This window comes from Dermochelys coriacea, chromosome 1 (assembly GCF_009764565.3).
Source record: "Dermochelys coriacea isolate rDerCor1 chromosome 1, rDerCor1.pri.v4, whole genome shotgun sequence".
Classification (NCBI taxonomy): domain Eukaryota; kingdom Metazoa; phylum Chordata; order Testudines; family Dermochelyidae; genus Dermochelys; species Dermochelys coriacea.
In genome coordinates, this window is record NC_050068.2 from 141,363,576 (window position 1) to 141,651,933 (window position 288,358).

The window sequence follows — 288,358 nt, forward strand, 5'->3', positions numbered from 1 at the left end:
ACACTCCACAAACGCTCTCCTCTCAACACCCTCCCCCGTATTCGCCGGGGTCAGCTCAGGGTGCTGAGCGCGCATGCGCAAACAAAGACCGCTCCCCGCTGAAGGCAGCAGCAAGCGCATGCGGACCAGCGACCGTTCGCCGCTGTGGCGTGTCATGGGGAGGGGGAGAGAAGGGAGATTAGATACATCATGACGTAATCCAACCTCCCCGCGACCGCTTGTGCCGTTTCTCCCCCGTGTCCCATGCCCGGAAGTGTCCGACCAGAAAGTGGGGCTGCCGCACGACGGTTCCGATACACTTTTAGTTCCGGGGTCATCGCTGTGTGCGGCAACCCCCGCGGCCGCCGCCTCATCCTCCTCCTCGGTGCCGCAATGATCCCGATCCCGGTGGTGGTGTGCGTGCTGGGGGGCTGGTGCGTCATTTACCTGGCGGACACGCTGCTGAGGGTGAGGTCGCCGGGGCAGCGAAGGGCTGCGGGCCGACGGGACGGGGAGCGCCGGACCCCCTGCTGCATCCCGAGGGGGAGGGGGGCGGGTCACTGCGGGCCGGCGGCCCCAGCTGCAGCGAGGGGCGGGCCTGGCTGGGCGCCTCCCCTCCCCCCCCCGAGTCTGTCGGGGGCGCCTCGCACCCCGGGCCCGGGCCCAGGCCCAGGCCCAGGTTTGCGGCGTCCGGAGGCCGCCCTGTGTATGTGTCTTAGTGTCCTGTCTGTGAATGTCCTTCCTCTTTCCGACGTCATCCCAGAAATAAGCAGTAAAACAAAACTGCGTAACCCACTTGTGAATGAAATAGTCCGAACGTACTCTTCCGGCAGCGTTGCAAGGCTCCTTTTCCCCCCTCCAGGCATTTGAAAATGGCGGTGGAGGTGGTGGGAGAGGTTGAAAGGGGCAGGGGCTGGGGCAGGGGTGGGTTAAATTGCTGCATTAAGGATGTGTTTTGCAGCTGTATCAAGGGACCCTAGAGCAGTGGGTCTCCACCAGGGGTCTGGGCCCCTTTGGGTGGCTGCAAGCAGCTTTCAGGGGGTCTGCCAGTCAGGGCCAGCATTAGACTCACTGGGGCCCACGGCAGAAAGTCAAAGCCCTGCCGCATGGGGTTGAAGCCCAGATCACTGAGCCCCACCACCTGGCCCTGAAGCCTGAGCAATGTAGCTTTGCAGGGGTTCATGTGGCATGGGGCCCTGGGCAGTTGCCCTGCTTGCTACCCCCAATGCCGGCCCTGGCTTTTATATGCAAAAAAAACAGTTATTGTGACACAGGTGGGCTGTGGAGTTTTTATAGCATGTTGGGGGGACCTCAGAAAGAAAAAGGTTGAGAAGCCTGCCCTAGAGCATGTGGATTAGTGCCTCTTTTTGCATTTTTATAAATCTGAATAAACAAATACAGCAGTCTGTATAGAGATCATGGAAAGTACTATCCTCCGCAGAGGGAGTATCATATCTTCATAACTAGCAAAACTTGGCTCAGTAAATTTTAATGTTGATGCTAGTTGTTTGTTTTGTTGCTTGTCCTTTGAAAGTAGATCCAAGTTGTTAAATACTTGTGCAAAAAAAAATAAGTGTAACAAACTTGAGAACAATGATTGTGAATATTAAATGTAGTGCTCTCTCCACGCTGTTCTTATTTTTCAGAGCAAAGGTCCTAATCCTCCAATCTTAATCACGCACGTCAGCCATGGTGAAACCTGGTTTATTTCAATAAGGCAAACAGATTTAGTTGTAGGGTAGGTGTAAAAATATTTTTAGAAATGATATAGGAACAAACTCTTAAAGATATTTTCTCTTAATATTTAGAAGATGAGCAAACAGGAGTAATAAGCAGCTCCCTCTGCTGCTTGCCTTGATAAAAAAACAAATAAAGCTCAGCGAATAATGAAAGCAATATTTGCAAAGCATTTTATAGAAAAATATTGTGATATTATGATTTAATAATTAAGCTGACAAAAAATCCAATACTCTATTTGTAAAAGAAAATCAGTAATTTTAAAAAAAATTGTCAATATTTGTTCTAGATCTGCTCAAATAAAATTTGAACCACAGACTTGAGCTAGGCATTCCATTAATTAGGAGTGGTTGAATACAAGGGGGAGAAAATCTGAACTACGATCTTTCTTTCTTAGGTAATCGAAAAAAGACCAGCCATCAGGCTGTCTTCTGATTTTAGCTGTTCAGATGCTGTTTTGACAAACAATTTTGGGCTCCTATCCTGTAGTTGAATGTGGGCAAAACTTTTACACTTGTGTGGAGATCCACTGAAGTAATTGGGACTCCAAATGATCTGCTTGTCTACATCTCATTGCAGGATATGGGCCTTGAAAAGTGTTTCTCAGTCCGTCTGCGCAACCATTCTTTTTCTTTTTAGATCCCCTTTTGATACTGCTCATCCATGAGCAAAGAAGAAAAGAAACCATATGGTTTAGAGGCAATTGAGTAGTTGGTAGCAGTCCTAAGAGGACTCTTGAGGAGAGCAGGAAAAATCCTAAATTTCAATATATTTAGTCATCAGGGAATGTGTTGGAACTGTTGAATGTCAACAGGGTGTCTCTGACTTGTTGGTAGGTATATAAATCACAACCATATATGCTTCAGTCATACCGAAGGCATGATCCAGAGTTTAGGCAAATAATCAGATTAGTATGAATAGTGGGTACTTAAAAGCAAAGGTGGTGTTATTATTTGTATTATGCTGGTATCCAAAGAGCCTCATTATGATCAGGACTCTATGTCGCTAGCCAGGGTACAAACGTATTAAGAAATAGTCCCTGCCTAAAAGAGCTTACAATTTAAATATACAAAAAAAGACAAAGTGGCTTTCCATATATGAACCTGATTATACTTTTCGTGATGGAAAGATCTGTATGCTGTGATTGTTGCACTGTAGTGGTTTTCCTCCTTTAATAGCTTGTTTTCATGGCTCAACTTCTGTTGCTCTATTTTCCATGTTATATTTATATATATTTCCTAGACGTTAACAGGCATTCACAATCTTTGAGGTTATGCAATAATATAGAGGTCATAACTCACGCTATTAATGCATTTTTGCTCCAGTAGTGATTTGTGAAATTGATATTGGTTTGTCATATGGCATTTGTAATAATACACTGGTTTAAAATACTGTTAGTATTACCAGGTATATTTCTATTGGCAGATAAAACAAGTATGCATGGGGCCTGGAAAGTCTTTTTGTTGTTACCAAGATGCTCTTCATCCAATAGTGACGATACAAAGGTTGCTCAGTTAGGCTACGTCTACACTATGCATTATGTCGGTATAGCTTATGTCACTCAGAGTGTGAATAAACCACCACCCCGAGTGACATAAGTTACACTGACATAAGCACTTGTGTGCACAGCACTATGGCAGTGGGAGAGTTTCTCCCGCTGGCATACCTTCTGTCCTATGTGGAGGTGGTTTTATTAAGCCAACAGGACAGCTCTCTCCCGCCAACATAGAACATCTTCATCAGATGTGCTGCAGTGGCCACTGCAGCACTGTACATGTAGACATGCCAACAGTTTCCGATCCTGCAAACCATATAGGCCGGGGTGGGCAAACTATGGCCCGCAGGACTGCTACCCCCATGGTACAGCGGGGATAAGGCAGGCTAAGGGGATAAGCCCTGGCCCCGCACTGCTCCCGGAAGTGGCTGCCATCACGTCCCTGCGGCTCCTGGGGGAGGAAGGGCAGAGGGCTTCGTGCGCTGCCCTCACCTGCAGGCACCGCCCCCCACAGCTCCCATTGGCCGGAAACGGGGAACTGCGGACAATGGGAGCTTTGCGGGAGGTACCCACAGACAAGGGCAGCGCGCTGAGCCCTCTGCCCACTCCCCACCCACCCCCAAGGGCTGCAGGGACGTGGTGTTGGCCACTTCTGGAAGCGGCGTGGGGCTAGGGCAGGCAGGAAGCCTGCCTTAGCCTTGCTGCGCGCTGCTGCCACCCCGGAGCAACTCAAGCGGTGCCGGGCCAGAGTCTGCACCCCAACCCCCTGCCGCACCCTGTACCCCTCCTGCACCCCAATCCCCTGCCCTGAGCCCCCTGCTGCACCCCTCTTGTACCCCACCCCTCTGCCTGTTCCTGGCCAATGGGAGCTGCGGGGGGCAGTGCCTGCAGGGGAGGGCAGTGCACGGAGGCCTCTGCCCCCCCGCTGCCAGGGGCCGCAGGGATGTGGTGCTGGCCACTTCCGGGAGCGGCGTGGGGCCATGGCAGGCACGGAGCCTGCCATAGCCACTCTGCGTGCCACTGCCACCCCGGAGCCTGTTAAGGTAAGCAGCACCAGACCAGAGCAGGCACCCCAAACCCTTGCCTTGAGCCCCCTCCTGCACCCTGCATCCCTCCTGCACCCCAACCCCCTGCCCTGAGCCCCCCCTGCCGCATCCCTCCTGCACCCCAACCCCCTGCCCTGAGCCCCCCTGCTCACCCCGAGCCCCCCCCCGCACTCCGCACCCCTCCCTGCACCCCAACCCCCTGCTGGTTCCCAGCCAATGGAAGCTGTGGGGGGCGGTGCCTGCAGACATTATTTTTGCGTAGTTTATGTAAGTGTTGCTATATGCACACATACATACTCCCATATACTACTCTTCTCTTTGTTCTACTGGATGTCATTACATGAAATCTTCCTGAAAGCTGTGTGTCAAACTAACTTTCCATTGTTTCTTATAGTCATCTAGCTCTCTGAAAGCATCTTATGAAGATTGGCTGATGTCATATGGGCTGAGCATCTCTCCTTTTCATATGCGATGGCAAACTGCTCTCTTCAACCGTGTATTCTACAGTTGGGGACGATGGAAACCCAGATTTCTTTATCTATGGTATAGTTTCAGAATTCTAGTTTGGCCTTGTATTGGACAAACACTAGAAAACTTTCCTCTTGTTTATCAGAGTAGCAATAATTATTACCACACTGTTAGATTTAAAATGATCAGGTTATAATACAACCTTGATAACTTAGTATTAAAACCACACAAATGTAGTTACGGTACCAATCTTCTTTTCTTTCTCTTTTTATAAATCTGTATTTGGCAAAATATTGGCTGAAAAAATTCAGTCTGTAAGCATTGTAAATTCCTAGGTTATATATTTATTAGGAGACCCAGAAGTAGCTTTTTATGTGTTACAAGGTATATCCAGCCCTGTACACTAAGCTCTACCCTGGACACTAGAATATAAAAGTTAATGGAAGTTAGATATTTTCCTAATCTAATTTCCCTGAAAATTGTCAGTGCACCATTGATACTTATAGTTTCAGAGATTATGAAATACCTAATAAAGAAATAAAAATAATTTTTCCTGGTCTGCCTTGCTAAAGACTTTGCATACTTTTTATTGTTGTATAGAAGATCCTTTTCTACTTTGTACTCTTTCAAAAACATTTATTAGAAATCAAGTTTTTGTTTATAAAGTAACTGTTTTCATTACGGAGGTAAACAAGAAGCTGAGCTGTAATAATTCTGTAGTATTGCCTAAAATGCCTGTTGGTATTTTGCAGGAGACAAAAATCACAATATTGGTATACTGCTTGCAGCTTTTTCCTGCAAGCATTTGAATAGTCCCTTTGAAGTCAGTTAGACTGTATGCAAATAGTCCCATTTCAGGATTACACCTTTTGGTGGGGAAGACAGTCTGAGAAATCAGTGGCACCAAATTCATTACTCTGGCTGGCCAGAGGCAAATGCTTAAAAAGTTGCTTGGTTTGATCCCTGACAGAAATCGGGCTACACGTTTGGCTCTGTTGGCAAAGCCATTTACCGGGCATTCTAAAGCTGTGTGGGGAGTTAGGGTGCATTGCTTACATTTTAGCCTATATCCATTCTACACTTTCCTCTGCTGGAATTTTTTATGCTCCTGGTGTGAATGATATGCACAGTGGTGCTGTGGGTACTTTTCGGGGGGCCAGAAAATGCATGCAAAACTGTTTCCAGCATGATTTTGCACTAACTCTGGGAATAACAGCTGAGAAGTCTTGAATTTGTCCCATTGTGTGTATTAATCTTTCTGTTCAGTACTGAACTTATTTTGCTGGTACTCTCAGTGGGATAGGAGTGAATAAAAGAGGAAAGATCTGCTGAGTTGATACTCTTTGTTTAAGTTTCCTCTTATGTAAGATAACTTTGGGTTAAAATGGGCTTACATCAGTCATAAATAGCCTTTTTATAATATGTATAATATCTTACAGCAAAAGAGAACATACTGGCTTCCACTTGTCCCTTTTATTTTAATTACAAATGCAAACAGCTTAAAATAAATATGTTAACTAACTCCTGATGAGGTTCAACTAAAGGTGGTAGTGGAACAATGAAACTGTTAGAGGAGGGGAAAAAAGCTTACAGCGACTTGCAATATTTTAGCCAGAAAATAAGCTTTATCTAATGCATTAAATACCATTAGGTACCAGTTTTCCCTCTCATTGGTTAAGAAACATTAATAAAATTTTGCAAGTTATGATAATCTGAAAATAAGTATTTCCTGTTCTAGTGGCATGGAAACAATGTGAAACACTGTCTAATCCTGACCCTCAACTGGTTGCAGTTTTGTATAATATTATGACATTAACTTCTTCATTGGAGAAAAATGCAGTTCTGCTCCTGTAGGCTTAAGCCTTCTATTGGATTGGTGATACTTTTGTGGTGATATACCAGATAGATAGAATAGCACTGGGGAAGTTTTGACCCATTGTTTGATATGTTATGTTGCACTGATGCATTTAAGTGTCTTCATGATATGCAGTTGCTCATTTTACGTGCGCAGGACCATTTGTTTCTCTTTGTTTCAGGTTCAGTATAGGAATGGTGTTTGGCATAGTTGCCATGTTTGGTTCTGTTGTTCTCCTTGGAAAGACACTGATGCAGACACTGACGCTGATGATAACTGAGGCTCCTGCTGTCCAGAATGATCGTATTTTGCAAGTCGTGGTAAGTGTTCCCTCTCTGTTTTTCAGCTTAAGAATTATAACCTGTTTCAAACAGATGTCTTCATAGGAGATGTTTGCCTTTCTGACCTTGAAATCTTCCCACACAAGATTAGAAGTCTCACCAATTATACCAAAAATGGCCATGTTCCTATTCAGTCTTTAAAAAAAAAGAGGTAGCAACACATGAAAATTTATATAAAAAAAAATACAGAGGAATTTGGAATAGTATGCATATTGAATACTCAGAAAGTGTCACAGTTACTAAGAATACCAATCAGCTATAAGGATTTGCCTCTACTCAGCTATTTAGAATCCCTACTTTTTGCAAGTAGAGGGTGATGGGTTTGAAATTTGCAAAAGAAGCCATGTGTGTAATCCACAAAAAGATGAGTGTTTCAGTTTGTTTCAGTTCACGATGTCAGTAAAAGAGGGAAGGAAGGATGAACAACTGTTCAGGATAGTGGGAGGCAAAGATTATATTGTGAAGCTGATTAAACACTTGAATCACGCAAGGATCATATGTTATCTCTGTTGGCAATGTCTGGTTACAGAGCTAATAACATTGTATTTGTTTGTTGCACGGGTTTCTGATACCAGACACTAAATCATACAGTGCCAGAAGAAGAGAACTATTTTGCAAAATGGAAGAGTTTGCATTTAAAATTTCTTTATCTCTTATTTTGGAATATCTGAGGCAGTGAAGAAGGAATGACATCACCTTTATAAATAGTTTTAGTTTACAAGAAGGGTTATGTAGATAATTTTATTTCCTCTCGTATAATAATCTGACCAGAGTGCATCTGTCTTCTCCCACACTCATATAAAGTCATGTAAGGTTGTTCTGCATTGTTTACATCAATTTTATTGAATGTTTCCAGCTGAATATTCTTATGTCTTCTCTCTGTCAGATGTAACAATTCTGAAAGAAGTTAAAGTTCGCTCTCTCTGCACATTATTATTATATTCTTGTACAGGAACACCATCCTCACTCCCTCATTTTGTGATCTTACCATGGAATTGATCATGTCATGACCTTCACAAAATGGAAGGTCTTTGTGAAATACCTCTGTTAAGAGAGAGGGGGGAGTGAAGGGAAAATTAAAACTGAACCCTTGGAATATAACCTATCCATGTGAATTGGATCCATGAAAGTAGCGACTTAGATTTAATATCCAAAATTGGAATGGACTCCCCAGGGCTGCTAATATCAATACATTTAAAGCAAGGAAAGAGAAGTATTTAGAGACACCTAATTCAGAGATATGGGTGAAAAGCAAGCTTTTGCTAGGCAGGTTTGTGATTCTTTTTATATTCCCTTTTCAATTTTTTTTACCTTGAATTGTCACAACGTACTTTTTAACTCTACCTTTCAAAGAGTTGCTGTATATTGTGGTATTGCCAGATATTTAGAGGGAAAACGGATATAGTTTGATTTTTTTTTTAAACTAGTTGTCACGTCACTTCAACATTCCAAAGGGGAGTGCGTGCTATATATCTGCCATTTTTGTTTTTGCCTCTTCATTGCCTACTTTTTCTCTCGGAGACCATCATGATCTTAGAGCTTTATGTGAAGCAAGCATCTTCAGAGTGGAGTGCCATTGACTTACTCAGATACATCCAATTAGCGGTAATAAAGTGATTCAGTACCTGGTGGCAGACGAGTAGTCCCAGTGACAGGAACAGTTGTGTAGAGACCCTCTCCAGCTGTATCTGTAGGTCAGCCATCTGTCTGTTGCATACAAATTTGATTATCTTTTTATAATTATTGTAAGGTAAGTAAAGGAGAGGTACATAGACAGTGTACAAGAGAATAGCTGCTGAGCTCAAAACCACAAAACTAGTTAGTCCCCGTACTGTAGTTGTTGGCTTAATAAACTTTAAAGAGGTAGAGATGCCTTATAAGAATAATTGAAAAAGTCAATTTTACTTTTATAGCTTATATATCTATATAACAATTTCTGTTCTCTGCCTCGACTCTTATGAGAATTTGCTTGAAAATAGAATGTTTGTTTGTTTAGTGGTCTTCCTCTTCTACTGATTATTCTCTACCAGTTGCTTACTATGGAAATTATTGCAACTGTCAGATATGTGAAAGAAGCATCATAACAAAGGGTCCTCTTTTCATACAAATGTTTTTAGTAGAATTTAGAAAATCAAGATATCTATAGAGATGATGTTGTTTCCTAACAGAATGCTATTTTCAATTTCAGTATATTTCATGAAGGATTAGATTCCTTTTAAATGTATCTTAAAATAGGTTTGCGGACATTGAGTCTGAAAACCAACGCCGGGAAGCATCCTATATTCATGATAGACTCATGATGCCAGCTTTCAGTGCTAATAGCACTTTGTCCTTGTACGTGTCTGAGACACTCTGCTCTTCTCAGCAGCTCTAGCTTTAAATTAACACCAGCAGTTGATGCAGAAAATACAGATGATGCATAGTGTGCGCGAGCATGCCTGGCTTCAAATTGGTAGGGTGCTACGTTTGAATTTCTAACTCTGCTTCCCTCAGGAGCTCTCTCTCAGTTGTGGACACTGTAGGACTGTGGTGCCTACTGCTGAGAGGTGGCATCATGGTCCAACTCTGCTGACAGTGACAGGCCTAGTCATAAATATTATCTCTCTATATTCTACTCTGCTTTCCTTACCCCTTCTTTTAAAAAGAATTTTTAGTTTTATTTTGGGGGGGGGGGTTTGTTTGTTTTTGTTTTTTGTTTTTTTTAACTGTAGTGTAAGTCAGCGGTTCTGTGGGTCAGAACCCCAAAGTGGGTTGCAACTCCATTTAATGGGGTCGCCAGGGCTGGTGTTAGACTTGCTGGGGCCAAAGCCCAAGCCTCACCACCCGGGGCCAAAGATCGGGGATTTCAGCCCTGGGTGGCGGGGCTCAGGTTACAGGCCCCCACTCTGGGCTGAAGCTCTTGTGCTTGGGCCCACCTGCATAGAGTGGTGGGACTTGGGCTTTGGCTTTGTTGTGTGTCTCCCTCCCTCCCTCCCCCCCCCCGGCCTGGGATGGCGGGGCTCAGGCATGGGTCCCCCCTCCTGGGGTCATGTAGTAATTTTTGTTGTCAGAAGGGGGTCGTGGTGTAATGAAGCTTGAGGAACCCTGGGTTAAGTGATTAATGCCTCTCCTATTGAGTCTCACCTCCAGAACCAGTTTTTTCAGAGGCAAGCCTTTCTTTTTTTGTCATTTCCTTTTTCTGTACTACTCCTCTTTTTCTTTTTCAGTTTTTTCTCCTTTCTGTTCTTTTCCACTCTCTTTACTGCATTGTCCTGCAGTCTGTCTATACTAATATGGTTGATTTCTGCCTCTCCCCATCCTTACGTCTATCTTCATTTTCTGCTTCCTTTGTTTCCTGTCATCTTTGTCTGGCTTTTCCCTGTAACTTGTTCTTGTGTTGTTGATTTCCTCCTTAGATTCTTCAAGGTAGGAGCTTCTCTAAAATGAGAGAATGAAATAAATTTATATGCTTGGAATTCTCTGATTGCATCAAAATGTTGCTGGTGGTGTTGTGTAGTTTAAAAGCTAAGGAAAATTACAAAATGGCTGTCTTACTAATTGCTAACATCAGCTCATTGCATTATTGTAGTGTTGCCAACACTCATGATATTATTTGTGTGTCACAATTTCAGGCCAATTTTGGAAGGCTCTGGTGATAAAAACACAGGCAGTTCAGTCATCTTGCCTGCACTCTTTGCAGTTCCCCCTTTTTAATACTGGAGGTCAATATTTCAGTTTGTGCTGCTGGTAGCAGCCACAGCAGCTGTCTCAGATGTCCTCGTTACTGGGGTGCAACCTCTGTGCTCTGAGGGGTCAAAGCCCTGGTGGAGATGCTGCAGAACTGAGCATTCTCCAAGCTCAGCAGCAGCAGTGACCTCATGCTTCCACTACAGTGTGGGAAGCAGGGGTTAATAAAGCTAGGAACACAGGGCAGCCTTTTCCACTGCTGGCTTGGCTGGGAGCAGGTCTTGGAGCCAGCCAAGGGACTGGGGAAGTTAGTCTCTGCGTGTGTAGGACAGCAGCCTGTCAGTGGTAATGGTGAGCAGAGGGAGTCTGGGGCAGTGGGATCTGTCGGAAGAGGAACGGCCTGTATTATTTGTGTACACACTTTGTATGCATTTAAGGTTGAATTTTCAACCTATATTTGTCACAGCCACAGTGGGAGTGATCAGAAGGAGTCCACAAACAAGAAGAGAGACCAAAAAATGTGATTGGCCTAAAAATGAGGGTTTTTTTTTTTAAATCTCATGATGAATGAGCTGCGATTCCTACAAGAGTCACTGCAGAAAGTTGTAAACTGATGTTTGCAATTTCCATGACTGATTTATTTGTATACCATTTCTGTGTAAAGCTGCATACACTTTTGAAGATTAATGAGAGTTAGGGCAGTTTCTCACATGATTTGTCATGTTTATTTGGTTTGTTTTTGTTGCGTTTTTTGGAATGTGAGTGTTTTAAATCTTCAATAAAAGGTAATGAAAGGCATTTTTTTAAAAAAATATATAAGGTAGAAAGGGCAGAGGGGTCATTTGATAGTTCTGTACACAAAGGGCCCTTGTGCTTCTGGTCTTTAAACAACTATGTTGCAGTAGCATGTTTAAAGGCAAAATGATCTGTCTTTGTATCTCCTGGTATCCTAGTTTGTTTTGCTTTGTTGTCATGCCTACATGAACAGGTGCCTGGTGTAAATCTGCCTATCAGCCAACTGACTTATTTCTTCACTGCAATCCTCATCAGTGGTGTCATACATGAAGTCGGCCACGGGGTGGCAGCTATTCGGTAATGCAAACTATTTTTCTCTTACTATGTTCCAACAAAGCTTTATATTCCTGAGTATTTAACTACAGGTGAATATGATTAGAGTTTGTGGTTTATACAGACAATTCATTTGTTCTCTTTTTATAATTGTATTTTATGGTTTGTGTTGATTGTAAGTTTTCGAAGTGCTTAGAATCATGGTCGGGTGCATAGAGTTTTAAATAAATGTCTACTGCGCAGATCATCAGTATGGACTTTCACTTCTTTAATGTACTGCATTGCTTCAGCTTTAAAGTTAGCCTTCCTTTAATTTACTTTACTGTTAAGCAAGGTCCCACATTTTTTGTGATTCTGTAGCTATGGAATTTGCAAAGACACTGTACACTGTTACAGAATGGTGTTCCAGAATCTAATATTTTATTCTCAGAAAAGTTTCCAGCTCTTTATGGGTATTATGGAAATCTTCATGATGTGACTTAAATGCAAACTGATGAAGGGCTGTACCAAGAGGCTGAACTGTAGTTCTGAGAGATGTGACTTGCTGCAATTAATCTGAGTGGTATGTTAATTCTTATGCATAATGATATTTTAAATGTCGGTGTTAACTCTTTTACTGGTAATCATTTCAACAGAAAGAGTTATCTGATGTGCTTAGCCATTACTGTTAAATGCTGTGAAAGATATAAGGGCAGGGTTACTAGGTGGTTTGGTGGGGCACTTGGTGTTGAGGTCACCTCTGCCTTTGCCCACAATGGGCAGGGAAGGAGAAGAATCGTTATCTCCCGAACACCAAAAGCATCAGCTGCGTGTCAGAAACCCTGGCTTTGTCTTGTCCAGCTGCCAAAACCAGCTGTGCATTTCAATACAAAGATTGGTGGCATGTTAATACTTTGACAGAAATATAAAGTGAACCAAATGCATATTGAAAGAAATAACACAAGAAATATTGTACTGGTTATATTGTTTGTTTTCATAGTCATGTACAAAATCCTCAAAGCTGAGATTTACCTGCCAAATTTCTGGTTTGCCATACAGGAATACTACAGAAACCAGGGACCCATAGAGCAGTGGCATGCAAACTTTTCCAGTTGCATCCCTCTTACCATTCACAGAATTTGTTGCACCCTGCCTCCATTACTTGTAATCTGAAACTGGTTTTCTTGCTTGAAGGTGATGGGGAAACACAGAGATGAGACTGTTCATTCATTCGCTTCAGTATTAGCGTGTCTGGGTCACTCGAGGTCCCAGGCTCTCAACTATTATTATATATGTTGTCAGTTTGTCTTTTAGTATCAATTGTTAATCATAAATGAGCTTCAAAATGAATGAGAATCAAATTTAATTTTAAAGGCATAATAGGCCTACTCTAGTTATAAAACTTACCAAATTGTTGAAAATAAGCCAGCCTGTGCTTTTAATTGTATGTTTGTTTTTTAAAAAGGCAAAAGGCCAAAGTTTCTTTGCACACCTCCCCCCCGAACCTCTTGTGCCCCTGTTTGTGCACCACTGCCTTAGAACAGTGTTTAGATCCAGTTACACAATGTACAAGGTGCCTTGTCTTTAGCCCAATATTATGTAGAGAACTGTTTCTTTTAGACAATAATTGTGACTGGCAAAATTTCAAAATTAAAAGCTAACTGGTTCTGTAGCATGTTACTCGAAAGGTACTATTTTGATCAATGAAATCTTGGGTTTAAAATACCTTCATTAGGTCTTTACATTCCTTGAGCCTTCATTTTTTTGAGCTTCACAGGGAAGAACAGGGAGATGCCAGTCTTGAGTTAGGTACAGGAACCATCCTGTTGGCTCAGGACAGAATAAATCAGGATGGCCATGAGGGAATATGCTGTGGGTTTCACTTTGATATGCGAGTTCCAAAAGGGGCCATTGTGTGGCTGTGCCTACCTTATGTGCTGGGGTCTAACCTCACACCTGTGAGCCATCAGCAGGTATAGTAGAAGGGCCTCCTGCCTCATGTTCTCTAGATAAGAATTCTCTCCTGTTGGTGTGCTGAATGATGGAGAGAAGTGATGTTCTGTGCTTTCTTCCAGTATGTGTGGTCTTTAATTTCTACATATACACTAGGCATTAATCAAGTTCTTTATTAGAATCTGTTTCTTTGGCTATCTGTTGTTGTTGTCTGTAGGTCTGATGTCTGTAGCTATATTTCCTTGAGCGCTCCTGAGATCACAATTCACAAACTAAGAAGGGCAATGGTTTGGTCAATATTTGAAAGGGAGGTCTCAGAAGAAAACCACCCTTTTCAGTTGATACCTTTTAGGCTTTCCCCTTCAGCATAAAATTGTTGTGTTACAACATTGTGATACTTTGGTCACAACATATCACTATGTTAAATGAACCCCAAAGACATTTTAGGCCACTTAATGCAAGATGTGGGATAGAGTTTCATAATCAGGACTGTTCCTTGTAAATGGGAACATGTGGCATTCCTTCCTTTTTGTACTGAATTAGAAAGCCCCAGCATTCTTTTTAAGAACATAAGAACGGCCATACTGGGTCAGACCAATGGTCCATCTAACCCAGTATCCTATCTTCTGAGATTGGCCAATGCCAGGTGTTTCAGAGGAAATGAACAGAACAGGTAATCATCAAGTGATTCCCCATTGCCCATTCCCAGCTTCTGGCAAATGGAGGCTAGGGACACTTCAGACCTTATTTTTGCATCCCTGCACATCCTCGCTAATAGCCTCCATTAACTTATCCAGTTCTTTTTTGAAACCTGTTATAGTCTTGGCCTTCACTACATCCTCTGACAAAGAGTCCACAAGTTGACTGTGCTTTGTGTGAAGAAATACTTCCTCTTCTTTGTTTTAAACGTGCTGTCTATTCATTTCATTTGGTGCCCCCTAGTTCTTGTAATAACATTTCCTTATTTACTTTCTCCACACCCATCATAATTTTATAGACCCGTATCATGTCCCCCCTTAGTCATCTCTTTTCAAGCTGAAAAGTCCCAGCTTTATAAAGGAGCTTATTGTGTTGTAAGAGATGTCAGAAGAAGTAGGTGCTCCTTGCTATATGTCTTCTAATCATCCTTAATCAGGGACAACGATCCTGACACCAACATGTCTTCAGAAGCAAGTCTAGGGATGGGGTACTTACAACCGGGGTCTGACGCCTTATCGATGGCTGTTCTAGAACCCCTGGGGCATGCTTCAGAGGCTTCTCTGGTACCTTGCCCATCTAAGTCACCCTCAAGGCAGTGACACATGTCCATTACCATTCTCAGTACTGATCAAGTACCAGAGGTTTTAAAACCAGACCCAGTTGGTATAGCCTCCTTGCAAACATCCTGTACATCCTCTGAATACATCTTCATCCCCTCCCCTTGAGGCAACCATGTCATAATCATTGACCCTGATTCAGGATGATCATAAGACATATCAAGAATTTTTAAAAAGAATTGCTAGTTCCCTAAAAATTTTGTGGAAACCCCCAGCATCTCTTCCACCCACTGCTAAGAGAACAGAAAGGAGATACCAAATGCCATCCCAGGATCAAGAATTTTTCTAGTCACACTGTTAGGGTTCCCTCCCCATTCTGAGATACAGATGTGGGGACCCTTATGAAAGATCCCCTAAGCTTATTTCTACCAGCTTAAGTTAAAAACTTCCCCAAGGCACAAATCCTTCTTCGTCCTTGGACGGTATTGCTACCACCACCACCACGTGATTTAGACAAAGATTCAGGAAAAGGACCACTTGGAATTCCTGTTTCCCCAAAAATATCCCCCCAAGCCCCTTCACCCTCTTTCCTGGGGAGGCTTGAAAATAATATACCAACCAAATAGGTAAACAAAGTGAGCACAGACCAGACCCTTGGGTTTTTAGGACACTAAAAACCAATCAGGTTCTTAAAAGCAGAACTTTATAATAAAGAAAAAAGTAAAAAAAAGTACTTCTAAAATCAGGATGGAAGGCAATTTTACAGAATAGGAAGATTTAAAACAGAGGATTCCCCTCTAGGTAAAACTTAAGTTACAAAAAACAGGAATAACCTCCATTTTAGCATAGGGAAAATTCACAAGCTAAGACGAAAGATAATCTAATGCATTTCCTTGCTTTACTTACAATTTTTGTAATCTTAGATGCTTATTTCAGTTAGGGTTTTAGGAGAGGTTTCTTTCCTGCCTGGTCCCTCTCTCTGTCCTGAGAGAGCACAAACAAAACCTCCCCCCACAGATTTGAAAGGATCTTCTTCCCTTATTGGTCCTTTTGGTCCAGGTTATTTGAACTTCTTAATCCCTTACAGTTAAAGGAGGGATTTTATGCTACCCGTAGCTGTATGTTTCACACATACACACACTCTCTCTCTCTCTCTCTCTCTCTCTGAACTGAAGGTTTTTTGGTGGTGACTGCAGTCAATGAGAAATTATGACAAGGATGCTTCAAATCCACACCTAAGCATAAAGATTAAAAAAAAAAACACCCTCTTTTTCTTCGAAGAATTTATATGACCTCAAAGTTACAGTTTAGAATTGCAAACTACCCAGCTCTCTTAGCCAGATACTTTTTTTCAGTTTGGGACAATATGGCTAAATTAATTGACAAATTGCCAGATGACTTAAGCAAGACTATCAAGCCATGATTAACGAAGGTCATTTAGTAGTGAAAACCTTGTTTCCAGCCGCCTAGTATGGTGCAAACTCTGACTAGTGTCACGGCATGAGGTAGGCACTCCACTAGGTTGCAGTCATCTGGGATTCCAGCAGAGATCCACTGGACAATCGAAGACAGAAAAAGCACTGTATTCCCTAAAAGATTCTAGGGCAACTTTTAGATATCTGGGGTCTTCCTCTTAAGGACTGGAGTGTAAGTAGTTTCATCCTCAGACTCTCCAAAGGTATCAATTGTACCCTCGTCTAAGACAACCTGAACAATTTAAAATATGCTGTAAGTCCCAGAGATGGAGATCATCAACTCCATCTTGTGCTTTAACTTAATTGAGGCAACCTACAACATCTGAACAGTCTGTTTAACTTCTTAGTTGAGGTCCGCGTACCACTGTGTGAAGATCTGATCTGGTTTTTTTCCCCAACCTTGTAGTGAAGCAATGACTCATTGGTGTAGTGCCTCCTGCTGGTCATCTTAGGTTTTAGCCCGCCAGCATATTGAGCGCCTCCTCCTGGCTGGTGTCTTGCCTGCCACTGGCCCCCATGTCCCTCCCAGACCCCAGTGCCCCTTTACCTTGGGGTCCTGTCCCCTGGCAGTGCCCCCACACTCTGGGGCCCCCCTCCCAGGGGAACCCCAATCCTCTATCCCCACCTTGCCTCAGTGGCTACTGCCAGTCATCATCTAGCCCTGCTCACTGGGCAGACTGCAGTCTGTAAACCACTCATCATTGGCAAGGGGGGGTTTGGACCTGCTGCATTTCCCTGCAGCCCAGTACCTCTCTTTCGGCCTTGCACAAGGCCTGCAGCCTGGGGAAGTTACCACACTGGAGCTCCCCAGCACTTTTCTACCTCTGGTACCTTGCTCCTAGGCAGCTAGGTCCTTCTTTCTCCACCACTAGAGAGAGACTGACTTAGCTCCTGGTTCACAGCCCTTTTATAGGGCCAGCTGTGGCCTGACTGGGGCGTGGCCGCAGCTGTGGCTGCTTCCCCAATCAGCCTAGCCTTTTCTCTCAAGAGCGGGGTAACTGCCCCACTATAAACCCAATGACTGCGATTTTTGAAAGGACTGGACAAACGCTTTCCATCTATGGTGGATCCCATGTATCCATGGGATCCAAATCTAGTTTTCGCAAAAAAGAAAAGGAGTACTTGTGGCACCTTAGAGACTAACAAATTATTTGAGCATAAGCTTTTGTGAGCTACAGCTCACTTCATCGGATGCACCGAATGCATCCGATGAAGTGAGCTGTAGCTCGCGAAAGCTAATGCTCAAATAAATTTGTTAGTCTCTAAGGTGCCACAAGTACTCCTTTTCTTTTTTGCGAATACAGACTAACACGGCTGCTAGTCTGAAATCTAGTTTTGTAGACTCTAATGGGTTCACCTTTGGAGCCTGTGTCTGTGTGTTCCTTTTTACATCTTTCCATGAAAGTAGCATTCTTGGAGATTATTACCTTAAGTAGGAGTATAGGAGAACTACATGCTTTAGTTGCCCCACCCCTCCCATATAAACTTTCTATAAAAGACAAGGTCTATTTGGAACCTCATCTTACATTTCTGAGTAAGGTAGTGTTGGACTTCCGCCTTAATCAGAGGGTCTCATCACAAGAAGAGCCAAGACGTATTCTTCCTTTCTCTCACCTTTATTGTGACTCTGCATGCGGCTAGCCAGTAGGTATGTGCAGCTGCAGAGACTCTGGCACTAGAGGTACACTTTTTTTTTTTTTTAAAGCCAGATTATATCACATAATTACTTAACTATTTGTTACACTGTTGCACTTTATCTTCACTCATGTTCTGTGGCAAAGGTTCTGAGCATTTGAGTTTGGATTGTGGTTTATATAGAAAACTTCATTTTAAATTATTTAAGCACAGAAAAATGGAGTGGCCCAACATAAAATAGACCATTTGAAGATGCATCTTTGGAAGAAGTGAGGCTTTCTCTTTCCTCCCACTTCCTTTACTTTCTTCTCCTTGTCTCAACTTTTCTCTTCTAGTTCAAGTCTTGTACTGTAATGTCACATACAGAGCCTTCCCTGCATTTAGATTTTATTGAATAGATGTGCTGGGAGCATTTTGTCAGAGTAGTGCCGCATGGGAGTCCATCGCGCCTGTGCTCTGAGATCTCCAATTAATTTCCAGGACCATTTCAAGATGATGATGGTTTTGACTGATGAAGTCCTGAATGGTTTGAGTCCTAGCGTCTTTGAGAGTAAGGCATCTGTCCTCGTGGTACTGCAGCAGTTGAAATTAGTGCTTTAAACTTGCTGTAAACTGGAAGCAGCTGGTGGCAAGATGATTTCAGTGTGGGACCTTTGGTTCTGGAACTCATTATTGCCCGGTGTTTGATATGAATCTGTTGACCATCAGGACATGTTGCAAAGCCTATTTCCTCCCACTTTTTCCCCCTTCCCCGAGCATATGAGTAGAAGTGAGCATTGAGGTCATTGTTGATCATCCTGTTTTATAGGTAGTTCTGATGGGTTAACTGCTTAGGAAGGAATTTATTGGGTTTTTTTGGTTCATTCAGTAAGCTTTGTACCAGCTTTTATTGTACATGTACCTCAGTCATATGATAAGAAACATTTGAAATATGAGTAAATATATAAAATGTTAAGCCATGTATAGCATGACAGCTCGGATACAGGACTGGCCCATAATATTCACATCCGAACAGACTGGAGCTACAAAGCCTGTATCAAACCCTGTGAAATTCCTAAGGTTCACATAAGCTTTATCTAATAATTACAAAAATATAACTCCCATTTTAAAAAATACTAATTCAGAACTGATGTGGATATAAACCTCATGCACCCTGTCAGTTACTAATGCCCTTTGACTTCATTCATCCTCTTTTTTTTGTTTGTTTGTTTCTTCTCTGTGTTACATGGATATTTGAAACTTACGTTTCTCTTTTCAAGTGGCACTGCCCTCCTTTTAGCTTGCAAATTGCTTTTAAGTGCATTGAGGAGAAAGAGTGATAAATTCAGGAAAATCTAGGTGTTGTGAGAAAAGCATTTCTGTTGCTATTTCTAGGTAGTTCTTGAGCAAGATCAGTTCTGGTCCATTTCATAACCGACTCCTAACTGCAATTATTTTTTACTTAAAAAAAACACACCCCAAAATATTAAAACATAAAAAGCTTTTTTAAAGATGGTTTAAAAATAATCATTTATTTTCTATCTTTTGTTTACAAATTGGGAAATCAGGGTCATCCTTTCCTTCTGTTTAGAATTGGGTACTTACACGAGAAACGAAGTTTAGCTTAATTATCTTTTAAGCTAGTATTTTGTGCTAAACTGAATTTCATACAGATGCTCTAAGATTCTACTGTGCTCTAAAATGTAAGAATCGTTATTTTATATTATAGAGTCATTGGTTTTTGGTTTGCAGTAACATTTTTCTTTTTTCTTTAGAGAACAAGTACGATTTAATGGATTTGGGATTTTTATCTTTATTGTATATCCTGGAGCATTTGTCGATCTCTTTACCACCCACTTGCAACTTGTATCTCCAGTCCAGCAGTTGAGAATATTTTGTGCAGGTAACAGAATCTGTGTTATGTTAAATCTTAATCTGTCCAACAAGTTGTTCTTTTGCATGTGTTATTATTGGTTAACATTGAAGTCACCGTCATGTTTTTCAATTCTTTATGGTTTTAGTCTAGTTACTGGTGAGCAAATGTCCCTATAAAGAATAGCATCTCCAAAATTGGTATCATGTGGCACCCTATTTGGCAATCTTGGTGGAGAGTCCAGGAAATGAATGGACAAGCAGACTAAAATCTTCTCTTCCCCCTAAAGGTGGTCCCTCTGTTTTTTGAGACTGAGATACATTGTTGGGTGATGGGGAGAAAATGTATAGTATCACTGCCCATACTGACCTTGTTTGGGGTTTTTTTCAAACAAGACTTTAGTCTCCAGGAGGTGGAACAAGCTAAAAAAAAAAAAAAGTTGTTGTATCCTAGATTCAATTTGGGAATAAAAGGTATGGCAGTATATCTGTAGGAAACATTTTGGAAGTACAGCTTGAGTTTGCTGGGAGGTCATTTTAAAAATGAGTAATTATAAATAATAAAAGTTAGGGTATCCGTTCCTACTGTCTTTACAAAATATAAACAAGTTCAGCATAACTTACAATAAAGGCAACAAGACCTGATAACTTCCAGCAATGGGGCTGTGATTCTCCCCAACCTGAGAAATCTTACTGACTTTTTTAGGGGGAAAGGAGGAGTATGGGAGGGGGAAATGGAATAAAATCAGGGGGGAAAATGGGTGTTTACATGAAATGAACTACAAAATACATAGTGTGACCCATCATTTCTGATACCCTTATTCACATTGAATAGTTTAATTCCTGGAGTACTCCTGTTGAATTAAATGGAAGCACTCTTGCAATACGGTGTTACTCAGTGTAAGCAAAAGTATAAGAATCTGGTCCTTCATAAACACTTTTATTCCTCAAACATTAAAAGCCACATATTAACCAATATGAAAAGTTTTAGTTGTTATGAGTTTAAAAAGTAAATATGAAGAAAATGATATAGTTTCCTTTTTACCATTTCATGAGAGTGACATAATATGTAATTTTTAGTTTTACTCCTGATGTTGGGTTGCCCCTTGCTGTTTTAACTGTAGAGATTTTTGTCTTTTTACTTTTGTACCTTTTTCTTCTCGATTTTGATGACTGTGGATTAATGTCAGGAATGGTTGGTAAGAGGAGCTTCTCTAGGTGTCTGTGTATTTAATTCTCTTAAATTCCCTATTCCATTTAAAAAAATGATACTGTATAATTTGGAATGGTCAGCAGCACCAAACTTTCTAACTTCAACTTCAGTGCGTTGATCTAGAGCAATAGAAAACATCTTTTAAGTGAACATGGCCTATATTCTTTATTTTGCATATTTCTAAATACTGATAGTAAAGCCTTGAAGCATACTAGCTGCATAATGAGCAGCCAGTACAGTTGTTGAAATTTGGGCAGGATTACCTGTCACAGATGAACACCCCATGGCAGTTTTACTGTCGTATTCTACAATCGATGCAATCTGAGTGGATTTCAACACAGCATGTTAGTCATCTGTTCCAGGGATTCTCAACCTTTTTCTTGCTGAGGCCACCCTCAACATGCTATAAAAACGCCAGGGCCCAGCGCGGGGACTCGAGTCTCCGGGCTGGGAGGGGACCCTTAGGCATAGGCATAGTTCTACTTCTGTTTGGGGAGCAAGAGCTGGGAGGGCTTGAGCCAGCTCTGCACAGCGGGGGCCAAGGAGGGAGCACCACCTCCACCCCCTGACTCACTCAGGAGGCAACCCAGCCTGTCTCGGGGGGGAGCGGGGATGCAACCAAAAAATATAACTCAAAGTGGGGACTCAGTTCAAAAAGTTTGAAAAGTGCTCAGAGTGCAGGGAGGGAGTTACTAGGGCTGTGCGAAGTGAGGGGAGTAGCTCAGGCTGCCAGCGGGGGTAGCTAGGAACTGAGTACGGGGAGTGGGGAGCGCCTCCTAGTGCAGTTCCCAGCTTGGGGGGTGGGGAGATGCTGGGGCTCTCGGCTTCAGCCCCCCATCGCTGCTCCTGGCTTGTGGAAGGAGGCTTGCTGGCTTCAGCCCCACACCACTCCCGGATTCAGGGCTTGAGTGGGTGCTGGCATAAGCTCTGCGCCGCTCCCAGCCCCATGCCGCTCCTGGCTGGGGTGGGGGGACTGCTGGGTTTAGGCACGCGCTGCTCCCAGCTTGGGCGGGGGGGTCATACTGGCTTCAGTGCTGAGGCTAGGGGCACTGGGTTTCAGCCATGGGGCTCTGCGGACCCCCAGTTGAGAACCACTGATCTATTTTATGGGTTTAAGGTTGCCCTCAGGAAGGAAAGGGGGCTGAAACATACACAAAAGGAAACACACAATTCTTTATTCAGCTTGTAGTTCAAAATGATCCTGGAGTTGTAAACTCTATCACCTGTCTGGGGCTTATTGTATCAGAGAGACCTGCAGCTACCACACAGTGGAGCTCCTCCACCAATGCTGTAGGAATTTGGAGACGCAGGGATTCTGTTACTGCTGGGGAAAGTGGTATGTTGGTCTGCCTAGTGTATTGCTGCTTTACAAAGACTTTGGAAATCTGTTGTTTCACTGAGTACTGCAGCTGTAATTTGTTGCAAAAGAGCTTTTACACAGAGCACACCAAAGCTAAGCAGTGTTAAGCAAAGCAAAGTAATTCTATATCCCAAACATATCAATAAACCAAACACTTTCAATGTAGATATGCAAAAAGAAAAGGAGTACTTGTGGCACCTTAGAGACTAACAAATTTATTAGAGCATAAGCTTTCGTGAGCTACAGCTCACTTCAGCTGTAGCTCACTTCAGCTTATGCTCTAATAAATTTGTTAGTCTCTAAGGTGCCACAAGTACTCCTTTTCTTTTTGCGAATACAGACTAACACGGCTGCTACTCTGAAACCTGTCATTATGCAAGTGTAGATATGGTGACCGATTTTTTTTGTTTTTTTTCCCTTTTAAGCTGACGATTTCTTTAAAAATCAAACATAGTCCAGGTAGCCCAGACAGAACTGAAAAAGAGGAGAGGTCAAGGTCCATAAATGCCTCATTGCAACTGCTCCCCACTATTGCATTTTGTGCAGGAGCAAATAACATTTGTAAGTTATGATTAAAAATGAATTCTGTATTTTGTTGACTAATAAATGCCAAGAACAGCTCTTGCCAAGCTTGAAACAGTAAAATGAAATGTATGTAGTGATGACAGGTAACAGTAGAGGCAGATTGCCATGGCCATACTTGAATGAACAGTTATCAGTTAGTTGTATCAAGTAAGTGCATTTTGATACAGCTAATAATGCATTTTAAAAGATGAGATTGGAGTATTTAATGACGATTAGGCATATTGTGCATTAAATTTTACTAAAAGCTTCATTGTTTGGCATTGCTGATTATTTGTTTATTTGAGGAACTGAATGAGCTTACTCCAATTTTTGAAGACCTGAAATCTAAGTTTAAATAATAGAAATCAGATTTTTATTATGATTGCTGAAGAAGTAGGGAATATACACTGAAAGTTTCTTTTGTAGCCCTTTCAAACTTTTGAGATATAAAAAGTATATTTGTTGTGCAGCAGATGGCATCATAAGTTCAATAATATTGAATGAGTGTTAAAATAAAGGTTGAGATTTGGATAAAAGCAAAGGAATTCCATGTTATCTATTTATATTCCCAAGTAAAAAAAATATTTTCTCAGAGGAGGGTACATTTCTTGTAGCATCTTTGAAGAGTCACTGGAATGTATGTACTTTTTAATGAGAATTAAGTAGATTTTAAGAAATTGTTTGAGTCTTCAGGTTGGTTTGGTTTTTTTTGTTGTTGCTTTGTGAAGCCTTTGTCTTTTTAAATACATCAAAGACATCATCAAGGGTGCTGCCTGAGATTTACCTTTAAGGAATGTAAATATTTTGACAAAATTAAGTTGACCTCCCAGCCTCAACCTTTCAGACCTTTTATGCCTTGCGTATCTGGGATGGATAAAATCACTCACTCCTCTAGATTTCTCTGCCCCATTCCAACATAGTGAACTGTACGTCAGTGGTTCTCAGTTCTTGTGTTTTTAAAGCTGCTCTTGTTATCCTCCAACAGTGTTGGTGACCCCTCTTTTTTTATTCTGTTTAGTTTCTCCTCCCTTTCTTCTTTCCTAACTTTCTCCTTTTATTTTTTTAGTATGTTTTTGTTTGTTTTTGTTACACATATCTTTCACCATAAACTTTGAGGGTAGCTTCTCTACTGTCTTGTAACAGGCTGCCAAATCAAAATGGTAGCTTTTTACTCTTGCTTTGTAAGGTGCAAGGCATAGGAGGATCAGTCTCTTAAGCTTCTTGCTTTTTGGTGGTATCTATAAATCAGACTACTAAAAGATGGATTATTATAGGGTTCTTCCACAGACTGCATTGACGTCAATGGAAATGTATAAAATTTGAGAGAGATGAAAAATTAAAAGAAACTTGAACACAAGTTGTCTGTATTACAAGCTGTACTAAAGTAATTGTGTGTTTTAAAAAATGGCATGAAAGCTAAAATAAAATGGTTGTTGCCTATTTAATTTATACTGTTGTTTTCGTTATTTTACTTTGGGATGAGGGGAATTCATGCTCAGGGTTATAGTTTGTGTCAATTTAATTTCAGTCAGATGTGATTTAAAACCCACATGGAAAGAAATCCCTTTAAAAAAGAACTATTCATGAAAATGACGACAAACCCTTAACTAGAGCATTGCACAGACAGAACTTTGGTTCATGTTCCCTTTCTGTGGCCTCAGAATCCTGAAGGAGAAATCAAATTTTATAAGACTCATAATGATGACTCACAGTGAGTATCTCAAAGGGATAATCATGAGATTCCATTGCATCTTATGGTTGGTCCATTATATACAGTGGGAGAAAAATGAGTTTAAAAGATTTTGAGATTAATCTTTCTCTTATGTAATAAATCATTACAGTACTGTAATGTGGAATTGGATCATATCCTTCTCAACAAGATAAGATACTGTAAGGAAACTCCATCACTGGAAAGTTGCTATGAATTGGCCACACAGAATATTTGTCCAAGCAAACAAGTAGAACTGGAAAATTTCTGTACTAGGTGTTGAAAGTAACCCTGGTTTTGGCTTCCTAAATTCACATAGCTTCCTGTGAAGCCTATGCTTGCCTTAGTAAGAAAAGTGATAGACTAGGAAGTGCTGATTGCACAAGGTAGTTTCCTGGGACAGCTTTGGGCCCAGATTTTCCACTCAACATTTTATAAGTATTTTATTAAAGACATAGTGTAACTTGATTATTGGGAGTCTATCAGTCTCTTCCCTGCTTCCCTTTTTGGACTTGTATTCTCCCCCATTGAATATATGGTACCACTGCGTAAAGAAAAGTCATTGTAGTTGATTATCAGTAATTAAACCACCCCAGTTCCTCTCTCTCCCATTTGAATTACATGAAGATGTGAATTTTTTGAGCAGATGTCAGTATGATGCTTGCTATGGTTTTTTTTTTTTTTAAGACTCTAAAGCTGTACAACCAAAAGAGTACTTGCTTTGGCACTAATACTATAAAGACTTAAGCACTTGAATAACTCTATGAATATGAATAGTCCCATTGACATCAATGGGGCTATTCCTGTTGGTAAAGTAATTCATGTGCTCAAGTCTTTGCAGGATTGGGACCTTTATCCATAAATCAGGATCCATAAAGTAGGCTAATTGTGTTCATAGCTACTTGCAGTCATTCCAGGAAAGTTAGTTGGAAAGACACTGATATTTTACAGTTCAGAAACACTTTTTTGTTAGTTTCTTGTGCCAATGTTTCCTTAGAAGGTCAATATTTTTTATTTTCTTTGTAGGTGTCTGGCATAATTTTGTTCTTGGTGTTGCGAGTCTCATAGTTCTGTTCCTGCTGCCAGCAATTCTTTTCCCATTGTACTACACTGGTGTTGGGGCACTTGTCATTGAGGTCACAGAGGTATGAACAGGTCTTGAACGATTAATTATATGCTGTGTGACCTGAAACATTTCATTGGCTAAAATTTGATCACTGCATGAACACTTTGATCACTGCATAAAAATTCTTCTTCCAGCATTTAAAAAAATGTTGCTTCAGTTAAGGTTGCCTAAAGAAATCGTATAGACAAACATACTGCATTAAATCACAGAACTAGCATTTATACAAAATTTCTGTACTGGACCATAAAACATTTTGGATAGGGTATCCAAAGTGAGTTAGAAGCACAAATCACTGTGACTGTCAACTGGACTTGTGCGTCTAAGTCCTTTTTCAGAGTAGCAACCGTGTTAGTCTGTATTCGCAAAAAGAAAAGGAGTGCTTGTGGCACCTTAGAAACTAACAAATTTATTTGAGCATAAGCTTTCGTGAGCTACAGCTCATTTCAAGTCCCTTTTGGCACTTTTGGAAATGCTATCCTCCTCCTGATAACTCAAACCACAAAAAGAAATGGTCTGTAAAGACTATTCTTTAACTACCAAGTTAATATAATTTACTATGTGTATTTTATTAACATTTCAAATTATTAGTGTTTTTACTTAGAGCAACACAAAATACACATGAATAAGAAGTATTATACGTCAGTTAATTAAAAATGGTAGTGGTGAGTTTTACAGGTTGACTTGCCTGTTTTGCATTTGTTTTATTTTAATCTTAAACTTATTTTATTTAATGAATAAAGATGTATTTTTATCTATTTACCTTAACTGAATATTTCCTTTCTTTCTGATGTTAGATTTAGACTTTTGGATTATACAGCCTTAACACTTGGTAAATGAAGTTTTTCCATTTGTTTAATTTTCTGTGTACTCAGATAATTTTATATTGTATTTCACTGTCATAGGACAATTTTGCATATAATACAGTCTGATTATGATGGTTAACATGCTAAAAAAACCAAGTGCAGTTTTTAAAAAATGATGGAGAATTTTGTGCATTCTCACATGACCTTGATTGGTTGATTTTTTTCCTCTCCCTTTCTGCCATATGTAGTCCAAGCTTGGGTCCCAATCCTGCAAACACATACACGAGAGTGATCTTCAGTTAAGTTTTGTGATGGTTCCAGGACCCACCTGCATGGATTTAGTGGCAGGATTGGGGCTTTTGTGTAGTGTAGGCTGCCACTATGTGAACTGAAAAACATTTTTAAAAAATTCTGCAATACTCCATTGGATCCAGCATACTCTGTTCTTTGAGAAACACACACTGTTTAGCTGACAGTGCCCTGATTTTCAATGATATTAATAAAAATCTAGAGTGAACTTGCAGCCTTAGTTTTGTTAAATTAAACTGATGTCAGTCCCAGCTAATGAGAGAGAATAATGACCACACTGGTTCAGTGACCCAGTGCCAGTATAACATGAGAGAACAGTGTTAAGACTGTCAGGTTGATCCTTTGCTCCCTGGGTGAGTAGGATCTGGGAGCACAATGGAGGCAGCTTGCTGAGCTTCTGGAAAGGGAGTACCTCATATCTCTTGAATAATCAGCTATTCAGAGCACGATTGATAGGTAAAGATGACAGGCATCAGGTCTTTCTGGGATAAAAAAGGAGCTGACATAACTGAGGTCCTATGTGGGAAGAGAAAGGGAGAATTCCCTGGTGTACTCCAACATTATGGCTTCACTCCCCCAGAAGAATAGGTGAGTCCTGCTTGTCTGAAACTCTGAGGTGTTAGCTTCTGTCTCTTGAATCTAAAATTAGTTTTTTTAAAAACAAACAAAACATTCATTTGAATGAAACTAATTGCCTGAGGATTTCAGATGTCCGTTGAGAGATTTGGATAATTGAGGTCTACTTGTATATGAAATGAGACACTCTTTGTGGAGGAGTTTGTTTTCCTAATGCCCTGCCTAAGATTCAAATAATTAGATCTAATAATCTGAGGTTTTCTGTTTTTTCAAAAAAATAGTTTATTAGCTTAAGTGTTTCTTGGACATTTAGAAGAACTATAAACTAATCCCAGCATTATTAAGAATGGTAGTGTGTCTGACTTCCTTTTTACCTTTGCAGGATTCTCCTGCCAATGGACCCAGAGGTCTTTTTGTTGGAGACCTTGTAACTCATCTGCAAGACTGCTCAGTTCGTGGTGTGGAAGACTGGAATTCCTGCCTAGGAGAGATCTCACAGAAGACACAAATTGGGTACTGCATAAATGCAGCAACCCTACAGCAGTTAAGCTTCCCAGCCAGGGGTATGATTATTTGTATACTCCTTATAAATGCTCCTTATAAGTATTGTCTATAATAATTTCATCAGCTCTTAAAGATTAAGTTTGATTTAGGATTTGTTAATTGGTCGGATTTTTGGTTCATCAAGTCTGGTATCCTGTCTTTGGCATTGACCAATATGCAATTCCTTTTTGTAAAATACTGTATTTGAAGAGGTGGAAGAAGAATTAATTTCTCCTATCTTCCGGTCATTTTAGTTTATGGCATGACGAATGAGCTTTCATTACCTCTTTGTAAAATTGCATATACTGTTGTTGCCAGTAATAATCCAGCTACAGTGTTCATCTCGGGGATCTTTTGCAGGTTGTCCTATTGCTTTGTCTGATTTGGTAGGAAAACATGAATGCTGTGAAGGTGTGTGGGGTATAAGGTAACAGTGCTCTTTATTATGAGTGCTATTGCAGATCATCCCATTATGATAAGGGTTGTTTTTTATTTTTTTATTTTTTTTAACAAAATCTTTGCGAACTGTGAATTATTTCTATTTCTTGATTCTGTGTGTTCCATCTAGAGCAGTGGTCTAGTGGGTGCAGGAGGGGATGCAGAGTGCAAGCTCTGGGAGGGAGTTTGGGTGCAGGAGCAGGCATGGGATGCTGGCGCGGGGGGGGGTGTGTCAGCGCTGGGGCAGAGATTCGGGTTGCAGGAGCGGGTATGGGATGCAGGCTCCGGGAGGGGGCTCAGGGCTGGGGGTTGGGATGCAGGGTCCCACTGGGCGCCACTTACCTCAGGTGGCTCCCAGTTGGCTGCGCAGCAAGGCTAAGGCAGGTTCCCTGCCTGCCCCAACCCCACGCTGCTCCTGGAAGAGGCCAACGCACCCTTGCAGCCCCTGGGTTCCCCGTTCCAGGCCAATGGGAGCTGCGGGGGCGGTGCTTGCAGGCAGGAGCAGCGTGTGAATACCCCTGCCACTCCCATCCCCCCCTTTATCCCCCGCTGCGGGGCCATGCTGGCCGTTTCTGGGAGCGGCGTGGGGCCAGGGCAGGCTAGGGATCCTGCCTTAGTGGCAGCCCTGCTATACCACCAGGCTTTTAGTGGCCAAGATCACGATCGACTGGGGAAGTCTCTAGGATCGATCGGTCGATCGCGTCCGATTGGTGACCACTGATCATCAACTAAACTAAAACCAATCACGCTAAACTAACCTAAACATAGATTAAACCATGTCTTGCATGATGCCCAGGAACTTTTAGAGTTTCGTTGAAGCAAACTGTGATGGGGACTGAATTCCAAAGATGAACATCCTCAGCTGAATAAATCCTCCCACACCAACCTTGAGAAGTTTGTTTTAACTTTAAGACTGCACAGCAGTCACCTTCCAGCCATTCTTAACTGCCCTACCTCAGTTGGCAGTCTTTTGGATAACCAGGTTCTAGACCATTTGAGCTTTAAAGATTGTTCCCAACCTTTTGCATTATACTTGGAAGTAAACAGGGTCCCAGGCCAGCTCAAAGGCTTGAGTGTACGTGTTTCTGATGTGTACTGCTCTTCATGTGACATTCAGAGTGCTAATTCTGGTCCCAGTGATCCCTTCTATCTTTATAATCTATTAATCTCTTTTCCTATTATGTAAACCTGAAACTGGTATCTCCAAATGATGCCAGGGGTCAGATTCCAAGCATTTAGACAAACTAAGTTTGAGTCACTCTCCGAAGGAGGTTAGGGCAGCCTTGCCACATGCCCATAGCTGGATTGGGAAGGTAAGGGAGAAGCAATGCTGAGATGTTTCCGGATCCCAGCCTACCAAAGATGAATACAAGAAGATCCCTGCGGTCCACAGGAGTGTAATTTCAGAAGCAAGAGAAATAAAACTGCATATTTTGTAACCCTCTTATTCCCGTTTGGACTTAAGTACCAGAGTTGATTCTAAACCCAGTGGTGTATTGTGTTAGAAGCCTATGGTCCTTGCCACCGCCCAATCAGACAACTCTGTCTGCATTTCTTAGTGGTGAGCCTCCAGCAGAGATAGTCATTCCTCTGAAATGAAATGAACTCCGTTATTCAAACTGCAGTAGTTGTCATTTGTCAAAATCTCAACAGTTCACATCTCAGCATCCTTTCTGTTAATACGTTGTATTTATAATGAGCCTATATTGAAAATGGACCCTAGGCACTTTACAATAAAACAAATACAGAATAAACAACTAAAACAGGTATAAAGCCATAAAGAGATCAGTTTGCCAATGGCCGTCTGAAATAAAAATAATTTAAAATGTATTTTGTAAAGGAGCTAATTCCATGATCATCCACACATCAAAAATATGTCATTGCCTAGCCCTAAGGCTACAGCCAAAAAATATGTATAGTACACTTCTGCACCTGCAAGCCCCAAGCTCCAAAACTCTGTGCTGTTGGACCTCAGAGAGTACAATTGTATATAGGATGCAGGCAGCTCAAGCCTTGTCTGCATATAGAAGTTGCATTGGTTTAAAAACCTACTTTAGTTAAACTGATACAACCCTCTACATGGGCACTGTTGCATTGGTTTAAAACTGGTTGGTATCCATTTAGTTTGCATCACTAAGTCCGTATGAAATCAAATTATGATTGTCCACATAGGATTTTACACTAGTTTAACTAAATCCATTAAAAAACGCACTTTTAGCTGAACAGGGGCCTCAGAAAGTTGTCAGGGCCCCAGTCCGTTAAAAGCTTTTAATGTTTTAAAACTGTATCTTGAAGTTGGGTCATTCCGAAAGAGCCCGGGAAGGGAATGCAACACCAAGTAGCAGAATCCCTCTGCTCACCATTGGTGCCAGCTGCAGGCAACAGATCAAACTATTTTGTAACAATATTCAATAAATTATAGTAGTCTATGTATTAAGGTGATAAGATCAGCCTGTGGGAGAGATGGCTGCAGTCTCGTGATGTTCTTAGGTGAAGAAACTCATTTACAACTATCGCTGACATCCAAATCAGGATCTCTGAATTAAAATAATTCATTATAATTCAGCAGGCTACAGAAATGATCATTTGATTTTATTCAGAGACGTATGTATTTTTGTGATTTATTATGAATCTGTCATTCTGTACTCATCTAAAAATCAGTTGGTTGTGTTCCTCTGTAGTCTACAGAAGACTTGATGGCACTGTTGAATGTTGTAGTAACAGCAGCCTCACCGATGTTTGCTTTTCATACAGCAATAACTTGGACAGCCACCTGGTAAGTTACTTTCGCCGATGTTCAGCTTGGTATCACAAATGTGCACATAATTATACAGTGCAGTGTGTAGCACCTTCAATCTGAGCATCTCAAAGCTCTTGTCAAATATTAATTAGCTAAGTTTCACAACATTCCTAAGAGGTAGGCAAACATTCATATCCCTATTTTCCAGCTGAGGAAACTGAGAGACTGTATGGTTATGTGATTTGCCTAAGGCAGTGGTTCTTTTCCTAATTGCCATTGTGGGCCACATATGCAGCTTTCTATGTGTTACATGGGCTACATCCACACTATATATACTACCTGTATGGCTCTCAGGATGTCACATGGGCTGCAGCTGTGTGCTGATCGGGCTACAAGCGGGCTGTGGATTAAGAACCACTTGCTTAAGGTCACATAAGCAATGTGTGGTAGAGGTAGAATCAGATCCCATTCCTCCTGGCTATATGCCTTTAGCCAGGGGACCGTTATTTCTCACTTTGCTTATACGCGGCCACATTTATACTTTGAAGGCACAACAGTTGTGAGTAAGTACAAGTGAACAAGAGACCAACAGCAGCTCTTGAGAGCAGGGAGGAATTGTTAAACGTGAGCTTGATGCTGCCAGATCAGAGCACTTTAGGCTCTGAAGCAGCAAAGCATTGGAATACATGCTCAGCATTAAACAGCTGAAGTCAGTGGTCTGCACATATGCCTAAAGTTAAGCAAGTGCTGTGCTGGATCAAGGCCCAGAGTGTTCAGCATTTTGCAACCTGTACTGCCAGTGGCTGTTGGCTGAAACCCTCCGTTTCCCTCCTCTTCCTCTGACTTAATCATCTTGTAGAATATGGGAAAATGTTAAGTGCCGCTGGGGGATTTTACACTCCTCTCTATTAAAATATAGGAGCCCTATTGAAAAAGTAAGTGTTTTGAAAGATGCCACATTGAAAATGGTGGAGCGAATTCAGCAGTTCTTTCAGGATCCACAAGAAAGCATAGGTAACAGCAGTGCTCTGCCAGTGTTCCCCAGACCTGACCTGGAGTAACCATCTCAAGAAACAGAGAGGAATTTATTCCCCAAATTCATTTGATCCCTCTGATGTGATGTGATATTTTTTGTGGGGATTCTTGTCCACTACAAATTGGACATAAACAATCAGTTCATTTCATCTTGAATACCAAATAGCCATCAGTTCTAATAGCCCCTGACCTGCACTGGGTTCAGATAAGTCATTCACTTATAGCACTTTGAGGTTCTTGGATGCATGGCTGCTGTTTAAGGGGAAACACTTTTTCAGGCTTTTGATGTGCAAGGGGACTAAGATGGCTGCTCAGCTGCTTGAGCAGTTTTTTTAAACTGCTACTTGCAGAACTACACAGCAACAGCAGGGGACTTCTGAATGCTTTCTCCCATCCAGCATGATAGAGACTGGCATAGGGAGGAGACTAGATTCCAGTTAATGGGGAGAGACAGACACAGCCATGTGTGCAGGCCCTGTACTGCCAGTGTGGCTGTTGGCTGAAACCCCCTGACAGCCTCCCTTCCTTGAGCAAGGACAGAGAGGATGAACTGTGCCCCAGCTTGCCCTGAGGAACAAGAAGCAAGCCACCATAAGCCTCTAGGAGGGGATGAGGAGAAGAGATTTCATTTCCTCCTGGGTTCCACTGCCCTCTCCGTATCCTGTGGTGAATGGGAGAAAAGATCCTGGTCTCTCAAACTGCAGAGGGAGTGGATATGGTAGGCAGACTCAGGAATGCAACATTGCATTGAATGCTTCAGGTCAGAATGATCTAAACATTAGCCATCAGAAGTGCCAGGCATATTCGATTTTAGGATTTTTCTTTTAACAAAAGCTTTAATTTGCAGATACCATGGCTATAAAAAACAAAACTCCATAGACAGACTTTAGCTTCATGCTGTAATATGGTGATGTGCATTTCCCCTGGCTCTGCTCATTCCCAATTACTTGAACCATTCTGTCTCTCCTGTATTTAGATTTTCAGCTAATGTACATGTTTATACTAATCCTGCTTTTAATATGCACACACACATGCCCCTATGCCTGTCTGGCAGAATGCCAGGCTGAATATGTTTGCACCTATGTATTAGTGTACAGGGGATCTGCAGGGCATGCAAGGATGTACACATGCATCAAAACAAAAAGGATCAGAACAATATTCTTCGTATCCTAGCTGCAAATCACTGAAATCAAATCAACTTTTTCTGTTTTGCAAAGAAACATACAGAACAGTATGTTTGTGATCTAAATTTGATAATTATTTAAAATATCCTTTGCAGTATACCTGTCTGCCAGCACGAAAAGCTATTGAGGCTAGCCAAGTCTGTCGAACCAACATGGATTGCCAGAAGGATTTTGTTCCAAGTTTGTGTGTGACACCTTCTTTAGAAAATCAGACAAGACTAATCAGAGTGAAACATCCACCCCACATTGATATGTTGTTTGTAGGACACCCAATGCATCTTCAGTATACAGGTTTGTATTATTTATGGGAGAATTTAAATGAAGAGGGTTATGGCATAGTTAGCTTTGGCAGGCTGCTTGAATAAGGTATTGGAGGGCTTGCCAGTTTGCTTCATTTGTGCAGAATCCATTCCTAGCTCCATTCTATTGTTCCTTTCCTAGTTACAGTCAGTGGAGATGCTGGAGTAATTAAGAATAAAAGTGAAATGTGCACAATGCAAAGAGGTGTAATTGTAGTAGAAACAATATATTAGGTGACTGCTTATTCAAAAAAAGTGTGAAAGGGACACTTCAACAGATCTCATTTGTCCTAACAGGTCCAATTTGTGCATTGTCCAATGTGTGAACTGCACAAGGCTCTAGCACTCTTCAAAAGCCTTCAGGGAACCTCTGGATTGGAACAGACACAATTGTTCCTTTAAATCCTGCCCAGTACCCAAATGTTGCTACAAGTCCACATGATGTTTTCCTTGTAAATATATAAGGGTTTGGTTTTGCCACCCTTACGCATGTTGAGTAGTTTTTTACTTAACAAGAAATCCTATTAAAGTAAATGAGACAACTAATAGATTAAAGAATGAGGAGTTCTTGTGGCACCTTAGAGACTAACAAATTTATTTGGGCATAAGCTTTCATGGACTAAAACCCCCTTCATCAGATGCATGCAGTGGAAAATACAGTAGGAAGATATATATACACAGAGAACATGAAAAAATGGGGGTTGCCATACCAACTATAACGAGACTAATGAATTAAGGTGGGCTTTTATCCGCAGAAGAAAAAAAACTTTTGTAGTGATAATCAGGGTGGCCCATTTCCAACAGTTGACAAGAAGGTGTGAGTAACAGGAGGGGAAAAATTAGGATGGGGAAATAGTTTTTACTTTGTATAATGATCCATCCACTCCCAGTCTTTATTCAAGCCTAATGTAATGGTGTCCAGTTTGCAAATTAATTCCAATTCTGCAGTTTTTCGTTGGAGTCTGCTTTTGAAGTTGTTTTTTTTTTTGTTGGAGTATTGTGACTTTTAGGTCTATAATTGAGTGATCAGGGGGGTTGAAGTGTTCTATCTTCCTACTGTATTTTCCACTGCATGCATCTGATGAAGTGGGTTTTAGCCCACGAAAGCTTTTGCCCAAATAAATGTGTTGGTCTCTAAGGTGCCACAAGTACTCCTCGTTCTTTTTGGTGATACAGACTAACATGGCTACTACTCTGAAACCTAATATGTTAAGTTACTACTCATCACGAGAAAAAAGGCTAGCCCTATGTTATCAACCCTAACCAGTCTGTAAACAACATGGGCCAAATTCTGCCACCTTTACTCATGTTAAGTGCTTCCTTACTCTGGGCTAGATTCTGACTCCTGTGCAGGCTATTCAGGTCGTGAGTCCAGGCACATGGGAGCAAGTTTATTACCTGCTACGAGCAGGTGAGTAGAGAATGGGCAGACCCTGTGCTCCAGCGCCCACTCACTGGCCAGAGTAGCCGACCCAGCATGGGATAGGTAGTGATTTGAGGCTGGTTTAGACAAATAGTAAGTTATGCCCCCTCTCCAGGAGCAAGGAGAAAGCTGGGGAGGAATTGTGCCTCCAAGGTTTTTGTCAGATTCTCAGTGCCTCACAGGACTACTCTTGGGTGGTACAATGTGCACTGCCCCTTGGCAGGGCTGTGCCTAAAGTCACTATCTAGCCCTCTCTGAGAGGTCCCATTGAAAGTCCTTATGAAGACCCCTTTTAGAAGAGTGTTCTTATTCAGGAAGGAATTGAAGCACGTGTTAAATTGGTTTCCTAACTGAGGGTAGTCTAAAGCATGAGCTCAAGTGCTTTCCTGAATCAGGGCTGGAGTTATGTACTGCTGAGTTTGAGTCACAATGGCAAAATCAGGCCCTCTGTGAACAATGATTCTTTCATAAATATATTCTTTTTGCGAATACAGAATAACACGGCTGCTACTCTGAAACCTTTCATAAATATGGCAGCCTTCATCCTTTTCTGCTGGAATTTGGCTAGGAGGAGAGGTTGTTTGGTGTGGATATTGTTGAGTACTTTTAAAATTTGATTTTTATTGCATTCTATTTTTTACTCTTTATTGTTTGCAGTATATCCTGAAAGTCCAGAATATAATGTCTTTTCGTGTTGATGTTTTTGTCCTTTTTCCACCTGGGGAGCATTGATTGGGGCCTTTGGCATTGACATTTAATTTTGCGTTTGCTGATATTTTATTCAGTGTGCACCAGAGCTCTAAGAATAGTGTGTGGTAATTATTTTAAGCCTCCGTTTTTGGCTTTCTAACTGAAAAGCACTGTGGGTATTCTTCCAGCAGCTGGTATTGTTCTGTTGTGTTTTCAATACATTTCTGATGGAGTAATTGAAGGTTAGTGGACATTTCCCACTAGATTAGGATTTCCACCAAAAAACGGCTTTTTATTGTCAGGCACTCAAAAAAGAAACGAGCAGGAAATTACTAAATTGCTGCTGCACTTGTGACCTTAAAGTGTAGTTCTGCTGAACTGAACTGAAAAGTTACATTACGAAACAGAATTGAGGTTGAATGATTTACTGTGTTTCAGTGATTTCCTTCTCAAATGAGCTTAGTTTGCAAGTAATAGCCATTACTGCAAACTCAGCTCAGGGCCTGAGTCAAATAGGGTTTCCCCTTTCCCTCTACCATATCGGCACCAGTAACAAGTATAATATTCACCAGCACCCAAATCCTGCATTGTGCAGCATGAAGATGGGCCGTTACACCTTCATGGAGTCCTGTTGCCTTCAGTGAGGCTGTGCATAAGTGCAGCTGTCTGCCCAAAGCACTGTACAGTGCAGGTTCGGGGCCCAAAGCAAGTTATTCTCTTCTATGGATTGCATGGGTGTAACTGATTGGAACTTGGTAAACAATTTTGTGATGATGCAGGAGGAGGGTCTCACTCTTAGCTGTGTAAATTTTCAAATAAGAATTAAAAGTGGTTAAAAACGTCCCTCATTTGTCAATAAAATAAGCCAATGTGGCTCTTAATTTTCACAGGGAGCAGATGTGCTAAATAAGAAGGTGACACTTTTACATAGTCATTTTTCAGAGTAGCCTTGTATTTAATCCTTCCACCTTTTGTGTCTGTGTTACAGTAATCTGAATAAATGATCTTCTCCAATAACATTGTTTAAATTTCTACCATTTATTTTTATACAGCTTTAGATAAACATCTTGTGATTTTTTTTCATTGTTTTCAAAATGCGTTAATGTCATTGTCATGATAGTCCTGAAGTATGGAGCAGCAGCACTTACTCCATAGCTGAGGTTGAAATGAGCTTCCAGTTATAACCTGGATTTTCCCTTTGAATGGGAGGCTAGTTTCTTCTTATAAGCCACTATAATGTTCTTAATAGTACCAATTCCCTCTTAAATCTCACATATCCCATCTCAGCCCTGGTTGGACTTTTTCAGGGATATTTGATAAAGTCAGAAAATAAGTTTTTAAGTGATGGTATTTTCGATACTTCCATTGTTTGCTTTTTGAGCATTCGCCTTTGGGGTGGGGGGGGCGGCGGCTCATATGTTTGAAGTGATTTTGCCTGCAAACTCCAAACTTATTTTGTTGGCCTCACTAAGAAGAGGTGTATTTTAATGTTGTGAAAGGTGTTATGGGAGGATTAAAAATATAAAGAGTTATTTCATGTGTAAGGAGCAATTTTGCATATAAACATTATAATTTATAATATATATGGTGCATTTGCTAACACTAGACAGGGGTAGTCTATTTTTTGTCAAGGTCCAAATTTCTTGGTGAAGGTATAATCAGGGTCCAGACTCTAGAGAAAATAATAAAAAATAATACTAATGATAATAAGTAAATTAAAAGATTTTGGGGTCCATTCAAAAGCATCCTATGGTTCAGATTTGACCAGCGGTCTGCCAGTTGACTACCCCTGCTCTAGGATATACTGCAGCAGCTGTTGGGTAGATTTGAAGATAGATCATCATGAATTGCGGGCTAGGCAACTGAGGGAAAATGTGAGGGGTGGGAGTCTGGAAGGGTGGGGCAAGGTCTGGTGCTTGAGGATTATGGGGCTTATTGAGTGGGTGCATGAGTTAATGCTTCCCAGTCTCAGAATGTGGGAGGAGGTTCTCGGGGGCAGGACACTGATAGCCTATAAAGGAGTACAGAGAACCATGGGGGCATGGAAGAGGTTTAAGGAGCCTGGGGGGCATGGAATGGAGAGACGGCATGGATGTTAAAGTGCAGGCGATCAGGGTCGGGCATGGTGGGGAGTATACAAGGAAAAAGAGGGCGGAGTGCATGCACAAGGCAAGGAGGTGGGAAGGCATGGAAGAGGGTGAAGAACTATGAAAAGCAGAGGACATAGAGGGGACTACAGGAGGTGTGAATTCAGGAAACAGACATCTTTTCTCCATGTTATCGTAACATTTTTTTAGATACAAAACTCCAAATTTTGCAGTAGATAAAACTTTCCCATCTCCCTCTACCACCTGCTATCCCTATAGCCTGCCTATGTATAACACCGCATATCTCACACACCTCTCTCCTGTGGGCTTGCTTTTGCTTCATGGGATCTGTTGGAGCATGGCATCTTTGCTTATACACAAGTTCAGTTCAAAATTTTGGTGTGTGCGCTCACAGAAAAATCTTTTCAAATATGCTAAAATAGAGTTAAGGTTCAAAGTGAGTTTGTGGAATCCAGCTAATACTAAATCAGTCAATCAATCATGCTTTTTTTACAAAACTTCCACAATTTCAAAGAAACCCAAATGTTGAAAGCAATGGAGACAACCATCTACAGAATCTGGACACTTCCCTAATGTCTGAGAACTCCTCATCTCGCGTTAGCACCCTGGGTGATTTACATTGCCTTACATGAAAAGTGAAAGTTTGAGAAAGGTGTAAATGATGAAGGTCAAGTCTGCTCAAGAAAAAGTTTGCTGGAATAGCTAGCTTTTGTTGGTAACCCCGCTCCTAGTTGAGAGGCATCTAAAAGAGTTCTTTTGCCAGTATAGTTTATGCCAATTCCCCAAATAAAACTAAGCAAAATTGACTAAGGCAATTTTTTGCAGATATAAGTACATGTACACTAGAGATTTTTGCTATAAGTTTTTCATATAGAACAGCACCCCTTACTGATGATACTAGCACAAATTTCTAATGCAGATCTGACCTAAAAACAAGGGGAGTGGTTAGAATGGAAATGTTAACACAACTTTAACTGCCATTCTTGCTGTAATAGTCATCATAAGGTTACTCAAATCGGGGCTTAAACTATACAACATGTTCTTTAGGAGTACAGATGTTCCCTTGTGATGTGTCTGAAAGCATATCATATGCTTTAGATTTGATGTTACATGCATAATATAAAATACTAAATGTGTAATGTGATGTGTTGATTTTTCCTACCATCATTATGACTGCATCTGACTAAGAAATAATTAAGTGATTGTGCCAATGCGGTTTTTTTAAAAAGTCTGTATTTGGGACAGTTCTTTATCTGGAAGAAGTGTGGAAAACAAATAAAAATCAGATTTGCCATGCTACACTGCTAATCTGAAACTAATTATACTATGTCTGTTGAATTGCCATTTGATTTCATTTGCTGCTTTATTGCTTTTTCATTTTCTTTTTGTTTCAGTGAGCCTCAGCAGTTTTGTACCACGACATAACTTTCTAAGCATAGATCTGCCTGTGGTGATAGAGACCATGTGCAAGTATCCTTTGAAGTGTTCTCTTAGAACAAAAAACAAATTGTTTGCAGTTTGCTGATCCAGCAAGATTTCAGGTGGATATCATTACTAGTTTTAAACAAGGCTGCTTCTACTCTGGGAGCTGGACCACAGTTCTGAAGCATATCTTTAGGACATGAGCTGTGACCCATCCCCAAACTAATTGTTTGCGTACATGCCTAACTCAGAATGAAACTCCTTGCTTGCTGATGTTTATAAGAATAATTTCAGTCACTTTTTTTTTTAACTCTTGATGGTGAGTTTTTAGAGTTCTGATGAGAATAATAATTGCCTTGTTCTGTTCATTCCATCTGAAGCACCTGGCATCCGCCATTCTTACAATCCTATGTTCTTCTGTTTTGTTCCTTAGCTAATCTCAACCAGATATCTAATTTCACTGTCAGGAGCCTTGGCAGTTATCAATGCAGTACCCTGCTTTGCACTGGATGGTCAATGGATATTAAACTCTTTCCTGGAAGCCACTCTTGCTTCACTGATTGTAGAGAAACAAAACAGAGATCTTGTTGGCTTTTTAATCTTGCTCGCTGGCAGTGTACTTTTGGCTGCGAACGTGGCACTGGGACTTTGGATGGTGACAGCCCGATAGTACATTGGATAGATTTCTGCATCTGATTACTTCCATGAATTCTCCAAGTACACACAAAGTAATGAAATCCATTGCCTTGTAAAACTTGCTCTGTCTGAGATAGGAATAACTTCCTTAAAATTCCATTGGAAGAAAGATTGGTGATTGCAGTTGTATGTTCATTTAACTCTGCAAAATCTTGTGCAGATAATTAATGGAAAAGTTGAAAGAATAAGAACTCTTCTCTTTTAATATTGTTTTCAAAGCACTGTGATCATTCTGGAGAAATTACACTGAAACAATTTTACAAGGAAAAGACTCAGGCTTGGTGAATTTAGATTCCAAAATGAAGGAATATATGTGACATTGAAGTCTTGTATACTGCGGGGGGGAAACCTACTTGAGCTATGTTTTATCATTTGAATAAATATGAGATGCTCTGCATTGGCTCTGCTCAACCCGTGCAGATTTGGGTTGTTGGGTTTTTTAAAATTAGGTGGTGTACCAATTTGGAACCTGAAAAACTGAAGTCTGGGCTCATATTTTATATTGGTGCAAGGCCAGGTAAATTATTGCCATGTGTTCGTGAGGAACGAGTCATCCTATGCTTTAGTACTCTTCTCTTCCAGCTGGCTGTTAAGACTGGAAGCATGTTGTCCTCCCAAAGTAGATAAAATATCAGTTTCAATGATGCCAATGTCAGTTGATAAATGGGTATGTGGAAGAATGACAAAAGCTATCCACATGTTGTCTGTGTTCCTTAAAACATTAAGTGTGTAATATTGTGCACCACTGAGAATATTTTTGAAGATACTATTTTGTGCATCAGCAATATCTTGAAAATAATTTGAAGTTCTGGTCTCCCAGTAAGAATCGTGATTGCGGAAATAATACTATGCAGAATTATTCAGAAATGAGCAGTAAGGTTAAATGTGTGTGTGTGTGTGTGTGATTCATAAAGTTAAATGTTATACTTGTTTGTATTTAACAACAAAACTTGTTTCTGAATGTACATCCTCTGTAGCCATGTATGCAGTAGGATTGATATACAGTACCTCATTGGTGTTTGTCTCTTCCTAAAAGAGTTACTTTCCTTTACCAGGATTCATTTTAATCAAAGATGTTCAGTTGAGCTTGGTCTTGGGTCATAACTGAGAGAAAAAAGACTATGGTGATCTCTAAAGTGAACTATGTTGGCTTGTGGCTTTGTCTTCCAAAATGTACAGGGGCCAAGTGATAGAAGCCTCTGTAATTTTAACTGAAGATTGAGTCCTATTTCCAGTGCTGCATGCATGCCCTGATAACTGTGCTATCCTGTATTTGACCATTGATGTGTTCCTCTGTTTTCTCACTATAGCCGCACATTTAGGAGAATACAAATGGATTGCTGTGAAAAATGTTTTCTCTTTAGATAATGTGAGCAATAATGCACAGGTCGAAAGAACGTTCATTTTCTTGGTTTTTTGTTAGTTTGCTTGACATGTCTTACAAATATTTTGAATTTACCTCTTTCATTTTTCTCTGGTCTGTCTTCTGACACATGTTTGGCACTGACCCTAACTCAGTAGAACTGATCAAATTTGTTATTTAATGGAACTATCTTCAGTAGTTTAAAATCAGATGATCACTTTGTATGTATTAGAGTTGCAGTACTCTTCTCACATATAATCGTTAATGCCATTATGGCAGTTTCAAAAATATTCTTTGGGTAAAGTTTTAAATATAATATTTTGTACATTAATATTTGTCCTCATTGCAGATGTTTGTGTGACAATCTGTGCAGGCACGGTACTTGTCTGAGGGTGTGTAAAAAGGAGAGAGAGAAAAAAGGTGTTCTCCAGTAACCAGCTGCAAGTCTACTATAACTGTTCTGCTAATATGCTGCTGAATTGAGTCCCACTGCTCTAAAATTAATTGGTCACCTAATGTGTCACCTTTACATTTAATTTAAAAGAAAATAATTCAGTTAATTTTGTTGTGGTTAGTGTTTATGAAAGGATCAATTCTGCCACCCTTTAGGCTTGTCTGTACAGCGTGGCAAAGGGTGTGATTTGTGAAGTGCTCTAACATGTTGCAATCTCATTGTCCCATGTAGACCCTAATGGTGCTCTCCAAGAGGTATCAAGTTCACGTTAACTTAGTCTTGTTGAGACCTTTTAGAGTGCGCCTGCAGGGTTTACATGGGGCTGGGAGAGTGCAACCTGTTAGTGCGCTTTACAAATCACAGCCCTCTGGAGTGCTTTGCCGTGTCAAGTAGACAAGTCCTAACTCACATGAAGTAATACGTTATTCTGTAAAAAGGCCCACTAATTTCAGTGGGCCAGATTGTGCTATCACCTTTTAAATCCCCAGCTCAACAAAGCACTTAAGTGCATGCTCAAGCTCATCTCTGTTTAGCAAAGACTTAAACATGTACTTAACTTTGTACATACTTAATTTCACTGAAGTCTAAGTTTTGCTGAATAGGGATGGATTTAAGTATGAGTTTACATGCTTTGAAGTAGGGCCTACTGCCATTGATACTGAGATCAATGGGGACCTTTGCTTAAAAGCTAAGATAGAGTGGGACTATTTGTGCACTACAGTAGTACCCAGCTTGAACAAACCCCTAAAACCCCCTATTCAGACTGGTTCAGCCTCATTGTCATGTAATTCTCTCCTGGCAAGTAAATTACTATAAAGGAAAAGTGCTATTTTGACTGTACATGGTGCTCTCATTATTGGATTTTTGTTTTTTGTGTTTGTTTCCTGGGAAAAAATGCAGTTCAAAGAAAATGGACTGGGATAACTGGCGGTTGTGTGGGTTTTTTGTAAACTTTTAGGTAAATTTGTATTGCATAAAGGATTTTAACGTTGATTCTTCCTTTAATGTTTCACTGACATAAAAAGCTAAAATGAAAGTGAAATCTTTGTGTGTTTTCTCTATATTTCAGTGGACTGATTAGAAGGCAGTTGCTCCTCTAAAATAGATTGCAGCAATATATTTATAGGATATATTGAACAGAGGCGTGTCAAAGAAAAAGAAGTTGGATTTTGGCTGGGTACCACTAATAACTTATATTTTTCTGTGTAAAAATCTGTATCAGATGGAAGAAGTGCTGTCTAATGTTCAGAAACATTGTAGGTAGCTCTTATTTGAAAACTGGCATAACTGTATACTTGTAACTGATCATTACTGAAATTCGGGTTTAGTGTATTTTTGTTTTTTTAATATGGAGTATCACATTTTTATATCAATGAATCATCTCTGTAGTGTATTCTGATATAATTCTTTGGTATTTCATGTATGAATGTTGGTAATTTCTTAATTGCAAAGTCTTAAATGCTTTACAGCAAGTTAGAAAATAAAACTGGCACACTTCCTTTTGAGTTAACGGAGACGGGTTTCTGTAGGAAAATTGTATATCAGCCTTGCAAAAAGATCATTAAAATTTACCAGCTCAGGCACAAAAGCTACTTACCTTTTTAAATAATAATGAAACAACTAATTATGTTTCACTCACTGTCAAAAAAAAAAAATATTCACCCAAGCAATAGTATTTTGCAATGCTGATGTTTATTCTGTGTTTGTGTGTAAGTGAGCACATGCACACACTTACTTGTTTACAGGTAACTTAAATCTATAATCTCACATGTGTATGAAATGACTGGCTTTCTTTGGTATTCTAAAATTATAACTTGTTCTCCTCCCATAAATCACCCATAGGGATGTTTATACACTATAACAGCTGAATGAACTGCATAACATGGCTGGAAACAAAAATACAGATTTAAAATCAGTCTCATTTAGGGAAATTTTGGTCCATTAAAAACTTTTTCTTCTTTTAGAGAGGGCTCAGAAAGGTTGTTTTTAGAACTTGCAACTCTCCAAATGAGGATTCTCATGTATTGTTTTGAGCAGAGAGGGGAGCATGGGAGAATACTACTGTACATAACAGTGTTCTGGGCAGAGGGCTGTCACATGGCAGCTATAGTGTTTGTTTTGCTGTTTACATTAAACAAAAAATGTACCGGTACTCACACTCCAAACATCTCATCAGTTTTCTGAACACCTCACAGGACCCAGCTTGTGGATGGCAAAAAATGTCCATTAACAAATAAAACATTGTTTAAGCAATTTTTACAGTTTCATATGAAATTACATGACATGTTTGTCTTTTATTCCTCTAGCCTAAATTATGCTCAGATACAAAATAATGTCACTTGTGAAAATGAACCTACCCAATGTTTAGATGTTTATAAGTTGGTATCTAAATCAAATACAGCATAAATATGTGTAAAGCATTAGTTTTATTTACGTGAATTCAAACTCATTGCCTCAACCAATCTTGCCTCAGCTTCATTCTGCCCCTTGTGAGTAATACAATTGGATTTAACTCAGGTAGATCTAATACTGGCAGTTGTTTTACATCCTGTGTCCTATACTTCCCGTATGATGATATATAAACTCACATTACTTAAACAAAATCATTTGGACCACGTTGTGGCATACACCATATACTAATAAAGACTAGAAAAAATATGAGACTAAGACAATATGGGAACCATTAGTTCAGCCAGGAATTACCAGTGCACTGGCCACACCCATAACATTGCATAGAGAATGGGTGGCATAGAGTTGGCTATGCCCAGGTTTTCTCTTCGCTGCCTAGTAAGTGGGAGTTTTCTGGGCCTTTTACAATGCTGGGACAACAGCCAGGATATGGAGGTACAATTCCACCCATGCCGTTTACGCTGGAATGGAATTTAAAAATAGTTTTGTAACTAACACTTCAGAGAATGCTCCTGTTTCTGTCCTTTGTCAAATCACACAGCATTTGAGGCTCAGACACTTTTAAAACATTAAGTATAAGAGGGGTAGCCGTGTTAGTCTGGATCTGTGAAAGCAGCAAAGAGTCCTGTGGCACCTTATAGACTAACAGATGTATTGGAGCATAAGCTTTGGTGGGTGAATACCCACTTCTTCAGATGCGTATTCACCCACCAAAGCTTATGCTCCAATAAATCTTGTTAGTCTATGAGGTGCCACAGGACTCTTTGCTGCTTTTAAAATGTTGTTTCCTTGATATATTTTCGTAGATCAAATACGAAAAAATGATTTGGGAAGCCACAATTTATTTGGTTATTTGGATATTGCCCAGTTCTATATGTTCACTATTTTTTTTTCCCAGCAATGTACTATGACTAACTTTCACAAGTACTTGGAGAAATTTTGGGCAGCAGTTTGGTGACGGTATAGAAGAGATTTCCAAATAAACACATCAGGAATCCAATGTTTTCTTTACAAAGCTGTTTTATTCCCCTCTGATTTTTGTATGGCTTCTGTTGAAGGTTTCAAGGTGCACAAAATGTCCTTACCTGAAACCCATTTGTGGAATTTGTACTGTTTTAAAAATGTTTGTTTTCTCTTTACATATTCTGGGTTTTTTTTATACTGACTGACAGTAGTGGAATGTCAGATTTCTGTATCAGTTGTTCCCATCATCATCATGTTTAGGAAAATTATTCACTCTGAAGATGTTCAAATCAAGCAGACTAACAAATGTATGGGATATTTTTGTATTTGAATTGTGTATTGTGTATGTTTTTCCCCACTACTTCATCAACCAAACAATAAGTATTGTTTTCTACTTGTGATAAATGAATGTTAATTGCAAATAAATATATTGTTTAATGGTTAACGCATTTTATAGTTGAAAGCAGACTGAAAGTGTGTAATGCCTTATTTGTCGCAAATGTGTTATGGGTATATGTTTTTTCTAAAGTTAGAAAATTTTAAGTTTATTAAATGTTCAAACCAGATTAAAAGCACTTTTCTATATTCTTAAAGTGATTTGCTATTAGCTACCTAGGCATTTACATGGCTTCCCCCATCAAAATAGTATTCGAGCATATCCTAATAGTTGTCACAGTTCCAGAGTAAACAACCTTTTGCCCCCTCTGTGGTTGCCCCTTTAGGTTTCTGGTCTTCATCCCTCATCTTTTTATGGATATATACCTCTCTCTTTAGACCAGGAATTTAGGTTTGCAGTTTCCCTGCAGTTCGCTGTGTTTATCCCATCCAGTGTTTGCTGTTCTGTCTCCCATGGGCTCTGACAGAGTTACCAGTGACTGGCCAGCTTTTACAAAACACATTACATTTATTTAGGACAAAAACATTACACGTGCGTGCTAAACTTATTGGGTGCCATCCATCTTCCACACAGAGACCCTGGCAGATTTCCAGTCCTTCAAACTTTTCCAGCAAGGTTTTCCCTCTTGGTTACAGTCTCATGTCAATTTGAGGGTCCAGGAGACAGTTCAGCCTCCCCATTTTATAAAAAAAGTCAATTCTTTATCTGCTGTGTCTCTTGACCCCAGTCTGAACCAGTATACACAATTTCCCGAGGGGATAGTTCTTTTCCAGAGCTGTTTACTAATCCTGGGATTTGCAGTAATTACCCCCTACTTATTTTAGTTCCTGCAGGAAGGTCTGTAACTCTCATCCATGGAGGCAGAATACAATCCGTGACTCACAAAGATACGTACCTGGAACATCTCAGTATAATAGTCTTTTGGCGTTTCCATACTTCCAAGGACTCGCATCTGTCATAACAACAGTCCCCCCAATCTGTCTTTAGCAGAAGTACCTTGACTCATGGTGCAGGCAGGGTGTTGTATGTCTGCACATAGGAGAGAGAGTGTGTGCGTGTGTGAGTGAGAGAGAGAGAGAAAAGAATTTATTGGGGGAGAGATAAATTGCAAATGAGTTTTCCATTTATTTCTGAATTTGATGAGTTCTGTGGTTATTCTCATCTCTTGTAGAAGTCCGTTCCATAGTCTGGGTTCAGTTCCTGTAAAAGGTCTTGTCTCCTGGACTCATGAGCTTCTCTAAATTGGTTGACCATTCTCTAGTGGAACGAATCTGACATGGGATATATAGTCATGGAGAGAGAGCTGAGCTTCGTTAGCTTGAGCCAATTGTGGGAAGGGCTTTGAACACTAGGACATTGAACTGTACTCGAGGACTGGGTGATGTGCTGACTGCAACCTTTGTGGCTAAGCGGACAGGCTGCTCCTTTTTATACCAGTCAGAGATTTTTCAGGGGGTGTGACTTCATTCCCACATACAAATTGTAGAAATCCAGCCTAGAGCCCATGAATGAACAGATCGCCATGGATTGTGTGTGATAGGATGGGGCACAATCTTCTGGCCAGTAGCATATGGAGAGGGCATCTGTAATATATTCCTGTGTTACACTCGAGATCATAGATAAGCACCTAAAAGACTTAGGCTCTGAATGCCATTTTCAAAGGTGACTTAGGTGCATACAGCCTAAATATCATTGGCAGTCAGTGGCATTTAAGGCATTTCTACACTGCAGTGAAAATCCCGTGGCTCCTAGTCTCAGAGCCTGGGTCAATTAACTCAGGCTTGCAGGACTTGGACTGTGGAGCTAAAAATTGCAGAGTAGACCTTCCAGCCAGTTCTGGAGCCTGAGCTCTGAGCCCAGACCAGAACATCTACATCACAGTTTTTAACCTTGCAGCTCAAGCCCTACTAGCCTGAGTCAGCTGGCCCCGACTCTGAGACTCCGTGCCTGCAGTGTAGACTTATCCTAAGGCTCCTAAGTCAAGTGCTTTTGACGATTTTACCCTGTATTGTCACTGACGTGTAGAGTTCTATAGTCTGTATTCTGTAATCTAGTGTAAAACCAGAGCTATAAAACCTACATGTCCTAAAGATTGGTGCTTTTTTTCAAACATTATAGTCACAAATAAATACAGTACATGTTTCAGGATTGATTACCTTCAGAAAGGAGTGATGTGTCAATGCAGCCATGTTAGCCATTAGTTTATGTAATAAGGGTTATGTTAATTCTATCCCAACCATGCAACAGTGTCTGCACCATCAAAAATAAGTGTTCCCCAGCATATATATTAGATTTTTGTGTCTATTTGTACTCACAATCTTATTTAACCCATTAGTTATTCCCTAGTTACTTCCCATCACTCCCTAGTTAATGAAGTCAAGTTTTAGTGCTGAGTTTGTGACATAATATATAATTACATGCAACACACACACAGTGAATTCAGAAAACAAATGGCCAGGACATTTCTTTATTGTAAAAATATTCTTTTCATCATTAATATTTAAGTGTGTCAAATTTTATTAAATGTATCAGGTATTAGAAAAATGTTCTCATTTAACTTTATCATGAAAGTTCCCATTCTAGATCAAAAACATATTTAGAAGTCCAAATAAAACATAGGAAATATACATCACAGTTGAATTCACTGTGCATATGATTAACTACCATCAAATGTGGCCTGTATTCTGCAGTTGGTTATAATAATCCCTTGTAGACTTAATAAAAAGTAATGCATCCGATGAAGTGAGCTGTAGCTCACGAAAGCTTATGCTCTAATAAATTTGTTAGTCTCTAAGGTGCCACCGGTACTCCTTTTCTTTTTAATAAAAAGTCTGTATCTGCCGTAAGAGATGTTGAAATGGCACTTTAGCGTTCTATTGGTACAGCTTTGAGTTATCAGAGGCAGGATGGTCCAGGGGGAACTAACCTAGGACTTGGGAGACCTGGCTTCAATTCACTGCCATAGACTTCCTGGGTGACGTTTGGCAAGTCCCTTAGCCTCACTGTGCCTCATTCCTCATCTGTAGAAAGAGGAATAACAGCTCTTCCCCTACCTCACAGGGATTTTGTGAGGATCAATGCATTTAATATTTTGAGGCACACTCAGGTATTGAAGTAATAGGGGTCACATAAGTACTTGGGTAGATAAATCAGTATATTTTTGCATTTCCACTATCAGTCTACCCTAAAGACTGATACTGCAATAGTAGTGGTGGGGAAATGTCTTTTGGAAACAATCCAGGGGCATGGGTGTCCCAGTTGCTTAGGCAGTATTCTAAATGAAATTGAAGACTTAGAATGTGCGATAGTCTCCAGGTCAGATTAGAGGCATACTGTTAGGGACCCTTAAACTAGTGGTCTCATCTCTGCTGTATCTGTTTTGGAATATAGAGGGCTTTAGTCTCCAGGGCTCTCAATCCAATAATATTCACAAGTGTGTGTGCATGCTCTCTCTCTCTCTCTCTCTCTCTCTCTCTCTCCATATATTACAAAGTAAGAATATGGTATTTCTTGTCTGTGAAATGTGTTTTAAGAGACATCAATTTGAAATCTAATCAGTTTTTTTAAAGAGCTAAAATCTTAATTTAAAAATAGTATTTTAATTTTTAATGAGCGTTTTCTTTATCTGTAACAATTGGTGGAAATCACCACCTTCTGCCCACAAAACAATTAATTCAACTTCATGATTTGCACAAGGCTCTTTTTGGAGATAAGAGCTTTCAAACAAAGGAACTTTGAAATTCTCTCTCCAACTCCTGCAGTACTCCAGATGTTTGACCTTGTTGTATCTCACAAAAGAAACTGTGCCTCAACTGCTGCTGATAAAAAATAGCTATTCTCCTGCCCTAGAGCAGTCAACTATTTCTACCAAGAACTTCAATAATTAACCAGTTGAACTAGGCATTTGAATAATAGGTTTTGATTTCTGCGCATTAGTAACCTATATTTCAGGCATTAGAACACAGTGTTCTTAAATCTACCATTAAACATGGTATTTTTGTGTCAAGACTGAGGTAACTATACCAGCTATCAGAAAATCATAGGACAGCCATAAATTAAGCTGATGAAAAATGTCCAAACTGAAAACATAGCCAAAATATGCATGAATATTAGGAATGCTATCGATCTGTGAACACAGTGGGCCCGATTCTGCCACCCTTATTCACTACAGGCTTGATCCTGCACCATTAAAGACAATGAGTGTTATGCCAATGAGTATGGAATCAAGCCTTTATTAGTTCCTTAACCCACAAGTAGTCCAGCTGAACTCATTAAGACTGCTCTTGGAGTGAAGTAACAGCAGAAGTAAAAGTGGCAGAACTGGGCCTGCAGTGTAGATCTGAACCTGTGTGTGTGTGTGTCATCCTTTTCAAGTTGACAACGTACCTCTCAAAGTTAAATGTTTTTACAATTTATTGTGTGTTTCAAGAGGTTGACAGCGAATACTTGACCTGAAAAAGTAAAGATATGTGGGGAGCGGGGAAGCAAGTTTTTCTTTTCTTTTGATTATAATAATTTTATCAAGACCTTGCCATTCCTCTGATTACCTCTTGTGACACATCCCCACCTCCCGAAGTCATGAGCAACAGTTTGAAAACAGAAAAGGAGGACTTGTGGCACCTTAGAGACTAACAAATTTATTTGAGCATAAGCTTTCATGAGCTACAGCTCACTTCATTGGATGTATTCAGTGGGAAAAAAAAACAAAAAAACCCCCCACTTATCTAGTGCTTAGGACAGCAGGAAACCTGCCTTTAATTCCTGGTATGATCTTGGGCACCTAATCTACCATGTGCTATCTGTAAAATGGGAATAATACTTTCCTACTTCCAAGGGATGTTGTGAGGATAAAATCCATTAGTGATTTGAGGTGCTCAGAGCACCTCAATAAATAGCTATTTTATAACTGATAAATGGCAGGAGTGAAAAGCATAACATAAATATTAAATTGAACAGTTTGTGACTGACAATTAAAATATAATAATTTTAAGTTTTAGATTGCCTTATTCCTTCCTTCTGTACATGCCACATGTGAATAAATACATAGTTTGGCTTACCATAGGGCTATTTCAGCGTTGGATTCTAACTGATTGCCTTACTCAAAAGGTACACTTATCTGATGATGGGTTCACATTGATTGCATTTCTATAAGGAGTATTGTCTTTAGTTATAAAGATTGTTGAGTGAATCTGAACCATTCTTGTATTGAAAATATTTTAGTCTAATGACACCAAAACAGAAGATCACTTTTTTGTGCCATAATGTTCATTGAAACATCAAGGAATGGTATAATAAATGGAGTCTATGCCAATGAGTTGGCATGGTGATGGCTGACGCTATTAACCTATACATGTTTTTAATCAGTTTCATTCACAAGTTAAATTTTTATTACTAATACAATGTTTAAAAATGCTCATGAATAAATTGGTCTTCAGTTAGCTGCAGAATGCAAATCTCTCTGTAAATCAGTCTCACGAATGCAATCCATAAAAAGCAAGGAAATAAGCAGGTAAGTCATTGAACATCCCAATTACTTCCCTTAAAACTAAGTCTTATCTTAACTGTCAGTTAACAAAGCTTTTTGGGAGGAATTTTCCAATTTTTGGGATGGAGAGGAGATAGTAAATGGTGGCTGCATGGATGGAGAGGTCAGAGAAGTCAGGAGCATCCGTGACCAAATGCACCCCAGCCATTTGCACCCTACACGCTATTGTAATAATCGTTGTATAACATGTGCCTTGTGAGGTATCATTTGAAAACGAATAACTCACTGGTCAATAATACCATGATGAAATGTGTATAGCAACATTATATGTAAAATTATAAGCTGAAATTAGGTCTGAAATATGTTTACCAGACCAGTTTGGGTAAGCCAGTTTCTCAAAGAGAAAGGACAAGCTGACATCTCTACCCAGGTGTCGTCAGCGTTGATGGGCAGTCTCCTGTCAAGAGGTCATTCATGGACAAGGAAGGGGGGCAGAAACAAACAGTTCTGCATCTTAGCAAACTACAGCATGGAACTTCTTTCACCACTAGACTCCTTGTCTCTCTCCTCACAGTGAGAAGGAACTTTATCTAGGGGTAACCTTCCAGAAAATGCATTTCAAGGGTTGACTGAACTGTGAAAGTGAAGGGCAAAGGCACCCCAACTTATCTCTTCCTGTCCATCTCTCTCTCTTTCCATCAAGACAATAGAAACAGCCTTTGGACTTTGGAACAAAATCTTGGTGTGAGAATTTGGTCAGCAGTGTTAATGGGAACATGTGGTAGGGGATTTCACCTTGAACAAAGTCTAGTTTAAGTTTCAGTACTAGGAAGCGTTTTATCTTTATTTCTCCTGTAATCATTTCTGACTATAATGCCTTATACTTGTTCTCACTAAAAATATCTCCTATAGTTAAATAAGCTTGTTTTATTCTTTAATCAAAACTAATCCCGTGTTCTGTTTAAACTGAATTGTGTGGGTAACTCCAATTAAAGTAGCAAACTCTTGGACATTAAGCCCCATAAAGGACAACAAACCTAAAATATCTGAATGTCCAGGAGAGGGCTGGACAGTGCAGAACACAAGTTTTGGGGGGAAATTTAGGACTGGGAGTGCGTTGGGTCACCTTGCAAGTGGTAACAAGACTGGTGGAAACAAACATGAGACTCGAGTGTGCTGCCAGGCTGCAGCTACACAGAAACACAGGGTATGGCCTGCATGCTGTTTGTGAGGGGCTCAGGTTGGGAGCTACATCAGCAAAGCATTGTTGCACAGCAGGGATGACTCAGCACCTCACTGGTCAGGACTGTACCCCAGAATGTCATAGCATCAAAGACGGAGGTCTTGAGTTGGAGAAGATGGTAAATGAAGGTCCTGTGGAGGAAGAGAGGAAAGATGAACTACAATGTGTGGAGCTCAGGGAAGTGGGAAGGAAGAGGGATGACAAGGGCTAGATGCTGCAGAAGGGAGATAAATAAGAACCATACTGCTAGTAAACATATACTAAGTGAGTTATAATTGACCCCTACTTTCCTCTCATTTTTGCGAGTCTTTGGTTTTTTCTCAGTTCTATGAGGTAAACATAGCATTTTTGTATTTATAGCAACATTGTACAATCTGCTTTTAACGTGCCATGTTACTTCTGCAACCTCCAACGTAGGCTATTGGAAAGGACCAGTTTTACAGTAACCTTTCACCGTTCCCTCCACAAAATTCCACCTCTGTTTGGATGGAACATAGGCGTTCCAGCTCATTTCTCTCATGACTGAAATGCTGAGTGATACCATCTTTGTATATCCTGCAGGAGCAGGCCAGAGCACAAACCAAATAGATATGTTTTTAGATTCTTCTTGTCACATTTTAAAAGTCAGTTTAAGCCTACAATGTTAGTTTTGTGAAACAGAGGTTTTGCATAATTAAATATCAATGGGAATTTCCCCGTGATGTTTATAAAATGTCCATTGCAACAGATTTTGGTTTGTAGTCAAACATTTCCTGCAGTGCTTGTAAACAAACACTCCACCCTTGTGTTCCTGCATGAGAGTCAAAAGGAAAGGGATGATGGGCCTGATCCAAAGCCCACTGAAGTTGATGGAAGTCTTTCTTTCATTGATTTAATTGTGCTTTCGATCAGGTCATATAAGAGCTGGTAAAATAGTATAGAAAGTGATTTGTGAATAAATGTGGAGATTTCACTTTAAGGTTACTTTTGAGAGGCTCGTGAGCATTCTGATGACAGGAAACATTTCTGAGGACATTTGTGACTCTTGTACATGTCATGAAATTTTAGCCTGATGATTTTTCTGGAAATTTATTTGCTAATCACCCTTCATATGTTTAAACAGATTGGCAATCAGAGAACAGAAGAAAATACCATATGACTCAGGTGACTCAGTGCATACAAATACCAGCAAGCAGAAGTGAAAGTCAAAGACGATAGTTTTCAAATAACCTACAAATTAACATTTATTGCCACAAACTATTCAGTGGATACTTTGGAAACCAGAATATGCAGATTATTAAAGTATCAGAAATCTGATGCAGCTCATGAATGATTCATAAACTAAAAAGGGCTCAAATTACAACTAATATCCGATGAAGTGAGCTGTAGCTCACGAAAGCTTATGCTCAAATAAATTTGTTAGTCTCTAAGGTGCCACAAGTACTCCTTTTCTATTTGTGAATACAGACTAACACGGCTGCTACTCTGAAACTAATATTAGTTGCAACAGATAATCTGATTAGCTTTACTGCCCACAAGCAATTAAATGAAACTGTCAATAAATAAATTAACATTTTATACATTCTTTGTTTAACAATCTATATAAGAACATATAGAAAGTTTTTTTTAAGTATGGTTTTAACCTAACATTTTTCCTTGAATTACAAAAACACACCATCATAAACAAACCACATTCTCACTGGCAAATTCCCTTAGCTTCAGAATTGCCACCAGTCTTCTGGATGCTTAATCATTTTATTGTTAAGAAAATTGAGAATGAGGGGGGAGAAGTCCGTCCAGAAAAATTATATTCATATGGTCTCACTACATGAAGTAAAGACCCAAGTGTAGGAATCCTGTCAGAATGACATTTTTAGAGATCCAGAATTACAAGAGAGTAATGTTGTCTTCTAACATTCCCTTTACTGCTCTCTTGGCTCACACCTTCTGAGGGTGGTTTTATGCAGCTTGTTGCTATGAAATTACAAATTGTTCCTGTAAATAATGTTTCTATACATCTGATACATACTGGCCTGGCATAAAAGCTCTGCACAAGATTGTAAGCAGGGAGGCAAAGTTTTAAGATATTTGCTAGTCCAGTCCCTTGTGCAAGTTAGGCTACTCCTGGCTGTCCACCACTCAAGGGAAGTTCGGGCCTTTTCCTGTGGGAATGCTCTGCGCTAGGTGTTAGGAATATCGATGGCAAAGCTACTACGGTGGCTTTGTGCCACCCAAAGTTTCCACAGAGAAGGGAGACTCTTCAGGGGTCTGAATCCACTGGCTATTTTGTGCTACTGGAAAGAAGCAACCATAGCAGCGTTGAGATGCTAGACACTAGTATTTTTGCATCATTTAGACGCTGTTAGAAGTAGGAGCCACAACTAATTAATTTGTTCGCTTTTATTATGACTCCCACTTTAACATTTATTATTATTTTTGAGTGCTGTGAAAGTTTTGTTTGAGGCATCAAGAAGAATCTAGTCTGGACCTAGAAGTCTGTGAAATTTTTTACTGCAACTTGATGCTTCTGCCTGTCACTCACGTAGACCCAAGCAGAAACACTGGGTTAGATCCTCAGCTGGTGTAAATCAGCATAGCTCCCCTGGCTATGATACAGCCACACTGCTTTATATCAGCTGAAAGTCTGGCCCCCCAGTAAAAATTCTGCATTTCTGCAACAAACATCATTGGGGTTTATGTTGTTGGTTTGTTTGAAGGGGCAGGAGGTAGGGATGCATTTGGAAACCATTTGCCTTTCCCCATCCTTCCACAAGGGCTGCATGCAATTTCCTTTGGCCCCAGTCAGTGCCATTCCTGTAGTTGTCTAGAATGTGCCACTTGAAAGCAATAGGAAGCACTTCCTCAATACACAGACACTGTTGAAAGCTTTGCTTTTGCAATCCTCCCTTCCCTTATCAGCTGTGGGAGCTCGTGGCCTGAATTTGTTTTCTCCACATGTTAACACTTTATGATTCCTCGTCCCGAGCAGCACCGGCATGGTTGATCTACAGTACTTTCGTTATGTCCTGTGTTCAGATTAACCAGACAGAAGGCTACATGTGCAGGATTCCTAGCCCCAGAGGCTTAACATTCTTTCTTAGGGCCAAAATCCCTTATTTACAGGAGTAGTCTTTATGCTCACATTGCCAAAGTATCTCCTTTAAAATATGTAAATAGATAATAATTCTAAATTTTGGAGAAAATTGATTTATTTGCCCTTTGAAGCTAAGAATAAACAAAACAAAAATATGGTGAAGTCAGTAGGGCTATGTGAATAGATTACTAGTGAAAGGTGGCTGTTAAAGACAGCCTATGCAGACTACTTATTATGCATGCAATTGAACATATGATTATAACTATGCTCAGACTTTCACAGATGATGCTCAATGTGCTTAAAAATACAGCGTAAAATCCAGTTACCACTTTTTGTATTTCACTTATGTGAGAGAGAGAGCTTGGAGCCTGATACAAGACCTGGGGCCTGAACCACAGTCACCAAAGTCAGGGCTTGTCATAAAACAGACACTTGCTTACAAGGTCACTGTCCGGTACACGAACTTGGCAAAAACACAGGCACTCCTAAGAAGTACTAGGTATTCACATAAACACATTCCAGAAAGCTAGTGCAGGTACAGCCCAACACAGAGTTATGGCATAAACACAATTGTGGGAGATGGCACAGGAACATACTGACCCCGAGCAAGACCAGGACAGGACAGGAGGGAGGACAGGACAGGACAATGGATAGAGATGTTTTGTTAGAACCAACAGGTAGAAGGGCTAGGGTTGGTAACTATGTCGGGAGTGTTATATGTAACTTGTTTGTAACAATATTTAAAAGACAGGTTTCAGAGTAGCAGCCGTGTTAGTCTGTATTCGCAAAAAGAAAAGGAGTACTTGTGGCACCTTAGAGACTAACAAATTTATTAGAGCATAAGCTTTCGTGAGCTACAGCTCACTTCATCGGATGCAGAGGAGGGGCACCTTTGTTCAGCTGAGGGGCCAACAGCTGGTACTATTGTCATGGCCATACATATGTTCGTGTACCTGAAGACAAGGAGCCAGGGAGCTAGTACCATGTTTTGTCAACAATAAACCTGGCCAAATGCCACCACCACTGAACCAATGGTCTTTCTGGGTAGTCCAATGGAGGTCTGCCAAGCCAGCTATCTGTGTAGAACTGGGACAGCACACAGAACAAACACACCCATGCCAACTGACAACAACTTTATATCTTCATCATTCAAAAATTAAACTTTTACATATTCAGGAAAATTGTAGAGGTTAGACACACAGAATTAGTGTTGCTAACAGTTAAACACCTGTCGTGTGAATAGCATTGTGCTTATGTGTAAACTGTGTCTTAATTACTTTACTTTTGTTAGTGCATCCAGTATGAACAATAGATGAGGTGTGTATCTTTATTTTTAGTTTATCAGTACATACGTTAGCTTGTTTAGATGGCATCACAAAATCTATATATTTCAGGCAACATTAAAAAGGATTCACATGTTTACATATTTTTAAGGAAGACCGTTTTCTAAAATAATTGAAGAACGTAATTGTTGGTACAGTTTATTGTAAATGATGAGGAAATAAAAATAAATTTAAAGTCGGCAGGACTTCTAATACTTGTAATATTTGTCCAGATAAATCAACAAGCGAAGACTGAATGTTTTATTGCAGGGCAGAGAAAGACTGTTTACTCTCTGAATCCCCCCCATTACAGGAGAACCTCAGAGTTACAAACACCTCGGAAATGGAGGTTGTTCATAATTCTGAAATGTTTGTAACTCTGAACAAAACATTGTGGTTGTTCTTTTCTAAGTTTACTACTGAACACTGACTTAATACAGCTTTGAAACTTTACTACGAAGAAGAAAAATGCTGCTTTCCCTTTATTTTTTAGTAGTTTACGTTTAACATAGTATTTGCTTTTTTTGTTTGTTTTTTGTCTCTGCTGCTGCTTGATTGATTATTTCCAGTTCCAAATGAGGTGTGTGGTTGACTGGTCAGTTCATAACTCTGGTATTCATAACTCTGAGGTTCTATTGTAACAGGGATTTAGGGATGATTTAGAGCATATGCATACAGCATAATAAAAGGAAGGGTCACAGGATGGTTGTGTCCCAGAATAAAAAATCTAGGAAAAAAGTAGTTTTGAATATATGAAATCATGCTAGTGCATAATCGTGCTGCACAAAATCTGTAACATTACATTGATTGGGTCCAGGTATATGGCACTATTTGGCACAATCAAGGTTGTTCAATACATAATTTGCCATACCTTCCTCTGCCCTCACCCCATTTTTCACCCCCCAAATCTGTAATTCTCCATACATGTGGTTTAAAAAAATACATATTGCTCTTTCAATTTGCAAGCAAAAACAGCAAAAGTTGAAGGACAATGGTCCAGTACTTAAGTTTATTACTGTAGGGTTGCTTTTATGTATGCCTATGACATAGGAAAATGTGTGGAGAAATCTGACTTCTGTTTTAATCTCTCCATTGTTTATTCTGCACAGTGAATTCTTAAAAATAAGGATAAGAAAAAACACAGACTGACACTTTCAGGTGTCTATTCTAATCCATGTCACTTGGTGCTTCATGGATTCAGTGAGCTGTTCCACTCTTGGTCTTTTGGCACACTGTGCATCACAACAGTGAGGTCTGTGATACAGATGGGCCTGCAACAAGCAAAACAGAATATAAAGTAATTAAACATTCTGCACTTACAGCCTTAGAGTTCTGTCCATAGGCATGCCCCTGCATGCCTTGCTGAGTCATAAGGTGTATCCTGGCCTTCTCTCAATGGGTCAATTGTATAGCTGATGTCCCATGATAGGCCGTCAAGCAGGCTAGGCAGTGCTGATGCCAAATTGACTAGGGGTCTCACCCAGAGGCACAGCACAAGTTTGGAACTACAGACATAACATACATATAAATTACAATACAAAGGTGATACAAACACATAAACGAGATTATCACACCTGGCAAATTATAACATTTTTGCAGATACCTTATACAGCATATCTGGCATAACTCATTGCAATTTTATAATATTAGTATTCATACTATCCTAAAGTGTCCCCCAGATTCCATACAGTGTCACACATGCAGATATCTGAAAAGCAGATAGCAGTTCAGAGTGACTTATCCAAAACCCAGCTATCCAACACTGTTTTGTTTTTTGTTGCAGTTGTCCAAGCTAGAGTAATCTTCCTTACTCAAAAGAAAAATGTTTCCATCATTAATTTCATGCTAGAGAAACCCCACATAGCATGCAGTTGTTCTAATAAATCTATGCAGTTGCGCTAATAAATAAATATTTGTTTATAAAGTGCACTGTAACTGAAAACCCTTGTTAGCTTAACACTATATAATGCAGAATTTTTTTTTTCCTTTTAAAGTTTGCTAATTCTGCATGGCAACATTGAGAGTATATTTCATGGATATTTTCCTTCCAATGAGAAAATAAGTTCATGGGTTGCCCTCATTACCAAAATGAAACCAAAGGTTACAAATATCCGTACATGGAAAATCCACTTGGGAGTTAATTGTGTATACAAATCTTAACTTTTCTATTATATTTCATATGGCAGTTTTTTGTAATCTAAAGTAAATGGTAGATATTAGAAAGAAATTACCTTTAGCTGTCTGTAATCTTTTTTCACCATACTTTGCTGGGATACTAAGCAGTTTTAGAACTCTAAGAAGCACTGGCAAAGCATGCTATCAGATGAAACATATGTAGTAGAAGTCAAGATGAGGTTAGTCGGTTAGTTTATGGTCTAAGCACTGCTGTAGTCGTTTGTTCTTTGCTTCTTGATAAACAGTGTGTGGGGATCAGAAGCACAGTTTGTGACTGGTTGGGGAGTTTAACCTCAGTTTTACCCACCAGTCTTAGAAGTATCTGCTCTCTCTTTTGCAGCCTACCCTGACCTGGGCATTTCCAGTGAGGGCTGCTCTAGGCACACAGGTTCACTGCATATTCCTCAGTATTTTGAGCCTACTTGTTTAATGTCTAATTGTCTTGCTTCCCATACCTCCACTGAACTGCTGTTAATGCACAATTCTTGCAATTTCTGTCAGGAATCTTGTGTACTACTGGAAAAATCTTGCTTGCTTCTCATTTCTTTTGAGGAAAACCTTCCAGATTCTGGGTGCTATCAGAAAGTAAAGCATGTTGCACACTGGGTTTTGTATATCTTAAACATTTCTCTTTGGTGTGGCTCTTGATATTATCCTAGAATGCATGAAACATATCAATAATCTCTGATTAGATTTTTTTCTGAATGTTTTGGCACCTCCTTTTCAGTAGACATCCCTTAAATTTTGCATCTATAGCCTTGAAGAAACCTTGTCTTTGTCAGTGGGTAAAGACAGTTTCTGAACCACTGCTTAATCATTAAGGATAGCTATGTACACTTTGCATTCAGCAACAGTACCTAAGACTAAAACTGTGAAGTATTGTCTATTGGCTAAGTGACAATTCAGAGGGTATAACAGTTTACAAGTATTTGAAAGATGGAAGAGGAGGGAGAAGAATTATTTGGATATACAAGGGATGGAATTCAGAATGAAGAGATGGCATTAAAGAAAATTCAGGCTGAATATATGGAAAATCACCTACTAGAGAGATCCACTGAACCGTTGAATTCCCTTCAGAAGAAAGTGGAAGACTTGCTATTGTAATTATTTATACTACAGTAGTGCCTAGAGGCCCCAACAAGCTTTGAGACCCATTGTACTAGGCACTGTAAGTACACAAGGTGGTCCCTGTCTTGAAGAACTTATAATCAGAGTAGACAAGACAGCAGTGAGAGAAAGGATTACCATCGTTTTACAGATGGGATACTGAGGCAGAGACTGTGGTTTGCCCAAGGAGAGACAAAAAATCTGTGGCAGAGCCAGGAATTAAACACTGATCTCCTAACTCCCAGGCAAGCGCTTTAACCACATGAGCACCTGTCCTCTTTAAGGGACCATATTAAAGTCTGAACAACGCACTAGTGCATTGGCTGGGGAATGGACTGGATGACCAAACAGGTGTTGTTGCTCTGGCTTCTTGAATGTTATCACTAATGCGTCTTCTGAATTTTGAAATAACTGGGTTATTTCTGACTGAAATTTTACATTGTTGACTGCTAAAGGGTCATGCCAAAATTATTTCACCTTTGATAAATACCATCATTAGAAGAAAGCCACTGCTTTCTCAATGACTGGCACAGTTTTGATGCCTGACTATGAAAGCCTTTTGCTCATTATTGCCCCTCAGATTGCAAAAGACTTTCTTATAAAAGCTCAATGGCCATTTCTTTGCTCCTATCTATTTCTGAAAATTTGCTCTAGTTACTGTTGCATTAACAGTGAAGTTGAGGAATTGAGAAGGTGAGTCACTCAGGTTGAATGTATTTATGTATAGCCACACCTGTTGTCTTCGGTCCAAACTAAATTCTCCGCCTGTGTCTCTGACATCTCCTTGTGGATGTCTAGCCATCAGTTCAAACTCAAAATGGTTAAAACAGAACTTTTAATCCCCACCCCCCACTCTGAAAAAAAACCAACCTATCCCTACTACCTCCTTTCTCAATCACTCTGGACTAGGGCTGTTGATTAATTGCAGTTAACTCACGCAATTAATTCAAAAAATTAATCGTGATTAATCAGATTTAATCGCACAGTTAAACAATAGAATACCAACTAAAATTTATTAAATATTTGGATATTTTTCTGCATTTTCATATGTATTGTATTCTGTGTTGTAACTGAAACCAAAGTGTATATTATTTTATTACAAATATTTTCACTGTAAAAATGATAAACAAAAGAAATAGTATTTTCAATTTACCTCATACAAGTACTGTAGTGCAATCTCTTTGTTGTGAAAGTGAAAATTACAAATGTAAATTTTTTGTTACATAACTGCATTCAAAAACAAAACAATATAAAATTTTAGAGCCTACAAGTCTACTTAGTCCTATTTGATGTTCAGCCAATCGCTAAGACAAACAAGTTTGTTTACATTTACAGGAAATAATGCTGCCTTCTTCTTATTTACAGTGTCACCAGAAAGTGAGAACAGGCATTTGCATGGCACTTTTGTAGCTGGTATTGCAAGGTATTTACGTGCCAGATATGCTAACATGCATATGCCCCTTCATGCTTTGGCCACCATTCCAGAGGACATGCTTCCATACTGATGAGGCTCGTTAAAAAAAATGATGCATTAGTTAAACTTGTGACTGAACTCCTTGGGGGAGAATTGTATGTTCCCTGCTCCGTTTTACTTGAATTCTGCCATATATTTCACATTCATAGCAGTCTTGGATGATGACTCAGCACATTTGTCATTTTAAGAACACTCACTGTAGATTTGTCAAAACACAAAGAAGGTACCAATGTGAGATTTCTAAAGATAGCTACAGCACTCGACCCAAAGTTTAAGAATCTGAAGTGCCTTCCAAAATCTGAGAGGGATGAGGTGTGGAGCATGCTTTCAGAAGTTTTAAAAGAGCAACATTCCAATGTGGAAACTATTGAACCCAAACCAACAAAAAAGAAAATCAACCTTCTGCTGGTGGCATCTGACTCAGATAATGAAAATGAATATGCATCAGTCCCCACTGCTTTGGATGGTTATCGAGCAGAACTTGTCATCAGCATGTATGCATGTCCCCTGGAATAGTGGTTGAAGCATGAAGGGACATGTGAATCTTTAGCACATCTGGCATGTAAATATCTTGTGATGCCGGCTACAACAGTGACATGAGAATGCCTGTTCTCACTTTCAGGTGACCTTGTAAACAAGAAGCGGGCAGCATTATCTCCTGCAAATGTAAACAAACTTGTTTGTCTGAGCGATTGGCTGAAAAAGAAGTAGAACTGAGTAGACTTGCAGACTCTAAAATCTTACATTGTTTTATTTTTGAATGCAGGTTTTTTGTACATAATTCTACATTTATAAGTTCAACTTTCATGATAAAGAGGTTGCACTACAATACTTGTTTTAGGTGAATTGAAAAAATACTGTTTCCTTTGTTTTATAACAGTGCAAATACTTGTAATCATAAATATAAAGTGAGTACTGTACACTTTGTATTCTGTGTTGTAATTGAAATAAATATATTTGAAAATGTAGAAAACATTTACAAATATTTAAATAAATGGTATTCTACTACTATTTAACAGTGCGATTGTGATTGATTTAATTTAATCAATTGATTTAATTTAATTGCTTGACAGCCCTAGTGATTTTTAAATGCCCAGACCATAGCAGCCTCTTCTTCAGCAGTTAGGCATCTACCCTGCTATTTTGGATTGCGAATATTGTCAATAAAATGAGGTGGAATACGTGCTTGATCCATCCACTTCTTTACTGCCTGCAATTTAACTTTGTTGTGGGACATTTCTTTCTTCAATGTCTCTTGAAATTTTTTCCAAATTTCAGCAGCATCAGCAATACAGCAGCAATCTTTCTGCAGTTTGTCCAAGGCTATGGAAACTGGTTTCAGTATATTCAACATGTCTTCTACATTTCTCTTTAGTCCCATGTTGATTACTTTGGCTGTGATAGTTCCATCTATTTTGTCATGATTTTTTTTCACAAATTGTCATCAGAATAGTCCAGATCTTTATAAATAGCTCATAACAGTCAACTACTAAATTCCGTTGTACATTCTGGGGAGAATTAGTTTGGATCCTCCTGCTCTTTTTAGCAAACCTGAAGCAAAGTGGTTATTACAGAAGTATTTTTGCAATTTCAACTACATCCTTTATTCCTGGAGTTGTACTTAAGATTTCTTCTCTTCTTGGCTGCATTTGCATCATCTGTGCCAAAGCTATGCACTTGACACTTGAATTTTTGTTCACAGTTTGTTATAGCTTTTACTTTAAATAACAAAATAAAAATCCAATTTAAATACAAATATCTGATTTTACATATACATAATATATAAAATTTTTAAATCAATTTGTATCCACCCTGCCAAAATTCCTGGGTGAATGTTTACTATCGCACTAAACAATGCAAAAGTGTCCCAAAAGGCATTATGCCACATGGAAACGTGTGGCACTCTGGGTTACCTGCCCATAGTGCACTGCACTTTACACTGATGCAAGCACTCCTGGTGAGTATGTGCTTTGCCGATGCATGCAGCCAGCTCTTTATAAGCAATATATAAACTTCGATTGTTGTACACTGATGTAACTTGCATCAACCATAGTTTGCAGGGTAGACATGGTCTGAGTCTGTAATCCACTGGAAAAAACAGAGCAAAGTGTGTTTCCTAAGTACCAGTTACTCATCATAGTGCGTTATTGTAATGTGCAGTGATTTATTAAAAGCAATTACAAAGAAAAAAAGTAGTATGTTTAAAGAAACATAGTGGAAGTACATCCCAGAAAGGAAGCAATGGTGTTGATATTAATAAATAACAAAAAGAAGAAAAGTTTCCTACAGAAATGACTCTACATCTCTTATATATAGACGTTCACGGAACCTGGGAGGGTTCCAGTGTGTCCCTTCTGAAGAAGTCCTATGAGCGCATGAAGCCATCAGAACTGCAACAGAATTTAGGCTGGGCTTTTTCAAAGAGCCCAAAGGAGTTAGATAGATAACACATATTGATTTCAGTGAGAGTTGGGCACTGACTCCCTTAGTTTTCCTTTGAAAATCTCCCCCAAATAATCACATGATGTTGAGCAGAAGCCAGCCAAATAATTCCAGAGGAAAAATAATCTGCTATATAAAGAAATAAACCAAGTTTTTACATAATCCATTTCTGTTTCAGGAATGTCAAGTGTTATTTCACTATACTGCATGTTGTATCATAGCATACCTATCCCAGCTATTTTGTGAATATTTAGACTATGTAGCAGAACAATTTTCCATATGAATGGATTTCTGGTATTTCTGATAGCTGGATCACGGGACTGAAAAGATGGGAAATACTGTCATAATCTGTATTATACAGTGGATTTTGTACCCCTTTGGTGAAAATACTGACCCCATTGAAGTCTGTGGCAAAACTCCTATAGACTTCAGTGGAATCAGGATTTTATCCCTTATTTGCAGTGCTAGTGGTGATGGTGTATAATTAGAATTTTATTCCATCTGTCCATTACACATTCACCTGGTTTGCTGGGCAGATGTGCATAGGCTTACATATAAATTCACTAAAACTATACCAGCTAGAATTAAGCAATGTGCAGCACGATAACCTTACAAGAGGGCATGATTTCCAGGTCACAGAGATTAGTTTTAAATATAGAGTCATGTTACTTAGTATTTGTATCATCATAGCACCTAGGATCTCTAGTCATGGACCTGGACCCCATTGCGCTAGGTGCTGTCAAAATACAGGATGAGAGAATCCTTGCCCCCAAAGAATTTACAATCTAAGTGCAAGACAAGATACAACAGATGGATACAGACAAATAGATGGGGGAGTACAAGGAAACAATAAGACAATATTGGTCAGCATGATAGGTAGTAATTTCAGCACACCAATAGCTTAACGGTTGTCAAGAGTTTTGTAGACATCATGGAAAAGGAGGGTTTTATGGAGGGATATGAAGGGGGATAATGCATTAGTTTTGTGGATGTTTATGGGGAGATCATCAAATGTGAGGGGCAGCATGGGAGAAAGCACAAAGGTGGTTGTTTGATAATTTAACAATTGGGAGATGGAGGCTGGTATCATGGGCTGACTGCAGGCGGGAGTCAACATCTCAATAGCAAATGAAAGACAATGGCTCAAGTAGGGATAGACCATGAAAGACCTTGGCATGAAGATAAATAGCTTGATACTAAAGAAAACGGGAGCCAGTGGAGGGATGCAAAGAGAGGGGCGATGTGCTCAAAGCAAGGGACTAGTAAAATGTTCTTTGCAGCTGCATGGATATGCGCAAGGCAAGATTGCATTTGCAAGGTGAGAGAAAAGGAATTTCTCAGTTATTGAGATGTGAGCTGGTGATTATGGATGAGAGTTTTAGCTGTGTGGCTGGTAGGAAACAATGTGTTTCCAGACATGTTAAGCAGAAAGAATAGGCAAGGTTAGACATGCCCTATGTGGGGACCTGGAGATTGGTGTGAATCACAGATGATACATGGGGTACAGGCCTGAGTGTTGCTGTGGTGGTTGTAGCAGGATGGTGATATTGTCCAGCCCACCCATCAATCATGCCAACCACATGTCAGGGCTGGATGTGAACCACTCAAGCAGTACCTGTTTACTGATGATGTTTTAAAGAAAGTCACACCTCTGTGTTAATTAGTTCACCTTTTTGTTGCTCTGTTTGGCATTCTTTATGAACCCTTACCTTTGACTGGGTAAACCCCAGGATAGTTCTGCACAGCAAAAAGAAAACATTGGGAAAACCTAGAAAGGCAGGCAAGGTCATATGACCTTGGGGTAGAAATCTGCCCGAAACACAAGACTCTATAATGGCTCAGCACAACATACTGGTTGCTGCCTGCCACAGTGGCAGTCTGTGCCTGCTCTTTGTATCATCAGAGAAGACAGAAAACACCTGCAAGACATCTACCTTTTCCTGAGATCTCCGCTGTGGCATGTCATCCTGTGGTTCCTGGGTCCCTGGTTTCCTGTTGGTCTTGGTTCGAGTTCCTGAGGCTCCGGATCCAGATTTGTTTGGCTCCATTCCTCCACAAGACTCAGTAAAGTAAATAACTTACTTGTGGTCTTTTATAACCTACGTATGCTTTTAGTTTGTGTCTGGGCTTAAAACCTATTTGGGTTTTAAACCACCAAGTGTTTATAATGAAGGTTGTGAGTTTGTCATGGAAGTCAAGATTTAGTCAGGGGTATATAGTACAAGTCATGGACAGGTTACGGGCCATGAATTTTTGTTTATCACCCATGACCTGTCCATGACTTTTACTAAAAATACGCGAGACTAAAATGTAGCCTTATTTATAATAAACCTTATTTGTTTTTGACCTTTAACAGCGATTAATGTGATTTTGGGGATTGCCATAGTTGATAGAAGCTAATTTAAGGGGGCGAACCTGTATGGGAGGGGTCAGGGTCCTAATAAGAATTCTCCTAATCATTGGTAACAACTGAACCGGGGGAAGTCACTGGCTAAGCACCTGGAACCAGAATTTGTTGAAGTGCTAAACCAGTTTTTGACAGTAGTAGCTGCTTCTGCAGGCACAGAGAGACTATTTTCGTCATTTGGACTAATTCATTTAATGTTGAAAAATCAGTTGGGAGTTGAAAAAGCAGGAGAAGTTGTCTTTTCTTCTAGTATATGAATAAAAACAAGAAGGGATTAAAAGAGATTTACTAGTTGTAAAAATTTGAAGGACAGCCTGAGTAACTGAAGAAACTCTTGTCTTATTTTCAAGACACTTAGGTGAGTAGGAACTTAAGTCACTTTGTTAGGCATATTTGAAAATTTTCCCAGGCTGACCTGAAATAATCAGTATAAATCACTGACTAGAATGAATCCCTCTGTTCCTTTAATAAATCATTTAGTTGTAAATGTGAAACATAAGAGAAGTTTATGTATCCAATATATTTAAGATTGTTTTATTTAATAACAATAAATTTTATCTGATACTTTTTGTTTGTTTAAATTCCGATTATCATTCTAATGCAGCTTGATGCAAACCATGAGCAAAAAGTGAATTATCTAGTAAACAAGAAACATATCATTCACCATTTTCTATCATGCTAAAAATGTACAATAGGATTGAAAATATAAAAAGCTATATAATTGCTTAAATAAATGCAATTTAGGAATAGCCTACCCTCCAAGGTAGCAAAAGATATATCAATTCTAGTGAAAAGGCTCTATTTAGTTGTAAATCCACATATTTTAAGGTTATATCAACCTATGAGAATGCACCTTTTTTTAGAAAATAAGTGAAGTACAAAAGTTGATTTAACTCATGAGTTAATCAAGGCTTTCTATTTGGTGATTTAAATCACTTTGATTTAAATTAATCCATACTGACTTCTGGGAAACAGGGATCAAGTTCCCAGCATGCAACTTTCTCTGTTCCATAATACCTTCCACATCCCATAATTTTCACACTATTTGGGGTCTTTGCCATCTCTGAGAGAAGCATGGAGCCCTAGAGTTCAGCACTAATTTCATTAATTTTTCAAATACAGGACACACAATTCCCCAGCATTTGTAAGCCTTCGGGCAATATTACAATGAGGAGAGTTTGTTGATGGACAAAATGAAAAAAATTCTAGATTATCTGTGGCATTCATGGAGCAGCTGCAGATGGCAGAGGGCCACTTCTGGGTCCGAGAAGCATTGACTGGTGGAATTGCAGATTTGGGACAATGAGAATTGGCTACAGAATTTTTGGATGTGAAAAGCCACATTTCTGGATCTATGTACTGAGTTCACTCCAGCCTACCAGTGCAAGGACTGAGAGCTGCATTGGCATTGGAGAAGTGAGTGGTGATCATGCTCTGGAAGCTTGTAACACTAGATTGCTACCAGTCAGGGGGAAATCATTTTGGACTTGGAGAATCTACAATGGGGGCCATTGTCTTGTAAGTGTGTAGGGCCGCTAATTATCTCCTCTAAGGAAGATTGTGACTCTTGGCAGTGTGCAAGAAATAGTGGATGTGTTTCCGAACAGTGTTGGGATATTAGATGGCGTACACATCCCTATTTTGGCACCAGCCCACCGTGCTACTGACTACATCAACAGAAAGGGGTATTTTCCCATGGTTATGCAAGCACTAGTGGATCACCAGAGTGTGCTTTGCTGAAAGTTATATGACGCACCTTTAAGAACACAGGACTCTGCAGAAAGTTGCATGCAGGAATATTCTTTCCTGATTGACAGATTTACCACTGGCAATGTGAAAATGCCAATCATGATTCTGAAGCCTTGCTCCCCTGGCTCATGAAGCCACACACTGGCCACCTGGACAGCCCCAAAGAAAGATTTGACTAATGGCTCAGTAAGTGCAGAATGACAGTGGAATGTGCTTTTAGTAGACTGATGGATCACTAGCATTGTTTACTCACTAGATTAGATCTCAGTGAGTAAAACATCCCCATGGTTATAGCTGTATGTTGTGTACTGCATAATATACGGGAAGCAAAGGGGGAAGAGTTGCTGCCAGGGTAGAGAGGAGTGGTGGAGCAGCTGCCTGCTGAATTTGAGAAGCCAGAGTGCAGGATTATTAGAAGATCCCTGCGTGGAGCTATGTGTTTGAGGGAGGTTTTTTCACAGTCAGCCACCATAGTGTACTCTTGTGCTGTCTTGAGATACTGTCTGTCTTGTGTATTTTAAATTATGTATATTTTGCTTTGTGCCTGCTGGTATCTATTCTGTTGTGCCTGCTCAGATTATAAATATTGCTGGGCCGGGGGCTTTGTCTGCCGCTATGAATGGTGTGGTGCTTGCTGTATAAATATAGCTGGGTGTTTTCCTGATGCTACAAATTCTGTGGTGCCTTTTAAACCTCCTCCATATAAGAGGGAGTAGAAAAATAAAACAATTAAGAAGAAAAGAGCCATCTTAATGAGCAACAGTATTGCATAATTAATAATTTAGCAATACTTGTTTCTGAACTGTGTTTTTTTCCCTATCTTCTCTCTTACATTCCTTTCTCTCTGTCGACTCTGTATAGTCTCTCTGCCTCCCTTGCTGTCTGAATGATTTTTATTTTTCTCTTCTTTCTATTTCCACCAGCCCCTCCCCACATGGTGCCTCCTTCTGCATGAACATTTTGATCAGTAGTACTATTATTTTACTATTTTTTTCTTCACATAATTCTAAGCAAGATTCACTGATTAAGTAGATATTCTTTTTTCTGGTTTACAAAATTTTTAAAGGCTGAGCCAGCATGCAACCCAGCTAGAACTAGAGGACAACCAAGAAAATAAATGGGGCAAGACCCATGGCTTGGGAACCACTTATTTAATAACAGCATAGGCTTCATTCCACTTTCAAACCACTAAAATCCCAGTATGAACCTTAACTGAGTCACTCCTGATTTAAACCAGTGCATCATGTGTACAGAATTAGGATACCAGAGAGCTGGTTGTTGTAATTTACAGTATTATTTATTTAAGCAATTTACTTTTTTCTGTTTGCCAAAATTTTCCAGAATTGTCATGTTGTTTAAGAACCCTTAGAATCCAAGATATAATTTGACTTTCTAGGTCTCTTGTTATAGAAGTGAAATGTGTAAAGCCAGGTCAAACTTTATTGTACTTTCCTAGAATCATAAGAATGTATTTAATTATAAAACCCAAGACCCAGATTTTTAAAGGTATTTAGGTGTTGCCCATTGACTTTCAAAGACACTTAGAGTCCTAAGTGCCTAAATCAATTTTGAAGATGGGACTTGGATGACTAAGTCACTTGGGCCCAGATCGTCACTTCCTTTGAAATCACTGGAGTTAGACGCCTAAATACCTTTGAGGATCTGGATCTTAGACTTTTCTGTTTGAATGGACCAAAGCCTAAATACTGTTCAAAATCTGTACCTAAGTCCCTAAATGATGGGAGGGCATGGGAGAGATCTTGTGTTTGCTCTAACAAATTGGAACATACTCAGATATACCAGGGGGATTGGTATCAGAACCTAGATAATTAATAAATTAAAGGCCCAGCTTTGTCAGAGTAGTGAATTCCGTTTTTAGACAAGTTTAATCTAAACAGATGACACATTTAGAAAATACATTCTATTTAAATTCTCTCTCGCATTACAAGACACAATATTTGTAAATGCTTATAAATTCTTATGTCCCCAACCTCTGTAAGTTTTACCTTCAATTCCCCCCAAAATACCTTCTGAGATCCTGCCTTTTCCAAATCCTTCTCTTCCAAAACAGGCCCTGAAAAATATAGCAGATTTCTATGAACCAGAAGCAAATACTAAAGACTTGGAAAGCCAGAGGCATATCACTGGTGAAAAGCCAAGCCCGTGTCTACAGCTGAAGGGAAGTGTAAAGGGATGGGATTTCTATCAGGGCACGCACCACAATTTTGTCATATATGCTTCCAATCCCAGGTATGCCCACTTTTCTATTACTAACCAGTACTTATTTTAGTGTGGTCTTAAAGGTTGGCACACTTCACAGTGTATATTTTACAGTACTGTTGAAAGGCCTCTTATGAGAGAATGTTGAGTGCTCCTGTTCATCAGTGCTCAGAAGCATGCAAGATCAAGCATATGTGTGTGTATACAGGAAATACATATTGTATGGTTTAAAGGTTTTAATTAGCATGAGTTTGGGATGGCCACATTACTCATGAGTGACAAAGCTACATGATGGATTTTTTTTAAAGTTTGCTTTTTAAAAAGCAATGGAATCTCACACACAAAAATAGTAAGAACATTCAGGTTACAAAAACAATCACTCAAAAGTTAGGAAATGACATATTAAGGTTGCCTGTGCGATCTTAATTTGGCTCCCTCGCATGTATTATCATATAGTTTTTAATTACATGATCACAGACTATTTTTCCACAGCCCCCAGACTCATTCAGTGCAAAGAATAAACGGTGTTCACTCAGTGAGCAGCTATTCAATATTTTGTTTTCTCAGCATTGTTCAGTGAGTGGCTCTTTGCCATATTTACTGCATAATATTCAAACCCTGCTCTGAAGACAGAATTATTAATTTCCTCACAGGCTTCTCTATGGTGCTTATCAATATAGTATCTGAGTACTTCATAAATATTAATGAATTTATTTTCCACACCCTGATGAGATGAGGAGGTAGTATTATCCCCATTTTACAGATAGGGAACTAAGGCACAGAGAGATTAATCAAAAATATCCACTAATTTTGGATGCCCAAGAGTTGGTTTTCACATTATATAGTACTTTATATGTTCAAACCACAGCTCCCATTGACTTCAGTTACAGCTGTGAATGCTCAGCACTTCTACGAAGCCGATCCCACGGTCTAAAGTCAGGCACCAGAAAATGAGGAATACACAACATGTGAAAATTTGGTGACTTGACTAGCATCACATCAGAATTCTGTGGCACAGGCAAGAATAGAATCCAATTCTCTAGGGCGGCATTGAACTACTTTAACCATAGACCATCCCTTCTCTTTCTGCAGTCCCCTACTTCATTCACTACACACTTAATTTCTGCAACAAATGGAGCAGTGGTCCCACAGACAGTAGTCTCCTTAACTTACGCACCCCTGATTCATCCCCAAAGCAGGTCCAGTCTGTGCACTGAAAGAGACAGGCAACCTTAATTCTGGCATTTCCTAGCTTTCAAGTGCTTGACTTTACAACCTTTATAATGTCTTTTAATGTATGTAGTATTGTGTGTGTGTGTGTGTGTAATATAATGAGAGAAATTGAGAAGCTTGCAGCATTCTGAATGCATACACAACCTTCAAACTTCAGAGTGGAATATACTTTACATGTATTGCATAACCTTCCCCCCCCACCTCTAAAAATACAAACCCAAAACACTGTTATGGAAAATTTTAGCCCACACAGTTAAAGTCTGGCTAAATTACAAGGAACAAAAAGATTTATAATGGGAAGTATCAAATAGCCTTCATGGTACGTGGTGCTACCAGCCCCACCTATAATTAAATTTAAAATGCTTTTAATTGTATCATATAAAAATCCTCCTAGGAAGGCAATGATTGTATATTTCATGCATATATATAAATGCCAAATGGAAAAGAGTTGTTCTGGAAAGTCCTATATATTACAAGCCACAATTAGGAAAACACTTCTTACAGTTTAGATGCCATCTTCAGGTCTTATTCTGGGGCAAACTCTAGCCAGAGGGAACTTTATATTTTGGCTCCCAGTGCTGAGATGAAGGCTTCCTTACCTTGTGCCCAACTGCCTTCTGGAATCTGGAAAGTTACGGTGTTCCACCCACACCCTCATTCTCCAGCCAGCCACTCTTACTCCTAGGGCTCTTTGGGATGGTGGTGACAAGCTGTTACACTAGCTCCGTGTCACAGGCACTCCTGTGCCACAGCAGTTCCACGGGGGCTGGATCAGCCACCTTTATGGCCCCTTTACTCTGGTGGAGCTGGTGTGAGAGGGCAGCAGCAAAACAATGAATAACTCAGTCTTTATACCTAGAAGCTACTACACTTCATTCTGTAAGACAGTACTTGACATTGGATCCTTGATAAAGATCAAAAAGAAAAGGAGTACTTGTGGCACCTTAGAGACTAACAAATTTATTAGAGCATAAGCTTTCGTGAGCTCCAGCTCACTTCATCGGATGCATTTCCACCAAATGCATCCAATGAAGTGAGCTGTAGCTCACTTCAGCTTATGCTCTTATAAATTTGTTAGTCTCTAAGGTGCCACAAGTACTCCTTTTCTTTTTGCGAATACAGACTAACACGGCTGCTACTCTGAAACCTGATAAAGATCAGTAAGTGTAATTATTGTTAAATGTTGTGTTCATCTCTCTAAACTAAAACCAAATCCTGTTAATCTTACCCTTGCAAGTAGTGCTCCTGAATTTCAGAATTAACTTGAAACAAATTCTCCTATAACATGCCTAACTGGCCTGTTGGGCACAAGCATCAACATCACTCCTATGCTTGCTTAGGAAAAGATAGCTTTAATCTCTGCTGAGGGCTTTAATTTCTACTTTTTCTGGCCATCCTTGTTCACCTGGGGTAGAGTTGGCTTTCTGTGGGCTCTTAGAGCGGAGGTGATTGTGGTCACATTGCAGCACTACAATCCCCTCAATCCCTCACAATGTACTTTATACTGAAGGGCACCTCTTCTGGAGCAGATCCTGGGTGAACTGGCCTCCTACCTGTGATTTGCTCCGATAGTGAGTGTTGAGATAATTATAAAGTGAGCTGAATGCCTCAGAGCAAGAAGCAAAAATGTAGTTAAATGACTAATTGTAAACTTACCCTCTGAAAAATGTGTTTTTACCTCAAATCCTATGCATCACCTCTGTGACCCACCACCAGGTTATAAAATTTAGACCTTGTTCCTGCAAGGAGCTCCACCTGGACAGAATGGTCCACAGTGATGGAGCTCCTTGCACGATCAAGGTTTTAGTAACATCAGCTATTGTGAAATCCTGCTGGAACATGGAGCCAGTCTTCATCAATGGCTTTTTAAAAGGTAAGTTTTTGGGAAGAAATCTGTTTATACCCTAAATAAATACCACTATTACTTCCACTGGAAAGAGTGATTTTTTTAAAAAGTCCCTTTTGAAAATCATGCGTGACAGGGTTGGCTCGGATGGCTACAGGAGAGTAATCGTATTGGGATCCAGGAAGTGGGCGGGCAAAGCAATGCCCGTCCACTGCTAAAGGATTCCCCCCCCCCAGCCTAAGAGGGGGGTCCACAGGACCTGGAAAGCCAAATAAAGCCATAAACATAGACATAAAGCCAAACGGGGGACAACCAATGAACAACAGGGACAGGAGTGAGGTCAAAGGGTCAACGAAGGGAACCGGACGGGGACACCGAGCAGAGAACCCTAGACAGCGCCCACTGCTCCTCGAAGGTGTCAAGGGAGTCAGTGGACGCCGCCCAGAGGAACTTTGCCCGGAGGCATGAACGGACGGAGGATCGGAAATAGGCCCTACAGTCACAGGAGACACCATCGGCCAACCTCCTCACTCTGGTTTTATAGATGGCCACTTTAGCCAGGGCCAGGAGGAGGTTGACCAGGAAGTCCCGTGACGTGGTGGGGCCACGGACAGGGAGTGCACAGATAAGAAGGTGAGGGGAAAAGTGCAACCAAAATCTTAACAAAATATTCGTGAGCAGCCGGAATAGGGGCAGCAGCCTGGCGCACTCTAGGTAGACGTGCGCCAGAGCTTTCCTCACGCCGCAAAAGGGGCCGGTATCCGGGACTGGGGTGAACCGCACCAAGTACACGCCCGTGCTCACGGCCCCGTGAAGGAGCCACCAACTGATATCCCTGGCGGGTCTCGGGACCAAGGTGGAATAGATGCTGGCCCAGCGGGGCTCCTCACCCTCTAGGGGTGGCAGGAGGTCCCGCCACTTTGTGTCAGGGCGGGATGCGAGGGTGAGGACATGAAGGGTGTGGATCACGAGCATGTAGAGATGTTTCCTTGGCACAGTCTGGAAATGGACAGGCTGCAGCTCGTGTTGCCAGCTCACGGTGAAGGGGCGGGGGGGGCTGGTTGGGTCCACGGAGCAGGGGCCCGATGAAAAGGTCTGGAGGGTCTGGCGTGGAGGGTGGGTGGGGCACGCCCTCCCTTAGGACCTGGTCAAGGTAAACCCGAGCAGCAGGCGGCAAAGCGGCCCTCACCTCCTGAAGTACATGCCGGGGAATACAAGGTCTGGAGAGCCCCATGCGCTGAGCGAGCGTCAGGGGATCCAGCCAGTCTCCCCGGTAGCTACAGGAGAGTAATCCTATTGGGATCCGGGAAGTGGGCGGGCGAAGCCCGTCCACTGCTAAAGGACCCCCCCCCCCAGCCTAAAAGGGGGATCCACAGGACCTAGATGCCAAAAAATTCCGGGGGACAACTAATGAAATAACAGGGACAGGAGTGTGGTCGGGGGTCAAACGAAGGGAACCGAACGGGGACACCGAGCAGAGACCCCAGACAGCGCCCACTGCTCCTCGAAGGCATCAAGGGAGTCAGTGGACGCCGCCCAGAGGAACTCTGCCTGGATACGTGAATGGACCGAGGATTGGAAATATGCCCCACAGTCATAGGAGACTCCATCGGCCAACTTCCTCACTCTGGTTTTATAGACGGCCATTTTAGCTAGGGTCAGGAGGACGTTGACCAGGAGATCCCGTGACTTTGTGGGGCCACGGGTAAGGAGTGCATAAATAAGAAGGTGAGGGGAAAAGTGCAACCAAAAGCATAATAAAATATTGGTGAGGAGCTGGAATAGGGGCTGCAGCCTGGCACACTCCAGGTATGTGTGTGCCAGGGTTTCCCTCATGCTGCAAAAGGGGCAGGTGTCTGGGATTGAGGTGAACTGTGCCAAGAACACGCCCGTGCTCACGGCTCCGCCAATTGACATCCCCGGCGGGCCTCAGGACTAAGGTGGAATATAGGCTGGCCCACCGGGGCTCCTCACCCTCCAAAGGTGGCAGGAGGTCCCGCCATTTTGTATAGGGGTGGGACACGAGGGTGCGGGCGTGAAGGGTGTGGAGCACGAGCGTGTAGAGATGTTTTCTTGGTGCAGTTTGAAAGCAGACCGGCTGTATCTCGTGCAGCCGGCTTACAGTGAAGGGGTCAGGGGGTCCAATTAAAAGGTCTGGCGTGCCTGGGGTAGAGGGTGGGCGGGGCGTGCCCTCGTGCAGGACCCAGTCGAGATAAACCCAAGCAACGGGCGGCAAAGCGGTCTTCACCTCCTGAAGTATGCGCCGGGGAGTACAAGGTCTGGAGAGCCCCATGCGCTGAGTGAGCATCAGGGGATCCAGCCAGTCTCCCCAGTAGCTACAGGAGAGTAATAGAAGGCAGATATATTAGCCCCAGGTGAAGTAGGTCACTTTTCCCTGGGTAAGGTAACAGGGAAGGTTCCAGAACAATCAGGAACCTTCTGGAGACAATTAAGACAGACAGGCTGATTAGAACATCTGCAGCCAACCAAGAAGCTGCTAAAATCAATTAAGGCAGGCTAATCAGAGCACCTGGGTTTAAAAAGGAGCTCACTTCAGTTTTGTGGTGTGTGTAAGGAGCTGGGAGGAAGAGGCACTAGGAGCTGAGAGTGAGAACGTGGACTGTTGGAGGACTGAGGAGTACAAGCATTATCAGACACTAGGAGGAAGGTCCTACGGTGAGGATAAAGAAGGTGTTGGGAGGAGACCATGGGGAAGTAGCTCAGGGAGTTGTATCTGTCACACAGCTGTTCCAGGAGGCACTCTAGATAGCTGCATTCCACAGGGCCCTGGGCTGGAACCTGAAGTAGAGGGTGGGACCGGGTTCCTCCCAACTCCTGGTCAGACACAGGAGGAGTTGACCTATACTGTAGGTTCATGAGAATGGCTAAACTGAGGGCTGCTGTGAAGCTCCAAGGTGAGCAAATCCGCCAATAAGCGCAAGACCCACCAAGGTAGAGGAGGAACTTTGTCATACATGCCATATCTTATTATAAAAACCCATTGCATGCTGTATGGATGTGTCCTTATGTCTAGGGTGCCCCGTTGTGCCTGGATGCAGTATTTCAGGGGACTTTAGCTCTCACACTCCTCTGATGCCCACTGCCCTGGCCCTACAATGACCAGTCCCAGCTAGCATCTTCTTCTGACTTCTTTTCTGGGTCTTAAGAACATAAGAATGGCCATATTGGGTGAAATTAATGGTCCATGTAGCCCAGTATCCTTCTGAGAGTGGCCAGTGCCAAATACTTCAGAGGAAATTAATAGAACAGGGCAATTATTGAGCGATCCGTTCCCTGTTGTCCAGTCCCAGTGTCTGGCAATCAGATTTTAGGGACATCCAGCGCATGGGATTGTGTCCCTGACCATCTTGGCTAACGGCCATTGATGGACCTATCCTCTATGAACTTATCTCATTCTTGTTTGAACCCAGTTCTAGCCTTCACAACATCCCCTGGCAACAAATTCCAGAGTTTGACTGCATTGTGTGAAGAAGTATTTCCTTTTGTTTGTTTAAAATCTGCTGCCTATTAATTTAATTGGGTGGGTCCTGCTTCTTGTGTTATGAGAAGGAGTAAATAACACTTCTTTATTCATTTTCTTCACACCATTCATGATTTTATATAGCTCTATTATATCCACCCTTAATTGTCTCTTCTACGATTAATAGTCCATCTTTTTAATCTCTCCTTGTGTGAAAGCTATTCTATACCCCAATTGTTTTTGTTGCCCTTCTCTGTATTTTTTCCAATTCTATTTTCTTTTTTTGAGGTGGGGCAACCAGAACTGCAAGCAGTATTCAATGTGTGGGTGAAACATGGATTTATATGGTGGTATTATGATATGTTCTGTTTTCTTCTCTCCCTTTCCTAACAATTCATAAGATTGTTAGCTTTTTTGGACTACTGTTCCACATTGAGCAGATGTTTTTGGAGAACTATCCACAATGACTCAAAGAACTCTTTATTGAGTGGTAACAGCTAATTTAGACCCCATCATTTTGTATGTATATGTGAGATTATGTTTTCTAGTGTGCTTAATTTTGAATTTACCAACAATGAATTTCATTTGTGATTTTTTTGTTGTTGTTGCCCAGTCACCCAGTTTTGTGACATCCCTTTGTAATTCTTCGTAGTCCGCTTTGGCCTTAACTATCTTGAGTAATTTTGTATCACTTGCAAACTTTATCAACCTCACTGTTTACCTAATTTTCCACATTATTTATTAACATTGGTCCCACTACAGATTCTCGGGGGACTTTCTGTTTACCACTTTTCATTGTGGAAAACTGACCATTTATTCCTACCCTTTGTTTCCTGTCTTTTTTTTTTTTTTTTTTAAACCAGTTACTGATCTATGAGAGGACCTTCCCTCTTATTCCATAACTGCTTAATTTGCTTAAAAGCCCTTGGTGTGGGACCTTGTCAAAGGATTTCTGAAAGTCCAAATGCACCCTTGTCCATATACTTGTTGACTCCCTCAAATAATTCTAATAGATTTGTGAGGTATGATTTCCCTTTACAAAAGCTCTATTGACAACGCTTTCCTGACATATTGTGCTCATCTATGTGTGTCTACTATAGTTTCAACCAATTTGCTTAGTACTTGAAATTTGGCATAGCAGTGTACAATTGCCAGGATTGCCTCTGGAGGTGTGTTTTTTATTTATTTTTTTTTTTTAAATTGGCATCACATTGGCTATTCGTCAGTCATCTGGTATAGAGGCTGATTTAAGTGATAGGTTATATACCACACGTAGTAGTTCTGCAATTTCATATTTGAGTTCCTTCAGAACTTGGGTGAATACCATCTAGTCCTGGTGACATATTGCTGTTTAATTTACCAATTTGTTCCAACACTTCCTCTATTGACACCTCAAACTGGGACAATTCCTCAGATTTGTCACCTAAAAAGTCTGGCTCAGGTGTGGCAATCTCCCTCACATCCTCTGCAGTGAAGATTTATACAAAGATTTCATTTAGCTTTTCTGGAATGACCTTATCTTCCTTGAGTGCTCCTTTAGCACCTTGATTGTCCAGTGGCCACACTCGCTGTTTGGCAGGCTTCCTGCTTCTGATTTATTTATTTTGCTGTTGTGTCTCTTGCTAGTTGCTCTTCAAATTCTTTTTTTAGCCTGCCTAATTATACTTGACACTTAACTTGCCAGAGTTTTATTCTCCTTTCTGCTTTCCTCAGTAAGATTTGACTTCCAGTTTTAAAAGGATGCGCTTTTTTTTTTTTTTTTGCTGCCAAGCACCTCTTTTACACTATTGTTAAGCCACGGTGGCTTTTTAAAAATTTTTTTATTTGGGGAATACATTTAGTTTGAGCCTCTGTTAGGGTTTTTTAAAATAGTTTCCAAGCAACATAAAGGCACTTCACCCTTGTGACCATTCTCTTCAATTTCTGTTTAACTAGCTTCCTTGTTTTTGTGTAGTTCCCCTTCTGGAAGTTAAATACTACTGTGGAGGGTTTCTTTGGTCTTTTCTCCCCTACAAGAATGTTAAATTTAGTTTCTTTATGGTCACCAGTATCAAGCAGGTCAGCTATGTTTACCTCTTGGGCCAGGTCCTGTGTTCCACTTAAGGCTAAATCAGGAATTGCCTCTCCCCTTGTGGGTTGCAGGACAAACTGCTCCAAGCAGTCATTTAATGGAGTTTAGCAATTTTCTCTGCATCCCATTCTGAGGTGACATGAACCCAATCAATATGGAGATCAACTTTTTGTTTTTGTAGCCTCTCCAATCTCCCTGAGCATTTCACAATCACCATCACCATCCTGAGCAGGTGGTCAGCAGTATATTCCTACTGCTATATTTTTATTATTCAAGCATGGACTTTCTATACAGAGATTCCATGGTACTGTTTGATTCATTTCAGATTTTTACTATATTTGACTTTCTGTCACTCCCCCACCAGCACAACCTACTTTGTCATTCTTATATATTTTATACTCTAATATTACTGTGTCCCATAGATTATCATAATTCCACCAAGTTTCTGTGATGCCTATTATGTCAATATCCTCATTTAATACAGGCATTCAAGTTAATCAATCTTGGCATTTAGACTTCTATTATTTGTATATAAGCACTTACAAAATTTGTCAACATTTAGTTGTCTGCTTTAATGAGATATAATTGAATGGGACTCTTTTCTTTCTTTCTTTTTTTTTTTTTAAATTTGTTTCCTTCCAGTTCCTGTCTGAATGGATCTACTCCATCTTCTCCTTTTTTACTAGGATAGAGTATCCCTTTTAATAAATCCTCACTTAAACAGTGGTCTCCAAAGTGGGGTGCACAAGACTATCGATTGGGGGGGCGCAGCAGGAGGAGCGCCGCCAGAACAGAGGCGGCCCTGAGTCCTCCGGCCCGTGGAGGAGCAGGGGCAGCCGCGCAGCCAGCGGCCGGAAAGAAGCGGCACTTTTCCCTTCAAAGCTCCGCTTCTCTCCGGCCGCTGGCTGCGCGGCTGGCCCTGCTCCTCCTGAGTCCCCCGGGCCGTGTTCGCAGGGCCGCATTCCAAACGGGGCCTTAGAGCTGCAGGCCGGGGCCCCCTTAGCCCAGGGCCCTAAAGCCCCTGCATTCCGGGTGGCCCTGCCTGCTGGGGGGCGGGGCAGCTCCCAGAATCGTGGCCATGGGGGTGGGGCTGCGCTGTGCAGAACCACCTGCACACCCCCTGCACCAAACAGGAGCTGCCCCAGGTAAGTGCTCTGCACCTCCTGCCTGCCCAGCCCTGAGCCTCCTCGTGCACCCCCACCCTGAGCGCCCTCCCAGACCCTGCACCCCACCCTGAGCGCCCGCTGTATCACAAAGTGTTAAAACCAAGATTTTCAAAAATAATAAAGCTTATTCAATCACATTGCTTTCACTAGAATTATTGGTTTTAGAGTAGCAGCCGTGTTAGTCTGTATTCGCCAAAAAAAGGCGTACTTGTGGCACCTTATGCTCAAAAATTTGAGCATAAGTTTTTTTGAGCTCATTAAGGTGCCACAAGTACTCCTTTTCTTTTTACTAAAATTTATTTAAGTGAGAGCAAAAGCTTTTTTGTACCATTAATAAATAAAATAAAATTATTTAAAAATATTATTCATCTTTATCTCATCGTTTTTAATTTCTATATTTTGTGTATGCTTTATAATTTACATAATATATGTTATACATATATTGGGGGTGCATGCTCAAAAATTTTTTACTGATAGGGGTGCATGATCAAAAAAGTTTGGAGACCACTGACCTAAAAGATGTCTGTGTCTGAACTGTGTGCTCCTCTGCACCTGTCGGCTTTCCCAGCCATTAGTTTAAGCACTCCTCTACAACCTTTTTAATTTTACACGCCAGCAATCTGGTTCCATTTTGGTTTAGGTGGAGCCCATCTCTTCTTTCCCAAAAGGTCCTCTAGTTCCTAGTAAACCTTAATCTCTCCTTCTAACACCATTATCTCATCCAGTGAGACCCTGCAGAGCCAGTTAGACAGGCAAAACCACATGTGGAATTGAAAGCATTTCAGAGAATGCTATCATGGAGGTCCTGGACTTTAATCTCTTACCTAGTAACCTACATTTGATCTCCAGGACCTCTCTTCTACCTTTCCCTATGTCACTGGTACCTACATGAACTACAACCACCACTCTTCTGTGGCTCAGCCCTCCAGCCCAGTCACGTAATAATTCACTCTCCCCTTCTGGGGTAACTAAAGGTCCAATTGAAGTTCAAAACATCCAAACTTCTGCTCATCTCAAACTCTCATGAAATCTTTTGCTTCTTGGCCCCTCTAGAGACCCTCTTGAACAGGGTTACCCCATTTCCCTTTGCTAGGGACTCTTGGCAGTTTACCTCCGAGGAGTTTCCTGCTACTTTTAGGCCCTAACTCTTTGCTCTTCCCCCTCTGCCCTGAGCTGAGCCTATCCTATCCCCTATGGTGATTCAGCTTGACTGCTTCAGACTCTTCCTGGAGGGGAACTCCCCTTGTTTCTTTCTCTCGGGTCCTCCTTTCTTCTGAGTTCCCAGCTCTATTTGACTAGTACTCGCCCTGCTTCACCACTGCTGGGGGCAGTCTTTCTACTTAAGCCCCATTATACCCAGTGGGGTCACTAATGAAGTAATGCCAGCTCATCGTAAAGCTAGGGATAGTTGCTAAATGATGGGCAGAGCTTGCCTCAACCGGCTAGCTAGTCCATCACACATGTCTTATTGACCTCTACGGTCTGGTTGCATGTTCTAGTGAAGTTTTTGGTAACCCTGATGCCACAAAATGATACGTTTCTGGATGTCACACCAGCCACAGCTGCTTAAACTAAAATTGGTACTACCCCCCGTTGTTTACATGTTGCCTCTTTCATTCGCTGTTTGTAGCGTGCAGCATCTCATCTTGCAACTTTCATTTTATTCAGAGATTTTAAAAGTTTCCTTACAGCAGCCTTTCTTAAATGTTTTGAAGGAGAGTGAGGGCAGCCTCCCTGCTAGGCAATGAAGTTAATGCTGGAAGATCACCGGGCGCTCTAAGGTACTTCTGTGAAACAAGTCCATGGGAGAACTGCGGGGGTGTATTTTTGTTTTGTCAGCAGGGGTGGCATCTGCCTGCTCCAAACACAACTGGAGGTTTGGGAAGGGCCCAACTCCAGCCTCCATCAAGTTCCAAAGCGAGGCTCAGGGCGGCAAAGGAGCCGCATAAAACTACTAGGAGCATTTGTTTTGCAGTGCAGTTGTAGGTAGGAGCCCCAGCCATGGGCCGAGCCCTGAACTCACGGAAGCTTAGGCTCCGATAAATTGGTTAGGCTCTGAGGTGCCCCAAGTCCTGCTTTTTCTTTTGGCGAATGCAGACGAACAGGGCCGCTGCTCTGAAACAAAAAGGTGGTTGTAGGGTCTCGGGCGGGCCCTGAACCTCTGCCGGCCTGAGGCCGGGCCTGACAACAGGGGAGGGATGGAGGAGGAGGGCCTGTTCCCTTCCTTCCCGCGGGGGCCTTGGCCGCTGGCCAAGACTGGATACGGGGCTCGAGGGCCCTTTGCTCTGAGCCCGTCCGGCCCGTCTTCGTTCCCTCCGGGGCTTACAACCCAAGCAACCAACTGTATTGCGCCCGCTCCTCCCCTCTCCCGGTGCCGCTAGAGGGTGGGCTCTCCAGGGGCCGGGAAGAGGGATGCGGGCTGTGCACCTACCGCCCGCTGGCTCCCTGCCCCGTGGGCGGCAGCGAAGGGGGGAGGCGGGGACCCCCGCTCCCCGGCTTGGCCTCTGCGGCCCGCCCGCCGCGTTGCACAGCCTCGGCCCCGGCGGCCGCCGCGGTTGCGCTCCCCGCAGCGGGGACTGGGCGGCGCTGGCGGGTCCCTCCCCCGGCGCGCGCGCGCGCGCGCGCGCACACACACACACACACACACACGCGCGCACAGGGAGAGAGGCAGGCTCTGGCAGTGGCACTCGCAGCGCAGCAGCGGCCGCCGCCACCAGGCATGGCCCAGGGCTCTGCCTCGCCATGGCAGCAGCAGCAGCGCGACACAGCACCCTGGATTTCCTGCTCAGCGCCCCAGGTCAGCGCCCCCGCCGCCCCCTTGCTAGCGCAGCCCCTCCCCCCCCCCTCGCCGTCCCCGCCTCTGCCCAGGGAGACAGCGGGCGAGGGGGGAGCCGGGCCCGGCCCGCTCCTTGCTGCAGGCCCTCCTGCGGCTCCAGCCGCCGCCACGCTCTGCCCATCCGGCCCCGGCCACACGCGAGCGCTTCCCTCCCCAAATCCTTGCGCTCCTTCCTCCCGGATCCCCCCGCACCCCACTCCTTCCAGGCACGCAGCGGACTCCCCCCGCAGGCATCCGCCTGCTCTGAGCTCCCCGCCTGCAAGTCTCCTGTGGGCCCCCCTCCCCCCATGGTTTAGGTTACCCCCGGCGGTAACCCCCGTCAGGCGTGCAGCTCTCCCTGTCCTTTATGTGCGCAGCTGCCCTCCCCCTTCAGGCACGCAGGGTCCCCCTGCCCTGTGCCTCCCCGTTCGTGCGCAGCTCCCCCGTCTCGCCCCAGGCATGCAGAGGCGTCCGCCGCTCCGGGCGCGCAGTCCCCTCGTGACCCGCCATGCCACCCCTTTGCTGTCCCTCTCTGCGCAATCCGTCTCCGCGATCCCTAGGAAAAAAACACAAAGTCCGCTCGGCAGCGGCGGCCAGCCTCGCCACGCACCTAGTGCCGCGCTCCTTCGCCAGCCTGGCGTGTTTAATGCAAATTAGCGGATCGTCCCTGAAAAGTGTGTGTGTGTGTGGGGGGGGGGAGGATGTTGCTGCTGTTAAGCATTTCTTTGCCGCGTGCATGACCTTTTTCTGTCCCTTGGTTGGGTGACTTTCTCTCGGCGAGGTTATTTTTATTTTTCTGCCATTGTCCTGGTGGGAAATGGGATCCGGCCGAGGTAATGCTTGGCCTAGTGTGGAAATAAAGCGAGGCAAAATGAGGTATTTTTGTTTGGGAGGGTTGGAGGGAAATACAACAATCCGATCTGGAGAAACGAAACGAGGAAGTGCCCATATTCGGAGACCTGGTTTGGAAATGTGCATTGTTGGTCTCTTGCAAATGACGGGGGTAGCTAAACTAGAAAAGACTCAAGTTTTGCTTTTCATTGTTTATCCCTTTGTTATGGGAAGGGAGTTGGTGGGGGTGTGCATGCATGGCTTACGTGCTGGGATTTAGCATGATGACTTCAATCTGTGGGGTGGATTTATGCATGTACTTGTCCTTTGAACCATAGGAACTGGAACCATAAACCCACTGAACATTAAATCTTGTCAAATGAGGGTCAATCCATTCTCATCATCGTATCCACTCATTATACCCCACACCTGACCATAGCCATTATGTGAACAACATACCCTCATAGCGCAGTGTCTGTACTTTGACCCGTTAACCTTTTACCCCCAATTGGGGATTTTGCAGATTATGTATTCCTTACGCCATCTGATCTTAAACTGAATCTTGCACCCCTTGATAAACTACTTTATTCCCTGATAACCAGAAACTTCTATACTTAAACTCTGTACCGTTCACTTTTTTTAAACATCATCTTAATACATTTTTTAAATCTGTCCTTACTAAAAACTAGATATTTTTGTTAAAAACTTCCTATCCTTATTAGGCTTTCTGAGGTTGCTTTAGGGAGGAGACATTACTGTAAAATGCGAGGTCCTGAAAATCTGACCTTTTGGCATTTCATTACGTAGTCTTATTATGACTTGACAGTGAAATGCTAAAAGTAGCATTTTTCTCTTATTTAAAATGGGGTAACAGGAAATAACCTGCTGATTTTTTTTTTTTTCTGGGTCAACACAAAGTAGAGGTAGACACATTCAACATGATTTATTATCGTTTTATAAGCTATTCCTGAATTTATCAGATGAGGGTGTGCAGAATTCCTGGCAGTAATTAGTGATAACAGTGAGCTGGGGATCAGATTTTTAACTACTGACTTCAGTCACGGACTGGTCAGTAGAAGGATGGGGAGGCAGGTTTGAGCCAAAATTCAATGAAAGTATTCACTTTATTTGGTAAGTTAGGTGGGTGATGCATTTCACTTTTGGAGAGTGCTGTAGTGAACTTTGAGTGCCAATCAAAGTCTGTAGATTTAAATTGATAGCTTTGTAAGGAGGCAAGTAAACACTGGATTATCTTGCTATTTATTAATTACTCTGACAATATTTATTTTAAATTTTTTTTTTTAGTTGTTATAGAATGCACCCTTTTTTACTCTTGTGGGAATTCTGCGTCACTGTGCAGGCACATAATTTATATCCCCTGCAGTTTTCTTTGCTTCCCCACAGAAAAATGACTTTCTGACGGGGAAGCAAACGGAAGCCACAAGAGCGGTCATGCGACCCTCCCCAGAAGTATGTTTTGGGCAGCTGTCAAAGAAGTAGGGGTGGGGTGGGGGGACTGGGGAATACCTGGCTGGTTGCTCCTATGCTGCGTTGGGCTCAGCTGCTAATCCCGGCTGGGCTGGGGAGGACTGGACTTCGTCTTCCCCTGCATGGCATCCAGGGCCGGGTAAGACCCACCCCCAGATTTCTCCCCCAGCTGCAGGAAGCTCTGCACACTTACCTCTGCTCCCTGCTTCCTGCATCCATTGCTCCTCAGCTACAGGAGGAGGGATCCATGTATAGGGAGCTGCTCCCTCATCCACCCAACCCCCATGCATCCAGATCCCCTCATACCCAGACCCTCCTGCTGAGCCTCACCCCCTGACTTGGAAACCCCCCCCCAATGAGCCCCGCTCCCCCTGCACCTGGATCACCCCAATGAGCCACCCACACCCAGATTCCCACTTCACCAAGCCCCAACCAGTTGCACCTGGATCCCCGCTGCAATGAGCCCCACATCCAGACCCCCCGCCGAGCTCTACAGACCCCCAACAACATTCAGCTGGACCCCCCTGCAGAGTACCCTTACAGTTGCCCCCAGAACCCTCCCCACCCCCCAATAAGCTCCTGTGCATCCAGGTCCCTTCTACACCCTGATCCTTGAGCCACCCGCACCCAGATTGCCCCACACCTGGATCCCCCCACACTTATCCTCTCCACACTTAGATCCTGCCTGCCTGCCGGCACCTGGCATGGAGGGGCAGGGCTCTGGCGTGTTTCTGGGGCAGGCCTGGTCCTTGAGCTGTGTGTGGATTGGGTGCAGCCTCACTGCTGAGTCTGTGTCCTGGGTGCGGGGGGGGGGAGCTGCACAGTGATCTCCCACCTCTGTGCAGCCAGTGTCCTGTGCTCCCCAATGCCATGCTGGAGCCTCTACATTTATATGACAAATAAGATTTGCAGAATTTTAAAATATTGTGCACGGAGTTCTTATTTTTTTTGGCCTCAGAATGCCCCCAGCAGTACTTTTTCCAGGCTGTTTTGGTTGGGGACAGGCATTCCCCCCGTTAAACAAATCCTTTTTGGGAATTCTGTTTCAGTGAAGATATCATGGATTCTAGAAGCTTCATTGCAATCCATAGCATTTTTGACAGTGCAGAATGGTATATTTTTTTTTTTTTAGTGAACCAGCAAGAACCAAAAAGATATCACAGAAGGGAAAATAATTGTAAAAGTTTTTGTACTTTCCTATTTCTCCCTCCCCCCTTTAGTTAATGGAGGCAGTGTTTTCAGGTGTTACATCTGCCTTACTGTGTCTTTAAAATCCTACTTTCCTATTGTTTTTACAACACTTTTCTCTTTCCAGTTAGTGTGTGAAGTACTTACCTTAACAACAAAAGGGGAAGTTGACTAAACAGGGAAGTGTTGTCCAATACATAAGTGAATGATGAAAACTACTTTGTTTGTTCCTGTAACAACAGTAGGTGAACAGTCTTTGGAGAGGAGTGAGTCTCTCTTCTGCAGATGACAGTATCCTCAACTCAAGTTGTAGGGTTTTTTATATTGAATTTCACCTCTTATATAGTTGTGGCTCAAAACAAAATGTTGGTATGATTTCTGTAGTGAAATGAGTACATATCATCCATAGAAATAAGTTTTGGATATAAAGGCTGAATCAAAGGTTATTAACTAGCTTGGTTTTGTATCTCCTATATGGGCAATACCATTTTTTGAACAGAAAAATAACAGCTGCACCTTGCAGTGTGATGGTCAAAATTTTTTTGAGGGGGGGGGGGAAGAGGTACTGTATTAGCCTCTTCATTCCCTTTGAGATTTTAGAATTTCCTCTTCCTGTTCTTTTAAGGGGTTTTTATTTTTCTTCTTGCTGGGTGAAAGACTCACAGAAAAGGGAGTAAGTGTCTGTGCGAGAGGAAGAGTGAAACTAACCCAACGTAGTCAAATTATCACAGTAAACAAAAGGAACTTTACCTTGTACTCTTTTGGTTATTGTAATAATGTTAGTGGTTTTTAATTAGATGTGTTGTGTGGATTTTTAAATTGATATCCCTTTAATGCTTCCTCCTGTTAGATATTCGCATTAGATATTTTAGAAATTACATGACATTTCTTGCCTCTAAAGCAGGGGCTCCCAAACTTAGTTTGCGGCTTGTTCAGGGTAAGCCCCTGGTGGGCCGCAAGACCCTTTGTTTATCTGAGCGTCCACAGGTACGGCTGCTCGCAGCTCCCAGTGGCCGCAGTTTGCCATTTTAAACACGTTCTTGAGGAAAAACCTGCATGAAACATTCATTCTTTTTTTATCAACTCTAGTTACAAGTGGCAGTCAAGAAGAAGCAAATATCTTCTATTAAATTTGTTAAGCTTGTGGAGTGGGGTGGAACTTCATTCAAGCACACAACCAGGAAAATGTTTCTTGGGGCAACCATGTGCAGTTCACCATGCACACAATTATTTTATAAATTTATACTAATTAATTTTCAAGCATACTGAGAGAGGTGTGTTTTGTTTGTGTTTGGTCAGTCAGTGAATTTCAGGCACTTAAAGGAAGTAAGATGCATTCTCTTCCTCATGCATTGGGATTTGTAAGTAACGTCCCAGGCATGCGTACATCAATATGCAAATGTTGGTACTGGAGAACTTGAAATACTTGAGACTTGAAATGTTCAATTTGTAGGCTTTCCTTACCGTTTGCTGTTTGGTCTCTTGCAGTAGGAGTTCATTAAATATCTCACTTTTTCCCACAGCAAGATGTCAATTGGACCAAACACAAACACCATCCTTATAGTCCTAAATGGGGAAATGCTCATTATAAGGCTAGATGTGTAAAGCATAAAAGGATAATGTCACTCACTGGGTTAACCCAAAATGTGACCTATCTTTTCCTTAACTGTTTGCAAAGTCTGTACAAAGTTCTCTCTGTAGTTAAAAAGGCAGCCAAGTAAGAACTGGGAACCCTATAATCACGTGCGTGCGTGCGCGCGCGCACACACACTACTTTTGGGGTGGTGGAGAAATGATAAAAACATTGATACTTCAGTTTTAAAGTGTTAGTGGTCTTATTAATGCTAAGCAAGCAGAAAAGGAGAAATGATTTTAAAATACCCGCGGTTATGATTGGAAGCCCATAAGCAGTACTTGCTATTCAGTTGGTTCTGCAACATCAGTTAGCCACTGTTCCCAGAGCATTACTGGCATTATGAAGCTGTTGTACAAACAATAATGGTTAGCTGTAATAGGATGCTATGTAAGTTGAAGTCCCTTTTTTAAATGGTATATTTCAGCTTCACTCAAATCGTAAGAAAAACATTTTTTTTCTTTTACAAACCACACTCTGTGGGATACTTTTTTAAAAGAGACACTGTTAGTCTAAAACTAATTTTAAATAAAAACCAAATTTGCCCAATAGTTCTGTCTACTGTAAAAATAATTGATGATGATGATGATGATGATGATGATAATCTCTTGTGTTTGTATGTAAAGATCCTATTTCTGCTAGTATGGTAACAATGTACTACTTGGTGATTAGTCCCTCCATAGCCAAGCTAATGATTCAAATGTATCTGGCGGCAGACAAACAGAACTTCTTTGAGGAAGACACTTGATCTGAAAGGTTCTGAGACTGGTTATTTCCTTAAAGTACTATCACTAATTAGAAATTAAAATACAATCTCCAGTCTTAAAACTCAGGATGATTTGTGTTTATTCCCTCCATCTGGGTTTATTCGTCTTTCCTCTTCCCCACCCCAAGACTACATCTGCAGAGCACCAGTGGTGGAACTGCGAGTGTAGACAGCTGGTCATTGGCATTTTAACCACCATGTTGCGTATTCCTGCTCTGAGGAGTTTTGGATGACACACAGCGGACAAAGGGCTAATGGGTGCCAAGGTCTAAGTATTCTACTGCTAGGAGTGACAGAGCTGAACCACTGGAAGATCTTTGCCAAAACAGCCTAGTGTACATACAGCTGAAGTGACTTTGGAACTGCTGATGTTTTTCCATGGCATCTGCAGTCTGTGTTAGGACTGTTGAGAAGATGTTACAATCTACGGTCACTTGCATGGAGTGCTGCCTGCCTATTGATGCATAAGTACTGCTCGCTTACAAAAAGTTAGAGGGGGAGGGGGGGATGAGAAGGATGCACTGTTGCAGCTTGCCTAGGTTCAGTCATCCCAGTGTAAACTACAGTAGTGTAATTCTCTGGTGTAGATGCAGCTAGAGAGAAACTGAGTTGTATTCAGTTTCGCTCATTGCAAGGCTAACTTCCTGTGGTGTAGTAGAGCTGGAGTGAATTCTCCTAGAGCCTTGGGAGCCAATGTTTTAGTCTGCTGTTTCCATACTCTCCTCCAGGATTGCCCTTCCAAGGAGTTGCTGAAAGTATGTATGAAACTTGATTTCAGATTACAGGCACTCTGTTTTTGTCTTGACTTGTTTTTGTTTTCTAACTATGAGTATGTTTACACTGCAACTCCTCTCTCCCCATCAAGCAGCCAGTCTCAGAGATTGGATCAACTGCTTTCGGCTTGCACTATGGAGCTAAAAATAGCAGTGTAGACATTCTTGTCCTATAATGCTATCCCAAATCAGTTGACTGGGGCTCTGAGACTCGCTTGCTCTGATTTTTTTTTTTTTTTTTTTTTTTGCAGTGTAGATGTACTCTACGAGCTCTGCAAACTCATCCTGAGTTCTTAGAGTGAAGCTCTGATTCTTTCTTGGTGTACCCAGGACTGGGGTCACCTTGTTATTTTCCTGCCACGGTGAGAGAGACTTGCTGGTGCTAAACTGGGTGTCGGCTCCCGTCACACCAATCTGTTAGCCACTCAAACAGCCTCCTCTAATCCTTCACTTTGCCAGGTTAATTTTAGGTGCATGCCAGCTTCCAAGCCCACTTGAACAGTGGTCCCCTGTCACTGGACACTCACAGAAATTGCCAAGTTTGCAGTCTCCAAAGAGACATTGTACACACCAGCCTGTTTGGTTCAGTTGAGGTTTCACATTTTATTTAATATTACTGAGATGAGTTTATAATAAAACCAAGAATAAGCTTATTAACGAGCACAGCTTCGAGTGATGCTGAGTAAGGATAGTGGAAACGGAATTGGTTACAAATAAAACAAAAGTATAATATGCTCCTAAGAGAGTAAACAACTTTAGCAGGCTATAATCATTTGACTCAAACAGTTTCTCACCCTCAGAATTGTTCTGAAAAGTTTGCTGACTTTTCAATTAAATCAGGATTCAGACTTCTTTTTTTTTTATGAATCACCTCCCTCCATGAAGGGTGTTCAGCAGTGAAATGGATAACGAGATGTCTTTCTCCTTATATTTCCCAAGTTTATTGTCTTAGTTTCCAGAATCAGAATGACACCCTGGGGTTCATATTCCCCCCTGTTGGTTTTCACATCCCTCCGTCAACCTGTTTTTCCTGTTGACTTCATATGCAAATGGCACTTCCTTTGTGGTGTTCCACAATGCTTAATTTGCATTAGAGGCAACTATCCTCTTTCCAGTCTGGAATAAAACCTCTCTTTTAAGCATAATATCGGTGAGTATCGATAATTCCCCATAGAGTGATTTCACAGTGATATCAGTGACCAATATGTCACTGGCTTTCATTTAATCTCACCCAACATCTTGGTCACCCTGAACAGTAAAGAGTTCTGTCACCCCTGAAGGTGTGAAACCAGACCCTTTACCACCCAGAGTCTTCCCCGCACCCAGTGGAGTTCTGCCTCCCAGCTGTTTCCTACTTGTACTCGTGACTTACTGCTCCTAGCAGATCTTGGGCTACAGTACTTCCTATCTGTGCTTCAGTGTCCCCGCTCTCAGTGGAGCTCTGGTCTACAGCATCTCCTAGCTATATCAGAGTCTTGCCCCTCCCAGCAGTCTTCCTGCTCTTAGCAGAATACTGGCCAATAGCATTTCCTGGCTTTATCCGTGTCCCACGACTCCCAGCAGATTCTGTGCCAACAACACCTCTTAGCTGTGCCACAGACACACTCAGCACTGACTCGATTTCCACCCTCGACACTGTGTCTGATTATGGCAAGCAAATACCTGAGCCTTTGCATCATTGCAGAAAATGACACATCAAGGATACCAGTTTCCCACAGTCAAAATCAGACTATTTTTGGTGTCCATAATGATTCAGGCTACAGGCATCACACCCCTATCTGTTTTCCTGCTAGCCTGTAATTGGGCATATAGCCTTATGTTCTTCCTTTTGGGTCCCATGGGCAGGACTTGATTCTCTTCTCAGGTTCATGCTGCTTGCGTTTGTCTCGATTGGTGCTCCAGCTCTGCCTCCTCACCGACACTTGGCCTCCAACTCCATGCGTTTCTCCTTCACGAACATCCTTTCCCACTCCAGACTCCACACCTTTGGGTCTCTCACTATCACCACTGCTGCTGCTAGATCATATGGGGAATGGTCTGCTTAGTCTCTTGCGTGTGCTGTAGGAGAAAAAGGGACTTCTTTTGGCCACTAGTTTGGAGTAGGTGCCCCATCCTGCCTCATTGCACATGAGTGCAGCATGGCCACCAGCTTCAGTTTCTTCTGGTCAGCAGCTGACAGACCTAGCTGTGCACACAGCTTTTCTGATGGCTTCTTAGTGAGTTTTTATCACACACTTCTTTGCTCAACCTGCCTCTTCTGCTGCTTTTATTCTTTTCTTTTGTTTTATTCCCTTTACTTTAAATAAACAGGAACAAATATGAATTCTAACCTTGTACTTTGCTTCCTCACTTTTGAATCTGTTATGGTCTGCTTAGCAAGTGTTTGGCGTGTGAACCTCAGGTCGCTGATATAGGCGTGCAACTCCTGAAGCGACTACGCCGTGATGTTTTCTTGAGGCATCTAAAACTGTAGGTTGCAGTGTAACCCCTCTGCCTCAGTGTGAAAGAGAGATGCTGGTGCTAAAATCAGCAGCCATGCTATGCTCCTTATTTACACCTGTGTAACCCCCTTGTGTACAATTGGGTTGTACCAACGTAGTGGGGTGGCAAACGGAATGACATTCATTCTGTTCAAAGTTCAAAAAGGATTAGAATCCAGCTCCCCTTCTTTGCCGTGTTGGCATTGCAGTGTAAAGAATACTAGAAATCAATACAAACTTATTTTATTTTAAATCAAATGTAACCCTGAATAGACACGTGGTAGATATGCTGAATGAGGTGCCTTTTTACATGTTACATTCTGAAAAGTGACTACTGCTTTAAGCAGAGTGGATACAAATCAGTTAACAGATCTTGTATTTAAATACATTTTTCTTAAACCTGTCAAATTAAATTTGAAATTATGACAGCTTACATTAATGCCTACATTTAGTATAATCTTTTTAATCATTTAAATAAATATGCATTTGATGTTAAGGAGGGGAAAAGCACTTCCAATTTCTGTTGGGCAGAAAATCTTTTGCCTTACTTTTGGTTGAAGATTAGCTAGCAGGCGCAGAGAATATTTTTTTTAATTTGGGTTAGTTCATTCAAAGTTGAATGTTGATAGGAAAAAAATAAGCTTTCCTGCTTCTTCCAACTCCTAATCAGTCTATGAATAAAAAACAGGTGGGGGAGGAGGAGAGCAAGTAATTGGAAAAATGTGAAGGACATGGGGGGCTAACTTTTTTCAGATATTTACATACCTAAAGCTGCACATAGGCACCTATTTGTACATTTAGAATATCTTTGAAAATCTGGGATATGGTGACCAGAAACAATCAGTTCAATTCTCAAACGATTACATAAAATCAGTAGTTACATACAATCAGTCTAAATGCAAAACACATTTGATACGTTTCTTAACGCATCCAGCACACTTAAGGTAGTTTTATTTAACTTTGTGTATTTAATTAAATTCCAAATGTCCATTCAAATGCAACTTGACACAATTATCAAGTTAAAAAAAAATCATGTAGTAAATAGAAGATGTTGTATGATGCGTTGTGACACTCCTCAGGATTGTGAGGCATCTCACCGCTACCCGTCCTTGGTGTGAAAGGGTCTTGTCTGTGCCTGCTGTGGATCAGCAGCCTCTGGCAGCACAAGAACCATCTTCCCAGCTTCTGCAGTCCTTGTTCTCTCTATACAGGTAGTGATAGGCACACACCAACGCCCGAGTCCTTGGAGTGATCTCTGCAGTGTCCAGTCCCATATCCACTAGATACTCTACACAGTTACCAGATCTGCTGTTCACAAAGGAATGGCATATGCCAGGTTGTTAGTTTCAGCTCAGGATCGGCATTTTGCTTAACATCACAGTTAGATATCTACATATAGTGAAAACGAGAATAAATTTATTATCAAAGATTCAAGTAATAGTGAGTAAGAATAGTGGAAAGAAATGCCTTAATCTTAAACAAAATCATTAAATGCTTTCTAGAAACTAAACTCAACTAAAAGGTTAACCTCCTGTCAAAAGAAGCTTCTCTCACACACACAGTCTTCTGCAGCATTTTTAACCAAGATTGGCTGAGACCCCTACTTTCATGAATGCAAACATGCTGACTGTTTGTTTCATAGGTGCAGGATACCAGATTATCATCTTTGCCTTCTAGAAATACCCCCCCGCCTCCCCCCCGCAGTTCATTGTTTTTACTCCGAGAGGGGTTAGCTCTCCATGGCTTTTTTTTCCTATGTGCTCCTTTCCTTTTGACTTCACATCTCTTTGTTAACATTTGACTTTGTATGTAAATTGGCAACCATTGTGTTAGCTAACAATGCTTAATTTATATCCCGACAGAGAGATGCACATTTCTTACCTCCTGTCTGGAAGAACTGGTCTGAGGCATGTCACCTTTTGATGATCTGCTTTTTACCTTACATGCTTAAGAACATAATTTTCTGGTACAGATACATAACTCTTTGCATAGTACATGTACGTACATACATTTCACAATGACATTAATGACCAGTGTGATACTGGCTTTCGTTTGAAACGTCACATGACCATGCTTTGGCAAACTAGAACATGCACACCAGATTTGAGATTTGTGTAACCCCTCTCTACACCCATTTCAGTTGGCTTTAAGAGGTTCTTGGGTCACCTGCATATTCCAACAGTAATAAAAAAAAAAATAATCTGAATAGCTGTATACTTAAACTATATAACTACTAAAATAAATGTGTATAGATAGTGCATCCTCTTAGTTAACAAAAAAAAAACAAAACAAAACCAAATTTTGGTACTTGGTTGCATATCAGTGTGTTTTAATTGTTATATCAGCCAATGAGAATGAACCAGTATTTATTTCCCTAAACAAAACACGGTTGCAGAATGAGATTAAAATTGAAGTGCCATAAATCGTTATTAAAATCAGCAAGCAGGAAACCTTGCTTTCATCACTGCTGTTAATCAATTCATCCTGGATTTAAGTAATTATGTAATAGTACAGTAAAGTCCTTGGTCTTGCCCTCAGGTACACTGTATCTTGGAAAAGGAATTAAGTAGTTAATATCTTGCAGTATTTTATTTTCCAAGACACAGAGGTTGACAGCACAGTGGCATGACTTGAATACTCAACTACCAGTGCTTGAAAAAGTTATTGGATGCCTACTAGCAGAAGGCATGAATCTGATAGCCAAAGGTAGCTATGAAAGATGAGGGAAGCCTAACAGGCGTATATGTGGGATCAGTAACATGGGAACAAGGCCAGAACCCCTGCTACCTTAGATTCTGGGTAGGGGGAGATGCTTTAGGCTCCATCTCTCAGCCTCTGGATAATAGGTGTTTGAAACTCAATCCTTCCCTAGCTGGTGGAGGAAAGCAGCTTTCTGTCTCTGTTTTGCATTTCCTCATAGCTGCTGAAAGAATGGATGGAGGGTTTCTGTTATTGAATCCCTCCCTCAGAACTGTTAGTTGCAAGGGAGAGATCGTGGGTCTCTGCTAGTGTATTCTCCCCCCCCCCCTCCCCCTTGTTACATTACCCGTAGAAACCCTTCTTGTTACTCTTAACATCCCTTGCTAACTGTAACTCCAAGTGTGATTTGGCCTTCCTGATTTCATTCCTGCATGCCTGAGCAATATTTTTATACTCTTCCCTGGTCATTTGTCCAATCTTCCACTTCTTGTAAGCTGCTTTTTTGTGTTTAAGATCAGCAAGGATTTCACTGTTAAGCCAAGCTGGTCGCCTGCCATATTTACTATTCTCTCTACGCATCTGATCTTTCCTCCCCTGCGTCTCTTTTACTGGGACATATCCACTGTCTGCCTATGATGCTGCTGGGTTGCTTTCCCAAGGATCGGTAGCTTGAAACTGATGTGATTCTTGATAGTGTCACAGGTGTCATAGGGTTCTGAATAGCAGCAGTTAAACTGGTCACTCTCATTTAATTTCACTCCGCTGCTACTTGGCAAACTTAAGGATGGCAAAAGACTGGAGCCATCTGTGAGCCCAGAAAACACATTGCCTTGCCTTACATTTGGACAAAAAGAACAGGAGTACTTGTGGCACCTTGGAGACTAACAAATTTATTTGAGCATAAGCTTTCCTGGGCTACAGCCCACTTCATCGGATGCATAGAATGGAATATATAGTAAGAAGATAGATCTATATATATGAGAGAGAGAGAGAGAGAGATGCCATACAAACTGTAAGATGCTAATTAATTAAGATGAGCTGTTATCAGCAGGAGAAAAAACTTTTGTAGTGATAATCAAGATGGCCCATTTAGACAGTTGACACAAAGGTGTGAGGATACTTAACATAGGGAAATAGATTCAATATGTGTAATGACCCAGCCACTCCTAGTCTCTATTCAAACCCAAGCTTATGCTCTAATAAATTTGTTAGTCTCTAAGGTGCCACAAGTACTCCTGTTCTTTTTGTGGATACAGACTAACACGGCTGCTACTCTAAACCTTACGTTTGGATAGTTTAGCCAGAAGGACTAGTAAACTTTCTTTTAATGAAAGATTAGATTCTGTAGAAATAGCTGGGTTAAGATGCTTGCTAGGAAAAGCTTTCCATTTTTACCATTGCTGAGTAGTTTTTGCATAGTGATGTGGTGTGTTTGACACAGGCCTTACTTTATGAACTGGTCTACATGCAAACAGTTGCTGAAAAAAACAATCACTTATAATTACAGTTGGTTGGGTGGCAAAACAGCTCTTTCTTTCTGTCAATATCAAACTTTTGGAAAATCTCTATTTTTATTGGTTTCAGAGTAGCAGCTGTGTTAGTCTGTATTCGCAAAAAGAAAAGGAGTACTTGTGGCACCTTAGAGACTGACAAATTTATTTGAGCATAAGCTTTCGTGAGCTACAGCTTGCATCTGATGAAGTGAGCTGTAGCTCATGAAAGCTTATGCTCAAATAAATTTGTTAGTCTCTAAGGTGCCACAAGTACTACTTTTCTATTTTTATTTGCACCCTTTTGTTTTGGTGCAAGTCTGTGTGAGCACTGTCTATGAAAGAAGTGGCATGTCACTGTACCAGTGCTCGCTCTCTCTCTCTCGAGGCTATCTTGCAAGAAGTATGCCTTTTATGGAATCAGCATGCCAAATTCTGACAGGCATGATTACTGGCTTTAAGCCTCTTTTCCCTCCTGGGGAAGGTTATTTTGGGACTCATCCTAGCTTAATTGAAAAACATTCTTTGATTAGTTGGAAGTGGTTCCTAAAATGGTCCCAGCTCCCCAGCAATGCTGAAGGGATCTAAAAGTTGATTGGCTAAACCAAGCAAAACCATAAAATACTTAACACAATAAGAAACAACTCGTGTGTGTGTGTGTGTGTGTGTGTGTGTTAATTGCATTAGGGCAACTGTTAAGTAGGAGGAGTCAAAAATAGAAAAGGATGGAGTAGGGTTATTGAATTCCAGTGAGCAAGGAATATTATTTGTGCTGTACGCAAGCCAGGAAAAGTACTTCTAATATTGAGGAAACGTAGTTAGTCTCAGTGAGTCAACTGCTTTGGAGATCGATTTATCATCTCTGACAAGTGAGGCTAATGCATGTTAATGCAACTAAAAATCAAAGCAGATACTGAAGTGTGACCTTTGTTTGTTTTTCAAACTTTGAAACAAATGGCCTTCCCTTCCCAAATAGCTTAAATCTCAACCACCCGGAAAGTATTTTAAATCTGGCTTTGCTAGATCCTTAACTGGCTGTAGGATAGGCAGACTTTTATATTGGGATGAAGATTTTTCTAGTGATGGCCAGTTACAAAAACCATCCTGTGGGCTGGTGACTCTTGGGTTTGATTTGATTTGTCTGTCTGTGCTGGCCCTGATCCATCAAGGAGCTCTGTGAGGGTGAACTGTAATGCCCACTCAGAGCATCCTTGCGGGATCATGGCTTTAGATGATTAAACTTCTCAAGGCAGGGAGCATGTCTTCTTTGTATCCTCCCGAGCTCCCAGTCGGTGCTTAGCAAATAAAAATATGGGTGGGACTTCAGATGAGCAGGAGTCCAGAGGCCAATAAATATACCCCATACAAAAGGAAAAGGTTTTTAGTATTTAATGCCAACATTGAGACATTTTGTAGCCAAATAGACCAACTCAAAGCAAGGTTTAGACAGACTATGTCTATGCAACATAGTAGTAAAAACACCAGCACCTTGTCTAAGCGAGTGCTCCCAGTGTTAGAGGTGCACCAGTGGTCTCAACAATAGGTCCCTACCCCCACCTCCCTTAGACAAAATGCGTAGGTTTAGGTACGTTATTTGGGCACTGCACTACTATTTCCCATGTTTTAAATAACACCAATAATACGCCAGATGCTTTGACATGGTATTCCATCTACCTAGCTGCTGTCTACATGGGGACTTAGGTCAGCATAGCTACACCGCTTATGGGCATGCATTTTTCACACCCCTGAGCGACCTAGTTATGCCGACCTAACTTTCTAGCGTGGATCAGGCCTAAGTCTCCGCACCTTTTATTTGGCCTTCTCTGCCATATGTTATCCAGTTTAGCCTTCTAAACTTGTTGGGGCAGTGACCATATCTCTTACCTGTAAAGAGCCATGCAAAACTGTGGTGCTACATAACCAATGCTTATACAGCTATGCAATTGTTAAGAATGGGAAGTAAAAAATGGTCTGTCGAATTGAAACTTCATGGGGGATTTAGATAGGCAGAATGGAATTTCCTCAGGATACTGGGATTATGGTTTCTAACAGACTTCACATTCTGCTTGTTCTGTGTTTAATTATAGGCTATGGGGTGGGGGGCTGGCTACCAGTTTCTTAGTACACAGTCATGACTCATATAGGTTTGAAACATTTTAATCCATGATATCTGTTCTTGTGGCAGAAGTTTGTCATTAATCTTGTTTAAAATGAAGTTTTTTTCTTTGAAGCCAGACAGAAATGTGTCCTTTAGTGTCCTTTTCAAAGACTGAGTAAATACATCTTGCCATGTCACTTTATCAATTCTCTCAGAGCCGAAGTCATTTGGTGCAGAACTTCAAGTGATTAGGTGTCTCACAAAACCTATGCTACTGTGAACATACACATTTTTAGTTATTCTCAAGACTTGCACTCATGTTTTAGAGCACTGTCCTCTATCTATTGTGTTTAGCACAATCGGACTCTGATACTTACTGGGATTTCTGGATGCTACTCTAATACTAGTAATTATTAAGTTTTTTAATTCTGTAATCTGAGAATTGGGACTATACATGTGCTTTAAAGGGACATCAATTTATACATTGGATTTTTTAACTGTTTACTTCATACATCTGACAACCCCTTAAGGTATTTGCAATGTGACCACGGGCAGAGTACAGCAACTAGACCATCGTGCTTTGCCTTGCTTTGTTTTACATTTACTGATGTCTAAATTTTCACAACTGTCCACTCATTTGTATATCTTGGAGGGGAGGGAAGGGGAGGGAGAGACTTTTTTTTTTTTTTAAATGTTGTTTCAGTTGACAAAAATTATCAAGGGAATTCAGGCACACGGTTGCTCCAGATCTCCTGACAGTTTGTCTGGCTTGCAGTCACATTTTTAAAGAGAGACAAGGTTTCTCTTGTACTCCCCTTCCTGTGTGAATACAGAGAGAAAAGTGAACATCTTCCTTACTAGGATTAAAGGGGAAAAAAAAACAATTACTTGAATATTTGTAATATAATGGAATGCAAATAGATGAGATCTGTAACTATGGTGAATCTTGTCCATGTGCAGTGGGTTGAATAGATGGCAATGGTCCCAGTCCTGTATCTCCTACTCATTTGTATCATATTGGCCTTGTAGCTGGAACTCATCAAACCATTTTTGTTTCGATACACGTGAAAGAATAGAATCATGCTTGCGTCTCATAATAATCAGTTTGCACTGCTAGTGAGAATTAAACATAGCAAAAACTTTAGTAACTAAGGCCTTGTCTACACTGCCACTTTACAGTGCTGCAACTGTCTCGCTCAGGGGTGTGAAAAAACACCCCCATGAGCGCTGCAAATTTCAGTGCTGTAAAGTGGCAGTGTAGACAGTGCACCAACACTGGGAACTACTCCCCTCTTGGGGTGTGTTTTTACAGCCCTAGGAGAGCTCTCTTCCAGCGCTGGTGCTGCGACTACACGGCCATGTTAAAGCTTTAACATTGATAGCGAAGACATGCCCTTAGCCCTGGTCTACACTACAAGTTTAGGTTGAATTTAGCAGCATTAGATCGATTTAACCCTGCACCCATCCACACAACAAAGCCATTTTTGTCGACCTAATGGGCTCTTAAAATCTATTTCTGTACTCCTTCCCGAGGAGGGGATTAGCGCTGAAATCAACATTGCCGGGTCGAATTTGGGTTAGTGTGGATGCAATTCGACAGTATTGGTCTCCGGGAGCTATCCCACAGTGCTCCATTGTGACTGCTTTGGACAGCACTCTGAACTCGGATGCACTGGCCAGGTAGACAGGAAAAGCCCTGCGAACTTTGAAATTTCATTTCCTGTTTGGCCAGTATGGCAAGTTGATCGGCACAGGTGACCGTGCAGACCTCATCAGCAGAGGTGACCATGGAGTCCCAGAATTGCAAAAGAGCTCCAGCATGGACCGAACAGGAGGTACTAGATCTGATCGCTGTTTGGGGAGATGAATCCGTGCTATCAGAACTCCATTCCAAAAGACGAAATGCCAGAATATTTGAAAAAATCTCCAAGGGCATGAAGGACAGAGGCTATCACAGGGACCCGCAGCAGTGCTGCATGAAACTTTAAGGAGCTTAGGCAAGCCTACCAAAAAACCCAAGAGGCAAACGCCTGCTCGGGGTGAGAGCCCCAGACATGCCGCTTCTATGATGAGCTGCATGCAATTCTAAGGGGTGCCCCTACCACTGCCCCACTCCTGTAAGTAGACTCCTGCAAGGGGGGAGTCTCACACAAGTGATGAGGATTTTGGGGACGAGGAAGATGGCGCATACCAGGCAAGCGGAGAAACAGTTCTCCTCGACAACTAGGAACTGTTTATTACTCTGGATCCAATATCACTCCAAGGGCTTTTGGACCATGAAGGCAGAGAAGGCACCTCCTGGTGAGTGTACTTTTGTAAATATAATACACGGTTTAAAAGCAAGCGTGTTTAATGATTACTTTGCCCGTAAGACTTGGGATGCATTCACAGCCAGTACAGCTACTGGAAAAGCCTGTTAACGTGTCTGGGTATGGGGCGGAAATCCTCCAGGGACATCTCCATGAAGCTGTGCTGGATGTACTACCAAAGCCTTTGCAAAAGGTTTGTGGGGTGGGCAGCCTTACTGCGTCCTCCATGGTAGGACCTTTACCACAGCAGGCCAGTAGCACGTAGTCTAGAATCATTGCATAAGAAAGCATGGCAATGTGTGGTCCCGGTGTTTGCTGGCATTCAAGCAACATCTGTTCTTTATCTCCTTGTGTTATCCTCAGGAGAGTAATATCATATCAGCAAATTTGCGGATGATACTAAACTGGGAGGAGTGGTAGATACGCTGGAGGGGAGGGATAGGATACAGAAGGACCTAGACAAATTGGAAGATTGGGCCAAAAGAAATCTAATGAGGTTCAATAAGGATAAGTGCAGGGTCCTGCACTTAGGATGGAAGAATCCAATGCACCGCTACAGACTAGGGACCGAATGGCTCGGCAGCAGTTCTGCGGAAAAGGACCTAGGGGTGACAGTGGACGAGAAGCTGGATATGAGTCAGCAGTGTGCCCTTGTTGCCAAGAAGGCCAATGGCATTTTGGGATGTATAAGTAGGGGCATAGCGAGCAGATCGAGGGACGTGATCGTTCCCCTCTATTCGACACTGGTGAGGCCTCATCTGGAGTACTGTGTCCAGTTTTGGGCCCCACACTACAAGAAGGATGTGGATAAATTGGAAAGAGTACAGCGAAGGGCAACAAAAATGATTAGGGGTCTAGAGCACATGACTTATGAGGAGAGGCTGAGGGAGCTGGGATTGTTTAGTCTGCAGAAGAGAAGAATGAGGGGGGATTTGATAGCTGCTTTCAACTACCTGAAAGGGGGTTTCAAAGAGGATGGCTCTAGACTGTTCTCAATGGTAGCAGATGACAGAACGAGGAGTAATGGTCTCAAGTTGCAATGGGGGAGGTTTAGATTGGATATTAGGAAAAACTTTTTCACTAAGAGGGTGGTGAAACACTGGAATGCGTTACCTAGGGAGGTGGTAGAATCTCCTTCCTTAGAGGTTTTTAAGGTCAGGCTTGACAAAGCCCTGGCTAGGATGATTTAACTGGGACTTGGTCCTGCTTTGAGCAGGGGGTTGGACTAGATGACCTTCTGGGGTCCCTTCCAACCCTGATATTCTATGATTCTATGATCATTCATGGTCACCTGGTTGAAATAGGGGAATTTTATTCAGGGGACATTCAGAGGTTCTTGCTGGGTTGTTTACATGTGGCTGAAAAGAAATCATCCCCGCTGTTAGCCACATGGTGTGGGGAAGAGTGAAGCAATCATCCCAGAGAATTGGATGTGTGTGAGGGTTTAGTTGGGTTTGTGCTGCACATTTAACCCGAAAATATCAGCCCTTTCTCTTAAATAGCCAGTATGTCTTTTTTAATTTTAATCTCCCCTTTTTTCCTCCTGCAGCTGCAAATGTTTCAATGCTGCAATAACATCTCCATCCCAGAGGCTAGCACAGATAAGAAGGCGAAAAAAAACACTCGTGATGAAATGTTCTCTGAGCTCATGCAGTCCATCCAAACTGAAAGAGCCCAGCAGAATGTGTGGAGGCAGACAATGGCAGAGTCCAGGAAAGCACAAAATGAATGCGAGAACAGATGGCTGGAGCAACAGGAGAGGTGGTGAAAGGAGGCAGGATGCAATGCTGAGGCTACTGGAGGATCAAACTGATATGCTCTGGCTTATGATTGAGGTGGAGGAAAGGCACAGACCGCCACTGCAGCCCCTGTGTAATCAACCGCCCTCCTCCCCAAGTTCCATAGCCTCCTCACCCAGATGCCCAAGAATGCGAGGGGGTGGGGGGCCTCTGGGCACCCAACCACTCCTTCCCAGAGGACTGCCCAAGCAACAGAAGGCTGGCATTCAATAAGTTTTGAAGTGCAGTGTGGCCTTGTTCTTCCCTCCTTCCCCACCCGTCCCGGGATACCTTGGCAGTTATCCCCTTATTTGTATGACGAATTAATAAAGAATGCATGAATTTGAAACAACAACTGACTTTATTGCCTCTGCAAGCGGTGATCGAAGGGGAGAGGGGTGGGCGATTGGCTTACAGGGAAGTAAACAGTGAACCAAGGGGGTGGGTTTCATCAAGGAGAAACAAACAGAACTGTCACACTGTAGCCTGGTCAGCCATGAAACTAGTTTTCAAAGCTTCTCTGATGCACAGTGCGCCCTGCTATGCTCTTCTAACCGCCCTGGTGGCTGGCTGCGTGTAATCAGCGGCCAGGCGATTTGCCTCAACTTCCCTCCCACCCCACCATAAACATCTCCCCCTTACTGTCACAGAGATTGTGGAGCACACAGCAAGCAGTAATAACAATGGGAATATTGGTTTCGCTGAGGTCTAACCGAGTCAGTAAACTGCACCAGCGACCCTTTAAACGTCCAAATGCACACTCTACCACCATTCTGCACTTGCTCAGCCTATAGTTGAACAGCTCCTGACTACTGTGCAGGGTGCCTGTCATGAGCCATGGCATTAAGGGGTAGGCTGGGTCCCCAAGGATAACTATAGGCATTTCAACATCCCCAACGGTTATTTTCTGGTCGGGAAAGTAAGTCCCTTGCTGCAGCTGTTCATACAGATCAGTGTTCCTGAAGATGCGAGGGTCATGTACCTTTCCTGTCATTGATGATGGTGAAACGTCCCTAGTGATCCACCAGTGCTTGCAGCACCATTGAAAAATACCCCCTTGCAGTTTATATATTGGCTGCTTTGGTGGTCCAAGATGGGGATATGCGTTCCATCTATTGCCCCACCACAGTTAGGGAATCTCATTGCAGCAAAGCCATCCATTGTGACCTGCACATTTCCTAGAGTCACTACCTTTGATAGAAGCAGCTCAGTGATTGTGTTGTCTACTTGCATCACAGCAACCCCCACAGTAGATTTGCCCACTCCAAATTTATTCCCGACTGACCGGTAGCTGTCTGGCGTTGCAAGCTTCCACAGGGCTATTGCCACTCACTTGTGAACTGTGAGGGCTGCTCTCATCTTGGTATTCTTGTGCTTCAGGGTAGGGGAAAGCAAGTCACAAAGTTCCATGAATGGAATGTGAAATGCATGTGAAAGTTTTGCAGCCACTGGGAATCATCCCAGACCTGCAACACTATGCGGTCCCACCAGTCTGCTTGTTTCCCGGGCCCAAAATCGTCATTCCACAGCATGAGCCTGCTCCATTGCCACCAGGATGGCCAAATTGCCAGGGTCCATGCTTTGAGAAAAGTCTGTGTCCATGTCCTCATCACTTTTGTCACCACACTGCCATCGCCTCCTCGCCTGCTTTTGCAGGTTCTGGTTCTGCATGTACTGCATGATAATGCGCAAGCTGTTTACAATGCTCATAACTGCTGTGGTGATCTGAGCGGGCTCCATGCTTGCCGTGGTATGGCGTCTGCAGGAGAGTAGAGTGGCAACGGAAGCGGTCGTTCAATGACGATGGTTTGCAGACCTACTGCACCGTCTGCTGCCAGGACACAACAGCTGAGCAGGCTGCACGCTTGCCATGGTATGGCGAGACAAGAGCAGCTGAGCAAAGTTGCAGCAGAAGCGGCCCTGCGAGACCACCAGGAGAGCAGAGTGGCAGCGGAAGCGGTGGCTGACGACCTGCAACGTGGATTCATGAGAACAGAGTTGGAGAGGAAGTGGGAGCCCATGAGAGACAACATGGAGAAATTCACTATCAAGACAAGAGCAGGAGAGCAGAGTGGCAGTGGAAACGGTGGTTCGATGACGACGGTTAGCAGTCCTACTGCACCGTCTGCTGAAAGCAATATGGCGCCCGCATTGGGGAAAAAAGGCGTAAAATGATTGTCTGTCTGCTTTCATGGAGGGAGGGGCGACTGATGACATGTACCCAAAACCACCCTCGACAATGTTTTTGCCCCATCAGGCATTGGGAGCTTAACCCAGAATTCCAATGGGCTGCGGGAACTGTGGGATAGCTACCCTCAGTGCAACACTCTGAAAGTCGACGCTAGCCTCGGTACTGTGGATGCACTCCACCGACTTAATGCGTTTAGTGGGGACACACACAATCAACCGTATAAAATCGCTTTCTAAAAATCGATTTCTATAAATTCGACCTAATTTCGTAGCGTAGACAAACCCTTAGGAAAGCTGATGTTGCTCTGAATTCCCACAGGTAGCAAAAATTTCAGTGCTAAGGTGCAGTTTTTACACAGCCTGGTGGTCTGCACTAAAAAGTTAGGTTGACCCAGCTACCTCACTCGTGTGGGGAAAAAATGTCCCTGTCCCTGAACCGTGTAGTTAAGCCAACCTAACCCCTGTTGTATGCAGCGCTAGGTTGATGGAAGAATTTTCATTGACCCAGCTATTGTGCCTCAGGCAGGTGGATTATCTACACTCACAGGAGAATCCCTCCTGTTGACATAGGTAGTGTCTACACTGAAGCACTATAGCAGCGCAGTTGTGTCGCTGCAGCATTTCAAGTGCACACAAGACTTTAGTCACTTTTCAAAGTAGAATAGCAGTTCAAAGTTAACCTGCAAAAAGTAAAAGTTCTCTCTTCTTGACTTATGATATGTAAATAAGATGTGATCCAAATTATAATCCTCCCCACCCCCCAATGTAATTAATTTCTTTTGGGGTGACTTGGTTGGATATATGGATAAGTAGGACTGGAGTAACTCAATTTCAAAACATCCTTCCTTTCTGGGTTGCTCTTGTTTTCACTGTCTTATCACATCACTCACTAGTGGGGTATGGTGTTTTGTTTTTTGTTTTTTTTTTTATTCCCCTCCCCCCCCCCCAGTCCACCAAGGAGTATTTCAGCAAAAACAGTGAAGTCAAGACATGCAAATATAAAAAGCAAAGAAGAAGAAATTCTTTTAGGTCTTCTCCGTGCAAATTTTCCCTTTCCCTAGTGGTTTTATTACGCTATCTCCTAGAAGCTCCAAGTGGGCTAAGCATAATGAGTATTAAAGAAATTCACTTTTACACTTGGTTTGTGTTCATTGTGTAGTTTCTACATTCCTATTTTGGTAGCGTAATTTTGGAACTTCACTACTACTGTGATAGTCTATTAAGGAAAAGTAGCCCTCTGAACCCATCTTCCATGTTATAGACATGAGGAACCTAATAAAACAGAGCAGGTGCACAGGAAAATCTAATGTTGATCCACTTTCCCATGTACAACTGAATAACAGGTGGGTCATTTCAATTTGAAATATTAGTGGCTGCTCACGTGAAAATTATTAAAAATTCAGTTCCCAAATGCCTTGAAAGTCTTGATACAGAGCTCTGCTTCCTGCATTCTGTGTCTGGTTGGACCTAGTGTGCATAAAACAAAGGATTTTCCTATGGTGTTTTTCTTACAGAGAACAGAATGCTTCTAAACTTAGTACTGGGGGAGGTGTTTGTTGCCAAGGCCAATTGTTTGTAGAGGACATATTTTCACCAACTTGAAGCAAAAAGTAGCTCAGTTGTTTGAAAGGTCATGTTAGAATGGGGTTTGTTATGCTCTTCAGTTTCTTCTTAAAAACATCCCTTCAACAAAAGCTACAATTAAAAGCTATTAATACAAGAACGAACAGCCTCCCTAAACTTTAGAAAACCTCGAAGTCTAAAACTCAAAATAAGTAAATGTGAGAAACATAGTTGATGAATGAATTGTATTGCTGCCCTGAGAAACACCACATTTAGAGATGGAGTCTCTTCGGAGGTCACTCACCTCCAAAATTGCCACTGTTCCTAAGAGTATATAAATTCTTAATTTTATAAGCTCCGCTCCTGTAATCTGCTCAAGTGGGTGAATTCGCCCTTCCTCCCCCCGCCACAGCACCAAATTACTTTTGGGATAGGGGCCAGAAATATTGCATGCTTTCAGTTAAATGAAAATGTACCTCTTAATTTATATGATTAATGCACTTTATTTCTGCCATTTCTACAGCAGTCCATAATCCACAGATTTATTTGCCACTTCCTAAATCAAAAAGCATGCAGTGCGGGGCCTCTGCTCTTCCCCCTCAACCTCAATTCCTGAATGTACATGTGCTGACAAATACACATGTTGGTAATACACATAGCTAGTGTATCTATAGGTATAAATTTCATAGGGCCATACTGTTATATCATGGGATATATATACAAGGTAGGAAATAGTGCGATGGTAAAGGATCGGACTTGCTGCTATTGGAGACATGTAACTATGGAATACAGAGCACTGGTTTTATAGATTTGCAAGTTCAAACTCATGCATCCAATACCTTGAACTGTCACAAGTTGTCAGGCACTCGGATTGCTGTTTTCCCAGGCCACTTGTATATTTGCACATTGTGTGGAGGGTAAATACATACTAACATCCAGTGGCATAAATATGTGTGCGTATACAGTAGTATTTGCACAGCTATGATGTTTCAAACCATGCATATTTGGTGTCATATCTTGCATTAGGTTTATGAATTTTTGCTTGTAACTTAGTCCATGGGTTTATTTAGGAAAAAGTAGTCTTCAAAACTGGAGAAGTATTCAACAGTGGGGTCTTTGTGACACTCTATATCTTGGGGATGGGGAAGGCACCTTGTAAACCCCATATTCATAATTTTTATATAATTGTCATATTACATATAAAGCATGCCAAGTAAGAACTCATGGGAAGGGCTATGATCTGCTGAAAGCCATTGTTCTATCTAAATATGTATACAGTTAGTGCATATGAAGTTATGAGATTGTGTTGTATGGTTGTCACTAAAATATGCTTTGAATTGGGGAATTGCCCAGGTATTAGATCCCCAGAAACAACAACAAGGGAGCTAACCAACACCTGGGTGCATGTCTAACAACCATCAGCAGCCGTTGTCCAGCAAGGGAGTTACAATTCAGTGATTCACTTGCACAGGTCCAAACCAAGGAAATTTCTCAATCTTGCTTGGTGACTCTGCCCATCAGACATACCTGGACTTGTGTTCTCCAAGCACATGGAATGAGGATATAAAATAGAGGACAGAGGCTGCATGGTTTGTCCTATATCTTCCCCCAACTATGCTGAAGGCAACAAGAATGTTAGCGCTGAAGAGGCAAGTCCCCAGGCTAACAGGGAGAGCCTGCATATGAAAGATTGTAACCAACCTGTAGTATCCAGTGGGGTGAGAGAAACTTCTTAGTCTAGATTGCCTAGTCTAATAAGGTTGAGAATTTAGACTGTGTGTTCATCTTTTATTTTCCTTAGGCAAAAGTCAGAGTAGTTACCAATCACTTATCACTTAAAATCCATCTTTTGTAATCAATAAACTTATTCTAATATTTATCCTTTATCAGTGAGTTTGACTGAAGTGCTTGGTAAATCTGCTCAGGTTACAAAGGCTTGTATATGTCCACTTTCCATGGATGAAGTAGTGATCCAATTAATAAACTTGCATTGCTCAAGAAAGGGTTTTGCTCAAGAATGATGGCATAATAAACTTGCATTGCTCAAGAAAGATGGCATATTCCTTAGGTACTAGGTTTGGAGGGGGTGGATTTGGCTGGTGCCTTTCTCTGTGTGATTCATGAGTAGCTCTGGGAACATTCATGCAATCTAGCTGGGTGTGGGGCTCCACATGCAGTTGTACTGAGTGTTAACAACATGTAGGAGGGGTTTGCTGCTTGTCTCCGGTAAGGCGTTGTGAGAGACAACCCAGATTAGTGAGTTAATGAGGCACAGCAGTTCCACAGTCCCTGGTTGAACCCCATCACAGTCTTATTTAATTTGTTTTATCTGACTAGCAAGAACTAAACAGATACAAGTTGATGGAACCATCACATTAATTGTGTTCATACCTTGCAATGAGTTTTAAGGAGCTCAGTCTGTTTATTTTACAGAGAAGTTTAAGAAGCAACTTTAATTGTGGTGTAGGAGTACCTACAAGGAGAGAACAAACCAGAAATTTAGAGGGCTTTTTTAATCCACAGGCTAAAGACATAATAAAATCAAATGGCTCAAAATTAAAACTGGAACAACTCAAACTGGAAAAAGGATGTGTAATAAACAAGAGGGTAATAAACTATTGGAACAGATTACCAAGGGATGTTGTTGGAAACTCTGTCTTACATGAAGACTTTAAATCAAGGTTGGATGTCTTTCTAAAAGAGATGGTCTGGTTCAGCTGCAAATTATGGGGCTGAATGCTGAAATTACAGAGTGAAATTCTATGGCTTGTATTGTGCAAGAGGTCAGACTAGCAGATTGTAATGGTTTTTTTTTCTCCTTAAGACAGTATTTAAATTCATTGATTTTTAACAGTGAGCAGCCTTTTGGCAACTGTAATTTCAGAGGAATGTCTGTAGCTATTCCAAATTGCCTCTTCTAGAAGCATATTGTTATGCACAGACTGGATGCTTAAAATTTATGCAGATGTGTTGTCATTGTACATAATAGTAATTCTTGTTTTGAATTCTTTGATATCTAATCCCTTGCAGTTCTATTCCTTTCAATACATAAATGCCAAATACTTGGATAATTATTAATTCTGTCACATTTTAAATAAATGCAGTTTGTTAAATTTCCATGTGAACTATAAAGAAATTTTCCAGGCTTGAACTTGCATCAAAATTTGAGCTGAATGGAAAGGCTTTCTTTCACTTGAGTTGCTGTTATGGTCAGAGGATTACTTTGCCTTGCTAGAGGTTGCTCACTGTATTGATTCTCCTGCTCTGAACTGGGGTAGGAGGGCAGGTTCACTTATTTTTAAAACTGGGGAGTGGGGGGGACGAGGTGGTGGGTGTCAATATTCCAAATACTTCCTGGCTACCCAGTGGTGGTGGTGATGCAGCTGCAGCAGCAGCATTCAAGTGAAGGTCTGGAATTCATTTAGGGCATGTCTACACTTAGGGCTTGGCTACACTTGCGAGTTACAGCTCATTAAAGTAGCCCCGGGTGCCCTAGCTCACTACCCATCCACACTGGCAAGGCACATAGAGCGCTCTGACTCCACGGCTAGAGTGCTCCTGGTACTCCACTTCGGCGAGAAGATTAATGCTTGTTGCGCCTTGGCTGAAACGCCCGGGCGTCAGGGCGAATGAGGTGTTGCATTATGTGCTCTGATCAGCCTCCAGAAACGTTCCATAATCCTCTTAAGTCAAGTGGCCGCTCTTCTCATTGTTTTGAACTTGCTGTAGGAATGCAGATATGCCCGTTGAAAGCGCCATTTCTGACAGCTGGCTGCTTATCTGCTCCAAGACAAAGCAACCATTACTGTGGAATGCTGTGTGTGAGAGAGAGGCGGGGGAGGAAGGGCGGGGGTCTGCTGCTGTCTGAATTTACAAGACAGCATGCTGACATGCTCTCAGCCCCTCCAAAAACCCACTCTCTCTTTCCCCCCACATACACACAACATACTCCCTGTCACACTCCACCCCACCCCACCCCCCCATTTGAAAAGCATGTTGCAGCCATTTGCATGCTGGGATAGCTACCACAATGCACTGCTCTCTGTGGCCGTTGCAAGAGCTGCTAATGAGGCCACGGCAGTATGCTTGTAGCTGTCAGTGTGGACAGATTGAAGCGCTTTTCCCTACTGTGTTCTACGAAGGCTGGTTTAACTCAAAGTGCTCTACATTTGCAAGTGTAGCCATGCCCTTAGCTTCGGTATAAACACTGCCTACTCTGACAGGAGGAGTTGCTCAATTGGTATAGGTAATCCACTTCCATGAGGGGGATAAATAGGTCGGTGGAAGAATTCTCCCATCAACTTTGCACTCTCTACACGGACCTTAGGTTGGCTTACCTATGCTGCTCAGGGGTGTGGATTTTTCACATCCCTGAGCGATGTAGTTATGCTGACCTAATTTTCAAGTGTAGACCAGGCCTTTTTGGTTTTCACTCTAATCTGCTGGCCTGGAAAGTTCTGTGTGTATAATTAAACTAACTAGGCACCCATCAGTTTCATTTTCATTTTCCTGTAGCACTCTTATGATCTTGTAGGAAAAAAGGAGGAAAGGAAAGAAAGTGGGAGGGAGATGACGACGGAAGGGTGTAGTAGTGGGGAGGATGTGTGGGGGATGGGATGGACAACACAAGACACAGCACGAAGTGCAGAGTCTAAATTAAAAAATGTAGAACCAGTTTTCTTGTCAGGGAGTGGTTGTACCAGTACTAGCAGGGCAGACAACGGGAGAGGGCAGGGTGTTCAACACCGATTCATGAAAACCTTCTTTCATGCCACTGCTGTAAACACCTGAGTCTAGTCTGTGCTAGTGCTTACACTAATGGTGGATCTATACTGCTGCTGGATAGGAGGTATAAAAATTGCTAGTGGATATGAAGCCAGGGAGAGGCTCTAAAACTTCCTAGAAAATGTAGAGTGTGAAAGAAGGCAAAAAAAAGTTGTGATTTTTTGGGGAGGGAAGGTAGAGATGGCATTTGATTATGTTTCAGCTATCATTATAATGGGAATATTTAATTGAGCTAATTTGCCAAAGAAATTTGGAAATAAAATCTCCCCAGTAAAGTTTTGAATTTATACCACCGCTTAACACAGCATGTATATTGTGGAGGTTTGGAAGGAGAGTCCACTTACAGTTGTGCACGTGTGAACATTACACACGAGTAAAATTAGTAGCCATGTCAGCATCCAAATTCTTCAGTACTTTTCAGTACAGTTTGTTTTTTCTTAATTCTAATTAAGCATAAATTGCAACCCAGGGAGTGTAATGAATGAGATCTAGAAGATAAAAGGAAAATGTGAACTCTTGCTTTGTTAGCTCTAACATTATTTGATCTTTATCTAAAAGGCAGTGCCTTCCCAGCTTACTGCATTTGGCAAGAGAGATGAATCACATCATTCTTGTTGACAGGGAAAAATAAGGGAAATATTTTTTTGTTCCTCTCTAGTATTTCAGTTTCTTTGGTAAAATTATATGGATGATAGCCCACATGTCTGAGTACAGCTTTTACGTAATAGCAATCAATAATCAGGTTGACAGTTTAGTCTAGTGGTCTTTGTACTTGGTGGGAGATAGGGGTTCCTAAGTTTTAGGGCTTGTCTACCTGGAGAAACTGACCAGCTAAAGCAGAGTAATTGTTGAATAAAGTCACTTTAACTCTGGAATAGTGTCTGCATATAGCTATATTGGCATAGCTATAGTTATAATTATTCCACTGTAGCTAAACAATATATTTCTCTGTGTAGACTAGCTACTTGTTTTGCTATGCCTGTCTTGCTGGATGGTCTTATGGCAAGAGAGGTTTAATTGGGGCTTGGTGTCTATCTTTTTTTTTTTTTTTAATTAAAACTTGTGGGTTATGCTTTGAGGATTAATGTTATGTACATCAGAACCTGAGTTGTATGACACTTTTCTGCCAGTTTTACACTGAGTCTCATATAATTTTACCAGAATCACTAATTTAGCATGGATAACTAATTCCAAGGTCAACCAACTTCTCACAATTTAGTTTAGCATTTCACTCTTGATACAGCTTCTAAAATAACGAGGAAGCAAACGATGCAATCTCTTTATTTTATGCACACCTGACTTTTGTGCTGTAACTTGATTGTTTTAGCTATAAAGGGATGATTACAGATTTACAAAAGTAGATTTATCTCTCTTTTTGGAGATTACAGAGTAAACGAGTCTCAGATGTTACTTGCATTAAACTCAATGGGATCACACTAGGGATGACTCTGGACAAATGTTTATGTATATTGGATATGAACTCTAGCAGAATAACTGGATTATAGTTGGCAGGTTATAACGGCTTCCTCTTAAATAAGGAAATGACAATTCTGCTCCTCCTTTTTTTGGGATTGTCCAATTAATGTAAGTAAATAACTGAGGGAACAGGCTCTAAGTAATTCCATTTTAGTTTAGATTTGGCCTGTGAAAGTCTACTAAACCCTGGAACATCTCTAGTTTGATGACTAAGGCCCTGAGCCTTTGAGTTCTGTGCAGACAGACCTCTCTGTACCACAGACAGGGATCAGCGTATAAATCAGTATTTTCTTGATAGAAAAGTGATGACCAACAGAGAATACCTGCAGATTGAAGTCTCTGTTGGAGGGCTTCTTGACAGTCAATTTAAAAATCTAACTCACTGTTGGTATTGGTGGTGAGAAACGTGCATTACTATTGCTTTGTATCCCTTAGCTACAAACTTTCACCTTAGAGTTTCCCTCTTCACCTGAGGAAGATCATCTTATTGCTCCTAAAAGGAATCAGGAAAAGCTTGGCTTGTGTCTGGAGTGGAATTGGTTGGCTCATCTTGCCCAGTCAGTCGTTGTTGGAGAGAATGTTAAAAGTCCTAACCTGGGAAGAATACTAAATTGCGAGGTCATCCAGTACAGTAGCTTCTCTATTATTAGGTCTCATCATAATTAAAATAGTACAAGTCTGGAGTCTTGCTATCATGGTGGTAGAAATGATTGAGTAATAATATTAATCCTGTTAAACTAGACACTTTGCCCTATGATCATCCAAATCTTTATTTAAAAAAAAAAAAAAGTCTGGAACTTCCTTGACCAGAAAGATGTCATAAAGGAGGGGACAAGGCACTCTCATAGCGTAAGGTTGCAGATTCAAAAGCCACTGCCTTAGTGGGGGGAACAAGGGCGGTCCAGAGTATAGCTGCCAGACTGCTGCCAAGAACTACAGAACCTTTTTAAAATATAAATAAAGCAGCAGGTGAGTGTAGTAAACTTAATGTTTGTCTGAGAATGTCTTAACTGACTGTATTTTCCCTTCCTTCCCTTCATCTTGCAGCTGATTGCAATGCCGTTCTTAAAGGTCTACAGCCTGTTTTTCAAGAGCAGGGAATGACCGAAACAATTCATAACTGGGAGGATCATGGTTACTTAGCAACTTACATCAACAAAAATGGCAGGTGAGTTGGATATTGGACCCTGGGTTCATATTCTGACCAGATGAGTGAAGTCATCTATGAGCATAGTTATAACTATGTAAGAAAAGCAGCGTTAACACCATCTGAGCTTCTGAAAGCAAACTATAAAAGGAACCGTATATCTGAAAACCTCTCCTCACCCCTTCATCCCCAAACAAAACAAACAAAAAAACCCTAAAGAAACAAAACAGTTGGGTACTGCCTGAGACTTAGTTTAAATACCGTACTTAACTAAAACTTTTTTGAACATTTTAAATTTAGAAGGTGTTTTACTGTGTCCTTGTTGTTTTCATTTTACCTTCTTCCCTACCTTTATTTATTTGTTTCTTTCCTTATTTGAGATCAGGGATCGGCAACCTTTGGCACGCAGGCCGAGATGGTTTGTTTACCTGCTGCGTCCGCAGGTTCGGCCGATTGTGGCTCCCACTGGCCGCAGTTCGCCGTTCCAGGCCGGGGGGTTGTGGGAAGAGGCGCGGGCCACGTGCCAAAGGTTGCCAATCCCTGTTCTAGATCATGGTGTGTCTCTTCTTATTTTTATCCCCTGTCCACACCGTACTTGCTTTACTTCCTTCCCTGTATATTTTTTTCTCTTATTTTATTTCTCCCTTGTGGGTCCCAAAAGGTTCATGGAGTCTCCTCAGCTGAGCTGATCCACCTGCTCCTTTTTATTTCTGTGTGTGTGTGGGGGAAGGGGGGGGGAGAGGTCCTCCTGTTGTAGTGGAATGAAGTTAACCCAAACTTTGTCCAGTTTCATTGCTACACAAAACTCTGAACAGTAGCAGTGAAAACTGACCACCCTAATCAGTTTTACCCTCTGTTGCAGCATAGGAAACATCTCAGAAACGGGTTTCAGAAACAGTTCCTAGCTGTCTCAGAAACAGACAGCCAGGAACTGTTTCTCTTCAGACTTAGGACAACCTGCATTAAATCACTTAACATTCCCACTGTGAACTGAATGCCATCTTTGCAGTCAAAATGGCTAGGGTTTTTTTTTTTTTTGGGGGGGGGGATAATGAGATTATAAATTCTGCAGAAATCCAAAGTTACACTCCTTTCAGCTCCCTTTGAGAGAACTTCCTACTTGCCATGGATTACTGTATTTGAAGCCCTGCCATCGTTTATCACTGCTGCTTTAACCTCAGGATTCTCAATTTTCCAATGATAAGATCGTTATATGTTTAACCACGTTTTAGCTTTAGAAAATTGCATCATGTGAATGATAGATGTACTAACTGAAGTGCATTTTCTGGAGAGAAGAAAAATGAAATCCCCAGGGCTTTTGTTTTTCCCAGATCTGAAGAAGAGTTCTGTGTAGTTCAAAAACTTGTCTCTCTCATCAACAGAAGTTGGTCCAATAAAGTCACCCCTCTTGTTCCTAGATACACTAACTTGGTATTTTTGCCTCTTTATTGCCATTGCTTTTGGCTATTTTACCAACCCATTGGTAATTTCCCCAAAAATATGAGCGGGACACACTTTTATATAAGCAGATCTAATTGAGACAAACTAATAAATAAAACCAGGCTCAGTTTATTCCCCTTAGCTGCTTTACCATGCAGAATATATATATATATATTTTTTTTTTTGAAGGACTGCATATTTAATATAATTGGCCTATTTGATGCTTCACATCATGAATTAGATTAGCTTTACTGCATTTATGCCTGACCATTTTGTAACTTTGGCTCATCCTTGAAGGCAGAAACCAAAAGCTGTACAGCTTGACATGGTTTTTATGCTTTGTGGTTTTTATTAGTGTTCGCTTGCTTAGCTATGCTAATCTAAATGCAGTGGTGCAAGCTCGGAGTATAGAGATGTTGCGGTTTATCCTAGTTTGCAAAGTGAGAAGTGTCACCATGACTGTACGGGGTTTTCTTGTGGGACTTGTTTTCTTTCTTACGCAATTTTGAGCTGTACCTGTGCAAAATCACAGTTTATACTATGGCAGGGGGTTTGTGATAGGAACGTACACACATTGTTTTATCGGTTTAGCTACACAGATAAAAAAATACTCAGTGCAGAAAAGGCCTTATATCTTCCACTAAAAAAGATTCTTCTTGAATCTTCTGTTACCTAGAGGCTTGCCAGACTGCAGCGCGCTCGCTCTCTCTCTCTTTTTTTTTTTTTTTTTTAAACTGAACCCTCTTTACTAAAAAGGTTAAAGGAAACTCCAAATTTTGTAACTTTTGTTACAGCCCATTAAAACATTTGTGGACATAGTTATACATTTAGTCAAATGTTAGCTGGACTTAAGAAAACCCTGAGGCCTTGTATATACTAGAATGTACTGCTTGAATTATACATATAGAATTTGTATGTTAATAAAACAATGTCTTTAGATTTACAGTTAGCAACTTCGTACATTGTTCTGTCATGCAGCTGTAGTTTGGCCTTTGTCAAAAGACCTTCATATTATTCCATTGGCAGTGGCTGAGTTAGTTACCTTACAAAACTATTTTGGCTTTGGTAGGAAACCTTGTAACTCTGATATTAAGGCCTCAATGGAGGGTGCTGTACTCAGATCCATCTTGCTGAACAGTGTCTCCTCTTTGTGAACCTGAATGAGGGGCTTTCATACTGGATTGCTGGATCTTGTCACACACAAACACTCCACGCTAAGTGGGAGGTGAAGCCCAGGAGGGAGAATAGCCAGCCTTAATATCAAAGTAATTGCTTTGGGTAGTTTCAGTACTTGCCTATGCCCTGAACCAGGCAAAGAAAGCTGGGCCAATGCAGAGCCACATGCAAAAGTGCTAAACCTAGAAAAACAAAAATGTTTTGAACAACTCAAATATATTGTTAAACATTGTGTATGCAATACAAACTCTGTAAAATGAGCACGCTACTCTTTAGTTGTAGTATATTAGAGATTCAAACTATTACCATTGCTGTTGACAAAAATTTGTCTGACAAAGACATTATCTGAACGGCCCTTTGGAAAGCTGCAGCTGTTAAATGAATCAGAGTTGATTTGCGGATTAAGCCACACTTTCCTGTTGTCATTGCCAAAATAACAGAACCGCGTCCTTCTTTGTCTGAAGTTAAGCTAGCAAAAGTCACATTTGGCAACTCTACCTGGTCCATTTAATTCATGATTTACTCTGACAAAGAATCTAATTGAAGAAGACTCACTTGAAAAATATTCACTAATCATTTTGTCAACACAAACGTAGGGGAAATAACCATTCACACCCCACACAGAAGCAAGACACTGCCCACTTTAACCAATCAAATCATTGCCAGTAGTGGTGTGAATGAATATTTTCTTTGCTGTACCAGCCTCATTGATCAAACACTGAGCCGGCAAATACACCAAAGTGCATTGTGGGACTTCAGCAATTTTTGTTTCTGACCAATATCTTTAAAGTCACTTATGTAAATTGCATTAACTTTTAAAAGGGTGTCTTGTGTTAAGCAGCACATTTCTACCTGAAATGTTACCAATTCTCATTACAGGTTGTACATGACATTGTAAGGAAAATTATTACTGCACTTTCAGTATATTTTTACTTTTTGCATATGTGCTGGTACCTTCCATACAGCAACTGGACAAGAAACTAATGATTAAAAGAAAATGTAAAACTTCAGAAATTGGCAGAGGAATTCAGGGTGAGGGGAGCACTAAAGGTAGTACCTGTAACTGTTTGAGGTTTATTTTTTTTTAATTGATGGTGCCATATAAATGAATACTGTATCTTACCGTGTTCTAGGGGCAGCTTTTGATAGGGTGTGTGGGTAAACTTGAGATTGCATGTGGTGCCTGGGCAGGCAGTGTATGTGGGGAAATGCGGGAGGAGTTGCTCCAAATCCACACTCATGGTGTGCCTGCACAACTGTGTAAAAGTAAAATCCATCTTTCTCATTTTAAAAAAAAAATTGTGTGTGTGTGTGTATATATATATATATATATATATATATATATATATATATATATATATATATATATATATAAAGAGCTACTTCTCTGAGTAGCTGTGACCTTCACCTTTTTTTAAACCTCTGTTCAGCCTTGGAACACAGTAGAGCACTGTGATTTTATTGGCATTTGTGTCAGCCACACTGGTGGTTCTGTAGATTATGATTCTGTGTTGGCCTACAGCAGGAGGGTGAAGGATTTTTTTTATCTCATGTTAACACCTCTTTAAAAAAGGCTAGTCTGGACACTCTCCAAACCTTTGTTTCAGGGCTTGTCTTCACATACGGTGCTATAGCAGCGTAGCTGCAGCACTTAAGTGGAGACGCTCCTACACTGACGGGGGAGCTTCTCCTCTCCGTGTAGTTAATCCACCTCCGCAAGAGGTAGTAGCTATGTTGTGGAAAGAAGCTCTCCAATTGACATAGCACTGTCTATGATGGGGGTTAGGTGGGTTTAACTTTGTCCCTCAGGGGGTGGATTTTTCACACCCCTGAACAACTTAGTTATACCGCAGTAGGTCTGAAGTGTAGACCTGGCCTCAGGCTATAAATTATGTGGTTTACCCTCGGAATCATCCTAGAGTCAGAAGGCATAATCAAATCTGTAGTCACTTGCTAGCCCTGTCACTGTCTCTTGTAACATTGGATATATCTTAAATGCCTTCATTTTGCCATCTGTATAATTAAAATGCCTACTATGCAGGAATGGTATAGTGATGGCTTTCATTCATGTTTGGTAAACGCTTTGAGATCCATTGGGACATACTAATAGATGTGCAAAGTTTGATTTATTAAAATAATACCATTGAAATGTCTCAATTAGGATTGGCTTCTGTCCCCTCCTCTATTATGAGGAATACCTAAGTGACAGAAGACAACATTTTAAAAGTGACCTGTCTATGAAAATACTTAGGTTGCTGTATGATATGCAAAGAAGGCCTGAAATGGGGGTGTGTTGTGTTGTCTCCTACTCTCTCCCCCATAGTCCTCTCTCAACCCTTAATTGAAGGGGTCAGGGTGCTGAATCCTAAGCAAAATGGACTCCTCTTTGAGTTTTTTTAAATTTAACAGGAGTTAACTCAAATCTCCATCCCACAGCTTCAAGTGGTATAAAAAAGTCACTTCCTAGTTCATAAGTATAAAGGAAATGAAACCTGATGAACTGATGTCCTCTAATCTCCAACCACCCCTCGCAGAAGGTTGGACAAGACAACCAACGTAGGCAAGACCTGAATGTTAAATGTTAGAAAAAATAAAACAAGTAAACCCTATTCTGATGAGGTATGCATGCTCTCACCCCCCCGCAGGGGAAAAAAGAAAGCTCTATGTGATTCCTTCAACCTGTGTAAAGAGAAGGGTGGCTGGCAGCATTCAGGCCCACAGCTTCAGCAGCACCAAGGCCCCTGGCTGAGCCAGGCTTCTGCTCAGACTCTACCTCCACTACCCCTTAAAGGGGGGAAAGGCTTGCTTGACTTGGGCTGCTTCTCATCTTTTTTCACTATCCCTCTACATTGCTGCCCAACACCACTGAAGATTAATTTTAATTACAGAAGTAAGGTGTAGGAAAGGAGAGTAAAGCATCTGGCATTACTGGAAAACAAAATCTTTGTATATATGTTCCTGTGGGCAGGAATTGTCACTTCAGGAGCCTCAACCTGATAGACCTCTAAGTGCTACCATAATAATAAACGTTTGACTATTTCTATCTTACAGACTGCGTTGGATATTTTCAACTAGTCTAGTTATTAATGTAAAAATTATTCTTGTTTTAGAATTTACAACATTTAAACTCCAGTATTAATCTACTTTTCAATCTTAAAAGTTGCTGATCTTAGAAGTGACACCTTGAAAACTTTTCTAATAATGTAAGTAACTACAGGTCTGATGCAATACCATTTCAAGTTGCTGAAATGTCTCACTTTGATTTCAGTGAGGTTTAGATCTGGCTCCAAACAATAGGACTGAGTTGGTGGAATGTGGTGGTAAGATACTGGGTTAGATTCTGCTCTCATTTGCTTCCTGATGATTTTGTGACTTAAACTAGTGAGTGTGGCTGATTAAAACACCCCTCACCCCCAGCCTTTAAGTGAGAGGACTCTAGCCCATTGAGTCAATTGTCCCCTTCTCGTTGCCTAACCAACTCAAAGTTAGGTCTAACTTAATAGTGGCAAAAATTTGTTTCCTTCTCTATAGTCCTTTTTTTTTTTAAATAAGAAATACTGAGGCAATGCTAGCAATTCAAGAAAACTGAACAGCTTTTGATGGCAGCCACCCTATGGTTACTTACAGTGTGATATCTCACTGCTCTATTAAAAATGTCATATGCATTTTCGGATTCCTTGTTTAAACTGTATGAAGCATTCTCATTGGATGTTGGGTGGTGAAGCTAGCCTCTGCTCATTGGCAACTTGGGGAAACTGGTCTTAGCAGTGTAGATAACACCGTTAGTAAGAAAACACTTACCTTAGGAGAGAGGATGAACTTTGAACAGAAATGCATAGCAATTCTTTTTGATTTTGCTGAATCTTAGCTTCCTCTGTAAATAACAAGTCTCCTGGCCACACCCTTGGGCTGCCCTACTCTTAGTAATGGGTGTTTTTCTAAACATATGATTGCAGTGGTTTGACTACATCTGTTTTCAAGACTGCCTAGTTTGTGGACACACTTAAATCGGTTTTAGCTTAATTTGGTAAACAAGTAAATCAATAACCAGCAGGGGTTTCCATCCAACTAAGCAGATTTAAAAACTAACTTTAGTTAAACTGATGCAACTTGCCTTTAGAAAAAGGCTAAGAATGTCTTCTGTTTAGAGGCAGGAAGTATAGGCTAGGTTTACAAATTGAATTATGGACCCTTTGAACCGCTCAGATGCCAGTTTGGGGAAGAAAGGAGGCATGATAGTAATCTTCCACTCACGTAAAGCCTAAAGGATCCTGTGATAACAGTTAAAATAACAAATAGATAAAATCCACATAGGTCTAGAAAAGCATCTGCTTTATATTCTAATACCTGCTGTAAAATAACCTTGCCTTTATATTGTGTCTCTATTTATTTATTTAAAAAAATTTACGAAGTATGTATGTATTGAGGAAGCAGCCCTGGAATGAGCTACATTGGAAGTGAAACATGGCAGTTGTTAAACAGTAATAGCAATGCCTCACTTTAGGACAGGAAATTGAAATTACAGGAGGGAATTTGTGTAGAGGAGATGACTACCCAAGTTAATAATGGCCAATGGGAGGTGAAATACTTCCAGTTGTTACAGTATGGGGATAAATTTCTGAAATGGCACATTTGATAGGACAGCATTCTCTGGCACCATGTTGAAGCATGGGTTTAGTACAGAATAGTAAGAGTGCCACCTAGCTACATGGTCTAGCACTATGGGTGGTGGTTAGGGGTTGGTCTGAATCAATTGACTTTAAACGTCAACAGGAGTACTTCCATTTAAGTATTTGATCAAAAACCATGCAGTCTCCTGGACTGAAGGCATTATACATACCTATAGGGCTAGTCTATAGCATGCTTGGGCAAGCACGCTTTATTAAAATCCCTTTCTGTAGTGGAGGGTGTCCAGCTATTGGAAGAAGTTGTCATGCAGGCTTCTGCATCCATGCTTGACTACTTCTTTCCAGCAGGATTGTTGCCAGCCAGGGTTTCTTTTGTAATGTGCCCAGAGTGCCTTAAGAAACAGACCAAGAGAAAGGGCTAAACATGCTTTTAGGGATACGCATGCATAAAGGCTAGAGAACAGTAATGGCAGCTCTTTATAGTGCTGTTTTTTGGGTAAAGAGGAAAAGATCCCAAATGTTTTCAGTCTTTTATGTTTCTCCCCTGATATGTGGCGTGAAATCTTGAATGTCAAAAATTTTGACCATCTCTAGGTTCTTAACCTCTCAGTCATATACAAAAGTTATTAAGTTATCATTTTCTGGTAGCGGAAAACTTGCTTATATGATTGGCTCCAGCAAAGCAGGATTTGCTATCTCCTGCTAACTTTTACCAGATCCTAGCCATCCCACTCATGAAACAAAAACCACTCCAGAGTTTCCTGGCTTTGATGTTGCTTCTATAGCATTTGTGTATAGGCAATGCTACAGTGTGCAGAATCTTGCAAAAACACCAGCTCTTGCATCCAAGCATTGATACTGGTGGAGTGTTCAGGGCTGGCTCTACCATATAAGAGTGGCTGGGGGGTGGGGAAAGATGGTGAATCTGAAGAATAGATGGGGACTGCAGTGGCAATGGTTGCTTTAAAAATAAATGACGTAACTTGGTTGTTTTTTACTGTTGTACATATTTCTGGAAAGCTGGAGAAACTCTCACTGTGTGTGCATTGCTATTGCTCATGTCCATCAGTGCACGAATGTGCTTATAACTAAGTTGCTGTATTGAGGATTGTCACTAACATTTTACCATAGTGTTGAGATGGAAGAAAAAACCAAACCATTATTATTAGAACAAAGTACCTGTGAGTGCTTTCTCCTAAGAGAGTGGTAATGTCACAGTGTTTCTAAAGTGATGGAATAGCATCCTAGTGACTAAGCTGATGGTTTAACAACTGCCATGTTTCACCTCCGATGTGGCTTATAATTATAAGACAAACATGAATCTATCACTGGAATGGCCAAACTTACTGACCCTCCGAGCCGCATACAATAATCTTGAGAAGTTTGAGAGCTGCAAGACGCGCACAACTTGCCGAGGTGCGGAGCTTCTGGCCCACCACCCTTTCATGGGGCTAAAGCCTTTACATCCCCCTCCCTGCAGGGCAGAAACCCCTAATCCTACTACCTTGGTACAGGGCAGATGCTCCGAATTTCCTCCCCCTTCTCGTTTGGTAGGCAGAGAATGGGGAGTGCGTGGGGGGTCCACGAGCCGCGCTTTAACTGTAAAAGAGCCACATGTGGCTCATTTTCCTCCATCAAACTGAACTAGCAGATTGCTTATTATGCAAAAGTTATTTACTAGATAGTAGGAGGAAAAAGACTGGTCCATTGGCTTTGGTGAACCATGGTTTTAATATTGTTAGTTTACAGATGTCTCATAGATAGTCTTAAGTATTAGTGGGAAAGGCCTTGAGTGGACTGTTTCTGATACTACCTGGTTCAGATGGAAAACTATAAATCTTCATATTTTAAAAAGTACTTTATAGATGTTACTGTAGATTTAAAAATAAAATTACTCCAAAGGGGATATGCTGCATATCCTTCTCCGAAGTCAGGTCCTGTAATAGAGACTTTGGTGAACTGAGACATCTCTTAAAGGAACTGGAGTTCCATCTTAAAGGCCTTCTCTTCTTTGCTTAAAAAACCCAACAAACCAAACCAAATCCTGCTGATATCCAAAGCAAATGGCTGATTGATGGCCTCTAGAATAGAGCAAATGGTTTTGTTGTTGGTTCAGTGCATGTCATCCATGGCCTCTTCCTTTTTAGTTTTTAGGGTAATCACTTTAAAGCCAAAATTACTGGAAACTTTAAAAGTTTCCAGTAATTAAACTTGCAGAAACTAGTTACCCGTTCTTACTTTGTACTTGTTTTGTCACTTAATTGTGTTTGTTGCTCCCCCCGCCCTCCTGTAAAATACACTTTTTATTTCTTATGAATAGTCATTAATCTGTTAACATGAAATCTGTCTGCATGAGGTGGCTCTCATACTTTACGTTCTCTTGAAGTGAAAGGCAAGGGAATAGCTAATTGTTTTCTGAAACTTGTTTTGTTTTTAACTATCTCATTATAATTCTCTAAACAAATTCTCATATTCAAAGAATAGAGACTGATGTGCAGTGTATTTTCCTTCTTGTTATGTCTGTGTTTGGTTTTTATGCACTGCTGTGGTTTTGTTTGTTTCTTTTAAGATTAGTTGTATGACCTTTAGGGGGTGGCTGTCCAGCTCCTGCCAACTCTGTATGTTGTTCAATTACTTTTTGAAAGAAACGGAGAGAAAATCATTATTTGACAGTGGAGCTGGAAAAATTACTAGACTTCTGAATTCATAGAATCATAGAATATCAGGGTTGGAAGGGACCTCAGGAGGTCATCTAGTCCAACCCCCTGCTCAAAGCAGGACCAATCCCCAACTAAATCATCCCAGCCAGGGCTTTGTCAAGCCTGACCTTAAAAACTTCTAGGGAAGGAGATTCCACCACCTCCCTAGGTAACGCATTCCAGTGTTTCACCGCACTCCTAGTGAAAAAGTTTTTCCTAATATCCAACCTAAACCTCCCCCACTGCAACTTGAGACCATTACTCCTCATTCTGTCATCTGCTACCACTGAGAACAGTCTAGATCCATCCTCTTTGGAACCCCCTTTCAGGTAGTTGAAAGCAGCTATCAAATCCCCCCTCATTCTTCTCTTCCGCAGACTAAACAATCCCAGATCCCTCAGCTTCTCCTCATAAGTCATGTGTTCCAGTCCCCTAATCATCTTTGTTGCCCTCCGGTGGATGTTTTCGAACTTTTTCACATCCTTCTTGTAGTGTGGGGCCCAAAACTGGACACAGTACTCCAGATGAGGCCTCACCAATGTCAAATAGAGGGCAACGATCACGTCCCTCGATCTGCTGACAATGCCCCTACTTACACGTCCCAAAATGCCATTGGCCTTCTTGGCAACAAGGACACACTGTTGACTCATAACCAGCTTCTCATCCACTGTAACCTTAGGTCCTTTTCTGCAGAACTGCTGCCTAGCCATTCGGTCCCTACTCTGTAGCGGTGCATAGGATTTTTCCGATCTAAGTGTAGGACTCTGCACTTGTCCTTGTTGAACCTCATCAGATTTCTTTTGGTCCAATCCTCTAATTTGTCTAGGTCCCTCTGTATCCTATCCTTACCCTCCAGCATTACATTGTATTAAGAAATAGTTTTTCCTCTTGGTAAACTACAATGTTGTTAATAAATGAAATCCTAATCACTATAATTTTGCTTTTTAGTTTTTCCAATCTGAGAATTTACCCTCATGGATTAGTATTGGTGGATCTGCAGTGCCACAGTGATGATATTAAAGGAAGAGATGAAATTGATCATGTAAGTATACCATTAGCCATCTCAAAGAACATAGAAGAAATCCTAGCAGTTTCTTTGAATATGTCCGTGTGGATCCCACTATAGGTGAATGTGTCCACAAGATCTGAGTCTTTTGAGTAGCAGTGTCTGTTGCGGCTGGCCATGCATCCTGTACCTTCTTGTGTTCTCATGCAGGAGTGTAAAAGTGGCTGCCACCCTTCCATCCCCTCGCCTCTTGCCACCTGTGGCAACAAAATAAAATCGTGGTGTCCAACCCACTATTTCTTAGTGTTGGCTAAATCTTCTGCCTGACTCTATCTACCTGATTTAGACTCAAGAACTAACACTCTGTGTGTGTCTCTGTGTGTATGTGTACGTACATACTTGCTCTAGTATATTGATAGAACTAAATCTTTCAGGATGTCTTTTTGTGGCCATATGAGGCTGCTTAGGACATTTTACCTAGATAGATCACCAGATGGCTGGTGTACCTCTCCGTCCAAATATGAAGGCCCACTCCACCAGAGCACAAACAATGTCTTCTGCCAGTTTCAGGAATATCTACAAGGCAGCAGTGTGGAGTAACCCACTGACTTTTGTCAAACTTCATGCCCTTAACTTAGCAGCCAGGTCAGATGCCAAGTTTGGGAGAACTGTACTGCAACTGCTGTTCAACTGAAACGCCTTATTCCCACCATCCGGAGGTGACACTGCTTAGTGGTAGTGCAAACTTCCGTATGCTGCTGTGTCTTAATGCCAAGTTGAAGAATCAGCTACCTTTTTACTTGCAGTGAGAGCCTCTGTATGCCCATTTGATCCTTGGCCTCCAGGCTGATATTGCCAATAAATGTGCCAGTTGTGATCATAGCTGTTGTCATGGGGATACTGTTCAATAGGAATTGGGCTAAGACTGTTAACTTCACATTGTCATAATTGTTGACCAGATCTGTATTGGTAACTTACAAGTGAAAGGCTGTGTGTCATTACTTTTCTCTTGAGATACCCAGTGTGACAGGATGAACACCGCATTGAAAGGGCCAGGGCCAGCGCCAGCGTGGGCTCTGTGTGCTAAGGTAGCTATGCCAGTCATGCATGGTAAAGAGGGGGACGCCCTGAGAAGGAAGTGGCTGCTGGAGCAATAGGAGGAACCTCCCAATGCCGGAGATCCTGTACCTCCCTTGTGTCATTGCCCTTCCACTTCCCCCCCACCCCCCGGCTCTGCAAGGAGTCGGGTGACCCCCAGAGAAGCCCAGGAGGGAGAGACTGGCATAGCTACCTGGCCAAGAGTCCATAAAGCTGCTACTGTGTAAAGTAAAGGTGGTGCTACTGACCTCTTTCAAACTCAGCCTCAAGCTTAACCCTTTCCTTCCATCTAAACACAAATTGTGTTAACCCAGGGCTTGGACCCAGGCTCTCAGGACTCCATGAGCCTGAGTCAAGCCAGGATCCTGGGTTCGAGACCTGTTGCTTTACAGGGTAGACAAAGCCCAACAGGACTTGTGCTTTGGGAATCCACCAAAGGCATTCCATGCTCCCATGTGCTGACTTTCTTTGTCCTCTTGACAGTCAAGTGTGGTGGTCAGTCCAAGGTTTCCCATGCTGCATCATGAACCAAGGGTTAGAGCAGCCCTGTGTTGGGAGGGTACTAGGAAGGTTGGGTGACTGGACTTAGGCCCACATAATGCAGTGTAGATGCTGGTTGGGACCCAGGGTTCAACAATTCCTAACCTGGGGTTACAAATGAATGTAGATACTCAAGCTGTAAGTTAACAAACCCATGGACTGCTAACTGGAATTCTGCTGACTCTGGGCTCTTACCCTTTGGGTATGTCTACACAGCAATTAAACATCTGTGGCTGGCTGGGTCAGCTGACTTGGACTTGTGGGACTATAAAATTTCTGTGCTGACATCCAGGCCCAAGCCTGAACATCTGTACTGCAAGTTTTCAGCCCTGCAAGGCTGACTCAGGCCAGCTGACTCGGGCTTGTGGGGCTCGGGTTGTGGGGCTGATAAATTGTGGTGTAGGTGTTCTAGCTCAGGTTGCAGCTCAAGTCCTGGGACCCTCCCACCTCATAGGGTCCAAGAGCCCCAAACCCAGCCTGAGCCGGAAGTCTGTACTGCCTCTAAACAGCCCCACAGCCTGAACCTGGCGAGCCCAAGTCAGCTGGCATGGGCCAGCCACAGGTATCTAATTGCAGTGTAGACATGCCCTAAGATGCTGGGGCCTGGACGGGGCTGGGCTGACCTCGGGGTGATAATTGGGCATGACCAGGGGCCCCAACCCAGCTGTACAGGCACCACAGGGAGACTTTTTTTTACACATTATTTAACGCTATTTCAAATTACTGTGTCGTGGGTGGGGAAGTGTATTTCTGAACTCATAAATTCAACATCTTTCATGTTTCTTACAGCTACTAAATAAGATAGAAGAAAGAATGAAAGAGTTGTTTCACAGCAGTATCAAAAGAGTAAAGCGGTATGTTATTTTTAATGTATCATTATGTTTTAAATTGATTTACATTACCATTGAAAGTGAGTCAAATCCTCCTTTGTTACACAGATGTAAGTAGGGCCTAATTCTTCTGAAGCCAGGGAATCACTCTGGATTGACACAGAATTTGGTAAAACTTTTTGATCCTGTAGTGTAGTGGACAGGTCTGTGAACATACCTTTTGATTTACTGCTAATTTTTCTTTCCAATCCTCAGATTTGTTCCAACAGATGCATGTATATAAATATATTTTTGTATAATTATTTGAAAAATTCATATGGCAGTTAACTTGTACAATAAATACCTGTTTAAAGACACACTGTCAAGATTGGTAGGCGCAAAACTGAGTTCTTGGTATGTAGCAAATTCCACATTAGTGTTTTTTTTTTTTTTTTTTTTTAAATGGGAGATTTTTGTTTCCCAGACACATTCTATAGTGCTGTCTGGTACTGGTAAGCAACCCTGTTATAACATACCAATAGCCAACTATCTGCTACGGTGGAGTTTGTAAGGAAACTCAGTTTGAAGTTTCTAAGAGGCTATTAAAATCACCAATAATAAATTACTGCCTTTATATATATATATATATATTTAGAGAGAGACACTCTGTTGTTGGTTTGTTTTTGTTTTTTTTTTTTAAAGTGGGAGCATGTCTGCTTTTTCAATACCTGTAAATGTGGTGGTTTTATTTCAGAATTGATAAATATCGCCACTAGGCTTGGTTGTTAAATTGTGCATAGAATAAGCCATTGTGTAATACTAATCCTTTGTATACTATATAATAATTATGGTACATGAAGAGAGAAAGGGAATCCAAAATAAAAAAAAAGTAGATTGAAATATTTGCATAACAATTGAGTTGAATACATAAAAAATCAGAGAAAGTAGCATTTTAATTTCAGTTTGATATTTTGATGTGCTCAAATGGTGGGCCTATCTTGTCCATGTGTGTTTATTTTATAAGGACTGCAAAGGTCTTTCACTCTCAAAGCAGAAGAGCCAAAAATTGCAGTTCCTGATTTTTTTTTTTTTTTTTTTTTGGCCTTCTCATATTTGTTCTTGTCTATATATATATTTTTGTACTTTCTCCCACTGTGTACTGCCATCTAGTGTCTCTCAGAAGGTATAATTTTGATTTTTGTCCCTTAGAATCACTGGACATTCAAAAGATCAATTTATTTTTTCAAAAAGTTTAATTTTCCTAAATAAGAAACAAATTAAATCAGTGTTTAGATGGTCTTGCACAGAAGAATAACAAAAGCATTTTGATCTGTTGGCGTCACCTTAACCATGAACACTGAATGTGAATTTGTTTTTTTAAAGCTAACTCATTTTTTAAAACTGAACTTGTACTCGATTAAGAAATTGTAAAATGACTTACTAGATTCATCCAACTTTGAGTCTATATCTGAGCCAGACTGTCAGAAATTAATGCAAATTCTGGTGGAAACATCCAAATGTGTTTCGCGTCTACGTTAAGAATAAAGGCAGACAGTGCTTAAACTTGTTAGGTGTCTTTTTGCCCATGTTCTGCATTTGTGTCATTAATTTCAGTTTCTAGTTTCAAGTTAAGTGTCTAGTGTTCCACAAATCCTCTTCCCCAGGATAAAAGACTGATTCACACACAGGTTGCTAGAATAGTGCTAAATTAAAGTGTCAACACGCAGATTCTCCTGTAGACACTAGCAATCCTTGTATGTTTGACTGCTAGCTAAAATATTTAAAATGACCTTCTTGAGCATTACACACAAATTGGAATAACTTTGTATACAGTGCAATCTTACTGAATACAAGAAAAATGTAAAAATCACATTTGCAAATTTTTATTTTTTGTATGAATGCTATTTGGATTGTATTTTCTTGCAAAATCGTAGATTAAACATGTATTTGAGTTGGTGTCCATTACATTCAGTTATGTAGTACTGCATTCCTAATGATGATGATAAAATGTTAAGTACTATGGGGGTGGAAGAGCATCTCTCATGTATTGATTGCATTCATGCTAAATTAAAGGAGAATGAGGAATGTTTATTAACTTTCAGAGTGAATCGTGAATAGTTTTTGTTTTCCCCTTCCATAGATTGCCAGCAACTGTGAGAGGAGGAGCCATTGATAGATACTGGCCCACTGCTGATGGGCGTTTGGTAGAGTATGACATAGATGAGGTTGTTTATGACGAAGAGTCGCCTTATCAGAATATTAAAATTCTACATTCGAAACAGTTTGGAAATATTCTTATCCTCAGTGGGGATGTTAGTAAGTATGGTCTCTTTACAATGTGCTATTGCTCTGAAGCTGTAGGTCATTTGGCTTCTGCCTTGTCAGAACACCCATTTGTTAGTTTCCCATGGATCTTGTGTCCCTGCAAGAAAGAGGTTGTGTGGCTTTTTTTGGTGTGTGTGTTTCAAAGGCATCTTTTTCAAAGTATCAAACAGAAAGTTTCAGAGAAAATGTGTAAGTGAAGAGATCTCTCTTATATTTAACCCTTTCCCACTCCCCAGGCCATGCAACCTCTGAGAGTTACTTTAACGGACAGGAAAGCAAACTCAGTGATCTATCTTCTAAACAACTGCCCATTATTTTAAAGGACAAATGAAATGATTTTCCCTAGTGTGCCTTAAGGTTTCATAACCTTGTTAGATGGCTTATTTCCCCCTGTAAAATATTTGGGCCTTTGGCGACTTGCTTTCTTCTTGTTAACTAATTTTCTTTGGTTGAGGCCAGCAAGGGATAGCCAAATCTCAGCCTTTTAGCAGTCTCAACCTCCCCATCAATACTACTTCTTCGAGTGCTTGTACATGTCCATTCTGATTTAGGTATGTGCATACCCTGAGCGCAGCTGTCGGAAATGTTTCCTCTAGTGGTATCCGTTGGCTCAGCTCTGGCACCCCCTGGAACTGCATGATCATAGAACTGATATAAGGGGGCCCGCTGAGCCTGCGATCTTCAGTTCCTTCTTACCGTTTGTGACGGCTGTTGGAACTGCCCTCTTTGCGTTTGCCAAGTGCCTTTAGTGGTTCTCTCTGTAGTTTTCCTGTACGTAGTGTCTTAGTCTAGTTTTTAGTTGTTTCAGTGTAGTAGGGGTGAGGCTGTCCATCCCTCCCCCAGTACCGGGGCACTCGGTCACTGGGCCTTAAACAGTGTGCTTCCTGTGGCAACCCTGTGCCTGCCAGCGACCCTCACTTGAGTTGTCTCAAGTGTCTGGAGGAGGGCCACAGGAAAGAACATTGCCAGATCTGCCGTGATTTCAAACCCCTCTGGTGCGCTTTACAGGCATTGTGTAGACAAATAAATAAATATATATTATAAAATGATAGCCCAGGGAACTGCTCAATTAACTGAGGTGTAAGAAAAAGCCAATGAATTAGCAGAGGGTATGCAGTAATGCCCCCACCTGCAATTGGCCGCTTGTGGTCACATCTGCACAGAGTTCATTGGCCCTAGTAGGGGTCATCATGCAGATCTACCTGTGCAGAGTAAATGATGGGATGGGGGCTGAAGTAGCCATAAAAATTCCAGGCAGGGAAAGCCCTTAGTTCTGGCATGTCCTCACTTTGGAGAGCTGGACTTTGTAACATTAACCCTTGTAAGTGTTGGATGTTTTTGTTCTGGAAGAATATAAAATCCATGCTGGTTTTCACACTGACAATACACAGCATTGCTTTTAAGATGCATCTGGTTTACTGTAGTTAGTAATTAACAGACTTAGAAATGCAAAGCTTCTGACCAGCATTCTCTTTGTTCCTTCCAGATCTGGCAGAGAGTGACCTAGCATATACGCAAGCCATAATGGGCAGTGGGAAAGAAGACTTCACTGGAAAAGAAGTACTGATCCTAGGAGGTGGTGATGGGGGTATACTATATGAAATAGTCAAACTGAAACCAAAGATGGTCACCATGGTGGAGATATCCTTTCAACAAATGACCATTCATGTTAATAATCCAACATACTCTTCCTTATGTATCTTGGGACCTCAAGTTAAATGTCTCTTATATGAACTTGTGTTGGGAGACTGGTTCTGTCTAAGCCAAAAAATAGGAATGGTTTTAGACCCAATCACTACAACATGCAGGCACTGACTGTGAGATCTGATCCTGGCCAAGTTCCAAGTTCCTAATCCAAATTGTAGCTCTCAGACAGAATTTTCTGCACTTTGAGTTGAATCCTGATTTCCTTATTTAGTAACTTAAAGCCATTGATGTCAATTGGAATGTCACCTGATTAAAGACTTCAGGATTTGGTTCTTAATGATGATGGCATATGTCAACCATATCCTCTTTCTCAGATATCCGTTAAAGAAAATGATCCAAAGGTGGCTTCATAAATAAGATTTCTAAGTTCCATTTTCCAGATATGATTTGCTGTTAGTCACTGTACATAGCAAATTTCATTAGCTATAAACCAAAATAATTATCATCATCATTGTACTAAAACATTACACTTTTAAAATGTATGGTAAATTATGGTGCCAACAATGCTGGTTGGAAAGAATTTTTTTTTAATGTAAATAATTCCCAACGTCAATTAGAGGTTTAAGATATTAATTCCTAAACCTAGATGTTGCAGTAAATATGTATTACTATTACTGTTCCTCCATAAGATTGACTGTATCTCTTTGATAAAAGGATAAAACCTCCAAAACTTTGGTTAATAAAAGGTGAACAGAATTTAATGTTCCTTAACTAACATCAAACATTGACCAAATGGTGATCGACGGGTGTAGAAAATACATGCGTAAAACATGTGGAGATGTCTTAGACAATCTTAAAGGAGAATGCTATCAGGTAATCTATCTATTGCCTTCATTGCAAATAACATTTACAAATGAAAATATGACTTGGATCTAGATTTAGATCTGGCAATGTATTGTTTTCAGAAGTTTTTTGTATGCGATCTGACTTCTTAACATTTTCTTTCCTACTATTTTAGGCTTAATCCATATTTGTATTTCTAAATCATAGTATAGTTTGCACTAGGGTTTGGATTCAAAACACTGATTCATTAATTTTGAAATATTTAACTCTCCATCTCCAAACCCACTCTGCTTTTTTAATATTTACAACCCACACTTGGAATAATAAAGAAACTTGAAGCGTAATAGTGCATATTGGCATCACCAAACCTTGTTAGTAGCTGAGTGAAAATAGGTAATAATAATATAAAATTAGAGTATGGTATCTAATAACTCCTAGTATAAACTGGCTGAGAAGTAATGCAAATCATAAGCTTAATTCAATGTTAGTGCATCATTCAGAATCTCAGATATAGTTCACATGATTGGGGGGTTAATTTGGTTTTATCTGTGCTATTATTTGCTTGAAATCTGTTTGGCAAATTCTGTTCATATGAGTAAATATTCTACCCCCCCATCTCATTGGAAAGAAGAAGAAACTGGGTTACTGAGAAGGGTATGTAACATATCATGTCTGTCAGAGCAGGTAAACTAGCCCACAGCTACTGGATCATAATTCGATATCTTAACTGCAAGGTTATTCTTCCTAAGGACATATCCTTGTATACTAGCTAGTTTTCTTGGAGAAAAACTAGCAAAAATTGCATGATATTTTGCATGTGTTAAGTGCCTTTCATCCAAGGATCTCAAAACTTGCCATTATCTTATGAGGCTAGTAACTATTTCCCCATCTACAAAATGGGGAATAACAGAGGCACAAGTGATCTAAGTGGTCACCCAGCAGTCAGTGACAGAGCTGGGAATGGAAATTCTGGTTCGCTGCTGCATCACTCCCCCTGCTCCATCCCCCAAGCATTGCCTTCTATATGGAGATATAAAAAGCTAAGATTAGAACCTTATATTAAACTCGTATTTAATTCTGACCTCTTTCCCTATTTTAAGGCTTACACATCATATTAGTCCAGTCAGTTTAAGAAGATTTTGATCACTTATTAAAACATAGTAATTTTTTAGGTTCTAATAGAAGACTGTGTTCCAGTACTGAAGAGGTATGCCAAAGAAGGAAGGATGTTTGATTATGTAATTAATGATCTGACAGCTGTTCCAATCTCCACATCTCCTGAAGAAGGTTAATTATTTGTTTATACTAACTGTTTTTAACACTTTGCTTTCTTGACAGTTTGCAGCAAAATATTATTTTGGGGGTTAAAATGAGGGGGATCTTTTTACTTTGTGATGTTGCTTGGGGGTACTCTGGGTTGTGAGGAACCGTGCTGCCCCTTCTGCACCCTGCCCCGCCCCTCCTGGCTTCACCTTGAGGAAACCTTGTCTGTACCTGCCATGGGTCAGCTCCCCAACTCCATGGGCAACACAAGCACGCTCTTCTAGGCCTACTCAGCCCTGCTGACTCTCTGCAGGTTAGTGAAAGGCACACTCCAACTCCGGAGCATCTGTCTGGATTGTCTAGTCCCATGGGGCTCCTGAATCACAGCCAGTTGTACCAAAAGCTAAATAGCAGAGTGCAATGATGGGGTACACCTACACTGAAAAAAAAACAACCCCAAAACAAAACCTGTGGCAGGGAATCTCAGCCTGTGTCATTTGATGCAGGGCTAAAAATAGTAGTGTCGATGTTCCCACTTGGGCTGGAGCACAGGCTCTGAGACCACCCCATCTTGCTGTGGGTTTCAGAGCCTGAGCTCCAGCCCAAGTGGGAACATCTGCACAGCTATTTTTACCCCTGTAGTGTGAGCTTGAGTCAGGGCTCTAAGAGCTTGATGTGGGCTCTAAGACTCTGCCATGGCTTTTTCCGCTGCAGAAGTGTAGACATATATCCACAAGTACGTCGTTCCTTCCCTCCCCCCCCACCTTCTGGATATTGGTGGTGATGGGGACCTAGTCACTGTGCAGCAATGAACCCAACTATACACTTACTTAGAGTTTATTTCAGCCATGTCAGAGTCTCATTCAGGGGTGCGTGGGGTGGTATTCGCAGCAGTTTCTGTTGGAAACATGCTCTTTTGAGACCAGAGATGTTCTCATAATTAGGAGCACTAGGAAGAAAAGCAAGGGGGGAGGAAAGGGAGTGCACATGCATGCAGGTGGAGAGAAGAATTGTGACTATCAGGACTTCTAAATTTTAGCATTCAGTTCCTGAATTGGGAGAAGGGGGAAGTGAGGAGTACTTTCCGTGCAAATTTTGAAGTAAATATCACAGCAGAATCTTTTTCCTCCACCTCCACTTCCCGAGTTGAATTTAAACAGTACAGCTAGTTTATAAACTATGCAAAGTCTATGGAAGACTTTGAAAAGACAAATCTGTTTTTTACAGCTTGCCATAGATTTGTGACCTACAGAACATGAATGTACGTTTTCTTTAATTGGGTTTTATGAAATTGGGGAGCACATTATTTTATGTTCTCAGGCAAGGAGATATGTTTTTTAAAATAAATGTAATAGTATATCCCTATATTTGAGTTGCTGCTCTACCATGGATATTTTTGGAGCACTTTTTGCCCAGATTTCTTTTCTCTTTGGAGCATTTTTTCCCTCTCCTCCCATTTGCACGCACCCCACCCCACCCCAAGAATTGACTTCCTCTCTGGGTGATGGTACAATATAAACTACTGTAGTCATGCTGTAAACCTTGGCAATAATTTTATATTGATCCCAGAAGTATGCTGAGTTCTGCTGGAAGACAACCACTGCCCTAAAGAGCTCCCAGACTCAGACTTTGATCTTGTAGTTTACCCCATCAGGCACATCCCTGAATGCAGGCACAGTGAAATGCATGATTAGGGCCTGTATTTAGACATGATGCAGTGAATGATTACAGTAATGTTCTTCCTCATTCCAGTCCTTTTTTACTTTCTGCTAGCTTCCAGTGTCACACATTTAACATGTTTTAGACTTAATCATTATATTTACCTCTGTTATGCAAGTATTATACTCAGACTTGAACTCAGCCTTTAAAGTAATAATTTTTTTGCTTTTGTATGTTATAATACATTTCTAAAAGTTCAGTGTTTAAGCTTCTGATTTTTATTTTTAAAATACTGCTTTTGTTTCATATCAGGGCAGATATAACTTAGCGAAAATAGTGCAAAACAGAATTTTTATAGATTGTTTAAAAAGCATTTTTTTGAGAATCTAAATGTTTGCTATGTTTAGATTCAGTGTTACTAGTACCAGCTCAGGGCATTTTTTTTGGCTATATTTGGATTACAGTCCAGGTGACTCATTCCACTGAGTAGGATACAGTATGCAGGCAGAATAGGGAAATACCATTTTGTCAGTAATGTGAATAACTGCAAAAGACCATGTCCTTAAGTGCATATTGGAGAAAAATGGGTTGATTTCATAGCACAGCATGCAAAAACTGTCTCCAAACATTCTATAATGGCTTCTGGTCCTAATTCTACTGTTTTTTTTAGCTCCCATACTGTTGCTTATTCCTTGATGAACATTTTTTGGGGGGTGGAGAAATCTAGTAGCAGCCCCCAAACAAAACAGACAAAAAAGAAAAATCTGGAAGGTTGCTGAGTGCTAGTGGTTGCTTGTTAGCAAGTCTGAAAGTTGGTCCTTTTTCAAAACAGTTGAGGACTTCAGAATTATTATGTGCTATATCACCATTCTATTAAAATATGGATATGGAACACTTTAGGGAACATAAGATACCTTCCCTATGGAGAATAGATTTTCCTTGCAGAAGACACAGTGGGGACGGAATTGCTAGAGGAAGTTGAAGTCTTATTGTGCTATATGTTGAAGCACAGCAAGATCTCAATATTTCATTAGATGACACTATTTTAGGTCTTTCTCCTGTAATTCCATCAAGATGACAGATAACTGTTAGCTTGAGTTGCCGATTGCAGTTATGCTTGAGAAATAAATTAAATCTTCCTGAGGGTTAGTTTAATGCATGCATCCAACAACTTAAAGAATCACATTACATTTTTTCTTCTGCATATTTTTATTATTTTCAGGACTCTGGAGCTTTTCATCTTGAACTGCTCCCAATATGCACCTTGCAGTATGAAAAATTAGAGCTGAAGGGGGAATGTCACTTATGCATCTAACCTCCATAGTTTAGGATTGCAGGCTTGCTTCCTCTATGCCCTTGGCTGGGTGGAAACTGCATTACCTTATTGGTAATGAAATACTTTTCTATTGATATTCTGTGCTTAAAAAGTCCAATTACTGGCATCGAAGACTTGATATTTTTTTCCTGAAATTTTCTTTGTTTACCCTTTAGTTTGACTTTTTAAGCACAGTCAGCTGAATAGTGGGAACTCATGAAAATAAGTGTGGGAATTCACTCTACAGGCTATGCAGTGTCTCTCAGAAATACTAAAAAAAAAAACCTGACAAAAATCCAAGGAGCCCAAGTGCTGGTAATCAACACTTTATTTAAACTAATGATGGAGAAAAATAATCATCCTGCTGAAATACTCAGTAGCAGTGCTTAAATATTAGTTATGTAATGCTTAGCAAGCCACTAGTACTTGAAAATTCTAATTTATTCTTTATATCCAGATTCTACATGGGAGTTTCTACGATTGATTCTTGACCTTTCAATGAAAGTCCTGAAACATGATGGAAAATATTTCACGCAGGTATGACACTGTGATTAAAAGAAATAATTCTGCATTCTCTCTGTATATAGTGACTTACATTTTCAGATCCTGAAAAAATACTGTCTGACTTTTTCTTTAATATGTTGCTATGGATATTTGTATGAAACATGGTCTTTGCTGCTGCTGACTCATTTGTTTCTGGTGGTGCATGTTCTCAACTGAGCTCATAGTGTATTTGTCTTGACATTTATAATCACTTCTTCAGAAACTAGTTGGCTTGTCACAGAGGATTATGTCTTCAAGTGGTGTTTAAAAAAGCAAGAACTGGTGAATTGCTCAACAATGAACCAGTTTTCAGGCCAGTGGCTCTAGTAATATATAAACAAAAGATGAAAACATATGTTGTCCATAAGGCATAAGTGAGCTGAAAACTGACCTACTGGATGCTGAATCGGCAATAAATGGAGAGTTAATAATAAAGAACACATCCCCATAGTGTGTTTAGATTGCTAGCTTCAACTTCAAGGACCAGATTTGCAAATATAAATTTTTGCCTGCATTTTTCTACCCACAAAATTAGAGGCAACTTTTGAAAACCTGGTCTAATTTTGGCACTTGTAAAAACACTTCAGGTGAAGATAGTGGCAAAACTCTGATTTCCAAGGGCCCATTAATGTTGAAATCTCTGGCCTAATATTCATTAACTTAAATGATTGAAAAAATATAAATTTTAATTTAATTTTAATATAGTAACTGACTTAAAACCACTTCAGGTGTAATTCTAATCAAACTTTCACTGGAAGAGACTTTTAAAATATTGTGATGCTTTCTCTGGGAGTCCAAAACTAAACCACCGTTACCCCTCTGCCTCAGCAAGAGAGAGCTTTGCTGGAGCTTAAACTGTGTGTTGGATCCCTGCCACACCATTATGTCCACCTCACCAGCAAACTCCTTGAGATTCTGTCTAGCCTTGAAGGTAACATTCAGTGAACCCGAGTTTCTGAACCCGCTGGGAGAGCGTTCCTCTGCAGTATTCAGCTCCTATCAGTAGACATTCGCAGAAACTACCAAGTTTACTGCATCTAAAGAGGCAGTGCATGCACCAGCCTGTTAATTTAGCTGACGATCCACACTTTAATGCACAACACTGGGATAATTTTATGATAAAACCAAAAGTAAGTAAGACAAAACAAAAATAGAAACATTTTCCAGTGTCTAAAATTTAACAGATTATAATCTTGGTCTCGGGCAATTTCACTGTTACAGTCAGATCAGTGTCCTCAACCCACATGACTGAGAGATCCACTTTTCACAGATTTCAGGAGTGCTGGCCTCTGTGTCCATTAAGTAATGGCTTCTTGCTTCTCTTTATACTTCTCCAAACTCATTGTTTTGTCTCCAGAAGCAGGATGACCCCCTGCTGTTCATCTCCTCCTGTTGACTTCCCATCCCCCTGTTAACTCGTATGTAAATGGAGCTTCCATTGTTTTGGTTCCATATTGCCTAATTTATATTAGGGAGAGGGAGAGAGCTACCTTCCCTCGTGTCTAAGAGAAACCCTGTTTTTCCCTTTGGCTTTGGCTACACTTGCACGTTATACCACAATAAAGCCTCCCAGGGCGCTCTACCTTACTCCCCGTCCACACTGGCAAGGCACGTAGAGTGCTCTGACTCCCTGGCTGGAGCGCTCCTGGTACTCCACCTCACCGAGAGGATTAACAGCTATTGCGCATTGGTTGAGTCGCTCCAGCTCCAGTGTAAACGGGGAGTAACATTATTACGCACTGATTGACCTCCAGAACTCCTCATAATCCTTTTAATTGAAGCGTCCTGTCTTGTTTTGTTGTGAACTCCAGACGCAGAAGTGCCGTTTCAAAGCTCCGTTTCGGGGGCTGCTTATCAAAAACAGCTACTGTTTGCTTTGAAGGAATGAGGGGCAGGCAGGGGGGCTCTGTTTGGAGTGCCAACAGCTAATGTTTGCTTGAAGAGAGAAGGGGCATGGGGGGAGGGGGGGGTTGGGGTCCGTTTCCGCAAGTGGCTGCTTATCTCTTCTAGGAGAAAAAAAAGAAACAGTTGCCGTTTGCTTTCAGTGAGTGAGAGGCAGGGGAGGGAGGAAGGTCTGTTACTTACAAGGCACTGACACCACTCTCAGCACCCCAAAAAAACACTCTCTCTCCCCCCACATGGTCCCTGTCACACTCCACCCACCCCTCCCCCATTTGAAAAGCACGTTGCAGCCACTTGAGTGCTGGGATAGCTGCTCATAATGCACTGCTCCCAATGCAGCTGCAAATGTGGCCACTACAGTGTGCTGGCAGCTGTCAGTGTGGACAGACTGCAGCTCTTTCCCTACTCAGCTGTACGAAGGTGGGTTTAACTCACAGAGCTATACTTCTGTAAGTGTAGGCAAGGTTTTAGTCTGATTAGTCTTGAATGCATAATATCAATGAGTATGCATGCTTCCTCACAGTGTTAATACATACATTTCACAATGATATTCATGACCAGTGTGTTGCCGGCTTTCATAAAAGACCTTACTTAATACACTTTTATAGTATAATAGTATTGTATACCGTATTCAGTTGCTTATTTTGGAGCTTTCAAGCCCCTTTTCTTCCTCTGGGATGTCTGGACTCTGATTATCACAAATAGGTAGTCATAACTGCACATACAGTTTTCTGTCATTGTTTTAAACATAAAATGTTTGCTGCTGTTTTCTGTTCTCCAGCACATATCTGAACTGTAACTCTTAAGGTATATTTTTTCCTCCCTATGCACTCAGCATAACTTGTCTTTTAATATATCTAGCATGCAGCTGTAGTATGTTGAATTTTTTTCCCCACTTAGTACTCTACAATAATTCTTGAATGGCAAACAAGTCATTTGTTAGTCTAGCTGTGAACTTAATGTCTGTCTAAGCTAGGTGTTTGTAAAGGAAATGGCTTTTATGCTAGATTGCAGTGCATAAGTTCACAAAAAAAATAAGGTTGGCCTACAAAAGTCCCCCAACCACCACCACCACTTATTTTGTGTTGGTTTTCATTATTGCCCACCTTAATGCATTTCATTATTGTAGACTCTCTTGATTGTATAGGCGAGTTATTCTCTTAATCTGTGTAATATAATTACACGTAATGTGTAATATAATTTTTTAAAATCACTATTGCATTCTTATTGTGCTGTCTAAAGCCTAAACAGTTCTCTCTAATGACTTTTAATGTAACAATAGGAAATCTCATTTCAAAGCTCAGAGTCTGTTTAATCATCTTCATCTTTTATTGGATGCAGGACACATTTTGATGACTGATACCATATCTGCAGCAGACACAAAATTAATTCTCATATACAAAGAGAATATATACATAATTTGTTGTAGGGTTTTTTCCCCCTATAACTGTAGGTTTTGCAATCATGCTTATCACCCAGGTGCCTGCTCTAAATTAGTTCTGTATGCAGATACAGGAGTGGACAGACATGTATGAATGTTGTGCTCTGGTTAGCATAGGAAATATTTAGCAAATGGGTAGGCCTTGAGTTGTATTCTAAAACTGGTCAGACTTTCTCAGGCTAATCTCCCCTAGTTGCTTGTTGAACAGATACCCCCTCCCCTTTAAAGAATACTTCATCTCTGGTCCTCAGATTCTGGGGGCCTGGTGTGTGGCGTGGGGGGAGGTAGTAAGCTTGTTTTGTTTTTAAAGCAGCATTATCCCAAAGGAACACAATGATGGAGAGTTGTCGGGATGGAGAGGCAATTTCATGTAGTTAGATCCTGACCATTTACAGATCTGAAGATCAGTGGAAACACTTTAAATTGGCACTGTAGTCTAACTGGTAACCGATGGAGGATCCTGAGCACGGGAGTGATGTGCTCTTACACAGCTTGACCTGCTGAGGAGTTGAAATTTACTTACTTTCAGAAAGTATAAAGCCACCATAGAAAACGTTTGGCTTTTTTCAAACTGATCTTAATCTACGCACTGTGTGTATTAAAAAACAAACAAACATTTTCACTGGTTGTGTGTGTGTGGGGAGGTAGTAATGGTTTTTTGGTTTTTGTTTTTTTGATAGCCAGTCATCAGAGAGTTTAACTCATTTCACTTGTAAAATATAGTAAAATCAGCCTTCTATAACTGTAAAATTTTTAAAATTGTAACCATGGTTTTAGGTATTCATGAGGAATCCGCCCATTTTATTTATTTATTTATTCGTTCTGCCTTATTTTAGTAATAGTCAACATTACCAACAGTAACCACTATGGTATTGGAGCCTAGTTTAAGTATATGTTGAAAACTGCAGCCTGTTGAATATTATGATGTCTTAATAAATGCTGACTTTTATTGGTCTCTGTATTGCAGTTTGCCAGTCTGTGTGGTTTGGTAGTGGAGGGTTGTTTAGTTTATAGATTCTGTTACATAGTGTTACTCCAATTTGCTATGTCTCAGACTGCTGTCTGGGTCTGCATGGAGTCTTTTGTATTTGCTTAGCAAAATAACTTCATTTTCTCAAAGAAGGCATTTGTAAAAACTGAGATTGCCTTCCCCAGAGAGCTGAAAACTCTATGGGTAAGCCTGAAAATAATGTATTAAGTGATACCAGAAAAAGTAATGGTTTATTTGCCCATCTATTCATTCTGGCTTGTCGCTTCTCCCTATGTTACATCTTGGCCTTTACGATAATGAGCGGACACTTCTCAGCAGAAATCAAGGTGTCTAATAATGGAGTAGACCTCTTACTTATTACTGGCCAGCTGCCTCAACAAGCTCCAGCTGGAGTCTGCTGTGCTTTGTGCTGGTGTTTGAACATTGGCTGTAGGGGTTGCCAAGCATTCAGTACAGTCAACCTTTCAACTGGGAAAGCTGTCAGATGAAGGGCTGTCTGGTTAGAATATTGTTTCTTCCCAGTGTCTGGGCAAACTTTCTCCAACAACATAGCTTCATTTACACACCCAAACCTTCCACCTACTTTGGAGTGTGACTTTCTCAATGACTAGCTTGTGTTACAGAGTCAGATTACTTGTTAACAATGATTTGTACATATTTCACTAGGCTAAAGTTTACGTTTTTAGTATCTTAATGCTTTTTAAAGCAAATATATTTGGGGGTGGATTTGATTTTTTTTTTTTTTTTTAAATCAGCAAGATTAAAACCTTTTGTTTTGTGTAAGTACCTTTTTAGTTATCTTAAAGAAAGATTGATTCTCATGGGATAGTAATCATTAAAACATGTTGATTTGCAACCAAATATAGTCTTTACACTAAATTAGGAACTTTATGCAAACCAAGTGGGTACGCTATATCTGTACATGTTAATTTAAGCAATTGTATAGCTTACCATGTGTTTAGTAAGATTCTGAACTCTTATATTTTTGTTAGAAAATGGTGAATGTTATATTACTTATTAACTAGCTTAATTTTTTACTTGTGATTTGTGTTTAAGTGGAATTTGGATGGAAATTTGCATTCAATTAAAAAGGCACAAAAACAGCATTTAAAATTTTTTGTTTTATGAGTTAAATAAAAACTACCTTACATGTGCTGGATATAGAAGAAAAAAGTTTATACACACTGATTATACTGTACCACAACTGTATCACTGTAAGCTAACAGTACAATTACATGTATTGCATGACTTTAGGCTCAGCAGACTGCATTTGCAGATACAGTTTTATGTAGCGCAAAAGCACAGGATGTAGAGCCCAAGAGTATCAAATAGATAGCTCCTTGACAGTAGCTAGGGAAGTTCAAGAAATACCAACGGTTACTAGCAGGTAAATAAATACAGAAGTGTTGGGGGAAGGAGGGTGGTGGTAATTGTAGGCTGCAGAACCAGGATGAAAGTCTGAAAGAATAGTAATTGAATGTACCTTGCTATTGCTTAATTATTTTTATCTTCCACATCTAGCTGTGCAATATCCTTTTTTTCCTTCTCAATATTCTAGTTATTGTTCCTAGGTTAATTCAGTCTTATGAATTTATGTGCTGTACTTATGCAGTGCTTTGGTTTGTTCTGAAATCAGAACTTGCAGGTTTTTTCCTTATTTCTTAGGGTTTTTTTGATCTTTTGAGAGTATAGCATGCATGAAGGGGAAAAAAAGTCACCAATCCCTCAAACTGGTCACATTCTAATTAAATAACTTAAGTTCCAAATTCATGAAAGCTTCACTGGCACACCAAAATCCTTGTTTCTGCATGACTGAGTTAAGCAGATAATACATCTGTATACTCCTCATGAACAAAAGGGCACGAAATACATGAAACTGTAGGTGTAACTGGCCAGGGGTTTGTCCATCAGTATTCTTCAGGAAAGCTGTGAAATATGTGCAGAGGCAATCTATTGCTTATTTCTCAGGTCTTCACTGCCAACTGGAGTTGAAAGACTCCAAACGGAGCTACATCTGGGGCCTGATCCAAAGCCCACTGAAATCAATGGGGGGCTTTCTGTTGATTTCGGTGGGCTTTGAATCAGGTTCTTGCAGAGAAGAATTATCCAGACAAGATGTATGTCTTTTGGAGGGTGAGCACAATGAAGGTAGTAAAATGGAGTGAGGCTTCATTTGTTTGTCTTTTTTTTCTTCTGCAAAATTTGCATGTTATTCTCAACCGAAATTGCCTAATAGTGAGGGTTTGGGGGAACATTTAACCAGGTTCTATGATGTAAAATTTGTTCATTATGCTTTAAACAAGGCAGGTTTGGTATTTTTCTAGGCTTGGCAGGAGGCTCTATTGTACCAGGAATATATCATGAAAAAGGGTAGAAATGAGATTGTATCTTTACATTCTTTGTATAGCTGTGATTTACATAGTTATACTGCCCTCCCAACCTTCTCAAAGTATACTTGTTCTTTCCAAATTTTTCTTCACATGCTTTCCATTCCACAGCTTGATCATTCCTTGGACATTCAGAGACTGATTACAGCAATGGCTCTCAACCTTTTCAGACCCCTTTCAAGAGTCTGCTTTGTCTTGAAAACCCCAAGTTTCACCACGCTTAAAAATTACTTGCTTACAAAATCAGACATAAAAATACAAGTATCACAGCACACTGTCACTGAAAAATTGCTTACCCATTTTTATCATACAATTATAAAATAAATTAATTGGAATGTGAATATTGTACTTACATTTCAGTGTATAGAGCAGTATGAAATGTTAGTTTGCACTGACTTCACTAGTGCTTTTTATGTAGCCTTTTGTAAAACAAGGCAAATATCTAGATGAGTTGATGTGCCCCCGGAGTACCCCCAAGGCTACATGTACCCCTGGTTGAGAACCATATCTATGAGTATTGAGCAGTATGATCTTGTACCACTAGGTGGAGACAAAAGACTAATATTGGCTAGCAACGTCTCAGCACACCAGAGTCCATGGAAAAATTTTGTGTGAGAGAATTTTGTGGATTTATTTGCATTAACAAAAGTGCTAGGTCAGACTTGGCTAGTTCTAGGATTTGTTTTTATATTGTAGATAGATATGGAAGATAGGTTTCAGAGTAGCAGCTGTGTTAGTCTGTATCCGCAAAAAGAACAAGAGTACTTGTGGCACCTTAGAGACTAACAAATTTATTAGAGCATAAGCTTTTATGGTCTACAGGCCACTTCATCTGATGTATAGAATGGAACATATAGTTAGAAGATTTTATACACACACACACACACACACACACACACACACACACAAAATAAGTTGGAAGTTGAGTTTGAAAAGAGAGGATTAGATTTTTAACGTGGCTAGTAGTTGTGGTAGTATAGTGTGACTTTTTATCTCCGAATATGCTTGACACACGTGTACAGCACATGAAAACTATTCAATTTCCTCTCAGTTGTTCAGCTTGGACTCTTGGCTCTTATAACCTCACTCTTTCAGTAGTTCCTCAGGCATCATAGTTCTGTAGCATACACAGGATCTGAATCTCCAGTGCACAAAAGCAAGCCAACAACTTCCCCCAGCATGTTGTGAGGTGGGGAGAGACCTGTTTAGTCCTTTATATATCATAAAGAAGCAAAAAAGGCCCAAAGACATACTACTGAACACAGTCCCATTGATTTGACTAGGAATGCATGAGGTGCTAAGGGTTTAAAGGGTTGGCCCATTGTGTAATTACTGTTTCTTTCATCATTCTCTCTTCTGTGAAGCAGAGAAGTTAACTGATTTGCCAAAGGCTACATGGTGAGGGCTTGGTCTTATGAGGTGCTGAGTATCCTCCTCAGGATCTTGAAGGATAGAGCCCTGAGTTGTTGACCAGTCTTAGAACTTGGGACCTTGTGACTGAGTCCCATATTGTCATTCTTTCCAGATCTCACTACTTACAATGTTGTTTGGGCCATGTTTCTGTTTCATGCAGGGTAAAATATCCTTTTCTTAAAGGAATAGGGTAGGATTTTTCAAATTGCCTAAGTCAGTCGGTTTCAACCTGTGATCTGTGGAACCCTGGGGGTCCGCAGACTATGTGTAAGATTTCCAAAGGGATCTGCATCTCTATTTGAAATTTTTTAGGGGTCTGCAAATGAAAAAAGGTTGAAAACCATCCCACTCCTAAATCACTTATGAGCTTTTGAAAATCCCACTAGGAGTTGTCCTAACTGCCTCAAAACTACCTTTTTGCATGCTGTCCAAACCTGTTGGAAGGTTCTCTAACAGCTGCTGTATGATGGCTGTTTTATTATCAGTCATCGGCTGTTTTGTATAACCCGGCTGTTTTAACTGATAGCCACTATTCTTGATGCCAGATACTTGCCCTGCCGATCTAACCTTCTCAGCCAATAGCTGTCATCTTGAGTCTGTTTATGAAATGAATATTTCAAAAATATTTTTGTACAGGAACTGCACTTCCTTGTCTGGGTCATCTTTCCCGTCCAGAGAAAAATGTTCTCAGAATGTTTATGGTGGGTTTTCGTGCATTCCACTAACTACTGTCGTGAGGATCAGATTTCTTTCCCCACGCTGATATCTGTCATTTGCTCCTTCCCAGCCACTCTCCAATATATTAGAAGTCTGCTCTTGTAGATTCTTCAGACCCATTGGGCCATTGCCTCATAGCTGCTCGTGTGTGTGTATAATTTCTTGTCAGTTTGTTCTTTCAAAATTCTTCTGACCAACACTATTACTTTTGAGGCATGGTTCCTATGTATGTTTGTGTGTGTTCCACACATGGGTACACATGTGCACCATGCACACCCACATATGGAATATGGATAGGGACCACACATCTCAAGAACCTCCAGTTATAGGTATTTCTTTGTTATCCCAAAATGAACTGTATTTTCATAAAACACTGCAGAGTCCTCTTTTGAACCCATTCAGCTCACTTATCTCTTGATAACTGCCCCCATCTCCCACCATACACGTACGCTTAAGCTAAATGATTTTCTGTCTTGCTGTAGAATAGATCTCTTCTGGCCCTTAGTCACGCTGAAATAAAAGGGAAAGGGAATATTGGCCGAATTCAGCTGCTTCCTTTGTCCTAGTCCCATTAAGAAAAGAGCTACTGATGTTACCCTTCCTGTTTCCTTCTAGTAGGAAAGCTGGCTGCTACCACACAAAGCATGGTGGAAGGGTATGTGCTCATGTGGCAGAGGAAAGAAAAAATGATGCAAGGGATAGGGTTATCTTAAAATATGACTTGTGGAAGTATTGACACTAATATTGTGTATGTGGTGGGGATTTAACTGGAGCTGGTTGAAGGTTTTTGAGTAACTTTCTGGAGGTAGGGTGGGGTATGGTGCATAAGAAAGGGACAATCTTTTCATGAAAAGTTTTGACGCTTTCTGGATTCACTATTCATATTGCAATAGTGCTTCGAGGTCAGCCTGGCTAGTTCTTCACTGTGCATATTATACATGATAGCCTCTGTCCCAAAGAGCTTAAAGTCTCTAAGAGTTTAGACAATTTACATTTGGAGAAAGGCATGGACAGTGAAAGGGGTAAGTATTCTAATCCATATAAGAATGCAAGGGATGTTTAAATCTTACTGTATAGAAATATGTAGTCTTTTTACAATGCAAGTAAGCTTATTTAAAATTCCCCATGTCTAATATGCTTGAGAGTTACAAATCATGTTAGGTACTCTCCTGTTCAGAAAGCTGCAGAGCTCTCTCATCATGGCACCTATAAAGAAAAAGCCCAAACCAAAATAAATTGGGAAAACTTCCCTCAAGACAGTTAAAGTACAAAATAGAAAAGACTTTTCCAACTCTGTGGTGTGCTGAAAGCTTTTGCTGAATAAAAAGGGGAAAAATTAAGGGCCTGATTCTTATCTCACATATTACCATATAAAAGAGGAGTAATTCCATTACTCAACCTGTTTAAACTGCATTAAACTCAGTATAAGTGAGATGGAATGAAGCCTCTGGCTTTGTCTAATATCGCCAGTTACTGAATACAAAATGGCTAGATGGAAGAAAAAGTGTATTGCTACACCCTTGAATTGTGTTCCTTCAACCTACACTAATTTTGAACTATTTCCCCTATCTGTCTGAAGATGGTCATTTGTGTGTTAGCCTTGATTCCTGTCTGAATAATTTTGGTGGTGCAGGAACTCTCCTAAATTTGCTGTAACTTGGCATCATAACTGCAACCTGGACGTAATCTAAGTGAAGCCTTTTGCTACAATTGATTAAACTATTCTAGTTGCCTGTCAACTGTTAGTGAGGAGGGGATGTTTTTAGATAATTTGTTTGATTATTGGAATGTCCATATCTAAATTTTCTAGGCAGTTCTTTTTGTATTGTTTTTGGCTTGTTAAATAAAAGTAGACAACTACTTTGAAACAAAGGCAATATAAAACCTACATTTCTATACCTCAATTCAAAGAGGGTGTTAAAAATACTGTAACATGGAATGTGTCTGACCACTCTTAGGGCAAGTCTTGATGTGAGGGGTGGGAGTTTGTGGGTTTGACAAAATGTAGAAATTACATACTGAAGTGTTTTGTTCTTTCCTGTAATTTGTTTGCCACATTGGCTATAGTGATTCCTCTGTCATATATGAAGACAGGAGAAGGGATAGGATACTAAGATGACAGTCTGGGAAACTAGTCATATATAGTCATTGTGTGCTTTATTAAACTTCCTCCGTAATGGTGATATGTTCCATAAATTACCAAGCGCTATTTTCTATTTGTGAATCTTAAATTACACACACAAGCTGTTTTGGTACTCTCATTCAATCTGATGTCAAAACAAAATTATATGGTTGGTAAAGGACAGCTGAACCAAATAACCACTGCAGTCCTCTGGATAATAATAGGTTACTAAACGAGTACTACAATAGTCTCTTCAGTGTATTGCTTTATACAGTTGTGCTAAGTTAAAGTACCCAACTCTTACCTTTTATAAATCTCTCCTTTTCCATTTCCTGATACCTATATAGTCGTAAACCTGTTCAGAAATAAGTATGAAACATTGCAATGTGACGTGCAATCTTGGGCTGTGTAATCAAGAGTGCATTTGTAAATGAAATATCATTTCAGTTTTAATGATCACTGTTTTACCCAACTCTCTTTGGCATTCCAGCAAACTGAAAGTGAGCATCTTAAGGGTAAAAGACGATGTTTTAAAAAATACTTTGTAAGACACAAAGCTTCCTTTATTCCATCCATGGAACTTAGAGTAAATGCAAAAAATCAAGGTACAATAAAATAAAAGTGGGATGATATCTCTCCCTATCTCCCTTCCAAACTCCTCTGAACACTTTCAGGTTTGTTTCAAATACACCATAGCAGAGAGGATCCTTGTAATAGTAGGAAGCAAAGAAACCGTTTCATACCTTTTCATTCCCAAAGTCAAAACAGACCGGTTGGGCTTGCTTTCTCGTTATTATCTGGGTCTGCCACATGGAAGAAACAGTTTTGAAAGAAACTGCTCAACTATACTAGATTAAATATAAGATCTGCCTGGTTCAGTCTCTTCTAATTACATGTGTCTATCGTTTGGGCTGATTTTTTTATGTCTGTGTTCAAAAATAAGCTTATATTAAGTTAGAGCTATTTTTTAACAAATTAGAAGTTGTCTTAGAAGGAAAAACACAATAGTAAAATTCTGATTGGTGTCTTAAGTAAAGTCTGTCCTCAAAAAACAAAACTCTGTAATACTTTAGCAAAACATATGAATATTGTATGTGAAAGATCATTTGAAAGTGCTTTGTTAATTAACTCTGTTTCAAATTGATTTAAATCACTAGTCAGGAAGACTCGATTTAATCATGGATTTCTACATAAAAGTGCATTATTGTTGGTTGTTATAACCTTAATACATATTCTACACAACTTGGAGGTAGATGTAGGTTTCATTTTTGGAAGGTACACTATATATATTTTTTAAAGTGATTTATTTTTGAAAACTTTTCAGATTAGTTTTATAGCTATATCAGAAAATGAATGATTGTTTGGTTATTTCATTTACCAGAGGTAATTGAAACAGATATTTATGAAGTCATGGGGAAGTGAACTATCTCCAATTCAACAGGTTAATCATTAATATTTGAAGGATTTTCTTGCCATGCTGTATTAGGAGAATATCACCAGGCCTTGCATTTCTTTGTTGTGCTGTTTGCATTTTGCATGCATTCCTGTCTTTTCCACAGGTAGAAGAACTTCATTAAAAATTCCCAAACTGGGTCTCTTATGGTGCCATTAGAGGTTTTCCCTTCTAGTGAGAAAATGGTATGGTCTCAAATCAACGAAAGCTACACTCAGAAAGACCTCAAGACTTCTGGAATGTGCCGCTCAAACAGTTTCACTTTTGTTTGTACTGCCTGTCCCTCCATTCTCCCATTTATCTCCAGACTTCTTCTCCTTGTCCAGATCTATTCCGCCTCCAACAATTTGCTATTCATTGAACTTTTTGAAACTTTGCACTTTTAGAGAGAGGTAAGGCATTGACTTTGTGTACACAAATGTGCAGAGGGACAGTAGGCTATCTATCTATCTATCAACATTTTTGCTGTTAACAAGCATGTTATCTCTGGAGATAGTTTGAGAACTGCAAAAGTAAGCAGCTTTGATGGTATCTTCTAGACTGAGCACTGAGTCCCATTGGGTAGATAGAAAGATTAGCCTAAATCATCTATGCAGAAGCCCCTGAAACCCCATAAGATTGGGTCCCTAATCCACAAACTATTGGAACTCATTTACAAAACTTTTCTTAAACGTTACATGAATATGTTGTCTGTACTATCAGTTAGAATTTATAATCCCTATTCCATGATGAGGTATCTTTGAGCTATAATGTATCTTAATTAAAACTATCTTGAGACTGGTTTTTCATCAAAAAGCATTTTATCAAAAAAATCTGATTTTTTCAATAAAAAAAACCCAAAACATTGATTTTTATCCACCTTGGTTTTTGTCATCAAAGTCATTAAAAGAACTCGATCCTCACCTACAGATAAGAGGACTTTTAGACTAAAGGGTGACATTTAAGTCTTCAGAATGAGAACCAGATATATATGTAGCAGTGGTAGTATTTTACGTCTTTCCAGTCAGGTACAAATTATGCAAGTAGTCTGGAAGGAAAAAAAAAAGATACCTTGCTTTAATTTTTTTTTTTTTTAAATCTCTATATTCAGACTACTCCAAAAGTTTCTCAAAACAGGTGAAAAAAATTGCTTTTGCTTTGGCAGTGTTTGTTACTTTAGGCTTTTCTGCCTTTCTCTTTTCCATGCAAATTTAAGTAGTAAAGGTCAAAAGCAATATGTCTTCTAGGGTTATGATGGGTAGATTTTTGGGCATGTAATAAGAAGGTCATTCTAGAAACTGTGAAGCTGGTGCTGGTTGTTGAATTACCCAATTCTTTAAATTTTTTGAAAGATTAGAATGCAACCAAGTGTCTGTTTTAATGATGACTCTTATGTTAATGGTCTGTTATTATGAGTGCTACTCACAATAAATAGGGACAATGTTGAGGCTTAGTTCTTCTCATGAACATGTTTTTAGGGACTTTTGCTCAGACATTATTACATCAGTAAGATTTGATTATACCATTACATATAAGTTCCTCTGTTTTTTGTCTGCTATGATAAATGTGACATATCCATTGGAAATTATAAAATGGTAAAAAAGCTATTGTTGCTACTGAAGGTGGAGTTGAAGATCTGTTAGTTCATGCTTCTGCTTCTAGTGACTGGAGGTCTGCAAAATATAAGCTGTCTTCCTGCCACGTGTAGTTAAGCAACATTGCCTTTTGTTTAAGTGACAGAGGGAAGTAGCTTTTATCTCTTTAGATGGAAGGTTGGCTGTTCCAGTCCTCATCTAGATAGCTGATAACTATATCTACTTACCTGTGTGGTCCTGGGTTCCCTGTGCCTCAATGCAGAGTCAGCAGATCCAGACAAGGAGCAAATAAGGGAGCTGAGTCTGCAACTCTGATGATCTCCTGCCACTGTGATTGAGGGAAAAGGAGTGGCGTGGTTGAGGATGCAGTAGTGATTCCGGTGCAGGTCTGCAAATCTGGAGAAAGGATTCATCCCCTTCTTCTGACCCTTCTTGGAAATCTCCAGTACAGGCCTGTGTGTGTGTGTGTGTGTGTGTGTGTGTAAATGCCAGCTCAAGTTTTATTGTTCATTGTTTTCTCACTTGGACCATCTGGATTTTTTGTGTTTCATACAAGTCTAAGTCCTATGTAGCTATGTTTGTTCCTTGAAGAAGGAACACCTTTTGAGGTGCCCTCTATGATCTTCCCCTCCCCGCATACAGTGCTAATATCTCTTTATCTTTCTTTTTTCTGATGGAGTCTTTGGGGGCTGCTAAACTATCCCTGTCAGATGACTTATCTCTGGGAGTCATAAAATACTTCTGAGGAACCCTTTAAAAATAAACAAAAGGAAAAAAACCTAGAAATTCAGAATGAGCAGATTGCACCAAATGTAAGGTGTTTTTGTATCTGTCTCTCGAAGGAGGAAATGCCTTTGCTGAATCTTCATCTGATGTCCCTTCAATGAGTACAAGCCTGGGCTGGACAGTCAGTATGCTCAGTATATCTTTCAGGAACAAAATATAACATTTCCAGCAAATGTCACTGAATAAAGTTGTTTATCTAGCAACATTACAGCTTTTCCTGGTTAAAGTGATGAGAGAGCATGTTTTTGTTCAGTTGGGAAAACAAATGAACTGCAAGTATGTACATGTGCTTAAATGGGGAATTGTTATTGGAGCACTTTGTTAAAATGGCAGAGCATCTTCTGCTTCAAAATTGGTTGTCTTGCCTTCAATTCTACAATTGGTACCAAAATCCACAAGTGGGATGGCTACCATGGATCAAATGACATACATTTTTGATATTGACCTCTTTCTTAGACTTGCAGTTACCACCTAAAATAATAGCCTACACTATGGACTTGCCTTCTTTTCCTGAGATGTTCAGAAGGGATTGACTTATCCCTAATTTTTTTCAAACCAGGTACAGAGAAGTGTCTACATGACTTCCACTTACCACCCTCTTTACATGGCGACCTCATATCTCACTTTCTCAATTGCCTGTTGAAGAGTATGATTCTTAAACCATGGCTTTTCAGTTTTTCAAGTTAGTCTCATAAAAGGTTGTATACCCCAAGAACTGCCTGGCTTGTTGGGGTGGGTGATTGTTGTGGAGTTCTTTACTTGGAATGGAAGAATATGATTTTTAGTTTGTCCTCCTGTGGAGGTGTTGGTGTCTTGGCAATAGTGTTACAAGGGGAAATAATAGCAGGTCATTTAGATTTTACTTTCTTTTGCTTAGCAAATAATTGCTAATATTTTTGGAGGGGAGAAAACCACTGTTGGTTGCTTAGATACAAAAAAAAGTATTCTTTGGGAAACTCCTGCATTTCAGTAATGTGACACAAAGGAACTAAAGGTAAGGGAGAAATCCCGCTGCTGAATCTCTGTTGTTTCAACTTATTGTTTTATGGATGAGTAGATTAAATTGTTAAACGTAGATTAACTCATACAACATAGTCTGATTAAGATTTTAATTAAGAAAAACCTGATTTACAATGCTGTTTACTAACGTATGGAAGAAATCATAAAGAAAATGATTATGGAGTAGATGCTGTTCATATAAATACCATTAATGTCTGCTGTAATTGGAAGCACTGACGCAGAGAATGCGTCTGCTAATGAGAAGGGAGTCAGACAATCCTCTAGTACTTACAAATTCATTACAAATTGTGATTGGGTAGGTGTCTTTACACGAAAGGGTAAGTGAAATGGAAAAACAAGTTGTTCAGACTTCATCTTGCATTTAACATTGGAAGCACTGTGTATTAAGAAGAGCTCAAACATATCTCAGTAGTGCAGAGCAGCCTAGAATTAATGTATAATGTGTTTGTGCCTATGCACCTGTAATTTTTCTTTACTTCATTGTAACGAGGACTCGATATGTTTTGTTTGTTTTTGTCCTCCTCTCAGGGAAACTGTATCAATCTGACTGAAGCCTTGACCCTCTATGAAGAACAGCTCGGTAGGCTTTATTGCCCTGTGGAGTTCTCAAAGGAAACTGTATGTGTACCCTCATACATGGAATTGTATCCTTGACAAATATAAAAGGTTGAGCCTGCATAATTAATAAATCAAACAACCCCAGTTTGTTGGGTTGGAGGGAGCTGAATAGTTCTTTTCTTTAAACAAACAAGACAACAGTTTTAAATGCCCTAATCTAAACACTTTTGTAATTACTAAACAGGAAGTGAACTACTGTAGTAGGGGGTGGGGGAGAAGATGGCTTAAAAGTGCTATGAAATCACAGCTCCCTTTTGATGTCCCTGTGAGAGGGGCCTGGCACCTTTCAAAATTTAGGCCACTTGATCCTTAACTCTCCTATAAAGTTGTCAGTGGTGGAGTATACCTCCATAGGATAAACTCATAAACCCAGGGAATGAAAAATCAAGGAGTCAGGGACTCAGCCAGGATTTTCAAGGCCCAGGACAAGCTGCTCCTCCCTCCCCTCAAAGTCTCATCCCTTCAACTTGTCTTTGTCTCTGTCCCTTCACCTTCACCTCTTCACCAAAAGAACTATTTTCCCTCCTTGGTCTAAATAGCCACCTCCTGTGGAGAAACAGAGGAGTGAGGGTCAGGAAATGTTTCCTCTGAGGTTGTATTTTTTTCCCCTCTCCCCCCATTAAGAGAAGAGGTTTGAGGCATGAAAAGTCTTCCCAAGTCTTCAGCTCCATAGAGGCATCTTCATGGATGGCCTGCCCTGAAAGGATTGCGCTTGCCTTGATTATTGCAGCTCCTCCTCTGTAATCTCCTAGAGTTTCTCTCTCCAGACTCTTGCTTGGTGTTGCCGACTTTTTCCTGCGTACTGGGTCTGCTCTGCTTGGTTTTTAAAGTATTGAGCGGTTTTGCCACAGTCTGCCTCTGTCTATGTGTGTTTTCTCCCATCTGTTCCTGTGTACTATCTTGGTAAGATTGTTTTTAGAGCTTTCTGTTCTGAAGCCCTGCCCTCTGGCATGGTCTTCCTGTTTCTCTTGACTTTGCCAACTATCCATCAATATTCAGATTGCATCTTTAAGGGCTTTACCCTTATGACTAACAACTTTAATGTATTTAGTAAAAATTGTTTTTCACTGTCTATTATATAGGCCATGCTTTGCTTAATATAACTCTGTAAATGGTTTGGATGTATTTTGTATGGAAGACTTTAAGTGTTTGTTGCTTGTGCAGTAGTATTGCAAAATGCTTCTACATGAACTATGGCAAGAAGTGCTACCTCATTCCTCTGGAAAGTACATTTAAATGTTTCCGGTGAGGTAATTGACATGAAAATTAGCCACTAAAGCTAATTCTGTTAATTCTGGCTACTAAGTAGGCATAATCAGGCTTCCAAGTGAACAGCTCTTATAAAGGGCAAGTTTTCATTCATTCTGTCTAACTGTCGACATGACAAGATAACACCATATATACAGAAATGCTAATAAGGGCAGCAGGAGTCATGCTGCCTTCAGACTAGCCTCCCGCATGTTTCCAGGACGTTACTTTTGTTCGTTTAACTTAGACTTCTGGTATGCATTAATGTGAACAGCATATATTTTATTCTAAAAAAAGGAAAACTAGATATTAAAACTAATAAGTATTCCAGAAAAGTTGACATAAGAATGGGAAGGAAAGTCCATCTGTACTCTGTTTAGATCACTGTCATCTGTTAGTGCTGCAGAGCAATGCATACTACTCTCATCCTAAAATTTGCCCTAGTTTTCACCTTACCTCCCTCCTTCCCATGCCACAGGGGGGCAAGTAGATTTACACAGAATTGGATCTAATTTTCGTCATACCCCATGAATAACAGAAAACAGGGAGCTCAAGCAGATCACTTCTCCTTGCCATTCAGGAGGTATGCTGCCTCTTCACATCTTCTGCACAGTGGAAGTGTGTTGGTTTTGCTCTATCTGGATCCCTCTGCACTCATGTAGAAGGGGCCAGAATCTGCTGCCAGCAGAAACGAAATATTGTGCTAACTGCTTCCAGCCCAATGTACAACAAGAAGAGGGAAACATTACGAGGAATACCCAAGATCAAAATCAAGAAAGTGTGATGGCAGGCAAAGTAAGAAAGGGACAGAAATGAAAAACTATAAGTAGAAGTCATGACAGTTGTGGAACAAATCTTTCCATATAACTACAGGAAAAATCCATGACACTAAATTAAAAACATGAGTGTGAGGCAAAGAGGTACTTCACAAAAATGGCATCTAGCCTTAAGTATAAAAGGGGTCCTATTTCCTGGGATCCAGAAGGAATGTTGGGGATATTACCCATCCTATCTTTCTGAGCTATAATAAACGGGTTATTTGGAGATTTATTTCACTTTAGTTCTAACATCTTTGACAATATACTACACAGTTTGCTTTGTTCCTTGACTTTTTTTTTTTTCAGATGGGTGTTCTACACCATTTGGAAGACGAGAACTGAAGTGTGAAGATCAAGATATTCTAATTGTGTGCTGCATGGAGCATATAGGCTTGCCGCATGCTGCATATTGGCATCTTGAACCTTTAAATTATATGCTGTAGATGATCCTGAAACTTAGTCATGCTATTGATTGTGAATTCTTTAAATGTTTTTTATTATTATTTTAATTTAAAAGCAAATGGAAAATGTATATTTTGATGAGGTAGGGTGTTATTTTTGAAAGTCAACTTAAAGATGAATTAGCAGCAAAACTATAGCTGCTGAATGCACTGAACCTTTAGAATGTGATCCTTTTTATTTTTTTGTAGATCTTCACAAACTGATTAAAAAAAGACATCTTTAGCATTTCATTCCTGAGGGTGGTCCATGTATTTTTTTTTCTCCAGATATTAACTCACTTATAGATTATGGTGCTTTTAAAGGACTGCGGGTTTCTCTTAAGTGAATACCACTGTGCTTCCATTACAGAAAATCTGAAGGGCATAACTTTAAAAGAACACTCTATGTCCTTAGTTATAAAGGGGAGGAGCTAATTTGAGGTTTCATTTGTTTACGCCTTAGTTTCATTCATCGTGCTATTGTAGTCTCTTCAGCAGACAAAGCTCTGACCTGTCACCACTTAGAATTATTTAGCTCCTGTCACGTTTATTAGTTTGATTTTAATATGGATTAAGAGTAGGTTATAGAGATATTTTCAGCACCATAACTTTGAAAATTAAAACCTATTTTCATTCCCACCGGAGTGTGGGATGTTGAAATGTGTAATGAGGCTTCTAGTAGGCAGATACTCCTTAGCTTTATGGCAGAACATTATGTCCATAGAGAATGAAAGTCGCGTAAAAGGGAAGACGAGAGAAAGTGATTTAGGTCCTTGTTCATTCATAGTTTGTATGTTTTGAAACAAATGTATTCACTTCACTAGGTTAAACTTTGATCATATGGAGTCAGGTGTCCACAGTGACACTAATTCAGGATTAGACCCAGACATGGTATTCACTGGTAAGTCAAAATTCCAATGGAAGGAAGAGTGCATTATTTTTTGTGGTATTTTTTAAGGAAAAAATTTCTTCATTATTTCTGCACATCATCTGAAATTATATTTTTGTAAAAGCTTGCTATTGACAACTTTATTGTAAGCAGAACGTTAAAAAGATTCCACCTCAGAGGAGGTAAGAAGTCTAACCCTTTGGTATGTTTGAAAGAGAGAAAAAAAAATTCACTGTCCCTCTCTGAGTATCTGAGATTGTGGACCAAAATGAGACTATCTTTAAACACCAGGTTTCCTATGTACTGTAGTTTGAGGCGAAGTGGTTCCTCCCCCCGCCCCATTAACAATGAATTCAGATTGTCAGAAAACTAGATTTCCAATTATTACACTCTGAAGAAACAGTACAACTGATGTGTTCTATCATGCGTCAAAACTAGTGAACTGTAAATAGCCTCTGAAGAAATCCAAAATATTAATTAGAACCCTTGCCAAAAAAAAATCCTCTTTGCTCTTCACTTGGTATATATTTTTGTATAGAGAGACCACTTTAACTTGGGAAGCTAAGTGAAGTTCGTTGTATTCCCTGTTTTAAGTTACCGCTTTAAGTGATTGCAAGCAGCATTACTGATTTCATACATCTGGGGCCAAATCACTCCTTGATTTACAGCCTGTGCAGTCCCACCAACTCTTAAAGAATAGTCTCCTTGTAGGAAAGTGAGAAGAGCCCTCTCCTGGTCCTAGGCATTTGTGGCAATGTCACATCCAGAGCACAGAACGTTGTGGTGATCAGACTGCTAGACCCTGAACAGTTGTAATTGTGCATTTGTGGCTGAAGGTTGAAGTCATTGGGATTATATATGGCCCTGATGCTGCAAAAACACATGCTTAACTTCACATGCATGAGTAGTACCATTGACTTGGTTGTGGTGACTCATGTAAGTAAGGTTAAGTGTGCATGCATGGGTGCATGCAGGATTGAGGTTTAAGATGGCCCATGTCCTGGTGTTTGGAGTGGTTCTAGACACACACACCCCCGTCCTCCACAAGCTTGTGGATTAGAACATGATCTAATACACTGGATAGGTTTGTAACACCAAGACTATTGCTTTGTTTTGCATAGATACATGGAATTAGAGCTATTTGAAAGTGGAAAGATTCAGTCCCTGGAATGTTCAGTGAGGGAGAGGAGTCTTAAATTGATGGGTGATGGGGAGGTGAGAGGAAGCGTTGTTTTGAAAGCTGATCAATACATATGACAATTTTTCATCTTATATTGATATTGTGAAAAGAGGGTGGGGAGTGTAATTTTGTTTCAGAATTTTTATGTAGACTTTCTTAAAGAGATAGATTAGTAGAAAACAAACTGGCAAACACTGAACACAGCTGTTTTTCTCTTTACATTACTACCTTGTTTAAAACACTGTCATTCATTATTTATTTGTTATTGCTGTAGTGTAAACTTAAACAAAATCAGCTTCATGTGAATTTCAGATGGAACTTGCTATAGTTGAACAACATCTTACATTTAAAGTCAGTTGGGACACAGCTGGATGAGTGTCTCACTACACATGGAAACAGAGACTAAAAAAATGGTTTTTATTCTTTGCACTAAATGCTGCTTCCACCAAGAAATGTGATTAAATATTTAAAAACTTGATTGGTAGTAATTTGACTGTGCTGAAAGAAGACTGCTGGCATTGTATCTACTGCACGAGTGCAGTGCACGTGTTAAAATAAAGGTACACTCTCATTATTTGTATGACTGAATTGTTAAATTCACTTGTGGATTCCCGTATGCAGAATTAAAGACCATGCAATGGTCTGATGTGGTGACCATCAACATGTCTCCATTCTTTTCCAATCCCCACCCAATATAGATGCACAATATTGTTGAGTTTTGTGTCCTTTTTATTGAGATATTAAAGGAGTTTTTCCTGCCTCTAATGATCCGTAATTTAAGGTTTGGGGTTTTTTTTTACCATCACGCAGGAATGCATTAGGAACTTTATCGTGATTTATAAAAGAAGAGGTCCCTGCCAGGAACAGCTTACAGTAAAATTTCCAGCCTGCCCTGTGGATCGGGAAACAAAACAATAGGATGGTCAGGACTGTGGGAGGGCATGGGTTCCAACAACATAATTGTAGGGTTACTTAGTATTGACAATGGCAAATGCACAACTGCATTTATTTTTACATATGTAATGTTAACTTGTAGGAGAAATTGCAGAAGTGACTATTCAGGAGGGATTTAAATGGAAGTTGATGGTTTGTATGTATGCTGGGTTGGCAAAAAGGCTTTAGGGCATTCCATACCTGGGGAGGTATAGAGAAAGATGCTGAGGAGGGGGCATCAGAAGGAAAAGAGGTGTCAAGAATAGCATAGTTTGTGACACAGCGTAGGAGATAAGGGTAGAGTTAGTGTGGAGGGCCTTCTGAAAGAGAACAAGTTTGACCCTGCTAACGGGAGAATGAGCTAACAACAGGTTTCAAAGAGGGGATTCCTCTGGTCAGAGTGCTGGAAGATGACTTTAGAGGCATAATGCTGGATGGATTTTGGTGGGTGGGATCAAGATAACTGGAGAAAAGGAAGTTGTGGATATCATGGTGGGTGATTATGGCATTGGTGCAGAAAAGAAGAGAGCAGGTTCTAGATACTTTGGGGAAGAAGGCAAGATCTGTTGGCAACTGTGTGTGGGGAGAGGAATTGAAGGTCATTCTAGGTTGCAGACTTTGGCAATGGAAAAACTACTTGTGTTGATAATAATGGAGAATGGTGGAGAAGATGCAAGAGGGAAAAAAAGCACCTCAGTTTTGTCTGTTGAGCTTCGGTTGTTGACAAACTGCCTTGTATGCAATATCCAAGAGAGAACGGGGGTGGGAGGACCAGATGAGCAGAAGATTTGATTTCTCAGTGTAGATAATAGCTTAGGTAATGGGGGAACTGTGTGATTGGATGAGCTTGCCCAAAAATAAATGACAGCACCACACAATCTCCCATGGAGAAAGGCAATGGAGAGGAGGATCAGCCACCAAAGGAGAGGCTGAAAAAGCAGCCAGAGGGAAAGAAACCCAGGAGATGAGGATGTGAGGGAAAGAGTAATTAATACCATCAGTGGAAAGGTTAGGAAAATGGACTTGAGACTTAATAGGAAGAGGTTCTTAGTGGCCTTTGTGACGATATCTTCTGTGAAATGGAAAAAGTGGAAGCTGGATTAGATCAGGAGTGAGCGTTAGGTAAGGAAGTTGAGATAGTGATTGTAAACAGCATGTTCAGTGAGCTTTACAGGTACAGGGAATAATTGGTAAATAAGATTGTTGGCTGGAGTCGATGGTGTTTAAAAATTAGGAGTGGAGGGAGGGGAAAGCATGGTGCTTTGGTGAGTGGAAAATAGTGGTTATGAGAGGGGGCATAGGGTCAAGGGTCTTGAGAAACTGGGCGGGAATTGGGGTAAATTAAATAGCTGGAGAGATTGCAAATGGAGAGAAGGCAAACGGAAAAACCATGACATTAAATTAGGAGCATGCTAAGTGTCTGAGATTTGGAGTGGGTAGTGCACTAGACAGAAGAGTAAAGGACTCGTCCATCTTTGGCGAGCGAATTTGAGGAAGTCAGCTGTGAAGTAATGTTCTGAGAGCAGATTAGTAAGGGATGATGATGGAGCTGATATCCTGGTAAAGACGGTGACTGGTGAGCAAGAGGGGAGTAGGCAATGCTAAAGGAGATGAGTTGATGGTCAGAGGGGGAACGCTATTAAGAGATCAGAATGAGCGTTCCTTAGTAGAGATAAAGTCCAGATATAGCCTTGTTTGGTGCATTAGTGAGTTGAGTTAACTAAGGTCAAATGAAGAGGTAGGAGGTGAAGTGGCTGGCTGGGCTATCGGTATGAAAGTTGAAGGGTGGGAGACTAACTGGAGAGGAAGAAAGCTTGTTTTGGGAATCGGAGAGAAGGACCATGGGTGAGATCTCGCAGATGGGTTGATTGACAGTGACATGGAGGGTAAGAACAGAGTTTAATATTATGCAGCACAAAGGTGTGGGAAGAGGGAAGTTCTTGAAACAGCAATATTAATTATTTGGGTCTTGGGCTATTTAAAATTTGTTCTGCTTTATTCTTCACTAATAAAGCAGTATCTGAGTGATCTTTGTGTATACAAGGCAAACAGTGATGGAATTTCAAAACAGTGCCTGAGTTGACCAGCAATAACATAACCAGTGTGTGCAGATCTAGCACTTCGCTATTGTCAAATATTTTTAGTTTTCTGGCAGCGTCTAATGTATATTAATTTGCTATTTGGCTTTCCTTTAGTGCCATCTCACTTTCCTTTAGTGCCATTTGCTTCCTTATTTTTCATGCCTTATCTAATTATGGCTCTAAAACCTTACTGTGGAACGTCCTGGGAAAGAACGTATCAACTGTTGGCTTTACTTATAATTCTTGTGTACTTTGAATGCTATTTTATAACCACCTATGCATTTTTTTTCTGGGAAACTAACCTGAGTTTCCAGGCAACAAGTCTTACGACAATGGGTAAAATTTTGAAAAGCACCTAATTGAGTTTCAGAGCTGAAGTTCAATTTTCAAAAAAGACTTAGACCCTTAAGTCACTGAGGATAAAATTTTCAAAACACCTAGTTTTTTTTGTAAAAGCTTTTCCATCTCCAGGGTCAGACGCTTTAACTTGTAAGTAACTAAAACACTTGGAGGAAGGGACAGCCACACGCCAACCAACCTCTTGAGTTGCATCTCCAACTGCTTCTCAAGATACCATGTTTCAGTTTGAGGTTAACTGCACCTCTTTCCCCCTCTGGTCTGCACAAGGGATGTTGCCTTTAGATGTGAGGTCTCCAGCCATCACCTCTCTGGGCAGGGGCCTATGTCCCTTTCCCTTTAGACCAGGTATTTAGTTTTATTGACCGTTTGCAATTCACTGTGCTTATCCCAGCAGGTCTGACCTTAGTCCAGCACCTGCTTTTTGCCCTCTCACTATCTCAGGGACAATGATAGGTTATTAACAACAAGCCAGCTTTTGCAAAGCACAGTACATTTATTTTAGCACAAAAGCATTACAGAGAAAATATATAGAACAATGATCACACATGCTAAGCTTGCTGGGTGTCTCCCGTTTTCCCACATGGAGACCGTGGTACACTTCAATCCTTCAACCTTTTGCGGGGGGTTTGCCCTCTTGGTTACAATCTTATATCAGTTTTTGAATATAAATGAGAGATCCTCGGCCAGCCCAGACTGGTCCTTTTTAAGCCCAAAATCTTTGCTGGGCCTCTTGAACTCAGTCTGATCCAGTATATGTAATTCCCCCAGGGATCTCTCTTCTCTGGAGTTGTTTACCTGTTTCAGTATTTTCAGTAATTACTCACCATTGATTTCAGCTCCGGCAGAAAGTTCTGTAATCCTCCTCCCTGAAGCTAATATAAATTCCCTAGCTCACAATGGCATATAAAACATTAATAGATGCCAAAGTTTGACTAATCCCTGGTACTCACAGCATGTGGCCCATCTCAATATAATAAATAGCCCATTGAAGCTTCCCAGGTCTCTCATACGTCACACATTTCCTCCCAGATGTTCTGCTTCAACTCAAGTTCAGCATGGTTTTCTTCAAACCCTTCCCTTCCTTTAATGATTCCACTTGATTTCCCCCCCATGTGAGTGGGATCGGAATCAGATCTTCTCCATGCACAGAAGAGGACAGTGGAAAAGGAGAAAAAGCATTACACCTGTAATCCAAGGAGCAATCTGTTGGTCTCTTTCTGCCATCCATACTGGTGATTCCAGACATTGACATAATACTATTCATTTAATAATTGCTGTTACATTATGGAGGCTGAGGGAGTTGTATAGCACTATTTTTTTTATAAATATCATATGCCCCTCAGGTTATCTGTTTTATTAACCTTCCTGTCTGCCTGCCAGAGGTAAATCAATAGAGAAGCTGTTAATTGGGGAATATCCTCAACCTGGCTCCATCTTCCCGAAGCTAAGCCAAGGTTCAAAGAGGATCCTCAACCTTCCTGATGATGGCCTTGGGAAGGAGGGGGCTACCCAGGGCACGTCAGGGAGAGCGAACAGGCATGCCAGGAGATGCAGAGACAGAGAAAGCATGCCGTGAGCAAGACAGTCTGCTTCCCCCAGCCTGAGGGGTTAACTGGGCAGAGCAACTCAAATGTTTGTAAGGAAAGATTAAGGTGTAGGAAAGGGGAAATGAAAGTGCATATAGGAGACTGTGTTAACCCTTTGTGTGCTATGTACCTTTGGATGAAAATAAAAAAATGCTTTGTTCTGAAGTTGTTTTTGAGTACTAGTCAGCACTATCATAGGCTGCTGGAGGAAAAGGCTCACAAATGCTGAACTCCATTGGGTCTGTTGGGGTAAGAAGGTTGGGAACTGGGAGGGGAGGACTGAAGCTCAGAGATCCAAGTGAAGAGTGGTAGGTTCTACCCAAAGTAAGGTGCTGGGAGCCAGGCCTGTCACCTGAGGTGTGCACTAGGGAGGGGCTAAATGGGGGTCTAAGGCAAAGCTCACTGGGTAACTGCGACATACTACAGACTAATAAACAAACTTCAAAGCTGTCCAGTAATCTGTCCATGCAGAAAACCGGGTAGAATCCTGTTGTTAAACTGTTTATGTAGTTCACCTGAGCAAAGAAGCCCAGATATTTACTAAGTGCAAATTCAGTTTTACATTTGGTATTGAAAGTAATCTTGTATCAGTACTATCACTCCACTGGACAGAAAGGGAGGGGGCTTCCTGCAAAGACCTGTTGTACAGTAAAAGGCTTTCTTGCTTTTTAAGCTTTGTATTGGGTGTGTCATTCCTTATGTTCCTATTTAATAGAAAAAGAATCTCTGGTGGATTTGAAGTTGCCAATTCCTCAAACTATCCTAAATACAGTAACTTCTCACTTAACGTTGTAGTTATGTTCTTGAAAAATGTGACTTTAAGCAAAATGATCTTAAGCAAATCCAATTTCCCCATAAGCATTAATGTAAATGGGTGGCGGGTTAGGTTCCAGGGAAACTTTTTTTCGCCAGACAAAAGATGTTATATACATATACAGTATAAGTGTTAAACAATGTAAACAAACAATTTAATACTGTACTCAGCAATGATAATTGTGAAGCTTGGTTGAGGTGGTGGAGTCAGAGGGTGGAAGAGGGTGGATCGTCTGGCTGCTCCTCTTGCTGAACTTTTCCCAACTCAAAAAAAATATCTAGAGATTGGTTTGCTTTCCTTTTATTTTTCTTGGTAAATTTCTTTTTAGCAATTAATTACATGACCAACTCCCCTAACCACTTTGGAGCTGTGTTCCCTGTCAGGATCATCATCGCGAAGGATTTGCAAGCCAGCTTCAATCATTTTGAAAGCTTCAGAAAAACATTTGGCAGTAAAATTTTGATGGGTTGGTTCTTTTTACTTCTTGGCCCTCTTCTTCCATTGCTCTCATCACCTCTAGTTGCATCAGATCTTCATTGGTTAGCTCTTCTCCGTGTGATTGCAGAAGTTGTGTAATGTCGGCTTCTTCCACCTCATCAAAACCCACTTTCTTGGCCAAGCCAAGGATATCTTTCTTCATAGCTGGGACAATATCTTTAAATCCTTTTAAGTCATTGACACATTCAGGCCACAACTTCCCGCACACACCATTCATGCATTCCTGAGTAACTTCAGCCCAGGGCTCACCAATTTTATTGATGCACTTCAGGATGTTGTCACACCAAAATTGCTGAATCATAGGTTTGTATTCCTCATTGGTGCCTCTGATGAGCTGGTCAAAAATATGGAGTAAATAATACGCCTTAAATGCAGCAATGGCTCGTTGGTCCATGGGTTGGATGAGTGATGTGGTGTTAGGTGGCAGAAAGACAACTTTGATGTTTTCGCACAGGTCGTCCCGGTTGATTGGATGAGCCGCTGCATTATCAATAAGTAATAAATTCTTGAAATCAAGATTTTCCTTGGCACAGTATTCCTTCCATGCAGGGATGGCCTAGAGAATCAGCCATTCTGAAAAAATAGGTCCAGTTATCCATGCCTTCTTTTGGGATCTCCAAATGACTGGAAGGTGTTGCTTTAAAAATCCCTTGAGAGCTCATGGTGTTTTGGATTGTACACTGTCAGCAGTTTCATCTTCATGTCTCCGGCAGCATTACCACCTAGAAGCAAGGTTAGGTGGTCTTTAGCTGCTTTAAATCCGGGTGTTGTCTTCTTTCGGGAAATGTAAGTCTTTTCGGGCATCCTCTTCACTGTCGATGAAACGGGCCTCTAATGGAAGACTTGCTTAGGTGAATAGCTGCCTTCCTCAACAATTTTCTTGAGATGGGGAAATTTTTAGCTGCTGCATTATCAGCACTAGCTGCCTCACCGGACATCTTGATGTTATGCAGGTGGAAGCCGCCTCTTGAACCAATCAAACCATCCCCGACTTACTGTGAATGTCTCTGTGATTGTTCACCGTGGTCTCTCTTCAAATTTATCATACAAACCTTTTGCCTTAGCTTGTATCACTAGCAAACTTTAGAGGTATGTTTCACTGGTTTTTAGTCCTCTATCCACACTGAGAGAAGATGCTCCATGTTTTCCATCAAATTACTTCTTGATCGACTTATTTTAGTAGCACTAAGCAGTGTTACATGCCGAGCCCTAGCCCTGATCTTGTCGGCATTACTCCAAATTGTTTTCACAGTGGACGGAGTAAGACCTAGAGCGATGCCAATGTGTACCACACACTTGCCTGCATCAGAATGCCTTAAAATGTCTAATTTAATACCCAAACTAATGTTTTTCCTGGTTTTCTTATGGTTAGTGGTACTGCTACTGCTAGGCACTTCACTATCACTTGCTGGGCATTTTTGACTCATGATGCTGGGTGATGCTGTACAGTACAATCACAATGAGCTCTCCATCATTACATTTAAAACAGACTCGCACCGGGTCACTGGAACAATGTCCTATGTCAGCTCCTTAAGCCCCTTCTGTTTCTTGCTCATGCATGTTAGCAGCAGCTCCCCTTTCCCCAAATCTCCCTGCAGTCACTAATCAGAAGATTGTCTGGGGACCTGCTCATTGTTGTTAATGTAGCCTCACACTCTACAAGGCAGCACAGACTGAGGCAGGAAGGAGGAGACCTAATAGATGCATGTAGTGGCTGCAAACACTTCCCTGAAGGTGGTGGTGAACGCATGCTATCCCAGCCTTCAGGAGCACACCACTCCCTCCTCTGGATGGTGCATGCACATGCTACTCTTCACTCCCTTCAGCCTGGAGTGGTTGGGGTCGTGCAGTGTCAATCAACTATTGAAAGGGAAAGAATTTGGAAAACCCATATCCATTCTCCATGGTAATCTGCTCCCCTACTGGAAGCCGTGTGGGTTTAGGCTAGGACTAGTTATGGAGTCAGTTTCACTTGCAGGTTCTTACTTTCACAGGAGCCCTGCTGGAGGACCAAAGGCCTGTCTCCCAGGGAGCCCTGAAAAAACCAGCCCTGCTGTACCTCCCACAGAAACCATTCACTCAGCACTGGGAAAGCATTGCAGCTAATGAAGCTGTGACTATTGTAAGAGGAGGAAATAACGTTCGCTGCAGACCTGTGCCCCTCCCTGCTGTGTGCATGCAGGGGCAGAGAGATGCAACTGGCATTGAAGTGAATGGCAAAGCTCCCATGGATTTCATAGACTTTCATGGGAGCCCAGCCAGGTTCTTTGCATCCCTACACCGCTTCTCCCCATTGCTAGAGTGAGGCTGGCCTGGAAAGCTATTAACTTGCTGCTGCCCCCTGTGTTCTAACCCCCGGCTTGTGAACGGGGGGGGGGGGGAGCAGATGGAATGTTGTGTCAGCAGGCGCAAGACAGCAAGGCGGGGCCACCGCTGTGCACCCCCCACAGCTGCTTTGCAGGTGGCTGGTGGCCTCAGGCGGAATCTCCGCAGGTGCTCGGCATAGCATCCTATTCCCGAGCAGGGAGGAGGGCAGCAGCTGGGCTGTAAAGTGACGGTGAATCGCTGCAGGGTAGCGTGCACGTGCAGTGTGTTTACAAACATAGTTGGAAGGTGCCCCTGCCTTACCCCACACAGGCACAGCCCCCTACAAAGGAGGCAGAAAGTGCCACATTAGGCTAAAAAGCACCTTGACCAGTGGCAGCGGCTGATTTCCCCCATTGTGACTCAGGTACAAGCACAGGTGCTGATTTAAAGTGCCGGGGGGTGCTCAACCCCCGGCTCTGCCCCAGCCCTCCCACCCCTTTCCCCCCAAGGCCTTTTGCCTCTTCCCACCCCTGCTCCTCCGCCGAGCCTGCCACATCCTCACTCCTCCCCCCCCACTCCAGCCTCCTGAATGCTGTGAAACAGCTGGTTGCAGTAGGCAGGACGCACGGGGAGGGAGTGCAGAATAGGGTGACCAAACAGCAAGTGTGAAAAATCGGGACGGAGGTGGGAGGTAATAGAAGCCTATATAAGTCAAAGCCCCAAATATCCAGACTGTCCCTATAAAATTGGGACATCTGGTTACCCTAGTGTGGAAGCACTGATCCATGGGGCCCACTGGCAGGCGGGAGGCACTGTATGGGGTGGGGGGCAGCTGCCATCCCATCCTGGTTTCCAAACCCCCGCAAGTACAGGCTGCTCTTCCAGAGAATCCCGCAAGCGGTGGACAAAGCAGGAGGCCAAACGATGCTATAAGGGAGCATTGCGCAACTTTAAACGAGCATGTTCTCTAATAAATCAGCAATGTAACAACAAAACAATGTTAACTAGGAGGATGTTAAGTGAGCATTTACTGTAATAGAGAATGGTAGCAGTTCTTCCATTTAAAAATAAGAAATGGGATGTCTAGGGCTAATCATGTGTGCTTACATATAGAACTGTAACCTGATCCAGTCATTCAACATCTAGCACTTTCCAGAAAACTAAATTTAGCTCACAAGTTGAGATGGGAAATATGTTTACAGGACTGGACAATGACAAGGACGTGGTAAATGTAAGTCTGTGAAGAGGATAAACAAGGTGGGAGAGTGATTATAGAAGCTGGTTGACGTACTTCAAGGAACATCTGCATTGGCAGATGGAAGAGCAGATTTAGTCAAATTAGAGATGAAAGAGACCTAGCCACTGTTAGGTTGGGCACCCAAGAATATAAGTCACTTTTGGAAATGTTCACTGTGAAAGCCCCTGAGCAATAGTGATTGTATGAGGTTTGATTCAGAGGAGCATCAAGAGGTTTGGATGATTGTGCAAAATGTTTCCAAATTTATCTTTATTTTGTAGGTTGTACTAGAAATATCACAAGAGCTGACTCATTTACAGCATTTTTTGGCTTAGTGTGACTGCAAAATTCAGCAAAAACAGCTTTTCTCTTGGTATTTAGGTACTTTTATTTCTGGTTCCAGTTGATAACAGAAAATGCAGAGGTGCATGAAAATTTAATTAACTTCAGCTTTTCAAAGTTCAAAAATATTTCCGGTTTGTTTGTGTGAACATTGTGGTTGATTTTTACTTTATTCAAACCAGTTTGCCCATCCCTCCTAGCATATGGTTGAAATATCAGTCTCTTGGTTCAAATCTCCTTTGAAAAGAGAGAAGTGATCGTTTGAAATGGAGTTAAGTCTTGATTGTTTTGTTGTTGTTTTGAATTCCATGTTAACCCATTTATCCAAAACTTTCAGGTAATTAGGGTTTGTGATGAATTTAGGACAGTCGACTAGAAGCTACAATGACACTTGGGCTAACTGGGAGGTAGTTAAGAGAGTTTAGTCTATAACTGTATCCACGAACTGGTGTGTTTTCTTTTCAGTTGTTTATTGCAAGGCTTACTTCCTGGATTGTCAAGGAACCTCCATCTCTATTAATTAGCAACATATGCTCTCCCATCCCAGTTCATTTTAGATAAATGTACTTTGAATAATGTACATTCTTTACGTGTTTTAAGATTTAAGGACTACTTGATCAAGCTTCAGGTTTAGACAGTTTATTTGTATGTTATGCATTCAAAGTTTCCTGGCAATTGAGCCATATAGCTACAACAGTGTGCACGCTCTCTCATGCTTTCTCAAAATATAAAGTTCAACCCCTCTCTTTATTTCAGTTGTTTGCAAAATTAGTAATGTGTTTTACACCCAGTTGTTGAGCAGCTTGTAGGGGAAAAAAAAGAATGTCACGGGGTATAAAATGACCTGATGCTTTTTATTAAGGGTAAGAGGGCCATTGTACTTGCTTGCTTAGCGATAGCTGGAAAAATGTTCTCAATGGGTTGTTTTGAAGCATTCTGAGATTGTTTCCTTTGCTTAACAGAAGCGGTCACTGTTATGTCATTATATAATGTGCTCGATACTGGAAAATCTTAAGACTATTGTGAACCAACTTCTTAGGAACACTCATTGCAAATCCCAGTATGACTGAATGAGTACTGATTTCAGTTCAGCAGTCCACCAATATAAATATCTTCCTTTGGTGTGGAAAGGTGAGGGAAGGAAACCTGCTGCATCCGAGGACACAAGATGCAAGAGTGAAGGCATAAACTTGCATTTTATTGGTAACCGAACAGTACATGATAGAATATGAACTGTACTGCTCTATAATAATCTAAATTCAGTAGTCCATACTATTCAGTTGTAAACCAGTTTTAGTAGTTCCTGTCCCTTGAATCATGTATATGTATTGTGGCAACATACACCCCATACACGTCAAAATGGCTTTAATTTTGAATTTTCTGTTACAAGCCTTGATGCATGCAATGAGACATTTTATAAATGCTTAAGCTTAATAGCAGTTATTTCTCAATATTAGTCAATTTAACCAGGGTGGTGGTGGTTCTCCAAACCTAAGTATAGAGTGTGTCTGTGAGAGAGAAACTAGGTTGGGGGAATGGATCCACAAACCCACAAAAAGTTTTTTTCAAGTGAAACTCTAAACATATATTATGAAATTCACTTCATGAGCATATTACTACATTTCCCACATACAAATACAAAGCCTGCAATTCTGTAAGTAAAACATCATAATTCTATTCTACTGCCTATTTTGACCTAATATTTTTTTCTACCTTTAAATACAAATACACTCTATCAACTGCAACTACAGTATCATCCATCCCTCTGTAAACCTGTCCAGTTCTTCTGAAACTTCTTCCATTTGTTTTTGGAAGTTCTGGTACCTGTCTGTTGAGTTTCTGTTATATAAAATATGGACTTCTGGTATGTTTTGATCAAAGTCATCCTTAGTACAAATTTCAAAATACTGATACTGGTTGGATCAAAATGTACAGGCATGATCTTCTTGAGAGTTTGACCAAGTGTCATTGGGAAGCTTGGTCATTAATCCTCCATTTTAATCAATCAATCGAATCAGCCAAGAGACTGATGGTGTTTACAGACATTTCAAAGAGCCTTAAACAGCTATGCTTTGACTATGATGGCAACAAATATATTTTACTTGTGAGATCATCAAGCTCTGCTTCAATAGACTTTCTTTCTTTCACGGCACATTTGAAGCTGAAGAAATTGATTTTCTGCATTTATTTTTCTGCGTTTATTAAAGGAGCATGAATACCTTCTCTCTTGCTACTTAATGACCCTTGAAAATATTCACATTTTATTTAGAGAAACTCATACATGGATGTTTAATCACCTATTTTCAGTATTGAGCAGTAGCCTTAATGTTTTATGTTTGAACAACCATTCAGGGAGTCAAGGTTCCTTTGCCACTCTGAACTCTAGGGTACAGATGTGGGGACCTGCATGGAAAAAACCCCTAAGCCTATTTTTACCAGCTTGGGTTAAAACTTCCTCAAGGTACAAACTATTTTTCCTTTTGTCCCTGGACTTTATTGCTGCCACCACCAAGCGTCTAACAAATATAACCTGGAAAGAGACCACTTGGAAACTTCTTTCCCTCCCCAAAATCCCCCCAAGCCCTACACCCCCTTTCCTGGGGAAGGCTTGATAAAAATCCTCACCAATTTGTATAGGTGAACACAAACCCAAACCTTTGGATCTTAAGAACAATGAAAAAGCAATCAGGTTCTTAAAAGAAGAATTTTAATTAAAGAAAAGTAAAAGAATCACCTCTGTAAAATCAGGATGGTAAATACCTTACAGGGTAATTGGATTCAAAACATAGAGAATCCCTCTAGGCAAAACCTTAAGTTACAAAAAGACACAAAAAATGGAATATACATTCAATTCAGCACAACTTATTTTATCAGCCATTTAAACAAAAATAATCTAATGCGTATCTAACTAGATTGCTTATTAACTCTTTACAGGAGTTCTGACCTGCATTCCTGCTCTGGCCCTGGCAAAAACAACACACAGACAGAGAGAACCCTTTATTTCCCCCCGCTCCAGCTTTGAAAGTATCTTGTCTCCTCATTGGTCATTTTGGTCAGGTGCCAGCGAGGCTATCTTTAGCTTCCCTAACCCTTTACAGGTGAAAGGATTTTTCCTCTGGCCAGGAAGGATTTAAAGGTGGTTAGCCTTCCATTTATATTTATAACAAGGGATTTTAACAATATGAAGAATAAAAATTAATATCTAGCCAGCTTTATGTCCAGCTACTTTATCAGATGTTCTGCCCACCTGCCAGATGTTGCAAATTTCAAGGGTAACTGACTGGCCCCACTGGAATTTTTATTTGGGGTTTCAGTGGAGCCAGGATTTTGCCCAAAATGTAGATAAAGAAAACTACAACTCGTTGATTTTACCCCAATTTAAACCTGTGGCTAGCTCAACTGATGAAAACCACAGCTTTCTTATCTACACTTCAGGTTTGCATCAGTGTCATTGCATTGGCTGTAGGCCGCTAGTGGGTGAAACCTGAATGTAGATATAATGAGACTATTCTGCTCATGAGCCATGCTCTTCCCAGCCACCAGTGACTCCTTCCCGTTCCCCTTCATGTTTCTAGACAATTCTGTAAGTTTGATCTCTTCTAGAAGCCTAAAAAGAACGTAGCTCACTCTCCATTTTAACTTTCTTAGAATAGTTAAGCATTTTCATCCACAGTGAAAATCGAGCTTAATATTTCTAGTATCCAAAAGCTTTCAGACGTATGTTTTGTTAATATAAATTCTTCAAAGGGGCACAGAAGTGGGAAAGAAAACCAGCAAAACCTGATAAAATGAAAACAGGGCTAACTTTTACCGCCTTCCCTCCCTCTCTCCCCTCACTTCCCATATAATAACCCCGCCCCCCGGTTTTTTACACTCCCGATTAATCACAGCACATTTTAAAGACCTAAGTCACTGACTCGAGATACATTTATGAACATGGCGTATAATCTGTGTGAGTGCTATGTATTTTGCTCAAAGTTCTTCATAGGGCTTAGATATAAATACAAATAAAAATATGAAGGAGACCTAGCTGTATGCTTTTCTCTGGTCTTCTTGTTGTTGTTTTTTTTAAAAAACACTTTATTTCAGATATAAATGTTAATTATAAAGGAAACCTCAAGGAAGAGCTGCCAGACATTGCAATTTGGTTTACCAAGATAATTATATTTAGTTCTTTAATGTTTGGTTCTGCGGGTCTTTTGTGCTTTAAGGAAAGCAAACATTTGGTCTCCATTATTCCATTTGATGGGGCTTTGGGGTCCCCTGCTCCCATCATGAGAACTTCAGCAATTAAATGCCATTTAAATCCTTCCAAGCTGTTTGTAATTATTATATTCACACAATCATTTAAGTAGCATTAAAAATGTGACACACATAGTCAACAGTTAGAACTCTCTAAGCCAGAGTCTCTTGCTGAGTCTCACTGGGGCTTTGTCTACGCTAGCACTTTTGTCGGGCATAGGTGTGAAAAAACACCCCTGACTGACATAAGTTTCACTGACAAAAGCGCCAGCGTGGATAGCACTGTCAGTGGGAGACACTTTCCTGCTGACATAGCCAACAGTGCTCGTTGGGGTGGTTTAATTGTGCTGACGGGAGAGCTCTCTCCTGCCAGCATAGAGCAGCTACATGGAGTCCTTACAGTGGTGCAGCTGCAGTGGTTCAATCCATAGTGTAGACATAACCTTAGTCTCTTGCTGCCGTGGCGTAAGTGTTAAGGATATAATCTAATTTTTTGAATTTTCTGGCTTTTAGCAATATGAATACCACAACTTAATTCTAACTCTCTTGTTTTTGAGTGGAGGAAGAGGGAAAGGGTTCTGCTTGAGGGAAAGATGTGACAACTGTAAATCGCATTTACAAAGATCCAAAACTTGTTGTAATGATACCTGAGAGAGCAGAGTGACTCTTGTTGCAGTGGCAGATGTGATGATACAACTGGTTGAACAGAGCAGGTGATTCAGACTCTTGATGCTCAGAGTTGGTCTAGATCCGTGGTTCTCAAAGCCGGTCCGCCGCTTGCTCAGGGAAAGCCCCTGGCGGGCCGGACTGGTTTATTTACATGCCGTGTTCGCAGTTTCGGCCGATCGCAGCTCCCACTGGCCGCGGTTCACTGCTCCCGGCCAATGGGGGCTGCGGGAAGTGGCACGGGCCAAAGGATGTACTGGCCGCCCTTCCCGCAGACCCCATTGGCCTGGAGCGGTGAACCGCGGCCAGTGGGAGCCGCGATTGGCTGAAACTGTGGACGCGGCAGGTAAACAAACTGGCCCGCCCTGCCCTGATCCGCTAGAGGGTGATAGATGATGATTACTGCACAGCTGGTGGCCATTTATAAGCATGTTCTTTTGCTATCAGTTGTTCAAATCTTAGTGCAAACAGGTCCTTTAAGACAGTTAGACTCTATTGAGTTTAGCCTTAATCCACTCTGTTTCTTAAAGAAAATTACACAAGGCCTAAAATAACTCCTCTCAGAACCATTTTGAGCTAGTTGATAAACACACACATATTACGATTGAATTGGAGTGGTTATTAGAACAGTTCTAACTTTAACTTTAATCACTTGAGAGGTTGGCTTTCAGAGTTGCTTCTTGGGTTAGATACAAACTTTATTTGAAAAGAGGATGCTGATCTTGTAAGTATTCCTGCAACACATGCACATGCTTTTCTTGGATTAATGTGTTTAGGTTAGGCCCCAGTTTGGAGTTAGTTTCAGTCTAGCAAGGCATACTTTCCATATACTCTGTCTCTATATAAAGTCTACCACTCCAGCATTAAGAAAGAGACTGTTGGTGAAAGATGTAGGCACAAGTGAAGTTTGGGGTTCTGAAGTCCTCTTCTGCTTGCTCTGTGGTGGCTGTTAGTTAACTAGCCATACTCCCACAGCTGTGCTAATGTTTTCTGTGATGTTGCTATACCAATAGAAGGTAACAAAGGCCGTGGCTACACTTGCATGTTATACTGCAATAAAGCTGTCCAGAGTGCTCTAACTCACTCCCCATCCACATTGGCAAGGCACGTAGAGCGCTCTGACTCCCTGGCTAGAGCGCTTCTGGTACTCCACCTCCCCGAGAGGGATAAGGTTTGCTGAGTATTGGGTGAGACGCTACAGCGTCGGTGTGAACGTGAAGCTACGTTACAGCACTCTGATTGCCCTCCGGAAATGTCCCATAATCCCATTAACTGAAGTGGCCTCTCCTGTCTTTGTTGTGAACTCCGGCAGGAATGCAGAAGTGGCCCTTTCAAAGCTCCACTTCGGCATGCCGGCTGCTTATCAGCTCTGAGAAAAAAAACCAGACAGCTGATGTTTGCTTTGAGTCAGTGAGAGAGAGTCTGTACTTACAAGACGGCGTGCTGACACAATCTCAGCACCCCAAAAACACACTCTCTCCCCCCACATACACACAACACACTCCACCCCACTCCCTCCCCATTTGAAAAGCATGTTGCAGCCACTTGAACTCTGGGATAGCTGCCCATAATGCACTGCTCCCAATGCCAGTGCAAGTCCTGCGAATGTGGCCACACCAGTGAGCTTTCAGCTGTCAGTGTGGACAGACTGCAGCGCTTTCCCTACTGCATTCTACGAAGGCTGGTTTAACCCAAAGCGCTCTAAACCTGCAAGTGTAGCCAACCCCTACAAAGTTATTAACTTTTAGCTGTCTCAGAAACATATGAAGAAAAAGGTTGTTTGGGCCAAGAACCTGGCAGCTGCCCAGCTATAATGGGAAGTTTTTAAATAGCCGAGAGATTCAGGGTACGGCCCACATGATTCAGCGATCTAGTGATAGATGTTCAGAGTGTGTTTGTGTTTGTCCATGTTGCACGTGCTTAAAGCATAACTGACCTATTCTATCTGAGACAAGGTAGGTGAGATAGCATCTTATATTGGACCAAATTCTGTTGGCAAGAGAGACAAGCTTTCGAGCCACACAGAGCTCTTCTTCAGGCCTGGAAACACAGCCTTTGAAGAAGAGCACTGTGTGGCTTGAAAGCTTGTCTCTCTCACCAACAGAAGTTGGTCCAATAAAAGATATTACCTCATCCACCTTGTCTCTCTAATATTCTGGGATCAACCCAGCTACAACTACACTGCATACAACTATTCTGTCTGTAACAGATGCATAATCATAGGGTTTAAAGCCCTGATCCAAAGTTCACTGACCTGATCAGTCCCTAAACAAGATGCATTTAAACAAAAAGGGAACTTTCTTTCTCTCATTTCCTTCTCTCATATACAGTATATTAACCAAATTCATCAGCGTTAGCTAGAATTCTCCCTCAGTTTGAGACCTGTGTATCCAGGAAACACAATCCTTAGCTCCCTAGGCACTGTACTTCTCTGTTCCTGGAAGTGACTTTGGCTGTATATCAGCCTTTTAGATTTCTCTCCAACAGCATTCAGCTCTCTTTCAAGACTGACTCACATTCTGTACTGCCCTACCTCCCGCCCACACACATCATACTAGCTTCCAGCACCAGACAACCCACCCTTTTCTGTAGAGTGATATTCTACAGCCGCTCACTGAACCCTACATAGAATATTTCCTCCCAATTATTTTGAAAGCCAAAGCAGCAGCTTTTTTCCTCTTACAAGAAGTTAAAAACACTCCCCCAGAGAAATCAAACTACTTTTACTGCAGCAGGAAGTTGTCCTCTGAACTGATCAGGTCAAGCTTAGACCATTTTCTATAAGACAACCTGTCAATAAATATTGGTGTTTTTTTTTCATAGGAACTCTCAGGGTGAGGACGCAAGGGATAAATGGCCTAACCTCCAGTTCAGTTGGCCAAGAGAAGTGAGTGGGATAGCGGCTGTGCTTCTGCTCCCAATGCCCCATTTCATCTCATGCTAGAGCTAGAAATAATGTTAAAGGACACAGGGAGGAACAAAAGCTTAAGAAATTTTGCAAAAAAGACTGAGGATAAATAATGTAATCCTCTAAGGAGCTAGCAATGTAATTTAAATGCATTGTTTTATATTTTCTTGAAAAATGAGTGATTTTCTTTTTTGCCAATTACTTTTTTTTTAAAAAAAATCCAGTAATTTTGAACTATACAAGCAGAAAAATACTTCTGAACTGAAGCACAGCTATTCTCAAAACTTTCAACAAACTGAGGCAGAGTTTGGAACAAGTTTGTGCTGCTTTTTAGTTCCAGATGCCTTATGGTACAAACTGTGCACATCCCTGTGGTTTTGATTAGTTTCCAGTTGAAAATAGGCAAAATGTGTGGGCTTTGTGGTATTGAAAGCATTGGAACTCCTGTGAAGCAACTGTGGACAAAAAGTTCATGTAACCCTCCCTGAAATGAAAGACCCGCGTTTCACAGAGCTCAAATCCGAACAAATCAAACTTTCCCGCAGTTCAGACTACGGAGGCGTGAATAGCAGTGCGCATCAACGTGCAGTGTTGTAAACCCAATATTGCCATCCTCAAATGTTCAAAAATCATGAGATTTATGTACAAATAATAGATGTGGTGTTCTTTTGATTTGCCTTCTGCTTTTTGAGCCTTTGAGGTGCACTGAGGTAACATTTTGAAGCTTTCTCCACAGCCACGATGGCTAGAAACTTACTTTTTCTTTAAGAATGAAGGCTGAAATCATCACATATCCAGCTGACACTGGGAGCTGGGGCTTTAAGGAAAACGTAATTATCATGAGACTCATGACAAAATCATGAGTTGTCAACAATCTAACTGCCCTGGGTGGACTATACAGCTGTGATCTCAAAGGTTCACATTAATGTAATCAGGTTTCAGAGTGGTATCCATGTTAGTCTGTATCTGCAAAAACAATGCGGAGTCCTTGTGGCACCTTAGAGACTAACACATTGATTTGGACGTAAGTTTTCATGAGCTAAAACCCACTTCATCAGATGCATGGAGTAGAAAATACAGTAGGCAGGTATAAATACACAGCATATGAAAAGATGGGAGTTGCTTTACCAAGTGGGGGGTCGGTGCTAATGAGCCAATTCAATTAAGGCGGAAGTGGGCTATTATCAAGAGTTGACAAGAAGGGGTAGAAATCGCTTTTGTAGTGCTAATGAGGCCAATGTAATCAAGGTGGCCCATTTCAAACAGTTGACAAGAAAGTGTGAGTATCAGCCGGGGGAAATTAGTTTTTAGCTCACGAAAGCTTATGCTCAAATAAATTTGTTACTCTAAGGTGCCACAAGTATTCCTTTTCTTTTTTGCGAATACAGACTAACATAGCTGCTACTCTGAAAACTAGTTTTTGTAGTGACTCATCCACTCCCAGTCTTTAGTCAGGCCTAATTTGATGGAGTCCAGTTTGCAAATTAATTACAGTTCTGCAGTTTCTCACTGGAGTCTGTTTTTGAAGTTTTTTGTTGTTGAAGAATTGCCAGTTGAAGAATGTAATCCTGTTTGAAGAGGACTATGTTAAGGCCAACAAGGAACCTTTTAGTTTGTGCCTGCAGCATCCACCAAAGGAGTTATAGGGCAGCACCTTGGTGTGCACTGCTGTTCATTCACCTGTGGTCTGAACTGCGGGGTACTGTAGACAATCCCTGAGCTCTTTAGGTCAAACTGACCGCTGCATAAGCATAAACTCAGTTGATTTCTATGGGAGTTGTATCCACTTACACCAGCATTGAGTTTGTTTTCCTATCTTAAAAACAACCAGAACTGCAGTTTGTGTGTGTCTTAAAAACACACACCCAACATTCCTGGGTTATTTTTCACATTGCTTTGGCTTAAAATAGTTTACAGTTTATCTACCAGCTCTTGTAAATAGAATTCTAATGGAAATGCTAACAACATTAGTTCTGGCATTGTTACAATAATGATCCTATTGTTAGGAATCTCAGCCGGGATAATTCTGATTGAACGAATAAGTCCATGAATGTTCCATTTAAATGACAATTTTCTTCCTGAGATTTTTCACTGTTTTGCAAACATTATATAACTGGGCCTATGTGCAACCTCTCCTTGGATAAGAATAGTCAAGGGAGGTGTTTGCAGTTCTAGTAGTGGGCATGGTGTAAGTTATGTATGTGGAATTTGTGGGGACATGACCAGCTAATGGGTCACATCTCAGCACACTTATGTGACATTGCTTTGATTGCAACATTAACCTTTTCTTGGTGCTCAGGGGTACTTGGAGATGCTGACTCACACACGCTCCATGTAACATTTCAAAAACTGCCAGAAATCACCTTTTGCAGCTGTGGCTTAAGGCTGTTCATATTTTATTCATAACTTTGTCTTTCTCACTATTTGTCCTAAAAGTTCCCAAGATGTTTTACAGATTATGGGCCAAGTTAGCCTGAGCTCCCAGAAGAAGGTGTATATTGTGCATGCCTATGCCACTTGATTCCCCCTGTGTACCAGCAAGGCTCACCTAAGGGTGGGAGAGGCAATTTTTCTGCAGTTTGCGCTCCACCGTTTTTTTTTTTTTTTCCCAGGGAGAGCAGGCCCAGGAACTGAAAGGACACCCCCATGTCAGTCTCACTTTCTCCTCCTCTTTCTGGACTTTCAAACTACCCCATCCCCACTCCCTCCAGTGCTCAATGCACACTGAAAACTGTACAAACTCTCCATTCCTTTTTATAGTAATATGAATACACAAAACTTCATGTAATCTTGTTGTGTCCTGCCGGACACCCCCATTATGGTGCTTATTTTTCTTTCACCCTCCACCCAGTCAACTCCCCCGCCCTCTACAAAAATGGCATTATTACTTGGCTCAACAAGGAAGGAGATGGTTTTAAATGACCTTTTCCCCCTTATTCTTTCTTCTTTACCATAACAGCAGCATATGGAAGGGTGACGGGGAGAGAGATAAAAGGACATTAAACTACGGAGAGAAAAACTGTGTTCCTGGAGCACATGGTCAGCTAAGTTTGCACAGCTGTATGATTGCTTAATAACTTTTTTTAATGCTAACAAAGATCATCTGGATGTATTTTTTTAAAAAAATGTATATTGCAACTTCTTTGCATTCATGGTTCTTCTTTGAGTGATGGTCCCCATATGGACTCTAACTGTGGTGCACATGTGTGCCATGCGCCAGAACTGGAACAGTTTTGTAGTAGCGTCCATTGATCTTCACATGCGTCATGCCATCATCTGCGTATTTGTATCCGAAGCTATGAGACACCGCTCCAGTTCCCTCTTACTGCCACATGGCCAGAGTCGGAACCACTGTCCCTCTGTGCTTTTAGCTTAGTAAGAGAGATGATTTTCCATTTTGTATATAGTTGTTAATAGTTGTATATAGTATCTGATAGATACTGCTGCAGCCTGTGAAGCCCCACTGTGAGCATAAGAAGCACGGATATGAGCATAAGGGCAGTTACCTACAGTGGACCATCCCAAAATGCAGTGTTGCCTCCCTGAGTCGAGCCAGATTGAATGTGAAGTTGTGCATTGACCTGGCTGCTCTGGCTCCCAAGCAACCCTGGACAGAGCACAAGGTGAAGCACCAATGCTAAGCACTGGTGCCACCTTAAGCCATAGTTCCCGATCTGGCACTATTGTCACCACCAGCACCATCGATGCCACCAGGCCCCTCCAGACTGCCACGTGTGATTCCCTGGATGCCTGGAACCACTGATGCCTACTAGGAGCTGCTGCTCCTACACTCAGGTTCCTTACAGCTCTCCGGTCCCCTGAACACGTGGTCCTGCCTTCTTTGGCAGACGAATTTCCCCTGCTCCACTCTGAGCAGCACACTTCTTCTGCCCACCTTGCACTATTGGCTCCACCCATCCTGGATCCACCCTCTAAGTCTGAGTGCTCCTCAGACCTGGATCCCTCCTTTTCACTTGCCCAATCTCACAGCCTGGATTCCAGGTGCCAACCACCTTATCCTCCAGCATACAATCCTGCCACCAAGCAGTGGTTCAGATAGTCCCGGGGTCTGCCGATGCCTGGTGACTTGTATGCTTGGCTCTATTGGCCTTACTTGGACTATGGGGTTCTGCCAGTGGCATCTTATCAACCATCCCCTGCCCTGTTCTGTTTGATGAATCTGAGGAAGACACCGTGCAGTTCATACCATCAGTCCCTACCGGAGCCTCATTGTCCTGGACGAGGCACAGACTTCACCCTTCCTCTCCCTTCCTGACCACCATAAATAATACCATGATCTGCTTCAGTGAGTGGCCACGGACCTCAACCTCATGGTGGAAGAGGTCCAGGATCCACAAAACCAGATCCTGGATATTATTTATGTTCCAGGATCCTCCCAGACTGCTCTCCCCATCCATAAGGCCATCCTGCAACCAGCGCAGTCAGTCTGGCATACACCAGCTTCCTGTGCCCCTACTCCTAAGTGAACAGAGAGTCGATACTTTGTCCCATCTAAGGCACAGTCTTCCTTTTCATGCACCCACCATCCAACTTGCTGGTCGTCCATTTGGTGATCAAACACTCTTGCCAACACCACCTCAAGTCCATTCTTCCAGACAGGGCAGCAAAAACAGTTGGACCTTTTGGGTAGAAAAGTCTACTTTTCTGTGGGAATCCAGTTCCATATTGCCAGCTACCAGGCTCTGCTGGCAAAATATGAGTTTCTCACCTGCTCCAAGGTCTTGGAGTTTCAGGCTCTTCTACTGCCACACAAGCAACAAGTCTTTCAGACATTGCTGGAGGCAAACTGTTCACCAAGGTGAGCCTTCAGGCCGCAGTAAATGCGGCTGACTCTGAATCATGCTCACTGGTGATCGGCTTTATACTCCAATGAGACTCCTGGCTCCAATCATCTGGGTTCCCTAAGGAGGTCCAGATTGCTCTTGAGGACCTTCCCTTTGATAACCAATAACTTTTCAGTGACAAAATGGATGAATCCCTCCATTCACTCAAGGATTCTCATGCCACTCTGCGGTTGCTTGGCATTTGCACCCTGGCTCTGACCTGGAGGCAGCAGAAGTCATCCTTTTGCCCCTGCCCTGACTCCCTATACCCACCCTACTTTCAAAGACAACAGGAGCTGACCCGACATCACCAGTGTACTCAGTGGTCCTGATACTCTGCTGCTACCACCTCCACTCCATCGACCTTGCCGCAGTGTCAAACTAAGCAGCAATTTTGACTCCTCCATTGAGAACAGCGAACAGTCTATCCCTTCCATGGTGTCCCAGGTCATCTTTTGAGGTTGTCTTGTCCTATTCTCTGTTGCAAGATCACCACAGACTACTAGGTGCTGGACATCATTCACCAGGAATACTCTGTAGAACTCCTCTCATTCCCCATTGTTGCTCGCCCCAGGTTGGCCATGGAGATCCCTCTTATCATCCTAGCTAAGAGGAAGCAGACTCCCTTTTCCAGAAGGATGCCACAGAGCAAGTCCCCCTGCATTACCAGGATTGTGGCTTTTATTCCCCATATTTCCTTATTCATAAAAAGGGAGGTGGCCGCCGCCCCATTCAGGACCACCAGTTACTCAGCAGCTTCATACAAAAATTGAAGTTCCGGATGGTCACTCCCTTATTCTTATTCTCTCACTTTCCAAGGGAGCTTCATAGCTCTCAATATGAAAGGTGAATATTTCCACATTGACATAGGCCTGGCTCACTGGAAATTTCTCCATTTTACGGTTGGTCACTCTCATGATCAGTTCCGTGCCCTTTGGTATTGCCACCGCCATCTACAAAAGTCTTCACAGATCACATGTGACGCATTGGCCACTCCAGGTTTCCTTACCCGATGACTGGTTCCTCATTTTGACATCATGCAACCACCTCCTCTCAGCTATCCAGATCCTTTTCAATCTCCTCCCTGATCTGGGCATTGTATCAATGGGAAGAAATCAGTCCTTGTACCTACCCAATGGATCACCTTTATTGGGATGCACCTGGATTCTCTCACAGCCTGTGCTTTCCTCACAGTGTACCACGCTCTCTTCTCTCATTACAGCTTTATGCCACATATCATGCCACGTATCTTTTTCATTATGCCACATATCATGCACCTTCATCTGCTGATGTCTTTCCCTCTTTGGCCACATGGTGACACCTCTTCAATGCCCCATGTGCTACCTTCAACTATGGCTCAAGTTGATCTTCAAACCACAAACAGACTCCTTAGACAAGCCCATCCTACTCCCCTGGATCATCCTTGAGTCCCTCATGTGCTGAACCAACCTACCCAAGGTCCTGGCTGGTACCAAATTTGCACCTCCCACTACTTTACACTAATCTCACCACACATGCCTCCCTTACTGGTTGGGGTGTCCACCTGGATGATCACACAGTCCAAGGCCTCTGGACACCAAGAGAGGCCAGGATGTACATCAACATCCTGGAACTGAGAACTGCCCATCTTGCCTGTCGGGCATTTCTCCCCCACATATGATCCCGTCACATGCAACTGCTATCCGACAACATAAGAACGGCCATATTGGGTCAGACCAAAGGTCCATCTAGCCCAGTATCCTGTCTTCCAATGGTGGCCAATGCCAGGTGCCCCAGAGGGAATGAACAAAGCAGGTAATCATCAAGTGATCCATCCCCGTCGCCCATTCTCAGCTTCTGACAAACAGAGGCCAGGAACACCATCCCTACCCATCCTGGCTAATAGTCATTGATGGACCTATTCTCCATGAACTTATCTAGTTATTTTTGAACCCTGTTATAGTTTTGGCCTTCATAACATCCTTTGGCAAGGAGTTCCACAGGTTGACTGTGCGTTGTGTGGAAAAAATACTTCAGTTTGTTTGTTTTAAACCTGCTGCCTATTAATTTGATTTGGTGACCCCAGTTCTTGTGTTATGAGAAGGAGTAAATAACACTTCCTAATTTACTTTCTCCACACCCGTCATGATTTTATAGACCTCTATCATATCCCCCCTTATTCGTCTCTTTTCCAAGCTGAAAAGTCCCAGGCTTATTCATATCATAGCCGTTCCATACCCTTAATAATTTTTGTTGCCCTTTTCTGAACCTTTTCCAGTTCCAATCTATCTTGTTTGAGATGGGGCAACCACATCTGCATGCAGTATTCAAGTATGTTTTCAGAGAACTATCCACAATGACTCCAAGATCTCTTTCTTGAGTGGTAACTGCTAATTTAGACCCCATCATTTTATATGTATGGTTGGAATTATGTTTTCCAATGTGCAGTGCATTACTTTACATTTATCAACATTGAATTTCATCTGCAATTTTGTTGGTTACCCAGTTTTGTGAGATCCTTTTGTAGCTCTTCATGGTCTGCTTGGGACTTAACTATCTTGAGTACTTTTGTATCATCTGCAAAATTTGCCATCTCACTGTTTACCCTTTTTCCAGATCATTTATGAATATGTTGAATAGGACTAGTGCCAGTACAGACCCCTGGGGGGACACCAGTATTTACCTGTCTCCATTCTGAAAACTGACCATTTATCCCTACCCTTTGTTTCCTATCTTTTAACCAGTTACCAATCCATGTAAGGATCTTCCCTCTTATCGCATGACAGCTTACTTTGTTTAAAAGCCTTTGGTGAGGGTTCTTGTCAAAGGCTTGCTGAAAATCAAAGTACACTATATCCACTGGATCCCCTTGTCCACATGCTTGTTAAAGAATTCTAGTAGATTGGTGAGGCATGATTTCCCTTTACAAAAACCATGTTGACTCTTCCCCAACAAACTATGTTCATCTATGTGTCTGACAATTTTGTTCTTTACTATAGTTTCAGCCAATTTGCCCTGTACTGAAGTCAGGGTTACTGGCCTGTAATTGCTGGATCACCTCTGGAGCCCTTTTTTAAAATTGTCATCACATTAGCTATCCTCCAGTCATCTGGTACAGAAAATTATTTAAATGATAGTTTACAAACTAAGGTTAGTAGTTCTGCAATTTCACATTTGAGTTCCTTCAGAACTCTTGGGTGAATACCATCTGTCCTGGTGTCTTATTACTGTTTAGTTTATCAATTTGTTCCAAAACCTCCTTTAATGATACCTCAATCTGGGACAATTCCTCAGGTTTGTCACGTAAAAAGAATGGCTCAGGTTTGGGAATCTCCTTCACATCCTCAGCTGTGAAGACCAATGCAAATAATTAATTTAGTTTATCCACAATGGCCTTATCCTCCTTGAGTGCTCCTTTAGCATCTTGATTGTCCACTGGCCCCACTGGTTGTTTAGCAGGCTTCCTGATTCTGATGTACTTAAAAAAAAAAATTGCTGTTACTTTTTGAGTCTTTGGCTAGCTGTTCTTCTCATTCTTTTTTGGCCTTCCTAATTATACTTTTACACTTCACTTGCCAAAGTTTATGCTCTTTTCTATTTTCCTCACTAGGATTTAACTTTCACTTTTTAAGGGATGGCCTTTTGTCTCTCATTGCTTCTTTTACTTTGTTGTTTAGCCATGGTGGCACTTTTTTGGTTCTCATACTATGTTTTTTAATTTGGGGTATACATTTAAGTTGAGCCTCTATTATGGTGTCTTTAAAAAGTTGCAGGGGTTTCACTTTTGGCATTGTATCTTTTGATTTCTGTTTAACTAAATTCCTCATTTTGGCCCCTTTCTGAAATTAAATGCTGCAGTGTTGGGCTGCTGTGGTGTTTCCCTCACCACAGGGATGTTAAAGTTAATTATATTGTGGTCACTATTACCACTATACTCACCTGTGCTCTAGGATCTCCTCTTGTGGGTTCCAGGACTAGCTGCTCTAAAAAGCAGTCATTTAAGGCTGTCCCTCTTAGCTTAGTCCATGCCGGGGAGGAGGGAGAGGGAGTAAATCCTGCCTCAAAAGGGATGACTGGGGAGACTTTCATTGACATTTCCTTCGTTTAAGTTCCCTCCTACAGGTCTTACCAGGAAAGGGGGACGAACAGGGCCCAGGAAGCTAACTGAAGAGTAAAACATATATATATATTTCTGTTGAGAGCATGAACATGGCAATTTTACATGTAGCTTTTTACTTGCAGAGAGGTAGTCTGGGAGTGCAAGATTTTTGAAAATGACTGTCAGTTCTACAGTTGGGCCAGAAATTCAGGCCCACCCCTTGTTGTCTCAGACCTGAAGAGAAAAAGTAATTAATTAAATTTGCAGTGATAAACTTAATCACGGATATAGTTGGAAAACTCACCATCTTTACAGGGGCCAGGGGGCAACCCAGACTAGTGAAGGGTTTTCACTACTTGCCGTCAAACCCTGGGTGCCTTATAATGGTTTGCTGTTGTAGTGTCCAGCCTGGGTCGCTCATAACCAGCCTACAAGCATGCAGATCACACCCGGAAGTGTCTGTATGCTAGACAGTGCTGTTTCAGCCCTTCTGAGCTTAGCAGCCTATCTACCGCCCTGTGGCCCCACTCTGGCTTCCAGCAGCCTTGGTTACAACCAGCAAGGTGGCCCCCAACCCACACCCAGTCCTGAGTTTTCACAAAACTATGTGCTCTGTAATGTCCAGTCCTCTCCTGGACAGTTCAGAGAAAAAATAAAGTTTGTTCTTGTAAAGAGACAAAGGCATATCACAGCTTATTAACTTAACTGGGGTAAATACATCCTTTCCTTTAAACACTGCACTGAGTCGATTTATAGTAAAATAAATCAAATTTATTAACAATAGGCCATATGCTTAGTGATGCCAAGTAAAAGGAATAAAATTAGCAAGCGTTACAAGCAAATACAAGTGAAAAAGCACATCTAAAAGTCTAAAACTTAATCTAGCAGGGTACAAGCTGTATTCAAACTGGTTTCTCACGCCAGTCTTCCTTCTTCCCAGCCATGGGTCACTTTCCCTCTGTCAGGACCTTCCAGAGAAGTACAAGATGCTGGCTTCCCTTGTCTCCCTCGGTGAATGATCTTTGCCTAAGCAGGTTTCTCCTCTGCATTCAGTTTCCAGAGACTTCACCCCCTGACCCCCATTGGTTGAAGGGCTCATCTTTGTCAGCTTGCAGGAGCTCTGGTCCCTTGTGTCTGCCTAGTGATGGATGCCAAAGATTTCTTCTGTCCTTGCTTATATCTTCCAAAGTTCCATGACTTTGCTTCAAGAGGCAGGGTGACCTCCTGCTGTTCTTCTCTTCCTGAGGGCTTCCTACCCCCCCTGCTGATTTCTATGTAAATGGGGCTTCTATTGTTTTTGGTCACACCTTGCTTGATTTCATTGGAGACAGGTAGATAGTTGCCTTCATTCCTGTCTGGGAGGGAACTTGTTTCTCCCTGTTTGGCCACAGATTTTAAAACATAATATCATTAAGTATCCATATTTCCTCATAGTGTTAATACATATATTTCACAATGATATTAATCACCAGTGTGTCATTAGTTTTCAGAAAAGACCTTCCTCTGTACAATTTGCTAATTCAATAATTTTGTATAGAATCAGTTGATTCAATTGTTTATTACTTCAGGTTCTAACTCCCTGTCTTTGTAGATCAGTGAACCTTTGAAATGGATTCTTGTGAGTGTTACCCCTCAAAGAAAAGTTCATTCAAGCTGTAAGCAAGGCAACATTGAGTCAAGTGGTGAAGGAGGTTCCATGCTCTTTCTTCTCCCAACTGTTAGCTTTAATAACTTCGTTTACCTAATATGTTAAAATGGACCGTCATTGTCTTTGCCTGAAGATTGGGCTGTTCTGAGAATGAAATACAAATTCCTTTCTAAGGCAGACCTGTTTACCAACTCCACGTGACATGCCTGGTTTAAACACACGTTAGTCATTGTTCAAACATATATCTATAACTCTTAATATCCATTGTATACAAACATCATGCAAGAATATTAATGATCACTGTTACTAGTTTTCAAATCATATCTCAAAATGAATATTTTGTACAATGATTATTACAATAGTATGGATGGTAGGATCAGTTCTACAGTTTGGCAAGAAATTCTTGCCCCTCCGTTGTTGCCTCAGACCAGAGGGAAAAAAATCAACTTGAAACAATAAATGCCATAGGGATTTAGCTGGAAAACTCTCAGCATCAAAAGCAACTTTTGTCCAAATTTAAACCTTGGAACTGGAAATCCCTGTAACTAAACCTTCCCTCATCCACAATTGCCCCAAATGCATATATTCTCTGCTATCCCACTCCTAGTACTGGAAATGTTTCATTCAGAAGCCCGGTGTCTTTTACTAGCATACCCAGCAGCACCACAGGACGTAGAATATGGCTTGTCTGAAATTTAAAAAAAGAGAGAGAACTCTTCTGTAGGTTGTCTTAATTACTACTTTGCACTGCATCTGAGCATGACTATGATTTTTGGCACATAGTATCATATACAAAGTTCCCAAAATAAAATACTACAAGATATCCCAAAACCCCCAAGGAAACTTTATAAAGAGATTTGTAAGCTTGAGAGGATGTCTTTTCTGATGAAGAAAATGATGCAGCAAGGATGATTAAAGAAAAAGGAATCATGTTCAGCAGATAATTAGGTTCTTTAAATAGGTGCAAGAAAAACCACTCCACCAATTTTAGTGTTAGAAAACGTTTGCTAGAAGTTTAGTTTTGATAGTAAAGGGTTTTATCGCTATATGTTTGAGTAGCTAAAATATCTGTTCAGCAAATATTCATGTTCTGAACAGATAAGAGACTATGAAGCAATTGGTTCATACAGACTTTGCAGACAGCAAGAGCTGTAAATAAAGTAGTCACTGTTTGTCATCCCAAGTCCTGGTCAGAGGAAAATTTAAGACAGCCAGTGTTTCTTGTATGTTTTTTTTCTTTTTGAGATAGAGTGTGGGCTAGAAAATGGTTCATGACAGGAACTTTAAGTTGTAAATAAGAAAGTGACAGACAAGACAGAGCTTATATAGAGGGTTTGTGACTAGCTGAAATGCTGGCAAAGCAGCAGTAAAAAGAAAACAAGATTTCTTCTAGAGTGCTTTCTAAAATCATCCTAATGGAAGGAGAGGCAATGGGGAATTCGGTGCCAGACACAAAGAGGACTGCCAGCAAAGCCATTCGGATAGCCCTTGGCGTGCTCATAAGTGGTATTATAGTGCTTGGCATTGCACTTTTCCTAGGTAAGTTAAAAGTTATACCTTAGCAAAATTGAAACTCTCTCAAGGTTTTCTACTTCTTGCTGGGATGCAAGTACTATATGGCTTACCTATGCATAGTTTTGGCTATATTCACCATCCTTTCTCCTTCTGCTGTTTTATTTTAAATGGAAATGAAAATATTTCAATAAAGACATTTGTAAAACAAACTGTTATAGTTGGGAGCTGCCACACCAGCAACCATAACGTTGAATACTTTATTTGAATGTGACTGTTCAGTAGAAGGTACTCTATTAAGAATTGTGGTCTTGTATAGTTTGGAGAGAGACTGGTAAAATTATGTGTATGAATAATGCTGATTTACTGATAGATTCTGACTAATATGGGTTAATAGTTTTTGTTTGCAGAAAACTGAGCTCTCAAGTGTGAGCGTGATGGAATCCCTGTGGTTATTCATTTCATTTGGTCACCATTAGGATTTGACAAAATGTTCTGCACGTTTCTTTTTACCAGTTAATGTTTTTCTGTGATGAATCTTTGAATCTTCTTTGGAAAGATGGTAATCAAATGCATGGTGGTTGAAATTAAACTATTTGCATCAGATTTATTAGCTACAGTTGAACAGAGTGGAGATGGAATATTTTCCTCTCCAGGATCTGGAGTTTATTGTGAATGAATTTTGTAGGGATATTGCTTAAAGTACATTCACAGATCTATAAAATGATGTGGAATATATTTAGTTGTGCCAAAGATGCCTACTACTAAATGAAAACCATCTGGGAAAGCAGTATTTCATAAAAGCTCAATAGGGTCAGATCCTCATGTGGAGTAAATCAGTGTAATTTGTTTGAATTTGACAGAGCTATGCTGCTTTACACCAGTTGTGAATCTGGCCTCTAAGGATGTTAATGCATTTTATTTCTCTCAGCTCTTTTATAGTTTTGTTTGAAAAGTATACTAGCCCTAGTGCATTATCTATACTGAGAACCACTTTTTAAAATCTCCTGTACGTCAGCTAAAAACATCTATATGGAAAACTTAAAGCAACAGGCTACAGTACGTTGGTCCTGAACCTGCAAACACTTACACATGAAGAAAAGGAGTACTTGTGGCACCTTAGAGACTAACAAATTTATTAGAGCATAAGCTTTCATGAGCTACAGCTCACTTCATCGGATGAAGTGAGCTGTAGCTCACGAAAGCTTATGCTCTAATAAATTTGTTAGTCTCTAAGGTGCCACAAGTACTCCTTTTCTTTTTGCGAATACAGACTAACACGGCTGCTACTCTGAAACCTGCTAAAAAGACAATTATTTAAGGATAATAGGAGCCATCCTGCACCTAGTGGTCCAAAATCCCACTGACTTCTTTGGGAGCAGGATCAGGACCACCAGCACCCACAGCTCCCTTTCACCTTGCTGGGAGTTTTGGGGGCTCAGCATCTCTGATAATCAATAAGAAGTTGGAAAAATTGTCTCTTTCTGATGAGTGGGGTTTCTTGTTTGTATTTTCTGCACAAAAAAGAAGTTCTCTAGCAAGATTCAAAACAGCTACCAGAGTATATCGGTAAACTTCCAATAGAGTCCTCTTCCAGGAATATCTGACATACATAGGAATGTTGGCACAGCCCTGAACATCCCATCCAACTAGTTACCGCCACACTGTCACTTTCCATTTGGGGCTCTGTCAGGGGAGGATAGCTTAAAATTCTGGCTCTGATTCTGTATAAAATGTGCCAACAGATTCCAGAATGGAAATACACTGATTTCAGCTGGGCTTCATGGACTCGCCATTCCCTAGTCAACTTGGCCCAGTGCACTTTGAGAACCCAGCCATTCAGTTTGTCATTAAACATCTTTAGGAGCCTCATATCCCACATAAATTTAGTAATTCATGGCCCAGCCTAATCTCCTGCTCTGGTGGTAGGAGCAGAGGGGAAGGAAAGATCACTCTGCCCATACCTTCTCTGGCAGCAAGATCAGAGAATAAGGTGATTTAAGGTTTGATTTAAATACCCTTTGCCCCTGCTTCGCTGGTAGCTTTGGACTTCACAAACTGTAAAGCTAGCGAGATTTTTTCTGTGGCGTTTAAAGTCTTCTCACATTGAGGTATTTATACCGCTTATTTTCTTAGAAGTCTGGAAATAACCTTAAGAAGTAGATGCAGAATAGGTGTAACGGGTAATGTAATCACGATTGTATGTAATAATGGGTTCTGGTAACATCAGACGGCAAGACGATTGAGCTGGTCAAAACTTTTCAATTGAAATAATTTCCCTCCAAAAATATAGGGTTTAATCAAAACCAAAAATGTGTTTTTCAAATTTTTAATATTTTTTTGACAGGAAATTTCTAAACAAATCAAAATGTGTTGTTTTTGTATTGAAATTTTGTTTTTTGAAAACAAACACAGTTTTCAGATTTCTCCCAGCCCCCTTCTTCCTCTTCTTTTCCCTTTTTAACACTGAGCATAACAGACCGGATAAGGGCTAGGCTTCTTTTTTCACTTTATAACATTGTCCCTTTAAATTGTTGGTATCTTTTCAAAAGTTGGAGAAGTTTTGAAATGTTATAAACTAGAAAAAGGAAAAAAAATAATTCCTCCTAAACATGCAACCTGCCTCCCCACCCCAACAACTTTGAGGGGGGTGTTATTCATTTTAATCCACTCGGGGAATAGGAGAGAAAGGAGGAAAAACAAGAATTTGCAGGGTTTTACAAAATATTTAGAGAAAATGTTGAAGAAACAAAAAGCTATTGCCTTTCAAACCACATGAAACAGAAACAACTGGTACATTTCAACATTTTTTTTTCATTCCCCCCGCCATTGTTAGAGCAGATCTACAAGACAGCAACACTCAAAGGATTTATTACTTTAGCCCCCAGAGGAACTGCACATATATTTTGTGGATAACCTTTTGAAATATTAGACTTGGAAAGGTTCTGAAAACCAGTGAAGAAGCTAAAGCACAGTAGCTGTCTGAAGCCTCTGAATAGCTGAAAATTACTAGGGACACTGTAAAGCCATTTTATTAATTTTTTAAATTACCGCACTGGTCTTGTTTTTAAACAAATGCAGTGTTGTGATACAAGAGAATCTACACAAGGTTGTAATGACCAATGGGTGTGAGATCTTCCAAGCTGATAAATAAACAATGTGTTGATGTCAGTCCAAGAACTAGCATCTCTGGTACACTGGCCTTCTACCAGTGATGCCCTAGTGTTAGCCATTTAATGATGTTTGAAGGTGAGGTGTCTGCTTTTCCATGCTGCTATTTTTAGACTTATGAAAAATAAAATGGCAGCACCTGTTTCATAGAGTCATAGAATTTAAGGCCATAAAGGACCACCAGATCATCTAGTCTGATCTTCTGTATATAAACAGGCCATTAAACACCACCCAGCACCTACTTAGCAAGTACAATTTATTGAAACGAGGCATTCATACAAAGTACAAAAGTTACATTCTGTAGTATGTATATGGCAGGGTGTTCAAGCTACAAAGTTCATGATGTTTGACTCAAAATGCTAAAAATGAATTCATTGCAGTACAAATTATCCCAATTTGTTTTTCCATTTTGCAGTTAGCCAAGGTCTGATAAACCTTCATCCTAAGCAACAGTATTGCTTGACTTCAGAATGCATTGAAGCTGGTAAGCAACACTTTTCAATCTTGTTTTGTATAATAATTACAATACTTTGGTTGAGAGAAATATGGAATATTGATAGTATTCTATGGTTCCATGACTCCTTTTAACTCAAGAAGGCTTGGTAACAAAGAATATGTGTTAAGATATTTAAAAACCAATGCAGCAGCAATTTACTGTAGTTCTATTTTGTTTTTGTATTGCTAGCATGTTCTACTGTATCCTGTCTTTTTGTTGTTGTTGGTTTTTTTTGTTTTTTTTTTTTTGTTTTTTTACTGTAGGCCTAGTGTTGGATAAAGGCACTTTTAGGAATGCTCATATTAATGAAATTTCCTTTTCAGTAGCCAGCAAAGTAACTTATCAGCAAAATGTTAATAATCACATAGATGTTGTAGGGTCTGGTCTAGCAAATCCTCAATACCACGTGTGGTGACAATGGCCCTGATGCCACAGCTTGTTGCATGTAGGCGGACTGCTGTGCCCATTTAGAGAACCATGTGGTCATTTTTTCAGGATGGAGCCTATGGTGGCAGTAAATGTTTGCAGGCAAAGGGCCTTATAAAGCCAAGGTGACATTTTCTGAACTGCTCAGCTTTGGCTTAATCCTGCTCCCATTGAAAACAGTGGAGGTTGTCCAATTGACTTTAATGAGAGCAAAGTTAGACCAATGCTTAGTACATTTGAAAATCCAACTGTCAAAGTCAAACAAAGTTGACAACATGGCATCTTTTGGGGTATATTTTCAGGCCTCATAATGTATGGAGTTTGGATTGCACTTGATTGTTTAGCTGAACTTCTTGAGACTATAGAATTGGTTTGTAATCTCATTAGAATAAACTTTTTCATGAGATTTTCTACAGTTACTATTTCTACTTTGCCTTTTGAAACAACAATTTTGGGGGGGTATTTGGGTACTTCTACTTGCAGCTGAATCCTGAAAGATGAGAGAGAGAGAGAGAGACAAAAAATAGGAAGCAATAGGGTGGAATAAATTGACTAAATGTTTAAGAACCTCAAAAATATGGGATTTATTTTGAGATTTGGAAAAAACGGGCCCATATTTTATCTGAACTGTTTTTCCTGTTTCTTATGTTTGTTAGTTGTGCTAAAGTATGGCGGACCATAATATTTTTACTGGATCAACAGAAATTGTCACTCTGCACAGAGATAAGAATCAGAACTAGACAGCTACTTGACTCAATTGTCTTACTTCAAAAAGCAATGAGTAGTGAAGCTCTTCAGTGTATTCTTAAGGTCTAGGTCACAGCTTGTCTTACAACTATTCAAAAGCTGTACAATATTGCCTAAGGGCAAAGCATCCAGTAAAGATGGGCCCAAACTATACAGTACTGATGTGGATTAGGATCTTCACTTTCAAGGGAGTTCAGAGCTTCAGCTTTAGTTCAAGTTTGTCTCTAATATTTGAGACATCACAACTGGAGTTCAGAATGTATGGGAAGCTAAAAGCAGGTGGTTGCATTTGTTACAAAAGACAAAGACTATCTTTGGGCTAATATAGAGTATGCTTTATTGATTTATTTACAAACCTGTGTGTGCTTGCTGGACACTGTAAAAGAAGAAACAATGTAATGTTATTTAGGGTGCAAATAGGGACAGTTCTGATTTGGATAAAAACCAAACCAACCTTCATCAAAACTCCAACCAAACCAATCCTGAACTTTCTCTCTTTGTAGCTATCCAATGAACATTTAAAAATTCCACACTGGCAAAGTTATTGTAATGGCAATTCCAACCTAAATAAAACTAGCAGGTACTGTAAATATTACCACAGGCTTCCAGTCCAACTTTCAAAGAAAAATTGTTTGGATAAAATTCAAAATGTATGGATGTTTAGCCAAACTGAGCTGAACTTCTGAATCTTTGCAGTTATATCCACCATAGGTGCAGGTGGCTTCTGCTGTGCCTGAGAGAAGCAATGTTTTTTACAATTCCAATCTATTCTGATTGATAGTGAAGTGGGGACAGGAAAACTGCTCAGTACCCTATTCCATGCATGCCATCCAAATCAGATAATCTAGCTATTACATGCATATTTATGCCATAACCATTGATTAGGGGATTTGATTTTTACTGATAACCAGAAGAGAGATTGTTTGGTATATGGCTCAAAAAAACTTTCTAAAAGCCACTGACTATTAGACTTGATGCCTTTATCAGAAGAGTCTCCTCTCTAATAATAATCAGTGGGCATTCAGTCATAAAGATTAAACAGGAGGTATTTTCTTTCCTCTCTTCAAAGGTAGTAAAGAATTTTACACATTTTCCTTGAGTGCTACGCCGCTGCAGGTAAAGAATGTATAATTTTGAGGTGTTCTAATTACAGCTTGTATGACATGCTCTGATATTAAATGGCTAGATAGACTTCACTCTATCCTTGCAAGATGGAGATTCCATTTCTATTCAGGTTCTATAAATTCAATTTTTTTTAGATCTGGCTGCAGTGATCATCTCATAACAATCAATGGCAGGTTTGTCCAAATTAGTTATTACAATGAACGCACAAATATTTTGGCTGTTGTTTGACTTATGCCTGGGCAAAGTTAGATTCTGGAAACAGCAAGACCACCACAAGCCAGGGAATGATCTTTAGCCTTCAGATGAAGGTGAAAAGCCTTGCTTGGATAACTGATGCATGTTAACTATCATTTTGGGAATATAATCTGGCATAATTTTAAATTTTGCTAAAATAGTCCATACATCAATGTGATACTTTACAGCTGCCTCCATCTTAAGTAAAATAAACCAGTCTGTGGATCCCTGTGAGAATTTTTTTCGGTTTGCCTGTGATGGCTGGACATCTAATAATCCCATTCCTGAAGACTCGTCAAACTATGGAGTTTATCCTTGGCTGAGGCACAATGTGGACCTCAAGTTGAAAGGTAAATATATTCTTTCTGAAAGCAATAAGAGCTCTTTTCACTGCAGCTTGTTAGCTGGCTTTATATAGAAGGAATATTGACTCCATGCCCTTCCTTCATTTAGATTTATGTTGAATAACATCCAACAGAACAACATCACGTTCTCTTTTCATTGTATTTTTGCTGGTGCTTTTAATAAGAGTTACATTAACAGAAAACAACATGGAAAAAAAACACTGTGTATTGGGGTGGGGGGGGAAGAGAATGTTTCTGCTGGCAACCCAATGAAACATGAATCCAGTAACCCACTGTGTGTTCAACAGAGAATTATACTGAAGGGAAAGACTGCAGGATTTGATCGGATACTACTTAGGCCATGTTTACAGTGGGGAAATTTTCAAAACCTTTCCTCACCAGTTCAGTTGAAAGGGAACCAAAATTAATGGGATCTCTGGGATCCATTTTTGCTACTGTTTTTAAAAAGCGCTTCTTAATGAAATGGTAGTAAAAATTAATCTGTCTGTCCACGCTTTCTCTACACTGAGGATATCACTGGTTTTAACAGTTTGAAGCAGTGTTAGAACTCATGCAATTTTTAAATTTCCTCAGAATAGACAAAGACTTAGGGAAATGCACTACCCTGATTGTCCCAGAAAGTGAACGGAGAGCTGCCCACATGCTACAAATGTGACTTATCTGTTACATGGTGATTGTCACATGCCATCATATTTTCCTCGCCAACATATTCTTTTAGAGCAATATTGTGTAGTTACCTTCACTCAATGTTGTTCATGATCTTTTCTCTGCTTTCTGTGTTTATTTGATCACTGATATTTTAAGCCAAAGCTCATTTTACCTGAGGCTGTGGTGTAGCTGTGCCCACAGACTGTTTGAAGAACTATGGTTTGCAATGTTCTGAGCATGTTTACTTAATTTGTTGACGTAGAACAGCAGATCAGATCTTAGTATTCTGCTTCATTTAAATTCCTTTGCCAGCTGGTAAATAAGCCATCTAGGTGTGTGGCTCCCATTAAAATACCTGAATGTCATCAGAAAAACAGAAAACTGTGTATGAGAATGTGCATCTGAAGAAAAAATAGCCTGAAATGGATCTGTGTAGGGTGGTAGATATTTTTATCTGAACATGACCTGACTTTGTGCTGGACTCCATAGCTGTGCCACCTCAGCAGGAAGTTCTACAAGGAAGAAGGATGATGTTGATTGTTAGGTAGGAAAAAGTGTCAGATTTTTATAATCTTGACTGAAACTGTGAGTCATGTAATGGAAGGGAGACAGTTGTGCAAGATTTAATATTCTCTTTAAAGTGCCTTAACATAGTACAGTGAAAACATGTTGCTGAAATAACAACCACCTGCTCTGAGTGAAGCAGAGTGGAGAGCAATCAGCACTTTTGTGTTGCACTAAAATAAACTTATTGGATTTATTGATCTCAGGGATTTTTTGGTGCATTTTATGGGCTTTCTCCAACTAACTTTCATCAGTAAGGTCAGCATACAGTGCACATTCATTCTAGATACCATTAACTGTTTTTATAGCTGTGCTCAGTTACAAATATGATAGAACATGATCTAATGATTGCTGTGTTAGATCTTTCTTGAGGATGTCTCTGAACCAGGAAAACTATTGCTGGAAACTGGTTTAAGTTTTGCTTTCCTAATATTACTGCTGCCAAAACGACATATTAGGTAGCTTCATGTCATGCACCGACTGCAACCTTACATAAGCCTGATTTAATTAGCATTGTAGCAAGGTTTATTCAGCCACTGTGGACCGTTACTATAAACTACAATACATGTCACCTCTCACTAGAGCTGGGCAAAATTGTTTGGTATATTTGCCGAAAAATGCTATATTGCTCAACCCAAAACTTTAAGCAAGTTTGATCAAAAATTTTCCAGGCCCAGATCGAGAGACGAGACTGTGTGTTTGTTTCCCCTTGTCACCTTTAGACCAGTGGGCAGCACGCTTGTCTGGAACATGGGGGACTCAGGTTAGAATGCCCATTCTGGAACAGAGACTTGAACTCCGATGTTCTCCCATCCAGGTGAGTGCCCTAACCACCAGGCTATAGGCTATTCTAGGATAGGCTGGTCTCAATCTCTCCTATTGAAGCTGCTCCACTTTGTATAAATGCTTAAATATTCATTGGAGCAAGGGCTTGACTTCGGGTCTAGCCCCTGCTAAGGGAGTGCCCTAACCATTAGCCAATTGGCTATTCTGTTCTGCTCTAAGTCTTTCCTGTTGAAGCACTCCACTTTGTATAATTACAGTAGAATCTCAGAGTTACGAACAGCTAGGGAATGGAGGTTGTTTGTAACTCTGAACCAAATGTTAAGGTGGTTCTTTCAAAAGTTTACAGCTGAACATTGACTTAATACAACTTTGAAACTTTACTATGCAGAAGAAAAATGCTGCTTTTAACCATCTTAATTTAGATGAAACAAGCACAGAAGCAGTTTCCTTCCCTTGTCAAATCTTTTTTAAACTTTCCCTTTAGTTCTTTAATAGTTTTTTACGTTTAACACAGCACTGTATTGTATTTGCTTATTTTTTGTCTCTGCTGCTGTCTGATTGTGTACTTCCAGTTCCAAATGAGGTGTGTGGTTGACTGGTCAGTTCGTAATTCTGGTGTTAGTAACTCTGAGGTTCTACTGTACATAAAATTTACTGGGCCAGAGAGAGAGACAGAAAATGACTCTGTAGCCTAGTGATGCAGGCACTCACCTGGGAGGGTAGGAGATGTGCATTCAAATCCCTCCTCTGAATCATGCGGGGATAAGATGGTCATCCCAGGCAAGTGCCCTAAACACTAAGCTAAGGGGTATAATTCCTCCCTTTCCACAATGTCAGAACCAACTTTTTTTCCTGAAGTTTTGGTTTGCTGGCCAAACTGAAAAATAAATTAGTCGCTCAGCCCCACCTCTCGCCCTTGTTTTGGGGGGTCTTAGCCCTTTTAACAGATAACACTAGTGAAGGAAACATGCTAAACCTCATACTGAAACATTTTTGTGAGGTGGGTTTAGTGAAGCGGGGATCAGCAACATGGAAAGGAAAGGGAAGGGGAATGAGGGGGACAGGGCAGGGGAGAAGAGAATTAGAGGGGCAAGTGTGGAGTGAAGCTGAGGTGAAGAGATTTGGCAGGGAGGGGAAGGGTTGGAGCAAACAGCCCATCAGCACAGGGTAAAGCAGTGGTTCTCAACCTATTTACAGTTGTGGGCTGCATCCAATACTACCTCTATGGCCCTGAGGATGTCTCATGGGCTGTAGCTCTGTGCTGATTGGGCTGCAAGCAGGCTGCAGGTTGAGAACCACTGGGGTAGAGAAAGTCCAGTCAAAAGTGTAGGAAATGATCTGAGAGTGCAGAGGGTCCCTGTTTCTGCTCCAACCGGTGGGAGACTCTGATGGGGTTCTCTCTGCAGTTTCCCCCCAGGATGACATAGTGGTGTGGAGGGGAAGCATTGCCTGGGTCCTAGTGCCTCTATATTGTGTGTGGTGTTCTCCGCTGTATAGTTCCCAGCCCCCCGCTCAACTCCATTTTACAACCTCCCACCAGTGCAGCTTTGGCTGCTTCTGCCCCTTTCAGTGGGAGTTGATGGGTGCTCAGCACCTTTGGAAATCAGGCCCTTTATTTATGAGCCTAAATATGGACTTGAAAAACCTAACTTTAGGCACCCACATTGAAAAATTTGGCCTTGGTCTTCTAACTACTGTCAGTGGCGCCTTGCATTCTATTGTAGTTGTCCCTGTTTAACATCTAATTGTAGACTAGGAAAAAAATCTTTAAAGGACTGTTTACTGCTTAACTTCCAGGTTATTAAATATTTACCACATGAAAGAAAACTATTAATCTTACTCTGATAACATAGTTCGGGCATGTTTTGTTGTAGCTGTGTCAGTCCCAGGATATTAGAGAGACAAGGTGGGCGATATAATATCTTTTATTGGACCAGCTTGATATTGCCTCATTGACCTTGCCCCTCTCATAGTTGGGGCAGAAAGTCATGTTTTTAGTATTTATATTCTTTGATGATATGATATAGATGGAAGGCAATTTTTTATGGAATGTTCTTTCTTAAAATGAAATATTTTCTGGTCTATTTACTAATCTCTGAATACATCTCCATTTTAAGAAGAAAATAAATAATTGGAGGGAGGCTTCGGTAGTGGTTTTTGGAAAGCTGCAGTAATTGGATTCTGATTTTTCAAGGACATAATCAAAACAGTGTGTGACTTGGTTTTGGATTCATGGACAACTGGAAATAGAGAGAGATTCCCAAATCTTCGTAGACAGTAGTAGAAGGACTAGAATTGGACATATCAGAAGCCAGAAATGAGTCCACAGTTAGTTCTTTCAGGATGCTGATAAATAAGAGCCCAGAATGAGGTAAAGGACAAGGCAGATGTCAGCTTCAGGAGTGGCAGGAGTATTCAAGCAGCATGTCTGTGAAAGATTCATGGCCCTGATGTGGTGCATAACAAAGAAAGGAATGGCTGAGAGTGGCAATGAAATTAGGTGATACTGCATGAGTAGTCAATGCCGCCCACCTGCATCAATGGGCAGGGTAACTTGAGGCACCAGTGTTGAAAGTGGGACAGTCTCAGTGGCAAGGGAAGGAGTCACTCGCTAATGGATAATAGGCAGCTTTCCCCCCCCCACAGCCCCCGGTAGTCTCTGACACCCATTGGCCAGTTGGGGTGGAGGGGTGCTGATTGGACCATTCCCCAGATCCCAGGACTTAGCCCAGCGCAGGGGCCATGTGGACCCTCATTTAGCTCTGTTCCAGAAGGTACTGGAACCAATTAAATATCTGGTTATAGGAGAGCATGGATGATGGGCGGATAGCACCCCTTTCTTGTGTTAAAGTTTAAGAAAAGTTCTGGCCTTCCGCTTATATCCATGCATATGTCTGTCCTCATTTTGCCTCTGTGTCTACAGCAATTGGCATGTACTCAGTTTGCCCTCTTCTTCACTGGTTACATGCAGAGAAGAGACAAGAAATCTGTGTTTTTTGTTTAGCTGGGTAGGTTATGTTTTAGTTTTGCAAACGTAAAACCAACACTTTTTTTTTTTGTATTTTGGTGTAGGGTTTGGGTTTACAGTCCACAGGAATATGAAATAGTTGATGCTTTTAATGTTTTGCCTTACTCACTTACAACAAATTCATACTAAAATAAATAATGTTATTTTCCCTTTAAATATTTTTTCCATAATCATAGGACAGAATTATTATTTTTTAAACAAACAGACCAAAACCCCTATGCAAACCCCATCCACAACATTTTAACGATATGTAATGCATGAAATCCTAAACCTATTAAAGTCAATTACAAGACTTCCATCAACTTCAATAGGACCAAGATTTCACTCACAGTATGGCAGCATACCATAAACCAGCCTCCAACTTGCCAAAATTCAGATAGGTCATGAATTTAAAAATGGGGCAGTGTAATTTTGGTTTTGATCTAGATTCAGGTGCCACAAATCTAACATCAAACTTTCTGGTTGATATTTTTGGAATTATGTGGAGTTTTGATTTGTCTTTTGTGTATCCTCTAGTATTTAACCATTGCTGACTGACTGCATGATGAGAGACAAGGTTCATGAGGTAATATCTTTTATTTAACCAACTTCTGTTGGTGAGAGAGACAAGCTTTCAAGCAACACAAAGCTCTGAAGTTTGTCTCTCTCACCAAAAGAAGTTGGTCAAATAAAAGATATTACCTCGGCCGCCTTGTGTGTCTCATATCTTGGGACCAACACAGCTACAAAAACACTGCATAGATTGTATGATGTCTAATTTAAGACTACATTTGATTTGCAGTTATATTAGGTGCACTTCAAAAGTTTCCATCGGTTTGATGGAGATTGTCAGTTCCAGTAGTGTTCCCAATCTTTAAATATAGCAAATAGCTCTCATAGCAGTAGACTCTTTCAAAATGGAAGAAACATTTTAGGTGGGGCCAAAGTTGTTTAAAGAGAAGATCTTACACACTGCTGCTGTTCAAGGTGAAATAAAGTGGAGTTTGCACTCTCTCTCTCTGTGAGTTAGTAAATGGGTTTCACTTGCCATGACATTTCCTACTGAGTTATTTCAGTTCCAACTGAATTTCCATGTTGATCATTGACCTTTGTTTAGAGTTTTGGAGCACTGTATAGTCTTTGTATTTAAATGCGGGTGATACTTTGCAAATTATGCAAAACTGGAATCATGGGGTGAGTAAATCAGGACTCACCACCTGCCGTGCAATTTGATCAGCACCATACTATTTCTTTTCCCCCATCTGAAGTCTGCAGAACAGCATTGTGCAGCTGTTTATGTGGCCAGGCAGGAAGCAATAAATTACAAAATTGTGCAAACATTCCTAAATCACAGCATTGCATAGGAGACTATTTAGAACTATATGAATAGTATGTAAAGGTGTCTTTCAGGCCTTCACATTTAATTTATAACTGTGGAAACCATTCTGCAGATTTTATCCCATATTGATCCTGGCTACTATTTCAGTCTAATTTGTTGATCTAAGCTTTTTATCATTGCTATGTTCAGATGAAAATCCTTTTAAATAAAATGAGGCATTCCCACCAGGGCTAATATAGAGAAACAGAAGCTTCTTTGGGAGATATTAGATATGGTAATTCAAAGAACAGGAGACAGACAACAAAGAAAACAACTTTGCACTATAGTCAATCTTTCACAAGATCATTTGCAAGAATTGTCTGTAAAGAAAACTTTTTCATTTACATGACTTCAGGAATGTAAAAATATCCTGTGAATGCTGAGATTTAGGGGCTTTAGGACAGTTGTGCTCATGAATTCCTTTCTTTCTGGCAGATGCTAGAAGGCAGCAGTGAGTAATTGCTCTTCTGCTCTAAGGGATCTGCTATGCTGGTTTTGATAGGGTTCCATTCTATCATCCCTCCCCTTTGACTGACATATGGGACCATTTGGATGGGTAGAGTTTGGGCTGTGGTATTAGTTTGGAAGTGTTGTTGGATAGCTTGCTGGTCCAAGATGTGCAGGTAGAAGCAGACGCCAATTATGTTTTTTATCCCTTTTGTTTAGCCTTTCTTTTTCGTGGGGACCTTGCCACTAACGACCTCCTGTGCTCTGTGATCTGTGCTGGCGGCCAATTGATTCTGGGTGAAGTTTAGGGTGTTGGCTTTGATTTATAGAACCCCTCAATGGCTATTCTAGGTAGAGCTGGTTGGAAAAATTTAGACAAAACACCTTCTTGTGAGAATTTTGCTGATTTGTCAGAATTGAAACATTTTGTGAAGATGGTTCAATTTCAGTGAAATTCCAGTGGAACCCAGGCAGGGATCCAGTGGAATGTCAGAAGCCTGTCCAGTTTCCTACCAGCTAGCCCACCCTGTTGGGGACATCAGGGCTTCAAGGGTCCATGGCTTTGGGACAGCCCAGCCATGCAAACTGCCTTGGAGCTTGGGACCCCAGGACTTCCAGAGTCCATGGCTTCAGGCAATCGAGCCATGAAGACTGCCTTGAGGCCATGGCTCCATTTTCATTCACAGGCAATTTTGAAATTTGTCTGTTTTTCATTCCAAAAGGGGAAGAAAATCAAATCGCTCTAATTCTAGAAAAAGCATCTGTCCCCTGGTTTAAACAATAGGAGGATGTTCTTGGTTGAGGGAGGCTTGACTCCTTGATGCATTTCCTTGGTTCACCAAAGATACAGTGACCTTTAGGGCACACTGCAAAACTCATCTCTTCGCTAATGGGTTCGCAAGATACAGTAGGAAAGTCTCATTATGATAAAAAGGGAGATAGAAATTTTATAGATTATAAACATTGGATCAATTTGTATGGATTTTAAAAAATGTTTTGCACGTGTGTGTGTGTGTGTGTGTGTGTGTGTGCAGAGTTTTGAATACATGTTCAATGTTTATGAATAAAAATAATTATTATTCATGTTAACACCTCAGGGTCTCAGTCTTACCTTACTAAACAAATCTCCATGTGACTGCAATATACCACAGCCCTCTTAATTATATAGGACCTAAACATTTTTGCACAATATTTCACAAAAAGTGTGACAAGGCACCTCTTTTGCCACATCAGCTTCAGCATTTCTCACTTTGACCAGAAGGGCTGGAGTAAATCAGTCCTATGCTTGAGGTTTTTAATTCTTAATTTTGGCCTATTTACAGTGGGCCTCAAGGTAGGCCCAAGTAGTTCTTTTAATAAAAAACAAACAAACCCCACAATACAAAAGAAATACATTTCCTTGCCCCTCACTGGACCATTGACTCATTATGCTGGTTTCTGGTTGTTAGCCCTTCCCCAAATAGAAGTAAACTCAGTGTTTCCCCTAAAGGGAGGCAAGTAGCTCCACCTAGGAAAAGCCTTTGCTCCCTGCTGTCTCTAGGGTTGCCAATTTTTTTAATCTCACAAAACCAAACATCCTTGCCCCACCCTGCTCCGTCTCCGGAGCCCCGTCCCTGCTCACTCTATCTCCCCTCCCTCTGTTGCTCACTCTCCCTCCCTCACTCACTCACTCACTCACTCACAATCATTTTCACTGGGCTGGGGGGGGGTTGGAGTGTGGGAGGGGGTGGGGGTGCCAGGGGCCAGAAATTAGGGGTTCCCAGTGCAGGAGGGGGCTCTGAGCTGGGGCAGAGGTTGGGTGCGAAGGGGGTGAGGGCTGTGGCTGGAGGTGCAGGCTCTGGGGTGGGGCCAGGGATGAGAGGTTTGGGGTTCAGAAGGGGGCTCTGGGCAGGGGGAAGGGGATGAGGGTTTTGGAGTGTGGGAGGGGGCTCTGGGTTGAGGTGGGGGTTAGGATGTGGGAGGGGGTACAGGCTCTGGGATGGGGGTGCAGGCTCTGGGGCGGGGCTATAAATAAGGGGTTCAGGGTGTGGGGGGCAAGGTGTTGGGGTTCAGGGTGTGTTGTGTGAGGTCTCTGACTGGGGGTGTGGGCTCTGGGGTAGGGCTGGGGATGAGGAGTTTGGGATACAGGAGGGGTCTCCAGGCTGGGGCTGAGGGGTTTGGAGTGTGGGAGGGAGTTCTGAGCTGGGACAGGGGATTGGGGCATGGGAGGGGATTTGGGATGCAGACTCCAGAAGGGAGTTTGGGTGCAGGAGGAGGCTCATGGATGGGGTAGAGGGTTGGGGTGTGGGAGGGAGTTCAGGGTGTGGGCTCCAGGCAGTGTTTACCTCCCGGGAAGCTGCTGGCATGTTCTGCCAGCTCCTAGGCAGAGGTATGGCCAGGTGGCTCCGTGCACTGCTTCCACCCCCAGGCACTGCCCCCCCCAGCTCCCTTTGTCTATATTTCTGGCCAATGGGAGCTGTGGCGCCGATGCACGGGACAGAGGTTGTGTGCAGAGTCCCCCTGGCCATCCCTCTGCATAGGAGCCATGGGACACATCCCCACTTCTGGGGAGCCGCACGGAGCCCTGCCAACTGGACTTTTAATGGCCCAATCAGTGGTACTGACTGGAGCCACCAGGGTCCGTTTTTGACCTGGTGTTCAGGTCGAAAACCAGATACATAGCTGTCTCTAACCTTGCTGCAGCTTGTTTCTCATCCATCCTCTCTCTCTCTCTTTCACCAGAGGGTTTTTTTTTAAAAGGCCCTTAATTGGACCCAGGTGTTAATCTGAGGTAATCTCTTCTCAGTTCATAGGAAAAAGGCCTTTGCCATTCTAGGACTGATATACCTGCCTTCCAGGACTCTTTTATAGCTGTCAGGTCTGACTTTATCAGAAAGATAGGGCTGGACGGCACCTCAAGAGATTCTCCAGCCCCCAGCACTTAAGTAGGACCAAGATTACTTAAATCATCCTTGACAGGTGTTTGTTAAACCTGTTTTGAAAAGCCTCCAATGACAGGGACCCACCGCCTCCCTTGGAAGCCTATTCCAGTACTTAACTGCTCTTATAGTTAGAAAGTTTTTCCTAATATCTAACCTAAATCTGCCTTGTTTCAGATTAAGCTGATTATTTCCTATCCTGCCTTCAGTGGACATGGAGAAAAATTGATCACCATCCCCTTTATAATAGTCCTCAACATATTTGAAGACTGTAATCAGGCCTCTCCTCAGGCTTCTTTTCTCAAGACTAAACATGCCCAGCTTTTTTAATCTTTCCTCATAAGTCAGGTTTTCTAAACATTTCATCATTTTTGTTGCTCACCTCTGGACTCTCTCCAATTTGTTCATATCTTTCTAAGAGTGGCACCAAAGACACAGTACTTCAGCTGAGGTTTCACCAAAACTGACTAGAGTGGGACGGATACCTCCCATGTCTTAAAACGCTCCTGTGGCCTTTTTACTATCACATTTTACAGTCATACTGTTGACTCGTGTTCAATTTGTGATCAACTATTAACCCCTCCTTTCCAGCAGTACCACTGCCTAGCCATTTTGTATATGTGCATTTCACATTTTTCTTTCTAAGTATAGTACTTTGCACTTGTCTTTAGTGGGCTTCATCTTGTTGATTTCAGACCAGTTTTCACACCTGTCAATGTCATTTTGAATTCTAATCCTGCTAGCAACCCCTCCCAGGTTGGTGTCATCCACAAATCTTATAAACCTACTTTCAATTCTATTGTCCATGCTGTTAAATAAATTAAAATAAATTGTGCCAGACCCAGGACAGATTTTTGTGGGACCCCACTAGATACATGCTCCCACTGATAACTATTCTCTGAGTATGATCTTATAACAGTTGTATACCCACCTTACAATAATTTCATCTAGACCACATTTCCCTAGTTTGCTTATGATAATGTCATGTGGGGCTATGTGGGTGAGGTAACATTTTTATTGGAGCAACTTCTGTTGGTGAGAGAGACAAGCTTTTGAGCTCTGTATGGCTTGTTTGTCTCACCAACGGAAGTTGGTCACTCACCTTGTCTCTCTAATATCCTGGGACCGACATGGCTACAACTACACTGCATACACTGCATGTAGGACTGTGTCATTTATAACAATGAAGAATCTCTTGGGTGTGTTGCATTCAGTATAGTCTGTTTTGTTTGCATGTTATCATTAGTGTGGCATTCATTGCTATTGTTATTCCTACTTTTGTCTCATTTTCAGGATCACATTCAGAAGTGATTCACCAGCTTCTTCCCCCTCATTCTGTATATCAGTGATTGAGTTTTTTGAGAATTCTTTCCAATACTATTAGAGGTGGGTAGAAGTTTCTATCTAACAGCATAATATGAAAAACAAGGTTTTTCAGAAGGTATTTGGTGAAGCTTTTGGTGTTTTTAATTGAGATTTTTACTTTACTGACAGATAGTTCCCAAGTCCCTGTTTTTAGTAAGAGTTCAGATGTTTTCTCACTCTCTGAGCAGTTTGCTCATTTGGTGATGCCAAATGATGGAACAGAATTGAGAAGTGTGCTCCTGTAATCCAAACGCAGAACTTGAACTCAAGAACTCCTGAATTCTCTGGCTCCAATGCTTTCTTTTAATCTTAATACATGCTGGTGCTTCAGTTTTCCCAATTTGTAAAACGTGCATAATACCTGTATTGTAGACCTATTGGAAGCATTTAATTAGCTAATGAGTACAAATTATTGGACTATAAAATATTTTATGTAAGTGTTTCATTTATGAAGAGTGATGCTAACCTTTTACACTGCTCTCCCCATGTGGCTGAATTGCTTCCAGTCTAACTCCCCACGTTCCCGTTTTTTGCCAGAGTCCAGTCAATAACAGTTCCTCCAGGGAACATGGGCCTTCTGACTCCAATTCCACTAATAATGGTACAATAAATAGAGGTATTTATATCTCTGCATAAAATTTGAGATTCGAGCATTACTCAAAATGTGAGACTTTGCCAGAAAGGTAAAACAAGATATGAAAGGCTGCCAACTCAGTACAGTACAACTTATTTTTTGTTAAAGTAACATACCTGAACAGGAAGTGGAACAGCCAGGAAGTTTTGCAGGCTCTTGTGGCATCTAGAAAGAAAAGCTGTATATGTAATGTGTGTTTGGGAAACCATGGGTGAAGAAAGGAGACCATTTTGGTTCTTGAGTGAGGTTTAAGACTCCACAGCAGCTGAGCCACAGGATTCCCACAGAGCCTTTCTGGTCAGAACAGCAGAACACCACTTTCTTGCTTTTGAGTCTTGTGAGAGATCACTACATCGGTACTGATAGCTGACTTTCCAACACCCTTTCATTCTATTTTTGAGGCAGTATTTATAGTAGTTTTGTACAAAGCTTACCTATTGAAGCTGTTGTGTACATCAAAATGATAATTTGTATCCAAAGATAAAAAATTATAAAACTATCATTGTTTTCTTTGTACCTTTAATTCTAGAAAAAGATACATTTATTACCTTAAAACATGATAATCTCTGTGTCATCTGACTTTCTATATTCCCTGATGAAAACCAGTTATTGAAAATGCATGGTAAAACTATAAATAATATGAAGTAAAACGTAATGTTTCTGCTAAACATTATACTGCCATTCTATTGTAACAATTTTGCCTATTACTCTTATGCCACTATTGTAAATTAATGTTTCTACTCTCTTATGGCTACGTGTGTATAATCCCCTGTAGCATGCTGCCACGAGAGTATACCTCCAAAGCTTTTATGAAAATAATGTTGAAATTAGGTTTGTGAAAACAGACCCTCCCCTCTCCAAAAGTTTATCAACCAATGTTGTTTTAGTTTGTGAGCAGTTATGTTCGTTCAGTTTTATCTGAACTTAAGTGAGGTATCTATCTTTTCACACACAAGCTCAGATAGGTTTTTTTTTATAAAATTCTTATACATAGCCCTTACAAAATATTGAAAGTGTAGCAACAGACTTTCAAAGCACTGTCATTTGGGCAACATGCTGCATAGTGTAGCCTTCAGGCACCACTGAACAGCATTAGGAAGTAATTATAATAGCACAGCTGTATAACTGGCATTTTCACATAAACTTCCATGTTGCTGAAATTGATATTGGTTGGCAAAATGATTTCTTAGGAAAAAAGCAAAACTAAAATGGTGGTATTTGAATCAGATTTGTTCGTATAAATGCACTTTTTATTAATTGTTTGTCTTGAAAGATTTGTTCAACTTATTTATTTCTTTTTGAGATACAGTATCACTGTTGACTGATTAATTACTAAATCATCAAAGAATTCTGATGGAAATGCATATTAATTACATCCTCATTAATGCCACATTAATTAGCAATGGTTTAAGAGCATTACCATAAATGCCAAAGGAATCATGACGGGCCAATTATTTTCAAGTGTCACTAGACTATTTGTGGTCAGAAATACACTACCCTCACGAGGGAGGCTGGTGGATATTTACTGTGTCAAAAACTGAAACACGTTTGTCGAGATGGTCTAATTGGTGTTGATGTTTATATCATTAGATGTAGTTTAAAATAAATAGAGGAGGCAGCGGATTGATACAGAGCAGGCCTGGATTAAGGCATAGGCAGTGATGGCCCATGCCTGGGGCCTGGAATCCTGGAGTCAGCTGACAAGAACTCAGCTCCCCCCAGATTATATTTATAGCCCTCATGGATGCAAATAAAAGCTTCAAAAGGTGAAACAAAGTGAAGTGGTGCCTGCCTCTACAGAGCCTGAGTCAGTAGCTCCAAGAATAATCAGCCCTGTTCATCAGAACTCTAAAACCTGCTGCCACCCAAGAAAGGGTAGGATACAACATGAGAGAGCTCTATGTGGGTTGTGTCCAGTGCCCTGGATTGCTTCTACTTGGCCTGGCAGGAAAGGAAGATTTTCTTATTCCTAATAAAAAGAACACATGGGACAAGAGTGTAGATTTAAACCTCTGCCGTGGTGCCTCTTGGAGCCCTGGGAGAGCATACACAGCAGTAACAGCTTAGTATGATTTAGTAGGTTGCACTTCATTAGCATATGACAGCTCCTCTCCACTGGCTAGCATGGGGTGTGATGGGATCATGTTCCCATCCTTTGCCTGCTTTACTGGAATTCCTTCCACTATTATTGGTGTGCAAGAGCTGAGGTTGTACCTGGCCCATGTACAAAATCACAATGGGGAAAATGGCTTCTTGGCTCTTTTTCCCTTGAACTGGGGCACCTTCCAGCAAGCAGGTCTTACCACACTCTGGCCCTATAGTAAATCTAGAAATGAGTGAGAGTACACATGGGTCTCAAACCTAGGTTCCCACACAGTTCTCTCACTTTGGCTGCCACTGGGTAACTCACCCAGAACTATTGGAAGTGACAGGCTAGCAGAACTCTGACTTCTCCAAGAGGCACTCCCCACGAGAATCCTGACTAAGGACAATAACCAGCCACACTGATTGGCTGGACCATACAATTTAAGCTAGAAGGAGGCACAGGAAGTTGTCTGAGAAATGCGGAGACTTTCTGACAGCTGCACTGGATCTGACTCTTGCTTGATTCCTGGGTTGGACTCTGGTTCTGACCTCTAAGTCAGACTGGCCACATCCCAGTCCTGACAGCTTGCTTGGACCACTAACCCCTTGACAGAGCATAACCTTCCAAACATGGATCCAGCAGAGCCCCTCCCACCCCAAGGAACAGTGACATCTTATGAGCAGGTAGTCCGCAGACAGCCAAGTGATGCCAGGCACAGGCTATGCAGCTGGCTGCTGAAAACCAAGGTTTCAGGACCAAGTGCTCCAGCTTCTGACTGAGAGCACTGTGCTTTGGACCTGAGTCAGCACCCATCATTCCTCCACCGGAGCACTTTGACAGGGATTGCCAAAGATTTTGAAGTTTCATAAATCAGTGCTGCCTCCAATTCCTGCTTCACCCACAGATGTACTCCTCCAACGCAGCCAAGAGTAGGCCCGCTAGTCAGCTTCCTGACTGGAGAAGCATTGGGCTGGGCCTGACCTTTACTCGAGATTGTCTAACTGGGGCACCTTCCAGCAAGTGATATCAACCATCTTTGGTGATCCCAATTGCACCTGCACCACAGAAGCCGCCCGGCATAAGCTCTGACAGTAGCAAGGTACAGCTCCCTTCTATGTAGTGCATTTCTGCTGGCTCATGTCAGCCTGGAATGAGGCGACCCAACTACAATGGTTCTGGGTGTGGCCTGTGAGAAGCAATCAAGGATGAGCTGGCCCTGATTGAGAACCTAGCAGACTCAGATGCTTTTATTGATCTCACCATCTAGATGGACAATCATTTGTGGGAATGGTGCCAGGAGAAAAGGGGAGTGCCTTGACAAAGTGTACCCACAAGTCCGAACCGTGGTCGTGGTCCGAACCGTGGAATGCGTGCCAGCTCCCGGTTAGCATTACCACACCTACAAGTTCTAGCTGAGTAAGGTGTACCTGGACATACCCAATAAATTCTTCTGCAGTGGCCACTCATTGATGTGACTGTAGCCTGAACCCTCCAGATTCTCCTACAGCTGAAATCCATCCCAGACCTAGTAGAGACAATTGATGGATCCCTCTTGTCCTTTGGGCGAGTGGCCATGGAAACTGTGCCCTTGGAGGCTACCATCAAAGGACATCCAGAGGTACTGAAATTCAATGTCATCTGCTCCCCACACTTTCCTCTGATTCTGGTTATCTCCTGGTCAGTCTGCCATAAGAACGGGAACAGGTCAGCTTCCCCTCAGAGTTGTGCCATCAGCCCTGCCAGCCCACAGCAGGTGGTAAGTGTGCAGTAGTTTTCTAAGGACAACAAGCAGAGCACTTGGCCTGACTGGTTCAATTGAACACCAATTCCTCCCAGCAAAACAATTATGCAGATATATTTGAACCCCCACCTCCATCACAGACTCCCTACCACAACTGCAGGAGTATGACTGCCCCATAGAATAGCAACCAGGGGTGAAGAAAGATTCTGTTTGGGTGCATTTATGCCATGTCCGAGCCTGAACTATCTGCCCTATAGGCTTACCTTCAAGAAAACCTGCCCAAAGGGTTTATTTGCAAATTCACCTGTCCCCTGGATGCCAGTACTTTTCATGAAGAGGAAGAATGGAAGCCTCCAATTGTGTGTGTGTGGTTACCGGGCTCTGAACCAACTCATAATCAGGAATTGCTATCCACCATCACTCATGCGAGTGGTTATTAGACCATGTGGAGGCTGTCTGGGTATACACCAGAGGTGGCCAAACTTACCGATTCTCCAAGCCACATACAACAATCTTCAGAAGTTCGGGAGCTGGGGAAAGCCTGCCATGGCTCAGGGTTTCAGCCCTGTGGCAGGTACCTGCCAGAGTTTGGGGATTCAGCCCTGCTCCTGCTGAAGCCCTGAGATCCCCATCCATGCTGCACAGACGCCCCTACCCCACCATCCTGCTGCAAGGCAGATATCTCAAGCTCCCCTCTCCCAAGTCTGGTAGATTGAGAATGGGAGAATCGTGGGGGACTCTGTGAGCCGTACTTTAATTGTAAAAGAGCTGCATGCAGCTCACAAGCCACAGTTTGGCCACCCCGGTATATACCATGCTGGACCACCAAGGGGCATACAACCTGTTATGTACTATAGTGAGGGATGAGTGGAAAACTGCTTCTTGAACCCAGTATGGTCACTTTGAATATCTTGTAACGACAGTTGATTTGACAAACACGGCCACCATATTCCAGCATGCTATCAATGATGTGTTTTTGGACACACTGGACCAGAATGTGGTGATATTTCTGGATGACAAATTGATTTTCTCTGACATAGAGCAACACACCATGCATATCTGTACAATTGTCAAAAGGCTATGCCAGCACGGCCTCTTCACTAAGCTGGAAAGGTCTGTAGTTCACCAGTCCTCCATAGAGTTTCTGGGGTTTCTCCAGTTCCCAGAGGGTGTCAAGATTCACCCATGCACAGTGAAGGCAGTCCTTGTTTGGGTGACACCTTGGAATGTTTGAGACCTGCAGCATTTCCAGGGATTTGCTAACTTCTATCATAGGTTCATGCTGAGGTTCCTACAATGAGTCACCCTCCTCACTTCCCTGCACCACAAAAGCATCCCGTTCCACCAGGTCTCTGAGGCTCAACAGTCCTTTCAATGCTAAAATTCACGTTCACTTCTCCCTTTATTGGTCCACCTGAATCCCACAGAAGCCTTCACCATGTAATGGAGGAGCTGAGAGTGTGTGCTAGAGAAGGTATAGAAAGAAGCAAAGATAGTGGAAGATTGACAACAGAATGGGACAATAATAACGTGAGTCTGTATTAAGGGTTTGATGAAAAACAAATTGCTGAAGAGGAAACGTGTGTAGCTTTTGTTTACAAATGTAATTATTGGTCTATTTGTATTTTAACCAAATTTGAGACAAATATTGACTCCTTGGATCCTGAAGAGTTAGCGGTTAAGATATTCTTGTAGAGCTATGTGAACTATTCAGAAAAAAAAGTTGAAATTTGAATTTTAAAATTTTCTACTTTTTCATTTTGAATTCATAAAATAATCATCCAGTTTCAGACAATAACCAGCAACAATAGGTGTTATTTTTATCTGGGTAATACAGTAGGCCGTAGTTTGTTTTTTGATTTTTTTTTTTTTTTTTTTTTTTTTTTTAATGAAAGACCTCAACATTGTGACTTAAAAATGCAAAATTTTGTTTGGACAAAGATAATTTTTGCATATGAAATCACATTTCTGCACATTTTTTCTGCTAACTTGGTCATTTCCTGAACTTTTAACAAAGATCAAAGTATCAGCTTCATGTGTTAACTGAAAGCAAATTAAAAATAGCGCTTGTAAAATTTGTTTTAAACAACTTGTAAGGGCCACTACTCCAATTGTTTCTCTACTAGAGCTGCTAATATTAGCAATATTATAACCACCACAAACATAGAATGAAAGACTCACTCCATCCTATGCTGGTATTTTCACCTTCTCAAAACATTCCTTTTTTAAGAAGAAATTTCTTATTGCTTAATCTCAATACAGAGCTGATTTTTTTTAAAATGGTTTAACTATATTGCATGAACCATTTTTGAGTTATGAGGGATCTCAAATTTACTTTTTTTGGAATTTTAGAAGCAAGCTTGTATTAAAAGAACAATCTTTTGCAGATTACCTTTAAAAAGGAGTGTGGTGTGAGCGGGAGGTATAGTCTGAGCAAATTAGACATCTGAACTAGAGCCCAGCAGGTGAATAAAGATGAGTGACTAACAGAGATGGTGGCTAGTGATGGGGGAAAAAAAAAGTAAATGTAGTTCTCATCTCAATGAGATTCCAGGAAAGTAATATTTTACTAAATACCAATTTTTAACAGGAAAAATGGGTAGGCTAGAATGTTTGACATTGGGAGAAGGTCTCAACCTGATTGGCTTTTCTAAAACGGTGCAATGAAACAATGTAATCAAATACTGTAATAACTATATGGTGGAAGCTAGGTTGGGTTTTATTGGTATTGGAACAGTGCTGTATATAGGATTCCATAGACTCTACTGAACTAACTTCTGGTCAGGAAGAGGACCATGAGTGGTAGAATCTTTATGGAATCCCAGGCTACAAGAATACAAGTATAAGACCTAAACTTGCAAAGAGAACCATTGGGGTGTACATGCACGAAGGTCCATGTGGTTCTGTTTGCAGGGGCTATATCATTGCTGGTAGATATACAACCAATGTCCAGATCAACACAATGAAGTTAAGTCAGATGGCCAAATCCACCAGTGATGTAAGAAGGTGCAACCTCATTGATTTCAGTGGAAATGATTCCATGTAGACCAGTGGTTAACCTGATCCAGAATATTTATTGCATGAGAGTTTAAGGAAGCAAAAAAATATAATGGGTCATTTCAGTTATCCAGACTTGAATGTCATAGTGAGATGTGGTTTGAATAAAATGTTTCACAATATCAACATAACAATATATTTTTTTAAAATAATAATACACCACAAGCAATGTCTTCTCAGAACACCTCATTCTGAGGCATCACAGGACTGGTTACTCCTGTTCCCAATTAATCCACAAAAGATCAAAACTTGTCAGGGGTGGAGTAAGGAAATCGATTTTAAGAGCCCTTTAAGTCAGAAAAAACGGGCTTCATCGTGTGGACAGGTGCAGGGTTTAATCGATTTAACACTGCTAAATTTGACCTTAACTCCTAGTGTAGACCAGGGCTTATTGGTTAAATCTTATTCAGAACTTCCCAGATTTACCTGGATTTCTATATTAGGGGAGCTGTGATATGCAGCCTACTGAACTCAATTAATGCACATACAATTCAGAAGAGACCACTGGTCAAGTTGGAGGAACAACGTTGTGCCTAATTTTAGATGTTTGTGGCTGGTATTTTTATTTTGAGATAGAATATTATATACTTAGTGTTTCTTCTTTCATAAAACTCCCAGATGTCAGCCCTCTCTCTCTTATATCCAAGCTGAGGGAACTTCCTGAAAAATGGGAGTAGAAATCAGATATTCTAAATGAATATCAGCTGACCCCAAACCATTCTGAAATAATACTTGGAATGTGCTAGTGTAAATCTGCACCACTATAATTAAGGCTGTGTTTGTGTCAAGACATGACTTCCGTAACAAAAGTGATGGCTTTCGTTTATTATTTTTTATCATGGTGTTTGTTACCCTGGCCAGCCCACTGCTGGAAGAATCGTCCACAAATGTTAACAAGTTTGGCTTTCTATATGTTCAACGTAGAGAGGATGAGAAAATCATGGCATGTGATCATACTATTAAAGCCCATAGTCACATGCACATTGTGGAAGAGCTAATCTTGCACCTGTAAACTTGTAGGGGTTCAGACTGCATCTTTAAAGTAGACATTTCCAGCTCTGGCACTGACTTGCTGTGGGACTTAGTGCGAGCCATTTAAGGTCTAATTTAAGGTCTGATTCTGCAAGATATTGAGCATCTCATGTGACATGCTGGGCAATTTCTACTCCTGCTGACTTCAGTGGGAGCCAAAGGCGTTCAATACCTTCAAGGATCAAGCCCTTACTTTCTCTGGGTCAAACTCTGCTTGCCTTTACTCTCACAAAGGACCATTGAAATCAATACGACTACTCACATGAGTAAGATAAGCAGGAATTGGTCTTCTATGGCTCATTTTCCTTTTCTATAAATGTTGATAAAGTTGTACCTATTTCATGCTTAATGTCTATAAACCTTTGACCTTAACACTTTGAGATCCTTCTCATAGGTTTATAGAGTTTAAGGCCAGAAAGGACCATTAGATCATCTAGTCTGACCTCCTGCATTGAGCCCAATAAACCTGTGTTTGGCTAAAACATATCTTCCACAAAGGCATTCAGTGTTGATCTGAAGACATCAAAAGTGAAAGAATCTATCACTCCCCTTGGCAGTTTGTTCCAGTGGTTAATCACCCTCACTGTGAAAATATTTTGCCTCATTTCTAATCTGAATTTGTCTGGCTTCTAGCCATTGGTTCTTGTTATGCCTTTCTCTGCTACATTAAAGAGCCCTTTCATAACCAGCATTTTCTCCCAGTGCAGGTACACTGACACACTGTAATCAAGTCATTTCTCAATCTTCTTTTTGAGAACTAAAACTTATTGAGGTCTTTAAGTCTCTCATTCTAAGGCCTTTTTCTCCAGCCCTTAACTCATGTTTGTGGCTCTTTTCTGCACCTTCTCCCACTTTGCAATTTCCTTTTCAAAGTGTGGACACCAGAACTGGATGCAAAATTCAAGTACCAGTAGAGGCAACATGTGGGGGGTGAGGAGGCAGGGTATGTGGGGTCATATGCACCCCCGCCCCCAGATTTTCTGCTTGGCTTATACTAAGCATGCTCAGTAACACTGCTGAAGCCAGCTGCCCTCCCGCCCCACTATTGTCAGGCACAGATCTCCTGAGTATCAGCTTCACCAATACTGTATACAGCGTTAAAATTGCCTCCCTATCCTCCTCACTACTCCCCTTTTTATATGCCCAAGAATCACATTGGCTGTCTTGTGCCACTGCATTGCATTGGGAGACATGTTTTTTTGGAGTCACTGCTTTCTAGGATATGGCATGGTTCTATTAGGTTTTTCTACTGCACCCAGTATTATGGTATCTGAATGCCTTCCAAATGGCATGCTCACACATGTGAGCATTCCTTGGTGAATGGTGAAAAGCATTGTAATACATTTCAACTCATTGTCAAATCTCTCTTTCCAAATATATAATTTTGCTATTTCTTCTTACTGCAAATGTTTGTAAAGGCAGGGGCGGGGTGGGGGAATGAATACAAAACAAAAATATAATTGTCTTTCTTGGGATAATAATCTCTCCCCAGTTGTAACCAGGAAGGTTTTCAGAACTGTTGAAAAATACATTCTTCTTGTATTGTTTTTCTAGTGCATAAAATATACCTAGTTAATCACATGCTTGGTTGATATGTGTTACTGAGAGAGATATTGTATGTGCTAAATAATCAAAAATAGCATAGAATGTATACAGTTTATAGATGGACCATGACTTTGGTAATTTGAATCTATATTTTTATTCTGAGTAAAAATGGAATGCAAACTGATCCATCTTTTCCCAAACCTTGCTGTACTACAGATTCTTTTTCATGCAGTCCAAATTGGGGGTGGGGGGAAGAGATCTCTCATTACTGTAAATAAAACAAGGAGTCTGAAAACCAAAGAGAAGCTGTGTCAGACTGTAGGCTGGAAAATCAACAAGAGCTAGAAATAGCAAGTAAGATTAAAGGTACCAATGTAACCACAAGACTATTCTTAGGCAGCTTTAGAATAGTTTTTTTCTTTTTTAATTTTTTAAAAAGCAAAGCTTAGTTTGTAAAGTGAATTATACTTACTTTTAACAGTAGATGATTGCTATTTACTGTATGGGTAGTAAACCTCAGAAAGTTTGCCTTTTTAGTCTATCATATCCTAAAAGAGCACACTCTGAATGGGTTTAGTAAGAATACTTTTCCCAAGGGAAAGATGCTGCAGCTATTGATTCTGTTTGCCCATCTAATCAGATTTTGTACTGTGCCCATCACACTGAGGTCTGAGTACCTAGAATTCATAGTGTTGAGCACTGTTCCTAATTGTATATTGCTTTATATTACAGTTATCTCCTCAGTGCTTTGGGCACAATCTAGTAAGAGCTATATAAAGTGATTTGATCTGATTCTTAACACCGAGGCAGCTAAAAATAAAAACATTTGCAACTGGAGTCTTTCAGCCTTTAACTCTCTTGACAAAATGAAATGACCCCAAACCAGTTAAACAATTTTGAAAACTCAGAAGGTTTAAGAGACCATGAACACCTTGAACTTACTTCAGAGTACACAGATGTCACTCACTAAATGAGGCAAGTTACAGCATTCCAGAGCTTTGGAGCACAGTTAACAAAAGATATGGACACTTGCCCTATTTATATCTATCTTCACATATAAAATAAATCCTGTGCCCAAGCCACCTGGCACATACTGAAGTGTAGAAACCAGATGATGAGATTGATAGTGAATGTCAAATCCAGTGAAGTCCCTTGGAGAAGAATTTTGAAGTTAATTTGGAATTTTGAAGGAATCTAAAGCAGTGACTAAAGAAAAGGCATAATCTAGTTATAATGGACACTGAAACTAATACTTTATCCACAGAGAGGTTATGAATCAAGTTAGATTTCCTTCATTCTAATCTACCTCACTACCTATCTAGAGTCCTATTCTATGCACATGACCATGGTGTCTAAGACAAAGTGTACTAATGGATTCTGGAATCTGAAGAACCATGAACTATTCTTACTGATTTTTATAATGTGCCTTACAGACATAGAAGACACAATCTCTGTCCTGAAGAGTGTACATCATAACGGCCTCAGAGGTGCTGACCTCTTGAAACAACTAGAGGTGTCAGTGGGAGTTGTGGGTCCTTAATACCTTTCAGGTGTAGGCCCTTAGTTATTTGGCACCTTTTCATGCTGTCATTTAGGAACATCTATCCTTTTACTTCAGTTAGACAGCTGAGGTGGAATCCAAATCCTCTTGAAGTTGATGGTAGTCTTGCCATTGTCTTCAATGGGGCCTGGTTTTCAGTGTTGATACCTATCACTGTTGATACCTACCCACTGTTGATCTCCTCTTCGCAGATACATTGGGTCCCCTCCATCTTGGAAAGTGGAAGATGAAAAACATTCCTTTTCTCTAGAGCATAAGAGAATGCTTACACAAGTGGCTTGCTTCAGGACTCTGGGTCTGAAAGATATCATGAAAGAACCTGCTGTGTCTGGCACATGGTTCTGGTACTGTATGGTCAGGAGATGGACACTGTGCCTTGTGCTTTAGAGATTCTCAGGGTAGAGAAACCCTGTGCTCTTGGGGGCCGATTGTCACCAGCTATGTTTGAGAGTTACGCTGACCACATGTTTCAGAGATGTACAGATTACAGAGATGTTCTAAGCTAATGACAAAGAGATCATTAGAGACACTGATCGGGAGTCATCTTCAACTCCTCCCTCTCTCTTGTCCTGTTCAAATGTTGCTGCTTCTTCATTCATTTCTCCAAATTTCTAATATCCACACTCTTCTTTCTCTTCCAGCACCACAAACACACCATCTCCGATACTGAACACTCTAACTTCCTCCTCGCTAGCCTCCCCAATATCCATATCATCTCCTCTCTAGTCAGTACACTATGCAGTTGCTAAGATTATCTTCCTTGCCCATCATTCTGACCACGACTGCCTCCCTTCTTAAATGGTTATTTATTGTCTTCACCTTCAGGAATATTCTTAATTCTGCACCTCCCTACTTAGCCACCCTTTTGTCATATCATGCTGCCGCCCTGCCTCTGCCACTCCACCAAGGATGCCACCTCAAAAGACCAACTCTTTTGCTGTTTGTCACATAAACATCCCTGTGCTTTTTTCTATTTTACCCCTCATGCATCAGTCTTCCAGAATTCATCCTGAAGGCCACTAGGCCCTCCTCCTTCAAATCCTTCCTTATGTCCTAGCTACATCATGTTTCCTATATTAAAAAAAAATCAGCCAATTATTTTGGCTTGGTTTAGTGGCATTTGGCATCATTGGCTCTGGCTTTGTCAACATATAATAAGAAAAAAATTGCAAATGCATACGTGCTATATAGCATCAGTTGGATTTTGAGAAATGGTCAGTGTTGGCGAAAATCTGTTTCCCTTGACACCAATGGGGCTTTACTATTGATTTCAGTGGGACCAGAATTAAACCAATGCTGAGTGCTTGTGAAAACTCCCACCCCAGATGTACTCTTCACCCTTGCAAGTCACTTCTCTTCTTAGATGACACACTTCTTGGAGTGAGGACCAGGAGTGGCGGAAGTGCCCTAGAAGTGGGGGTGCCACAGGCACCTGAACACTGGCCTGCCCCCCTGAGGCCCAGCCCCACCTCTTCCCCCCCAACCCTCCACCCCAGCACCATCCCTTCCCCGAGGCTCCACGTCCACACAGCCTTTTCCTTCTAAGACTCCGCCCCCCACTCGCTCCTCTCCACCCCCTTTCCTTGTCACTCATCCTTACTGCCAGTAAAAAAAAGAAAAGGGGGGGGGCATAGTCCTCCTGGCCCTCAGTCCTTACCACGGGCACCGGTACGATCTATTGCTATGTATTTGTACATTGCCTAACACAATGGAGCTTTGATCCTGTTAATCAAAATATTAAAATCAGCCATGGTTCGAGTTTAACCTGTATCTCTGATCGAGCATGGTGTGCTCAATTTTTGTTCTTCTTCGTGAACTTTTCATCAAAGCTGGGACATATTGTTCAGCTCTAACTAGTTATCTCATTTTGAGGGTGTTACTCAAGTTTAATTCTTTGCTGGGGAAGGTCACATGATATTTCTTCTGCATTTAGGTGTTCTGAGTGTACCATATATGATCATAACTGGCATTTCACTTAGTTGTTCAGCTGCAGAATTTGTAAGATAAAGAACTTTTTAAAATTTTTTTCCTTTGTCTGTTTGGCTCTGCCAGGCAGAGGTCTGGACTACCATGCTGTTATTGTTAATTTAATCAGTTAGTGGAACCCAACAGTGACCCAACAGTTCTTATTTAGCCATATTATCTGATGCCTAATTCTTTACAAATTTTCCAAGGGAAAATTTTCCTGACTCCAAGCGCTGACTCAAATATTGCTGACTGCTGCTAATACCCAAATTTTGTGAACCCATTTCAAGACAAACTTGGAAGGGTCTGTTCAGCTTGAAAGTTCACCAATAAAAAAGTTAGACGTGAAGGCAGGAAGGGAAGTGGTTGATGATGGTTCTCTCTGCCAATAAGCAGAACACTGGTTTTATTAGGGTTAAGTATTAATTAGTTTGGGGACACACAAAGCCTTAGATACTGCATTAATATTGATGCAGCATGACAATATGAAGGCAATGTCTGTGGAGAGAGCCAAATATACCTGGGTCTCAGCAGGCATAAGGGATGTCAAACTCATTTTGTGTGGAGCCTTTCATTGATGTCCGAAGCATCATGTCAGACACTGAGGCCTTGTCTACACTATGAAATTAGGTCAAATTTCTAGAAGTCGGTTTTGTAGAAAGCATTTTTATACAGTCAATTGTGTGTCCCCACACAAACGCTCTAAGTGCATGTAGTTGGTGGAGCGCGTCCACAGTACCGAGGCAACCGTTGACTTCCAGAGCGTTGCACTGTGGGTAGCTATCCCACAGTTCCCGCAGTCTCTGCCGCCCATTTGAATTCTGGGTAGAAATCCCAATGCCCAATGGGGCTAAAACATTGTTGCGGGTGGTTCTGGGTACATATCGTCAGGCCCCCCTTTCCCTCCCTCCCTCCCTCCGTGAAAGCAACAGCAAACAATTGTTTCGCGCTTTTTTTCCTGGGTTACCTGTGCAGACGCCATACCACGGCAAGCATGGAGCCCGCTCAGCTAACCGTCACCATATGTCTCCTGGGTGCTGGCAGATGTGGTACTGCATTGCTACACAGCAACAGTTTATTGCCTTTTGGCAGCAGACAGTGCAGTATGTCTGGTAGCCATCGTCAATGTATTCCTGGGTGCTCTTTTAACCAACCTCGATGAGGACTGGAGTGCCTGGGCAAAACCTGAGAGTGACTCAGCCAGGTCATTACCCTTTTAAGTTTCGTCTCATGGTGATTCAGTCCTACTGGCAGTCCTACTGCACCGTCTTTTAATGAGCAGCCAGGAGATGACGATGGCCAGCGGTTGTACTGCACAGTCTGCTGCCAGCAAGATGTATAAGATCGATGAAGTGGATCAAAACAAGAAATAGACCAGATTTGTTTTGTATTCATTTTCTCCTCCCTCCCTCCCTCCCTCCCTCCCTCCATGAAATCAACGGCCTGCTAAACCCTGAGTTCTGTTCTTGAGGGGGCTATTCTGGTTCTCGCAAAGCCACCTTCTTTGTTGATTTTAATTCCCTGTAAGCCAACCCCATAAGCCATGTTGTCGATTGCCCTTCCCTCCATCAGAGCAACGGCAAACAATCGTTTTGCGCCCTTTTCCCTGGATTGCAAGAGCAGGACCAGACGCCATAGCAAAGCAAGCCCGTTCAGCTCACCACAGCAGTTATGAGCATTGTAAACACCTCGCGCATTATCGTGCAGTTTATGCAGAACCAGCACCTAAAAAACCAGGCGAGGAGGCAACGGAAGTGTGGTGATGAGGACATGAACACACTTTTCTCTAAAACCGTGTTCCCCCGTAATTTGGAGATCATGGTGTTAATGGGGCAGGCACATGTGTATGGGCACTTCAATGGAACTTTGTGACTTGCTTTCCCCTGCCCTGAAGCACAAGATGAGAGCAGCCCTCACAGTTCACAAGCGAGTGGTAATAGCCCTGTGGAAGCTTGCAACGCCAGACCTCTACTGGTCAGTCAGGAATCAGTTTGGGGTGGGCATATCTACTGTGGGGGTTGCTGTGATGCAAGTAACCAACGCAATCATTGAGCTGCTTCTATCAAAGGTAGTGACTCTGGGAAATGTGCAGGTCATACTAGATGGTTTTGCTACAATGGGATTCCCTAACTGTGGTGGGGCTATAGACGGAATGCATATCCCCATCTTGGGACCGGACCAACAGGGCAGCCAGTACATAAACCACAAGGGGTACTTTTCAACGGTGCTGCAAGCACTGGTGGATCACAAGGGACATTTCACCAACTTCAACGTGGGATGACTGGGAAAGGTTCATGACGCTCGCGTCTTCAGGAGCTCTGGTCTGTTTAGATGGCTGCAGGAAGGGATTTACTTCCCAGACCAGAACATAACTGTTGGGGATGTTGAAATGACTATAGTTATCCTTGGGGACCCACCCTACCCTTAATGCCCTGGCTCGTGAAGCTGTACACAGGCACCCTGGACAGTAGTAAGGAGCTGTTCAATTATAGGCTGAGCAAGTGCAAAATGGTGGTAGAGTGTGCATTTGGACATTTAAAGGGTCACTGGCGCAGTTTACCGACTCGGTTAGACCTCGGTGAAACCAGTATTCTCATTGTTATTGCTGCTTCCTGTGTGCGCCACAATCTCTGTGAGAGTAAGGGGGAGATGTTTATGGTTGGATGGGATGTTGATGCAAATTGCCTGGACACTGAATACATGCAGCCAGACACTAGGGCGGTTAGAAGAGCACAACAGAAGCGCTGCATATCAGAGAAGCTTTGAAAACCAGTTTCATGACTGGCCAGGGTGTGACACTTCTGTTTGTTTCTCCTTGACAAAAACCCGCCCCCTTGAGGGTTGCCTCTAAATTCCCTGTAAGCCACCCACCTTCCCACCTTTGATCACAGCTTGCTTGCAAAGGAAATAAAGTCACTATTGTTTAAAAAAACATGTATTCTTTATTAATTGATTATAAAAATAGGGAGATAACTCACAAGGTAGCCCGGATGGGGTGTGGGAGAAAGGTAGGAGGGAAGGAAAAGGCAACTTTAAAACTTGTTAAATGACAGCCTTCTGTTGCTTGGGCTGTCCATTGGGGTGCAGTGTTTGGGTGCCCGGACCCTGCCTGCCTCCCCCCTGCCCCCGCGTTCTTGGGCATCTAGGTAAGGAGGCTATGGAACTTGGGGAGGAGGGAGGGCGGTTAAGCAGGGGATGCAGCGGCAGTCTGTGATCCTGCTGCCATTCATGAACCTCCACCAGACGCCGGAGCATGTCCGTTTGATCCCGCAGTAGCCCCAGCATTGCCTCATGCCTCCTCTGATCTTCCTGCCGCCACTTCTCCTCATGTTCATCAGCCACTGTCCTGTACTCTGCTATTGTGTCCCTCCACACAGCTCTGTCAGTGCCGGACGACTGCATAAGCTCAGAGAACATTTCATCGCGTGTGCATTTTTTTCGCCGCCTTATCTGAGATAGCCTTTGGGACGGAGGAGGAAGGCTTGAAACATTTGCAGCTGCTGGAGGAAAAAAAGGGAGTGAAGTATTTTAAAAGATACATTTTACAGAACAATGGCTATACTCTTTCATGGTGAACAACACTATTCACATTACATAGCACATGTCATTTTGGTACAAGGTCTCATTTTGCATCTTGTATTGAGTGCCTGCGGCTTTGGTGTTAGAGATCACATACGCAGTGCCAGGCAACAGAATTCGGCTTGCAGGCGGCCATGGTAAGCCATAGTATTTCGGCTTCTGCAACCTTCATAACAACAGCGCCCTCCATTACCATACCAAGCAAAGCCCATTGAGTTGGCCATTTAGTGCTGCAGTTTTCATGTTAACGTGCAGCAGCAGAAATCAAACTAACCCCTCCCCTGATCCAATTCTCTGGAGTGATCGCTTTTCTCCTCCCCCCACAGCCTGGCTGGTATCAGGGAAGATCCCTGCTAGCCAAACGCGAACAGTTCAGCACCAATGGCCCTCCCCCCCACACCATGTGGCTAACTGCGGGGAGGATTTCTTTTCAGCCACAGGCAAACAGCCCAGTAGGAACGGGCACCTCTGAATGTCCCCTTAATTAAATTCCCCTATTTCAGCCAGGATACCATGAACGATATCACTCTCCTGAGGATAACACAGAGAGATAAAGAACAGATGTTGCTTGAATGCCAGCAAACACCGGGAACATACGCTGCCAGGCTTTGTCATGCAATGATACCAGATTACTTGCTACTAGCATGGCGTGGTAAAGTGTCCTACCATGGAGTATGGAATAAGGCTGCTCTCCCCAGAAACCTTCTGCAAAGGCTTTTAGAGTACCTCCAGGAGAGCTTCATGGAGATGTCCCTGGAGGATTTCCACTCCATCCCAGACACATTAACAGACTTTTCCCGTAACTGTACTGGCCATGAATGCATCCCAAGTCCTCAGGACTACTTAATCATTAAAAAATGCTTGCTTTTATAATGTGTATTATATTTAAAAAGGTACACTCACCAGAGGTCCCTTCTCTGGCTTTGTTGAGTTGGGAGGGTATTTCAGTCAGGGTGATAAAAAGATCCTGGCTGTCGGGGAGAATGGTGTTCTGTGTGCTCTCCCCAAGCTCGTTGTCCTCCTCCTCATCTTCCCCATCTGCAAAATCCTCAGGCATGGCGGAGAGTACCCCATCATCAGAGTCCACGGACAGGGGTGGGGTAGTGGTGGCGGCCCCCCCTAGAATTGCACACAGCTCAGCGTAGAAGCGGTATGTGTGGGGCTCTGTCCCGGAGCATCCATTTGATTCTTTGGTTTTCTGGTACGCTCGTCTGAGCTCCTTAAGTTTCACGCAGCACTGTGTTGCGTCCCTGATGTAGCCTCTGTCCCTCATGGCCTTGGAGATTTTTTGAAATGTTTTGGCATTTTGTCTTTTGGAACATAGTTCTGATAGCACGGATTCCTCTCCCCACACAGTGATCCGATCCAGTACCTCCTATTCGGTTCATGCTGGAGCTCTTTTTCGATTCTGGGACTGCATGGTCACCTGTGCTGATGAGCTCGCCTGGCCAAACAGGAAATGAGATTCAAAATTTCTCGGGGCTTTTCCTGTACACATGGCCAGTGCATCCGAGTTCAGAGTGGTGTTCAGAGCGATCACAATGGTGCACTGTGGGATAGCTCCCTGAGGCCAATACCTTCGAATTACGTCCACACTTACCCTAATTTGAAACGGTGATGTTGATTTCAGCGCTAATCCCCTCATTGGGGAGGAGTACAGATATTGGTTTTAAGAACCCTTTATGTTGAAAAAAATGTCTTCGTTGTGTGGAGGGGTGCAGGGTTAATTCGGATTTAACGCTGCTAAATCTGACATAAACTCGTAGTGTAGACCAGGCCCGAGACATAGTCAGCAGTTGCTTTGTCCACAGAAAACCCACCAGTGTCAGTTTGAATGCCATGCACAGGCCAACTTTTACTTTGAGCTAGACTGTGGTGTCGCATGGGTATAACTAGGAGAAGAAACCGTGTCAAGGACTCCATAAGATTAGCTTTTGGTTAGTAAAGTTAATTGTTCCATTCAGAAATATTCCTCCAAATATACCAAATAGTTCCTCTTCTATCTTCGGAGATCTCCAAAGATCCTGCACGCCCTCCCCACTTTCACTTGCTTTCTTGTGTCACAAATCCATGCACAATAGTAATCCTTCCCCTGGCTTTTCCTGAGGTGCTACTGCAGTTTCTGTCTTGAAGCAAGGAATGAATGAACCAAGGGATGTCCCTTTCTCCATAAACTGAGCATATTGGTGTCGGCAGCCTCAGCCCTGTTGGCATGTGGAGTGTGGGACCAGTCTTATCTCTACAGCTATAAACATAGTTGGCCAGATTTTAAGAAGTGCTTAGCTCCCATCTAGCATCAAAATAAATGGCCTCGTTTTCAAAAGAACTCAGCTTGGTGGGTGCTGAACTCTTGAGAGAATCTGGCCAAAGATGTTGCAATGGCAGCTGCTGGTTGCTGAGCATCTCTAACAATCTAGACCTTGGCTAGGTGCCTAAATGAGAGTTGAACATTTCTGAAAATCTGGCCCCAGTTGTTAGTGCTGAGCACTTGAAAATTGGACCCTGGTCTCCCTTGAAAATTTGGCCTATATGTGTCTGTTTCTCCACTACTTGGGTCTCCCACCACACTCTGTTTTCCTTACACAATAATAGTAATAATAATTAATAATAAAAAGCTTTAAGACTAATAAGACTCAAAGAGCAACAATGTACTCTGAATGATTTTTATTTTAGTTTATGGAATACAACAAGAAGAAAGAGGAAATGTAAAGTTTCTAGCACAGCATGTGTCTCCTCTGTAGCAGGCTGCAGCAATTCATAGAACAAAATGACTGTCAAAATCTGTGTAACGCTGACAGACCCTGGTTGTCAGCAGGTGAGATCGAACCTGGGGCCTCTGGAGCTTAATGCATGTACCTCTACCACATGAGCTAAAAGCCACTATTAGCTCAGGCTGTAAATCAATCAGTCTATCTCTATCTCTCTCTTCGTGCCCCCACCCTACACTAAATGGGACACAACACCTCACCCAGTAGGTGTGTGGGTTACATATGCACTAGGAAAATTCTCAGAAATGTAAATGTGCAGCATGCAAGAAACTAAAGCAGCAGTTTCATAGCTTGAAGCACTACATTCCCTTCTCTTTTTGTGGTGCTAGCCTCCTTGCCTTCGTTTATTGCATATATCAGTGTCTCACTATTCCTGCTTCCTTTATTAGTTTCACACCCTTCCCCTGTATTTCAGAACCCTCCATCCCATAGTAATATCAGTGTCATTTCTCCTTTTTGTTAATTTTAACCTCTCCAACCCTCCTCTTAGGTCTCTACTTCTTTTATCAGTTTTACCCCCTCACTTCCTCCATGTCTCAGACCCCCTTTTCTCGTCACTTTCAACAACCTTGGGAATCAAATTATCAGTAGTGGCTAGCAGCAGGCTGGATTACACATGAACTCTGATAGTGACACGTAGACCAGGCACTAGTGGGTTTAGGTTATATTGGCAAGTAACCAAGAGAAGAGGAAGCATGCCCATGTTAAAGAGAACAGGAGACAATACGGAATGGTATTGTGCATCTCCACAGCTTCAGATGGCACATTCTTTGATTAGATGGACTGTGCAGAGTCTAAAAGTTTTGAAATTAGTTGTGTTTTCATACAGTAAATTTGTTGTTATGATTTATTTTTTGAAAGGGATCCTTGGAGGGCTAACCCTCTCTTTAGGGATAAAAGGAAGCTATGTTTTCACAAACCGAAATACGAAGATAAAACACGCACACGAGTAATATTAAAAAATCTGTATTAAAAGAACATTATTTAGGTTGCGAAGTCAAGCACTTGAAAGGCAGGAGATGCCAGGCTTACAGTTGCCTGTGCTGCCTTACTTCTGCCCCCTTGTACATCCTGTGCACTGAATGAAGCAAGCATCTTGTGGAAAAAGTAATAGAGGACTATGTAATTTTCTAGGGTGTTTTAAAAGGAAAAAGGTTCTATCATGTGTGACTGTAACCATCCCTCTGCCATCATCATAGTTTTGACTCTGAACCGTTAACACTGCGGTACAAATTGCAGCCACTGGATCTTCAGGACTAACTACATGGGCTGTAAGCAGCAGAAGGCTGTTATCCCAGAAGGTGGACCATTGGGTGTAGGTGCTAGGTTGTGAAGGAGGATCCCAGCCTGGCTTGGCTCTCTTCCCTCTTTCTGTAGCCCCCCACTAGGAATTGGCATAGCTCCTGCCCCACTTGGTGCCCACAGAGGGTGGGATGGACTATGTGGTGGGTTCGGACGGTGGTTAATCTTGTGCGTAGTTTCTCTGTTTTGCTTCCTATTCCCCACCTTTGGAAGTTAGAGGAGCTGCAACTCCATCTCCTCAGAGGGACAGGGGGATGGCTGCTAGGGAACAGGTGTTCAACCTAAGTAGAGAGGTTTCAGTGTGGGGTGGTGAAACCTTGCTCCATGTTGGAACTCTCAGAAGAGGGCTGAGGCCACTGGGCCCATGTGCCTGGTCTGGGGATGGGGGGACCCTTGCGTAGCCCACTACAGCTGCTCTGGCTCCCAGATATTCCTGTTGCTGCTACTTTGGTGCCGACATGAGCTTGGCCTTAGAATTTTTGCGTGCAGTTATTATTCTGGCAATCTGCCAACATTTTTCCTGAGGAACACAAGCAAGAGAAGAGAAATGGGAATTTTTAACAGTTTATTATACCTCAGCAAAAAATGAACAGAATTTCTTGAGACAATGAAAAAGCGCTTCTTTAGCCCGAGCACGTTCCACCTGCCCAACATCAAAGGCCTGCTGCAAACAATGGTGTGAGAGTTTCTCACAGGAGTGGTTGCAAGAATCCTTCGTATGGCTAAATATAGAGGTTGCTACCAGCTCCTCCTATAATATGTGTGTACGTAGATATAGATATAAAGAGACCCATTCCTCCTCCTCTTTCCTCACTCTTCCTCAAGTATGTGGTAGCAAAGAGAATTTTAGTACTTGAAAGTTTTCACACATGGCAGTTTAAATAGAAGGATGTCCAAATTGTTCATTTGAATATTCGCATTAGCACCTCAGTATATTAAAAGCAGAGAGGGAGAGGCCTGAACCAGAACACCAGATTAGAATCCTCTTAAACTAAGGGGCAGTTTGGATCCAAATCTGAACTTTGAGGCTAGGTCACATGTCTGCTGTAAAGAGTGTTTATACCCAGAAGAACTAATTTGAGGATCAAAATGCAGGATTTAACCATCTTGTTAAGATTCCCATTTTTGAAAACTGAGCTTCTCATATTTCACAGACTGAATCCAGCATATTCTTTGCAAAATTTTTATTTTTTTCTAAGCAAATTGGAAGTGTCTTGCTCTCTGTCATTCTTTGGTGTAATGTAATGAGAGTTACAGCTGCTTCCTGTAGTAAGTGTAAAAAAAAAAAAAAAAGTTATTCTGTGGAAAGCACCGGGTCTGATTTTAATAGGATTTTATGTTAGTGTAGTTCTAGAGTTGGTTTTATTTTATTTTAGCTTATGGTCTTCCCCTCTTCCTCCTCCTCCTCTTTAGCTATCCAACGTTGTTAGCTTCCAATTTTCATGACTGTTGCAACTCTCTGGCAAGAAACAGAAATGATTGCATTGGCTTTAGTAGCAGGCTATTTTTCACTTTTAGATTTATTGAGATCTGAATCACAGTTTCCTTTAAAATTTCATATTTAAAGCTTGGATGGATCTGATAATCCTGTTTAAAAAATAAAGTGATTGAGCTACTTCCATGGAGAACTTTGCTCATGAGCCTTCTGGTAGAGATATGTTCGTGACTGTGTTTATGAAGCTCAGAAATATTGATAAGATTGAGATTTGAAATAAAATCTATCAGGAATTGTGCCCTGCAGTAGACTGGGGGAGATTATCTGAAACTAAAATAGCATTATCATGTTAAAAATGTCTTTAAAAACCAACCAACCAATTTTGTTGTTGTTCTGTTATTTTTGGTATTTATTCCGTTATAATAAGACAATTTTAGCCACTCAAAACTGATGACAGCCACACTGTTGTCAAGGTATTAATACAGAACTTCACCTGCAGTACTCTGCTACATCATGCATTAGTGTAGCTGGCAGGAGAATTTTTGTTGTCTTCTGCAATTTTTTTCTGTGTGTAGATTTTTGCTCCTCAAATGGGTAGATGTGAGTCATATTTGTAATATTCTTTATGGCAGATCCTTCAAGGTGCTGAGTGCTTCCTGCAAAATGCTTAGTTCCTTAAGCACTTACTGAAGACAGTGACCATTATGGGCACTCATCCTCATAGTCTCTAGTACTGTCCCTGGTAGAGAGAAAGCTACCCCATTCCTTCAGCATGGAATTGACTGTCATCGCCAAGCTTCACTCTTGTGCCCTTCCTATATGAGACAACAATGGGGACAATGGTATGGTAAATTATTGGAAAAGGCAGTGGCCAAAAAATGAAAAGGTGGCCCTGGTAATAGTGGTATAGGACAGAATTGGCCCTGGAATGAAAAGACTTGTTCAGCTGCTTGCAAGCTCTATCCTCCCCGACCCTGCCTTAAAAGACAAAGGATGAGCTTATTGTGCAATGATTTTCATTTCATAATGCAGTTTTTAAAAAATTGTACCTTAAAGCTTGGGTTTTAAAGTCATATGAAAGTCTCCTCCTTATTGGCTCTCTCTCCTCCCAACTCTTTAGAGTAACTCAGTTTAAGTACCCTGGAAGGGGTAAGGTTTGAGACAACCCAGCCAGGATTTAAAACTATTGTTTTGAGGAGATGAGTGGTATTTAGACCATGAAGTCATCCCACAATGATACATTTTCCAACTAGAGGCATGATTTAAAAACCAAACCAAACCCTGCATTTTCCAAGGCCTGGGAGAAACTTATTTTACTGTGTATGTTCACAGCACTGCTACAGAAACCTATCAGCAAGAGACGGGACAGTGAAGCTGTACAGAAAGCCAAAATCCTTTACTCATCATGTATGAATGAGAGTAAGTAACTTGATTTTGTCTGGGGGCATGGGAGGGCTGTATATTACCCGTATTAGGCTCTGCCATGCTAACAGAAGAAAGCAGTAAAAGCTTAGGCCTAGTCCCTGCAGTTGTACCTATGCAGGCTGACATTTGTACTCACTGAACTCGGTGAAGCTCCAAGCAAATGCAAAGATCCACTCACAGGGATCCAGTTACAAGTTCAGTGTCTTATTTTGTCGGTAAAGTCAGGCAATGTGCCTCTGAATATACAAAGGCACAAGATACTATATTTATGCAGTTTGAATCTCTTGAGTCAGTTCCTTGTGGGGTGTGGGGGATCAAACCTGGTAGACTTGGTTCCTCAACGTGTTCCTCTGTCGTTCTCTCAGAATTTTTTTTTAGAATTTGTTCACCCCCCATTTTATGGAGTATTTCTTTTTTGATGCTCCAACATGCTGTGAAGCTGACTGACAAAATGTGTTTTCTGTTGCACACTCCATTGTATTCTCTCTCTGGCCACTCCCATTCCCTCTCAATTTTGTTTGCAAATAGCAAGTATTCCTCTGACCCAGTCAAACTCCTATGCCAGTTGTTGAGCAGTCTCCAGCGGGATTTTGTCACTGCATGTTATTTCATTTCCTGTTAGACCACAACCATTATTTAAAAGGCAAGTGTAGTTTTTCATCCCATTTTCTTAAACAACAAATGACATTTCTATCAGTCTTTGGGTTTTCCACAGAGTTGGTCACTGTAGTACCTAAGCCGATTCTTACTTTATATTTTAAATCTGACCTAGATCATCACTGTGTATTATTTATCTGAAACATTTCTTCCATTGGCTATGATGAACATACTGGAGAATTAGAGTATAGAGAGGTTTACATTCCAAGGATAGGCACAGAGCAGCTGAATGCAATGCAAGTTTCTCCTTGCCCAGGTTATCAATGCTTGATTTGGATAAACTGTGATAAAGGAGTCGTATACTCTTATTTTCAGAGGCATTTTTTCAGCAAAAGACCACCCCAGGCATTAAGTTTGAGCTATTCTGTTTAGTCTTGCCTAGAAATTGATCAGTCTATAAACATTTCTATCTCATTGGCATGACTTTATACCCACTACTGGATTTGGATTGTCTGAAACTTAACTGTTGGTACATCTTGCCATTTAAGATAAAATTGAAAAAGTTGATGCAAAGCCACTATTAAATATACTGAAGAATTCACTGTTCCGTTGGCCTGTGCTGGAATCTAATATTGGACCTGAAGGACAATGGTCAGAAAGGAAGTTCAACATGCTCCAGACCCTTGCAACTTTTCGTGGCCAGTATAGTAACTCGGTCTTCATCCGTTTGTATGTGGCTCCTGATGACAAAACCTCCAATAAACACATCTTAAAGGTACAGTATAACATTTCTAATATGCTACTTGTCATAGCTATGTGATCCATTTAAAAAAATAAGTTCAATACTGTGCTAATTTAAGTTCAGCTGTAGCCCGTTAGTACCCAGTGGCTTGCATATATACATGATCACCCATATATGGGAATTTAGAAGCCACTAGGTACCAAATGCTACACTATCACAGGTAAAAAACTTGTGTAGCTAGGATATTTTATTCCTAAATAAGGCAGCATTGTGAGTAAAATACATTCCTGATGAATCAATATCCAAGATCAATGTGGATATGCAAATGAGGTCAGAATCTGATTCTTGCTGGTTTTTGTGTCCTAAATATGAAGCATCAGTTGTATGATGAGGAATTTTTTTTCTGTGAAGATAAAAGATGGTGTATCATTTGCAAGTATTACAAATTTGGGATTTTCCACTTTGTTAGACACTTAATTGGTGGCACTAATATGTTGTCTTATATTGATATGTCATCATTCATTTCATATGATCCCCAAACTCATTCATGCTTTAAATACAGGAGTCACTTAACCTTTCAGTGAAATGCAATCACTTCTGCAGCGTAACATGACTGCAGGTTAGTAGTGCATGCTAACACTACACAACAATTTAGGGCAGCAAATGATTTAAAATGTTACCTAGCTGTATCCTATTGAAACTTCAGAGGGAATTTAGGGAGGCAGGTTGTCACCAGGACAGGTAGAATTTAGGTAGGCAGGTTGTCAACTGGGTTAACATGTGAGACTTGGTCCAAATTTTTGTTGCTTTTTAAGGAGAGAAAAAAACAACCCTAAACTATATGACCCAACCCACCAGTTACCAGCAATGAGATTGTATGTCTGTGCTAAAGAGAGTTAAAGGCAAAGTGGAAAGTGACCAGTCACAACAGTGAAATAAAATGGGTGATCCTTATATAAAAGTTGCCTTCTGGGCACTACATAGATTGCATAGGGATATTGTGGAACTTAACTTTTCTGATACTAGATTTGTTATTGATTTTGGGTCACAGTTTTCAAAAACAGGTCAGGGATATGCAACTGACATACATTTTTATATTTCTAACATTCCCTTAAAGAGATTCTTTCCATTACTCATTGAGTCAATAGTAAATCAAGTTAACGAGCGAGCCACTTCCTTGTTTTCATTAGTGGATTCCCATGTACAGACTACTTGAATGATGTTCAGATCCTGGCAGGAATATTTTGGCCAAAGGTCTTTTTCTAATGGGTAAAAGACTAGAATCAGTATAGGAAGTATTTTCCAAGAAGCTATTTAGGTAACCCAGCTCACCCACATAAATTGTTGGTTGGGACAGATCCTTTTGCTAGTCTCCTAGTGATGGATTATACCTACTAGTGTATCCACTGAATCTGAATAGTAGTATTTAAGTACATAAGTAACTGAACAACTGCACATTCTGAATGACTGCTCATTGCTAATTTGATTAGAAGCTCGATTTGCAGAGTGCCTCTGCCAATATTCTGCTTAGTAACTAAATGTTTTAATTAATTCCCAGGAGGGTAGAGGTGTAATGAAGTATTTAAATCTATTTACCATAAGAGAGAGATTTTAACATTCTTAGGCTTTCTCTTTCAGTATAACAGGTTCATGAGCAATGTGGTTCAGATTAAAAAAAAAAAACTACTCAAAATCCAACCTGAACCTTTTTCTGAGGGCTAAAGAAATTGGTTAGCTTCCCTTTGCTTTTGGTGTTTCTCACATCTTTGCACTTCTTGGTTTCAACTAGAATATATTTCCAGTCCTAGAGCAGCCAAGTATAAAAAAATTTGGAAGAAATTCTGTTCTTCCAAGACCTCAAACCTGATTTCTAGACCAAAAAGGTTTGGCTAAGTTCAGATAAGCATTTAAATCATTGGATGATTACTTAAAACAAGCAAAATCATCAAAGGTCCACTATTGCTGTTGTAGATACCTTCTTTTCACTTGGACATGTTGAGAAATAGTACAGTGATATTGTTTATCAGAAATCATAAAGCTGTTGAGTATCATTGCTGTGTGCTTTTAAACAACTAGAGGAGTCTTTCTAAGTTCCACTTGAGGGAGTGATTTCTATGAATAATTTGTATTATTCTGTATAAGATATGTTACAAACGCTTTCAAATAGCCGGTGACATAGAAATGACACTCCAGTTGTTTTTATTTATTTCAAATTCTAAAAAAAATTCACCTATTTAAACCTCCCACCAAATTTAATAAATATAAATATGATATATTGATATTATTTGTTTCTTTGTTTCTAAAAATGTGCCTGTGTAAAACTATATATGTACATCTAATGTTTGTTCATTGTTCAGCACATCATATTTTTAAAAAACAAAATTCTCTAGAGTAGTAATCTTGCAGCAACCACACTGCTCTTGGTGGCCTCATCAATATATTATTCAGTGTTTTTGAAGTTGATTGTGCCTTCAGAATGGGCGTCCGTACCTCAGTGTAACATGAGCCAATGGAGTGCTTTGGGAAAAATGAGAGTTTTCAGAAGTAATTTAAAAAAAAATTGACTTCAGAGGGCGTTTACCTGATGAAGGACTTGCAGCAATATGGAAATATCCTGGCATGATTATTTTATCCTGCAGAACAAATATAAATCAGTGTGAACCCTAAACGTGCTCTATAACATCTCTCTGAAAGGTTTCAGCACCATCTTTTCAACAGTAGGACAATCTGATTTATATTGCAGGTGGTGGTTTGTTTATTTCTTGGGGCTTCTAAAGCTTTATTGAATATGATGGAGTTGAGGTCAGTCCGAGTATGGTTAATGCCATGCAGTGCACTTTGAAGTTTTCTGCCTGTGAGAGTTCCTGTGGGATCTGTCAGTGTTGCACAACTGATTGTACGTTAGTGTTATAGGACAGCGTAACAGGGCAGCATGCCCCTTTAAAGGTCAGGGGAGCCGGGGAGCAGCCTGTCTGAAGAAGAGCCCAGCAGGCAGGTGCTGGGAATCATCTTCCCAGCTAGACAACGTTTACTGATTGGGGCTAATGGATCCGAGTCAGGGGATATTACTGAGGGCCCCAGCCTCATGAGTCTGGTTGGAACCAGGAGAAGGCTTGGAATGCACACTCTGGCTGCAATAGATGGCTGCAAGAGAGCTGGAAAGTCCTACGGACCACCCTACGCTGGGCTAAGGTCAGTGCCTTAAGCTCTTGCAGGCCAGAGAGCCCCACAATCTTAGCTGAAGAACACGTTACAGTTTTTTTGTGTTAGAGTCCTGAAGAGCTGGACTCTTGGGGATGGCCAGTTGTTTATCCCAAGCTGGTAATCAGATCCACTAGCCTCTATATCACCTATTCTAACCACCAGAAAAATACCATTCCTATTGGTGGCTGTTAATTGTGTGTATGTGTGTAATAGAGACTATATAAGGAGTATTGTATACTTTTCCTGTTTATTTTAACAGCTGGACCAAGCAACCCTGTCTCTAACAGCACGGGAAGATTACCTTGATAATACCACAGAAGCTAAATCTGTAAGTATTAGTAATTTGGGCTTTGATAAATTGTTTTCCCACTATGAATTTTTTCTTTTTAGCTGAGCTCCAAATTGAGATTGGGCTCTGTGGTTTGCTATTTATGCTTGTTTATACTACAGTTAATTGCACGTCTCTTGTTCTCATCCAGAGTATTCTTCATTTTAGAAAAAAATATAAAAAAAAATTCAGCTCTGCTTTTCCTCTGAACCAAACCAGAACCTTGTAGTAAGTTTTGGCTTGGTTCAATTAAACCATGTAGAATGGTCTAATGTCTTTAAGCACCAACACTGTATTAAGTTCTGGTATTTTAGATCATTATTGTCAAATACGTTTAGATGTATTTAATCCCAGAATGAGGAGGCCCTCAACAGGTTCCAAGATCTTCAGTTTCTTTTCTTCCTATGGCCCCTTCCAAATCTCTTCATGCTCACAGTTGAGTAGGGATTGCAAGGTCCAAAAGTGTTCAGTGATTATTTAGTACTTGCAACACCTTTTCCCCTAAGCATGATGGAAAATTATGCAATGTCTAGCACTTGTAGCTCCAGACTCAACAAATATATCCCCACAATCTTCATGGGGCTGTAGCGATTGCCCTCATCCAAGTTGTGACCCTTTTCCTTCCCCCTCCCAGCTCTCAGGGGAGCTAGTGAGTTGTCCAGTGGCATCCCTCTGGCCAGGTGGTGTCTCTCCAGTGAACTACGTCTACCAGAAGGTGAAATATGTAGTTAATTGGAGTATAATTTTATTCCTGTCTTGAATGCTGGCCAATAAGATTCTACCAGATGCCCTCCAAGACATCAGAGGTATCTAGGACATCCAAAAGATCAGTGCAAGACTGGAGGAGGGGAGTGAGTTGTTGCAGAGAGATCATTCTAGGAATGTATTTTCTATATAAATATACATACCAATTCCTTTGTAAAGGCTTGTCTATACACAGACTTAGTGCATGGCAAGCAGGGGTGTAAATCTACAGCACACTATCTTACCATGAACTGGCCAAGTGGACCCAGCTACGGCACGCTGTTTGATACAGTAGTAGGTCAAAGCACCATAGTGAACTTCTAGTCTACATGGCCGTTAGTGCATGGCATGCTAGTGTGCTGTAGATTTACAGCTTGGTTTGGTGTATACTAACTCTCTGAGCTCTAACATCTGTAGGTATGTCTCAATCCAACACCATTTGGTATGTTTTGAAAGCTATATTCAGTGAACCACAAGAGGTATCCTGTCAGCACAGTACCTGTTATGGAGTTATTTCCCCGGTTCTCCTGTGGTGGAATCAAACCAGTCTCACAAAATGCTTATCTTCCACTTGAAACAATGATTTAAAAATGCAGAATACTTTTCTTTTGACTACTACAGCCACCCTCAGACGTAACTGCAATGCTCATTTCATTCTTCTTTCTCTTCAGTACAGAGACGCCTTTTTGCAGTTCATGATTGATACTGCAGTGCTTTTGGGTGCTAATGCCTCACGGGCAGAGTCTGATATGAAGTTAGTTCTGAAACTGGAAATTAAAATAGCTGAGGTTAGTAATTTTCTTATGTGTAATTGTAACTAACTGCTAAAATAATGCATGAATTGAAACAATACTATATTAGTCATTTTCCTTTGTGCAATTATTTTATATTAATATACTTTGTAACATTTCTTGAAAGGTGAAGTGGAGGGGTAGAAACAGTAGTGAAAATATGAAAAAGAAAAGCCCAAAGCAAGCCTTTTGCATTAGTTAACTGTTAACTCGGAAATCTGTTCTGAAATAACCAACCATAGGAGTATAGTCCATCCTTTAAATCTGCAAAATAATTATTAGTTTGAGTTTTGATGTAGGCTATTTTAGTTAGAGGTGTCCCCTGTAGTGCAATCAGCTGGGCAATGTATTATCATTAACATATGCTTGTGAGGAAAGTTGAAGTAATTGTCGAAGTAATACCATTTAAGTATTATTACAAACAGTTTTACGTCTAGCTTTCCTGTTGAAATATTTTGTTGTCTTTTAGAACATTATGGCCACCTGAATTATGTGGGCTCTTGTTTGTTCAATTACATAATGATGTGTTTAGTCAATCAATATTCCATTTGTATCTGCGTGAAAAATGAGGCCATGGGAGGAAAATGGATCCCTCCTGACTCCTATAGAATTTATACTTGCTTTTTACCCATAAAACTCCTAGAACTCTGGGAACTTTTTGGAGGCAAAGGCAACATTTGTGGTGGCCCTGTGCTTCTTGCCCCCTGACCCACAAGCCAGCATGGCTCATGCAGGGACTTTGCTCCCCGGCGTTGCACATCCTGCTAGCATTCCGGTGAACTCCTTTGGTCAGGGTTCCTGTGAACTCCTTTGAGCAGGAACGGTTTTGTTCAGTGGTGACGAACTGTTATAAATTAGGGCTGCCCCATCAACATTAATGTACATGGAGTTCATGGTTTCTGGACAATGCCGTGGAGAGCAGCCATCCATCCATCCCATCACCTCCTAACATATGGAACCTGAAACCTATTGGAGAAACTTGTTGGGGAAGTATAGTGAGTAGCCTGCTATAAAGCCAGCCCTCTCCCCTTTCACACACAAACACTATTAGTCTTGATGTGCTGATTTCTGGTGCTGCTTTTCACAGAGTAGAAAGTAGCATATGGCCCTAAAAGATTTTTTTTTTTGTGCAGAATTTGGGGTGATCCAAGATGGAAGCAGCATATCAAATGAAGCATTCAGCTTTATTTTATTCAAGACAGCGCCATAGAGAACTTGCTTCATTGTAATGAGCATATTCTTCACTGTCTCTCATTAGATTGGAAAAGCAATACATGTTTGTTCAGCTCTTTAGTGACACTGCAAATAGGTGCACTTTTTCCAGACTTTGCCATCACTTGTGGCTGCAGTAATCCCTTCGATAAAGCCATACAGACTTTTAATTCATGAATTTAGTGCACATGTGAAGTTGCCACATAGATGAAATGGACCCTAAGAGCTGTCAGGGTCAATAATAGTCACTGAGAAACATAATACACTGAGAGTGATAATTATTGCTGTTCAAGAAAAAAAAATGCCCTAAAATCTAGACATGAATAAAGACCCGAGTCCAATGGCTTTCATTGTTAACCAGTCCCTAGTGAATGTAATTGGTTGTATAAACATCCCTGTGTAACTACAAGACAGACATTAACTCTTTTTATCTCTTGCATTTATATATATACTGTGTGCCCTATATTCATTTTAAGTGAACTTACCTGGGGAGGACTTGTTCAGGGACAGAAGTAGCAAGAATGGAGGGAAAATATTTCCGAGAACAGATCCTGTGATTAGAAAGGAGATGGAGTTTTTAGAGAGAGTTTGAAGGAATGTTGGAAGCAGGACTTGTGTAGAGGAGAGAAGCTAAGATTTCAGGTAGGTGTGAGTGACTGTGAACTACACACAAGTAGGAGAATTTTGTGGGGGAAAGAAAGTAGAGCATGCAGGATGAGTTTAAAGATTTGTCAGATGGCGGTTGGAGAGGGGTGGTACCTGTAGGCACGGAGAAAAATGGAAGTTTAAGCAGGAAAAAGTGGGAAGATTTCATGGAGTAGAGCCTGTGAGGAGTGGGGGAAGAAAAAGATGACATAAGTGAGGGGCAGTGGGGGAAGGGAATTAAGATATCTGAGGAAAGTCATAATTTCTATATGGCTTAAGCAAAAGCCAGAGAAACTTGGTTTGGGAGTTTGGGTCGGAAAACTGCCATTAGTTTGGTTGGTTTGGAGTCTTGCCATCTGTGTTCTGTCCAGTTTAAACGGAGTTGATTGTATAGAAATTACCTTAGAATTAGCTGGAACCAGCATCTGAAATCCTAACACCTTTGAACTTTGAGGACATTTTGAACTGGATCTGAACTTTGTGCTTAGACTATTTTTTTTATTATGGACAAACTGAAACCTTGGAATCTGGATAATCCTCATAATTTATGAATGGGCCTAGTTTTCCCGGTAGTATTTCATTTTGACCAGATGCTTTTGAGGAGGTGGAATGGACTTCTAGCTGAGGTGACGGAGTGAAGAAGTATTAATGGACTAAATCTGGCTCACTTTTGCTGCTAAAATGTGAATGGAGTGACTAGTAATCTAATGTGGTGTAAGTGGAGGAAAATTTGGCCTAATGTTTTAAAAGAAAAAATACTGGATAACGTACTGAAGTGTAATAAGTTAAAATAACATTAATTAATTTTGTGGTTTAGGATAGCTAACTTTCCTTTGAGGATCGGGAGGCAATTTGTTGCTTTGAACTTTTTTTTTTTTGCAGCTAGTCTGAGGTAGTTCTCACAAACAATATGATGGGTATTAACAAAGTAAGAGAAGGATGTTTAAACATATATTTATTTTCATTTATATTCTCTAGATAATGATTCCACAGGAGAATCGAACCAGTGAGACTATGTACAATAAAATGAACTTATCTGAACTTAGCACCATGATCCCTCAGGTTGGTGGAAGTTAACTGGAAAATTGCTCTAATGTCTGGACTATGTAACTAACCATTTACAACTGAAGGTGCTTCAAATGTGCAAAGGACAGCATTTTAAATGAACATTAGTACAAACAGGTATTCTCTAGTATAACTGTTTTTTTAAATACAGCTGCGTCTGTAAGTTCCAAAGTATTTGCCATGATGAAATTAAATATTTTCTAACTTTTAAATGAGCAAAAACCTTTGTGTAATTAAACTGAACCCTGCCAATTATGTCTGATCTTCTCTGTTTGTCAACTGTATTAACTGAGCTTTTCTTTGTCCTTTCAGTTTGACTGGCTGGGATACATCAAGAAAGTGATTGACACTAAACTCTACCCTCACCTTAACGATATAGGTCCTTCAGAAAACGTGATTGTCCGTGCGCCCCAGTACTTCAAAGATTTGTTCAGGATACTAGAAAAAGAAAGGAAAAAGTAAGGATTATTATTATGTTTTGTAGATTCCAAGGCCAGAAGGGACTATTGTGATCATCTAGTCTGACCACCTCTATAACACAGGCCTTAAACCTTCCCCAAAATAATTCCTGGAGTGTATCCTTCCCCCCCACCCCCACTTTATTTTTTAAAGCACTCAATCTTGCATTTAAAAAATGCCAGTGATAGAGACTCTACCACAATTCTTGATAAATTGTTCAAATGGTTAATTACCATCACTGTTAAAAATGTGTACTTTGTTTCCAGTCTGAATATGTCTGTCTAGCTTTAACTTCCAGCCAGAAACTTTGTCTGCTGTATTATACTGTGCATTCAACTACACTCAAAAGGGTGGGCCAAATCCAGGGCATTTCAATGAGAATCTCGGATGCTCAGCACTCTTTTGGCTCAAGTCTTTATTCAGGCAAACATCCCATTCGGTTTTGCTTGAATAAAGGCTGAAGGATACAAGCCTTGTAGATGTTAATTCAATTTCTGAGTCAAATAAAAAAAAGTGAAACAAAAAAGATCCTGCAATGAGGTTTGCAATTACAGGTGCATCCAGCTCACCATTCTAACAGACGTTTAAGGCTTGATTCTCCATGGCCTTGCATCTTGTGTAGTCATTTACTCCTGTGAGATGGATGTGTAAAATGCTACTAGATCAGAATTTTGCTCAGAGGCATGGAAGAACAGTCCCTCAGTATAGAGAAAAATGTATATATTTAAATTGTCTGACTTTGCAATACTCCTTTATTACTGAAACTACCTAACAGCTTATGAATTACCCTGTGGAGCTACTTGGGTAATATAATGATTGCCTCTTACCATCCACCTTTTTATTTTTGGTTAAATGTCTTTCCAAAACCAGTTTATTGCTAACCATGCAATAATATTACTTGGTCACAACATGTCAAACTAAAGTCCTTTATATAAGAACTAAAAAATACTAGACCAAGGCAGAAACTTTATTCTGATATTATTGCACTGTATTTCTTATCTTAATAACAACATCTTTACATAAATTCAGAATACTTGTAAAATATCAGGCAGATCAGGCAATACTAAAAATAAAAAGTAGTGTTTGTTCTACCTCCAAACAATCAGCTATCATAACCTACTTTAAACAATTCAAACAGACATGCCACAGAACTTCTCCTTCAAATGACTGAATAATACGCAGTATGGCCCAGATTCTCCATTGCCCTGCGCCTTGGAAAGTCAGTTTCATACGTGCAAAATGAGTATAAAATGCTTATTTGGTAGCATTTTACACCAATTGCACATGTAGCAAGGCAAAGGAGAATTGGTCCTTTTATGTGTATGTATTGTCTTACATTGCTATACAGCAAAGAGGCTCATTTATTTATTTCAGTGTCCCATCCTGTAAAGTGCTGGGAGGATTGGGTCCTACATCTTAATTAAGAGCTAGATGCTGCCTCACCTTTATGCAGGGGCCCAGCAGAGGGGACTGAGTAAAGAACCTCCCCTCTCTTGTGAGGCTGGCATATGAGCTGGGCACAGGTACAAGCCCTGTGTTTAGTGGAGTGCAAGAACTGCTCCCTATTGCCCTTGGGAACATGGTGACCCAAAGAAAATGGAAAGTGTGGGAGTAGGCAAAGCCATGACTCTATTTCCCCACATCCCATGTACTGAGCTTCATTCCTTAAGGAGGGCAGCAGTTTGTGAGAGTCCTCAGTACAGGCTATGCCTATATTGTGTAATCTAGTCCTAAGAAAATGGATTCATACATTGTTAGAAATGGTAAATTATAGCATGATAACTTAAACGTAAATAAATTTATTCAGCTACTTTAATATGGCCGTTGTTATTCATGTGTTTGTCAAAGATACAAATACATTAATACATAAAATCCATTCAAAGATTCACTACATAGTAACAAAAAAGCTTTTTGAGGACTCTTTAGGATGTCACAATTGGCTGTCAAAGTCACTTTATTATCTACTTTGGAAAAAAATAGTAACAGGAAAGAATACTTCTCTTCTCCCACCACTCCCATAAGTGTAGAGCAATACACAGAGCCTTATATCTGCCTAAAAGGTGAATAAGTTCAAGGATAAATGCTTAATGTCATATTTTATATAGCATGTGAATGTCAGAAAGGAGTTTAAACAACAAAATTAATGCAAACAACATGGACTTGATTTCAGATTGTCACAGTAAATATTTATGTGTTAATATATTCCCCTTGATTCCTTCTGAAGTCCCAGTCATATTTCAGTGGTTATAACATAAATTAATTTCTGAATCACTTCAGGAGATATAGTATCATTAGTGGAGCCAGGTGAATAGCAAGAAAAATTATTTGTGGATATTTCAGTGGCATCTAAATAGGATTTTCACTTGGACTGAGTTCCATCCCTTTTCAGGTACAAAATTGTTATTATTTATTAGTATTGTGATAGCCATAGGAACCCCAGTAATAGATCAGGACTATAGTAGAAAGTTATGTACAAACACAGAAAAAAAAAGAAAAAAAGACTGCCCCAGCTCCAAAGAGTCATACAGTCTAAGTAAAAAGAAAAGGAGTACTTGTGGCACCTTAGAGACTAACAAATTTATTTGAGCATAAGCTTTCATGAGCTATAGCTCACTTCATCAGATGCATTTGGAATGCCACTGAATGCATCCAATGAAGTGAGCTGTAGCTCACTAAAGCTTATGATCAAATAAATCTGTTAGTTTCTAAGGTGCCACAAGTACTCCTTTTCTTTTTGTGAATACAGACTAACACGGCTGCTACTCTGAAAATAGTCTAAGTAAATGAAATTTGTTTCAGATAGAGGAAAAAGAAGCTTAAACATTAGGTCATCCATTCTGAGAACAGAAACAATATCGTGCGAATTAAGTGACAAATCACTCAAGCTGAATATTGAACCCCAGGTATGGATTATTCAATGAAGCATTCACAGAGAATTTTTTGTAAGCAATCCACACATTGAAAACTGTTTCCTCAGAGCATTCATTGGACCCTTTTGAATAGTGAACAAATTCATTAAAATTGAAGACTGATTGGAGGCAGAACACAAACCAGAATAGGAATTCACGGCGTGAATTTTTCACAGGCCATTATTCACGCAGCTCTAATCAATTCACAATAACTCCAGTGAATTTAATCAAGATATTGTCTGATATGTCCTAGGAATCTTAGATATTAACTTACATCTGTTATATAAGGAATCTGTTCTTTTCTCAAGGCCCGTTTCACTTTTGTTCAGGAGAATTTGTGTACATTGAGAGAAGAAGAACTCCCATGTATAACCTGAGAGCAATAAAAGGATTTGTATCCCAAAAACAATTTTTTGTAACTGTTACAGTAACAATGATTATAACCTTAACAGAACTCAAACTGAAGAACTACTTTCCTGTTGCTTGTCCTACTGGTCTGGCAAAAGACAAATAACTAACACTCACTCCTCCGTAGAATATAATTGAATAAACTTTTAGAAAACTTGAAGACTAGTATTCTCTTTGAACTTCAGGATGCTCCTGCAAAATTAGTTATGGATATGCCCCTGCTGGAGTATGGTAGAGAGAGGTTTAGGAGGGTACAGAATTTGGTTCCACAATTCAATTAGGAATGCAAAAATGCATGCACAGCTTATGCCTCTCAAGGAAGTCCATTAGTTGGAAAACGTGGATATATTTGTTGAGCTCATATTAAATCTAAAATTATATCTTATATTAAATCTGTCTACCATTAAATATTGATAGAAATGCTAGCATGATGTCACAAAATTCTAGCATTTTATGTACATCATCACCTTTATTCACTGCCAAGGCATTATTGTTCCTTACGGTGTTATCACAAATGCTTGGTCTAGTTCTAAATGTCCCAAGAAACAAGGTTTCTACCACTTCCTTTGGGAGACTATACTACAAACTAACAGACCACTTTGTTAAGAAATAATCATCCTAAACTTTTCATCTGTAGCAATCATTTGGCAGTCAAAATGGGGCAAAATGTAATCTTCCCAAGGGTTACAATAACAAGAACTTTATTTACACAGAACTTGGGTCTGGGACTTGTGTGTGCAATTCCAACACTACATCTCAGTATGGGAAGCAGGGCAAATAGCTTACATTCTCTGTGCCTCAGTTTCACCATTGTTAAATTTGGCATAACAGTTGCCTCCTTCACACTGGCATTGTGCAGATTAAATAATTTGTAAAGCATTCTGAGAGCCTTAGGTGAATGACAACACATAAGTGAAAAGTACTATTGTTTTAAACCAGAGTGGTGAAATTAGCCCCTTCTATCTCTATTCTTTTTGCACTTTGTGTCTTGGCCGAAGAAACAAAGAATAGAAGCCAAGGATTGGTAAACAGGTTCAGATAAAATATGAACCCTGCTCTTTCCCATGCTCTTGAAAACAGAATAAGGCAATCCTCATCCAGAGTTTGAAATTAAACCTTTTTAATTGCTTTATATTTTTGTGTGGCAGGGGATTCAAATACTAGTTCAAAAAGGAAGTAGTAGAGAGCTCATCAAATAACCCATTCTTGAAAGGTGTCCAGCCCAATTTTGCAGATCCAATTTCAAATAATATTTGGATAATCTTTGTGTATTTATCTAAACTGAGTCCCACCTCCATATTGCTGACTTGATAAAAAAGCCACTGAAATAAATGGAACTACTTCTATTGATATCAATGGGCTTTGGATCAGGCCCATTTATGAAGTTCATCCATCACTAATTACATTCCCCACCCTTTTTTTTTTTTAGCTCAGAACAGATTTCCTAACCCATAATCAAGGATAAACACCACCCAAGGTGGAGCAAGAACTGCACACAAAAGAGAATTAAATTTCTGTGGCTTTTGAGTGTTAAATTGTAAAAGGTAATTGCCTTCTGGTAGAGGTCTTTCTAAATGAGGCTTTCTCCTTGTAAGAATTTCAATGAAAATTAAGCCTTTTATCATTTTAATCCACAGGAATCCTGTAAATACTTTTCTAGATTTTAATAAGATGCAGGGCCTTAATAGTTATTGCAGGAGCATGGACGCAGCTCCGCTGAAATGCTTTGAAACTGATAGATGTGAGGCTTGTGGAAATTAGCTCACTGGCAGAAATTTTACTGAGTAGGCACTTACAGCATACTTCAGTTTGTCATTGCTTAAGGAAACCCCACATTTACCAAATGTTTTTTGGGAAAGACCTGCTACTTTCTGGTATCATTACTGATCCTGGAGTGTATTTTTAATGTCTCTGATTCAATTAATTGAATCATGACAAAAAGAACTGTTCCAGGTCTTGTAATCTGAGCTCATGCAAGCTAAGCTTCTTGATAACACTATGTATTAGACATGTATATTTCTAATCACTGAAAAAACATCTAACAGACACAATATGTTATATGATTACATGGATATGTACATACGGGAGGGCAGATGATTGCCACCTAGATCCTAGTGAAGGGTTACCTCCATGTATGGGATATCACCCCCCCCATGTGGAAGGAGACTTTGATGTTGCCATGGCACTGTCCCTCTCCCTTCAGGCCCTTGAAGGTCTTTCCACAGTGAGAGAAGATGGGAAAAGGGGAAGCTTGGGAAAAAGTAGTGGTTAGATTGAGAGTGAAGCCAGGGCAGGTTCTTATTATCCCTGCTCTGACCATATGGATCTTTCCTGGAAGAGGAAGCTTGTATGTGAGGATAGCCACTGTTGGGGAACCTCATGGCAACAGGGCATCCAGTGTCAGTGCTAAGATAAAGGGATTCCTTGTGGACGGCTTTGGCTTCTCTCAGATCTCCTGGGAAACACCAGGTTTGAGGTGGGCCCCACAGCCCTTTCCCCAGGAAGGCAAATCTTTCCTATGCCTCATAGGATGCTTGGGGAAATATTCACAAGGGAGCCTTCAGAGTTTTCCTTATTCCAACCTATCTTCTTCAGTTTTCAATATAGAAGTGGTGCAATCTGTCTGATCATGTAATAGAGCTTTTTACTTTATCTTCAGTCATAAATGCTTCCCAAATTATCCTGTTCCCCTTTTCTTAATCATGATGTTTGCTAAATACACTCCAAGTGTATGTGATCGGGGCAAAATCTTTAGTGAATAAGAGAGTTACTATGATTCACACTTGTGTATGTCTGTACCAGAGCGTTTAGGCCATTACTGTAGAATACTTTAGTATTTTTGAGAGGGTGAAATCTAAATTCCTCAACTTGTGTTTTACAGTGCACATATGTCTCATACAGCAGGTGCTAGTTACCCCTATCACAGTAACTACACACAGTGGACTTGAGAATGTGTTGTTTAATGTTTAGAGAAGGGGAACAGGAGTTGGGCCTCCTGGGAGGGTTGGACAACTCGCTCCTATCTATTTTCATTCCCTCTAGTATCTGGGAGCTTAACCTCTCTGTGTTTCAGTTTATCCATCTGCAAAGTGGGGATATTAATATTTGCCTACAGTAATTCTCAGTGTGCTAATGAAGAAATGCTTGTAAAGCACATTGATATTTTCAGATGAAAGGTACAAATACAAGGGTGACCAGACAGCAAATGTGAAAAATTGGGACACTTTTTTTTTTTCTGGGAGTGAGGGGGTGGAGTTGGGGGGCACAGCATAGTTTCCTATATAAGACAAAGTCCCTAATATCAGGCCGTCTGGTCACCCTAGTTAATACCATATAATGACTATATATGGTAGCTAATTATCCATTATTTTAGTTTCATGATCGTTATTTGTACTAGTAAAGAGAGAGAACCTGTACTTTGATTTACAAGTCAAAAATTAAGAGATATTGTGTAGTTTCTGTACAGAGCAGTCAAGTAATTACTGTCACTGCATAGCACTTACAATTTGTGTAAAGAGTACGTAAATGAAAATTGCATTGTAAAAGAGTAAGTACAACTATGAAATGTATACATCAGATTACTAATGTGTTATAAGCATTCTCCAGAAGATGGTTATATCATGAAATCAGGCAGTAAATGGGAGTTTTCATGCAATTTCTTCTGTGTAATAGGATTTTATCAATTTGGTCATAGCTCATCATTAATTTTAAAGGTGAAATTTCTCTCATTCAGTTCAAACTGCTCTTTCAGAAAGCCATTCAAATATTGATTCCACAAGTGCTTTGCTGTACATCACGTGGAATTAAATGTTTGATAAATACGTATGTCTGATTTAACAGGACTATTGCCAACTATCTGGTATGGAGGATGGTTTATTCAAGAATATTTAACCTCAGCCGACGTTTTCAGTATAGGTGGCTGGAATTTTCTCGGGTAAGTTTAAGATTTTTCAGTTTTTATGATAGGTGAGACTGATAGTGACATTGTGACATTCCCCGGGTACAATCTGAACTGTTTAAAGGCGGTGTCTCCTTAACTCTTTAGCCTAGGATGCCTTTTACACTGCTGTGCTCTCAGAATATCCACTCCTGACCTGTTGACATAGACTTCAGCATGCAAATTCACTCCCAACTAAATACATGAGTGCTCTGACCAGTCACTCCTGAATTACATACAGGTCAACACAAATTCCACAAATTCCTAGTCCTAGCCTTGTCTCCCAGAAATTTGCGACTTGTACTGCTCAATATCCTTCTGAAGAGTACAAGCTCATAGAAAGGCCATCATTTCATCAAAGGAAAATGATAATGCACCAGCCCTGTTATCCCAAATGGAGTTTCCCCACACACTTTAACCTAACACACAGGTTAAGATAAAACAATAAGATAAGATTATTAACTACAAAAGACAGATTTTCAGTGATTACAAATAATGATGCATAAGAACCCGGATTGGTTACAAAAGAGTAAAATGCAAACTAATAGCTAATTTAACAAATAAACACAATTCAAAATGAAGGTTTTTCTCACCATACGTTGCAGTAAATTTCACCGGCTAGATCTCCTTCCAGCCTGGGGCCCCTCCCTTTAGTTCAGTCTCCTTCAGGTATTCACTGATGTCATGAGCAGAGAGATTGGAGGAGGAGTGAAGTCAGGCATTTTCCTTCCCTTTTTATAATTCAGTTTTTTGAGCTATAAACATCCTTGCTGAGTCATGGTGATACACAGCCCATTATGATTAAATGTAAATTTCTTGTTTACACCTTACCGTTGCTGGAGAATGGCTGCTTACACATTCAATAGATGTTTAACTCCTGGTTTGGGTGTTGGTTTGCTTCTGAGAAACTGATTTGGGCTTGGTTTTCTTAAACTTGGAGCATGTTACAGCAATAATACATAGTAGAATCTTATAACTTCACATACAATGTTGATATACATATCTTACCGGGACAATAATGTTCAGCAGATTATGACATTTCAAATGATACCTCACAAGGCATACTTTGTGCAAAGTTTATCATAGTCTTGTAAAAGTGGTGAACATAATAGTATAGACCATCATAGACACCTATTATCTTTGTTGCCTGATGCTTCCAATTAAAAGACCCTGTTTTCAGTTGCTTATAACCTTCGTCAAATAGTTTGGAATTAATTTTAAATTCTGGGTGTCTATCTTAGGTTGAATTTCTGCCAAAATTCTTCAGCCATCTGTAAGAGAGAGGCTAGGGGGGAAATAAGAACATAAGAACAGCCATACTGGGTCAAACCAAACATCCATCAAGCCCAGTATTCTGTCCTCTGACAGTGATCAATGGCAGATTCCCAAAGGGAATGAACAGACAGGTTATCATCAAGTGATCCATGCACTGTCACCCAATCCCAGCTTCTGCAAACAGAGGCTAGGGACACCATTCCTGCCCATCTTTGCTAATAGCCATTGATGGACCTATTTTCCATGCATCTATCTAGCTCCCTTTTGAACCCCGTTATAGTATTGGCCTTCACAACACCCTCTGGCAAGGAGTTCCAGAGGTTGACAGTGCGTTGCGTGAAAAAATACTTTCTTGAGTTTGTTTTAAACCTGCTACCTGTTAATTTCATTTCGTGGCCCTGGTTCTTGTATTATGAGTAGGAGTCAATAACACTTCCTTATTTACACTCTCTATACCCTCATGATTTTATAGACCTCTATCATATCCCCCCTTAGTCGCCTCTTTTCCAAGCTGAAAAGTCCCAGTCTTATTAATCTCTCCTCATAAGGAAGCCGTTCTATACCCCTAATAATTTTTGTTGCCCTTTTCTGAACCTTTTCCAATTCCAATATATCTTTTTTGAGATGGGGCGACCACATCTGCATGCAGTATTCAAGATGTGGGTGTACCATGGATTTATATAGCGGCAATATGATATTTTCTGTCTTATTATCTATTCCTTTCTTGATGATTCCCAACATATTGTTCGCTTTTTTGACTGCCGCTGCACGTTGAGTTGCTTATCCCATATTGCTTATCCCAATGGGCTGCTTATCCCATATTAAAAAACTTCCAGCAATTTTTTTAACAGCTCTAGTTCTCTCTCACGCTTTGGAGCAGGGACTCAAAATTTGGCAACAGAGGTGGTCTTTGAGTCAGGGATATGTGTTTTGCCATCCCCATAAACATACTGTATGTCCAAATCTGATCAAGTTATAGGCAAGTGCTGAGTAGACTTTGACCAGCTAAAATGTCTAAAGATTCTACCCTCACTGAGCATGCTCAAGCCTCTCTCAGCTCCTAGTGCTGACCGGACTGCACATGCACCATCCCCACAAAGCAAATGAGCATGATTCCTCTTCACATAGCTCCTATGTGTGATCAGACTGCTCAGGTGCATCCCCACAGAACAACTGAGCATGCTTCAGCATAGGTGTTCAGAAGGATTTGCCCTGTAATTGCTGCTCCAGGCCATGGTGGATCTGGGCACAGGAAGTGACAGCACTGTGCTCATCAATGATCCTCCTGCTGGGTTGGCAAGGAGATTGGAAGCCATGGCGAGGACAGGAGCCTGGTAGCTGAGGTAGAGGCTGGGATTAGGAGCCAGTCAGGAAAATGGGAAGAACTGGGAGCCATTTGGCAGGGGAGAAACACTGAGATCAGGGAGGGAGATTGGGTGCACAAGGAGAATGGGAATAAGAATGCATGTGAGGACTCAGGAGTGTAGAGGATGACACTCTATTACTGTTTCACAGGCAACCTTCACTCTGGCATTTCTTAACTTTTAAATGCTTGACTCTGGAACATTTTAATGTTCTTCTAATGTAGTTTTTGTGCGTGTAATAGGTCAAAAATCATACAAATCTCTTGTGCATGTACAAACGCATGTAATTCTTACCAGATCCAGTAAAAATGCATATCACTGCAGTAGTGATAGAGAATGCTAGAGCTCAGAGTAAAAGATTAATACCATATCTCTAATTCCAGGATATGTGTGTTCTGTTCATTTACTTCCAGTCCTCCCTTCTTTTCTTTCAAAGGTCCATATCTATGTAGTTGTATACTCTCCTTTCTGGAAGTAAGATATTAAGTAACAGAGCATGAGTCTGATGACGCATCTTTGGACTCTATCCAATACATGTTTAAGTGAAGGATTTTGGTAACTAAGTATAGAAGAAAAAAAATGAAGTGAGAAATATGCATAATTTCCCCTATATCTTCTTCAGTTATGTTGTGTTAATGTTTGGGGTCTGCTTAAAATTCAATGCCCTGAGATTCCTCAGAAGTAGAACAAAGTAAATTCATCAATTTATTAAGTTTGTGAGCAATTGGAGATTGTGTAAAAATCCAGAGGATGACATACTGTGCATTGTATTATCATAGTCACTTGGTGCTTGATCCAAAGCCCAGTAAATCAATGGAAAAGCCCCTACTGAAATTTGTAGTGCCCTACTGTACAGAGGCTCCCCCCCACAACACAACATAATTAATAAAATGCACATCACTTGCATTAAAAGCAGTTACAAAAAAGTAGTGCGCCCTGATCCGGTTTCATTGCATGGTTTATACAGAACTGTAATTTGATCAAGTTTACCCACACCAGAAAACCCCCTTGATGAATAAATTGTTGACTAATGTTTCCATTCATATAAAACAAATGTGAATGGATTTTAATAATATCAAATAGTTACATTAAAACTACATTACAAAAACTATATTACAAAAAACATGGTAATAATTCTGGTTTGAGTTGAACCAACAAAGATACACTGTAGGAATTTGGGGGTGGGGGAGAGTTTTATGGCCTGTGCTATACAGAACGTCAGACTAGATGATCACAGTTGTCCCTTATGGTTTGGAATCTACTCAAACCAGAATTATTACCATGTTATTTTGTTTGGCCCTACACCGAAAAAGCCATTATTTGCTCAGCTCTGCTCTAAACTTCCTGCATGGACACATGGAGTGACCTAAGAGTTTCCCATTTGATAAGTAACCTTTGAATATTCTTAGAGTTGGCCAAAAAAAAGCACCATCAAATGCATTGTTTTGTGAAAAAGGCAAAAGCTGCAGACTAATGTTACATCACATTCAAACAGGTGTCATTAGAAAAGCATTTTGTTTATGGAAAAATGTGAGCAACTAGCTGTCCAATCCCAGCTATATGTTTGTTAGTTCATCTTTTTATGAGGCACTTCTTGGTGGCCAAGTACAATAGAGTGCTGACCTATAACCAGTCTGGCAGGATATTAAGATCCCAAATGGAACCCTTAGAGTTTAGGGGTTGTGCTTTATGACACACAAAATAGCTACTTGCATTTATGTACTCACTTGAGAAATCAAAGAAAATATATACATTGAGTTGGTTGTACACTTTCCAGCACAACATTTTCAAGTTGCCATGTAAATAGGCCATGTGAGAGTTCCCTGCATGTGGGTGAATTCCATCCAGTGTGCTAAGTACAGTACAGACAGGCCCCTGAGTGGGCAGCATGCACCTGCCTGGCAATGGGTTTCAGCCCTGAAGAATATGAATCTTGGCATCAAGAGGTTTCAAATGAAAATGGTTTGCACTTTGCAGAGGAAGGGGAGGGAAAATCACACAATTAATTAAAAGTGGAAGGTCATTTTCATAGGCTGTAAAACCGGACATCACTGCTGAGAAATTGCTTTGTTTATAGTATCAGCCATTTTTCTACACTGGCCACTGTAATGCTAGTAGCACTCATAGCAGGCCAGGCCTGGCCTCAGCTACACTGTGTTACCTACCAAAGCTGGATTCAAACCAGTGACTTAAAGCTGGAGAACCCTTTGTCCCATAATTAGCCCTGTAAGCCACAGATTCCCTGGATGTGTGGTTACTTTATAGTAAGTTTAAACTTTACATACTCTTTCCATTTCATTGGGGGAATTATCAAAGTGACGTTTACATGATGATACAAGGCATCAGAGGAAACAAAGATTTCATTTGCCAAAAAAAAAAATCCCTGAATGTGTGTTCGAAACCATTAAAATCTTGAGGATCCCTGTTTTCCTCCATTTTGCACCTTCCTCCTTCTTTGATGGCCATTTTCACATGCCAATATGTTTTGGGCAGATAAAAGATGAACACAAATCCCTTCAGAGTCCATCAACATTGCTGTTTAATTGACTGGAAAGGGGCTCCATTAAGGGCTTGCCTTAATGTACTATGGCTAAATCATTACTGCTGTGATCGATGCAGTGTTAATAGCAGAGTGCACTCCCGTCGACTTCCGTGCTCCACCTCCTAGAGAAGAGAAAGGTAAGTTGGTGGGAGAGCATCTCCCATCAACATAGCATGGGGTAGGCACAGCGGTAAGTCAACCTAAGCTATGTCGACTTCAGTTACATAACTTACATAACTGAAGTAGCGTAACTTAGGTCGACTTTACACCTTCAGTGTAGACAAGCCCTGAGTGACTACAGGCATTTTTTCCTTTCCTGATAACAAATTGGGGAGCAGGCTGTTGGGGGAGGCTAGCACTCGACTCCTCCCCTTCTGCCCAAGGCCCACCTCACTCCCCTGCCGGAGCCCACAGCATTCCCACCATAGCCACCGGCCTGCTTGAGCAGCCCCAGCACCCCCAGCCCAAGAGCGCTGTGCGGCCTCAGTGCCCCCAGCCCAAGCCCGGGAGTGCCGGATGGATGGCATGCGGGCAGGGCCATGCTGGGCTGTTTGGGGAGGCTCAGCCTCCCCGCATCTATGATATCCACTGTCCATGGGAACAGGGGAAGGCTGGCGGGTACAAAATAGATTTTAACTAGCCTACATGCTGACACTTTCTCTCAACCAAGATACCTACTCCCGCAACACCACCCAATAAATGTTTTGTCCCACTGGAATCTGACAGCCTGCTAACTCTCCCCATCCTCAAAGTTCTTCCGCCTCCTATAGCCTAATGCTCAATGCACAAACAAAATCATATTTGGTACATTGAAGGGAGTTGTGGTATAATAAAATGGCTAGTCAAAAGATATGCATATGTCAAACATTGATTCTGCATTATTTAAACTTTTTGCCATTACAAATTATTCAATGAAAGATTAACTTTATCTCCATGGCTTTTTTTCTTCTTTTTTTTTGTTCTTTTACTCCAATATTTCTTTCCTTCTATTATATATATTATCACTTTTCCTCTATTTTTTCAGTATGTTTCACCTCACTCTTATTTTTCTGATGCTTTTTGCATCTAACCTCTTCCTTCTACTTATTCTGTATATTCTTCTCTTGCTACTGTCTCTGTCGTCTTTCGTTCCCTCTTTCTTACCCTGGACTTTCACTCTACATCCAACTATGCATGTCTCTCTCACAGTTGCAAACTGCACCTCCTGCTCTCTCGCAGGGCCACTGGTTCCAGAACTGAGGGAGCAAGGGGCCACGTCCCCCATTTTTTAATAAAAGAAACAAGCAGAGAATTCAAGTCCCTGCAGATTCCCCACCCCCCCACCACCCACAGAATAATACATTCTGCCAGGGGTGTGCTGCAATTACACCTTTGCCCACTCGGAATTGCTGTGGGACTAGAAGAGAGGGCAGCTGGCTCATTGCTGGAGCAGCCAGCCATGGAGAGAGAAAGAGCAGGCACTTTGGCCTTGGCCTTCCCACTTCTACAAAGGTTCCCATGCCCTCTCCTACCTCACACATTCATGCCCCTCTACACTGTCACACACATTTGCCCCACTCCCCTCACTCAGCGGTGCCTTTCTACACTCTCACTTTTCTACTTCATTCACACACTCATTGATAGCCTCCACTCGTGCTGGTGCTCTTTCTCACACTGATATTACTGCCCTCCCAGAAATGCCCATGAAGGCATTCAGACTGATGACCTTCCACCTACAGTAGTTTCTACCCCAATCCTTTGCAATCCTACTGTTAGGTCTGGTTCAGAGGAATAGGATTGATCAAAGGGGTGGTCTTTTGGATGATTTTGAAGTTGGTGCAGAATGCTGCATCCTGCTCATTAAATGGTGAATTAGACATTAAGGAGGCAGATCCTCAGCTGGTGTAAATCCTTTTTGAAGACAATGAAAATGCAGACATAAATAGTAAAATGATTCTGCTGTTATATATATTAGGTTATGTGTGTCTGTTACTTTTCAGAATTTACCATGAGGATGCTGAGTTATTTCCATGGTTTTTCTTAAATGGCATGTTCTGATGGTTTATTGTGCAATGCCAACAGGTAATCCAGGGAACCACATCTTTACTGCCTCAGTGGGATAAATGTGTAAACTTTGTAGAAGGAGCACTCCCTTACGTCCTTGGCAGGATGTTTGTGGATGTCCATTTTCAAGAAGACAAGAGAGAAATGGTAAGTCGTCCTCCAGTCTCTATCTGAAAACTTTTAATTAGTTTCTTTCTCCCAGCAGAATAATTTTGAAGTTGAATTTAGCTTTAAAGAAAGACTTTCCACATGCAATGATTTTAAAAATTTCACTTATTCAGTGAAATGCATGGTAGGGAAAAACAGAACAAAGAAAAGGAAATCCCTCCTTTCCCTCCAGCTAAATTCAGTCTGTGCATTCATTGCCAGTTCAGACAAATTTGCCTTTGAGACAAATATGTAGTTGGATTTAAAAATGTATCCAGATAATTTTTTTCACCATGAATAACACTTGTAGTTATGACTACTAAGATAAGGATAATTTTTGTAGTGCAGGATATAAGGTTCATCAGCACGTGCCAACTGCCATCATGATTGGAACTGTAGAGGATCTGATCCAAGACTTCTCAGCTGTGAGGGTCAAGAAGGATCTCCTCTCTGCAAGTGCAGCATTGCACACTTGACTATATGCATTCTGAATATCCTACCCAGAAGTTTGAAGCAGGGCTATACTACTGCTTAAGTTGATCTAACATACGTTGCTCAGTGGTGTGAAAAAGGCACCCCCCCCGCCTTCCGAGTGACACACATTACAGCGACCTAACTGCTGTCCACACTGGTGCTATGATGGTGGGAGACGCTTTCCCGCTGATGTAGCTTCCACCTCTTGCAAAGCTGGCATAATTATGTGGACGGGAGAGCACTCTCCAGCCGGCATACAGAGTTTTTACCAGATGTACAGTGATGCAGCTGCACTGATGTAGCACTTCCAGAGTAGAGCTGCCCTGAGTGTGAGCACAGAAACAAAATTGGAGGTCATGTTGAATCTGGTTGAAACCTTGAAAATTGTGGCTCTTCAAATTTATTTTTAATAATTTTTTTCTCTTCCTCTTTTTCCATTCGTTTCCCCTTTCTTAAACTAGGAAAGCCATTCTGATTTTGAGAACATTTTTTCCTTAGCTAAACGAGAGTAGGTAGCTATCCATGATAAGAAAAGCAGGAGTTATGGATAGCATGGTGTTTTCAGGTTTTAGTCACTGATGATGTCTCATGCCATGCATGCCTTCTCTCTCCTCCTTTTATGAAAAAAAATATTATCTGTATCTAAATATAGTATTGTTTTTGACCTACGGTCTCTGCAGTGTTTCTTACAGCTATGCCTGAGCAATTTCAGTAATAACTCTGATAATATGAATAGGTTTCTTCTCTCACCCCCTACTGCTACAGCTGGTGCATAAAACCTAAATATACACCAGGGCCCAATTGCAGAGCTTGAGTTTGAATTTGCAACCTCCAAACACAAGGAGTTCACCTCATTAGTGCACTAAGTTAATTGAGTCAGTGCTCTGCCATCAATATTCTTTAAGTTACTTTAGTCCCTTGGATGTCGTTTACTGAGACGGTTTGGTCATATTTAATGTTTTGTTCTGGTTGTCCTATATTGTCTCTAAAGTAATGAGATATTAAAAAAAGAGGGGAGGAAACTAAATAATAAAGAGGGCAAGTGCTTTCCTTTAATTTGAGAGAGACATACAACAAGGAAATAACAGCTCAAAATGAGAGTCTAATGCATTCATGGCTGTTCAGCTGAAAACAGTGTTTTTCAGGGTCCATCTACCCCCAAAAGGACATTTTAAAGATACCATCTGTACTGATTAACATGTTGCATGTCCATGTTAATTGACATTTCTGGTTTTTTTTTAAATTTAACACAGGTAATAAACTTTATATAGTGATATGGTTGAATCCTTAGATTAATTTTAAATGTCTTTTGCTATCCCAACTTTTAGACCTGATCCAGCTCCAATAACTTCAGCCCTTTTTTATTGCCATGGTTGTGTCTTTAGTAATTGCCTATGTCTTCAGCCTCACCTGTCAACACAAGTAGAAGCAATTGACTACAAGCACCTCTGTTGTTCAACTCCCCCAGCCAAATACATAAGACTGATAACATTTCCACTCTTTAGACCAGCAGAATAATCTTTCACTCGGGATCAGATGCCATGGGATTGCTTGAGGTGCATCATTTTAGGCTATTTTAGGCTATTCTCTAATGTCTATCCCCCTGGTATCTAAGTGTTACTATTCTTGTTTTTGAAATTCCATGTCACCTTGTATAGTCATTTTATATCTGTGCCAAGTGGATGAAACATGCTACCAGACCAGAATTGTGGTGCCAATGTAAATTACTATCCAAGGTGCAAAACCAAGGAAAACTGGTTTTCCAGATAGGAACGCCCAGATAGGTGTTCAAGCTGCTGTCACCAGCCATATAAACAATACTTATTTAAATTACAGTAAAAGTCCACAAATGAAGCTAGCTGGATAAATAATAGAGCTCTGCTTTGTGTTTGGGTAAGGAATCAAACAGCCCAAATATGGTTCTTTTGGATGAATACCAATCAGAAGGAATACTGGGCACTATACACATGTGACTGGGAAACAAATTGCCAGGAATTTCACAGGACTTCTGCTGTTCTCTCAGCATGTCCATCATGAGCACAAGAAAGGCATTCTTATGATGACTGTTCATTATTGTGTCATGGAGGGAACAGTAGTCAGAAACTTGTGTAGTGTAGCTGGTAGAGATGAAAATGAAGACAAGCACTCTATGACTAGAAACCCCAGGGTTGTGGGAGAGAAGGAGGAAGGTATGTGGGGAAGGAAGGAGACTTGGGTGTCATATAAACAGAAAGAGAGAGATGTAGTCTTATCCCACAAGTCATTCATACACCCAGTTAATCTCACAGTCAGTTTCCCATGACACTCTTTATTGGGGAGAATTTGTTTTGCAGATGGCGGAGTTGACTGAAGGGATTCGCTGGGCCTTTATCGACATTTTGGAAAAGGAAAATGACTGGATGGATGCAAGAACAAAAAGGAAAGCTAATGAAAAGGTAACTGTTGATGTGGGAAAATGAAAATGCTGGGTGAAATCCTGCTGTGTTGAAGTCAATGGAAGCTTTGTCATTAGTTTTAATGCTGTGTTTAAAGTTCCATTTAATTGTTTACTATTTTAGAAATGCACATTGGCAATCTGTTTGTCTGAACTTATAGGATACTGGCTAGATGGACCTTTGGTCTGACCCAGTATGGCTGCTCTTATGTTCTAATGCTGAGAAACCTGAACTTATACTTTTCTACTACATTGTTAATTTTGTTACCTCATTTCCTCCCATGTTCACCCTGTTTGTTTTGTCCACTTCTTACACCTGACTGACATGGAGATTGAGAGTTCTCTGGGGAAGGAGCTGTCTTCCTCATTATTTGTCAGTACAGTGCCTGCCACAATGAGCCTTGATCCTTGAATGGGCTTTCTAGTTTCTACCATACTACAAATGAATAATACTACTATAAAATATTTTTAAGTTTAGATTGTTTAGAATGTCCAGTACCTGGAAGGACAAGGCTCCAATTTAGCAATGCGTATATGAAGATGTTATGTCTGGCATCTTCTCTGATGTCACTGTTGGAAGTCTATCCCCTGAAAACAGTACTTCCAAGGGTGATGTCGAGCAATCAGTGAATCAGCAGTCCCCAAATGCAATGATATCACATCATTCTCAAGACTGGCATTTCCCTTCATGATAACTTAAATATTATGTGACATTACAGTACAGAGGGTAAATTGGATGTTAGAGGGTACCGAAGGCTTCCTGAACCAGGTCCCTCCATCTCTCACTTACACTATATGAGACATGGAAAGTGATCTCAGAAAACAGGGAGCAGCACACAGAGCAACAATCTGGATTTGTCTACGCAAGTGTCAGAGCTTGGGTCAACTGACTTGGGCTCACACTCTGGGGCTAAAAATAGCATGTGGACGTTTAGGCTTGGGCTGAAGCTTGGGCTCTGAAATCCAGCAAGGGGTGCTCTCAGAGCCTGGGCTCCAGCCCGAGCCTGAACATCTATAATGCTATTTTTAGCCCCACAGCATGAGCCCACTGAGCCCGAGTCAATTGAACCAGACTCTAAGAGTCACTGCTAAGGGGTCGGTCTCTCTCTCTTTTTTTTTTTTTTTTTACCGTGTTGACATACCCTAAACGTGCGTGAATTCACAGGAGGAGAAGATGGGCTCTTCACCATTTTTTTCTCCTTTTACTTATAAAGCCGAAAATTTGGTGGCTTTATGAGTATTTGTTTACTGGTTTGATACACAGAAAGTGCATCTGTCTAAATGTGTCCACATTGTGTCATTGCCTGTGTCCATAATGCTGCTGTTATCTTGTCAGAGCTCACAAGTTGAGAGGTTGTTTGGGTCAGTACTTGAGATGAGGAACAACTGCATAAAGTATATTGCTGTGGATACCTAGGTAGCCCTCTGACTTCTGGGTCAGTACTGAGCCAAAGCCCACCATTATAACAGAGAGTTCTGTGTTGCTGGAGACACCATGTTTCAGATGAAAGGCCAGAAGGAACAACTAAATCATCTAGTCTGACCTTCTGTATAGGGTGACTAGACAGCAAATGTGAAAAATCGGGATGGGGGGGTAATAGGAGCCTATATAAGAAAAAATCCCAAAATTGGGACTGTCCCTATAAAATCGGGACATCTGGTCACCCTACTTCTGTATAACACAGCCCATAGAATGCCACCCAGTTATGCCTGCATTGTGCCAATGACATGTAAAATAACTGCTCTAGTTGCTTGTGGTAATTAAGTGTCTCATGGCATTTTTATAAGAATAAGATTGTTAACTTGAGGACAAATCCAACTATGTGTGATTACAATCTGACCTTGGGCAAACTCTCATGAGTTCAAACGCACTGTTCTATCCACTTAGCCATATTATCTCCTAATGACATATAGTGTAGAATTGCTGTGTGTAGTTAAACAGCATCAGCATTTTACCCAGAAATGGCTGTATTTCATAAAGCCCGTTTTGTCTAGACATACTTTGTTTAGCTGGGTTTTTTTTGAGTTAGCAAACCACGTTGGAATGAAAGGAGTTAATTATTGTTGTTGTTTTCCTGTTTACCAGTTCTACTGCAGTAGGTCAGTTTCCCTGGTATTTAGTCCCTTTTTAGTCCATGGGCAGTTGAGTCTGTAGCAGGTTTACTCCTTTCTTGTGCAACAGGTAAAAGACCTTTTTTGTATGTTTTGGTTTTGTGCATTGAAAATGTTCTTGAAAAAATTCTCTTCTTCTAACATGATCTTGATGGGCTCGTATGTCTGTATGTTTAGGTGACTCCACTGTATTGCAAATGGCTTGATAGCCTTATTGATCACCTCAAAGAGGATACTACAGATTCTGCCCGTGATAGGGATAGCCTCAATACTAGCTTCCACGTATTTATTGCCAATAGTGCCAGGGGTCAGCTGAACAACAACCTTCTATAAGCCTGACCCAAACCTCACTGAAGTCGATGGAAAGACTCCCATTGATTTAGGCAGGCTTTGGAGTGGATCCCTATGATAGATCCAGTGCCATAGTTTGGCTTTGGGAGAGCAGCCAGCTCAGTCTAAGTTTTGAAAATTGGCCTTTTTAGCAAGTATTAGCTTATGTGGCCTTCTGAACACTTCTTCTGCATCCTTGTGCTCTGTATCTCAAGGAATCTCACCTTTCCTCCTGGAATACTCTGGAGTTTAAGTGTGTTTCTTTCTCTCTAGAATAAGACACACAATCAAAATCATGTCTTCTAATCATTTCAAAACCCTATGCTGTAAGTGTGAATGTAAACCAGTTCTACTGAAAGCAGCCTCCCTCCCCCCCCCCCAAAAAAAACCCCAAAACAAAACACACAGAGAAATGGATCCTAATACGTTTGGGGGGTGTTGTTTTTTTTAACATGCAATTCTCACTTAATTCTCTGGATGGAGCTCATGGTATTTCTAAAAACCATAGTTAAGTCAGAGTCTAGTATCTGGCACCATGCTTTCATATTCTGTTTCCTTTTTCTTCTGTTAGTCTTATTTTATTATACTCTATTTGGCTATAATCAATGATTTGTTTACACTGTTCCTGTCAATCCTTTGAGTCTTAGATGGAGGCCTCTGATTTTTCTCTGTTTAAAACCCATTTTGCTTCCTGCTCTCACTTTTTAAACTCCCTATTTTGTGAGGGGCATTACATTTTGCCTTCATTTTTTAAGTATAGCTAAATTATTCAGATGAGTGCAGCTCAATGGGTGTCTTTGGCATGTGCTGTATGCATTATGTCAGTCATGCAGAGAGATACCTCTTCAATAGCTCTTGTGCTGGGCCAGCTCTGAGTCACCTTGCAGCCTATTGGGAAAGCTAATAAATGTGCAAAAAGGGCCTTTTCTTTTTCTGACAATGAACGTGTTGATAGCAGACTACTATATCAGCCTAATGATACTGACAGCTGCATTTCCTAAAGATGGACCTGCAGAGAAAAAAGAAAATCCAAAACTGAAACTACATCAACGTGACTTTTGTAATCATGTGCTAATGATGATCCTAATTTTTAAAATCGTAATTTATTGCTGCTTCTTCAAAAATGATAATTCACTGGCAGATGATCATTGTGAGAAGTAAACTATAATTATGTTTCTTGGGCACTGGCAGGATACATTAATTTTTTGCTCACCCCTTTGTTTTCCTCCCCTAAAATGCCTCTTGTACTTGAGTTTAATGGGGGGCTTGAGAGTAAGATTCAAGACCTATATACACAAACATATTTTCCAAAAGTATGAAAATTTACTGCTCCTTTGAAGTTACGTTATTTGTCTAGATGAAGCACTACTTTTTAAATTTTAAGTACAAATGACAAGCCAAAAAATCTTGTGCTTCTGTAATAAGACCTTTCTGTAACATAATTAACCTTTCTAGGTTACAGAGTACAAATCCCTAGGTCACTCTGAAGTAATGTTGTTGCCTACAGAATTTGACTGTTGCCTGGTTTTACTTTTCTCTAAGGAAGTCCTATTTACAACTTTTATTTCCAATCCCATCTCTCCCAGTCTGAGGACTGATAGGACAGAGTCACAGAAAAACATGCACATAATTCTCTGTTTCTTAGTTTAGTTTCAGTTTATATTGCTTGATTCTGTTCCCAGTGAAGTCAATGGCAAAAGTCTGATTGACTTCACTGGAAACAGAATCAAGCAATATAAGCTGATGCAAAATTCCCATTGACCTCTGTGGTGCAGATCAGGTAAATGGCCTTTACAAACTAATGCCTGGAGTAAGTTAGGACAATCTATAATAGGAACAAAGGCCCCAATTCAAAAATGTATTTAAGCATGTGCCTTAAGCACTTGTGTATTCTCATTGAAGTCAACCCCATTGAAGTCAATTGGACTACTTTGGCACTTTACTGAATAAGAGTCAATCATTTTAGCGGAACCACTTTTAAATGCTTTAAATATGGTAATCATGGTCACTGGACAGGAGCCATAACTGTTCTCAAACTATGTTTAAAGTAGAGCTGGTCACAAAGTTTTCACCAAACTGTTCCTTTTGTCAAAAAATGTCCATTTGTCAAAACGAGAACTGTTTATGGGGAAAAGGGAGGCTTTGACAAATTGTTTGACTCAAATTTTTTTTGGAACCCTTTCCCTCCCCTGAAATTGTCAAAGCAATTTGACATTTTCAAAATGAAAAGTTCTGGTTTTCTAGTTCCAAAATAACTGTTCAGATAGAAATGTAAGCTAATTATATTTTTAAAAATTGTTAGAAAATGGTCAAAATTGAGATTAAATGCTTTGAAATGATCAGACATAACATTTTGATTGATCTGAACCAAAACTTTTTTGGGGGGTTTTCTGCTTCTGAATATTTTTGAGATTTTGACACTTTGTCCTTATTCAGGATGGGAATAAATGTAAAAATCTTGAAAATTTTCACAAGACTGGCAAACCATTTCCTGCCCAGCACTAGTTTATAGCTTGTTCGCCTAATATGGTTTAAATAATAATGCTTTCCATTTCTGTCTGTCTTTCAGAAATAAAAATGTCGATAAGCGCCAGCCTATTGTTTGTGTTTATCCCTTAGGTTATAAACCAAATAATGCAAAAGTACTTTTGCAGATTAACCAGTCCCAAGCCTCAGTGCACCCTTGAGAAAAGAGAAGGAAAAGATAGACGTTTCAGGGTGTCTGAAAAGTTAACAAAACCAGGCTCTGACGGACCATATATAGGAGTGAGTCCCAAAACTAAAGACCCCACCCCTTCCTTTATGTTTATATAGCACCTTCAATCCAGAGATCTAAAAGCACTTCACAAACCTTAAATCTACTTTAGAAACATTAATGGACTCTGCCAGGTTACTCTTGTTCAGTGACACCTTTCTTCAGAAGGAGCTGGGAACTGAGGGGGAAACGTTCAAAGGCAGAGATGGAACTCACTAGGAGTTAGGTGCCTAACTCCTATTTGTGCCTTTAGAAACCTTTGAACCCATTCTTCTCCCTTCCAGATTTGTGCTTTTAATCACAAAACCATCTACCCTATCTTTAGTGCAGACTGAGCCTCAGTGATGATTTTGCTGCAGTGGAATACTTTAATATTTCTGTAGTCTTGGGTTGTGGCAGTGCTCTGATGTAGACATTAAAGACTAAGATGCCAATCTATATTGTCCGTTGGGGGACCTGGCTGCAAAAGGTTAGTCTACTGATACAGTTAAAATATGATCTGGAATATGTAGTGGTGCTGAACCATGTTTTAACTGTGTTCCTGAACTGTCCTACCACTTTAGAGGATAATAAACATACCGCCATTCAACTCAGACTTGTCTTTACAGAGCGGTTAATCCTTTTCCTACTATGCTCATGAATGTGTGCAGAGAAGAGCACTACATGATGGGTTAAAGGAAGGAAGTGAAGAGTACTGTATTCACTGGAAATGAGGAAGGGAATCTGGAAAGGTCACTGTAGTAACCCAGACTGGAATTCTGCCAGGATGCTGAAGTTAACACCCTTCTGTGTTCGTCTGGAAAATGACAGCGTTAAGGATGACATTTCAACTGGCAGATAAAACAAGTGGGAGAGACTTTCTTTTCAGTTTGAAAGTATTCTACACTTTTTTCCTGGACTAAAAAGAAATCCCCACTTGCGTTGGATCAACAGTACATAGTTACAAGTCCAGGACTTCTTCCTCCAATAAACTTTTACTTTGGCCTCAGAGAATATCATCTTTCAAAACCCAAACTCAATTAATCTCCTCAGGAAGACTGGGGTTTTCTGCTCAATAACCATGTGAAATGTTCATCTTTGACCTGAGCTGAAGCTAATAGTCATGGCATGTTTGCTTGTATCTTATCTGTGAGGTTAGATCTGCTACTGTCAGCTTCTCCCTTGTTATGTGGCTGCTGCTACAGTCAGTTGTACAGTGATGTCAGTTCCATTAATAACCTGAGCACCACGCAGACAGATAGTGGAAAATGGGTGAAGGGAGAGGAAATTGCATTTAACCCTGATCTCTTGCTGTCATTTTTCAGACCCTAGCACAACTCCATAAGGCCAGAGTGGGTGCATGATATCAAAACACTTGTAACAAATCTCAGGCTTGAAACAGAGGAAGGGAGGCAGAGAAAAAGTTGGAGGGACACACACACAAGTAAAATTGAGCATGAATCTGGAGCTTTTGGAGTGGAAATGCTGTGTCAAAGCAGTGATACACATCATCTTAACATGAATTCTTCTGAAGTGTAAGAAAGTTGCTCTCATTTTTGCAAACTTGATGTTGTTTTAGCTTTGACTATCATTGTTTTTGCTGTTTCTCCAGCAAAACCAAAACCCTTTTATAAAGGTACATTTTAAAAAGGATTATTGCCCTGTTGCTGAGCGGTAATGGATTCTCATACATTCATAGACTTTAAGGCGAGAAGGGACCATCATGATCATCTAGTCTGACCTCCTTCATATCGCTGGCCACAGAACCTCATCCACTCACTCCTGTAATAGACCGATAAGCTCTGGCTGAGTTCCTGAAGTCCTCAAATCATGATTTAAAGACTTCAAGTTACAGAGAACCCACCATTTACACTAGCTTAAACCCACCAGTGACCTGTGCCCCATGCTGCTGAGGAAGGTGAAACCCCCTCAGGGTCTCTGCCAATCTGACCTTGGGGACAATTCCTTGCTGACCCCAAATATGATGATTAATTAGACCCTGAGCATGTAAGTGATACCCATCAGCCAGCACACCTGGGAGAAAATTCACTGAAGTAACTCTGAGGCCTTGTAGGCCATTTTCCTGTTTGGAGCTGGAATCAGTGAGGCAGAAAAAAGTACATTCTTAGTGTAATTTGTGTATTTACAAAATGAACACATGTCCTGTTTCCTTGAGCAAGGTTGTAACAGGCTGCATTCAGGCAGAACCCCCAAGTAAGGCCTCTGCCTTCCCAGCCCCAAGGAGCAGCTTCCTTGGGCCTGTGTCTTTCTCCAGGACTCTCTCAAAGTCAGACACATCCAATTGCTTAACAAGGCACTGTTTCTTTTCCTCCCTTAGCCCCTGACCCTTACCCTGGGAAACCCCTAATTCAAATATTGCTTCAGACTGCATGGTCTGGAAAAGGTGACCTGGCTATGGACCCTCCTTTTACTCAGCAGCTCTGAGAAAGGAGCTGAGAAAGGTCCCATGAGAAAGGAGAGTACTTTAACCCACATGATACCCAGGTCCCTTACTGACTCTGTGGGTGCAGTTACCACATGGCATCTTTAATTCTTTTATGGAGACTTTAATCCGGGGTACTTATGTTAACCACCCCAATGTGCCAACCACGAGCACCTTCTACCGTAACAGGATAGATTCTTCAATATGGTTTCTGATTTGCCAGGCCAATCACCTACAGTGGGAAGGTTGCTTTGGGCACTCTCTTTGCTGCCCAGATAGCCATGTTTTAAAAGCCAGGTTCCAAACCCAGTTGTAGTAAAACAGGTTTAGGACATGGCTTGATCACCTGGTGGAAGCTGAAAGAAAAGGAGAACTTGTGGCACCTTAGAGACTAACAAATTTATTAGAGCATAAGCTTTCGTGAGCTACAGCTCACTTCATCGGATGCATTTGGTGGAAAAAACAGAGGGGAGAACACTGGTGGAAGCTGATCACTCATGTTCCATTTATTTAAAAATACGTGTTTCAGACAAATTTTTTCAAAGCCACTAATGGCAGACTTCCAGTGCGAGGCAGGTGCCTAGCTATTGTTTGTCTTCAAAAATCTTCACCTACATTTGGTCAGCTGTTTTGATATTTGACGATGTGCTTTGCCTAACTTGAGAGCATATATAAAGGACAGTGTAGGGCCAGATTCTGTAATCTACATGTGCTTTTGACTGCACTTTGTGTACAGATGGTCCTGGCAGACTAACTGGCTTGTGTGGCCATAATCCTCCCCCTTATGCTGGTGAAACCAGGAATAACTGCACTGGTGCATCTCTATGTGTTAATACATATTTTTAATACCCTGAGTATTAGACAGCAGAATTGGTGATGTAGTTGGGGGAAACTTTGTTATAATGTCAGCAGAGATTAAATTGTTCAAGCATTTCATTAGCCAATGATGTCTGAAACAAAATAATGAAGAGAAATGTTAAATGTCCCATTGAAATGCTCCAGACTCTGGTGGTGGTAGAGTTTACAGAGGTATTTTTTTTTAACGGGGATCATCAGATGCAGGAGGAGGCTGCTCCCTCATTGGCTATTCACCAAGCAGCATGCAGTACTCAGTGGCAAAGATGCTTTGTCAACTGCTCACATTTATTAGGCAAACACTAATGTGCCTACATTTTTTAAATAAGTGGTGACTGTCTGCTTCTTCCCTGATAACTTTGAAAAGTAACTTTTTTAAAGTTTAGAAGTAATCTAAGCTCAAGAATGGGATTTTTCACAATATCTACCCTTTCCTAGGTAGAAAACAGAATGTCTCCTGTTTGTTTGTTCTGTGCCGTCTTGCCTGCATTGCGTGTCTGTGCGTGTCTGTTTTCTTGTCTGCAATATAGGATAGAAGGGAGGGGTGGGAATGATGAAGGGAATAATATTGGTGTGCTCATTGCATGTCTGAACAGAAGGGGCTTGGCTCGGCTCAAGTGGACCGCGTTCCTCTCAACAGAGTGAGACAACAACTGCAAAACCCTGATTGTAAGAACTGTTTCAAGTGGGGATCAGACTGAGTATGTTGCATTGTTAGCATTCGATATGGTTGAATGTTCAGGCTGTGAGGCATTTTGTAGGTATTTTGGAGATACGGTTGTTCAGATCCAGAGTGAACAATTTACCACCATACAGATAGAATCTATTCTTGGACGTCAGAGAAAGGGAGGTGTAAATACATTCATCTTTGCTTGAATTTAAGTCCATGATGACTATTAAGTTTATGGGAAATGTTAAAGCCACACCCTGTCCACACACTTCTTGGCTGTATTTTAGGCCCTGCAAAGCATAGGGCCATGCAGACTGATGGGATCACAGGCTCCCACTGGTTTTCAGGAAACTAGAAATAAAAAGAAAATTCTTAGATTTTTGTAGTAAAAAAATATCCCTTTCCCAGATGAAGGTAACATTGGAAATTTTAAACACATGTCAACTAATGCAAACAGAAGGCTTGGGTTGGAAGGCTGTCACTGTCAACAGTCCCTATCACAGCTACCAAGACAGACCCTTTGGGGACCACAGATCCCACAGTGCTGGGCCCTGCAGCAGGAGAGAGCCTCCTTGCCCTCTCTCCCTCCCTTATGCTCTCTTTATATCTATGCGCAGATGATGCTATGTTATTCAGAACCTAAACTTTCCTTTAGCACGTTGAATTTCTTAAGCCCTTGGGGGTTTTTACCATGTCAATCAATGCAGTGCTCTTTGTTAAATCTCCTGACATGCCAGAGCTTAAACAAAAAACATCCAGAAAGGATTTGCTCAGAGTTGTTCATGTTTCCAGCAATGGGTGGCATGGCAACCATTTGCAGCAGAGGTCAATTGCTCAGGATTTCTCCAGATGGGGGTGAGGCACAGAGTAGCTTTCTAAGAAGAGTTTAATGGATAATTAGAGCAATGTGCTAACAGATGAAAGTGCAGTTAATGTTTGTATGAATTTATTTTGTAAATAGCAACCCTCCTGAGTTCTGAAATGAAACACACCTGGGAAGAAAATCTAGCATGACTTCAAAGGGAGGGATAACAAGGTTGTTTGTTAAAATGAAACGTTAGGTTCTGGAGAAAGCACAACATCATCTGGAGATCGAGAGACGGTATAATTTTCTCAAATACCTAAGTGACTTAAGAGCCTAAGTCACTTAGGCACTTGAGAAAACTGTACCCAGAGTCCTAGATCATGTTGTGCCACAGTGTGGGTTTGCAAGGGAGGACCTAAGGAGCTTCTCCTCCCTTGGACCACCATGTGGGTTTGCAAGGGAGGAGCACCATGTCCTTGGGCTGGCCTGTTCTTGGGCCGTTTCCGTGCAAGGTTTTCTCAGGCCTAGTGTTGCTACTGGAACTAATTACTCCATCTTCAGTGGGGGCAGAAAGGAGGAAGGGCCATTTCCCCATCTACCTCTCACTGGCCAGAAGCAGACATTGCAACCTTTCCAAAGGTAGTGTGGTATCTGTGCTCCATATGGGATTCCCTGAGTTCTTGCAGAGTTTTGCCTGTGTCAGACACAATGTCTTCCAGAGTTTCCCCAGAGCACTACACCCTTCCCTACTGCCCCCAATGAGCAGTTGTTGCTACATGTTTCAATCCCACCTCAATCAATCATTTGATTTTTTTTTTTTTTTTTTGTGGATTGGGGTGTCCTCAGTTATGAACTGTAAAATGTGAAAAATAGCATGGTAATTTGCTCAGTGTTTAAATTTTATTTTAAGTTCATTAGGATGCACTCCCCCCGCTCCCCCCCAAAAAAAGAATTTATTCATGGAGGGTTTTTTTGCCTGGATTAAAAGGAGCATCATTACTCATTCACTGGGACCTTAATGCATCCTTCTCTTAATTTATCTTGCAAGGGCCAAGGTGCTTATGGTTAAAATAGGGTTATCAGTCTGGCACTTTAAAAATAGCAATACATTCACTAAAAAGAAACAGTAACAGCTGCAACTATAGGTTTAGTCCAATCACATTTATGTAGCTGGAAAAGTGGAAAAATCATTGTAGCCCTGAGGTTAATAAAAACTATGTTATAAAACAAAGAATTTAGCATACAGGCCTAGGGTAAGATTTTTCAAAGCATTGAGCATTATCAGTTTGCTGCCATCAAAGTAAATGGGAGTTTTACTGTTGGCATCAATGGGACTAGAAATAGGACAAAGTTGTTTAATATCCAATTTGTATGTTTTTATTGCTTTGTGCTTGGTGTTGGGTTTTATACTGTTCACCATTAACTGGGGATTAAAGATTCTTTTTAGACCTCTCCAATGAAAAGCTGAAACAACTATTGCCTTCCAATATAATACTTCATATTGGTAAACTGTAGTCTGCCAATGGATTTAATCTGAATGGTTGAAGCTTTATTTCAGCAAGGAGACTCTCTTTCTGTGGACTTGGCTTTATTTAAATTCTCATCGAGCATGGCTTGTCTATTGCATTGGTTTCCAAAACAAACACTTAAGCTCCTTCCCATTCAGCATTTTAAATCTTTTTAATATGTCTGTCAGTTGGCATTTGGACCAAGAATAAACTAATTTAAGGCTTGGATCATTTCACTGGCTTTATGACTAGTTTCACTGTGTTCTTTCTTAATACATTTATAGATAGTTTTGGACTATTGGATTTGATTCACTCAGAGTTGATATGGAGCATGAAATACCAAAATGTAGTTGGTTCATTGGAATCAAGGTATTGCATTAGTTCAAAATTACAAGGGATATAGTAAGCATAGATCCAACCATATATATTGTGTAATCATAGATGAAGGATTATCAGGAATATCTTCTGAGTGCCATGAATATTCATATTTGACAGTCCAGATCGGTGGTGAGGTATGTACACTGTGTAGTCTTACAATCTGTTGTCTCTCCCCGTACCCCCAAGTCTGTATGTAAAATAACTGAATCTCATGATGTAGCATCACAAGCACGGGTAAAAATGGGAAATGAAGATAGAGTAAAATGCACAGGTATATGTCTCTTTTGATATAACTACAGTTTAGCTCAGTGGTGGGCAAACTTTTTGGCCCGAGGGCCACATCTGGGTGGGGAAATTGCAGTATATGTAAACAATATATGCAGGGTATGAATGTAGGGCTGGGGCAAGGCATTGGGGTATGGGAGGAAGTGCAGGAAGGGGTGGGGTGCACGCTCTGGCCTGGCACCGCTTACCTCGAGCGGCTCTGGGGTAGCAGCAATGCGCAGCAGGGCTAAGGCAGGTTTAGGGCAGGGGGTCGGGGTGTGGGCTCCAGCCTGGCACCGCTTACCTCGAGCGACTCTGGGGTAGCAGCGGTGTGCAGCAGGGCTAAGGCAGGCTCCCTGCCTACCCTGGCCCCTCGTTGCTCCTGGAAGTGGCCAGCATGTCTGGCAGTCGTTCCTAGGAGTGGGGTGGGGCAGATGGCTCTGCTGTGCACTGCCCTCGCCTGCGGGTACCACCTTGAAGCTCCCTTTGGCCGTGGTTCCCCGTTCCCGTGCAATGGGAGCTGTGGGGGCAGTGCCTGCAGGTGAGGGTAGCGCACAGAACCCTCTGCCCCCTCCCCAGGAGCTGCAGGAATGTGGTGCCAGCCGCTTCTGGGAGCAGCGCAGAGTCAGGGCATGCAGGGAGCCTGCCTTAGCCCTGCTGTGCCACGGGGCTGGCAATTCTGTGGGCTGGATTGAAAGCCATGATAGGCTGGATCTGGCCCACAGACCATAGTTTGCCCTCCCCTGGTTTAGCTGGTAGAAGAATGAGTTTGATAGGAACACATATTAGCTGGTCTAGTAATTATACTGATACACTGAGCTAAGAAAGTGGTTTGGTTTTTATGTTAATATGACTCATGCTGTTGTGTCCAATGCTCATGCTAAAATAATTTCCTCTAAGAATAAAAGAAATTTGTAGTGCTCAGGGAAAATCATTTTCCCAATCAAGACAACGGTAAAACTCACAATGTCATTAAAGGGATCAGTATTTTCCAGACTAGTTCACCCAATAATGTCAAACCTTTAGCCACATGAGACTCCCAGATTATGGGGGACCCACGCCAGGAAGATGTACAGTACTATTTGCTGGTTGTGCTTCAGTGCTATGCAGTCAGAGCCGTCCCTTGGGTAGGGCGAATTGGGGCGACTGCTCCAGGTCCTGGGTTTTGGGGGGCCCTGCAGTCCGGTGCAATTGACCGGCGTGGTTGATCCTGGAAGAGACGAATCTGTCACTTCCAGCCCGGATCCCCGCACTTTAGAGGGTTCCATGGGCTGGTACAAATGGCCCACATGGTTGGTCCCAGAAGACACTAATCTGTCATTTCCGCCCCAGACCCTGCACTCCCCTAGGGATGGCCCTGTGTGCAGTGCTGCTGATTGAGAGTTATGTGATGGTGATAGCTTAAACTTCCTAAGAACTGGAATTTCTCTTCCTTAACTGCTGTCGTGGCTAGGACATATCCCAGGTTCCTCCTTCAGTTTAATTGCTCACAAACTCATATGACAGTTCTGGTGCAGTGCTGCCTGACATCTATAGAACTGAACATTGTATTCTATTCACGTTGTTGTTGCACTGGGCTCATCATCATAGTATTTGAGCACTTTCCAGTAGTGCATGAAGCAACATGACTACACATCTGCCAAGTTTTATTTGTTCTCTCATGCTCTCCTCAGAGAGAGAAGCATGTGCAGTGTGGTTTCTTTGTCTGTATATTTTTTTTAATTTACCTGTTATGTATTTATGTAAGAGAAGGCAAGGTCAAGGAAATGCACCTTGCACTTGGTGTGGAAGGTGATGAGGTTAGTGGTGGTTCATAGTTCTTGGGACCACTCTTGGACCATTCTACTCTCTTGGACCATGCCCAGAGACATTTCTGTCTCTAGCACAGAGGAGCTTTGGTCTTATTGTTGATAGTTCCATTGTGCCAGAGGAGTAGCGTTGTTGATCGTGGGCTTTGTCCTGGAGCTTTAGATGGTCTTTTAGATATTCTGGACCTAGGTCATGGAGTGCTTTCAAGATAAGGACTGAGACCTTGACCTTGATTCAAAATTCTATGGGAAGCCAGTGTAGAGAGTGGATGACAGATTTGATATGTGCATAGTAGCCTGTGTTGATGAAGAGATATGCTGGAGTTTCCTATGGCTTAGGAACCTGTAACCCAGCTGAGAGGTGATGCAACCTTGAATAACTGAGACCAGGTCTCCTTCTGCCAGGAAAGAACAGAGGTTCCTAGCTAGGTGGAGATGATAGCAGCATCCTCAGGTAATGCTTTCTATGTGAAAGCTCAGCATTAGTGAGGAATCCAAGAGTACTCATAGACTACGGACTGAATTCACTAATTGTGGGTGTGTATCTGCAACCAATGGAGACTGCACCATGGCTGCAAGCTCTTCAAAGTACTTTCCTCAGCCCAACAGCATCACTTCTGTTTTGCTTGGGTTCGACTTCATCCAAGAGCTGATCCCATCCAAGCAGGCGGCCACCTTTGTAATAGTGATGTGATTGTTTATGGTGAAGGATAGGTAGAACTGTGTACCATCTGCATATTGCTGGAACTTAAGTTCTTGTTGTTTGCCCAGTTCACCTAGTGGTTGCACATAGATGTTGAAAAGCACTGAAGAGAGAACTGATTTTTGTGGAACTCCACAAGTGAGGGGTCTAATGGTGGAGGTGCCATTTCCCATCACTGCTTATTGGTGGTTGACTAGGACGGAAGTGTCCAGGGTGGTTTTCTTTAGTGTTTGTTGGACTACTGTGTGTTAGAAGGAGAAAGCGAAGATTCCTTCTCTGAACGAAGTGTGTGTGTTTCACTCAGGAGTGGTACCAGTTGTTCATGACTCTTTCACAAGCCAGGAAGGGCCTGGATCTCCTCTCTTGCATGTCATAGGAGCTTGGAACAGAAGTGGGTGGGAGATTAGGTTAATGTTACACACAGAGGGTGAAATTCTGGTTCTATGAAATCAATGTGAACTTTGACTTTAATGGGGTCAGGATTTTGCCCTGAATCTTGGGCCTTGCAGCCCCAGAGGAGAATCATGCACTTGAGGAACGGCCTAGTTTGCTTGAACCAGCTGTGAAGATTTTTGTCTTCAAAGCATACAAGACCAGAATGCATTAGCAGGAATTTATGACAGAAAAACGTGTCTCAGTCATGCAAACTGATGTGCTGACATCTCCATGCTGTGAGGTCCTACTGAAGTTTCAACTGCTTGAAGTGGCAATATAATAAAGGTGAAATAATACTGTTTATATCACCCCTATTGTATTAGAACTCAGTGAATAATTGCCAACAAACAATGTATTTGGCAAATTCCCCTCCTGTCTTTTTTTCCTGCTCCTGGAATGTCCATGAGCAGACTGGCATTTGCCAAATACACCAAATACAAAGTTTTCTCTGTTCTCTGAGTTGATTGAAAGCAGGTCGGTGTGACTATTATACACCAGATATTTTAAATTTGTGCTGTGTTGCTGAGTTGCGATTAGTCACATGTCACCTGGTTTTTTTCTGTTGTTGAACTCAGGATGTAGCAAGAAGGAAGCATTAATAATCACTTTAAGTTAGAACATATAAAACAACTACTGAAATAGGAATATAATAGCTTAGCTTACTGTTGGCCAGTTGGATGTGGTGTGCAAATTAGTTATTAAACAATCCTCCAGTTCCCTGGAATCTTGATAAATTAAGTTTCATAGTTAAGTTAATTGTACTCATTTTTAATCATTACAAATATAAAAAGACCAACAGTTAAAACCAATGTTTAAAAACAGCCACATACACAGCAGTTTGATGACTAGCTGTGTTCTGTAGTATGCTCTGCCCAGATCAAGCACTCTTGATAACTTCATTTAGCACTTTAGACCAAGCAATAAAAGGGTTTGGGTTTGAGTGTCCACTTCATTTTTGATTGCAGAGTTTACTATTCGCAAATTGTTTCACATTGCACCAGCTGAGGAAATAAAATACATCACTGTGATGGGCCCAATCCAGCTTCCAGTGAAGTCAATAGGAGCCTTTCTACTGATGTCACTGGGAGTTGGTTCAAGCCCCATATTGTACCTCACTATATTTGACAAATTTCCATCACCCAATTTTTTTCCTCTTTTCTGTGTCTACAACTAAAATATCTACCAGCAATATGCGTGCAGCAATTTTACCAGATGGCTCTCGAATTGTATATTTTCAATGAAAAATGAAAAGACCAGACATGTACATAAAGGCTGAATTAATCTTTGTAATTAAATGGAATATTACTTTGCCATGAACTATTCTAGCTTTCAAACTAGATTTCATGCTAATTTTTCAGTGAACTATAATTGTATTAATTTTTAATTTTTTCGATGTTCCAAAATAAATATAATCTTCTTAAAGTCGGTACAAAAAAGCTTTTTCATACTCATGAGTTTTAATTTTTGCAGGTATTTCTAAAACATCTTACAGTAGATACAGTGTTGTTTCAATGTACACGGGTAGGTTAGTGCTTAAAGCCAAGTACTTTTATATCATGATAAAAATAAGATATAATGTAGCACATTGACAATCATGATAGTCTTTCATTGGAGTTTGTTTAAGCTATGAATATATTCTAGTAAAACTATACATTTAAGGTAACTGTAAATTATTTCCACTTTAACGACCCTTTACATTGCCAGGGTGGCTTAAAGGGATCTTAGTGTAAATGAAAATCAGGCCCAGCAGTTAAAATGATCAGTGAGAGGGTCACTGGTAATGCTCAGATACCAAGGCATGGTAGAAGAATCTGAATGATGTTCTGTAGCTCTGAAACACAAACATTTGATTTAGGCTGGCAAGCCAAGGCAAGTTTAATTTTTTTTTAAATTTCATTTTGCATTTGCAGCCATCTGGTTTGTGATACACTTGGAATGAATAGAAATGGGGGGAAAATTATGGGTGAAGTCAATAGCAAAACTTACACTGATATCAATGGGGCCAGGATTTTTTTTTCTCTTTCTCTGGCCTTCTGTCTCTCTCCCTCCCACGCGCGCACACACACAATACATATACTGCAATATGAAATAAATGGTAAATAACAATTGGCTGTCAGTGATATTTAAATCAGTTGTTAAACTTGCTATTAGGAAGCAGATTGTCCAAAGCCTCATTCTTGATTGGCCATTTTGATAGTATCACAGACATGAACCAAATATCTATCAATGGTGCACAACTGGCATCTCGCCATTGAAACATATACAAAAAGAGGGAAATGTTAAGAGGTGATAATAAGGCATCTTTGGGATGAAGTGGGTCAGGCTTAAAGGGAAAAAGTAATAACTCTAAACTGTCCTTTTTTCTCCCACAAAGTGCCAGGCTGCCATTCAGCACTAGTTGGTGTTTTTTCCAGCCACACTTGACCAGCATATAAATTAAGCTAGCAGCCTCAAATCCCAAATGATTTGGTATGGAAGAGAATGAGTTGAAAGTGGCCATTGGGCCACAAGCTGCTTGTGGTTTCTTTGGGAAAGGACGTTGCAGCAAAGGACTCCGTAGCCAAGATAAAACAACGAGGAGTCCTTTTGTTAGTCTCTAAGGTGCCACAAGGACTCCTCATTGTTTTTGCTCATAACACCTAACATGGCTACTACTCTGAAACCCGTATTCAAGATGTATCATGAAGGGCAAGGTAGGATGTTTCTCGCTCCAGAAATGGATGGGTTTGAAAGGCCACCTTGTGTGTGAGTAATGGCATGGTTTAAAATGAGAATAACAAGCTTGTACAGGTTGTCATCCTATACCTCAGCTTCCTTGGCTGAACAGACAGAGTTTTAGATGAGAAAAGTTTTATGGTTCTGAAAGATTTTAATGTCTATGCAGATCGACTCTTCAAGGTGAAATCAAAATCTCTGAGTGGGACAGGGAGAAGAGCAGTATGCTCTCGTTAAGATCAGAGCATTAACACCTCTGGCTTAAGGCCAGGGTCCACCTTTGCTCCTCTCAGCCTGACGGCTGTGCTTGATTAACCTGCTCACTGAGATTGCTGGGTCTAAGATGGTGTCGGAATTCTGTGAGGTTTACAGCTGCTAGGGATCTGGAAGGCAGTCTGAAAAATGCCAGTGTTTTTAAGGGATAATATAATTCAAAGTGATTTTTGTTATTTGCCTAAATATATTTAACAATGTTTTTGATCCACATTTTGTACTGATTGTAGCTCTCAGTCAACGCAATACTGGAGCAGTTAATCCACATTGATTCTTTGAATTGTTTGTTTTAAAAAGGGCAATTGTTCATCAGCCATTATAAATTATTTTGTTTCTTTTGTTGGTTTAATCAAAAATGTTAAGGGCTCAATTATGCAGATGCAACACAAAGACTGCTTAATTAAGTGATTAAAATGATTACTTTGGAATACATGCAAGACATTTGAGACTAACCTAACTCATTTAAGCAGCCAATTTAGTGGAAATTAAAACTGATGAGTTTTCCTACTTGTTTTCTTGAGTAGCAAATAGCATTGAAAACCCTAAAGTAATGTACTGAAGTTTTCTAATCCATCACAAAAGTTAAGTCAACTCGTCAAGAAAGCATAAGCAGGGCAAAAAATAGATGCTGTCTACAGCTGAATTCTAGTTCTTTCCTGTTTTTCAAGCATTTATTTAAAAAAAATCTTCAGTACCTGCTGTGCCTCATGAAAAACTAAGAAAACATTCTATTTTAGAGGTAATTTGGCTCATTTCATATTTCCTATAGACAATTTGTCTTTATTGTTTTTCTATCACTGAGGATATTTGTATGACAATGGGATCCTTCTTGCTAAAGAGTTCATCTGTTCGTGCTGTTAATTTCTGACCTGAAGTCGTAATCTTCTGATTGTGACATCTTAATTATCTCTGCAACAATTCATTATGATGTCACTAGTAGAGGACAATAACTTCAACTGGGAAATAAGCCCTAGGAACAGATTAACTCTCAAGAGGCAAAGATCCTGTTTTCTTCAAAATGAGGGAAGGTAAAAGAAGGATTTTGGGGGAAAATGTTGTAGCATTGCTTCTCCCCATTACATTGGCATAGCTGATGCAAAGGGATGGCAAGAAATTGCAGAGCTGACTGTTCTGACTGTGGTCTCCTCAGCCTTTGTAGGAAGCCTTGGTGGTAGCTGGGGTGGGAAGGGAAACAGCCTAGACATTATTTACTTCTGGTCATTTTGTGGCCTTGCAATAATTCTTATTGCCACAAGGGACAAGTAAGCACAGCCCTCTGTGGGCTGGACCTATTGTGATCACAGAGATGAATCTGAATTGTTTCTAATGTGTATGTTTTCCTAAGGATTTTCATGAGATGCTATAGGTTCTTTAGTTAATATTAATAGGTTTCAGGGTAGCAGCCATGTTAGTCTGTATCTGCAAAAAGAACAGGAGTACTTGATGTCCTGCAAAAGGTCGCATCCTTGATCTGCACAAGCTGGCAACTGACAAGAATGACCCTCATTTGTGTGACTTCATTGAAACTCTGTGTGTGAATGTATGTGTGTGTGTGTGTGTGTGTGTATATATATATATATATATATACACATACAGAGAACATGTACTCCTGTTCTTAATATTAATATATGCCCTGGCCACTAATATGAAATGACTCAAGGGTATCAGATGAGTTCTATCTGGATTATTTCTAAATTTCCTATCACCTTGGTATGTAAGGCCCTGATCCTGTAAGCTGCTTCTCAGAGGCTCATAGAATCATAGATTTTAAGGCCATAAGAGACCATCATGATAATCTAGTCTGACCTCCTGCACATTGCAGGCCACAGAACACCTTCCCTCCCCCCCCCCCCCCCCCGTAATAGACTCCTTACTTCTGGCTGAGTTACTGAAGTCCTCAAATCATGATTTAAAGACTAAAAGTTGCAGAGAACCCACCATCTACAGTAGTTTAAACCTGCAAGTGACCCATAACCCATGCTGCAGAAGAAGGTAAAATAAATAAATAAATCTAGGCAACCACTGCAGTCAAGGGGCTCCATATGGGGGTAGGGGTGCTCTCACACAGATCAGCATGCAGGATTGGAGCCTATATGCTGAAGGTGGTTTATTTTAAAAGGGCCATGTAGTTCATTAAGGTTCTCCTCTTTCAGCCTTCACATGGCTTCAGATTTTTGTGTTAAAAGGATCACATTACTAGAGGAAATTTTTAAGGAAAAGTCCCGTAGTCTTAAAAGGTAAATTGATATCTGTCTTCCTAAACAACATGGAAATATACATTTTATACCATCCCACTCTATCACATGTTTAGCTTATTCCATGCATGTGTCTTATTTTGTTTGGTTTCCCCCCGCCCCCATCTTTTAGACTCTCTCTCTCTCTCTCTCTCTCCCCCCCCTCTTTTGCTCTTGGAAATAAATTGTTTCCATAGTAACTATGGATGGATGTCCTTGGGGTGGGACAAGTTTAGTGCCATCCACAAATGTATTATAAAGTTAGGTTACTTAATTGTTTCCAATTTGTATCATGATTTTATGAAATGTAAGTGCAGGCATGACAGTTACCCTGGTATATATGTATATATGTATGTATATGTATATATACACACACGTGTGTGTGTGTGTGTGTGTGTTGTGACAGGGTCGGGCCAGATGGCTATAGGAGAGTAATAGAAGGCAGATATATAAGCCCCAGGCTAAGTAGGTCCCTTTTCCCTGGGTAAGGTAACAGGGCAGGTTCCAGAACAATCAGGAACCTTCTGGAGACAATTAAGACGGACAGGCTGATTAGAACACCTGCAGCCAATCAAGAAACTGCTAGAATCAATTAAGGCAGGCACCTGGGTTTTAAAAAGGAGCTCACTTCAGTTTGTGGTGTGTGTGTGAGGAGCTGGGAGCAAGAGGTACTAGGAGCTGAGAGTGAGAATGCGGGCTGTTGGAGGACTGAGATGTACAAGTATTATCAGACACCAGGAGAAAGGTCCTATGGTGAGGATAAAGAAGGTGTTGGGAGGAGGCCATGGGGAAGTAGCCCAGGGAGTTGTAGCTGTTGCACAGCTGTTCCAGGGGGCACTCTAGACTGCTGCATTCCACAGGGCCCTGGGCTGGATCCCGGAGTTGAGAATGGGCCCGGGTTCCCCCCAAATCCTCCCAACTCCTAATCAGACACAGGAGGAGTCGACCTGGACTGTGGGTTCAGAAAAACGGCCAAGCTGAGGGCTGCTGTGAAGCTCCAAGGCGAGCAAATTCGCCAATAAGCGCAAGACCCACCAAGTTAGAGGAGGAACTTTGTCACAGTGTGCATACATAAATATGTTGGGTTTTTGTGTGTGTGTGTATATATAATATACATGATGTACTGTATATAAACACTACGGCAAATTCTCACAAATGTGAAACCGAATAAATCCAAGTTAATGTAAAAATGTAAATTGCATTATTTTAATGTTCCTATTGCCTTTGTATTGAGCATAGGAACACAGAGGATTCTGTGCTATTATTGGGAACAAGTATTTTAAGAAATGGAGTCTGTTAAAACTGAGGTGGAGTGGAAAGCCTTTAATTAGATGGCTCAGGTAGATGAGCAAAACACAGTTCAACAGCATGAACTGAAGAAACCACATTCTCGGTCAGAAAAACGTAGCCACATCCTTGTCTGGTGAGATCTATTTGACGTCAGTGGAACTATGCTGTGTTTATCCCAGCTGAGGTTCTGACCTATTCATATCCATGTCCCACATACGTCTGAATAGCTGGGCTTCAGCTGCCCTGTGGTAGTCATACAGGTCACAGGTTGTTAAAACACTAAAAAGATACAAGTTGTGACCATTAGATTAACTTTGCTTGCAGTCCTTAGTGGGGTTCAACTCTTAGGAAAAGATTATGTGCTCAAGCATACTTGTAATTCTGTAGTAACTTTACAGGAGCCAGTGGAGATACCATGTAAACTGACAGCTCAATGTGGCCCTCAATGTTATAAACTAAAACTGATTTGTTGCACCTAAGCAAGCTGTTTGAGGTGAAACCCAGGTGCCATTTGGGAGGTATAGTACTGTGCGGTCCTTTCAATGAGGGAAGAAATGCATTTTTAAATGCTTAAACAATCCAATTTTTTTTCTTTCAAAGGCAAAAGCGGTTTTGGCAAAAGTGGGTTACCCTGAGTTTATAATGAATGACACGTATATTAATGAAGACATCAAAACAGTAAGTGTAAAATGTTTTCTTCCTTTACAGTATGTCACAACTATTTTTTTGTCTTTTCCTTTCAGCCATTCAAAATCAAAACAGTTACATCATTTTTAAATAAATATGGTGTGCCAGAAAACACTCACATTTTTTCCCTTGCATGGTACACTTTGCTTATGGCCTTCTGCTTGACTTGCCCCATTCCCTTATGATTCTGAATTGAGCACACCCATCTCACAAGACTGAAATCTTAAAAGAACAATAAAGTTAAACGCACAGCCCCAGTGCTAACTTAGCTTAACCACAAAGGAAAGAATTGAGCATTGTGATGGGGTGGATAAACCCCATGCTGACAGGGAAGGATCTGGGGAGGCTGTGCACGCTAAGGTAGCCCTGCTTCTCTGGCCCTGACATTCATGCATGGTAGGGGAGGAGGGCTGTAGTCAGCACGGGGGAAGCAATGAGAAGGGAATGGCTGCTAAAGCAGTAGGAGGAATCCCCCAGCTCTGCCAGGATCCCGTGAACCCTAGTGGCAAGCCCAGTAGGGAGAGACTGACTTGGCTGCCTGCCTGGCCGTAATGACTCCAGTAAAGCTGCTACCCAGGCTGAAATAAGGTAGTACCACTGACCTTTTTGCTGACCCCAGGAGGGGCTTGTTCTCTGAGTCTGAACTTCTGCTTTTCCCATTGCCCTAAACAAAGTAAGCAGGCCCACAGTGGTGAGGCCCACTGCAAGGACTACGAGCTTGGGGGCTGGATTGGGCTGAGCCTGTGATGGTAACCGGGTGTCGCAGGGGGCCTCAACCAAGCTAGGGAGACTTTTTTTACAACATGCCCATTGGAATATTTGTTTTACAATAACATTGTGTATTATGTATAACTTGGCCAATACAACAGATTGATTATTGTGATGCTGCTTAATCCCCAACATCTGCAAGGCAAGGGAAAGAACCCTAACAAGTCATGCTCCAGGGAGAGAGAGTGATTAACTAACTACTTTCTGCCTAGAGGAGGTAGAGCTTGGGCTTACAAGGAGCTGAGAGAGCTCAGTTAAAGAGCGAAGACCCAGAAGAGAGGAGATAGGGAAGTTTCCCTCCCCCACCCAGGAAGGGCTTAGGTTAGGCAGGCTGAGGAAGAATTTATCCCTGTGGTGGGCCCTGGAAAAGAGAGAGACTGTAGAGGAGGCGGGATTCTCCTACAGGGAGAACCCCCAGGGAGCACAGTCGGTTCCTGCGGGAGGGAGACCTGATACAGTAGAAACAGAAGACTAGCTACATTATGCATGGACACAAGGGGGTGATTTAATGTTGGGTGTGGCCAACCATAGCCATCATCAATCATTTTTCCAGAATTATCACTAGAATAAATTGATGGTTGCTAGAGCTTGTAGCAGACTTGTTAAGTACCAAACATTGCATTGAAATAAAGTTCCAGTGTAAAATACTGGCTTTGTCATCACTGAGGGGACTGTCCTGTCTGTGAGGAGTTAAAATAGCTGAAAAATGAAAATAATGCACTTCTTTCATTAATGTATTTAAATTGTATCAAGCTGATGCTATTAAACTTCATGGTAAGAGATTTAAAAACAAACAAGAGAAAGCAATAGAAAATACATCTTTGGAAACAATCCTGCCATGGCAGGGGGATGGACTAAGTAATCTAATAGATCTTTTCCAAATCTAATTTACATGGGTGTCCAGTGCAGCAGTCTTCATACAAGAAGAATCTGCATTGATTTAAATAGGAGTCATGCTATCGTGAGGATTGCAAGATCTGGACTTATGACACCATGAATATTGGGTTTGATTCTCCTCTAACTTGCACCAGATTTATGCCAGGGTAGCTTTACAGATTTTCAACAGAGATACTCCTTGTTTCCACCTCTGTCTGTGAGAGGATGGACCAGGCCTATTAATTGTAAAATATATCTGGGCAGTTTTAATACACCCAGAGTATTCTTTTCAAGATAAAAATGTTCCAACACAAATTTTGTATTTAATAATAAAACAAAATAACCCCCAAACATTCCCCTCAAAATAAACTGCAACAAACTACAGTAATACGTTTTCTATCCAAATGTTACAAATTATTATTACAAGCTTGGGCTGTTTTTCCTAATAGTATGAATATTGATAACTGTGCCTAGAAGCCCCAGATAAGATACAGCATTACAGACTCATTGCTAGGCATTGTTCAAACACATAGTAAAAGATAATTCCTGCTCCAAAGACTTCTCAATCTCAGGGCTTGTCTACATTACCCGCTGGATCGACGGGCAGCGATCAATCCGGCAGGGGTTGATTTATAGCGTCTACTCTAGACGTGATAAATTGACCACCGAATGCTCTCCTGTCGACTCCGGTACTCCACCAGAGTGAGAGGCACAGCTAGAGTTGACAGGGGAGTGGAAGCAGTCGACTCACCGCGGTGAAGACACTGCGGTGAGTAGATCTAAGTATGTTGACTTCAACTACATTATTCACGTAGCTGAAGATGTATAACTTGGATCGATTTCCCCCCCCCCCACTCCCCAGTATAGACCAGACCTCAGTATACAAGACTGACAAAGGGTGAGAGAAAGGAAGTATTTTTATCCCCATTTTACTGATGAGGAACTGTTTCACAGTGTGAGTGAAGTGACTTGGCCAAGGTCACACAGGAAAGCTGTAGTAGAGACACAAATTAAACCCACATCTTCTAAGTCTCAGTCTAATGCTTTAACTACAAGACCATCCTTCCTGGAGAACATGTTGTTTCCAGCTATAGGAAAACCTGGAATAGCCACAAACAGGACTTACATCTACATCAAGATCAAATAACAGAAGATATTGCTTCTCGGGCAAGAGAGAAATATTTACTTTATTACCAGGTTGTTTGCATGGACAAACCAAGCTACTCAACATACTGGCATGAAAAAGATAAACATTCCTAGGCTTAAAATGATCTAACATTCATAAAAAGAAAAGGAGTACTTTTGGCACCTTAGAGACTGACAAGTTTATTTGAGCATAGTCTCTAAGGTGCCACAAGTACTCCTTTTTTTTTTTGCGAATACAGACTAACACGGCTGCTACTCTGAAACCTAACATTCATAGAGTTCTTTTGCAATGGTACTGTTGCAAAAAATTGCTCCAGTATAACTGGCGATAGTACACAGACAAAAACCAACTAAACAAGGCATTGTTAAATATGGCATAGTTCACTCAGAACTCTAAGAAGGAAAAACTCGACAAGTCTGGTCCCTGCCGAGGGAAACCGTGTAGAGAGGAGATATTGTGAACCTTTATCATCTGTGTTAATGGGATAGAGGAGAAGCCATTCAGGTGATGGACTCACTCACTGACATAAGCAGTATGTTTGTAAGTCTGGGCCCTAAAAATGCAACACAGTAGATTGGTACTGAAGTGTAACTTTGTCCCAAACTTGAGAATTTCCTGAAAGGATGATTGGGATATGAGCAGGTTTTATGTAATATTAACAGCATTTTTCTTGCATGGCTAGTCATATTTGAGAAATTTGGTAATAGATTCTGCAATGTGAACCCTCATATTTGTAAATGCTGCTAACATGAGTTATGGTAGAGAAGCATAGCTAGATTCCTTTGAGGGGGAGTTGTGCAAAATATTTGCCATGAAATGCAAAATTACACAAACATCACTTCTATTTGAACATTTTGTTGCATACTTTTTAGAGCAAAATGGACCTGTTTTCATGTGAAAATGGCTTTACATAATACCACCTGTAGAAATTCATGTTTTTCACGTTTTCAACTTGTACATAGCATATCATCAACATTTTTTCTCAAAGTGAAATTTTAGGGAGTGCAAATTGCAGTAACCAATATGGCAAATATTTCCCTAGAAATCTTCTGACACATTTAATTTCACACAGCTCTAGTTTGATTCTAGTGCTGACTAATCGCCTCTCTAATTCAGAATTAAATGACTCACCTAAAACAGAAAATATGGGTGTTTTTCATTTTAAGCACTAATATAGAGGACCCCTTACTGATTGACCTATTATGGTGATTTACAGGAAGTAGATATTTGTGCTCTAGAAATTGTTCTGAGCAACTGATTGATTTCATATAAGACACTAAATAGCAATCAGATCATAATGACCTACAGTCACTGATAGCACAGCCTGAATTTGAACTAGCGACCCATAGGTGGTTGTATCCAATTATCAGTCCTTTGAGCTGTCCAGTGTAAACAATCATGGATGTACCTGTCTCCACTGTTGTGATAAAACATTTATTAATCCTTAGGGTTTCATTTGAAAAAAATAAATAGCTGATGTCAATTATTAAAACTCCCAGGGAAGATCAATTTTTGCTCATAAACTTCTCATGTTTAAACGCATGCTCAGGCTTAGCTTGTACTCATCAGTTGTCAGGCTCATTAACTCTTTGTGTGTGCCCTAGACCTGGATTAAATGTAATTCACCTTTGTCCCTGCAATTTTTAATATTATCTTATACCCAAATTTGTATGGCTAGATACTGAAAAACACTTAGGCCTCCCATGGTATAGTAGATATCTGTGTATAACATTTGATTATGGCAATAACTGATGAAAGAAAATAATAAAAATGTTTAAAACCCCCTCGTTTTAAAAATGGTATGAGATTATTAGGTTTATTTAGAAAAAAATTTCTTACTGACACCTATATAAATAAAAGATCCAAAACCAGTTAGCTGATGGCACAGAAAATATTTTAAACCAAAACTATTAATGAAATAATGTTACCCAGAATGTTTGTGTTAGAACAGGGACTTGAACCCAGACATCCTGAGTCCTACTTCATTGTCTTTACCATATGACCATCCCGCCACCCAAGGTGATGGACAAAGTGTTGAGATCCTCCTGTATACCTACTCTGCTCATGACCCTTCCCTTATGTAGGGTGACCCTAGAGATTCCACAGGGTGGAGGTCCTGGGGAAGCCTTCTGCAATGGGGTGGATTTTATCCTAACTGTTGTAATGTGAATACTGTCATTACCTTAACCAAATAATTTTTAGTCATTATTATTATTATCTTGTTACTGTTGAAGTTCTGATTCTTTTCATGTAATCGTTGTCTGTTGGTCATGTTTAATGGTTATGATTTATTTACACAGATGAAGTTTTCAGAAAATGACTATTTTGGCAACGTACTGCAGACCCGCAAATATCTGGCCCAGTCTGACTTCTACTGGCTTAGAAAAGAAGTTCCAAAAACAGAGTGAGTAGGCAAACATGTACATTGATTAAAATTACACACAGTGCCTCATTGTGAAGGAATAACACTACAGAAAAAAATCTATAGTTACTCAGAAATGCTTGTAAATATTTGTATCTTAACAAACTTCTTAAAAATTCTGGGCAGTCCTGTTCCAGTCCAGCATCACACTCTTCATATTCATGGAGCTTTAAATGTTTAATTTAATGAAAAGAAAGAGTAATTTGAATCTCAGTTAAAATTGGATTATTTCTCTTGAACTCAGTAAGAATTTAGAATGGCACAGTAGGGATTTTATTCAATACATTTTCCATTAATAGAATATTAAGAGATAATATTGTTATTACTAATAGCAGCCAGCATTGTTAGTTACTTGCTGTTGATAGCAGTGATGTGGAATTAGAGAAAATTAAATTAATTTTAACATTTTAAATTTATTTTTAAAATTACAATAATAAGATGTATTGTATACAATAGTCTAACACACATGAATAATCAAATCTTTTTTCTTTCTGATGGGTAATCAAATCCTTAAAATTCTAATTAAAACATATACAGAAGTCAGTGTAATTGCACTATTCAAAAATGACCTTTTCTGTATAAAACCTTTAAAGTCAGCACTGATGCATAGCTACGCTGGTCATATTTCATATAGATATTGTCATCTTTAGGTTTAAAGGTCATTTTCCACATTGCAACTAAATATGATAGTTGTCTCCAGTATATTATTAATCCCTATAAATCAGATTATGTTATGCTTACTCATGTTGTGTTTCACCTTACACCGTGAGTGGTCCCCTTGACTCAATGAGACTACTCAAAGGGTGATGTACTGTACTATTCCCTGTTAGTAAGGGTATCAGAATTTGGCCCTATATTTTGGGGCATAGTCCTTGGTTTTAGCAGCTTAACTTCAACAGAGTGTGTCATTGCTAACATCTCATGAACACATTACCTTGAAAGCAGAAGGGTTAATTCTGAATGGATGATTTTGAAGACTCTCCTATAGTATTGTATGCCACAGTTAGATCATGATAATATATTCTCTTTAGCCCATCATGAGTTTCCAGAGAGCAGTGCAATAACATTTTCTCCTTTATAGAAAAGGAGATAAACACCCTCTATCCTTCAGTCTTGCAAAAGGAATTTTTTAGCTGCATTAATGTGCACTGAATAGGTTCTTAGTATGAAGGGAAATGTCATCTTGCAGAAAATTATTTGGCAGGTAATCCCTGAAATATACACCTTTAGGGCCGTACTCTGAGAATTTCCACATCACTGATATGCTTAAAAAATAAGGGATTTACTCCCCTGGTCACCAAGAGATAGAATATAACTTCTCCCTCTTATCCTGTTTCTCTTCATTCAAGAAGAACTTGAAGGCATTTTTACTCTCATCGTAGCATGGTAGATCCGGTTGGTCTTTCTTTGCCCTTTAGCTACATTCAAAAAGAAGATTAACAGACCTAATGTCCACACAGGGTGAGATTGTGGGTCACCTGATGCCTGTGTGAAGTGGAGGAAGGAGGTGTAAAGTGCCTCCTTACTCTCCTGAGTGTGCTACCCATATTGTAGATTACAGAATGGTGGGGGAGAGCAGCATCCGAAGGGTCACTACTGTGCAAGGTGGTGGGGAGTGTGCAGAGCCTTAATTTCATTCACCTCCACAACAGTTGCTCCAGGCCACCTAGCTGAACTGATGAAAAGTGGGAAGTGAAACCTGCCAGGTGAAATGCTGATGCAAATTACTTCTCCCATGAAGCAAAACGGGGAACCAGGGACCAAGTTTTGAGTCTGAGAGTCGCACTTTAATTACCAGTCTCTTCCTTACGCAGCAGAACTACACGTTACCCCTTCCTCAAAGCTCATTGCAACCCCACAATTTGCCCATGATAATCAGTATGTTTGGTTATTATTCTCCTATAAATCTTTGACATTATACATAATGGATGGTAGCACAGTTTGAACTATATATACTTGCCATGCACACAGGTAGCTAAAACATTAAGAACCACTAGTGCTTCTGTTATAAACTTCTACTTTATCTTAAGGTGGTTATAATTCAACAGTAATAATTCACACCAGGCTAACATGTGAGATGTGGTCTTAAAAAAGATCAGTTTTGCCACATTTAAGCGAAGAGTCAAAGAGACATGATTATACTTCTCTGATGTTTTTACAGTAGAACTAAATGCTTTTCTGTTTCTCATGGAATTGTGCAGGTCATTAGTTACTGTTGTGGTTTGGTACTGTGCATGTATAATAAAAATAATTATAACACACTCATTATTTGGCTTCTGTCCACATACAATAACCTTTTACAAAGTGTTTTGATATGCAGACCTATAAGGACATCATGAATGGAGCCCTGGAAATCCAGAGGTATCCGCTCTATATCTGCACACTATTTTTGCAGATTGCCAATTGGCTGCGGATACAAATATTGTATCTGCGCAGGGCTCTAATCATGAACTGGCTCAGAGCGGGATCAATAACTATTTAGTATGGATTTTCCTGGCTATGGTACTGGGTCTGTCAGAATAATGATATTAAACCAACATAGGTAATATAACCAGAAAAGTAACAATGCTGTATTGATTTACCAAATACAACAGGTTTCTAGATAGTAATATTACAAACTGCGCTAATTTGCCTCAGCACAGCAAGCTAAAAGGAAAATCACAGTGATTGTTCTTTTAATTATCAAAGGGCCAGAGGAGAATTGTGAGAATGGATGAGAGTCACAAGTAGGAAGAGACAAAGGATTTTGGAGGGCAAGTGGAAATGGCTGGATTTTGTGTATATGGAGATAGGGGCTGGTTAGAATTGGAACTGATGAGAAGAAAAATGGAAATCTATCATTTTGACAATTTTTTAAATCAAAATTTTGACAACTACAAACTCCCCTCTACTTTTAATTGGAGAAATCAGTAGAGCTGTAGAGATACACTTATCCCTTGTGTGAAGTTCAAGTATCAGTGGAGAGACTCAAGCAAGGGGTTCAATGGAACAGCAGACAGACAAGGAAGATGCTAAATGGAGTATGTTGAGTGGATTAGAGCAGAGAGCGGCAAAAGGCAGGCAGACCAGTATAGAGAAGGTTATGACAGTCCAGGTAAAAGATAATGAGGTTGGGGACTGTTTTAGCAGTATTTGTTGTCTGTCCATGGGCATATATGTGCACATTTTTTAGACTTGTTTTGAATGTTCAGAGAACAATAAAATGGCTAATCTCAGTGTCTGTATAGAGCCTTCATAGCCCTATCAGCAAATGAATAAACACTGCCTCCCAGAGAACTTTGTTTTTTATTGCATAGGATGCATCGTGACACTATAATGAATCTGAGTATACCTCTGTGTTTGGTACTTCTCTAATACTAATCCTCCTCCTTTAAAGTCCAGACACTACCCTTAAGACTTTACAGTCTGGGAAAATCTTTCATCAGGCTCACTAGGATGTAGAGACTGGAGTCATAAGCAGCTGATGGCAATATTCTTGGGATAGTGGGAGCTACACTGTGTAAGCTAAAGAAGTACTAAGTACTAAGCAGAAATTTAAATTGGTTGGTATAATTCCTTGAACTTCTTCTAATTTTAATTTGGTTTCTGGAACATTCTTTTACCCCATACTCTTACCCAGAGAGGTTACTGGGAAAAAGGCCTCCAACTGTGCTGCTTGGATGGCTGTGGTTAAGGAAGGTCACACCAGCATGTGCTTCATATGGATGGGCAGGTCTGCTGAATTCAGCTATCTCAGGAGACAAAAAAGCGGTGAAGAGGCTGATGGCTGCTTTAGACATGTTCAGCTATTGCATCAGTAAACCTGTGAGGGGGGTGGCTGCTCTGCAGAAGAGAAGGCTTAAAAAGAGCCACCTATGACTTTTACCCACTCTTTGGGCATCATTTAAAGTGGTGGTATGGCAGTAAAGATGGGCCCAGCATGGCCAGCTGTCACAGGATGCCCTTGCTGCATCACTGCTGCCCCTGCCTTGGGGAGAGAGAAAGCAGCCTGTTGTGTGGGTTCTTAGTGCCTAGCCACCTATTTGCAAAAGAAAGTGCATTTAACCAGAATAACAGGTGACATGAGGGAATATTAAGATGCACAGACTCCAAGCAGA

The 288,358-nt window shown here is 41.0% G+C and overlaps 4 protein-coding genes across 17 annotated transcripts in view; 3 read left to right on the top strand and 1 right to left on the bottom strand.

Annotated features, from left to right (window-relative positions):
• Positions 1-217: 217 nt before the first annotated feature.
• MBTPS2 (membrane bound transcription factor peptidase, site 2) lies at positions 218-45,796 on the top strand. 2 transcript variants are annotated; one of them, XM_038382256.2, is made up of 11 exons: positions 218-447; positions 4,652-4,800; positions 6,762-6,900; positions 11,576-11,679; positions 19,708-19,835; positions 25,676-25,794; positions 27,846-28,026; positions 31,126-31,220; positions 33,499-33,694; positions 39,318-39,393; positions 39,793-45,796. In XM_038382256.2, the coding sequence occupies exons 1-11, from the start codon at positions 244-246 to the stop codon at positions 40,013-40,015; spliced, it is 1,614 nt and encodes a 537-aa protein (XP_038238184.1). In that variant the 5' UTR covers positions 218-243; the 3' UTR covers positions 40,016-45,796. The 2 variants fall into 2 exon arrangements, with proteins under 2 accessions (XP_038238184.1, XP_038238201.1); XM_038382273.2 differs by lacking the exon at positions 218-447 and adding an exon at positions 1,265-1,717.
• A 2,256-nt stretch (positions 45,797-48,052) lies between these two features.
• LOC122458000 (translation initiation factor IF-2-like) lies at positions 48,053-82,865 on the bottom strand. 8 transcript variants are annotated; one of them, XR_006277814.1, is made up of 5 exons: positions 82,553-82,689; positions 70,132-70,178; positions 65,883-66,601; positions 57,901-58,021; positions 48,053-52,486 (listed from the first exon to the last, which is right to left on the bottom strand). XR_006277814.1 is itself a non-coding variant. In XM_043504782.1 (4 exons), the coding sequence occupies exons 1-4, from the start codon at positions 82,840-82,842 to the stop codon at positions 57,905-57,907; spliced, it is 570 nt and encodes a 189-aa protein (XP_043360717.1). In that variant the 3' UTR covers positions 56,545-57,904. The 8 variants fall into 8 exon arrangements, 5 of the variants coding, with proteins under 5 accessions (XP_043360717.1, XP_043360715.1, XP_043360738.1 ...); XR_006277815.1 differs by lacking the exon at positions 48,053-52,486 and having other exon boundaries at positions 56,545-58,021; positions 65,883-66,598; XR_006277816.1 differs by lacking the exon at positions 48,053-52,486 and having other exon boundaries at positions 56,545-58,021; positions 70,111-70,178.
• On the top strand, positions 82,790-155,804 carry SMS (spermine synthase). Of its 2 annotated transcripts, none has more exons than XM_043504771.1 (11): positions 82,790-82,918; positions 113,532-113,652; positions 124,523-124,616; positions 127,008-127,072; positions 129,168-129,343; positions 130,839-130,993; positions 131,783-131,872; positions 133,015-133,129; positions 136,537-136,616; positions 152,957-153,072; positions 153,373-155,804. In XM_043504771.1, exons 1-11 carry the CDS (start codon positions 82,864-82,866, stop codon positions 153,398-153,400), a joined length of 1,095 nt encoding a protein of 364 aa, XP_043360706.1. In that variant the 5' UTR covers positions 82,790-82,863; the 3' UTR covers positions 153,401-155,804. The 2 variants fall into 2 exon arrangements, with proteins under 2 accessions (XP_043360706.1, XP_038235566.1); XM_038379638.2 differs by having other exon boundaries at positions 155,419-155,804.
• Positions 155,805-186,777: 30,973 nt separating this feature from the next.
• PHEX (phosphate regulating endopeptidase homolog X-linked) overlaps positions 186,778-288,358 on the top strand; it is a 140,559-nt gene continuing 38,978 nt past the window's right edge. For 2 of the 5 annotated variants that reach the window (XM_038397225.2, XM_038397240.2), the window contains exons 1-14: positions 187,217-187,704; positions 191,264-191,332; positions 194,065-194,226; positions 229,392-229,478; positions 230,630-230,856; positions 234,287-234,355; positions 235,771-235,887; positions 238,726-238,809; positions 239,125-239,270; positions 246,429-246,522; positions 253,768-253,896; positions 256,704-256,805; positions 278,962-279,039; positions 284,140-284,243. In XM_038397225.2, coding sequence (XP_038253153.1) covers positions 187,581-187,704; positions 191,264-191,332; positions 194,065-194,226; positions 229,392-229,478; positions 230,630-230,856; positions 234,287-234,355; positions 235,771-235,887; positions 238,726-238,809; positions 239,125-239,270; positions 246,429-246,522; positions 253,768-253,896; positions 256,704-256,805; positions 278,962-279,039; positions 284,140-284,243 — 1,592 coding nt within the window. In that variant the 5' untranslated portion in view covers positions 187,217-187,580. Of the gene's footprint in view, positions 187,705-191,263; positions 191,333-193,776; positions 193,816-194,064; positions 194,227-229,391; positions 229,479-230,629; positions 230,857-234,286; positions 234,356-235,770; positions 235,888-238,725; positions 238,810-239,124; positions 239,271-246,428; positions 246,523-253,767; positions 253,897-256,703; positions 256,806-278,961; positions 279,040-284,139; positions 284,244-288,358 lie in introns of those variants that run through there. The other 3 variants (XM_038397218.2, XM_038397247.2, XM_038397230.2) reach the window with 3 other exon arrangements.

Excerpts from the sequence above, each read along its gene's own strand:
- MBTPS2 (XM_038382256.2), top strand. The coding sequence starts at position 244 with ATGCCCGGAAGTGTCCGACCAGAAAGTGGGGCTGCCGCACGACGGTTC. Across the intron at positions 4,801-6,761 it reads CCCAGATTTCTTTATCTATG|GTTCAGTATAGGAATGGTGT; the intron begins GTATAGTTTCAG and ends TCTTTGTTTCAG. Across the intron at positions 33,695-39,317 it reads AATGCATCTTCAGTATACAG|TGAGCCTCAGCAGTTTTGTA; the intron begins GTTTGTATTATT and ends TTTTTGTTTCAG.
- LOC122458000 (XM_043504780.1), bottom strand. The coding sequence starts at position 82,842 with ATGCCTGGTGGCGGCGGCCGCTGCTGCGCTGCGAGTGCCACTGCCAGA. Across the intron at positions 65,999-70,110 it reads TATTTTGGGGGGAATTGAAG|GAATGGAGCCAAACAAATCT; the intron begins GTAAAACTTACA and ends AGTCTTGTGGAG. Across the intron at positions 58,022-65,882 it reads AGCGGAGATCTCAGGAAAAG|GCCCATCTGTATCACAGACC; the intron begins GTAGATGTCTTG and ends TGCTTGTTGCAG.
- SMS (XM_038379638.2), top strand. The coding sequence starts at position 82,864 with ATGGCAGCAGCAGCAGCGCGACACAGCACCCTGGATTTCCTGCTCAGC. Across the intron at positions 127,073-129,167 it reads AGTATCAAAAGAGTAAAGCG|ATTGCCAGCAACTGTGAGAG; the intron begins GTATGTTATTTT and ends CCCCTTCCATAG. Across the intron at positions 129,344-130,838 it reads TATCCTCAGTGGGGATGTTA|ATCTGGCAGAGAGTGACCTA; the intron begins GTAAGTATGGTC and ends TGTTCCTTCCAG.